At 40.3% G+C, this 288,358-nt stretch overlaps 2 protein-coding genes across 10 annotated transcripts; one reads left to right on the top strand and one right to left on the bottom strand.

Annotated features, from left to right (window-relative positions):
• Nucleotides 1-45,563: 45,563 nt before the first annotated feature.
• Nucleotides 45,564-101,839, bottom strand: OCRL (OCRL inositol polyphosphate-5-phosphatase). Of its 2 annotated transcripts, XM_082610730.1 has the most exons (24): nucleotides 101,591-101,839; nucleotides 101,265-101,345; nucleotides 95,998-96,077; nucleotides 93,295-93,333; nucleotides 79,758-79,868; nucleotides 79,259-79,348; nucleotides 78,444-78,564; nucleotides 78,187-78,348; nucleotides 76,882-76,983; nucleotides 76,242-76,356; nucleotides 75,014-75,130; nucleotides 74,722-74,909; nucleotides 71,894-72,005; nucleotides 70,159-70,268; nucleotides 68,501-68,636; nucleotides 63,922-64,032; nucleotides 63,134-63,299; nucleotides 62,629-62,864; nucleotides 54,055-54,078; nucleotides 50,814-50,930; nucleotides 49,801-49,885; nucleotides 49,083-49,210; nucleotides 48,215-48,326; nucleotides 45,564-48,000 (listed from the first exon to the last, which is right to left on the bottom strand). In XM_082610730.1, exons 1-24 carry the CDS (start codon nucleotides 101,626-101,628, stop codon nucleotides 47,876-47,878), a joined length of 2,706 nt encoding a protein of 901 aa, XP_082466856.1. In that variant the 5' UTR covers nucleotides 101,629-101,839; the 3' UTR covers nucleotides 45,564-47,875. The 2 variants fall into 2 exon arrangements, with proteins under 2 accessions (XP_082466856.1, XP_082466857.1); XM_082610731.1 differs by lacking the exon at nucleotides 54,055-54,078 and having other exon boundaries at nucleotides 101,591-101,838.
• A 16,947-nt stretch (nucleotides 101,840-118,786) lies between these two features.
• On the top strand, nucleotides 118,787-268,862 carry SMARCA1 (SNF2 related chromatin remodeling ATPase 1). 8 transcript variants are annotated; one of them, XM_082609583.1, is made up of 25 exons: nucleotides 118,787-119,113; nucleotides 123,874-123,960; nucleotides 125,987-126,153; nucleotides 126,496-126,596; nucleotides 126,702-126,802; nucleotides 129,389-129,568; nucleotides 133,665-133,820; nucleotides 134,968-135,099; nucleotides 136,286-136,354; nucleotides 139,981-140,090; nucleotides 141,372-141,598; nucleotides 142,968-143,089; nucleotides 145,868-145,903; nucleotides 146,820-146,972; nucleotides 149,679-149,811; nucleotides 150,409-150,557; nucleotides 152,723-152,842; nucleotides 160,189-160,299; nucleotides 160,561-160,674; nucleotides 169,901-170,023; nucleotides 172,044-172,176; nucleotides 174,731-174,849; nucleotides 174,971-175,183; nucleotides 187,633-187,743; nucleotides 268,645-268,862. In XM_082609583.1, exons 1-25 carry the CDS (start codon nucleotides 118,940-118,942, stop codon nucleotides 268,828-268,830), a joined length of 3,327 nt encoding a protein of 1,108 aa, XP_082465709.1. In that variant the 5' UTR covers nucleotides 118,787-118,939; the 3' UTR covers nucleotides 268,831-268,862. The 8 variants fall into 8 exon arrangements, with proteins under 8 accessions (XP_082465709.1, XP_082465711.1, XP_082465713.1 ...); XM_082609585.1 differs by lacking the exon at nucleotides 268,645-268,862 and adding an exon at nucleotides 188,854-189,328; XM_082609587.1 differs by lacking the exon at nucleotides 268,645-268,862 and adding an exon at nucleotides 188,854-188,932 and having other exon boundaries at nucleotides 187,633-187,774.
• The last annotated feature ends 19,496 nt before the right edge of the window (nucleotides 268,863-288,358 follow it).

The following is a 288,358-nucleotide window of genomic DNA, read 5'->3' as shown; positions in this document are numbered from 1 at the left end:
TGGACAAAAATAAAGAGTTAACAAGAGGCATAACGGCCAGTCATATTTTAGTGTAAGCATAATTTTGGTGTAAGCACTCTTCTGTGCATATACATGCCCAATGCACACACAGACGTCTCTTGTTGGAAGAAAAAGTGTACTGTTAAATACAGTTTCGTAGTTGTCTTTTACCTTTCATTGGATATTCTGTTGTGAACCGTGTCTCGTGTCACATGCAGAGCTCCGACGTTTTCTTAAGCAGTCAACAAAATCCTGTACCCCAAAGAAATCCCGCTCGGAGCCTCGCGGAGCAGAAGACATGTAGTGAGGGTCCCGGGTAGACGCCACTGGGAGCGGGCTTCGGCGCACGTTGGGCGTGAAGCGCGGGGGCGGGGACTCAGCGTTCATTTGCATAACCAGAATGAAATGCAAACAATATATGTTCAAGTGAAAGCCATAGTTTTCCTTTAAAGCTATGATTTGAAAGAAAGTGGCTTCAGTCACTTACCTGGAAAGAAGTGTTGCAAGCTCTTGACCCGAGCTTACGTTCACCCTCACTGTACAAGGTGTGTGAATCTCCTTGGCATTGTCTCCCGAGGTTGCTAATAGGTTCACACGCTTCTTCTCAGCATGTGTGAATCTTCTGTGTTTTTCGGAAGATTCACCTGCTGAGAAGTAAAGCCAAGTCATCCTCCTAATTTTTGGAGGCCTTGCGAAAATAAGCAAGGCTGATGTGTGTGTTTAAAGAATAGACCTACGGATAATGCTTGTTGTTTAGCAAACTTATTAGCCCTGCTCTTCTCGGTGCAGAAACTCACGGTGCATTCTGGGTTCTTTTGGCTTTCTGCGTGGGGCTACTGCCTGGGAAGCATAAGAGCTCCCTGGGACCCGGAAGCTCTCCGCGTGCCACCTCAGCCACCTGGTGAAATAGGAATTAAGTAAAAACCTGAGGAGAAGGTGTCAGCGTCTCAGGTGTTAAAACGACATGTTATAGTACTGGAAGCACCGTGGGTTTCAGCCAGGGTCGGAGAGGTACACTTCTTTTATTCGTTCAGGGGATGGCTTATGTAGTGTTCGGGAAGGTTGTTTTTCTAACTCTGTGCCCTTACTGCTGATTTTCGTGCTTTTTAACGTCCCTAGCCTGATTCTTCGTGCAAGGTCATTTACTTCGCGTGGAAGGTTACGTAGATAGGTGAATGCGTTCTTTCGTTTTCTCTTGTCTTCCGCAAGCTGGAATGTTTGCGAAACCCGGAGATGTTCTCGCGTTACTGTGGGTGCGGCTGTTCGGTGTGCGTCTCGGCTCATCACGGACTCCTGTATTTCCGTTTCCTGCTGGTAGACGTTCGGCTCGAGGGCAGCCTGAGGCCCTCTGAACACTACGAGCGATGTTCTTGCACGTCCCACCGAGTGGTACGTGGCACGTGGCCTTCGATTTATCTTCCATTTTACTAAATAACGGTGGTTTTCTCCCTACGTAATCATATCATTTTAGACTTCGTATGAGAAAAATTGATCACAGTGTGTATTTCGCTTTTCATTGCTGTAGTGCCAATTTTTGCTTTTTCGTCCAAAGAGATTGTAGCAGGGTACACTCGCCAGCACTATATCAACATTACGTTGTTTCACATGCTGAGGAACTCCTGCTGTTTTCAGGCTTTTACAATTTAAATAAAAATTTATTTATTTCCGGCTGCGTTGGGTTTATCGTTGTGGTGTGCGGTCTTCTCATTCTGGTGGCTTCCCTTGTTGTGGATCTGGGGCTCTCGGAGCGCAGGCTTCAGTAGTGGTGGCTCGCGGGCTCTAGAGCCCAGGCTCACTAGTTGTGGCACACAGGCTTAGTTGCTCCGGGTCATGTGGGATCTTCCCAGACCAGGGCACGAACCTGTGTCCCTTGCATTGGCAGGTGGATTCTCAAGCACTGTGCCACCAGGGAAGTCCCTCAGGCTTTCACAAGTTTTGACCATCTGGTAGGTATGAAATCCGCCATTTAAAGCATGAGCATAGAATTGCACTGTGTGGATGAGCCATCAGTTGTTCAAATGAAGGTTCTGGTGCAGGGCATGTAGATAGTTTCCAATTTTTCTATTTTATAATCAAAGCAGTGGTTGTCCAATTACTTTCTTAGAATAAATTCCAGGAGTGGAAATGCTGGACTGAATGTTCCACACATGAAAATGTTTGATCCGTATTACCCAGCTGCCATTCGGCAAGCTTTTACAAGTTTATAGTCCCATCTACAGTGTTTGCATGCCTTTTCCCCCATACCCGTTTCAAAAGCAGCCTTAAAAAAATCTAAGTGATGTATATACCTAATTTTAAAGGTCAAATGACACAAGGCTTTCAGGAGAGCAAAACCCCGAACTGCTTTGCCCCATCCCAATTCCCACTTCCCAGAAACCACCATTTTACATCCTTAGCAGTTTCATCTGTTTGCTTCTCTATCTCATAATACGCTTACACTGGTCTTTCTTCATTTTGTTTTAAATTGTGGCAGACTCAGCTATTTGCCCACCCTGATACCAATTTCTTCCTCAGCCATCAGAGGTAGCTCAGAATTCCTGAGCCTTTCCAGGGTTCTGAAGCATTAACATCTCCAGGTCACCACCTCGCTGCTGTTAGCTGCTCTCCTGTTTTTGGTTATCTTTTCTTAAATAAATTTTATTTATTTATCTCTCTCTCTCTCTCTCTCTCTCTCTCTATCTATCTATCTATCTATTTTTGGTGGCATTGGGTCTTCGTTGCTGTGCATGGGCTTTCTCTTGTTGCAGTGAGCCGGAGCTACACTTCGTTGTGGCGTGCAGGCTTCTCATTGCAGTGGCTTCTATTTTTGCATGCAGAGCACAGGCTGTAGGCACGCGGGCTTCAGTACTTGTGGCACGCGGGCCCAGTAGTTGTGGCTCGCAGGCTCTAGAGCACAGGTTCAGTAGTTATGGCGCACGGCCTTAGGTGCTCCGGGGCCTGTGGTATCTTCCCGGACCAGGGCTGGAACCTGTGTTCCCTGCGTTGGCAGGCAGCTTCTTAACCACTGCGCCACCAGGGAAGGCCTGCTCTCCCACGTTTGTCAATATGAATTTATCATTTTTCTTTTCATTCCTTTACTGTCATTTAGTGGGGTTTTGTGGATGGCGTGGAGATAAATGGACGTATTTAATCTGCCATTTTCAACCTGAAATCCCAAGATCCTGTCGATTTTATTTCTTATTTTATGATTATGATTTTTTTCTTTGGCTGTGTCGCACAGCTTGCAGGATCTCAGTTTCCCGACGAGGGATGGAACCCTTGCCCCCTGAAGTGGAAGCTCAGAGTCCCAAGCACCGGACGGCCAGGGAATCCCCGATAGTGTACATTTTAAAAAATTGAAAAGAAACCCTGTGAAAACGATGAGAATAGTATCCATTTGACAAAGGCCCTTCTGAAAATAGGATAAAAATTGGCACACAGGATGCACCTTAAACAATATGAAATCCCACCCTTTTATTTTTCGAAGGACACAGCCGAGCGGCCCCTCGTGGAGGATGTTGCCCAAGCCAGTCTGACTTGTCCCTCGGGCCTCTTTGCCCTGGGCTCAGAGCTTCACCATCCTGGCGGTCCACCAAGGGACTCGGGGAGTTTCTAAAAATCCCATGCCCAGGACTCCACCCTGGGCCAATTAAATGATTCTCTCAGGGTGGGGGATTGGGCCTCAGCGTTTTTTAGGCTCTCAGGTGGTTCTCAAGTGCAGGATCACTGACCTAGGCCAAGAAACTCACTGATTGAGTCCATTGGTAACAGCACGGTAATATTTGAGCAAGAAGACGTCCAGCCCGTGCTCTTGTTATGCAGTGACTTTTGTGTGTTGTCCAGATTCGGAATGGTGTCTATTTTCATGCCTTAATTTCACAAGCCTGTATTCTGTTAATTTGATTACCAAAGAACACTTTACGCTAACTTGGCTGGCGGCATTAATATCGCATTCCCCTGTGCCACACTCCTTTAGTAGAGGCATACGATTTAGCTTAGTCCTCACATCACATTTATACCCTGCAGTAAGTCTTCATGACGGAGTGAACACTGTCGAGTGATGCGGCCACTTTCCTGTATCTGGATTTTTGCCTTGTCCGAGTGCAGCAATGGCAGAGAATATTATGCACTTAATGGCTATTATTGTGATTATAATGTGGATACTTCAGTCATAGTCACCAAGATCTGCCATTATAATAAACTGATATAATATCTCTATTTATTAAGTCACAGGCTGGGTTCCATCTCCCCCCACCTCCAGCGTGATTGAGAACAGGCTTAATTCCTAGAGGGGCTCGTCAGCTTTGCTGAGTTTTAGCTCTGGCTGCAGATAGCATAGTCATCACTCATCATGGTTATCAGAGGAAACAAGATGAATCAATATATATCATGACTACCTGAGGAGGGGCAAATCCAACAGGTTTAGGGTAAAGGATGTGCTGAAGGGATTCCCTGACGGTCCAGTTGTTAGGACTCCTCGCTTTCACTGCAAGGGGCATGGGTTCGATCCCTGGTCGGGGATCTAAGATCCCACATGACAAGCGGCATGGCCAAAAAATAAAAATCAATAAATTCTGCAGAAAAAAAAAAACCCCAAAACGATGAAAGCTTGCCATTTGCGACAACATGGATGAACCTTGAGAGTATTATACTCAGTGAAATAAGTCAGACAGAGAAAGACAATGCCATATGATTTTAATCATATATGGAATATAAGAAACAAACAAACAAAACAAGAGAAAAGGACAGGCCAATCCAAACAAAAACAAACGTGTGGATACAGAGAACAGAGTAGTGATTACCAGAGGGGAAGTAGGAGGAGGGCGAAATAGGGAAAGGGGATCAACTGTATGGTGATGAATGGAAACTAAAGTTTTGGTGGTGAGCATGCTGTAGTGTGTACAGAAGTTGAACTATGAGGCTGTACATGTGACACTTATACTGTTATAATCCAGTGTTATCTCAGTGGAAATAAACTACAAGAACCCCTGTAGGGAGCCGAGGACTGGCAGGAGCCTGAGTCCCTGGCTGCTCCCTGGAGCGCGCGCCTTGCTCACCTTCCTCTGGACTTCATCGACGTGGAACAGAATCAGTATCCAGCTTAGACCACTGTAATTTTGCGTTTTCTGTCACATGGCATCAAACTTATTCCTAAATCATAGACATTATATATACCTTTGCTTCTAGGGAAGAAGAGGGTCTGATGGACTGATGCTTTTTCACCCGCCCTCCCACACCACAGGGACAAAGGGAGAATCCTAAAAGCTTCCAGAGAGAAAAGACAGGTCACATACCAAGATTCCAGAATCCGAATTGCATTAGTTTCCCAACAGCGACACTAAAAGGTAGAAGGCAATACAGCAATGCATTCAAAATGCTGAAGGAAAACTTGCTCCAAACCAGAATTTTATACCCAACCAAAGTTTAGATATGGAACGAACTTAAGAGTGGCTACGTGACCTGCTCTGGCCATTGGAATGTGGGCAGAAGAGACACGTGTCACTTCAGAGCAGCAGCAGGAGGGTCATCTCCTGTTAGCCGCATCCTCTTCTCCTCTGGCTTGACACTGGTGATGTTGCAGACAAAAGCTGCTCCATCCCCTGGGTCCTGGGGCAAAGATGAGGCACGGCACAGAGCTACAGACAACCCATGAGGGACATGTAACACGCCGGAGGAGAAATGTTTCTTGTTGGAAGCCAGCGAGGTGTTGGGGCCCTATGTTACCACACCATAACTTAGCCTCGGGTGACATACAAAGGAGTGACCTAGAAAAGAGAAAAAATATGAGATAAAGGAAAAGGGACCCAACAGAGGAAAAAGAAGGAAGATCCCGGCGCAAGAGAACAGATGGTCCATATTGGAGCAGGAGGGCCTAGGATTCCTGCAGGGATGTTTCATGAAGTAGATTAAACGACTCAATTACCTGAGGTGCTGGAATATATTGAGAGTAGAGTAACATTTCTAGCAGAGACTCTGGAAAAGAAATGGGTAATAGGTGTATAGAAAATCAAGCCAATGAGGACTAAGACAATGATCAACTCAGAGACAAAAGAAAAGTTGAAGCGAAGTAACATATTCATAGGACCCTGGATGGCTAGGCTGTGAAAAATATTCTCATGGAAATAATGTAAAAATAGATTAAATGAACAAAATTAAAACAACTACATCAGGGGAAATGCTTCCGTGTGTGTGTGTGTGTGCGTGGGTGCGTGCGTGCGTGCGTGTGTGTGTGTGTGCTGGAAAAGTTTCTGTATTTTTTTAACATCTTTATTGGAGTATAATTGCTTTACAATGGTGCGTTAGTTTCTCCTTTATAACAAAGTGAGTCAGCTATACGTATACATATATCCCCATATCGCCTCCCTCTTGCGTCTCCCTCCCACCCTCCCTATCCCACCCCTGTAGGTGGTCACCAAGCACCGAGCTGATCTCCCTGGGCTATGCAGCTGCTTCCCACTAGCTATCTATTTTACACCCTACTTCTTTCTTAATTTTCTCCTTCCCATTATATTTTCGCTTTCTGGACTTTCTTTAGTTAGATGTAGTACATGCTGGAATGAACCCCTAATTTTTGGCTTTTCGCTCCCATTTGTCTACCTCTTCTTTGGCTCTATTTTCTAGAAGATGGTCTCGACTGTATCTTCCAATACTTGCACAGAAGTTTTGACCTATGACGTCACGTTGCTGCCCCTTATAATGCAGACACTCAGTAGGGAGGAAGGAGAGAAATGATACTGGATATGGAGCCAGCCTGGCGGGCCGCACTTTTGTATCTTTGTTTATATCCCATATCTCATTCCTAGTGTTATTTGTGCCTTCTTCTTTTCCTTGATCAAATCTTGAAAAAAAATAAATCATTTGCGGGGGATGAATTGGCAGATTGCGATGGACATATACCCCCTACTATATATAAAACAGATAACTAATACAGACCTAATGTAGAGCACAGGGCCCTCTACTGCATACTCTGTCATGCCTATATGGGGAAAGAATCTCAAAAAGAGTGGATACATATATACGGATAACTGACTCACTTTGCTGTACCCTGAAACTAACACAATAGTGTACATCAACTATAGTCCAATAAAAATGGTTTAAAACTCCTTTTGGCTTCCTTGATTCTTTGTCTTTATTTCTGCTATGCTTAGTATTCTTTCCTTCTAATTCCTTTATCTTTGCTTATTATGAAATCCTTTTTTATTGATTTCCTTATTTTTTCTCCATACGTGAAGCACAGAAATTTCTGAAAACATGGACAAAAATAAAGAGTTAACAAGAGGCATAACGGCCAGTCATATTTTAGTGTAAGCATAATTTTGGTGTAAGCACTCTTCTGTGCATATACATGCCCAACGCACACACAGACGTCTCTTTTTGGAAGAAAAAGTGTACTGTTAAATACAGTTTTGTAGTTGTCTTTTACCTTTCATTTGATATTCCGTTGTGAACCGTGTCTCGTGTCACATGCAGAGCTCCGACGTTTTCTTAAGCAGTCAACAAAATCCTGTACCCTAAAGAAATCCCGCTCGGAGCCTCAAGGAGCAGAAGACATGTAGTGAGGGTCCCGGGTAGACGCCACTGGGAGCGGGCTTCAGCGCACGTTGGGCGTGAAGCGCGGGGGCGGGGACTCAGCGTTCATTTGCATAACCAGAATGAAATGCAAACAATATATGTTCAAGTGAAAGCCACACTTTTCCTTTAAAGCTATGATTTGAAAGAAAGTGACTTCAGTCACTTACCTGGAAAGAAGTGTTGCAAGCTCCTGACCCGAGCTTACGTTCACCCTCACTGCACAAGGTGTGTGAATCTCCTTGGCATTGTCTCCCGAGGTTGCTCGGAATAGGTTCGCACATGCTTCTTCTCAGCATGTGTGAATCTTCTGTGTTTTTCAGAAGATTCACGTCTGCTGAGAAGTAAAGCGGCTCTGGTTACCTAATTTTTGGAGGCCTTGCGAAAATAAGCAAGGCTGATGTGTGTGTTTAAAGAATAGACCCACGGACAATGCTTGTTGTTTAGCAAACTCGTCAGCCCTGCTTCTCTTGGTGCATAAACTCAGGGTGCACTCTGGGTTCTCTAGTCTTTCTTTGGAAGCTATTTCTGTGTGCTGCTACTGCCTGGAAAGCATAGGAGCTCACTGGGCCCTGGAAGTTTTCCGCGTGCCACCACCGCGACCCTGTGAAATAAGAATTAAGTAAAAACCTGAGGAGAAGGTGTCAGCGTGTCAGGTGTTAAAAGGATACTTTAGCGTTGGCAGCACCGTGGGTTTCAGCCACGGTCGGGGAGGTGCACTTCTCTATTCGTTCATGGGATGGCTGAGGTAGTGTTCGGGAAGGCTGTTTTTCTAACCCTACGGCCATACTGCTGATTTTCGTGCTTTTTAACGTCCCTAGTCTGATTCTTCGTGGAAGGTCATTTGCTTCGCGTGGAAGGTTATGTAGATAGGTGAATGCGTTCTTTCGTTTTCTCTTGTCTTCCACAAGATGGAATGTTTGCGAAACCCGGAGATGTTCTCGGGTTACTGTGGGTGTGGCCGTTCGGTGTGTGCCTCGGCTCATCAAGGACTGCTGTATTTCCACTTCCTGCTGATAGACTTTCGGCTTGAGTGCAGCCTGAGGCACTCTGAACACTACGAGCGATGGTCTTGCACGTCGCACCTAGTGGTACGTGGCACGTGGCCTTCAATTTATCTTCGATTTTACTAAGTAACAGTGATTTTCTTCCTGAGTAGTCATATCATTTTAGACTCCGTATGAGAAAAATTGATCACAGTGTGTTGTATTTCTCTTTTCATTGATGTAGTGCCAGTTTTTGCTTTTTCGTCCAAAGAGCTTGTATCAGGGTACACTCGCCAGCATTGTATCATTACATTGTTTCACATGTTGAGCATCTCCTGTTGTTTTCAGGCTTTTACAATTAAAATTTATTTATTTATTTATTTATTTCTGGCTGCCTTGGCTTTATCGTTGCGGTGCGTGGTCTTCTCATTCTTGTGGCTTCCCTTGTTGCGGAGCTGGGTCTCTTGGCATGTGTGCTTCAGTAGTGGTGGCTCGCGGGGTCTAGAGCGCAGGCTCAGCAGTTGTGGCGCACAGGCTTAGTTACTCCTTGGCATGTGGGATCTTCCCAGACCAGGGCACGAACCTGTGTCCCTTGCATTGGCAGGTGGATTCTCAAGCACTGCGCCACGAGGGATGTCCCTCAGGCTTTCACAAGTTTTGACCATCTGGTAGGTATGAAATCCGCCGTTTAAAGCATGAGCATAGAATTGCACTGTGTGGATGAGCCATCACTTGTTCAAATGAAGGTTCTGGTGCAGGGCATGTAGATAGTTTCCAATTTTTCTATTTTATAATCAAAGCAGTGGTTGTCCAATTACTTTCTTAGAATAAATTCCAGGAGTGGAAATGCTGGACTGAATGTTCCACACGTGAAAATGTTTGATCCATATTACCCAGCTGCCATTCGGCAAGCTTTTACAAGTTTATAGTCCCATCTACAGTATTTGCATGCCTTTCCCCCCATACCCGTTTCAAAAGCAGCTTTAAAAAAAATCTAAGTGATGTATATACCTAATTTTAAAGGTCAAATGACACAAGGCTTTCAGGAGAGCAAAACCCCGAACTGCTTTGCCCCATCCCAATTCCCACTTCCCAGAAACCACCAGTTTTTACATCCTTAGCAGTTTCATCTGTTTGCTTCTCTATCTCATAATACGCTTATACTGTTCTTTCTTCATTTTGTTTTAAACTGTGGCAGACTCAGGTATTTGCCCACCCTGATACCAATTTCTTCCTCAGCCTTCAGAGGTAGCTCAGAATTCCTGAGCCTTTCCTGGGTTCTGAAGCATTAACATCTTCTGGTCCCCACTTCGCTGCTGTCAGTTGCTCTCCTGTTTGAGGGTTTTTTTTTCTTTCTTAATAAATTTTATTTATTTATCTATCTATTTTTTTCATATTGAATACATGTAAAAAGGACTATTTTGGGTAAACTGAGTTAAAATATACTCTTAGGCATATATAATTACAAAGGGGCTCGAGGACATTTGATGGTTTCACAGGTGTACACATATGTGAAATCTTAAACCGTACACCTTAAATATGTTCAGTTTATTATATGTCAATTATACCTCAGGAATGCTGTTGAAAGATTCTTTAGTAGCTCCCCCATTTTTACCTGAGAAGATCAACAAGAACTAATTTCACCTGTTTATGTTTTTTAATGTGGCTATTTGAAATTTTTAAATTACATATAGGTCTTGCACTATATTTCTGTTGGACAGGGCTGACCTAGTGATTGTATGCCGTTTCACAGAGCGTGAGACTGAGGCCTAGAGAGGGAAAGAAGCTTGCTCATGTAATGGGGTGCAGAAAATTGTATTACTTAACGGCAAGAATCCACAGGGCAAGAACTACCTACGTTGGCAAAGACTTGATAAGTTCTTGGGGGTAGAAGGTGATACACTCCCTGACCTTCATTCACACCCTTAATGGGTACCAAAGGCTTCAGAATTTGGAGCAACCTTAGAAATCCTGGAGGGAAAGAGTAAGGAGCAGAGAGGAAGAGCGACAGAGGAGGCAGGGGGCTGTGTGTAATGTGCCTCCTTCCCCAGGATTCCATCAGCCAAGGACCTTCAGTCAATTTTACTCTCATTTTCTTGGTGGGAAGGGTCTACGTTTCCTCTCTTGGTCAATATGGTGAAAGCACAGATCATGCCCAAAGCTCCAGGAACCTGGGTGGCACACGAGACCACGAGAATATAAATCTTCCCTATTCCTCCACCCCAAGAAATTCACAAATATCTTGGGCCGGGCTCTTGACTTGCCTGGGTCAATTCTGGCCCAGGGGTGGGGGTGGGAGGACTCAAAGCAATGTCATTCAGATCTCAAGGACCCGATAACTCAGGGATCCACTGGTATGGTCTGAATATTAAAAGTTAAGAAGAATACGATCAGAATGACTGGGGCTTTATGTCCCTCCTCCCACCCCTTAATTCAGCATTTGAACCAAAAACGGATTAAGGAAGCCTGTACTACGTGCAAGGCCAACCTTCACTCCCACCATGCTAGGTGCTGTGAAGCGTACAGAAAAGCCATGGTTGCTTGAAGGCCACAGAGAAGTCATTTCAGCAAGAGGTGGCCCAGGCAATGAACGAAAATCCGAGTAGAGTAGTTAAAGGTATATGAGGGTGCTTGGGGCCACCAAGAAAACAGCTCAGCTCCCTGGTAGGGCCCAAGTCCAGCCCCAATGGATGATGGACCTGAGTCAAGGAGGTGTAAATGTGTCCATCATGGCTGGCCAGGAGGGGAAAGAGGGAGGGAAAGTGGGTAGCATCTGGAGCCCAAGGTCAGCAGGAACTGGGTCAATCATGCAGGAAAGGGAGCATTTGGGGGGGAAGAAAATGTGTTGGGTTTGGCTCTGAGATCCTGATCAATCTGGCTGTACTGTAGACTGAGAATCCCAGGATTAGAGGGCGCATAAAGCAGCCCAGATGTGGTCCAGGGTGCCTCAGCACTACTGTCAGGGCCCAGCATGGTGGAGGCTGCTGGGAGTATCCCTGCACTGTGTCTGCCGTCCACCGTGCCCCAGCCTCGCCACTGCTCGCCAGGAGGGCCTGATCAAGGAGTGGCGGTGGATCCACGTGAGCCGGCCCCAACTGTCGAACACATCACTCCCTGGTGATGGATCCTTCACCTTCCCATGGGGAGGCTGGACTGGGCTGAGGGGCAGCTGTGCTCTCCCCCTGGGTCCCATTATCACCCCTTCTCAACTTTATTCAGCCATTCACCAAGGACCTATTGAGCACATCCTGGGTGTAAGGCCCTGTGGAAATTACTGGAGGGGTCCCAGCCCTCAGGTAACTGGGACCTGTGGATATCTTCTTATGATACCAAGTAGTTCCCCAGGGCAGATCCAGCTAAAAGGCTATGGGAAGTTAGAGGAGGGAGAGAGTATTTCCACTTGGGTGGATCAGGAAGACTTCATGGAGGAGGTGGCATTTGAGCTGAACTTTGAAGGGGAGTAGGATTTGCATATTGATTCCTAACCCTTTGTATAGTGCTTGTGATATACCAAATACTCTTCTATGTGTACTACAAAGAGTAACTCATTTAGGGCTCATCACAATCCTAGGAGAAGAGCCATTATTAACCCCATTTAACGGAGGTGAAAATGGAGGCACAGAGGCCACACAGATGGTAAGCAATGGAGCCCAGAATCAAACGTAAACAGAGTCCCATGCTCCTCAATACTAGGCCATACTGCCTCTTGGATGGGCAGAAATGGGGTGGGGGCAGAGTGCTCCAAGGAACAGGATAAGCAGACAGTCAGGGATGCAAGAAAAGACGGCCCTCTCCTGGAAAGAAGAGATGAGTCTGTTAGGACTGGAGTGTTTGGTGCATGAAGGGAGAAGTCCAAGATGGGACAGAAAATGAGGGTGGTTTCCAGCGAAGTGGTCGGGCATCTGAGGGCAATGGGTCTCATGGCGCTTTGAGGGATGCAGTAGCACCCATCTCAGACCCGACTCAAGAGAGGAGGCACACCCCTCTGAAGCCAGGCCCAGGTGAGACAGTGCTGTCCATTTCTCGGGGGGCCTTGCAGAGGTCCCCTGCCATCCACTAAGCCCTAAGGCGGGTGTTCATTCGGGGACAAGAATGGAAAATCCATCATGCTCAAGGAAGGAAGTTCCACAGTGAAGGCCCCTTGAGCTGCATCATCGCAGCAAGAGCCATTGCTCATGCGAGGCAGATCCCGTTCCTGTTCTGTTTGTTTGGGGACTGAAGGTTGTTTTTCCCTGCTCTGCTTGTGTTTATGTCGGGAGACATGTGCCATCAAAAAGCAAAGTCCAGGCAGCGCCCTCGCCAGTGCAGCGACCACAGAGCCCTTCACCCCGGCATTTCCGGCTCGTTCCCACCTGATGTATTTCTCAGTTGAACAACGTCAAAGATCTCCTTTTCTGGCTTCCCTCTCATGTTAAAGGGACTGTTGCTGAGAGGAAGCCATTTGACTCTGGAAGAAAAGCAATTTCTAGACTTGGCATCCTCGCCCGTCTCCAGCCTGGGTGAGAAGTGAAACAGGCTTGTTCCACAGCCCGCAGCAAGCGAGCAGGAGCAGGGAAGCCAAGGTCTGGGTCCTCGTGCCCCACATCCAGCCCGGGGAGCAACTGCAGCCCTAAGGCAGCAGCTCTTATTGAATCACATTTCAGAACGGGCAGAATGGAAAGCAGCAGAGGTGACACCACGGGTCTCCGACCTCCAGCGTGAATAGCTTTATTTGGCGGATGAAATAACTGAGAAGAAAAGGACGATGATGAGACCCAAAGGAGCGAGAGAGAGTGGGGGGCAGGCAGAAGATAAAGGCTACAAAGAGAACAGAATGAGGGGTGGACAGAAAGGGCCACCCCCATGGCCTCTGCAGCCATCTGGCCAAAGGTCCCTCTGCGCCTTTCTGCTGTCCCCACCTCTGGCCCCCACCTGGCTGCTCTACCCCTGGCCTGAGCCTGACCCACACCTCCTTCATTCTTCACCACCCAGCTGGTGCCTCCTACCAGCCCTCAGATAGACAACTGCATCCCACCCAGGCCAGAATTGAGCCCGCCCGCCCCATCCCAATCCCTCGCCTCCTTCAAGGTCCAGCGCTAGCCCCACTCCCTGTGTGACAGGCCCCCCGTGCTCTCCCCACTTCTTCCACGGCATAAAGTACAGGCTGCAGAGTTTCACACTGGCCTACGGACAGAATGCCCGTTGGGTTTCCTCCCGCCCTCCCGCGTGAGGTGACACACTCCATCATCAGCCAGGATGGGGACCAAGTCCTCTACTTTTTTCTCGCTTCCTCCTTGCCCTCCCCTCCTTTCCCCTCCCCTCCTTTCCTCTCCTCTCCCCTCCCCTCCTTTCCTCTCCCCTCCCCTCCTTTCCCCTCTCCTCCCCTCCTTTCCCTTCCCCTCCCCTCCTTTCCTCTCCTCTCCCCTCCCTTCCTTTCCTCTCCCCTCCCCTCCCCTCCTTTCCTCTCCCCTCCCCTCCTTTCCTCTTGCCAACAGCACCCAACAATGGGCCACGCTCTGGTGCCTGGTTAGACATATTGATATGATCCCATGAGTGTCCCCAGCGACAAGACGGATCCCCTGACCACTGAGCCTAGTGGTGGCTAAGCACGGGGACTGGGGAGCGGGAGATTGGGGATGGGCAGGTGGCAAAAAGAAAAGGACACAACAGATAACAGGAAGTCTCGGATAAGGATAGGAAGCCACTTCCCAAGGAAAGGTAGAAAGCGATAGCATGTTGCCTGTGCCCAAGAGGCTGAGGAGAGGAACAGAGAAACGGTGGCCTAGTTACACGGGCCCTGCACTGGTGCCCCACCCTGTCCCATGCACAGCTGTAAACATGTGCCAGCTCCACCTCCACGAGGGGGCAGCTCCCTGCGCCCCAGCTGCAGCTCCATCAACGGTGGGAGGGTGGGCGATGCGGGTGTGGGTGGTGCACTGATCCGGTGACTCTCTCTGGCCTGGACTCTGTGCGAGTCCAAGTGCAAGGCCTCCTGGCTGGATCTGGGGCCGGGTGAGGAAGAGAGCCGAGGTGGCCCTTGTCGGACTCATCTCTGAATCCCTCCTCCTCCTCCTCTCCCCCACCCAGCACACTGCCTGGCACACTGTGCGCGCCCAGCAAGGCCTTGCCAATGAATGGTAAGAAGCGCTGCCGTTTCTGGAACACCTGCTACGTACCTGGCACTGTGCCTCACAAGGCTTATCTCATTTAACTTGGACAATGCGATGAGGAAAGTGCTGGTTTTTCGCCCCACTTTACAGATGAGAAAATGCACGCTCGGAGAGGTTACAAGCGAATTGTCTGAGGTCACAACACGAGTACACAGTTGGACTAGTATTTAAAGTCAAGTGTGTCTGATGTTAGAGTCAGGCTCATCACCCCATATTACACTGTGGAATGAAGGAAAGAAACAGCAGTCACCACTTTGACCTCAGCAGTCCTGTGCTTGAGGCACAACAGATGAATTGACTAGGCGTGAAGCTCTGAGATACATCCCCCTTGCCAACGCACACACATGTACACACACACACACTCCAGGCTTTGGGAACATCACTTCAGTGCAAATGTTGCAACCCCCAGCAGCCAAGATCAGTTACTGCAATCGGCACCCTTAAGGAAGGGCCTCACTGAGGTTCAAAGCTATTCATTCACATACAAAATCAATGAGAAAATTCAGGAGCGCTCTGGGTGCACGCAGGTCTCCTCCTGCATTGTTGTTTACCACAACTACCAGCACACAGGATCTAAACTGCAGTAGGAGCCGATGTAGCACTTCCTAAGCAACCTAGGTCAACAACGACCACAACAGAAAGAGGGGAATTCCCTGGCTAGTGACTAATCATAGCTCATTTCATACTCACTGTCTGGGCAACCTCAAGCAACTTACCTGACCTCTCTGAGCCTCAGTATCCTTGTTTGTAAAAATGAGAATGATTATAGTGCCTCCCTCGTAGGGCCACTGTAGGGCTTAAATTGAATGAATAGATGTAAGGTGCTTGGAACAAAGCATGGTATATAATAAGCACTATATAAGTGTCACTTATTATTTCTATAATGGTGATGATGATGCAGTGTCTTCCGTAGGAAGCACAAGCTCTATGAAGGCAGGCAGGGGCCAGGACTGCCTACAGCCCTAGAACACAGCACTAAACATACACCGTAGGTGCTCCATTGAATCTCACGTGTGACTTTCACCCAGGGCTTTGGGAACACTCACACTATGTTAGGGCTCAGATATTCTTTACTTTTCTTTCTTTTTTTTTTTTTTTGCGGTACCTGGGCCTCTCACTGTTGTGGCCTCTCCCATTGCAGAGCACAGGCTCCGGACGCGCAGGCTCAGCGTCCATGGGTCATGGGCCCAGCCGCTCCGCGACATGTGGGATCTTCCTGGATCGGGGCACGAACCCGTGTCCCCTGCATCAGCAGGCGGACTCTCAACCACTGCGCCACCAGGGAAGCCCAGGGCTCAGATATTCTTATACCTGAGTCAGCAGTGCCCTTCCCTCCCATAGGGGACACAAAGGATAGAGACAGCGCAGTCTCTGCTTTCCTCGGGAAACTCAGTCCAGTAGATGGAGCCCTGAGAAATCACTTGCAAGACATTCAGAAGGAAGTAATCAAACAGGTAGGCACAGATTGTGATCATTGTTACCGAAGAAATAAACTGGCTGATGATGAAGAGTATCTGTTCATACGGTGACCGGGGGAGCAGGGGAGACCTCATGGCTTTAGATGAGTGGTCAGACCTCTATGCGGTGGTGGCATTTGAACTTAGGCTTGAAAGATGAAAAGGAAGCAGACTGCAAAGATCTGGAAAAAGAACATTCCAGGCAGAGCAAACAGCAAACACATGCCCCAGAGCAGCCAAGGGTTTGGGGTCTCTTGGAACAGATTGGTGGCCGGTGTGCCCGGGTCGTTAGGCAGAGGGATGAGGCTGGAGGGGCAGGTGCAGGCCCTGTAAGCCTCCGTGAGGGAAGCCATGACTGAGACCTTCCCCTCAAACAAGCTGTCAGAACATATTGCTCAAATATCTAGTGGTTAAATCAGGGTCCTGAAGAGTCCTCTTTGGCAGCCCTTTGTTAGCTCTCTTCCTATTGATATGTAGTGGAAAATGAGCTATCAGAAAATAAGAAACAGAGAGAAATATGCAATATGTCAATTTAGAAAAAATGATTCCAAAGTGTGGTCTCTGACTAATTCATCTGAATTTCCTGAGTCCCTATTGATATATCTGTGAGGAGACATTTGTGTCCACATCCTGGGGAGGAGACATAGTAAACCTCAAAATATCCCAACCACAGGGACAAGTTTCCTACCCTCCCACCCCCAATCCCAAGAATCCTATTCAGAATCAGGTTCCAGGTCTTGGCTCCTTGAACCTGCCTGGAGGACAGTCTAAGGAGTGTGTGTTTCCTATCTTATGTCTCAGCGCTGTTGTTCTGACCCTCAAGACGTTTCTTCTTCAGCAGGCTCGGCCCTGAAGACCGTGTGTGGCAAAGATCATGCTCAGCAGATATCCACTTGGTCCCATACATTTCCCAGCCTCCCCTGCAGTTGTTTGGGCCACGTAACAAATTCTGACCAAGGGAGAGTGATGTACATCATTTTGGGGGCTGAGGAGCTTAAGAGTTGTTATGTGCTATGACTGAGTGGTGTCCCCCCCCTCAATTCATATGTTGAGGCCCTAACTCTCAACGTGGCTGAACTAGGGTTAAGGAAGGAATTACAGCTAAATGAAGTCATGAGCGTGGGACCCTGATCTGATAGGATTGGTACCCTTATAAGAGGAGACACCAGAGAGTTCGCAGTGAGAAGGCGGCCGTCTGCAAACCAGGGAGAGAGCTTTCACCAGGAACCAAATCGGTTGGCACCTTGATCTCGACCTTCTCAGCCTCCAGAACTGTGAGAAATAAATTTCTGTTGTTTCAGCCACCCAGTCTGTGGTAGTTTGTCATGGCAGCGTCAGATGACTAAGACACGTGCTTCCCCATCTCTCTCCCTACGCTGTGGAGACCTTGGAGGCCGCATGTTGCAGACAGCCCAGCTACCTGTTGTCTAATCCGCATCAGACTTTGTGTGAACGAGAAATAAGCCTTTCCTGTATTAAACCACTGAGATTTCAGTGTTTCTGTGTAACTTCAGCAAACCTAGCCTACCTTGAGCAATGCCCAGAGAGCAATGCAGAGAAAAGGACACGGTATGTACCATGTTTGCCCAAACAAGAGCAACAGCAGAGGAGCTTCACTAGCACTTCTCCCTCTGGCCCAGCTAGCCTCTGGCCCCGCCATGACTTTGTGTGGATCCAGTGAGCCCTGGATATTCAGAGAGATGCAAACTATGCTTTCTGGGTCCTGGGATTCAGCCAACAGTGAAGATGTAAACTGCTCAAGGAATCCCATTGAGGTCTCAAGTGAGAAAACAAGAGCTCTGGGCTGCTAAAATGTTGGGAAACCCTGGGAGATAAGGCATTGTCTCCAAACAGCCCCCATTGAAATGCAGACCAGTTTCCTGGAAGGGCTCACTCATTTATCCAGTGACAACCAGGAGGCACTTACTTAGGGATCGATTTCTCAGGGGAGGGCTGGAGGGACAGGCCCAGGGTCTCAGACCCTGGGTCACAAATTACAGGCACACCACGCAGCTTGGCCCAGGGTTACCCCTCCTCTACCCATGGGGAGGTGGTTTGAAGTTTCATCAGGAGCACGACTGTGCTCCTGTGACTCCCCCTGTGACTTCTCACTGGTATGCCCCTCGTGGGCCAGGTCACCTGCATGACCCTCTCTCTAAACCATCCATGAGAGAGGATGGAAGTGAACCTTGGGGCTTTGCTTTTATTCATTCATTCAAATGCTTGGCAAGGCTTACTTACAAGCATCTTCTTCCATCTGACCTTCCAAATACTTCTCCTCTTTTAAAGCCAAGCTCAACCCTAATCTCCCCTAAGAAGCCTTCCCTTACTCCCCCTTCCCTTTGTAATGTTTGCTGATCTCCTAAGAACCAACATTTATCGTATACCACTACGTACCAAGCCCTCCACAAGCTCATACTTCCTGTATGCCATCTCATCTGACCCTCTGGATCCTGAGGGAGGTGTGATCATCCCTACTCTAAATCTGAGGAAACAAGTTCAGAGAGGGGAAGTGACTTATCCAAAGTCACACAGCAGGCGGTCCAATGGTTAGGACTCCGCGCTTTTACTGCCACTACCGAGGCTGCAGTTTCGACCCCTGGTCACGGAATTAAGATCCTGCAAGTGTTGCGCGGCCAAAAAAAAAAAAAAAAAAAAAAAAAAACCAACCAACAAAGTCGCACAGCAAAGCCTATCAGATTCCAGGCCTATCAGATTCCAAGACCCCTACTATAACCACCACTCTCTCTTGACCCCACAGAGCTCAGTCTCCATTACCGTCTGTTTCGAATTGCTCCCCAATCCCTGCAAGCTCATTGAGGGTAGGGACAGCTTCTTTTAACTGGTTAATAATTAGCCCTTCTCCTTGGAGCAAAGGCCCTGTGGTCAGTGCGGGCGGCAGGTGTGTGAAAGTGTGGGTGAAAATGTGGGCGCGGGGGAGTCGGCCGGAAGAAGTAATGGCCGAAGGGCTTCTCCCACCTCAGGAAGTCTGCACCCAATTGAGCTGAGACTCCACAATGAACCAGTTACACGGTGCGAAACACCGACCCCGAAAACCTGCCACCCGTCTGAGCTTTCTTCAAAGAGCTCTCGTGGCCCCAGTCTCCTTGTGGGCCCTCTGGGGTGAGGCTGAGCCAGCAGCTGGAGGGAGGGAGAACAGGGTCTGCGGCTGGCACAGCAGCCGACCTTGACTCAGATGGGCAGGCCCAGAACAGACAGACTTTCCCCAGGGGGAGTCTGGATGACGCCTGCAGCATAGTTGCCGGGAAGGAGCATCCCCCCCACACCGACCCGCCCCAAAAGAGCCAAGCAAAGTTTTGTGACTACGGCAGAGGTAAGAACGCTGGAAAGGAAGGCTGGAGACCTGTGTCCAAGTCCCAGCACTCCCACTGAGTGACCCAGCTAGATGACAACCTCTCTGGGCGTGTCCTCAGGTGTAAGACGATGGTGGAGCCTCCCTCGCAGGGCTGCAGGACAAGGCAATGGGATCCTGTCGGCTAAGCTGTGGGCTCCAGGCCCCCTTGTGCCATTCACTTGCTGTGGAACTTGGAGTAGGTCTCCTAACTTCTCTATGATTGATCTGTAAGAAACCAAAGAATGTTTTTAACTATCTGCAAGCAGGTATTAAAGGGAAATAGAGAGTTTTTTAACTGAAAGCAGGGGGCTGGTCTGTATGTTCTCTCAAGGTCCCTTCCTGTCCTGTGTTTCCATGATTTAAAAACAAAACAAAACACCAACAAAAACTTGGAACTGGAGAAGGGAGCCAAATGCCAGGGAGGCCGCTTTCTGAGCCACTCCCTCAACAAGACAAACAATACTGAGGTTATTCCGCCCCCTGGTGGACCCCTCTACCACTGCAGTCACTGCCAGCGCCGGCTAGGTGTCAGGAGATGTAGAATTACTTAAGGCCATTCACCCGTTCATTCGTGCCTCACACATGAATTGAGGGCACCGCTCTGGGCCAAGCTCTACGCTGTACACTGGGGGTACAGAGGTGAATCACACTAGGACCCCTCCTTGAAGGGGACTTGTTATGTGGTGATTCCTTTTGTCATCTCCTGTGAAACGCATAGGATCTAAGTTATGTTCATCTATGTTAAGTAGTTTAAATGGAGTCACAGTGGCCAAAGTGAACTTCTATATCAGTGGTTTTGAAACGTCTGGTATAGGACTTCTAGTGTTTTAGAGTGTCTTAAATCAAAGAGTGTTACTTTAGGTAAGAAGTTTGTTTGGCAACGTCCACAAAAAGACTTCCCTGGAACAGGAGCAACTGATAGAGACAAGACCCCCTGGTGCATAACTGTCACACCCTACTGATGGACTCCCTACAAAGGGACCACTGAGCCGAGGGACTTGAGGGCTCCTTCATGGAGGACCAGCTCCACACTGCTGGGAGCTGTTCAGAGGGTCGCAGCCCAAGGCCCTGTTGGAGCAGAGGGTGACTCCCGCTCGTGCTTGTCATGAGACCCATGTCTGGACCAGGGATTGTTGCTTGTGCAGAGATGTCTCCTTCCTGGACTCCGCCTTGGACTGCTTCCTTCCCTCCCCTTCCTATCTTCCCTACTCTGACCAACCTGTGCTGTGTGCTAACTGGGTGCAATAGACTGAGTGGTTCACGAATTCAGTATTGGCTATGTTTTGTATATCTCCAATCCTGTGGTTCTTACCTGGCCTGACCGCTGGGCCTTGGTTACAGGGCTGCAGTCTAGCAGGACAGACAGACACACAGAGAGATCATTTTGATACAGCTAAATAAGGGCTCTGTTAAAGGCCATTATGTATGGCTTGGGGAGAGGCAGGGGACATGTCAGGGAGAGCTTGGCAAGAAGAGCCGGTGGTTGAGTTTCATGACTGACTTGGCGTTCTTTAAGGGCCTTCTGGACAGAGACGGGTGTGTGAAGGCACAGGGCATATGGAAGGGACAACAGAACGTTTCATACGCTGGGGCCACAGCGTGGGTTGGGGGCACAGTGGGAGATGAAGTTGAGAGCTGGCTGCTGGTCAGGGTGTAGGGGTTCTTGTGTGCCACGTGGATGGCGTGGATCCCATCCCTGGGTGATTGGGAATCCTTGAAGGGCTTTGAGCAGGGTACTGACATGGTTAGATGTGAATTTCTGTGAGTTCATTCTGGCTGCTTTGTAGAGAATGGGCTGTAGGACTGTAAGGCTGGTAAAGCTCTTGGGAGGGTTGCCAGATTTAAAAACAAACCAAAAGAAAAGAAAATAAACCAGGATGCCTGCTGATATTGACATTTTAGATAGAGAACAATTTTTAGTATAATTCTATCCCAAATATTGTATGGGATATACAAAAAGTTATTGTTTGTGTATCTGAAATTCAAATTTAGCTGGGCATCTCATATTTTATCTGGAAGCCGTATCTCAGAGTCATCAAGGAGAGATGATGGAGGCTTGGACTAGGGTGGAGGCAGTAGAATTGGATAGAAGTGGAAAATTCAAGAAGTATTCTGAGATAGAAATGGAAGAACTTGGGGACGACGTGGATGAGGGAAAATGAGAGGGACACGTCAAACATCACACCCAGTCTCAGTTTGGGCTGCTTGCTCTGTGTCGGGTCCTCTAACCACAGCCCATCCCACCACCACACACATCGAGGTCAAGGGTCCTTGCTAAAACCTCCCTGAGGACCCCTGACCCCAGGAGCCAAGACATCCTGCAGACCCCCGTCTGCAGCTCCTTCGCTTCCATACCTGCTTGGCTCTGCATTTTGGTCTCACCCCTTGTTCGGTCCCGCTAATCAACCACGGGCTGATGCCTGGAGTCCAGCCAGGGCCGCTTTAGGCCTCTGTTCTTTGCCTCTCTGCTCCACGCTTCACAACGGCTGGCATGGGGGTGCCCAGCCCAGGCCTCCATGGCCGACCAGGACAGATCTTTCCTGTCAGGGAGGAAAATCCCACACGTTTCCAGAAGGCCAGACGTTTCCCTAGCGGCTTTCTCCCCCGCAGAAGACTGGGAATGGAAAGGTGGCCTGGCTTCTCAGAGCTTCTTGTGAGCCGACGGTGCCTCCCAGTGGCCACACAGCACAGTGCAGGCTGAGGTGAGATGGGACACTGGTGTTTGGACTGGTTTCCAGGGAGACCTTTACACTCCTGACCTCTCCCTTGGCAGGGCACAGGGGTCCTGCCCCTGCTGGTGGCCACCCAGCAGGGGTTCTGTTGGCACCCCTCAGCTCTCATGGATTTAAACAACACATCTGTTTGGTGGAGCTGGCTGCTGGTGGACAGGTGGCCCAAGGTGACATCCGAAGAATTGAACAAGTAGGCCCTGAGGTCTCTGTTCTTGGCAGGACTCGGGAAGACGCTCCGAGTTGAACGGGTCAGCGTCCCTTAAATCTCCAGCCTTCCATGTTTGATAGAAACCACCCTACAAATCAAGGTAGCTGTGCTTCAGGATCCCCTTCCCCATGCCTGCCTGTGGAGGGTAGGCGGGTCTCACGGATGGGTTCCCTACGGTGCACGTGCTGCCAGCCGGACAGTGGGCCTGGCTGCCGTAGAGGGCGGCTGCCCAGCTCTCCAGCACGCCACTGCCCTCTCTGGGCTCACAGCCAGTCAGAAAGAAACTAGCAAACGTCCCACCCACTCTCTCTTCCACACCAGAGCCTGTGAGTATGTGGCTAGAGCCAGGGATCTGGGCCCCAAGCAGAGGAGCTGAGAGACGTGGGGCCTCAGATGACCTCGCGGACTGGAGTGCAAGGCTGGTCTGGAGGAATTGAAAACGCCTTCTGAGGAGCCCGGCTCCAGAAATGCAGCTCCTCCCTTGCCCTCTGTCTCCACGCACTTGCCTGGGGGCCTGGGAACACCCCAGGCTGTGGTGCGGAGGGTGAGGTGACCATGGACCTAGCGCTATCTGGCTGGAGATGGTGAACTACCCCCTAGGAATGGCACACCCTCTGCTCTCTAGCAGGTTTGGGCCATCAGCCTCTGCCGTGGCCTCTAGGGGCCCTGGTCTTTATTTTCCAGGGCCCAGGACTTTGGAGAAATATGCAACTTATCATGTGTCAAATGGGAATAACAATAATATTCACCTCATAGCTACATGAGTTAGTACATGTTTTGTTGTTTTTATTAAGGTGAATACTTCTCAGAGTCTGAGATTGAGTCTCTGCAAGGATCTAGACACCAGCTCGGGTCTAAAGTGCCTCAAGATCTCTCCCTTTCCCTTCCTCGCTGGGTCCTCCGGTTGTCCACTTGAAAAATGAAACAGGAATCGTTCCATTTTTTCCATGGGCTGTGAGTCTCTCAGAATGAGGATCTCCGGAGGTTCTGTGGGCACAAGACCTAAATAGACATTGCTCCAAAGAAGATATACAGATTGCCAACAAACACATGAAAGGATGCTCGACATCACTAATCATTAGAGAAATGCAAATCAAAACTACAATGAGGTATCACCTCACACCAGTCAGAATGGCCATCATCAAAAAATCTACCAACAATAAATGCTGGAGAGGGTGTGGAGAAGAGGGAACCCTCTTGCCCTGTTGGTGGGAATGTAAGTTGATACAACCACTATGGAAAATTGTATGGAGGTTCCTTAAAAACTAAAAATAGAATTACCATATGACCCAGTAATCCCACTACTGGGCATATACCCAGAGAAAACCATAATTCAAAAAGACACATGCGCTCCAATGTTCATTGCTGTGCTATTTACAATAGCCAGGTCATGGAAGCAACCTAAATGCCCATCGACAAATGAATGGATAAAGAAGGTGTGGTACATATATACAATGGAATATTACTCAGCCATAAAAAGGAACGAAATTGGGTCATTTGTAGAGATGCGGATGGATCTAGAGACTGTCATACCGAGTGAAGTAAGTCAGAAAGAGAAAAACAAATATCGTATGAAAAACAAATATGCATGTATGTGGAACCTAGAAAAATGGTACAGATGAACCGGTTTGCAGGGCAGTAAGAGAGACACAGATGTAGAGAACAAATGTATTGACACCAAGGGGGGAAAGCTGCGGAGGATGGGGGTGGTGTTGCGAAGAATTGGGAGATTGGGATTGACATGTATACACTCATGTGTATAAATTGGATGACTAATAAGAACCTGCTGTATAAAAAAAAATTATCTCCCCACTCTCAATTAAAATTTCTAAATAACTGGGAAGAAGGACGGGGAAGGAGGCAAGAGAGGAAAAATGCTATTTAATTCCACCTGATTCTCAGCCAAAGGGAGGGCTGACACCTTCATAGACTTTAGATAATTGCAATCCAGTCTTGAAAAGATGTTTTGGACTTCCCTGGTGGTGCAGTGGTTAAGAATCCCCTTGCCAATACAGGGGACACGGGTTCGAGCCCTGGTCTGGGAAGATCCCGCATGCCGTGGAGCAACTAAACCTGTGAGCCACAACTACTGAGTCTGAGCTCTAGAGCCCACGAGCCACAACTACTGATCCCATGTGCCACAACTACTGAAGCCCGCACGCTCCAGAGCCCGTGCTCTCCAATAGGGGAGGCCACCACAATGAAACCTTACATGCAGCAATGAAGACCCAATGCAGCCAATAAAGAGAAAAAAGCAAAAAGATGTTTTTGTTGATTTTTCATGCCATAAGTAAGAGATTATAAGAATAGTCAATCAAACTCCTCACAATAGAAAGAAATGATCAGGAAATGAGAAAAGTCACTGTAGCTTTAAATACCTGTTTTACAAGTGTGAACAGTCATTCTCTACCATCTACTGGCCACAGCTACAATCGGTAAATGATCCTTGCTCTTTGGAGCCAGGGCCACCGTTAGAGGTAGAGGAGTGGCCCTGGATCTCTGAATGGTCCTTGCAAGTGTCTTTGTGCGTGTACATGGCTTAGAGCGACATGTCTCGTGGATCCCCGAGGCCCACAGTCAAGATAGGACCCTGGCCGGCCAGGGAGCCCCACGGCTGCCTGGTGGTGTTCTGGTCTGAAGTGCCAGAAGCAAGAGAAGGCTGCAGATTCGAAGGACAGAGCAGACCTGGGATGCGTGGGAGCAGCGAGGGCCTCTCCAGCCGCCTAGAGTGTGCCTGAAGAGGACACTGTGTCCGTTCATCTGACATACACATGTGTCTTTCATTTATGAAATAATGTTTTCTTTAATCTTTCTCTGATATAAAAAGTAATGCATGCTCATTATAAAACATTAGAAAACCAAACAAGTACAAAAGTACAAGAAAAAAACATTTAGGTTGGCACCACAGGGTGTCTTGGGGGGGGGCTTTACCGTAATCTCCATCAGCACCCCAAAACTCACTGCAAATACATATGCAGTTTAAGGAAAAACTCTGCTTGCTGTGCAGAGAAGCTTGCAGTTCAAGAGAAAGTCCCTGGCCTCTCTTTCAATGGCTTCTAAAGCTTCCTTTATAGACTTCCTGGAGGGTCTGCTGCCTGCAGTGCTACCACCTAGGCGTGACTGCTGTCTACCATGTTTGTGCCTGTGTGTTACCTTCTTAAATTTTATTTTTTACTGAGATACAATTAACATATAACAATATTAGTTTCAGGTGTACAACATAATCGTTCGAGGTTTGTATATATAGTGAAATGATCACCACAATAAGTCAAGTTAACATCCATTGCTGCACATGAGACTTCCCTGGTGGTCCAGTGGTTGAGATTCTGCACTTCCACTGCAGGGGGCCTGGGTTCGACCCCTGGTTGGGGAACTAAGATCCCACAAGCCACGGCCTAAAAAAAAAAAGTCCATCACCGTGCAGAGTTCCATTTTTTTTTCTTATGATAAGAACTTTTAAGAGCTAGTCTCTTAGCAACTTTCAAATATACAATACAGTATTGTTAGCTATAGTCATCATGCTGTACATTACATGTCCTATCTTTATGTATTGTCTTTAAATCTGATTTTTTAAATTTAGGACATTCGGTACATACCTGCTTATATCTCGTTTTCCACTCAATGTTACATCTTTGTGTTTTTCCATGTCACCATTCCTGTGCAACATTATTTGTAAAGGCTGTGTAGTATTTTATCCATAAAAATCTGCAGTGTGTTGGCCTACCTTCCGGTTTGGAAGGCTATGTAGCTTGTTTCCAGTTTTTGGCCCTAATGCATGATGCTGGGATGAGCCTCTGTGGACTTCCGCCTCTGTGGACTTCCGCCTCTGTGCTCCTCTAGGATCATTTCCAAAAATTGGAATTACTACTACGAATGCTTCCAGGCTCTTGATACACATTGCCATATTGCCTCTAGCAAGGTGATGCTCATTTACCCTTTGACAAGCAGCAGACATGCTTGTTTCTCTCGCCTTTGCCAACACTGGAGTTATAAACGACATACGCTACTGGGTGCCAGGCAGTAGGCTACGTGCTAGAGACACCATAGCAAGGAAAGTTAAAAAAAGAACGTGGTCTCTGCCTCCACAGAGTTCCCGACTTGGTGGGAGAGAGCAACCTTGATCAAATAATGAATGTATCATTACAAAGTGGGATGAGTGCTCTGGGGGAGAGGAAAGGGTGTGAGGAGAGCTTAGCACAGGAGGAGTTGGCTTTGGCGTGAGAGCGGGCAGAGAGAAGTCAAGGACGGAAGTCCCACGTGGCTGAAGCCAAGAGAATGGGGGTGGCAGGACGTGGGAGGGGGCTAGAGTCAGTGACACTCAGACCCACTGGGCCTTGTAGATCCCAGGAAGAATTCCGGAGAGCCACTAAAGGTTTTAAACAGAAGGGTGGTGGTGTGGTGAAATTTGCCTTTTGAGAATCACTTTTTCATTTGTTTTTGGCTGTGCCGCGTGGCATGTGGGGTCTTAGTTCCCCGACCAGGGATGGAACCTACGCCCCCTGCAGTGGAAGCATGGAATCTTAACCACTGGACCGCCAGGGAAGTCCTGAGAATCACTTTTTTTAATTAAAAAATGTTTAAATTGTGGTAAAAAAAAACCCTAACAGAAAATTTATCACTGTTGGTTAATTTTCTTTCTGCCCTTTTGAATGGATAATCTGTAAGGGTACCGTCCAGTAGTGTGCAACAGATCCCCGAAGTGTATTCATCCTGCAAAACTGAAACTCTGCCCTCATTACACAACTTCCCATGTCTCCCTCCCCTCAGCCCCTGGCCGCTACCACTGTACTTTCCATGTCTATAAATCTGACTACTCTAGGTGCCTCATGTAAGTGTAATTATGCAGGTTTGTCTTTTTGAGACTGGCTTACTTCCTCAAGCTTAATTCATATTGTACCATGTGTCAGAAATTCCTTCCTTTTAAAGGCTGAATAATATTCCACTGCATGTATATACCACGTCTTTTTTCTTCATTCATCTGTCAGTGCATCCTTGGGTTGCTTCTGTGTTTTGGCTCTTGTGAATAATGGGGGTGCAAATATCCCTTTAAGTCCTTGTTATCAATTCTTTGGGGTGTATACCCAGAAATGGGATTGCTGGATCATATGGTAGCTCTATTTTTAAATTTTTGAGTAACTTTCAGATTCGCTTTTAGGAAGCAAATTCAGCAAGGCTGATTCTGTTGCCTACAAAGCAATAGAAAATAGTACTGGATAGCTGCTGAGAGCTATTATCTTCTTGGACTAAATTAATATAATTTACTAGGTACATACACACACGTGAACTCCTCCAAAGGTAATAGAGCTCAGTATGAATAATGAAATGTATACACATTTCGGGAACACCCATTGTATACGGACTTGTGTCTTTAAGTGCTTTGAGGGACAATATTTGTTAACCAAATATCGTTGAGCACTTGGAGTCTGTGAGGCATTGTGGGGAAACACAAAAGCTTCTAGTAGCAACAACACCCTTTGTTGTGTGGCGTTTCAAAAATAGTGGTACCAAGGGAAGGTCTAAGTGTTCAGGTGAGGCATGAGTCCTGGCGAAAGGCTACCAGGAGGAGGTGACATTTGAGTGTGATGGGGTTTGGGCAGGTGGAGTGGTAGGGGCTGGACCAGGTGGCTGGCACAGGCATGAGAAGGTCAAGAGAGGGACATTCTGGGGGAGAGGTGGGCGGAAGAGACCGAGAGCTTTAATGCCAGGCTGAAGAATTGGTACTTCTGTGGTAAGCGGGGGTGAGGGGCCTGGAGTGATTTTCATTAGGGGAATGACATCAAAGCAGTGCATTGGAAAGGTAAGTCTGGCAGTGATGTGTGTAGGACAGACTGAAAGGGACAAGTACTGGCAGCTGAGAAATTAGTTAGAAAGGGATTAGGAGGGCTACCCCAGGACAGGGGTAATGAGGGTTTGAATTCCGTGGCAAGGAGGGGTCGGAAGGAGGAGACTGTGAACGACTTGATCTTGGCCTCTCTTCTGTGGATGTCCCATAACACCTTTTCTCCCTTCCCCTCCCCTCTCCTCCTTCCCTCTTTCCTTTCTCCCTCTCTCCTTCTTTTCAAAACAATATTACATATATCTGATCTTATGATGACCAGTCTTACTCATTTTGGTTTCCTTCCGAACCTTGCATAGTGGCGTACACTTAGCAGGTGGTTGATTAATATTTGTTGTTTGCCATTGGTGACTGATTACAAGTGGGGCAGGTGCCAAAAATAACCAAGGATTCAAGCCTGGGTGATGGGAGATGGCAGGATGCCAGGGGAAGTTGGTCAGGGTCAATGTCAGGTTGGATCTGAGCTACTGGAAGGTTATGCAGCTGACTTGAAATCTTGGGATGTAGCTAGAAGAGACCGAAATTTTAAGGAGGATCCCCACCTTCACCCCCACTCCAGCTGGGGCATGCTATGCGGCTGCTTCCCACTACCTAGCTATTTTGCACCCTAATTCTTTCTTAATTTTCTCCTATCCATGTTGTTTACACTTTCTGGACTTCCTTTAGTTAGATGTAGTACATCCTGGAACGAACCCCTAATTTTTGGCTTTTCACTCCCATTTTTCTACCTCCTGTTTGGCTCTGTTTTCTAGAAGATGGTCTCGACTGTATCTTCCAATACTTGCAAGGAAGTTTTGACCTATGACCTCATGTTGCTGCCCCGTATAATGCAGACACTCAGTAGGGAGAAAGGAGATAAATGATACTGGATATGGAGCCAGGCAGGTGGGCCGCATTGTTGTATCTTTGTTTATATCCCATATCTCATTCCTAGTGTTATTTGCACCTTCTTCTTTTCCTTGATCAAGTCTTGAAAAAAAATAAATCATTTGCGGGGGATGAATTGGCAGATTGCGACGGACATATACACACTACTATATATAAAACAGATAACTAATACAGACCCAATGTAGAGCACAGGGCCCTCTACTGCATACTCTGTCATGCCTGTATGGGAAAAGAATCTAAAAAAGAGTGGATACATGTATACGGATAACTGACTCACTTTGCTGTACCCTGAAACTAACACAATAGTGTACATCAACTATAGTCCAATAAAAATGGTATAAAACTCATTTTGGCTTCCTTGATTCTTTGTCTTTATTTCTGCTATGCTTATTATTCTTTCCTTCTAATTCCTTTATCTTTGCTTATTATGAAATCCTTTTTATTGATTTCCTTATTTTTTCTCCATACGTCAAGCACAGAAATTTCTGAAAACATGGACAAAAATAAAGAGTTAACAAAAGGCATAATGGCCAGTCATATTTTAGTGTAAGCATAATTTTGGTGTAAGCACTCTTCTGTGCATATACATGCCCAACGCACACACAGACGTCTCTTTTTGGAAGAAAAAGTGTACTGTTAAATACAGTTTTGTAGTTGTCTTTTACCTTTCATTTGATATTCCATTGTGAACCGTGTCTCGTGTCAAATGCAGAGCTGCGACGTTTTCTTAAGCAGTCAACAAAATCCTGTACCCCAAAGAAATCCCGCTCAGAGCCTCGAGGAGCAGAAGACATGTAGTGAGGGTCCCGGGTAGACGCCACTGGAAGCGGGCTTTGGCGCACGTTGGGCGAGAAGCGCGGGGGCGGGGACTCAGCGTTCATTTGCATAACCAGAATGAAATGCAAACAATATATGTTCAAGTGAAAGCCATAGTTTTCCTTTAAAGCTATGATTTGAAAGAAAGTGGCTTCAGTCACTTACCTGGAAAGAAGTGTTGCAAGCTCTTGACCCGAGCTTACGTTCACCCTCACTGTACAAGGTGTGTGAATCTCCTTGGCATTGTCTCCCGAGGTTGCTAATAGGTTCACACGCTTCTTCTCAGCATGTGTGAATCTTCTGTGTTTTTCGGAAGATTCACCTGCTGAGAAGTAAAGCCAAGTCATCCTCCTAATTTTTGGAGGCCTTGCGAAAATAAGCAAGGCTGATGTGTGTGTTTAAAGAATAGACCTACGGATAATGCTTGTTGTTTAGCAAACTTATTAGCCCTGCTCTTCTCGGTGCAGAAACTCACGGTGCATTCTGGGTTCTTTTGGCTTTCTTCGGAAGGTGTTTCTGCGTGGGGCTACTGCCTGGGAAGCATAAGAGCTCCCTGGGACCCGGAAGCTCTCCGCGTGCCACCACAGCCACCCGCTGAAATAGGAATTAAGTAAAAACCTGAAGGGAAGGTGTCAGCGTCTCAGGTGTTAAAACGACATGTTAGTACTGGAAGCACCGTGGGTTTCAGCCAGGGTCGGAGAGGTGCACTTCTTTATTCGTTCAGGGGATGGCTTATGCAGTATTCGGGAAGGTTGTTTTTCTAACTGTGTGCCCTTACTGCTGATTTTCGTGCTTTTTAACGTCCCTAGCCTGATTCTTCGTGGAAGGTCATTTACTTCGCGTGGAAGGTTACGTAGGTAGGTGAATGCGTTCTTTCGTTTTCTCTTGTCTTCCGCAAGCTGGAATGTTTGCGAAACCCGGAGATGTTCTCACGTTACTGTGGGTGCGGCTGTTCGGTGTGCGTCTCGGCTCATCACGGACTGCTGTATTTCCGTTTCCTGCTGGTAGACGTTCGGCTCGAGGGCAGCCTGAGGCCCTCTGAACACTACGAGCTATGTTCTTGCACGTCCCACCGAGTGGTACGTGGCACGTGGCCTTCGATTTATCTTCCATTTTACTAAATAACGGTGGTTTTCTCCCTACGTAATCATATCATTTTAGACTTCGTATGAGAAAAATTGATCACAGTGTGTATTTCGCTTTTCATTGCTGTAGTGCCAATTTTTGCTTTTTCGTCCAAAGAGATTGTAGCAGGGTACACTCGCCAGCACTATATCAACATTACGTTGTTTCACATGCTGAGGAACTCCTGCTGTTTTCAGGCTTTTACAATTTAAATAAAAATTTATTTATTTCCGGCTGCGTTGGGTTTATCGTTGTGGTGTGCGGTCTTCTCATTCTGGTGGCTTCCCTTGTTGTGGATCTGGGGCTCTCGGAGCGCAGGCTTCAGTAGTGGTGGCTCGCGGGCTCTAGAGCCCAGGCTCACTAGTTGTGGCACACAGGCTTAGTTGCTCCGGGTCATGTGGGATCTTCCCAGACCAGGGCACGAACCTGTGTCCCTTGCATTGGCAGGTGGATTCTCAAGCACTGTGCCACCAGGGAAGTCCCTCAGGCTTTCACAAGTTTTGACCATCTGGTAGGTATGAAATCCGCCATTTAAAGCATGAGCATAGAATTGCACTGTGTGGATGAGCCATCAGTTGTTCAAATGAAGGTTCCGGTGCAGGGCATGTAGATAGTTTCCAATTTTTCTATTTTATAATCAAAGCAGTGGTTGTCCAATTACTTTCTTAGAATAAATTCCAGGAGTGGAAATGCTGGACTGAATGTTCCACACATGAAAATGTTTGATCCATATTACCCAGCTGCCATTCGGCAAGCTTTTACAAGTTTATAGTTCCATCTACAGTATTTGCATGCCTTTCCCCCCATACCCGTTTCAAAAGCAGCCTTAAAAAAAATCTAAGTGATGTATATACCTAATTTTAAAGGTCAAATGACACAAGGCTTTCAGGAGAGCAAAACCCCGAACTGCTTTGCCCCATCCCAATTCCCACTTCCCAGAAACCACCATTTTACATCCTTAGCAGTTTCATCTGTTTGCTTCTCTATTTCATAATACGCTTATACTGCTCTTTCTTCATTTTGTTTTAAACTGTGGCAGACTCAGCTATTTGCCCACCCTGATCCCAATTTCTTCCTCAGCCATCAGAGGTAGCTCAGAATTCCTGAGCCTTTCCAGGGTTCTGAAGCATTAACATCTCCAGGTCACCACCTCGCTGCTGTTAGCTGCTCTCCTGTTTTTGTTTTTTGTTTTTTAAATAAATTTTATTTATTTCTCTCTCTCTCTCTCTCTCTCTCTCTCTCTCTCTCTATCTATCTATCTATCTATCTATCTATTTTTGGTGGCATTGGGTCTTCGTTGCTGTGCATGGGCTTTCTCTTGTTGCAGTGAGCGGGAGCTACGCTTTGTTGCGGCGTGCGGGCTTCTCATTGCAGTGGCTTCTCTTTTTGCATGCAGAGCACAGGCTGTAGGCACGCAGGCTTCAGTACTTGTGGCACGCGGGCCCAGTAGTTGTGGCTCGCAGGCTCTAGAGCACAGGTTCAGTAGTTATGGCGCACGGCCTTAGGTGCTCCGGGGCCTGTGGTATCTTCCCGGACCAGGGCTGGAACCTGTGTTCCCTGCATTGGCAGGCAGCTTCTTAACCACTGCGCCACCAGGGAAGGCCTGCTCTCCCACGTTTGTCAATATGAATTTATCACTTTTCTTTTCATTCCTTTACTGTCATTTAGTGGGGTTTTGTGGATGGCGTGGAGATAAATGGATGTATTTAATCTGCCATTTTCAACCTGAAATCCCAAGATTCTGTCGATTTTATTTCTTATTTTATTATTATGATTTTTTTCTTTGGCTGTGCCGCACAGCTTGCAGGATCTCAGTTTCCCGACGAGGGATGGAACCCTTGCCCCCTGAAGTGGAAGCTCAGAGTCCCAAGCACCGGACGGCCAGGGAATCCCCAATAGTGTACATTTTAAAAAATTGAAAAGAAACCCTGTGAAAACGATGAGAATAGTATCCATTTGACAAAGGCCCTTCTGAAAATAGGATAACAATTGGCACAAGGGATGCACCTTAAACAATATGAAATCCCACCCTTTTATTTTTCAAAGGACACAGCCGAGCGGCCCCTCGTGGAGGATGTTGCCCAAGCCAGTCTGACTTGTCCCTCGGGCCTCTTTGCCCTGGGCCCAGAGCTTCACCATCCTGGCGGTCCACCAAGGGACTCGGGGAGTTTCTAAAAATCCCATGACCAGGACTCCACCCTGGGCCAATTAAATGATTCTCTCAGGGTGGGGGATTGGGCCTCAGCGTTTCTTAAGCTCTCAGGTGGTTCTCAAGTGCAGGAACACTGACCTAGGCCAAGAAACTCACTGATTTAGTCCATTGGTAAAAGCACGGTAATATTTGAGCAAGAAGACGTCCAGCCCGTGCTCTTGTTATGCAGTGTCTTTTGTGTGTTGTCCAGATTCGGAATGGTGTCTATTTTCATGCCTTAATTTCAAAAGCCTGTATTCTGTTAATTTGATTACCAAAGAACACTTTACGCTAGCTTGGCTGGCGGCATTAATATCGCATTCCCCTGTGCCACACTCCTTTAGTAGAGGCATACAATTTAGCTTAGTCCTCACATCACATTTATACCCTGCAGTAAGTCTTCATGACAGAGTGAACACTGTCGAGTGATGCGGCCACTTTCCTGTATCTGGAGTTTTGCCTTGTCCGAGTGCAGCAATGGCAGAGAATATTATGCACTTAATGGCTATTATTGTGATTATAATGTGGCTACTTCAGTCATAGTCACCAAGATCCGCCATTATAATGAACTGATATAATATCTCTATTTATTAAGTCACAGGCTGGGTTCCATCCCCCGCCCCACCTCCAGCGTGATTGCGAACAGGCTTAATTCCTAGAGGGGCTCGTCAGCTTTGCTGAGTTTTAGCTCTGGCTGCAGATAGCATAGTCATCACTCATCATGGTTATCAGAGGAAACCAAGATGAATCAATACATATCATGACTACCTGAGGAGGGGCAAATCCAACAGGTTTAGAGTAAAGGATGTGCTGAAGGGATTCCCTGAGGGTCCAGTTTTTAGGACTGCTCGCTTTCACTGCAAGGGGCATGGGTTCGATCCCTGGTCAGGGATCTAAGATCCCACATGCCAAGCGGCATGGCCAAAAAATAAAAATCAATAAATTCTGCAGAAAAAATAAAAAATAAAAACGATGAAATCTTGCCATTTGCGACAACATGGAAGAAGCTTGAGAGTATTATACTCAGTGAAATAAGTCAGTCAGAGAAAGACAATACCATATGAGTTTACTCATATATGGAATATCAGAAACAAGCAAACAAAACAAGAGAAAAAGACAGGCCAATCCAAACAAAAACAAACGTGTGGATACAGAGAACAGAGTAGTGGTTACCAGAGGGGAAGTAGGAGGAGGGCGAAATAGGGAAAGGGGATCAACTGTATGGTGATGAATGGAAACTAAAGTTTTGGTGGTGAGCATGCTGTAGTGTGTACAGAAGTTGAACTATGAGGCTGTACATGTGAAACTTATACTGTTATAATCCAGTGTTATCTCAGTGGAAATAAACTACAAGAACCCCTGTAGGGAGCCGAGGACTGGCAGGAGCCTGAGTCCCTGGCTGCTCCCTGGAGCGCGCACCTTGCTCACCTTCCTCTGGACTTCATCGACGTGGAACAGAACAAGTATCCAGCTAAGACCACTGTAATTTTGCGTTTTCTGTCACATGGCATCAAACTTATTCCTAAATCATAGACATTATATATACCTTTGCTTCTAGGGAAGAAGAGGGTCTGATGGACTGATGCTTTTTCACCCGCCCTCCCACACCTCAGGGACAAAAGGGGAATCCTAAAAGCTTCCAGAGAGAAAAGACAGGTCACATACCAAGATTCCAGAATCCGAATTGCATTAGTTTCCCAACAGCGACACTAAAAGGTAGAAGGCAATACAGCAATGCATTCAAAATGCTGAAGGAAAACTTGCTCCAAACCAGAATTTTATACCCAACCAAAGTTTAGATATGGAACGAACTTAAGAGTGGCTACGTGACCTGCTCTGGCCATTGGAATGTGGGCAGAAGAGACACGTGTCACTTCGGAGCAGCAGCAGGAGGGTCATCTCCAGTTAGCCGCATCCTCTTCTCCTCTGGCTTGACACTGGTGATGTTCCAGACAAAAGCTGCTCCATCCCCTGGGTCCTGGGGCAAAGATGAGGCACGGCACAGAGCTACAGACAACCCATGAGGGACATGTAACACGCCGGAGGAGAAATGTTTCTTGTTGGAAGCCAGCGAGGTGTTGGGGCCCTATGTTACCACACCATAACTTAGCCTCGGGTGACATACAAAGGAGTGACCTAGAAAAGAGAAAAAATATGAGATAAAGGAAAAGGGACCCAACAGAGGAAAAAGAAGGAAGATCCCGGCGCAAGAGAACAGATGGTCCATATTGGAGCAGGAGGGCCTAGGATTCCTGCAGGGATGTTTCATGAAGTAGATTAAACGACTCAATTACCTGAGGTGCTGGAATATATTGAGAGTAGAGTAACATATCTAGCAGAGACTCTGGAAAAGAAATGGGTAATAGGTGTATAGAAAATCAAGCCAATGAGGACTAAGACAATGATCAACTCAGAGACAAAAGAAAAGTTGAAGCGAAGTAATATATTCATAGGACCCTGGATGGCTAGGCTGTGAAAAATATTCTCATGGAAATAATGTAAAAATAGATTAAATGAACAAAATTAAAACAACTACATCAGGGGAAATGCTTCCGTGTGTGTGTGCGTGTGTGCGTGCATGTGTGTGTGTGTGTGTGTGCTGGAAAAGTTTCTGTATTTTTTTAACATCTTTATAGGAGTATAATTGCTTTACAATGGTGCGTTAGTTTCTCCTTTATAACAAAGTGAGTCAGCTATACGTATACATATATCCCCATATCGCCTCCCTCTTGCGTCTCCCTACCACCCTCCCTATCCCACCCCTGTAGGGGGTCACCAAGCACCGAGCTGAGCTCCCTGGGCTATGCGGCTGCTTCCCACTAGCTATCTAATTTACACCCTAATTCTTTCTTAATTTTCTCCTTTCCATTTTGTTTTCGCTTTCTGGACTTTCTTTAGTTAGATGTAGTACATGCTGGAATGAACCCCTAATTTTTGGCTTTTCGCTCCCATTTGTGTCTACCTCCTGTTTGGCTCTACTTTCTAGAAGATGGTCTCGACTGTATCTTCCAATACTTGCACGGAAGTTTTGACCTATGACGTCACGTTGCGGCCCCTTATAATGCAGACACTCAGTAGGGAGGAAGGAGAGAAATGATACTGGATATGGAGCCAGCCTGGCGGGCCGCACTTTTGTATCTTTGTTTATATCCCATATCTCATTCCTAGTGTTATTTGCGCCTTCTTCTTTTCCTTGATCAAATCTTGAAAAAAAATAAATCATTTGCGGGGGATGAATTGGCAGATTGCGATGGACATATACACACTACTATATATAAAACAGATAACTAATACAGACCCAATGTAGAGCACAGGGCCCTCTACTGCATACTCTGTCATGCCTGTATGGGAAAAGAATCTAAAAAAGAGTGGATACATATATACGGATAACTGACTCACTTTGCTGTACCCTGAAACTAACACAATAGTGTACATCAACTATAGTCCAATAAAAATGGTTTAAAACTCATTTTGGCTTCCTTGATTCTTTGTCTTTATTTCTGCTATGCTTATTATTCTTTCCTTCTAATTCCTTTATCTTTGCTTATTATGAAATCCTTTTTATTGATTTCCTTATTTTTTCTCCATACGTCAAGCACAGAAATTTCTGAAAACATGGACAAAAATAAAGAGTTAACAAAAGGCATAATGGCCAGTCATATTTTAGTGTAAGCATAATTTTGGTGTAAGCACTCTTCTGTGCATATACATGCCCAACGCACACACAGACGTCTCTTTTTGGAAGAAAAAGTGTACTGTTAAATACAGTTTTGTAGTTGTCTTTTACCTTTCATTTGATATTCCGTTGTGAACCGTGTCTCGTGTCAAATGCAGAGCTGCGACGTTTTCTTAAGCAGTCAACAAAATCCTGTACCCCAAAGAAATCCCGCTCAGAGCCTCGAGGAGCAGAAGACATGTAGTGAGGGTCCCGGGTAGATGCCACTGGGAGCGGGCTTCGGCGCACGTTGGGCGTGAAGCACGGGGGCGGGGACTCAGCGTTCATTTGCATAACCAGAATGAAATGCAAACAATATATGTTCAAGTGAAAGCCACAGTTTTCCTTTAAAGCTATGATTTGAAAGAAAGTGACTTCAGTCACTTACCTGGAAAGAAGTGTTGCAAGCTCTTGACCCGAGCTTACGTTCACCCTCACTGTACAAGGTGTGTGAATCTCCTTGGCATTGTCTCCCGAGGTTGCTAATAGGTTCACACGCTTCTTCTCAGCATGTGTGAATCTTCTGTGTTTTTCGGAAGATTCACCTGCTGAGAAGTAAAGCCAAGTCATCCTCCTAATTTTTGGAGGCCTTGCGAAAATAAGCAAGGCTGATGTGTGTGTTTAAAGAATAGACCTACGGATAATGCTTGTTGTTTAGTAAACTTATTAGCCCTGCTCTTCTCGGTGCAGAAACTCACGGTGCATTCTGGGTTCTTTTGGCTTTCTTCGGAAGGTGTTTCTGCGTGGGGCTACTGCCTGGGAAGCATAAGAGCTCCCTGGGACCCGGAAGCTTTCCGCGTGCCACCTCAGCCACCTGGTGAAATAGGAATTAAGTAAAAACCTGAGGAGAAGGTGTCAGCGTCTCAGGTGTTAAAACGACATGTTATAGTACTGGAAGCACCGTGGGTTTCAGCCAGGGTCGGAGAGGTACACTTCTTTTATTCGTTCAGGGGATGGCTTATGTAGTGTTCGGGAAGGTTGTTTTTCTAACTCTGTGCCCTTACTGCTGATTTTCGTGCTTTTTAACGTCCCTAGCCTGATTCTTCGTGCAAGGTCATTTACTTCGCGTGGAAGGTTACGTAGGTAGGTGAATGCGTTCTTTCGTTTTCTCTTGTCTTCCGCAAGCTGGAATGTTTGCGAAACCCGGAGATGTTCTCGCGTTACTGTGGGTGCGGCTGTTCGGTGTGCGTCTCGGCTCATCACGGACTGCTGTATTTCCGTTTCCTGCTGGTAGACGTTCGGCTCGAGGGCAGCCTGAGGCCCTCTGAACACTACGAGCGATGTTCTTGCACGTCCCACCGAGTGGTACGTGGCACGTGGCCTTCGATTTATCTTCCATTTTACTAAATAACGGTGGTTTTCTCCCTACGTAATCATATCATTTTAGACTTCGTATGAGAAAAATTGATCACAGTGTGTATTTCGCTTTTCATTGCTGTAGTGCCAATTTTTGCTTTTTCGTCCAAAGAGATTGTAGCAGGGTACACTCGCCAGCACTATATCAACATTACGTTGTTTCACATGCTGAGGAACTCCTGCTGTTTTCAGGCTTTTACAATTTAAATAAAAATGTACTTATTTCTGGCTGCGTTGGGTTTATCGTTGTGGTGTGCGGTCTTCTCATTCTGGTGGCTTCCCTTGTTGTGGAGCTGGGGCTCTCGGAGCGCAGGCTTCAGTAGTGGTGGCTCACGGGCTCTAGAGCCCAGGCTCACTAGTTGTGGCACACAGGCTTAGTTGCTCCGGGTCATGTGGGATCTTCCCAGACCAGGGCACGAACCTGTGTCCCTTGCATTGGCAGGTGGATTCTCAAGCACTGTGCCACCAGGGAAGTCCCTCAGGCTTTCACAAGTTTTGACCATCTGGTAGGTATGAAATCCGCCATTTAAAGCATGAGCATAGAATTGCACTGTGTGGATGAGCCATCAGTTGTTCAAATGAAGGTTCCGGTGCAGGGCATGTAGATAGTTTCCAATTTTTCTATTTTATAATCAAAGCAGTGGTTGTCCAATTACTTTCTTAGAATAAATTCCAGGAGTGGAAATGCTGGACTGAATGTTCCACACATGAAAAGTTTTGATCCATATTACCCAGCTGCCATTCGGCAAGCTTTTACAAGTTTATAGTCCCATCTACAGTATTTGCATGCCTTTCCCCCCATACCCGTTTCAAAAGCAGCCTTAAAAAAAATCTAAGTGATGTATATACCTAATTTTAAAGGTCAAATGACACAAGGCTTTCAGGAGAGCAAAACCCCGAACTGCTTTGCCCCATCCCAATTCCCACTTCCCAGAAACCACCATTTTACATCCTTAGCAGTTTCATCTGTTTGCTTCTCTATCTCATAATACGCTTATACTGCTCTTTCTTCATTTTGTTTTAAACTGTGGCAGACTCAGCTATTTGCCCACCCTGATCCCAATTTCTTCCTCAGCCATCAGAGGTAGCTCAGAATTCCTGAGCCTTTCCAGGGTTCTGAAGCATTAACATCTCCAGGTCACCACCTCGCTGATGTTAGCTGCTCTCCTGTTTTTGTTTTTTTTTTAAAAAATAAATTTTATTTATTTCTCTCTCTCTCTCTCTCTCTCTCTCTCTCTCTATCTATCTATCTATTTTTGGCGGCATTGGGTGTTTGTTGCTATGCATGGGCTTTCTCTTGTTGCAGTGAACGGGTGCTACACTTTGTTGCGGCGTGCGGGCTTCTCATTGCAGTGGCTTCTATTTTTGCATGCAGAGCACAGGCTGTAGGCACGCGGGCTTCAGTACTTGTGGCACGCGGGCCCAGTAGTTGTGTCTCGCAGGCTCTAGAGCACAGGTTCAGTAGTTATGGCGCACGGCCTTAGGTGCTCCGGGGCCTGTGGTATCTTCCCGGACCAGGGCTGGAACCTGTGTTCCCTGCGTTGGCAGGCAGCTTCTTAACCACTGCGCCACCTGGGAAGGCCTGCTCTCCCACGTTTGTCAATATGAATTTATCATTTTTCTTTTCATTCCTTTACTGTCATTTAGTGGGGTTTTGTGGATGGCGTGGAGATAAATGGATGTATTTAATTTGCCATTTTCAACCTGAAATCCCAAGATCCTGTCGATTTTATTTCTTATTTTATTATTATGATTTTTTTTTGGCTGCACCACACAGCTTGCAGGATCTCAGTTTCCTGACGAGGGATGGAACCCTAGTCCCCTGAAGTGGAAGCTCAGAGTCCCAACCAGCAGACGGCCAGGGAATCCCCGATAGTGTACATTTTAGAAAATTGAAAAGAAACCCTGTGAAAACGATGAGAATAGTATCCATTTGACAAAGGCCCTTCTGAAAATAGGATAACAATTGGCACACGGGATGCACCTTAAACAATATGAAATCCCACCCTTTTATTTTTCGAAGGACACAGCCGAGCGGTCCCTCGTGGAGGATGTTGCCCAAGCCAGTCTGACTTGTCCCTCGGGCCTCTTTGCCCTGGGCCCAGAGCTTCACCATCCTGGCGGTCCACCAAGGGACTCGGGGAGTTTCTAAAAATCCCATGCCCAGGACTCCACCCTGGAACAATTAAATGATTCTGTCTGGGTGTGGGGATTGGGCCTCAGCGTTTCTTAAGCTCTCAAGTGGTCCTCAAGTGCAGGATCACTGCCCTAGGCCAAGAAACTCACTGATTTTGTCCATTGGTAACAGCACGGTAATATTTGAGCAAGAAGACGTCCAGCCCGTGCTCTTGTTATGCAGTGACTTTTGTGTGTTGTCCAGATTCGGAATGGTGTCTATTTTCATGCCTTAATTTCACAAGCCTGTATTCTGTTAATCTGATTACCAAAGAACACTTTACGCTAACTTGGCTGGCGGCATTAATATCGCATTCCCCTGTGCCACACTCCTTTAGTAGAGGCATACGATTTAGCTTAGTCCTCACATCACATTTATACCCTGCAGTAAGTCTTCATGACAGAGTGAACACTGTCGAGTGATGCGGCCACTTTCCTGTATCTGGATTTTTGCCTTGTCCGAGTGCAGCAATGGCAGAGAATATTATGCACTTAATGGCTATTATTGTGATTATAATGTGGCTACTTCAGTCATAGTCAACAAGATCCGCCATTATAACGAACTGATATAATATCTCTATTTATTAAGTCACAGGCTGGGTTCCATCCCCCCCCGCTCCAGCGTGATTGAAAACAGGCTTAATTCCTAGAGGGGCTCGTCAGCTTTGCTGAGTTTTAGCTCTGGCTGCAGATAGCATAGTCATCACTCATCATGGTTATCAGAGGAAACCAAGATGGATCAATATATATCATGACTACCTGAGGAGGGAAAAATCCAACAGGTTTAGAGTAAAGTATGTGCTGAGGGGATTCCCTGATGTTGACGCCCCAGTGGCTGTGTTTCAGAACACAGATTTTGGTCTGGGGTCATATTCTGGTCTGCCACTAGCCAAGTACCAAGTTAGGTAGTCTCTCTGAGCCTGTGTTTTTTTTCACCTGTGAAAGTGGGATATCGTGGCTTCCTATAAGGTGGTTTTCAAGGCTAAAGCTGAGGTTAAGTGTATTCGTACAGCACCTGGGATGAATGATAGCTATAGTTATTTGTTATTATTACTATTATTAAGATTTGGTGAGGGAGCATAAATCATATGACTCCCGAATAAAGCCATCATGCCTTCCTGCTGCACAGCGAATAAAATGTAGCCTCCTTCCCAGACTGTGTACGTGATCAGGTCCCTGCCTGCCTCTCGCCTAGCATGCCTCCTACCCCAAACTGTGTTTTGTCTTGCTGTTCCCTGTACTCGGCAAGCTCCTTTGCTGCCTTGGGGCCTTTGCATTTGCTCTTTCCTTTTTTTGGAAGGTTTTTTGCCAGATCTTGTGCAGCTAGCTTTTTTTGTGGGACAGGTGGGTGTATATACTGTGTAATCTTCATTCAAATCAAGATACGGGATCTTTTGCCTTCCTGAGATTTAGGTCTCAGCTCAAACATCACCACCTCAAAGCAACCATCACTGACGAAGTCCCCTTGCCGTGCCCTCTGGCACGTCACCCTGCTTTATTCTCTCCAGAGCTCTCATCATGATCTCCAGTTACCTTGTGCATGGTTTATTTTTATGTCTGTGTACCCCATCCTGCCCCACCCTCCTAGAGAAAGCACTGAGAGAGCAGCCACTTTATTGTGTTTAATTCTATATCCTCAGCACCTTGAACAGCATCTGGCGCACAGGAGACACTTAACAAATACTTGAATGAATAGTTGATGTAGAAGATGCAAAAGGAGGGGTGATGGTGACAGGAGCACAGCCAGTGAGGGTGGGAGGAGGTGGGGAGGAGGACCACTTACTTCCAAGACAGGCGGGAACGGGGAGGGATGAGGGGAAGCTGGAGACATTTTTATATGCAGCGCAGGGCTTCGAGAGGGCTGCTTCAGCTGACCGCTTTGACATTTTCACAAACGAAAGGGTGCAGTCACCTGCTGGGAGCTGAAAGGCAGCAGAAGAGGGGGTCTGGCCTTTGAGGCTAGTAGAGGGTTTTGGAATAATTATACTAGCTGCCATTTATTTAGCACTTATGCACCAGGCACTGTTCCAAGCCCTTGAAACATATCAGCTGATTTCATCTCTTGACAGTTCTTTGAGGAAAGGCACTATCATTACTTCCATTTTAAGATCTGGAAATTGAGGTCCAGAGAAGTCAATTAACTTTTTCCCAAGGTCAGACATCTAAGATGTAGCAGAGCTGAGATTTGAACCCAGGCTGTCTGGCTGTTGGAGCCCGTGTGAAGAACCACTACAATTCCCTGCCTCCCTGGTCCCTGAGGTGCGGGTCCATGAAGGGTCAGCTAGAGATGAAGAGGAGGCCTGTGGAATGAATGGTACATGGCAGGCCCAGGGGCAGCCAGCCAGCCAGCATGCTGTGCCAGGAATCCAGGAATGGGAGCAAAGAGAGTGAATGGGTCGGGAGAGGGGGGTGGTGGTGACTCAGGATTAAGCATGGCAAAGACGGAGGCTGAGGCATTCTGAAGTGCGTGAGGGAAGTGGTTTCTGGGGAGAGAAAACAGCATGTGCAAAGGCCCTGAGGTGGGAAAGAGCTTAGCTCATTGGGAGGAGTGAAAGGACAGTGTCAGAGTACAGTGGCAGGGGGCGGGGGAGGGTGACTGGTAGGCATTCAAACAGTCCAAGGTGGAGCCTAGGCATTGGTATTTTGTAAAGTACCCCAGGTTATGCAGCCAGAGTTGAGAACCACTGATTTAGACCTATTTCCAGGTGATGCTGGTTTGGGGCACACACTTTGAGAAACATGCTCTAGATGATTCTAATGAGTAGCCAAGGTTGAGAACCATTCACTGAACAGCACAGAGCTGTGGCTTCAAAGTGTGACTGACAAACAGGCAAGGCCCTGGTCTCCTCTCAGGGAACCCGGGCATGGGAGTAGCTTCCACAGGACCGAGGTGAGGGAGAAGGGAGCATTGGTTGGGAAAGAAAGAACTTGGGTGAGGAGCAGCAGAGGTGGAAACTACAGGGGGGCTTTATCCAAGGGGCAGGCGGAGGAAGAAGGGCTAGAACCCAGGCACTGAGGCCAGGGCACAGTGGCGCAGGAAGGAGCAAAAGGAGGCTGACAGGGAGAGGGGGGATGGGCAGAACTGCAGGTGGGGTTCCCGAGGTTCAAGGCTAACAGCAGCCAGCTGTCCCATGCTGGTGATGGCAGCTCATTATTCATCGTTTAGTTTACACTTCACCCCCACTCTCCAGAAGATGGGCGGCCGAACTCTGAAATACGGAAGTATGGAAGGTGATGCGATGGTGTGTGGTGGGGGAAGGGGGACAGGCTGAGCACGGGTCAGAATTGACTGAGCTGACAAGGTTGTCAGCATCAAGTGAGACCCTAAAAGCCTAGGGCAGTGCGGCAGAGCCAGGGTCATACCGTAACGGTGCGGAGCTGGGGCGAGTGGGGACTGGTTAACATCTACCCAGCGCCCACTACGTGCCAGATAGCATGCTTGCACTTCCTTTCTTTCTCATTTAATAAGGCAAGGCCTGGTGGGCCATGGGAAAGTTTGGATTTTCTTCTTAAATGCACTGGGAAGTCACTGGAGGGTTTTTAAGAGGGAAGTGATGAGTGATGTAGTTAAGTCATATAAGATCAGTACTATGCCCACTCCATTTGATAGGCCAGGAAGCTAGAAGTTAGCTAGTCTAGGATCATGCGTAAGGAGGCGGTGGCAGAACCCAGATTGAACCAGGCCCCTCTGAGATAAAGCAATTCGGGCAAAATGGTAACAGTTGGTGAGTACAGGTTAGGGGTCTAGGGTGTTCACTGTTCCCTTCTTTCAACTTTTCTATATGTTTGAAAAATTTTGTAAAAAAATTAGAAAAAAGAACCAGGTCTAACTCCAAAGCTGAAGCTCTTTTTTCCCACTATGCCATGCCATGTCACTAACCTAAGTGACATTAAGTCACTCATTGTCCCCTCTGAGCCTGACTTTGCCCATCAGAACAACGAGATTGGATCAGATCACCACCAAGGTTCTCTCCCTAACATTTCATGGTGATCTCGCCATGGCAGCATGTAGCTTTAGATCATTAGGCTACACTAAGAGCCAGGTCTTCAACCTGCCCTGCGGTCAGGAAGGCCCTCACGGGTCTCCTGCAATAGCAGCCAGGGACGTGGTTTCTAACCTCTGGGAAGGCAGTCACTGAGGCTGCTCTGCCACACTGCCCACTGCTGTGTACAAACTGCTGGCCGTCAGTCTCCGTCCACTGGGGGGAATCACTCGCAAAAGGAAACACCTTCTTCTGCCAAGGCTTCGGGTGGGGCTAGAAAAACCGTTCATGACAACACTGAATCAGCACATGCATCAGGGTCAAGTTCACAGTCAGAGGGGACTGGAAGAGGGCCCTGGCTGACAAGCAGCCTCCAGCTGAGGCCTCTTCAGTCTCGAAGGGAAAGGAATCAGAACGCCTAAATCAATACTAGAGATCGGCGGCGGCAGGGGAATAAGCACCATGCTCCAATTAGGGATCTCCTCTTAAAGTCTCAGAGTTCAGATTAGAGCCAAAAAAGAAAAAGCACAATTAAATTTATGGACTTTGTCACCCCAAGAGGTAATATAAGTTCAAAACTGATTTTTCAAAAGTTGCAAAGTGAATTACATGAAAACAGGCTCTTTGGGAGGCATGTCTACACTACTGAGGCTATGTTGCCAAGGCCAACTGGGTTCTCCCAAAATGTGGACAGTGAAGTTTGTCAGATTTCTGGGGCTGGCGCGATCATGGATCTGACCCAGTGTGACATTTATGGGCATTAAGAATCAACATCTTTTCTCCTAACAGTGTTATTTTGTTGCCTGAATCCCCAGGGTCAAAACAAGAATCCTTGGCTGGCCTCTGAAAGCACTGTGACTGCTTTATTAACCTCTGAAAATATGTGGCTTCTTCTCCTCTCCAAGGGCAAATATACTGAGAATTCTTACGATATCTTCCTGTAAGACAGGAAATGACAGTCCAAGCGTAGTGGTGGGGACTGCAGCAGTCAAGTGGGACCCAGTGACATAAGCCTCCCTCCTCAGTTCTTCCTAAGATCACACTTTGGTTTTTCACACAACATATATTTATTCAGAAAAAAAATTTGCAATAAATTATAATAAAAAAGATGACATGAAATACAGAATCCCACTAGCAGCTTTGCCTAGTGACTAAGACATTTGGGGGAAATACAACAAACAATTACAGAATAAGAATCAGCTAACAGTGAAAGGGAGACTAATAGCAACATCACCACGTGGGGTTGAAACTGCTTCTTCCCTAAAACGATAGATGCAGAGTCCTTCCCTACCAGCTGGATCTAAACTCCTTACTTCAGAGGCACTAGGGAATAGTACATGAGAGGTACTCAGGAATTAGAGGGAAGCAGATTTCTTATGTCTGCTCCATTTCTTGTCCCCCCTCCCTAGAGATTGTCTAAAACCCTCAACCCTGTGTACATCCCAGGACCAGAGCTGGAAGGAAGGTTGAGGCAGTAAAGCAACTGAGTGCATCCGCCTTCTGGATGCTGCACCGGATGCTGCACACAGCCCCACTAACCACATCCCTGACCACCTGAAGGCCCCAGGTGGCAGTAGACTGGGAAATGTGTGTAGGACAGGCATTTCCCTTTGTGTTACGGCCTCGCCCCAGCTTCTATCATCTGCCTCTCCAGCGATCCCTTTCTGGACTAGTGGAGATGACAACTGTTCTGCTCAGCCTGCCATTAACTCAGTTCAACGCCCAGCCCCTGGTCTAACAGATCTGCAGCTATTTGGCAACCAATAACTTGACTACTACTTCTGTAATTCCCAATCAGGAGAGGCTTTAGCCAGAATATCACAGGATACATACCTTTTCTTCCCCCAAAGGACTCAACACATAAGAGATGGGGGAATTGGAGAACCACTCATGGCGGTGCTTCCACAGCTCTCTCCTTTGATGCTCTAGAAGAGTCAATGCCCAAGACCACACACAGAGCCTATACATGAGGCTCCTGGGATTTCATGTGAACATGTGACAATGAGTCAACTCAGGGTGGTTTTAATGAAAGAAAACCAGGAGGAAGCTAACTACATCAGGCAGTTTTGCAGTCAGTGGCTGGTGGCTGGTTTGCCAACCAACATAGATTAATTTTTTTTAAAAAAGGGCTGCCCCGCAGGAGCTTGAGTAAATGACAAGCTCAGAGGGTTGTCTTGGGCAGGAGAGAAGGTGCCTGGTTCATCCTACTGCACAGTCTCTTTTACACAGCACTGGAGAAGGTGACTGGGAGCTAAGGGCAGCTGACTGTAGAGCCCAGAGTCAGTCCTGATGAGGGAGTGGGTGACATCTGCCCCTGGTACTTCAGAAGACCGGAGAGGGGGGTTCTAAGGGTTATCCTCAATGCCCCTGCTGGGGGAAGGAGCAGATTCTACAGAGAGGCCCACTTGAGGTGCAGCCTCCCTTTTTGACTGTGGTACAAGTGTTGCTCTGGAGGTGGATTTCTAAGTGGGGGATGGGCCCCACACTCAGGATTGGTTCTCATGTAAAATTTGAATAAGAACCAAAATGGATGGTGGGAAGCAGGACCTGTTGAGCATGAATATTCTCACTCTTGAAACACTCAAAGTGCTTTCACTCTGACTGTGATTCTCTCACATCAATGAGATGTCATCTCTAACAGTCCCTAACATTCTGCTACTAAGTGTGGTCTGAGACAAGAGAACATGGTTCCACCCACTGCAGATCCATAATAGGCCAATGTTAGAGAAAAGTACAGATGCCATTGTAGTAGAGATGCACAAATGCATGTAACAACCACATGGAGATGGTTAACTCACTTTTGGAGACACCCAAGGAGTCACTAGCTTCACCCAGACTTCTTTTGACATGATGGTGTTAGCAGAGTAGAGAGCAAAGGGGTGATACGGGGAAGGGGTGGGGCCAAAGTGCTTTAGACGAAGGACTACAGACAAGTCTGAGCTACAGCAAGTAGTGCTTGTAGGCCTAGAAGGGGAACATCTCAGAGTTTAGGCCTCGGGTGCTAAGGACAATCATGACAGCTGGGCAGGAGGACAACAAACACATCCCCAGGTAAAGGAGTGTAAATACAGATTTCTTTGCCTTACAAAGAGAGAACAGAAAAACACCAAAATATGGTAACTTTGGCTTGGCAATATAAGTCTAAAAGTATCTTGCTGCGTAGGATATGGTAGGGAGGGATTAGGAAACTCGCTTCCTTTCACACTAGAAACAGAACTCTTTCATGCCAACAGCCTCAAAATTCTGCAACAGACCCTTCCTGTGGCATATCTTTTCAAATCATTCTGAAATACTTGGTGCCCAAGATCTTCTGCCTCTAGAATCTTGGAGAGTTGTAAGAGGAAAAGGCTTATTATTAGTCTTCATCACTCCCAAGCAGAAAACTCAGAAGGAACTGGGTAGCACGCTGGCGGTCACTTGGAGTCTGTCTTGCCATAAGGTTGGGTGGAGGCCTTAGGAGGAGACTAGTGAAGAGAGTAGCTAGAGGGCGAGAGAAAGAAAAGGGGAAAACCCTCGGTCAGACACAACCTAAGCGAAGCCTCAGGGATGGGGGGCTGGGGGGCCAGGGGATGAGGGCAGTGGGAGGAAGTGACTGCTGCGGGCCTGGACACTAGGGAGGGAATACACGTGTGCACCGTACACGGGCCGTCCTGACCAACGCCCCCGTGTGGCCGTTCTCAGGAAGTGCTCTTACCGATCATGTTGGCGCTGACGTTGTTGTACTCAGTGAATTTTAACAGTTCTCGAAGGAATGCCATCAAGTAACGAAAAACATTTCTATGGCATCCTGGAAGCTGGGAAATCACCTGTTTTTTTTAAAAAAGGGGATGGGCAGTGAGGATAACAGGTGGAGGAAGGGAGTAAGAAGAGCTCACAGCTGCCATAAAAGTAGTTTATAATCCAACCCTTACAGGACTCCTCCTTTATTTACTCATGACCAATATAGTACCTGTCAAATGATAACTCCTGAGGCAGAATGCTCATCCTGTTTGGCCCCTGTCCACTCAATGAGCAGGTCACGCAGTTATCACACATTCGCATGCACGCCCTGCCTCAGGAGCAGACGGGTGTTAGCCTGGTCTTTTCCCATCTCCCTAGGCAGGTGGCTGTGGTTTTCTCTGCAATGCCATTTAGCATGGGTGGCAGCACTTCCCGATACTCACTAGTCTGATTCAGAGGTATTCTCAGCTATTGTGCATCAAAATCATTTCAAGATTAAAAACAAACACCAAGAAGACAAAAAGAAAGGCTCACGAGTGTCACCCACCCTTCCTGGTCATGTCATCCAGAATCCCATGTACGATCTGTTTCACTAATCTTACCCCAGAGTAGAGGTATCCACCCTACTCAATAGGTCAGCTGGAAAAGGGTGGCAAATATAATAGGAAATAACACAACCTAAAATTTAAGGGTCCCAACTCTCAACGCTGGTGCCCTGCCATGAACAACAGAACCAGACCCATCCTATCACACAGCTGGCTGCCCAGCTGGTTTGGTAAAAATCAATGATTTCTCTATGGGGGAACATGCTTCAAACACATTCTCAGAGCAATAAAATTCACCTGTCGGCAGATCCGGGGATCCTGAGCAGAGTCGAGGCATCGCTGATAGAGCTCATAACAGATGACAGGCTCTGGCAGGGCTTCCAGGAAAATGAGCAGCGCCTCAGCCACTGAGTGATTACTGCCAGCTGGATTGACTCCCGTCAAGGGAAAGAGGCCCCAAGGAAAAGGCCACACTTAGACCCGATTTTCTCCCTTCCTCAAGCTCCCTCAGGGATGGTTTCCTTCCTCTTATTCAGAGCACCCTGATCCTAATTGCGGTTTGATATTTTATTGGTCCACGTATGCTGCAGCTGAGTTGTTACAGAATTGATCAAAGACTCTTGGGAGGTCTGGCCCAACTTGAAAGTCAAGGGAATGTGGCCTGCAGAATGACAGTTCACACTGGAAGCTAGTCACCAATGTTTCCTATCCTCCTCCCTGTCCTGGTGACAGGAGTGATCATTGGCTTAAAGCAGAAAAGCACCATGGCTGTGGGTCCTATGTCCCATGCCAATTAAAAGTCGTCATTATCTAACCCTTGATTCCTTTTTGTAAGAGTCTGATAAGGAGAGAGGTCGAAAGTTCCTGAGAGGAATTAACTGTATAGTCAATGATTACCTTATAATAAAAGAGAGCTACAAAGAAAATAAAGATGGAAAAAAAATCAAATGTAGGTGGGAAGGAGAAGTTGGGCAAGTACACATCCAGCTTCCTAAGCCTTTGTCGAAAAGGATACGGATTGTCTTGGGAATGCTGGTATCCAGACAATCAATGATCTGCTGTAACTCCTCCTGCATTCCAGGGGTTTGGAACAGGTCCTCCTACCAAAGAGGTCACAATGAATGGAACACGGCAAAATGATCAGCACTAAGGTTCTGATGATCACCCAGGCATCAGGAGAGCAGCAGGAAGCAAAGGGCAGGGTGAGGTGCATATTCGTGCTTAGGAACACGAATATGTTCCTAATATATAAAAGGTGTGACAATGGCCCCTTTTCCCTTTATCATCTCTATAATCCGTCTGAAATTTTATTTCAAACTAGAAAATTATCTTCAAAGGTTTCAGCCTGCACCTGATATGGCAGGGGACTAGAGGACTCCATGGGGAGACCAGGTGTTCCCACTTCTAGCCTCCTGACAAGTAGAAGGCAGAGTCCAAACATGGAACCACATTCAAATACTGATACACAGAATGCTAGGGCAGGAGTAAAAGGGCATGTCCATACCAAACCTTGCCTTCAAGTTCTTCACTTTTCCATAGGTAAGACAACATTATCTTTCAATTTAGTCCCAAGAAAGTTTTCTTTTTTGGAAGAATGTGTTAGGGGTGGCAGGTATTTTAGATAGGATTGAAAAGTGAGGACCAAATTAAAGAAATGGGCTTGAAGTTTGCTTTGGACTTTGAAATCTGCAATGCTTCCATGACAGCTAAAGCAGGCGTTACAGATTCAGGTGCTCAGCAGTCCAGGGGAAAGCATGTGTAGCCAGGAGACAGGGGAGGAGTTCGGCCCTGCTCCGCCATTACTCTTATGCCGTGGTCTTAGGTAAATCACCTTGCTTGCATGCTTCAGCTCTCACATCTGTAAACGGGGATACTTCCATCTGCCCAGGCAATCTGATATGACAGTGCTGCTCTGCGGAGATGGCTTGGGAAAGTTAAAAGCACTGTATATACTGACGTGAGGTATTATCATTTCCCACTGGACTCACACACCTTCCAAAGTTGCAGGGCAGGCCCACTCTCACTCACCTGGTGACAGGCGTGTCTGAATAAGTGATCTACCAGGAGCCAGATCTCCTTGGGGACCTTAAGAGGTTTCTCACTGGCACCTTCATCCAACGGAACCATCTGCAGCAGGGATTTCTCCTAATAGATAAAAAGGGGTGAGAATCAAAAGGGTCTCGATGAAAACTTCTATGTGTAACAATCTCCCTCAAATTCTGCTTATGTGGGTATAATCTGATCTTCACTTCTTAAGACTTTTCATTTTTTTCTCACTGGGACACTCCTGGTCAGAAGGCACTCGATACGGATTCCCACAGTTAAATGATCTCCTTTTCTAGATGCTTCACTTAACCGTTAAGCATTCCACTTGGGTTTATTATGTTTATCACGTGGGTGCATTGTGTGCTGTAAATCCTCTCAAGGGTGACACTGAGAACCAGCAATACAGTCACGGTAGAGCCCACACACCACCGGAGACTCATGGACCATTAAATTACAATTGTCAATAGAGCACTTTGAGAGAGCGGCATCTACTCAGGTTTTTGTTGACTTTTTTTTGTTGGTGGTGGTGACTTTTAACTTATTCTTCTTTCAGGTCTTACCACAAATATCAGAGGTTGCATTGCTGATTTAAATGATATTCTCTGGTCCTCAGGAATGAAAGACAATTCACATTAGACCTACCTACATGAATATTTCAGGCTTGATAGAAGGTCTAATCTTAAGGCACTAAAACTCAAAGTCTTAAGATCCAAAAATAGTAAACTGAATACAGCATACCAAGAGCCAGAAATACCACGAAAAGTCTAGGCTCTGAGTCCAGAAGTTATTCTTTACAGTAATAGCTCAGCAAAGAATTCTTGGGGCTTTGACTCCTTTCACCTAACTTTCTACTCTATGTTAGATTCTCCTGAAAGAATCTCAGAGGAAAACCCAGAAGTGACATAAATTAGATCAGTAACTAAATCTGAACTTGAAAATGGGGAATAAATTCAATTATCTTATGTTTATATAGTCAAATATAAATTATACCAAAAAGATATCTGAAATAGCTTAAAAGGCATCTGAAGGCAGCCTTCATAAAAAATCTAGTGGAGAAAATAGTGACCAATTTTTGGCATCTTCCCCCTCCTACACCTCCGGCTTAAGGTCATATATATGTTCAAATTTAGGAAATGCTGTAAATTTGATCCACAACCCTTATTTAGCCGTGTCACTTTAAGGGAAAGAAGAGAAGCATTTCATTACTTCCAGATAGTGTGTACACTAGAACAGAGCAGAGGGTTCTTCTTGACGTTCTATTCTTCAATAAGCACTGGTGACCTTTTAAAGCCACTGTGCACCTTTCTAAGGGAATAAGGAAGAGAAGGCAGCATGACAGTTGGTTATCATTTAAAATCTATCTTCTTCACATTTGTTTTGCTTCCTTTCTTTCTTTCCCTGGGAATCTATCACTTGATATTCACATTTCCTATACTTGCCAGACCTTCTATCAGTGGCTCACCCACTAACTTCTTTCCAGTTGCAAGTATTAAATCCAGGCATCCAGATGATATATGAGCCAAAACACTGTCCATAATGCACTCTGCTCACTTTCTGGACCAAGTGCAACACAGGTACAGATTCCTTAGCAGACACCTTCAAACTTACCACATATAAATTATTCAGCACTGATTCATGTACTTTTTAAAAAATCTGACATCCAATTAGCACTCTTCCTGTACTAAGGCATTAAGGCAACACAAGGCACTGTTCAAGATGAAAAGACACATGGCCTGCTATTAACAGGGAAGGGCTGGGAAGCAGAGCCGTCTCAATCCTTAGTGGTTTCAAAAGGTTAATAAAATGCCAGTAGGTTATATACACCATCCACTATCCATTTTCAAATTCATGTGTGATAATATGAAATGTCATACTTGTATCTCTGAAGTCTAGAGAAAGATTATGCACAAGAAACAATACTTTTTAAAAAGTCCACAAATTATCCTGAACTCTAATTTTCAAAGGGAAACCAGGCATGCTTTGTCTTCTTCTTTCAATGGGACACATTTAGTGCCTGATAAGCTCACACTCTGTAACGTTAGTGCTATTAACTGAAGCACAAAAACAGTACACCATCTCCACCAACAAACTGCATTAAACTCCACCAAATGGGGAGGTCACGTTAGATACTGTGTGAAAGTACTTTAAGAATGTTTTTCAAGGGCTTCCCTGGTGGCAGAGTGGTTGAGAATCTGCCTGCTAGTGCAGGGGACACGGGTTCGAGCCATGGTCTGGGAAGATCCCACATGCCGTGGAGCAACTGGTCCCGTGAGCCACAACTACTGAGCCTGCACATCTGGAGCCTGTGCTCCGCAACAGGAGAGGCCTGTGCATCGCTATGAAGGGTGGCCCCCGCTTGCCACAACTAGAGAAAGCCCTTGCACAGAAACGAAGACCCAACACAGCCAAAAATAAAAATAAATAAATTAAAAGAAGGTTCAACATTAAAAAAAAAAGAATGTTTCTCAAGCCCATGTTTCTCTACCGGATGGCCCTGTGTGGAGCCAGGCACACTCCAGCTTGAAGATGGAGAGGTGGCAAAGCACCGCAGAAGGAGCGTTCGCTCGGTTCCTTCACTGGGTATCCAGAAGACCCAGGTTCTAGTTCCCTTTGCCCCATACCCCTGATGTCAGGAGCAGTATAACTTCAGCGAGGTTTTTAACCTTCTTGGGCCTTGGTTGTCTATTAGAATGGAGAAGACACCTTACCCTGTCTGAAGGCAGGGAGCTCTACCAGATGATCCTTTATGATCTCATTCAGCTGTAGGATTCTAGTCTATGATCTATTTCTTGATTGTACCTGTGTATTCTTTCAGTAATTAATCACTATTATCACTTCCCCCAAATCACTCTTAATGCAACAGAAATTCACTTCTGCTTTTACTATCATCAGAAATGGAAAATGGCAAACGGTACCTTCCTCCATCTCACAAGCTTTCACATACATCAAGACAGCTCTTTAGTTACTTCTTATTTCAAAAATACAAATCTGGAACCTTGAGTCCTATTGCTTTTATGTACTGGGTCTCAATGACTTGACTGGTGCAGTAAAATAAATCTTTCATGTACTTCAGACACACTTAAAGACAGCTAGCAGGACTTTGGGGGATTCTCATGGAGTCAGAGGTGTCTGATATGGGAAAGCCTCGGGATAAATTCCAGGGACCATGGCTAAATGTTAATCAAGCACAGGGAAACACATAACCGCCAATGGATTGCATTACCTTTTCTAGGAAGCTGTCTTCTTCCTGAGAGCAGAGCAGGAAAAGAAAGTCATTGACAGATAGAAAATGATTAGAATTAATTTACAGAATTAGAAACAGATCAGTATTATTAGAATGCACTACCTCACTAGATACATACACTTTAAACAGCTTTAAATTCTTCAAAAAATCATGATTGAAAATGGAACACATTCTCATATGCAAAGTTCTCTATCATGCATATTCAAATTTTGTGCAGTATACTGAGTCTATCGCTCAAGAAACATACATGTCCAGTCCTAGACTTTTGTGTCCTTTGGCAGCTGCCAGCTGAGCCAGCCAGACACCCACTGATATTTCCTTTTCCCGTGCTGCCTGGAGGCAGGCCCTGCCGCTGCGCTGTGTGGCACCTCGCTCACCCTGACGCCACTTCAGTGGAAGAATTTGGCTGTGAGCCCGACAGTGGCCATTCAGGAGATGGTAAGCTTCTCTCCTCTCCACTGCCATGCCTCTCACCCTAGCTAGCCTCCCAAGCAGTATCTCACACTCCTTTCCATCACCCGGTACCGTCTCCCCTCCTCAAGGGCCCCTAGAGTCCTCAAATATGGAAGTCCCTCTGAAATGCAAATTCATTTCATTTCAGACCTTTGTGGACCACAAGATCCATCATTATCCCCTACTGTGTTTTCCTATAGAGTATAAGAGAAAAAAGAGAAGCAGGGGAGAGGGAAGAAGGTACCTTTTTAATCGCCTCTGTCTTTTGTGCTATTATTACAATGTAACAATGACAACAGTGACAGTAACTACTGCCACCACTTAGGAGGCATCTGCCATGTAGCAGTAACTGCAATGGGCTCTTATACAATGTCATTTAGTCTGCACATATGCACAAAGTAGATATTATTCCCGTTTTACAGATGAGGAAACTGAGGCTCTGGGAGATTAAATCATTTGCCCACAGTCACACTATTAGGTATTAAGTGGCAGAATCAGGATTAGAACTCAGGTCTGACTGACTCCACAGTCATTACCACTATGCTCCCTTAGATAACTCAAAAAGGATAAACTGACTGCTTCTTAGACAGAGAGGCAGGGGAAAGCTTGGAGAATGTATTCTACTCCCAGCAGGCTAAAGACAGTTATAAGGCAGCAGGGTTAGTGGAGAGAGTACAGGCATGGGTGTCAGACAGTCCTGGGTACAAATCTTCACGCTACCTCTTATTATTTTGTACACACTGCAGGCAAGTTAGTAAACTTCACAGAGCCCCAGTTTCTTCATCTCTAAAACAGGGATAATAACATTTACCTCACAGGGACACGGAAGCAGTCTAAAACACGGGGGGTGTGGGGCAGTGGTGGCGCAGTATGCCAGCAGCTGGCCTGGTCTCTCAAAGCTCCCTGCACCTCCCCAGCAACTCGCAACCCCGCCATGGGCCACCAAGAACATGGATATAAATCCCACGTCTTGGTCTGAGAGTAAAAGGAAAAATCCTGATCTTACCTTCACAGATGTGCAGGAGGTTGGAGGTGGGGAAATATGTGTTCCCTGATACTCCAAGTAGTAACGCTGAATGCATTTGTCCCAAATGACTGTTATATATGCTGGGTAGGGTTTTCAGTATTATTAGGTACATTATGAATTAAATATGCTCTTGTAGGTTTACCTAGACTTTTAAATACCATATATAGAATGAAATAAAAATAATCAGAGTAACAGTGCTTTAAAAAGTATACAGTATTCATAGTATTGTAATTATAACACTTTTTAATGTGGAAGTTAATTCTGAGTGCCAAACATCTAACTTAACTAAATTTTGGAGCACAACCTTTTTTAAAATTTAGAACTACTTATTAACAAATAGAGAATCTGCTTGTCTGACAGACTTCTCTACTTTCCCTCCTATGAATATGTGCCACATGATATGATGAGTAAAGCCAGGCAGAGTTTTTATATACTAACCTGTCAAACCAAGCCCTCCAAAAGGTTTTCTTCGGGCATTGACTATCTACCAGTGCAAGGCATTGAACTAAATGTCTTTGAGGGGTGGGGGGGTATGAAAAGTGAGGCTACAGCGAGGGGAAAGACACGGTCCCTGACTCGGGCTTACAACTGAATTGGGGTAAGGATTCCCAGAATTTATGGCCTGGCATTAATGTAATTCACCAATATGAGTTCTCAATAAATGGTTAAAACAAACAAACAAACAAAAAACCAGGGGTTCAAAGGAAAGAGAGATGGCTTTCAACTAGGGCTGTCAGGGGACATTTTCACAATGGTGATGCAACCTAACTAGCCCTTGAAAGATGCACAGGATTTTAAAGGGCAGAAATGGGGTGGGGACATTACAAGTGGGAGGAGACAGAAATAAACAAAGTTGCAGAGAAGGTAAATCACAAGGTGAGATTAGGGAAGAGTTAGTCATCTGGTTTGTGGGGAGCAGGAGGGGATAATGAGAAAAATAGTAGGAAATACATCTAAAAAGGTGTGTTGAAGTCAGACTTTGCTGGACCTTGAATGACAGGTAAAGCAATTTGGATTGTATTCAGCAGGCATGGGGGAGCCACATGCCTAACTTTAAGCAAGGAAGTGATAGGCTCCAAAGCTGTATTACAGAAAGATCAGTCCGACAGCCCTGAAGAGGGAAAATAGAAGGCTAGAGAAATAGAGGCGAAGGGAATTGTTAAAACGCTATTGACGTAGGTCAAGCAGGAGAGAGCAAGCACCTCAACTAATAATGGGAACATAATATTTTTAAAAAAATGAATGGGGTGTTTCCCTGGTGGCGCAGTGGTTGAGAGTCTGCCTGCCAATATAGGGGACGCGGGTTCGTGCCCCCGTCCGGGAAGATCCCACATGCCGCAGAGCGGCTGGGCCCGTGAGCTGTGGCCGCTGAGCCTGCGTGTCCGGAGCCTGTGCTCCGCAATGGGAGAGACCACAACAGTGAGAGACCCGCGTACCGCAAAAAAAAAAAAAAAAAAAAAAAAAAAGAATGGGGCTTCCCTGGTGGCGCAGTGGTTAAGAATCTGCCTGCCGATGCAGGAGAGACACGGGTTCGAGCCCTGGTCCGGGAAGATCCCACATGCCGCGGAGCAACTAAGCCCTCAACTAAGTTGTGTACCACAACTACTGAGCCTGCACTCTAGAGCCTGCAAGCCACAACTACTGAGCCTGTGTGCCACAACTACTGAAGCCTGCATGCCTAGGGCCTATGCTCCACAGCAAGAGAAGCCACCGCAATGAGAAGCTCGTGCACTGCAATGAAGAGTAGCCCCCTGCTCGCCGCAACTAGAGAAAGCCCTCGTGCAGCAACGAAGACCCAACGCAGACAAAAATAAAATAAATACAATTAAAAATATTTTAAAAAATGAATGGATTCAAGAGAAAACTCTGAAATCAAAAGGACTTTTATACTGGTGGAGGGGCAGCAGATTTACGCTGAGAGTTTACTTCTCTGGCTTCAGGCATAAAGTAGGTGTAAATTATATTTATTTCAAGTCTAGGTTCAACTCTGAAAATAGAAACACCATTAGCTCCCACTAGTAAAGAGAATTCTCTTAAGGCAGTCCTAAGGGTGCTGCTAATCACTTAGTTCAGCTGACTTGCCCACTTTCTGCAAAAGGCTACGTGTTGATCACATTAAAAAAGGGAAAAACGTTCAGGAGTCCCCAGCGGGGCAACACTGGCATACTACAAATGCACTGCAAATCATTCTTCATCCCAGCATTCACCCTTAGAGGAATTTTCCCGGTAGTAAATGCAGCTAAAATCATGTAAAAAGAGTCAGTCAGAGGCAGATTCAAATTTAAAAATAAAAAGCAGAAAACTGAATGGATACTGAAGTTCTAGAAAGGATTCGTTCATGTGAAATATAAAAAGAAACACAAACCATACACTTAACAGGATAAGAAATGGGTCGTCAGATCAGTAAGACAAAGTAAACACCTACTTGGAGAGATCACTGGGGACAAATTCATCACCAAGTTGTTATTTGTGTTATTTCAAATTTTTCATACTGTTCTCCTAATAGACATGTCCCCAAGCAAATACAGCTGGTTCCCCCACACCTCAACTTTATTCACCTCTGTATTTACAAGCCAAACCTTTAACTGGTGGGTTCAAGCCTGGCTTCCTCTCTACTAGTCCAGTCTACATGCAAACCAGAATGTTCCTCCAAATGTGTCCATTTACAGCCACATACAACTCATTAAAGACTTCCGGTGGATCTAGATGCCCTCTGGCTCCAGTATAAACTCATCTGTTGACTTCAAGACTCTCTATCCCCTGGGACTTCCCTGGAAGTCCAGTGGGTAAGACTCCACACTCCCAATGCAGGGGGCCTGTGTTCGATCCCTGGACAGGGAATTAGATCCCGCCTGCATGCCACAACTAAGAAGCCCACATGCTGCAAGTGAAGATCCCACATGCCACAACTAAGACCCGGTGCAGCCAAAATAAATAAATAAATGAAAAATAAACAAATACTAAAAAAAAAGAGCAAAAGTGTTAATTTATAAAGAAAAAAGGGGGGCTTCCCTGGTGGCGCAGTGGTTGAGAATCTGCCTGCTAATGCAGGGGACACAGGTTCGAGCCCTGGTCTGGGAGGATCCCACATGCCGCAGAGCAACTAGGCCCGTGAGCCACAACTACTGAGCCCGCGCGTCTGGAGCCTGTGCCCTGCAACAAGAGAGGCCGCCATAGTGAGAGGCCCGCGCACTGCGATGAAGAGTGGCCCCCGCTTGCCACAACTAGAGAAAGCCCTCACACAGAAACGAAGACGCAACACAGCAAAAATAAATAAATAAATTAATAAACTCCTACCCCCAACATCTTCTTAAAAAAAAAAAAGAAAAAAGGGACTTCCCTGGTGGTGCAGTGGTTAAGAATCCACCTGCCAACGCAGGGGACACGGGTTCGATCCCTGGTCCAGGAAGATACCATATGCCACGGAGCAACTAAGCCCATGTGCCACAACTACAGAGCCTGTGCTCTAAAGCTCGTGAGCCACAACTACTGAACCTGCGTGCCACAACTACTGAAGCCTGCGCACCCTACAGCCCGCGCGCCTCAACTGAGTCCGTGCACTGTAACTACTGAAGCCCACACGCCTAGAGCCCGTGCTCCACAAGAGAAGCCACTGCAGTGAGAAGCCCGTGCACAGCAAAGAAGAGTAGCCCCTGCTCACCATAACTAGAGAAAGCCCATGTGCAGCAACGAAGACCCAATGCAGCCAAAAATAAAATATAATAAGTTTAAAAAATAACATAAAGCAGAGTAATAACATATGTAAATATTAAAAAAAGACTCTCTATCCACTGCTCCCACCCTACTTAACCAGCTTCACACACCAAAACAGGCTGAATCTGAGACTGATTTTCACAGAGATTAGCTGGTCAATCAATAAGCTTTTATAGCATATAAGGGCTTGAGTAAACAGCACAGGAAAGGAATCTATTGTTGATACAAATTACAAGCTCCACAATTCTCATTCTAAGTGACTTTCCAAAATATTGACTTACTAAACACACTGGACATGAGCCAATAAAGGTAGTTAATGTTTAGATTATCTGTAGCCAAACTCCCTACTAACCTCGATTTAGAATTTAGCCATATTGTACATACAAGTAAACTTTCTTAAACTATAAGAACCCATATAAACTCCATAGTAGTTTGCATCCAATGTATAATGAATAAATACTGACGATCATATGCTACTTAATATGCTAATTAATAAACCAGAAACATCTATCTTAATTCTGGAAAAGAATAAAGATAATTCCAAACAGATTCTCCCCTGTTTGCCACCTGTGCTAATCCCAACAGTTCTAGTAGTGGCAAAGTCACTATCAGGAAGAATGAAAAGGACTTACGCCAGTTACTTTATTCTGCATTTGGGGGAAAGAGCATGTGGCACAAGAATCTTCGTGAAAACAGTACAGGGAGAGTCAACACAGGCACTGAACTCATTTTTGGTTTCACTCAAATTTTAGAGTAAATAATACAAAAAAGGACAACAGGTATCATTATTAATAGCCTTGTCTCATGGGATTTGAAATATCATCTTGGGTCTTGGAACAAGCATGAATAAACAAACCTAAGAAAACATTTCAGAAGGTCAAAATCAAGCCAAAACAGACTGGGAAGGTATTACAAATGGGGTACAGATAATCTTAGATTTCTTGTTTACTGCCCCACACTAATATGGATAATTTCCTCATCAATGAGATCCAGGGATTTATTAAATGCAACAGGCTGTGAAAAGAATCAGAACCCTAAATCCTACAAAATAAAAGCTTTAACAGAATAAATGGTGACCACACACATACAATTTAAGAAGAACTCAGCAATTCTGTAATGAAAAATGATCCAGGTTCTATTTTTTAAAACTTTGAATCATGTGTGCACAAGAAGAAAAAAGGCTTCCTACAGAGCCATTAACTCCACTAAAGATTTTGATTACTTCCTATTCATGGTCAAATGTGGTTGAATTACTTGATAATATTTTAAATAAAATAAACATTTTTAATGCTGGTTGAGTCTCCTTCTTGTCACTTTAATTAATATGGGACAATTGAAGTAAAGGGCAGTATAATGTGTCTGCCAACTCTGACCAAATAGTTCCAGTTTATAGGAAATAAGGTGGGAGGAGGGAGTACAAAAAGACAGGTTTAAAAATTACCAAGAGGAAACAAGCAGACAAATTTAGGAAATGGCAGACCCCTGACTGGACAATTGTCCTGGACTCTTAAAAGGCAAAGTCATTAAAGAAAAAAAGGAAAGAACTGTTCTACTCTAAAAGAGACTGCAGAGACCTCACCAAATGTACTGCATGAACCCAGGTTGGATCTTGGCTTTACAAAAGCTATGAAAGAAATTATTGGGACAACTGGAGAAATCTGAATACCGAGTAGCTAGTTTTCTTAGGTGTCATAATGGCACTGTGCTGACATAGAAGTTATTCTTTTTCTTAAGAGAGGCAGGCCAAAGTGTTCACTGGTGAAGTGACACATCACCACTTAATTTCAAATGGTATAGCAAAAATAAGTATATGTCAGTATATGTGTATAAGGCATGTGGGTGTCTGTACTGTTCTTTCAATTCTTCTGCACATTTGCCATTTTCATAATAAAAGTTGGGAAAGAGAAAGCTGGGAAATGGTGTCTGGGATGGAGGCAAGGGGTAGGGAAAAGAAAGGGAGACAACTTCATTTAGAACATATTCTAAAAGGTGAAATAATACATTCAAAAGATAGCAATATGGTGGTAGAAGAAAAAATAAGTATCATGAAAAATAACAGAATGTCAGGATATGAATTTCTGAAAAAAAAATGGTTGTCTCTCAACCAGGGCTAATACACTCAGTCATGAGGGCTCTAGGGAAACAAGCATAATTCCAAGAAAGAATGCTGGGACTGAACTCAAGGGTTTTAATCTGCCATCTGAGTCATCGCTAAAACAATTCCATGGCAACAGAACAGATCACACTCCGACAAGCCAGCAGCCTGCCCGCTGGCCTAGCCCTCCCCGCTAGATGATACAATCACTGCTCCGGCTAGGCCAAAAGGATCAATGTGAATACTAATGGTAATGATAACACAGGGCTGTCACGCCATCTAATTTTCTTTGGTAAAAGACCAAGAGTATACTTTCATAGCCCAAAGAGGTCTGCACACAAATCCAACAATATTTTCACTTACAAGAAAGGTTCTTAACAGAGTGAACTTGTTACTAAATTAATTTTCATTCCTGAAGATAATAAGCATTTCCTTCATAAGGACATTGACATTATAGCTTGGTGTCGGGAAAGAGAAATCCTCCTCCTTTCTTTTCTTGAGTGAGTCACATTAAACTTGTATCAAACTTCAGTGCATATTATAATCATCCAGGATGCTGATAAAATGCAGATCCCCAGGCCTCGCACCCTAAGATTCTGATTCCGTTGCCAGAGGTGACTGGGGGGAGGGGCCTGCACTTGTGTAAGGACCCCTGGGGGTTCTGAGGCAGGTACTCTGAGGTTCACTTATGGCCTGGGCTCCAACAAGCAGCTGAGTCTGACTTGGATTAGATATGATGATATAGTGAGGGGCTCTGGACTGGGAGTCAGAAAATCTGGGCGACAGATTTGTCACTAATTTATTCCACTTTGGGCCAGTTATTGTCTCTGTGCCTCAGTTTTCTCACATATTTAATGAGGATAATACCACCCCCCCCCCCGCCCGGTTACTGGACCTCACATACATGCTAATTTATACAAAAATGACTTGAAAGTATGAAGAGCAAAACAAGTAAGCATATCTTTATATCTCAAAGATATAAATCTTTGAGAAGGGAGGCTTTAATCTAATTCAGTGAACTTCGTATTATCTCATATTCCTGACAAGAGCCAATTACATATTACCTTCTCCTCTTTCTTTTTAGGCTTAATCCAATGAAAGGCGTGTTAAAGTGACATTCTTATTCTTATTTATCACTTGCCATCCACCCCCCACTTCCCCTGCCAGCCCTGACAAAAGAGGAAGCACAGAGAGAAGGAGGACATCAGTTAAGCACTGCGAAAATTCTATCTAAAGGATATGCATGTCTTAGGATGCCTCTTACCAAGTCTATGAGTTTGGTAACAGGAACTTCTCGGATTGGTCTTTTCATTCGGCACAAAGCCTCTAAGGATGTACCAAAACAACTTGGGAAGTAATTTCCACTGATGGTCAAGAAGTAATCTTTGCCTCGATCCAGGTGAAGGACAAGAATATCTTCAATCTTATCTTCCCCTGAGTTCAGGATGGTCACAGAGTCTTTGCTGACATACACATCAAGGGAAATGTCCACGGTCTCATCTGAAATGTAAGAGATGGTACATGATAATAGAAACCTCCAGTGGAAAAGCAAAAAGGGGATGAGAACCAAGAGAAGAAGTGTCCTCTAAAAAAATCATTAAGTGATGAAGGAGAGATGGGACACACGGAAGAGGGAGGAGCCCCAATACAATGACAGTGAAGGTGAGAGACGTATGGTTAGAAAACAAGAAGTTAATCAAAGGGAGGGGATGGCAGTCATGAGGGGATGGTACATTGCGAGCAGAGACAATGGTAAAGGGAAAACTCACTTGGCTCCAAGTAGCCCTCACAAGGTTCAGCCCGAAGCCATGGCTTGCAGTACTGGCTGTCATTAAGCTTAGGGATGAAAGAAAAATGGCAGGGAACCTGTCCATTGTTGCTGATCTGGAACTTCTCCTTTTGTAGTTGCCGAAACTTCACATTCTCAAACACAAACTGGGGAATAACAGACAGACACAAACATGCATCACTAGTAGGGGAAGAAAGTCAGTTGGATTATTCCATAGAGAATATGAATAAAGAATGAGGTCATTATTAACTGCCGGATGCACTCGCCAAGCGAGCCAGCTACCCACTGTCCCCTCTCACAACAGCAAAGAAGGAGCCAGGCAGCTCTTGCTACTTCTCTAGGCTACTCTGATTGTTCCTGGGATCCTAAGAGTATAACCTCACCTCGGGTCAGGGCATGCATCCCTGACCGAGTCCTGGTTCCTGAGATATGAATTGGCCAGCAACTCTGAAATATTAAGTAAGAGCAGCTAACATCTGAGGGCTTACTTTGTGCCCAGCGCTGTTTTAAGGGCTTTGCATGTATTAACTCGGGTAATCCTCACAACCTCCCCTTTATCCAAAAAAGGAAACTGTGGCCCTGAGAGGGTAAGACACTCGCCCACAGCCACACGTCTACTAGATGGCAGTGCTGGGACCGAAGTGGAGGCAGTCTGCCTTCAGCTCACACAGTCTTCATGACTTTGCAGTGTTGCCTTCTCCTAGTAACATGGTTTCCCCTGTGCGACCACGATGGGCAGCAGATGGGCAGCCGTGTGTGTTTGCTCACCTCCCTCCGGCTGAGTTCTAAGGAAGGAAGGAAGTCATTTTCCATTCTGTCCATGATGCGTACAATATCTTCAAACACTTTCCGGTACCTCCGTTCATCCACAACCTTCACCTGAAAGAAAATGAACCCTCTTTTCAGTCCTACATACACGTAGCTCACCTTCCTTTAAGATTACCTAACGGTTTAAAACCGGTCATTATAGCAACCATTTCAAATAAACTGTGGTGCAAACAACATCCTCAAACACTTTCTGAAATCTCGCTCCATCCACAACTTTTACCTGAGAAAAACAGACAGATCCTTATTTTAGTCTTATGTGCTCTCAACTTATATATCTCTAAGAGTCTAACCATCTTTAAAAAGGCCACTAAAACAAACATAAATTATGGGATCACACACTGTAAGGTAAAGGTAAGGTTAATTGGTTAACTTCTTGGAAAAGTTAAACCTCTGTGCTACGAAGCTTGGCAATAATAAATATTTGGGAAAAATATTTTCTTGCTCCATTGTTAAGTAATGTGGTGGTGGAGAAAATGTGACGATTGTGCTAAAACTTATTTCCTGCACTATACAAACTGACATACCTATCAAAACATACCTATCATTATTTCTAACAATGATCATAAAGTGCTGAAACAGCAGAAAAAATGACTAAAGCATTTAACTCTATTAACTGTTATGTACAATGCCAAGAATCATAATACCAATATAATATCAATGCTCAGATTATATGATGATAAAAGTATGTTAGTAAATAGACCCTATGGCCATTTTAGAAAACGGCCAATACAAAATGTCCCAGATCAGGGTAAAAGCATGACGATAAACAAATCATCTTGCCTAACAGATCGAAAAAACTCCCATCTGACACAGCACTTTCGGCTTCCTGACACAGCTGTGCTTTTTCTTTTTACTATTAAAACTTTATACAAATCGATGCCCAAAACAAACATAATTAACATATAGCATTTTCACTTATTAAGGCCCCAGTTTCTTTTTAGAATAGAAAACTTCACAAACTCAATTAAAAAAAAAAGATTGATGTATGCAGTAGAGGTTGTAAAGAAAGTGTGGAAAATAAGGACATCAAAGCTGAGTCTCAGACTGTGGAGGTTTTTACATATCTGAACCATAATGATTAGAGAACTTAGGAGTAAGCAATCACTAGTGTCACCAGGGTGCCTACTACAGTGTTATATTAAGAGGAATTTTATACTTTTTAAATTCTTTTTCAACATTTTGCAACTTAAAAAAAAATATTTATTTATTTTGGCTGTACCACACAGCATGTGGGATCTTAGTTCCCCGACCAGGGATTGAACCCGCACCCCTGCATTGGAGGCACGGCATATTAAGCACTGGACCACCAGGTAAGTCCCTTTGCAACTTTTTATTTCAAAAAGTATTTTACATATGTCATCTTATTTTCACAACAATCTGTGAGGCTACCAAAGCAAGGATTATTCTTCTCACAGTTGAGAATATCAAGGTACAAAAAGATCAGCTAAGTTGCTCACTGCCACAGTTAATAGCAGAGGTGATATCTGGACCTCTAGCATAAGACCCTTTCCAAAATACTGGATATGTGACAGGACCAACTTGGGTATGTCTTTTTTTGGGGGGGGGGGTTAGGTCTTAAAAACACAGATGCCTCAGCTCACTGATTGCAATCTCCAAGGGGTGGGGTCCATGCATTTTGAAGCTCTTTAGGCAATTCTGATGTCCACCAAAGTCTAAGAACCAATGCAACAGATCCCAAGTGCAGGGGTGGGAACCCCATCTCAGCTTAATCTCAGCCAGCCCACAGCAAGTCTTCTGAAATTAATTGGCCCCTGAGCACTTGGTCCCTTTGTTAACAGTCACTGATGTGAATGGTGGTAAGAAATACAATGTGGTTCTTAAAGCCTCTAATCATAGTGTGCCCAAGAGTCCAAAGTATGGGGTGGTTACCCAATAAAATCAAAGCTCTTCTCAATGGGTTATCATGATCATAACCCTTAATGCACAGTAAGGATAATGAAGGGGAAAAGGTTACCACAGAATGTCACCACTTGATACATCCACTTTAGAAAAGGAAATTACCAATAAAATTAGGAATTAAGAAATATGTATAATGAGCTAGATCTTTATGTAATAACACGGATAGCTCTCCAAGATACACCACTGAATTAAAAAAAAAGTTGCAGACCAACACATATAGTATGAGACCATTTATGATATATAAACACCAACACACAAAACACCACCATATTGTGTATGGGTAAACAGAAAAGGTCTACAACTGTGCTGTCCAATATTATAGCCAGTAGCCACATAAGGACATTTAAATTTAAATTACTTCAAATTAAATAAAATTGAAAGTTCAGTTCTCTCAGTCACACTTCAAGTGATCAATAGCTGCCTGCATGTAATAGCTACTGGATGGGACAGGATAGATCTAGAACATTTCCATCATCACAGAAAATCTATTGGACAGTGCTGGTCTAGAAAGAAATAAATTCATAAGGGTAGTTGGCCTGGCTAGGGAGTGGGGTTTAGTGCAAAAGTGGGAGTAGGGGATAGAAGAGGCACTGAAGACCTTCAGCCTTATCTGTGAATTTTGCTTACTTTTATTTTTATTTTAAAGAGAAAATACTTTTTTTTTGTGGTACGTGGGCCTCTCACTGTTGTGGCCTCTCCCGTTGTGGAGCACAGGCTCAGGACGCGCAGGCCCAGTGGCCACGGCTCACGGGCCCAGCCGCTCCGCAGCACGTGGGACCTTCCCGGACCGGGGCATGAACCTGCGTCCCCTGCATCGGCAGGCGGACTCCTCAACCACTGCGCCACCAGGGAAGCCCCAACACATTTTAATTCCTGTGTGATTTAAAAAGTATTAAAAACTAGAAAGGTAGACTTTTATTAAAGACACACAAAAATACACAGAAAGCATCAAAAAACTGTAAATATCCTGCTGGGAGCTCTGAATTAATATGTATGGAGTATTACAAATATTCTGAGGTTCTGAAAAGAAATACAAACAGAAAAGTTAAGCATAGCTGATGAAACCAAAAAGGTTAGTGTCTGGGGGAAAGACATCCTTTTAAAAATGGATTAAGAGAACTCAAATGAAGAAAACAGGGCAGTCCACAAGCCCAAGCTAGAAATTAGGTGGGTTAAAAGTAGTATCTGAAGGTATATCTAGTCAGTAAGTTCTCTGGAACTCTGCAGGCATTGTGGGGGTAGGAGAAAGAACATCTATAAGTTTGGGAATTAAACAGGCTTAAGATTTGAATCTCAGCTCTCCTTCTAACTGCATGCTCTTAAAGAAGTTTATTTAAACTCACTGGTTCTCCACTTGCTCATCTGTTAAATGAGAAATATTTAACTCAAAGCATTGTTGTGAGGAGTAAATGAGATGGGTATAAATTGCCTAGTACAGTCTCTGGCACATACTAGCTACTTTTTGAGGAACACATACTATTATTATTCATTATTATTTTAAAATTTCAAAATGGATAAAAGTCAAGTCACGATTGCCTCAATAAAATTTAGAATCTATTCTAAGATGAAGAGCAAATTTTGTACATAAAGGAAATGCCCCAAAGTCATTCCCCTCTAAGACAGGAGCAGGATAAGACATATTGGTGAGAACCTATCTCAGAAGCCAAAAAAATCAACATACACACAGAGGAAAGAGCACCCTACTGTGCTCTTCGCATGTCTTACCTCATTAATCCTCTTAAGTAGGTACCATTGTTATTCCCATTTTATAGAGGAGGAAACTGAGGCAGAGGGATGTTACATAAATTTTCCATTGTTACAGTTAGAAAGTGGTTGAGCTGGGAGGCAAATTTAAGCAGTCTAGCTATAACGTCCATTCTATCAAGCACTGCCCAATATAGATTCTGCCAGATTACATGACTGCAGGTCTGGAAAAACTGCAAGAAATAATCTAAATGTACTAGCTGTAATAAAGTAAGTCAATAAGATCCCAAGATATAACTTGCATACTCATAACACACAGCTAGAAAACAAAAACTTTACTCACAACAGAGACAAAAAATTAAACAACTGGACATTAATCCAGCCCAGGATGCAATAGAGTTAAAGAGAAATTTAAAACCTGTACTCCTGGATGGGAAGGCTTCACTATCTTAGTTAATAGAACTAACAATATGCCTCTTAACATTATATACAGATTATGTTGTATTCTGACTGGTCTGTGCCTTTGTTCCTGCTGTGTCCCCAGCCCTCTACCTGGAACCTCCCTCCCAGTGCTTCCACTCCTTACTATTTATCTGATGAGGACCTACTCATCCTTTAAAACCTAGCTTTGAACTCTTCTTTATGTATAATGACTTTAGGAGGTGAAGGGTGCTACCCAGCCATTATGCAGCATGAGAAACATCTGGGTCACTAAAAGGCCATATGGACAGCATTTAGGAGGGTCAAGGGCACTAACTTCTCAATGCTGCAAATGATTATTTGGTTATGAAAACATTTATGGCTCACTGAATTACTGATCTGTTCTGAGTCTAAGTAACGCTCGAAGAATAGATACTTAACACACAAACGACTGTGTGAACAAACAAGTGTTTACCCCAATGTGGAAGAGGGCGCTAACAGGCTTGTGGTCACTGGTTTTCAGTTCCATGTGACTCCGGTAATGAAGCTGATTAACATTAATTCCTCTCCAGAGAATTCGGTCACACCAGGCTGGAACCCGACATTTCCCACTGCAAAAAAAGTAAGGAGTTAGAATAACATACCACACAAGAACGGAATATCTACCACACTGGTTCAGACCTGAGTTAGGCCCTCTTGTTATCTGCTTCTCCTTCCCTAACGACTCCAACTATTATCTTCCCTACTATATTGCAAGCTCTGTGAAGGGACTGTGTCTGCTTGTTTGTCACTGCATTCTCAGCCCCTAGCACAGTATCTGATGTAAAGTGGGTGCTCAATGAATAGTTATCTAATGAATGAATAAACGGTGCTCCTAAGATTAGGATTATATCTTCAATAATGTTGCCCCAGGGGAAAACAGAATAGCACCTTCTTAAAATACCCTCAGAAGGACAGGATTATATTCAGAACACTTCCTCTTTGTTTGCTCTATCAACAGCAATGATGCTTCACAACAGATAGACAACTAATAAAATCTAAAAATCCAATCCTATATTCCTAGACTGGGCTTATTCACTGGAGATGGGTAATAGAGATTTCTTTAAACCTGGACTTTTATGGATAAGTCGAGCTTCTTCTAATAAAGATGAACTAACACCTAAGCATGCACGTCTGAACAAATAACAGCCCATAAGAATACCAAGGGGAGGGAAAAAGCCTATTCATCATTCTATTAAAATAAGCAACACCTGTACACCTGATCCAGAGGGTGACACAAATAAAGTTCTTATCAGTAGCTCTTCAGTTGACTCTCAAGTCAGGTGAGTGGAATAAACAAGGCAATGTGCACAAGATCTGTCAGAGTCACTTTTCACTTGCTGAGCAGCTCCCTCGGAGGATGGGACAGGCTCCTCCCCACCCCACCCTGGCGCTCTCTGAGTCTAAAGAAGCTGACTATGCCCAGGCATTCTTTTCTTCTTTCAAACTTCTGGGCTCAGCCAGGTAGGAAACCATAGGAAATGAAGAAATAGTAGGTAGAAGACCAACAGTCACCAGGCACATACTGACAGGGGCACTTTTACTAGGGGTGATCGGGAAATCAACAGGCCCCCTAGACAGTGATTCTCAGCTTTCTCCAGCAGTCGTGGAGGTCGGGCCCAGGCACTGGTATTTTTAAAAGTCCGGCAAGAGAGTCTAATGTGAACTCAGGATCGAGAACCACTGTGCTGGAAGAACCTTTCATGGCTCTTTGTTTTCACCTCTGATATCCTGAGTTAAAGAGCTGAAAAAGAGTTTGGGAAAAGAGCCAGAACAGGGCAACAGGTAAGGAAATAGGGGTAAGATCAAAAGGGCAAAAATCTAATAAGCAAGTCTGCTGAGGTGAGAGAAATAAGGCATCGCAGGCAACTCGTAAAACTTCGACAGCCTGACAGAGCAGTTCACGCTCTCCTAAGGTGAGCTCACCTGTGAGCACACACAAACTGAAACCTCTTCTGTAACAGCACTGAGCCATTAGGTTTTTCTATCTGTTTCTGGCAAGAACTAAAAATTTCCCAGCCCTTCATCAATTCAGAGAGACAGAAATAAGATCAGGGCTTAACCTATTCCATGAGGAGGTTCTTGTTATTTTACCTGGAATCCCATCGGTCTGTTTTAGAATCATACTTATACGTGGGGATAAACTTGATTTCCCCTTCCATGAAGTCAGCAAAAGCTTTTTTCTGTGTGCGCTGAATATTTAGCTAGAGATAGAAAAACGTATCATATAAGCAGGGTAACACCATCTTAACAGAAGTGACAATTGGGTTGATCAGCCATTTCTAAGTATCTAAGTTTTTTGCAACTATCGGAGCACATACATAAAATTGCTGTGCCTTATGAATTAAATTTTGACATTCCAACAGCATCTAAGCTCACCCACAGACAAGATGCTCATATGAGCATGTCACCAATTTTTTATTGCTAATGGTGGTCAGGGTAAAATGGAAAAAATGAAACCTGAATAATCATAAGTTCCCTGATGTTAGCACAGTTTTTTAAAATTTACTGAAGTACAGTTGATTTACAATGTTGTGTTAATTTCTGCTGTACAGCAAAGTGACTCAATTATACATATATATATTCTTTTCCCTATTGTTTTCCATTATGGCTTATCACAGGATACTGAATATAGTTCTCTGTGCTATACAGTAGGACCTTGTTGTTTATTCATCCTATATATAATAGTTTGGGCACAGTTCTAGTTTTTTAAAAAAGCACACAAATTTTGATTGGATAATTCCAAAAGCCAAATTCAGTGAATAGTTATATTGGGTTGGCCAGAAAGTTGATTCAGGTTTTTCTGTAACATCTTGTGGAAAACCCGAACGAACTTTTCGGCCAAGCCAATAGATCTTTTTGAAAGTTACCTTCACGCAAATATTTTACCAGAATTACATAAGATTCAGAACTTATTCCAATTGTATCCCCTTTGGAGGCAGGACAGAGGAAGAAATGCAAAGTTAGCCAGCCAACCTCGATGTGAACGTAGACACAGCCAAGAAAGGCTCACTGTAAAAACCATTCTGCTGCAAAACACCGGAATTTTGACTATGTCTGAAGGTCAAAAGTCTCACGTTAGGATTTAAAGACATTCAAATCAAGTTGAAACATTTTCTTCCCTCAATAAGAAGCATTCACTTTTAGCAGCCAGTATCCATATGCTAAAGTAAAAATTCAAGTCCTGTGCCAGGCTCCAAGGCAAATTTACAGAAAACTAGGTTCCTCAATATCGTTTTATATAAATGTTACCATATCAATGCTTCTCACACAGGTTTTAACATCTATAAACTAGCAAGCCCCAACTTCTCAATCAGTTCCCATTAGACCACAGTCTGTGCTATTTTTCCCAGACAAACTTCTCTTCTGTGCCTCCCAATCCCCTCACAGGGCCTCCCTCTTTTACCTCCAAGCTGTTGCTGAGCCTGCCAAGTAATCATAGAGCAGCTTTCCCTGTTCCATCTGCCAAACCACATCAACATAGCTGAAGGCCCACTTCCTCCAGGAAGTGTTCTCCAATTAACCCCACCCATTCTCCAACTCATTTATACAAATATCTGAAATCCCTTCTTGATAAAGACTTAATGAATAAATGTTATATTGACTTTTTATCACTAACGTTATCTCCTCTCCTCCCATCCAAGCACTTAATAAAAGCACTACAAACCTTGTGTGTATTCACTGCATCACTAGTCACAATGTTTTCCCCAGACAGTGAGACCTTTCCATCTACTTCTAGAGTAAGACACAATTCCCATGGGTCTAACTCATAAACCTAACCATTTTATCTGCTGTCTAGGAAAGTACCTATAAAATAAAATGTTATTACCTGGTCCAATTTCAAGAGTCTCTGAAGGTCATTCTTATTAATAAGGTTCTTCACTTCATTGGCATCAGGCATGCAAAGTCTGTAGTTCAAATCTCCCAACCAGATGACAACACTGAGGATAAAGAAATACATGAACAGAAATCACAGTAATGAGCATAAAAATCAATCAGAGGAGAATGGAGAGAAGGAAAATGGGGAGATTACTGATAATCATTCATTTATCACTGTCTGACTAGGGGCTTAAGCTATCACTATCCTTTGGGGGCGAGTACTATCAACACCTGAGAGGGACGAGGGATTACAAAATAGGCGGGAGGACGGGCACTGCACACATAAGGAACAAAGACAGGGAAATACGGTGTATGTGTGGGACTCAGAAACCAAGGAGTTAACTCCCTGAGAGAAGCATGTCGTTTATTTGCTGGACTAGCTTCAAAATTTCACCTGGCTACTTGCCAGGTCTCTAGGGGAAGAGAATCTGAACGTTTTCTGCCTCTCTGAGCCCTGATGTTCTGCAGGCTCTCCACTAGGGTCTGCGTGGTCTGAATGACAGCTCTCTCGGGCAGGGCCCACTAGCAAACGTAGGTCCAGGGCTTTCTGCTGTAGCCAGTCTGTCTACCCCTGCCCCAGAACCGCAGTCCAAGTCCCAGGCAGGAAAGAGGATGGCAGGCCACGGGAGCCTCAGGCTCCCAATCACAGCAACAGACCCCCAGGTGTGCTGAGAGCCGCCCTGGGGAGACCCTGAAATTCCCACACCAAAATGGGTTCTCTTGTGAGCTATCTCAAGTTCCAAATGGGTCTCTTTGCCAATCTTTAAGGTCCTGGGTAAATAAATTTATGGAATTTCAGGGCACTTTTATGATTACTGATGTCAAGGCCTTGTTTTACCACTGTGAAACAGAATTCTACATGATCCTAATTGTTGAGACAATATGGAAAGAGGTCAACATCACTACCTTTCCCTACTCTTTTCTCAATTACCCCACTCTCTACTGATCCTAATACCCCCAAATTATCTTTTGTTTTCCTACTAATTCACATCTCAAACCACTATTCCAAATCTCATTACCCTCTCAGAATTTCAATTACTAGTATTAATTTCCTTACAACTAACCATTTTCTACTAACAATCCATTCCGCAACCGATTTTTGTTCCTATCCTTATTAAGTCCCATTCTTCACTAACCTTTCACATTATCCATCGGTGTCTTTAAATCTCCACAGCCCCTTTTCTTAATGATTCACAGCCAGTAAAAAGAATAATGTAGATCTATATTTACTGGCTTGGAAAGAGATTCACAGTAAATAGGACAATACAGTCCTATATAATGAGTATGTGTGTGTTTGTATGTGCATAGAGAAAAGTCTACAACAGCATTATTCAGAAGAGATAGGGACTTCCCTGGTGGCGTAGTGGTTAAGAATCCACCTGCCAATGGAGGGGACTCAGGTTCGATCCCTGTCTGGGAAGATCCCACATAACGCAGAGCAACTAAGTCTGTGTGCCACAACTACTGAGCCTGTGCTCTAGAGCCTGCAAGCCGCAACTACTGAGCCCACATGCCACAACTACTGAAACCTGTGTGCCTAAAGCCCGTGCTCTGCATCAAGAGAAGCCACCGCAATGAGAAGCCCATGCACCACAACGAAGAGTAGCCCCTGCTCGCTGCAACTAGAGAAAGCCTGCACGCAGCAACAAAGACCCAACACAGCCAAAAATAAAACTAAATTAAATAATTAATTAAAAAAACAAACAGAAGACATAGGATGCACATCACAAATGTAATTTTCAATTGTCTAGTAGCTGAATATAAAAAGTAAAAGAAACAAGTGAAAATAACTTTAACAACAAATTCCAGGGCTTCCCTGGTGGCGCAGTGGTTTAGAATCCAGCTGCCAATGAAGGGGACACGGGTTCAAGCCCTGGTCCAGGAAGATCCCACATGCTGCAGAGTAACTAAGCCCGTGTGCCACAACTACTGAGCCTGCGCTCTAGAGCCTGTGAGCCACAACTACTGAGCCAGTGTGCCACAACTACTGAGGCTCGAACGCCTAGAGCCCGTGCTCCACAACAAGAAGCCACCACAATGAGAAGCCCATGCGCTGCAACAAAGAGTAGCCCCCGCTCGCTGCAACTAGAGGAAGCCCGTGCACAACAACGAAGACCCAACTCAGCCAAAAATAAATTAAAACAAAACAAAAAAAACCCCAATGACTTCTTTAAAAAAAAAACAAATTCCATTTAACTCAATATATGCAAACTTTTGTCATTTCAACATGTAATCAATACTTAAAAAGTTGAGATATTTTACATTTTTCCCTACTAAATTCAGTGTATATGCTCACAGCACATCTCAATTTGGACTAGCTACTTTCAAGTGCCCCACAGCCACCTATGGCTACTGGCTGTCATAATGGACAGTACAGATCTGGAAGGATACACACTGAATTGTCCACAGTGTTTTTCTTCAGAAGGAGGCACTGGCTGGGGAGAGCAGAGGTAAGAAATGAGGGATTTTTTACTTTTACCTTTTATTACATTCACAATGAACATTTCTATCTTATAATAAAAAATAATAAAAACTGATGTCAATTGACAGACCCCCTCTACCATTACTCTAGATGCCCACTAACAGAACCTTTCCTCTGATAGCAAATCTAATTCCTCTGACTCAATGCATCTGCTATTCCTCAAATCCACCCCCTTCTTTGTGACCCCAATCCCTAAACAATAATCTCTTCACTCTTCACATTTTTATAGCTTCTCACCACGTTTAGTCTCTTCTCACCTCCACTATTCAAAGGCTAAGGAAGACTTAACCACTCACTCATGTTTCATGATGTTCAGCTGTGGGAGGGTCTGATTTGGGACCACAAAACTCATTCGTGCGCAGATGTCCTTATAATCTTGATTCCTTCTCTCAAAGTCTTCCACGTGGGCAGCCAGGTGGGAATTGACAACACAAAAGGTAGTGTTGTGAAATACAAATCTCACAGCTACCCCACCTTTGTTTCCCTGTTAGCAAGAGTAATTATTCACAGTTAGTACAAGGATGCAACTAGCACCTGAACTTCACATGGACATAAGTCATAATTGAGCTCATTTCCAAAGTAACTCACCATCTTCCCCATGATTCCAGTCCCAACTGTTTCTGTAGCAACATCACGGATATATCGCCACTGATCCTTTCTGGCAAATATCAGGAGCATCATCCCAACAAGGCGGACCAGTTGAACCTATGAGTTGCAGGGAATTAGAAGAGGTTCATGTTAATACCACTCTTTGCCACATATCGAATTCCCACAACTAATTTTCTACCAAGAAGATATAACCATGCCCTAATCTGAATCCAAATCCTCTAATTTCCCAGTGGACCTCATAAAGAGAAAAGAAAATTTCTCTGGGAAGGCTTTAATCTGGCTCTGACCAGTAGGAGTTAAAAGTCTTTGGAGACAACGAGTACACTCAGCTCTAGATTCATTATTTTAATCACTTTTTAGTCTACCATGAGTAGGTAGCATTAAAAATTCGAATAATGACAAAAGCCTCTATCCCAGCTTGTTCCTTTTGCCTCTTCTTCCTAGTTTCTGATTTACAATTTTCTAAGAAATTAAAATGTATAAAATAACAATCCTTTTTACTTTTAAGTCTGTGAACTAGAAATATGTCTGAAATGTGTATTAGTCTATATGAGAGGAATAATATCTTCAGGAGTCTGATCACCTATATCAGCTGTTAAAAGATGCAGATGAAAATTACTTAGACAAATGATTCCTTTTAAAGGGCTTGGTATGGTAGCCCCATAATTAAAATAACTCTTCTGGTAGCCTCTACCATGTGCCTTCTAGAGAACAACAAATTGGGCGACCTTGCTAAAGTCAACTCTATTCTTGACTTACAACCAAGTTTCGAGCTCATTTAAATTCCACAACACTTCTGTTCTTGCTGCAATTCCAAAGCTTGCCCTATGCACCCACATGCTTCAAACTGCTTTTCTGTAAAGCATCCAGTTCTGACCATGTCAGCGAACAATTTCAATCTTAAACTCTCATTGCAAAAATCACTTACCTTATGTGTCATCATTTGAGTTAATTATTGCTATGAGAACAATAAAATTCTTATTTTCTCCTGAAAACTACCTAAGCAATGAAACTATAAGATCAGGAAACTTAGGGAATTTTTTTCTAGGAAATAGGAATAAAAAGGATTAATCTGCCCTATTCCAGTATTACACATGGGGAAGAATTCAGTTAAACCACTCTTTTGGAACAAGCTATAGATAACAGAGTAACTTCTAGTGAGTTCTATTTAGTTGTATACTAAAAAAGATAATTAAATGCGGCTTACTTTCTTATACTTGGCTTTGGAATGCAAACCCCTCTCCACAGCCAAGGACCACTCTTGTTCCTTCACAGATTCAAAGTAGAAAAAGGCTTCTGTGCTCAAGTCCAGCTCTTGGAATCTGAGAAAACAATAGGATGTGGGATCTACACACATCCTGTAATTATCTCTGACTACCTCCTGTCCCATTTTCTGAGACATTAGATGAAAAAATGGGGAAAAGATATATTTTAGAGAACTGCTCTATTGACTCAGGTGATCAGTAAAGACAAGTAGTTTTCTTTTCAAAAGACTCCCCGCCACAAGTATATGCACAGGCTATGCAAAACACAAACAAAAAAACCTCCATAAGGGATAACAGTAGAGCTTTGCTTATATATCCTAGAAATAGTCACTGTTAGAATTAACCTCAAATCTCAGTTTCTATGAAGTATATAGTTTTCTATGGGTTTTGAGAGGATTAGATGCTTCCTTACACCAATTTAGGTATCTGTTCCTTTATGATCTCACAAATTTGACCCACAGGTTAACTCTCACATATAGTCTACAGTAGGTTTCTACAAATGGTGGGGGGGGAAAAAGCAAAATGTCACATAAACTAACACCAAACATACAGCCAAAATGAAATTCCAGATGTGTATTTTACCCAATGCAGTAGATATCAGGAGGATTCGGATCACAGTTCAGCCAAGGTTCTAACCCACTATCTGGAGACTGGCCATTCACGTTCCATGTTCCAACAAAGAATCTAATACATGATACCAAAAAATAATTTAAAAACAAAGGTCAAGTGTGAATGTTCACAATAAGCAACGTAATGTCTCAAACTGTTTTGCCACACACATACACAAAACCCTCTTGGCATGTAGAAGACAAAGGCAGTGGGCTTATTCTCTCCAAATTTTACATCAGGTAAACCTACAGAAAGGAACCAAGTCTCTATTTAAAAAAACACAAATTTAATTGCTCTACCACATTTCCTTTCTATTACATTCCATCCAAACTCATATTTGAAGGGAGAGCTTGTGGATGGGAAAGAGGTATCTTCATGCTATAAGGATGTCTAATATGGATAACTATTCCATAAGGAGTTGTAGTTAAATCCAAAAACTCACTTCCCGAAGGATTACAAGGACATCTGTGTAGGAAATTCTGTTGAGACAGATATAGTATTAAGGGAGAAAGCAGAAGGGAAAACTCATGACTGTCTTAACTGTTTACATACAAATATAAGCATCACGGGAAATCTGAAGATCTGGAGGTTTCAGCATAGGGATATAGTCATGACTGAATTAGAATAAATGAGGCATAATGGGATAGCAGATGGGACTGGAATCTTGGACTAAAAGGGTACATGCTGTTCGAAAATAACAAAGAAAAGTGTTGCTGCTTTGAACATCGGGATACACGCCACACGCCACATATAGTGAGTCCAGAAAAGAGGATATCACCAAGATGAAATGAAAAATATAATAGAGGAAAGAATTCAAGACAGACCTCCCAATCAAGATGCTTGGGTGAAACTTCCTTCAGTTAACTTCCCAAAGTAGGTAAATTAAAGTCTAGTGGTAATGGCGGACTTAATTTTCCAATATTGGCAAGAAGAAATTCAGCAGGTCAGATAGATAAACACACTTGCTTATGGAATGTACTAGGAGACAATTCTCTAGTACTTGTGAGCTTGACTTGGTTCTCTAAGAGTGGATAGAGAGATTAGTAGATGTGGTCTCATTAGTAATTAGAAAATCCAAGGGAAATTGTAGCATTTGCATTATTTTGGATATGTATGTTATTGACCAGCATAAAGACAGGGGCTTGAATCAGCTCACCATTCTTTTCTTTATGCTTTTATTCTGAATTAAGCTAATTAAACTAATACCTTAAATACCAAAAGACCATTTTTTCCTATACGTACTAACGTTTAGCCTCAGTAAGTAGAAGAGAGACTAACCTGAAAGTCTGAATGTTGACATATTCTTTCTCTCGCTTTGCCAGGATGTGTTTGATGAGACCCTCCCGCTGCCCAGACTGGGTGTTTGGTACAAAGAGCTTCCGCATGGTATTGGTCACTTTGGGCTGTTCCTTGTTAGGAGCTTCTTTTTCACGTGGAAGCCTAGCAAATAAAGGAGGAATTCAAAAGTGAAATTGCCTTAAATGATTCCCATGTGTGTCTCACACATGGGAAATCTGTTTCAACATAGGACTTACATTCTATTCACTGAAGACGGTGGGGGTGGCGGTTCCCGATGAACCCCTGTAGGCTGATTCTGCAAATTTATTTTCTTGTCCAAATTCAAAGATGAAAAATTATCCTCAAATCCAAGAAGCCCTGAAGGACACAGAACCCAGAGTGGAAGGGGGGAAGAGATAACATCCAACTTATCCAGGACTGATAGGACTTTGCTTTGATCAGCGGTTTTGGTTTGATCACTATTTGCTCAGTGGTGTTACCAAACAGAAAGGTATAAGAGTAGTGATAACGTAGACTGGGGGAAGAAGCACATCTGTCCCTGAAGCACTGACATATTAACTAGAATGACAGTAAGTTACGTTAACTTGGAACGTGAATAATAAGAGCTAGTATTTATAGAAGACTTTTAGCACAATGCTTGGTTGATAGTAAGGAACTATATCATTATCTCACTTAACTGTCACAAAGACCTCATGTGGTAGGTGCTATTAAAAATCTTCCTATGTTACAGAAAAAGAAGCTCAGAGTTGTCAAAGTAATTGGACCAAGGTCATATAACTAGTAAGTCAGAGAACTGGGATTCAAACCCAGGTAGTCTGGCCCCAGAGCCTGCAGTTTTTACCCCTCTGCTAAGCTGGCACTGAAATAGCTAATGTGCCACAGAAAGGATCAGGAGTGAACATGAGTCAGTGGGTACGGACTTGATAAAACCACTCCATAGGAGAAGGTATCTGACACTGACATTAATCCACATGATCTTATCTGCCCAGATAAAATCTATTGACTCTGCAATAATCATAGCAACCAGGGAAAAAAAGAATCTTTTCAGTACCTGAAAAAACAGAAGAGTTGTCCTTAGTGTCTAATTTCTGGTACCAGCTGGATGAGTCCTTTTGCTCTGGAACAAGAAGTTGTGACTGTGCTGGAGAGATAAGGGTCATAGTCAGAATGGAATGACTATTCCATTGAATGGAATACACCATAACCAAAGGCCATTCACTCAGCACTCAAGTGCAGGGGCCAGCGCCATTCCTGAATACAAAGGAAGAGACTAAGAAAATGAGGGCAGCTCTGGGATCATCTGGGACCAGAGGAGGATTACAGTCTGCAGTAAGCTGTACAAGGAATGAAACTGAAGATTCTGGAAATTGACTCAGTGTCCTTAAAGCTGAATAGACTTATTCCCTAACCTATCCCTGGGGCCATTCCTGAAGAAAAAAAAAATCACCTATCAAGGCTCTACGGGCGAGGTACTTTGCTAATGGCCACTTGCCTCTGTACAGCATGTCCCATGCAAATAGTAGAAAGAAAATTGCTGAGGCTTGAGTTACCTTCCTGAGCAGCAAGGACCTCTGAGAGGAACTTCAGACAGTGTTCCTCATCAGGGATTTCAAAGCGGCGCTCTCTGGTCCAGTCCCCCTGAATCCGAATTTTGCAGCCACCTAAAAAGAATGGAAATCCATGTACATATAGCTACGGAAAATAATGTTTTCTTGATATATTTTCAACTTACCAATTTAATAGGAGAAGGTCCAGATTGCAAATATTCCAGACCTCTAACGTGTGAAGCATGCCTATAAGATCAAGGGATTCGGTGTGGTGGTGGTGCTCGGGGTGATGCACAGAGGAAAATCTAATGAAGGCTGATAAACTGTGTAAATGAGCAGCCCAATAAAGCGATATGATACGTACTGAAATCACCGTTTCCTACTTTCTGATATATTGCTCAAATGTCACTGTAGGAACCTCCAAAATCTAGCAGAAGATCAATTCCTCAACCACCCTCCTCCCATCTCCTAGCTGGAAATTCCTACCATTTCAAATCCAAATCATATAGTAAGAGTCTCTGAAGTGTGAAGGGAAAAAAGGAAATATGATGGCTTCTTCCTAGGTACAGATTGTACCCAGGCAACTGAATTTATAAGCTAATTAAAAAAGAAAAGCATAATGGGATTGGTTTGAATTATTCTGAAAAGAAGCATCTATACCTCATTTACCTCAAGTGAAAAATGTATGTCTTGAATAAACTCACAAAAACAATATAATGACCCATGTCCAGGAGTGGTCTGGTTCAAGTACAGTCAATTGGAAAACAGTATAATTAGAAGCAAAGTTATCTGGGACTTCAGTTTCTTATGTATATAACATACTGTCTCCCCTTTTCTTTTTATTTTTTATTTTTATTTTTTCCTTTTTGCGGTACACGGGCCTCTCACTGTTGTGGCCTCTCCCGTTGCGGAGCACAGGCTCCGGACGCGCAGGCTCAGCGGCCATGGCTCACGGGCCCAGCTGCTCCGCGGCATGTGGGATCCTCCCAGACCGGGGCACAAACCCGTGTCCCCTGTATCGGCAGGCGGACTCTCAACCACTGCGCCACCAGGGAAGCCCTGTCTCCCCTTTTCTAATGCCCTCTATTTACCATCGACTGTCTGGATATGGTGACCCAGGAAACCCATGTCCTTGTTTACATTCTTGTTTTAACTGATTTATTACATTTATTGCTTTCTCATGGCCCTGGAAACTATAGGCTCCTTAAGGGCAAGAGGCAGGCTGCACATACCGGTTATCCAACACAACACTCTCAATGGTCTCCCGGGGTTGTTTGGGACGGAGGGGTTTCTCAGGACTCAAGACTTCCAAAGCTAAGACTGGGAAAGTCCCAGGCAAACTGGGCTCATCGGTCACTTTACTGATAACAATGACATCAGACTTCACAGACAGAAGGCATTTAATGACTACCAAACTGGACTGTTTCACACTTGTAAATAACAAAGACATGAGAAAATAAAATGAAAATCCTAGTTTCTTATGGTAGAAATCCACTTCTGAACCTTTGACTCTCTCTTTAACGGACAAAAGACTCCAGAAATTGCTTACAAAATAACACTAGATGCTCCCTCACCATGTTGCATGGGAAAGAGGACAAATTACCCCCACCACCCAACCTTGTACTCTCCTCCCTTGCAGCCACTCTGGCCTCTTTGTGATCAGCAAACACTCCTCTATCTTCAACTTCTCCTCTGAATACTCCCTGCATCTCTCAGTAGTTCTCAACTAAGCGTGCATTAGAATTACCAGAGGCGCTTTTAGGAAATACTGACACTTGGGGCCCCATCCCAGGCCAAGAAAACAGAATCTCTGGGGGTGAAGCCCAGACACTGGGAGTTTCTAAAACACTCCTCCAGGTGATCTAGTGCATCCAGACTGAAAATCAGAGTCACCTGCAAACTGGCTGGCCCCTGAGACTAGCTCCCGCTGCGGCCCTCTGAACTAGAGGTTACTTATAGTCTTTCACACCCTATGTAATTTAAGACTGATGTCCTTATTTGTCCTAATGCCATCTCCAGACCATTCCCTCTCCTCCTCCCTCATGAAAAATCCCTTCTCCGTTGAGGCTCACCCACTGGGCTATGCCAGTTTCTTCCCTTCCCTCCTCCATGAAACCATGTACCAACTTCCCAGAAACTTCCAAATCCGGGCCTGATTAAAAGACTTCCTCTCCACTCACAGCCCTGCTTTAATTTTGCATCCCTGAAAAATTAGCACAGAAAGCTCAGTCAACACCTTCAACTTCCTCATCCAACGACCTTGCCCCTCCACCTCAGCCACCTACTCCCTCAGTCCCTACTGGGGCTGCCTCAGTTATACCCTGGACGTTTCATCACAGAAACACCATCACCTCATAAATCTCGAATTCAAATATCCCACTCTGAACTGTTCCTCCTTCCAGCTTACCTGCCCTTATGGGAACCTCCAGCGCACTGACCCCTCCACTTTCTCAGTATCCATTCACTTCCTCCTGCTTTCACTTCCCTTTTTATCAAACAGATGCCATCGTTTCACTCTGTCGCAAAAACCCAGAACTGCCTTACCACTCTGTTCTGGCTAACACCTACCTGGCTAACTCCCAACCCTCAGAAATCCAACTAACTGCCTTCTCTGTACTTACGTCTGAGGGAGTAAAACCACACACACACACACACACACACACACACACACACACACACCCACACACACACACCCATTATAAACTGACTGCTAACCTCAACGGGGCCCTATATGATAGGAGGCAACCTAAGTTTCCATAGTCAGCTTGTCTCCCACTACTATTTGGAACCACTATTCACACCTTCTCATTTATCCTCAATCTTTGGATCCCCCTCTCCTCAAGCTCTCTTCATCCTTTATGAGCTTCCCCTCATACTTCACAGGAAACGGAAGCCATCACATGGAAACCTACCTGTATCTGTACTTATCTTCTCCTTTCTCTTCTGATGCACGAAGGAAGAGTCCTCCTATCAAAGGCCATCTTCTTTTTGAATTGCAACCCCTCAGGTTCTCTCAGGAATCTCACAATCATTCTCTAGACACCTCCCCCAAGTATCTTTAACCTCTTCCTCACACAGGCTCCTTCTCATCAGCATTAAAATAAATCATGTTCTAAATCCTCCTCATTTAAAAAACAAAAAACCTTCCTGGACCCCATATCTCCCTCCAACTCCGGTCCACCTCTACATTCCCCCTTTGCAGTCAAGCTTTAAAAGACACACAGTTGCTACTTGCTCACCTGCCATTTCTCTCTTTAATCCACTCCAATATGACTTTGGCTCCTACCACCCCTCTGAAATTGCTTTGTTAAGGTCACCAATAATCTCCATATTGCTAAATCCAATGGATACTCTTCAGTCATCTTATCAGACCTAGCAGCAGAAATCAACACTTGACCCCTCCTTGAAATAGTCTCTTCCAAAGGCTTCTATGACACCATGCTCATCTAGTTTATCTCTCTCTTTGGTCACTAATTTTTAGTGCCCTTTGAAGCACCTCCTCCTCTATCTGAACTTTAAAAAGTAGAGTGAGTTCGATCTTAAACCTTTTTCTCACTGTGTACCAGCACTGTCCAACAGGACTTTCTGTGATGATGGACATGTTCTTTAACTGCACTGTCCAATATGGTAACCAATGACCCCATGTGGCTAAGGAGTACCTGAAATGTGACTAGTGCTGAGAAACTGAGGAACTGATTTTCTAATTTCGTTCTAACTAATTTAAATAGGCACATACAACTAGTGGCTATGGTATCTGAGAGCACAGCTCTATATACAGTCACATCAGCTCTCATGGTTTCAAATACCCTCTATGTGCTAGAGACCCAGACTTTACTTCTGAGCTTCAGATGCATACATTCAACTGCCAATTTATCACCTACACTCAGATGTCTCAAAGAAATCTAAAGTAAACATAGCTAAAACTGAATTCATGACCCCTACCCCAGGAAAACTCATTCCTCCTGCAATGTTCTTATTTCTGCAAATGGTACCACCATCCGCATTCATGCCAGAAATCTGGGATTCATCCTTGACACTTCAGCTCACCCCCTACACCCACACCAACCTCTGTTGATTTAACCTCCAAAAACATTTATCAGATCTGTCCACTTCTCTCCATTCTTACTGCCACCACACTCTCTAGCTTAAACTACTGAAGGAGCCTCCTAACTGGCACCCCAACATAGGCATAAAATCCTTCATATTCTTTCAACTTTTAAAAATCTGGAAATCCAGATTCCTTATCATGGCTTACAAGGCCCTACTGGATCTGGTCCTAGCCTGTCCTACCTTGGTGCCTGAGCCTTATTTCAGGCATCCTGGCCTTCTTTCATTTCAAAGAAAGTGTCAAGCTACTTCCCAATTTGGGGCCTTTACACATGCAGTTCCTTTTACCTGGAATACTCTTCCCCATTTTCACCTGTCTCTTACTTATCCCCTCTGGTCTCAATTTAAATGTCACTTCTTCAAAGAGGCCTTCCCTGAGTACCCTGCCTAATTTAGTTAGCACTCTTATAAACTCTCTGTATTTCTCCTTGATAGCATTTATCAAAACTGCAATTATGGGGAATTCCCTGGCAGTCCAGTGGTTAGGATCCTGAACTTCCACTGCAGAGGGCCTGGGTTTGATCCCTGCTCAGGGAACTGAAATCCCACAAACCACGTGGTGTGGCCAAAAAAAAAAAAAACCCAAAACAAACCAAAACACCCCCCCGCAATTATACGACTATACCTTATCAGTTTAAATTCTGTTTCCTTCACTAAGCTTCATGAAGCACCATGACTATATTGCTTTCTGCTATATCCCCAGAACACACTGCCTGGCACATGAAAGGTATTCACATGTTTATGGAATGAATTAATGGATTATAGGCATCTACATGACACTAGTATCAAACAGCACAGAAGCAAGAACCAAAGCTGGAGGAACAACCTTATCTATGTTGTTCTCTACTGATTGTGCAGCCCTTAGAATAGTGCCTGGCAAACAGAAGGCACTTGACAAATATCTGTTGAATAATGAATAAAAGAGGGTTTAATATTAGGGAATTAGTGTAATACAGTCAATCAATAGGTCAAATAAGGAAGAACAATATAACCATCTCTATAAATACAAAAGACATTTGATAAAATTCAATATACATTCACCATTTTAAAAACCACACAAACTTGAAATAAATGCAGTTTCTTAATACGGTTTTAAAAAACCCTATCAAATCAACAGGCAATAACAACCTCAACAATGAAGCACCACTTGAGACATTCTCACTGAAACCAGTGCCTAAACATAAATCATCATCATTATTTAACATTGATCTCCAAATTCTTGTTAGTATAATAAGACATGAAGCAAAACTAATAGTTATAGCTACTAGAAAGAGACAAAACTACTATCTGCAGATGACTAGGGCTGTCTATCAAAACCAAAAAAGAAAATAAACAGCCCCCCAAAATAAAAATAAATTCCTGTAAAGTAGCTGGATAAAAGATAAATATCTAAAATTCAACAGCTTCTCTGTACACTAGTAATAAGCAATTAGAAGATAAGAGAAAAAAGGTTCCACTGACAATATCAGCAAACAAATAAAATCCATCAAAAAATAGTTAACCTACAAATGTATGATAGCTATGAAGAAACCGCAAAATGTTACTGAGAGATATAAAGAGAAACTGAGTAAGTAGAGATAGATATACCATGTTCCTTGACAGTGACTTAATTTTATAAAGGAGTTAATTTAATAAAATTTGGTGCATATCTATGGTGAAATATTAGCCATTAAAAATCATGTTTTTGGAGGAAACAAGATGGCGGAGTAGAAGACGTGCTCTCACTCCCTCTTGCGAGAACACGAGAATCACAACTAGCTGCTGGACAATCATCGACAGGAAGACACTGGAACTCACCAAAAAGGATACCCCACATCCAAAGACAAAGGAAAAGCCACAATGAGATGGTAGGAGGGGTGCAATCACAGTAAAATCAAATCCCATAACTGGTGGGTGGGTGACTCACAGACTGGCAAACAATTATACCACAGAAGTCCACCCACTGGAATGAAGGTTCAGAGCCCCACGTCAGGCTTCCCAACCTGGGGGTCCAGCAATGGGAGGAGGAATTCCTAGAAAATCAGACTTTGAAGGCTAGTGGGAATTGATTGCAGGACTTCGACAGGACTGGGGGAAACAGAGACTCCACTCTTGGAGGGCACGCACAAAGCAGTGTGCGCATCTGGACCCAAGGCAAGGAGCAGTGACCCCGGGGGAGACTGAACCAGACCTACCTGCTAGTGTTGGAGGGTCTCCTGCAGAAGTGGGGGGTGGCTCTGTTTCACTGTGGGGACAAGGACACTGGCAGCAGAAGTACTAGGAAGTAGTCCTTGGCGTGAGCCCTCCGAGAGTCTGTCATTGGCCCCACCAAAGAGCCCAGGTAGGCTCCAGTGTTGGGTTGCCTCAGGCCAAACAACCAACAAGGAGGGAACCCAGCCCCACCAATCAACAGTCAAGTGGATTAAAGTTTTACTGAGCTCTGCCCACCAGAGCAACAGTCAGCTCTACCCACCACCAGTCCATCCCATCAAGCCTCTTAGATAGCCTCATCCACCAGAGGGCAGAGAGCAGAAGCAAGAAGAACTACAATCCTGCAGCCTGTGGAACAAAAAACACATTCACAGAAAGATAGACAAGATGAAAAGGCAGAGAGCTATATACCACATGAAGGAATAATATAAAAGCCCAGAAAAACAACTAAATGAAGTGGAGATAGGCAACCTTCCAGAAAAAGAATTCAGAATAATGATAGTGAAGATGATCCAGGGCCTCAGAAAAAGAATGGAGGCAAAGATGGGGAAGATGCAAGAAATGTTTAACAAAGACCTAGAAGAATTAAAGAACAAACAGAGATGAACAATACAATACCTGAAATGAAAACTACACTAGAAGGAATCAATAGCAGAATAACTGAGGCAGAAGAACGGATAAGTGACCTGGACGATGAAATACTGGAAATAACTACTGCAGAGCATAATAAAGAAAAAAGAATGAAAAGAAATGAAGACAGCCTAAGAGACCTCTGGGACAACATTAGACGCAACAACATTCGCAGTACAGGGGTCCCAAAAGGAGAAGAGAGAGAGAAAGGACCCGAGAAAATATTTGAAGAGATTATAGCCGAAAACTTCCCTAACATGGGAAAGGAAATAGCCACCCAAGTCCAGGAAGTGCAGAGAGTACAATATAGGATAAACCCAAGGAGAAACACACCAAAACACATAGTAATCAAATTGGCAAAAATTAAAGACAAAGAAAAATTATTCAAAGCAGCAAGGGAAAAATGATGAATAACATACAAGGGAACTCCCATGAGGTGAACAGCTGATTTCTCAGCAGAAACTCTACAAGCCAGAAGGGAGGGGCATGATATACTTAAAGCAATGAAAGGGAAGAAACTACAACCAAGATTACTCTACCCTGCAAGGATCTCACTCAGATTCGATGGAGAAATCAAAAGCTCTACAGACAAGCAAAAGCTAAGAGAATTCAGCACCACCAAACCAGCTCTACAACAAAAGCTAAAGGAACTTCTCTAAGTGGGAAACACAAGAGAAGAAAAGGACCTACAAAAACAAACCCAAAACAATTAAGAAAATGGTCATAGGAACATACATATTGATAATTACCTTAAACGTGAATGGATTAAATGCTCCAACCAAAAGACACAGGCTTGCTGAATGGATACAAAAATAAGACACATATATATATGCTGTCTACAAGAGCCCCACTTCAGACCTAGGGACACATACAGACTGAAAGTGAGGGGATGGAAAAAGATATTCCATGCAAATGGAAATCAAAAGAAAGCTGGAGTAGCAATACTCATATCAGAAAAAATAGACTTTAAAATAAAGAATGTTACAAGAGACAAGGAAGGACACTACATAATGGTCAAGGGATCAATCCAAGAAGAAGATATAACAATTATAAATATATATGAACCCAACATAGGAGCACCTCGATACATAAGGCAACTGCTAACAGCTATAAAAGAGGAAATCGACAGTAACACAATAATAGTGGGGGACTTTAACACCTCACTTACACCAATGGACAGATCATCCAGACAGAAAATTAATAAGGAAACACAAGCTTTAAATGACACAATAAATCAGATAGATTTCATTGATATTTATAGGACATTCCATCCAAAAACAGCAGATTACACTTTCTTCTCAAGTGCGCAAGGAACATTCTCCAGGATAGATCACATCTTGGGTCAAAAATCAAGCCTCAGTAAATTTAAGAAAACTGAAATCATATCAAGCATCTTTTCTGACCACAACGCTATGAGATTAGAAATGAATTACAGGGAAAAAAACGTCAAAAACACAAACACATGGAGGCTAAACAATATGTTACTAAATAACCAAGAGATCACTGAAGAAATCAAAGAGGAAATTAAAAACTACCTAGAATCAAATGACAATGAAAACACGGCAATCCAAAGCCTATGGGATGCAGCAAAAGCAGTTCTAAGAGGGAATTTTATAGCTATACAAGCCTACCTCAAGAAACAAGAAAAACCTCAAGTAAACAATCTAACCTTACATCTAAAGGAACTAGAGAAAGAAGAACAAACAACCCAAAGTTAGCAGAAGGAAAGAAATCATAAAGATCAGAGCAGAAATAAATGAAATAGAAACAAAGAAAACAATAGCAAAAATCAATAAAACTAAAAGCTGGTTCTTTGAGAAGATAAACAAAATTGATAAACCATTAGCCAGACTCATCAAGAGGGAGAGGACTGAAATCAATAAAATTAGAAATGAAAAAGGAGAAGTTACAACAGACACCGCAGAGATACAAAGCATCCGAAGAGACTACTACAAGCAACTCTATGCCAATAAAATGGACAACCTGGAAGAAATGGACAAATGCTTAGAAAGGTATTACCTTCCAAGACTGAACCAGGAAGAAACAGGAAATATGAACAGACCAATCACAAGTAATGAAATTGAAACTGTGATTAAGAATCTTCCAACAAACAAAAAAAGTCCAGGACCAGATGGCTTCACAGGTGAATTCTATCAAACATTTAGAGAAGAGCTAACACCCATCCTTCTCAAACTCTTCCAAAAAATTGCAGAGGAAGGAACACTCCCAAACTCATTCTATGAGGCCACCATCACCCTGATACCAAAACCAGACAAAGATACTACAAAAAAAGAAAATGACAGACCAATATCACTGATGAATATAGATGCAAAAATCCTCAACAAAATACTAGCAAACAGAATCCAACAACACATTAAAAGGATCATACACCACGATCAAGTGGGATTTATCCCAGGGATGCAAGGATTCTTCAATATACGCAAATCAATCAATGTGATACACCATATTAACAACTTGAAGAATAAAAACCATATGATCATCTCAATAGATGCAGAAAAAGCTTTTGACAAAATTCAACACCCATTTATGATAAAAACTCTCCAGAAAGTGGGCATAGAGGGAACCTACCTCAACATAATAAAGGCCATATACGACAAGCCCACAGCAAACATCATTCTCAATGCTGAAAGACTGAAAGCATTTCCTCTAAGATCAGGAATGAGACAAGGATGTCCACTCTCACCACTATTATTCAACATAGTTTTGGAAGTCCTAGCCAGGGCAATGAGAGAAGAAGAAGGAATAAAAGGAATACAAATTGGAAAAGAAGAAGTAAAACTGTCACTGTTTGCAGATGACATGATACTATACATAGAGAATCCTAAAAATGCCACCAGAAAACTACTAGAGCTAATAAATGAATTTGGTAAAGTTGAAGGATACAAAATTAATGCACAGAAATCTCTTGCATTCCTATACACTAATGATGAAAAATCTGAAAGGGAAATTATGGAAACACTCCCATTTACTATTGCAACAAAAAGAATAAAATACCTAGGAATAAACCTACGTAGGGAGACAAAAGACCTGTATGCAGGAAACTATAAGACACTGATGAAAGAAATTAAAGATGATACCAACAGATGGAGAGATATACCATGTTCTTGGATTGGAAGAATCAATATTGTGAAAATGACTATACTACCCAAAGCAATCTACAGATTCAATGCAATCCCTATCAACTTACCAATGGCATTTTTTACAGAACTAGAACAAATCATCTTAAAATTTGTATGGAGACACAAAAGACCCTGAATAGCAAAAGCAGTCTTGAGGGAAAAAAACGGAGCTCGAGGAATCAGAATCCCTGACTTCGGACTACACTACAAAGCTACAGTAATCAAGACAATATGGTACTGGCACAAGAACAGAAATATAGATCAATGGAACAGAATAGAAAGCCCAGAGATAAATCCACACACCTATGGTCAACTAATCTATGACAAAGGAGGCAAGGATATACAATGGAGAAAAGACAGTCTCTTCACTAAGTGGTGCTGGGAAAACAGGACAGCTACATGTAAAAGAATGAAATTAGAACACTCCCTAACACCATACACAAAAATAAACTCAAAATGGGTTAGAGACCTAAATGTAAGACCAGACACTTTATAAAACTCTTAGAGGAAAACAGAGGAAGAACACTCTTTGACATAAATCACAGCAACATCTTTTTTGATCCACCTCCTAGAGTAATGGAAATAAAAACAAAAATAAATAAATGGGACCTAATATAACTTCAAAGCTTTGGAAGAGCAAAGGAAACCATAAACAAGACGAAAAGACAACCCTCAGAATGGGAGAAAATATTTGCAAACGAATCAATGGACAAAGGATTAATCTCCAAAATATATAAACAGCTAATGCAGTTCAATAGTAAAGAAACAAACAACCCAATCCAACATGGGCAGAAGACCTAAATAGACATTTCTCCAAAGGAGACATACAGATGGCCAAGAAGCACATGAAAAGCTGCTCAACATCACTAATTATTAGAGAGATGCAAATCAAAACTACAATGAGGTATCACCTCACACCAGTTAGAATGGGCATCATCAGAAAATCTACAAACAACAAATGCTGGAGAGGGTGTGGAGAAAAGGGAACCCTCTTGCACTGTTGGTGGGAATGTAAATTGATACAGCCACTATGGAGAACAGTATGGAGGTTCCTTAAAAAACTAAAAATAGAATTACCACATGATCCAGCAATCCCACTACTGGGCATGTACCCAGAGAAAACTGTAATTCAAAAAGACACATGCACCCCAATGTTCATTGCAGCACTATTTACAACAGCCAGGTCATGGAAGCAACCTAAATGCCCATCGACAGACGAATTGATAAAGAAGTTGTGGTACATATATACAATGGAATATTACTCAGCCATAAAAAGGAACGAAATTGAGTCATTTGTTGAGATGTGGACGGATCTAGAGACTGTCATACAGAGTGAAGTAAGTCAGAAAGCGAAAAACAAATATCGTATATTAATGCATGTATGTGGAACCTAGAAAAACGGTACAGATGAATCTGTTTGCAAGGCAGAAGTTGAGACACAGATGTAGAGAATGGACGTATGGACACCAAGGGGGGAAAACCACGGTGGGGTTGGGATGGTGGTGTGCTGAATTGGGCGATTGGGATTGACATGTATACACTGATGTGTATAAAATTGATGACTAATAAGAACCTGGAATATAAAAAACCAACCAAACAAATAAAATAACTAATACTAAAAAAAAAGAAAAAAAAATCATGTTTTTAAATAATTTTAAATGACATGGGAAAAGGTCACAATATAATGTTAAATGAAAATGCAGGATAAAAACTATATATGAGGATTCCATTTATGTAAAAATATAAATAAAAGACTGGAAGGAGATACATAAAAATGTTAATTACAGTGGTGATCTTGAAGTTGCAGGAGCATAATTTTAATTTGATACTTCAACTTTTCTGAATTTTCCAAATTGTACATAATGAGGATGTATTACCTGTATAATCAGAAAAACATTTTTTAAATGTTTAATACTGACATCCAGACAGTGGGAAAATACACAGTTACAGTAAAATCAGGCCTGCTTAACAAACCCAAGGTCTCTCTCCAGCAACATACTGTGTACTCTAAACATTTATGTATGAAGCCTAGGGATCAAGATAAAAATCTAGTTTCAGTGCAAATATTAATAAATGGGCAGAAATAACAAAGGATTTTATTCAAGTGGTTACTTAACTACCTCCCATATGATCCAGTGACTTGAACTCTGGACAGAGCAACACATGGTTAATTTCTATGTAGGAGAGAACAACAAAATGAATGCTATAAATTAGGTGTTTGTAAGAGAAAAGGCACAGCTCAGTTTAACTTTTCAGCTTTGGATCAAATACCTATTTCCACACTAAGAACAGGACATTTAGGTATCTAATTTCAGCAGATTTCAGCAGCCATGTCAGTCACTGCTGAACAAACTTTGCTCAAATTTTGCTTTATTAGTGTTGTTCTTGCCTTCTGCTTTTTCTGTACAATAAGACATAGCTATTAAGTTATTTGCTCTCTTGCATATCTGCAGTAGAAGCTAGAAGCTGGAAGTGCTCAGCCTTTCAGGATCAACCCTTAAGACTTCCAAAATCTATGACCAAAAGAAAGAATTAATAAAACCCAAACCAGAAAAAGTCTATCTAAACTTTGCAATACAAAATAATAGTGCCAAGGACAGGGACTGTGTCTAAGCAAAATTATGTATAAACTCATAGTCCCAAGCTAAGGGCCAAGCCCCACTCATCCAAGGACTCAGCCAAGAGATAAGGTAACCCATTTGACTTAGATTCATGTGGTCATATACTCTTTCCCACAGCAAACACAGAGTAGATACAGTAGCCTTCAAGTGCCCACTTTCTCCTCCCCATGTTAAAAGAGTACAATTTTAGATGATAAATGGAGAACAGCTTGCACAGAAAGTCAGTGATGATTTGCTTCAAACAGATAAAAATGAGAGAACAGAAACTGAGAAGGAAGGCCATGTTCTCGCTGATAAAGAAATGCCTTGAGAGGATGGGCTAAAATAAAAGACCGAAATTATTTTAAGACAAAAAAAGGTATCCCTGGTACAAGAGGGACTCTGTTATCTCCCCAAATTATGTAACAAACAAAGGACAACATTATGATTTAACATGCAAAAATAAAAAATGGATGGGGGGAGAAAAGCTTAAAACATAACAGCAGTTAAAAAAAAACACACTCATAAACCTTATGTGCTTTAAACACTTTCTGGCCCCTCCTACAATTTTCAATTCCACAGCAATGACTTAACTGATAGCAACAATACTGGTAGTTCAAAGAAGTTCAGCATTAGAAAAGCGGATCATATTTTCAACTTTTTAAAGACTCTTGCCAGCCACCTGCTTTTTCTTAAGCTTAGGCTAAATGTTTTTGGGAGGTAATTCTAATTTGTATGGCTGCCTTAAGAAAATGGAGAATGCAGGATAAAATGGTAAGATAAAAGTTGTGCAAAAAAGGTGTCTTAAATACCGTGGGTATTCAAGTAAATATTTGTTGAATGAAAATCAACTCCATTCAGAAAGATACTCACTGTTTGAAGCTATGTCAATCAAAAGAGTTTCTTCCGCTTCTGAAGGAAAAGAAGAAAGAACAGAATCAGGGAAGAGAAAACCATTCATTACAACCAAAAGAAGTATACACCTAACTAAATAACTACTTCTCTCAATCACCACTCCTAGGTTTTAGAACACATTAAAAAAATCCTTTGCTTTTTTGTTTAGCACTTTTTAAAGGGGATTTTAACAGCACTACGTTCTAAAGACTATGAGCAATTCAACTAAAAGAAAAATTAACTGAACAAGTAACCACATGGAATGTCTCAAAGCAAATCAAGCAATGACAATAGTAGGGAATATAACATGTTAATCCAAGTGAAGGTGTTTAATTCCCCTCAACTATAACACACTACCTTAATATAATCTAACTGTATCACTTAGATAATTCTTATAAAAAGCCGAGAAAGGCCTAAAAGTGAATTACCTTCTTAACTCAAATCTAGTCTCTGAAAATTTCCCAGGGACCTCATTACCTCCACCCCTGTCCCATATAGGAGCAGAGAATACTTGAAGTTCTTTATCTTCAGTCTACCATTAACACTTGTGGATCCAAGGCTTACCACACCCAACAAGGAAGTATAAAATGGGCCAAAGCACAGTCTCCAAGTTCAGAGTTCTCTTTTCTCTCTATGGCTCACCTGGACTTCCTTCCTTACCTCTAGTGTCTAGACCCAACCCATCTCTTCCTCCCTGACTTCCCTGGATTTGGCCAACGGCACCTGCCAGACCCTCCTGGCTAGTTAAACTCTGGGTACTGATTCCTTGGGATTCGTTTGGATCTACCTTGGCCAAATGTAGTAGGCCCAGCCTTTTATAGTTCCCTCACTAGCCTGGATTGTATATTTGGCTCCATTACTCAGGTGCAACAGAAGCAACTGATAATTACCTAAGTTGTCTAATATTAGAGAATAGTCTCAATACTTTTACTAGCATGATGAATGAAGCAAGGGACAACAGTGCATCAGGGCATAGGTATTACATGTTCACAACTGCTCTTTGATAACTTTAATTCTTTAAAACTGAAGTACTTAGAGACTTTTCGAAATAGGCGTACAGGTTGGGAAACAAAGGATGTGAAAACTCAAGGAGGTAACTGTTCCTTTTGTCATGGGGAACTACTGTGTGTGTGCACACATATTTTCCTAGATTCCAATCGAGCAACCTGCCATCTATTTCTTATTAAAAATAAGACTAAGAGAAACAGGGTAAACAAGATACTAGAAGTACTGATAGCACAAAAAGGTATAGAGTTAATAGGATACTAACGTCATGTTCTTTGGCTTTTCTCCTCCTTAAAGGGCTGAGCATGTAACAAAGGGTACTACACTATGAAAAGTGAGGTGAGCACAGTAACTTACTATAGCATGCAGGTGGCTGGTTCAATATGTCTCTCTCAAACAGGGCAGGGTAAATGGCTAAATAAAAGACTTCATTCTTCTATACAATGTGGATTCTATTCACTGTGGGTATTTTTAATTCTTAATGCATGCTCTCTTAAAAAGTCATGCCCACTTAGTATTTCTACTTACAGAGATAAATCCTAAGGAAATAAGAGACATGCAGGAAGATTCATTACTTATTTATACTAACAAAAAATAACCTGAATGTCAAACACCGGGAATAACTACAGTATAGGCCATTCATAAAATGGAATAGTATACAGCTATTAATAGCATGTAAAAGCACTTATAATATGATGGCATGTGGAACAGACAAAAAACTACATACAGTATGAGTCCCAGCCACCCTAAAAGTTACAGGTGTAGAAAAAAGGAAAATGTTAGGTGTTCATCTCTGAAGGATGTGAATTTACTTATTTCCTTTATAATTTTCTGTTCTTTCCAAACTTTTTACAGTATATATATATATTAGTTTTGTGATTAAAAAAAAGTTGAATGTAGTTTAAGAAAGAAGCCATGCAAGGTAGGATTCAAGTTTTCCAAGAAGCTACAGCTGACACAGAGTGCCTGTCTGATGAAGCCAATGAACCCACTGGAAACACAATGTTTGTTCTCTAATAATCCATTTCCTTTCTAGAGCAATGTGAAATGACAGAAGCAACACCTCCTACACAAACCTCCCAATTTTTGAGTCTCATTGTAGCAGATGAAACAACAGATTTTCTGTTCTCTTTCCCCAAATTTGAAGGCAGGAAGCCAAATATTTCCTCCCCAGAGTCAATTTTCTTATGATTCACCAATGCAAAGGTTTGAGAATCAGCACAATTGAGTGTAAGGTATTACAATCTGGCAAGGCTTGTTGCCAAATGTTTTAATTTCAAATAGTGTGGGGAGAAAGTGCTGAACGCATGTGAATTCAAGTGACCTTTATACTTTACAATGAGCAGTGTATCAGTTAAACCCAAGAATGTGATTTAAATCCACATATGGGTTCATCAGCATAAAAGACTACCTACATAGGTAACAGACTACATACATCTCTAACCCCAGTCAGGGTAGCAGGTAAGAATATATATATTTCAATATAATCCTTCAGGGTTCTTAAACAAAGCATTTATCATCTTCTCAATGGTAGATGAGTAATGTTATCTTTTTTCACAGAGTGTAATACATTTCATTTTATGTGCAGTGACAAATTTAAGTATGTATGGTATTATACAAAGCAATAATGACCAAGGAAAAACATTATAAAACTAGCTAAGCAATTAAAGCTAGTACCTTGAACACATCTAAAGTGGCTATTTATAGGAATGATATCTTGAACATGCTGTTCCTTCTTGTGCAACCGGATTATTAGCCTAGGAAACAGAAGAATGCATCAACGAATAGCTACTGAAAAACTCAAACATTTAACAACAAAATACATTGCTGTGTTCTTATACAAATCTAGGCTGTATTTATTAGACTTGCTGTATCTTGTTCCCTGGATCTGAGCATCATGATGATATTGCTTTAGGTCTAAAAGCATATTAGTGGTGATCAGTATCTGAATACCCACAGTTCTATGCCATAGAGAACATAAAAGAGTCTATGTTCTAAAAACAGTTTACAAACTTAAGAGCATGAATTACAGTGCACACACCTTCAGATTACGCATACCAGAGAGAAGAACTAATAGCTAGGTGTGAAGTCCATGAGGGCAGGGACTATGGCTGTCTTTTCACCATAGTATTTCTAGCACCTAGTACAGTACCTGGCACATAGCAGTCACTCAAGTTTGTTGAATAAATGTATTATAAATTTCATCAATTAGCTTTCTGGTTATATTCCCATGGCTTTTATCAAAGAATGATTCTATCTCTTCAAACAAATATACAGGTTCATGGAGAAGAGGAGGTGCCCAGCCAGCTGAATCAGTCAAAATAATCCCAGTGACCAATAAGATAGCAGATATCACAACCAGATTGCCTATACATCCCTTGTGTTCTTACCACGGTTTCTAATTTCATGCTAATACTTCTGGTAAGCATGACTGAACTTGGCCCCCCAGTGTGAAATGCAAGATTTCTAAATTCCTATGTACTCCTGAAATACTAATTTTCATTTACTACTTATTCTTAGTGGCCCACAGTCAAGGTATAACCTACTGGTAAATGGCCATTCTGAACATCTCCTACCTTCCCCCCAAATCACTCTTCAGGTGGTTCTTTTTGCCACGAACAGTCTTCTTCCTGAGACCTAGCTCAACTATCACCTCCTCTGTGAAACTTGGCCTCATGCCCTTTGCCTGCCCCTCAAATAGAGCACTTAACACACTCTGTTATAGTTACATTTATTTCCCTCAGATTTGAGCTCCTTGAAAGCAAAGACCCTATCATATTCAGTTTTGTCACCTACCTAATAGATGCTCAATAAATATTGGTTGAATAAACAAACATTTAATTAAGCTATAAACAGAGATGAATTTCTAAATACACCTGTTCAACATGTGATATTAGAAGTCATTGTTCTGAAAGGTTTGATTTCCATTTTGTTGTCTTTGGGGGAAGCTTATCGTTTTAGCTTTTTGAAATTTTTTTCAAGTGTGTTAACTTTGAAGGAGTTAACTTGGGGAAAGGAACTGCTTAGACAGGACTAAGGGAAATAAAAGTACTAATGCTGTCTTTCTGCTCTGATCCTGCTTGCCTAATTTGCAGAGGTTTAATATTTTAAGGTGACTACAAGAATATGGGGCAGGCCCTTTCCAAACTGCAAAGTTCATGAGTCAAGCAGAGAATCCTATAAACCCAGATGGAGACCAGAAAGTAGATAAGCCTGACAAAGCAAGGGTCAAGGAGGAAGAGCTTACTCTGAGGAAAATGAACACAAACCAATATAATTCCCAAGTAACATAGTATAGAAGTGGTGTTGAACATCAGCAGTAAAGATTCAACTGGATTGTATTGTTAAAAACCATCACAAAACAGAAAATGACATGGATGGACCTTGAGGGCATTATGCTAAGTGAAATAAGTCAGACAGAGAAAGACAAATACCGTATGATCTCACTTATGTGTGAAATCAAAAAACAAAAACCAAAAATACTGAACTCATAGACACAGAGAACAGATTGGTGGTTGTCAGAGGCAGGTGGTGGGGGGGATGAAATGGGTGAAGGGGGTCAAAAGGTACAAATTTCCATTTATAAAATAGATAAGTCATGGGGATGTAATGTACAACGTGATGACTATACTTAATAACAGTGTACTGTATATTTAAAAGTTTTTAAGAGAATAAATCTTATGGACCTAGTTGCAGGGCAGGAATAAAGAGGTAGACATAGAAAATGGACTTGAGGACACCGGGTGGGAGGGTGAAGCTGGGGCAAAGTGATTGTAGCATCGACATACATACACTACCGAACGTAAAACAGTTGGCTGGTGGGAACCAGCAGCATAGCACAGGGAGATCAGCTCTGGTGCTTTGCGATGACCTAGAGGGGTGGGATGGGGAGGGAGGCTCAACAGGGAGGGGCTATGGGGACATATGTATGCATATGGCTGATTCGCTTTGTTGTGCAACAGAAACTAACAGGGTATTGTGAAGCAATTATACTCCAATAAAGATCTATTAATAAAAAAAGAGAGAGTAAATCTTAAAAGTTCTCATCACAACAGGGCTTCCCTGGTGGCGCAGTGGTTAAGAATCCGCCTTCCAATGCAGGGAACACAGGTTCGAGCCCTGGGCCAGGAAGATCCCACATGCCGCGGAGCAACTAAGCCCGTGTGCCACAACTACTGAGCCCATGTGCCACAACTACTAAAGCCTGCATGCCTAGAGCCCATGCTCTGCAACAAGAGAAGCCACTGCAATGAGAAGCCTGCACACCGCAATGAAGAGTAGCCCCTGCTCACAGCAACTAGAGAAAGCCCATGCGCAGCAACACAGACCCAATGCAGTCAAAAGTAAAAATAAATCAATAAATTTATTAAAAAAAAGTTCTCATCACAAGAAAAAAATTGTTAACTATGTGTGGGGATGAATGTTAACAAGAATTATTGTGATGATCATTTCACAATATATACAAATATCAAGTAATTATGTTGTACACCTGAAACTAATACAATGTTATACATCAATTATTTCTCAATTTAAAAAAGAAATGCAACCCCCCAAAAAAAATACCCATCACAAAACATAAACTGGGAATTTAAGTCAATTCCACAAATATTTATTTAATACCTACTACATGTTAGTCACTAAATAAATTGTAACAAGAGAGTAGGGCTAAGAATAAAAATTCTACCTAAATCTCATTTCTTTCAACACAGAAAGGTGAAAAATAATAGGTATATGGCAAAAAAATGGAAATCAGAATTTGGTAGTTGGAAACAGAAAAGAGTAAAAAATTGTGAATGCAGACCCAGCATTATCCCTAGGAAATACTTTGATTTGTTCAAGGAAGGTTAAAGATGAAACAACAGGTGGCATCATAATCCATTTGCCCTGAAAAAATGAATGTTAGTGTTTGATTCCTTGTGTGCAAAAAAGCCTTACCTTTAATTGTAATTTTAGTCTCTCAAGTAAATTTCTCCTATGGTTGATAGCAGGAACTACAGAACTAAAGAATGCAATAGGCTTCAAGTTCTAGGATAAAAAGGCCCAAAGTAAAAAAGTTCTGGACACTCAAGTCAGAGAAGGCACCCAAGAGACAAGGATTTGAGGGTTATATATGGTTTGACAGTATCAGGTGTCTCCAATAAATGATTTCAAAAGAAACTTATCAGACAATGTAATGACTCAGACAAATGACTTAACCTCTCTGTACCTCAACTTCTATATCTAGAAAAGGGGGATGATGATGATATTACAATTTCACAGTAACCCTCACACGAGGGTTAAATGAACTAATTCATGAAATGCTTAGAAGAGTACCTGATACACATCAAGCCATCGAGTGTTAGTTGTGCTATACCCTTAAGTTTTACAGAACTGGAATACAGAATTCGATTTCTCTATGGGGAGGACACAAATAATCAGGAGAGCTACCACTGCAAGTTTAAAAGTTCTTCCAGTACAAGAGACCAGATAGAATGAGGCATTTACCTCAAGGCCAGCTGCTCACTCCCTTATCAGCTGAACAGAGTTCCAAACCTACCAAACCAAGGGACCAGATCCTGAGATGTGGTCATCTCAACAATGTAGCTATTTTATTTAATCCTTATAATTTTGTTTTTAAGAAGAGGAAACCGAGGCACAAAAAATTTACTGATTTGCCCAAGGCTTACATCTTCCCACCCTATTCTTGCCTTTGGAAGTGGCAGTGGTGTTCCACTTTTCAATTCACTTTTCTGTTGAATTTACTTTCATTAAACTGGTCTTCCAGGGTTTGATGAAATCTGGGAAAAATAAAATGAATTTATCACATCAACAGAATGGACCAAGCAGGATCTAGGGAAGAGCTACCTCCATAGAACCAGTTGACATCCAGTTGAGAGTGGCACCAAGAGCCTCAGAAAAGGGCAGGCTAGGCCAGTGTGAATTTCTTCTCTGTAAAGTGGACAGCATAGATAAAGATTGAGTCTGGACAATCTAAAAGCAGGGACTGAGAAAAATTGTTTTTAAGTAGAATCCAATGTTGGGGGATGGCAGGATTTAAATGATCAACAATTTAAAAACTTTCAGCGATCAACAATTCTTCACTGATGTCAAGAAACCAGTGAACAACCAGGGGAGGTGGCTTGGGCACAGAGCGATAGGGACCTACCTATGATATATGATGGTCATCAGGGATACTTTAGATGAGGCATTAGTGGCAAGGGAGATCAGCAGTATATTGATGGCTTATCAAAATCCTTTGATCAGTCAACAGTCTTTACTGAGCTCCTATGTGCAAGGCAGAGTGGAAGGTAACACTCCCTGATGAAATGTCAAATGTCGTTTACATTTCTACACATTTCATTACTTTTTCTAACTGTCAAGTCAATAAGTGAGGCAGTTACTGGCCTACACAAAACCATTACTGAATTAATGAATATGCCTCCAAGCACATGGAATAAGGGGGTGGTGAGACTGGAGGAACCAGCTGAATGAGGTTAAGAAAAGGCACCTCTGTAAGGTTAACAATGAAGCGTTTCTACAGTACTTATACTTTCTGTAAACCACTTTCGCATTTTTATTCTCCCAGTTAAAACTCCAAAGGCTATAAATTAAAGCAGCTAATGTTTTTATTAAACTGATGAGGACACTAAGGCCCAGAAAGCTTTACTGACTAGCCCAGGATTACACAATCCATGTCAGTTGCAGGGGCAGGAACTAAGAACCCAGGCTTCCTGCTTCCCCGCCCATTGAGTCCTTCCACTGAGCCACACGGACAGGAGCAATCAATCCACCGGCTTGGAAGTTGGGGACAAAGCTCGGTGGTTAGAGCACTGGCACGTCACACCTGGGCCCGAACCTGTTGCCTGCGCGGCCTCAGTGGGAGGAGGGTGGGTGGCTTGTCGCGGTTTGGGGTTGGAAGGTAATGGCAGGCTCCCCTCCTCTGTGGGTATCAGGTGGTTACTTACTCATACTGCCCGTTCCTCTGGACTAGGGTCAGGGCGCAGGGCTCCCGGACAGGACCCTTCATCTCCATACCCTCGATAGTATGCAGGCGCTAGTCAAGGGTCTCTTCTAGAAGCGCTGCCGGAAGGGGACCCGCGGTGTCGGGTGGAGGGAGGCTCCGGCCCCAGGGCCGGAGACAGCGCCTCCCGCGCTGGTCCCCCTCCCCCGCTCGGCTCGGCCTCGGGTCCTGACCGGCCCCTAGCCGCCCCTCTGCTGCGATCCGCAGTCCCGCGGACCCCCGCCCCCGCCCTGCGCGGCCTCCCCTCCCCCCTTCTCTCAGGCGGATACGGCGAGGGGCTGGACTCCAACCGGGAGCGGCGGCTCCATCCCGGCAGCTTCCAGGCTCGGCGGGGCTGCGGACTGCGGGCGGATCCGACGACTCTGCCTCCCGCGTCCTCACACCCCCTCGCCTCGGCTGCACGTCCTTGGAGAAACGGCTCCGTGCCGGGCACGGGGTGCCGGGCGCGGGGAGCCGGGAGCCGGGAGCCGGGAGCCGGGAACCTGACCCGAGAGAGAGCGGCGCCTCCCGCCCCCGCCGGTTTTCCAGGCCGCCGCAGATTCCGCCCCCTGCGGCCAACCTGCGGAACTGCAGGGAGAGACCCGTCGGACCGGGGGCGTCTCCCCAACATCCAGCAAGTGATACGCTTTCAATGCTGCCTGTGACAACAGACTTGTTCTGGTGACTTTGAAGATTGCCATAGAACCAAAGCACAGTCATACCAATGAGGGAACTCAAAGGTGTTGGGGCTACTAGGACCTACGTCATCCATTCAAAAAATCCTTGTTATGGTTAATAGAATGCACCATACTGATTACCATACCTCTCAGATGTCCCCGCTACTTCTTCAGTCCACCACCTAACTAGGGAAAATCCCCAAAGCTCAGACCTTTGCTTTCTTTGGTCCCCCTCTAGGTCACCTCTAAGCAGGCAAAGACCAAATATATATCTCTGGCCCAGATCCCTTGCCTAATATAACCCATTGTTACCAAAGCATTGGATGACAAAACTAACTCATCGCTATTTCACACAGTGACCCAGGCTTGAAATTTCAAAGCCATATGCTTGCTTCCTCTCTCCTAATTGCTCTGTAGCCAATCAGCCAACAAATCTTGTTAATATGTTCTTTGGAATTACTTTTAGGTTCCTTGTTTTCTCGCCATTCAAACTGCCATCACTTTAGTGTAAGCCCTTGTGATATCACCTTTGACCATTCTACTCTGTTGACAGTCATAAGAATATTCTTCCTAGAGTAATGTTTCAATTGTGTTATTCATTTGCTCAAGAATCTACCATGACCTGTATTTCAAGACTGATTTAAACTGATAGTAATTAAGACAGTGTGGTATGGAGGTAGGCAGACCAATGGAACCAAATACAGAGTCCCAAAACAGATCTACACATATATGGAAAGTTGTTATGCAGCATATTTGACATTTCAAATCAGTGAGGGAAAATAGATTATCCACTAAATGGTGCTGGAACTATTGATGATTGACATGGAAAATTATAAAATTTGATCGCTATCTCACACCATAGAGAAAAAAAAATCAATATCTGGTGGAATAAAGATCTAAATGTGAAAAGCAAATCTTTACAACTTTCAGAAGAAAATAGACTATCATTATGACCTTGGAATAGGGAATGAGAATGATTACTTAAGACACTAAAAAGCACAAACAAGAAGGGAATTGATTGACACATTTAACTACATTAAATTTCAAAATGTATGCACTTCGAGATAACATAAGGAACTTAAAAGACAAGCCACAGACTGGGAAAACATGTTTTCAATGCATATGACTAACAAAGGATAATCTATGAGGTTCTACACTCTAGCTGTCATCACCTCTCTGACTTCCTCTCCCACCACTCTCTCCAGCTCTGCTTAATCAAACACTGCTCCATGCTATTCCTAGGACTTGCCAGGCACGCTCTTGCCTCAGGGCCTTTGCACTTGCTGTTCACCCTGCCTGCACTCTTACCTTCTTCAGGTCTTTGCTCGAAACTCACTTTCTCAGTGAGGTCTTCCTAGAGAACTTTACTTAAAATTGCAGTTCAACAAGTTCCTTTCCCACTCCCATACATACATGCTCCCTATCCCTCTTCCCTATTAATTTCTTCGCGAGAGGATTTATCATTATCCATTATTCTATCTATTTTACTTATCAATTGTGTTTATTGTTTACCTTCCCCTACTAGAATGTAAGTTCCATGAGGGCAGGGATTTTTATCTGTTTGGATTATTCCTGCATTCCCAGTGCCTAGAACCATTCCTGGAACAAAGTAGATGCTAGAAAAATATTGATGAAATGTTTTGGTTTTTTGGCCGCAAGGCATGTGGGATCCTAGTTCCCTGACCAGGGATCGAACCCGCACCCCCTGCATTGGAAGGTGAAGTCTTAACCACTGGACCACCAGGGAAGTCCCATGATTAAATGAATGAATGAATTCGTATCTAGAATGTATAAGAACCCTTACAAATCAGTGAGAAAAAAAGGAAAGAAACCTAGTAGAAAAACTGACAAGATATATGAATAAGCAATTCGTAGTCAAGGAAATCCAAATGGGCCAAAAGGACATGAAAGGGTGCTTCACCTCATTACTACTCAGGGAAATTAAAAATTCAAGCTACTGCAGCAACATGGATGGACCTAGAGATTCTCATACTGAGTGAAGTAAGTCACACAGAGAAAGACAAATATCATATGATATCGCTTATATGTGGAATCTAAAAAAAGGCTACAAATGAACTTATCTACAAAACCGAAATAGAGTTACAGATGTAGAAAATAAACTTGTGGTTACCAGTGGGTAAAGGGAGGAGGGATAACTTGGAAGATTGGGATTGACACATGCACACTACTATATATGAAAGAGATAACTAAAAAGGACCTACTGTATAGCACAGGGCACTCTACTAAATACCCTGTAATGGCCTATATGGGAAAAGAATTTAAAAAAGAGTGGATTTATGTATTTGTATAATAGATTCACTTTGCTGTACACCTGAAACTAACACAACATTGTAAATCAATTATACCCCAGTAAAAATTTTAAAAAATTCAAGCCATGAGATACTATGAAACAATCATTGCTTTGACAAAAATTCAGACAATACCAAGTGCTGTTGAGAATGTAGAACAGATAGAACTCTGATCACTGCTATAAAGAGTATAGGTTGGTAGAACTGCTATGAAGAGCCATTTGACACTGTATAATAAAGTTGTATAGGTAATAACCTTCAACCCAGAAATTCCATTTCTAGCTACAGACCTGGGCAAAATTCTAACCTTTGTGCATAAGGAGACATGTAAAAGAATGCTCATTGCAGCATGATTGTTAATCTCAAAAAAAAATGGAAGCAAATTAAATGTCCATCAGTAGGTGAATGAATAAATAAATCATGGTATTCATGACGTTGAATACTATTTTGAAATTAAAATGAATAGCTCAAGCTGCATGTATGAACAGAGTAAAATCTCAAAAATATAATGTTGAGCATAAAGAGAAAATTATAAAACATGTACAGTATATAAAGTCTGAAAATATTACCTGTTGCTTATGGCTACATACATACAATAGTAATAATATATAAAACATGAAAGGGCAGGATCATCACCAAATTCAAGAGAGGGAAAGGATTGAGACTGGGGAGGGGCATACAAGAAACATCAACTATATGTGAAATATTTCTTTCTTTTTTTTTTTTTGTGGTATGCAGGCCTCTCACTGTTGTGGCCTCTCCCGTTGCGGAGCACAGGCTCCAGAGGCGCAGGCTCAGCGGCCATGGCTCACAGGCCTAGCCGCTCTGTGGCACGTGGGATCTTCCCAGACCGGGGTGCAAACCCATGTCCCCTGCATCGGCAGGTGGACTCTCAACTACTGTGCCACCAGGGAAGCCCTGAAATATTTATTTCTTTAAACACAATCTGAAAGTGGATCTGGCCAGATCTGATAGAACTGGGTGGAGTGTACATATACTGGTTATGTTATTCCATGTACTTTCCTACATTTGAAAATGTTCGCAATCAATGAAAATGAAAAATAAAGAATTAATATAGAGGTGAGAGTTAGCAGTGTCAAATGCTGAAAACAGGACATGGAAAATGAAGATTGAGAGACTTTCTTTGGATGTGTCAAGGAATTCACTGGAGACCACAAAATAAGTGGTTTTGATAAGTGGTCAGTAAGAGGGTAGCAACAAGGTTACAGGGAATTGTGGAGAGATGATATCCTGAGGAAATGGAGACGAGAGACCACGTATTGAAGAAGTTTGGAAGTAAAAAGAAAAAATATATAATTTTAATTAAATTAGTTAGAAGGGTTGAACAGAAATTCTTGACAAAACATGAAGCCTCTTTAAAGCAAAGGAGAAGGAGCCAACGAAGAGGGGGACATTTAAGATACTAGAAGAGGGAGGCAGAAAGGTTGCAAGAAAAATCCCTTGGTGATTGGGAAGGACAAGGATCCAAGGTGCAGGTAGAGGAATTGACCTTAGAGAAGAGAGATTTCTTCCTCCAAGGCTCCAGTATCCCAGCACCTAAAACAGTGCCCAGCAGACAGTGGTGTACTCAAATATTTATTGTAAAGAATAAGAGGTTTTCAGGAATTCCCTGGTGGTCCGTGGTTGGGACTCCCCACTTTCACTGCCGAGGGCATGGGTTCAGTCCCTGGTTGGGGAAATAGGATCCCACAAGCCTCTCGGCAAAAAATAAAAAAATTAAAAAAATAAGACTTCTCTGGTGGCACAGTGGTTAAGAATCCACCTGCCAGTGCAGGTGACACGGGTTCAAGCCCTGGGCCAGGAAGATCCCACATGCCATGGAGCAACTAAGCCCGTGCACCACAACTACTGAGCTTGCGCTCTAGAGCCCGCGAGCCACAACTACTGAGCCCGCACGCCTAGAGCGGGTGCTCCGCAACAAGAGAAGCCACTACAATGAGAAGACCGCACACTGCAATGAAGAGTAGCCCCCGCTCGCCGCAACTAGAGAAAGCCCGTGTGCAGCAACGAAGACCCAATGCAGCCAATAAATAAATAAATAAATAAAATCTTAAAAAAAAAAAGAATAAGAAGTTGTGAAGAAATGGAAATATACCAAGGAGGTGTGGACATTAAAAACTGTGGTCTCTCACAAGGGAGATGATGATTTTCTCAAAAAAAAAAAAAAAGAAAAAAAAGAGTAATAAGTGGATGTATTAACAGTAATAACAGCAATAATAATCCTGGTGGCTTAACACTGTACTCATGTGACAGATACTCTTCTCATGGTTTCACATAAGTACTTTTACTTAATTATCACTAAATCCCTTTAAAGTAGTAATATTATTGTTTCCATTTTCAAGATAAGAAAACCGAGACTCAGAGAGGTTTAGCAACTTGCTCATTAGCTAATAGATGGCAGTATCAGGATTCAAACTTAGGTTTGTCTGACTCCAAAGCCCGAGCTTTTAATCCAACACATTATGGCATTCATTCAATATTAACAATCATAACAGTACGTTGTTTTATTTAGAACCCTCTATGTGCCAGGCACTATGGTAACTGCTCTACCTGAATGACCACATTTAATCTGATGAAATTTCCAATGAAATTGAAGTTGAGAGTAGAGGGTTTAGGAACTTTAACGAGGCAGAGGAGGAGGGAATAGTTACTGGTGGGGAGTGATAGCGAATCCAGAAAGGTTAATAAAGGTTTTAGAGCGACAGAAAGAGCCCAGTTGGAGACAGATGGTGTGGATTTCCATAGTGGTCCAAATCAGCATGAGTCTGTAACTGTCTCTGGCAATGCTTGGCAGATGGAAAGCAGGAGTAGGGAAAATATCCCAAGATGGTACATTAAGTTTGGGAATTAGTATAGCAGGCAGAGCAGAAGGTCATGGGGTGAGGGAGTCTGAAGTGGTGTTTAGGATATATTGAAATAGCTGACCCTGGAGTCAAAGTTGAGTAAAGATTTGTATCTACTCAGCCTAGGGCCAGCAGAGGGTGATGAAGGCAAGCTTGACTAATTTCATCATTTCCCTAGGCCTGCTCCTGCAGCAAATTGTTGTATAAACTTCAGGTTTATCTGAGAACCCTGCTTCTCCTTCATCTCTAATATCCAATAACTCAAGTTTTGTCAATTCTATAGTAAATTCCTTAAGGTATAGCTCTGATCATTCTCACTTATCATCATCAGATGGCATTTTGCCTAACTGAATAAAGATCTTATGTCCTATACTTGTATTGACATATAAGAGGCATCCAATGCAAAGAGTTAAATGGTCATTGAACAAAATTCAAATAAATGAAACTCTACCTTCGAGAAAGCCCAAGTCTCACCACTCACCATCACCACAACCACCCCCTCAAAACACACCAACGAGTAAATGGGTGTTCGGTGCCTGTCTTTTATCCGTTAAACAACTATAACTAAGTGTTTAGGACTTACAGGCTTTCTGGAGACAAAATTTAAAAGTGAGATCTTAAAAACAGACTATAAAATACTAAAAAAAATGAAAAACACAAAAATAATAAGTCAATTAAATGGACACAAAATATAACATTCTATCAAGTTTATTAATTGTAAATTTATTTTAAAAATCTATAGCCTTTGAAAATAATTTTTAGGCTGGATCTTCTCACTTCCAATTTCCAAGTATGCATAATGATTATGGAGAAATCACAGCCATTATAAATTAAATTAGTTATGCACGGACAAATAATTTCAAGAGCAAAATTACAAAAGCCCTTTCAAAAATTTATAGCAAAAATATAAATTTTTAATGCAGGACGGGGATGCATTTTAATATGATGTTGGCTGAAGCCTTCACCAGCAAGAGAGCGTAGGGCCTGCAAAGGTAAAAACTGGCCTGCCTAACACAGATGAGGCTAGGGAGGAAGATTCGAGTAGGTGAGTCAGCAGCCAGAGGCTGGAAGGCAGGCCGAGCCGAGGCATAAATGATTCATTGATTTTTAAATCCCCAGTAGTTGAAAAGCCTTGCTTTTCATAAACACAAATCCAACGTAGATATTGCTTTCCATGCAGAGCAGCATAACAAAGAGCTCATTTTTATTTATATATTTCCACTTATACTTTTCATTCCTTATGGAATTTGGGGTAAGACTTATGTGAAGGGGACAGGCACAGCAGACAGAGGAGGCCCTGAAGACCCTCCTCCTCCCCTCTACATCTCACCTTCCCTTAGCTACCTTATTCCTGCCCTGGTTAGTTTCTATTTTTTTCTTTTTTCTTTTGGCCATGCATCTCAGTTCCCTGACCAGGGACTGAACCCGGGCCACGGCAGTGAAAGTGCAGAATCCTAACCACTAGGCCACCAGGGAACTCCCATGCCCTGGTTACTTTCTTAATTCCCTTCACCCCCCTCCCCTAGTTCATTCTGCTTGACCAGGATCTCCTTTCTGCTTCACAAATCCCATAGCCAGGTCTGGCAGCACCCAGGCCTACTTTCCCTCAGAAATTGGAGTTGAAAAAAATTATTAAAAAGGGTTCTGTCCTGAACAAATCTTCCCAGATTTACCTCCCAAGTCTACTCTTCACAACGTTATGCTCTACCCAGCATTTCCCTTAGGAATTGAACAAGTGCAGTGGCTAGTGGCTGTCAGATGGGTGTGCTCATGACTCAGGTACTCTTTTGATCATCCAGCTGAATACTTCTAACTTGCCATCTCAGTCTTGACCTTTATAGAGTGTTAAATTATTTTTTACTGGTCATAAGCTGTTTGACATATATCCGCAAAGAATCAAAGGGATGCTGATGTTGAAATACAGACCGTAAAAATGATTAAAATTCTACAAATTCTCAAGGTGATACTCATCAGGCCCATAAGCTGCATTTATCTGATCAAAATTCTTACATAGTACATAAAGATTTCTCTAGTAATTTGAAAACCCTAAAAGAGAAAATAGAGTTATGGCTGAATTCAACTCAGTTTTTCGTTTATCAGGAATAAAAATTAGCCACATCTGCAAAGTAAAACCATCTCTCTAATATCATCATTTGGAGGTTAAACACAAAAATTATTAAAGTACTAAGCAAGCTGATATTTTTTAAAGCACAAAATTCAAGGATTCCAGCCAAGTCTTGAATGCAGTTTTTATCTATTTGTGGCATTTAATCTATACACTGATGGATCCAAGGGGTGATCTATAAAGATTACCCAAGCTCTCTTCTAACCTCAACCCTGTGACCTTTTGAGGCAGGATGTGACACAGGAGGCTGGTCTCAATTCCAATGCAGATGTCACAAAAGAAGGGCAGAACATACTCTTGGTTTTTAGGTTATTGTTTCATGTCTCGGTCCAGGGCGTAAGAGAGAAAGATTTGGGAAGAATACTCGCTGGGCAAGACGTGTTATGTTACTCACTCTATCCCTCCATCCTAAGAGCCTCAGAACTGAGAAGAAGGAGGCAAATAGGAAAAGAAAACTTAGAAGCTGGAGTCTTGTGGTTATGACAAGGGGAAGCAGCGCTGGGTGGCAGTAGGAACCAGGGTGATTAGAGCCCTGAAGCAGAGTTGGCCACCTTCACAGATGGCAGCAGGAATGGATGACAGGGTGACTGTACATCTCAGGGAAGGCCAGTGCAGAATATATCAAGAGCCTAAGAAGTGGACACCTCCTCCCTACCACTGCTATTTCAGTCTTACATAAACTCTGGAGTTCAAAATCAAGGTGAGGGTCATGAAGGAGGGAGGGAGGGTACTCCTAAATCTGACCGAGTTTAAATGTGAAATGACACACACACACAAACAACATCGAATTGTCTGAGTTTACATGGATTAGTCTAGATTGTTTTCTGCTCTCATGAAGAATGGTGCCTGTAGAAAGAAATTAAGTCCCAATATAGTCGGTGTAAACTCCATGATGGTGTCTGTCTTGCTATGGCTGTATACCTAGCACCTAGCACAGTAGTCATTCAATATAGGTATCTCTTGCAGAAAATAATGTATGATTCAGAATTTCCTAAATTTTCTAACATCGAAGGATGTTAAGCAGCAAAACAAGTTGGGAAATGCTGCTCTCATCAATTTGTCTAATTTCTTGATCACAAGCGATTCATTCTTCCTTACATCTCATTAAAGCTGTCTTTCCCCCAAACCTCCTTTGCAGCTGTACCTGCTGGAATCGTCACGATTCTTCAATGCTCATCTCAAATAGTCCTTCTTCTTTGAAGCTTTCCTCCCATTACCTCTCAGCTGGAAAAGAATGCTCCTTCTGAACAACAGTGGTTCTCTCTCTGTACCTCTTTATAGAATGTCTTGGAATTTCTCAAGGTCTGTTTTATATCGTATTGTTACAGAACAAATAAGCACACAGTGAGCTAGCACACGATGAGCTCTGATCATTCTTACCTTCACTCCCCCACCATCTCCTCAGTGCATTACAGTTATACTTTTTTCTTTCTTTCTTTTTTTTGCGGTACGCGGGCCTCTCACTGTTGTGGCCTCTCCCGTTGTGGAGCACAGGCTCCGGACGCGCAGGCCCAGCGGCCATGGCTCACGGGCCCAGCCGCTCCGTGGCATGTGGGATCTTCCTGGACCGGGGCACGAACCCGTGTCCCCTGCATCGGCAGGTGGACTCTCAACCACTGCGCCACCAGGGAAGCCCAACAGTTATACTTTTTAATGTAAATGTTTATAAAGCATTTATATTTTCCTATAGTATGTCTATTTTTACCTGCTTTTAATGTGCATAAAATACATATGTACAGTTTAACAAATTACTCTCAAGTGAATGCCCATGTAACCTCTAGCCAGGTCAAGAAACCAAACATTGTTGGCATTTTGGAAGACACCTCCAAACCAGGTGCCTCTGTCTCTGACCACCCCTTCTTCCACCACCCAGAATTAAACCAGTGTTAGTATTGAGCCAGCATACTCTCATGAGGTATAAAAGCTTCTATCCGATTGGATTTGAGTCATACCAGTTAAAATTTTTGAAGATCATACCTGGACATTACTATCTTGACTTCTGTGGTAATCATTTATTTGATTTTCTTTATAGTTTTGTCAATTATGAGTGCAGCCATAAATACTTTCGCCTATTTTTGAACTTTTAATGGATGGCATCATATAGTAGGCACTCTTTTATATCTTGCTTATTTCTCTTAATATTGTGTCATGCATGTAGATATATATTGCTGCCATTTTCATTGATGTATAATATTTCATCATGTGAATACATCACATTCATTCTCCTGCTGATGGACATTTGGGTGGTTTCCAGCATTTGGCTATTATAAACGAAAGTTGCTATGAATATTCTTGTACATAGATTTTGGTGTACATAAGAATGATTTTCTCTAGGGTATATTATCCTAGTGGAATTACTGGGTCAAAGGTGTCATAGGTTGGGCTCTCCAGAAGCAAAATCTGAGATGGGGTATTGAGTACAAGTTGTTTATTAGGACCAACACCCATGAAAGAAAGGCAGAAGAAGGAGGATTGGGCTGAGGGAGAAGGTGAACTGTGACACAGGTCTGACAAAGCTTGAGCCAACTTGGTGTGGAGCTTCAGAACAAGTAGTACCCATCAGTGTGCTCTGTGTCAGGCCTGGCTCATTGACACTCCTGCCTTGCTCATTCATCTTAGGAAGAGCCTGACCCTGGGCAAAGCAACTCTCTGCAGCTAAGGCAGACCTTCAAGGAGCTGGCAGCTGGAAGCTATCTGTTGATGGCATTCCCCATATCTGCACAGAATGTCCTTTCTTGAAGGAGAATCTGGGTGGCACATCTCCATTTCTCTACCATGATAGGGTACATGTGTGTTCAGCACTGGTAAATAATGCCAAACTGGTTTCCAAAGTGGTTATACAATTTACACTCTCACCCGTACTACATGAGAGTCCCCATTGCTATTGTTAATCTTTAAAAAATTTTAGCCATTGTAGTGGATGTGTAGCGGTATCTTATTGTGGTTTTAATTTGCATTTCCCTGATTACTATCAAGGTTAAACACCTACTCACATGTTTATTGCTTTGTTATGCCTCTTTTTTCCACTTGTGTTTGCTTTATCTTCCTTAGATAATGAGTTCTCTTTCAGGTAGGTTCAGCAAACACAGCTTGATGCCCATTTTTGTATGACCTCGACCTAAGAATTGTTTTTATATTTTTTAATTGTTGAAAAAGGCAAAACAGGAATAATATGTCATCACATGAAATTCAAATTTCAGTGTCCATAAATAAAGTTTTATTGGACCCCGGCCATGCTCATGATTTACCTATTGTCTATGGCTGCTTTCATGCTATAGCAGCAGAGTTTAATGGTTATAACAAAGACCTTTTGGCCCACAAAGCCTGAAATATTCACTATCTGGTCCTTTACAGAAAAGTTTGCTGAGCTCTGTTCTAAGTCACTGGTTCTAAAGTGTGGTCTCTGGACCAGCAGCATCAGCATCACCTGGGAACTTGTTAGAAAGGCAAATTCCTAGCCACACCCCAAACCCATCGATTCTGAAAGTCTGGGAGTGTGTCCAGCCATCTGTGTTTAACAAGCCCTCCAGGTGATGCTGTTGTGTTAATGTTTGAGACCACTGGTCTAGGCTCTAGATGAGCCTAATCCATTTTCTCTGCAAGTCATCATAGTCCTTGATATACTGTTTAACACAGAGTGGGTAAGCTGTAAAAGAGCCTTGAAAAGTGTTCTATAAATATATTATTATGAATATGAAATCTGTCCAAAATGGACACCTAGGGCAAAATTAAAAGAGGAAAAGTGGGAGAAACCACAGAGGGCAGCATAACACCTGAATGGTATGTGTGGAGGGTGGAAGACACAATGCCACTGGGGAGCCAGCCCCTGGACCCCCTTCCCTCCACCTCATTTCATGTGGCCTTTAAGCAAAGGTGAATCAGAAATGGTCCCTGTCCTCAAGGAGGTCATATTCTAAGCAGGGAGGTGTCCTGACCCTCTTCTCCCTCACTTACTGCCTTTTTCATAACTTACCTTTGAGGAAGTGTAATTGCACCAATTTGCTGACCCTAATAAATGATAACGAACAGAGAAAATCACTTGACAAACAACAATTCTGCCTTATCCCCAATTTAGTTTAGGACTTTAGTTCTGGACTTTCTCATATCCTGGCTTTTTCCTTGGCTCAGTCTGAAGCTCAAAGCATCACCCTGCTTTTCTTTTTGTTAACTACCATCCATTGAATTCATATTACATGCCAAGACCATGCTAAATGTTTTACGTATACTTTTACATTAAGCCCTCATAAAGCCACTTTGGGTTAGGTATTATATCCATTTTACAGCTGCAAATCTGAGGCTTAGAGAGGTTAAATAATTTGGTAGAATTCGAACTCCAAGTCTTTCCAACTCTAGAGCCCAAGCTGGTAATAATTGGCTATTCTGACTCTAATAATATTCACCATTTGGTTTTAGCAAATCCAATTCAGATTACTTAGCATGTGTTTCATGTTTTAGGGCTTGCATGGTGTGTGTAGAATTTCAGGGTGGGAAGTATTTTAAAAATCCGGCTATAACTTTTTCCTGAGCTAGGTTTTGTGTGATAACTTTTAGAAGTAAAAAAAAATTCTTTTACACGCAACTTAAAATGATAAAGTCAAAAAAAACCCACCAAAAAACAGTTCCTTAACCAGGTAACATTACTGTAAACAGCACAGTAATTTATATTTCTTCTGTTACATTACACATGAAATAACTGCGTTGTCTCTTCAGTATGAAGTAGTCCCTTTTTGACTTACCCTGTCCACTAGCTCCTACTCCTTCTGTTAGGGATTATTTCAACCTGTCCAGTTTTGAGCAATATTTTTTGATTCACTTGTGAAAATGTTATTTTTCTCTGTATTTTTAATTGAAGTATAATTGATTTACAATATTGTGTTAGTTTCAGGTGTACAGCAAAGTGATTCAGTTTTATATATATATATATATATATATATATGTTATTCATTATATAAGCATGAATACCTTCATGGAGGAAAATTAGGATTAGAAAAGCAAAAATAAGAAAAAAGCCACACATAATCCCACCACCTTGCTGTAACTACTGTTAACAGTTAGAGTGGAACCTTCCAGACTTTTCCTTTGTGGAAATCTACTTATGTAAATAATTTCTTTCTTTTTGCAAAAATGGGATCACTCTGTTTTCTTGCTTGCCTTTTTTTTCACTGAGCAATATATTAGAAGCATATTTCCATGTCATCAAATATATATTACATAATTGTTCATAATGACCACTTAGTATTCCATTTATGAATGTACTATACAATATTCTGCCAAACACTTCTTCTTGGACATCTAAGTTGTTAGGTTTTCCCCACTCCCTGACCTCTAACTGTCCTGAGTCCATTCCTGTTCCAAGAATTTACTTTGGGTACATGCAAGAATCCCAAGTTATTCTCCAACTTCCACTTTACAACAACTTTTACATGGAGCTAAAGAAATTATCTGGCTGTATATAAAACCAGAGCCTTAAGAGTGACAGTTTCTTCTAATAAACCCAGAGTGAACACCATGGAGACAATCGGTAGAAATATTTTTCAGTCATTTTCTCAACATAACTTCTACGGTCAAGGAGGAAGCCTTGTGAAGAACAGAATACTTAATAAAGGTGAGGTTTGGAGCCAGACAGTCTGGGATTTGAATCTGGCTTCTGTCATTCACCAGCTGTGGGACCTTAGATGAGTTGTTTAGACTCTCTAAGCCTCTGTTTTCTGATCTATAAAATAGGGATAATAATATTCATTTCATAAAATCACCAGGAGGATTAGCAATATCATATGTAAAGAACCTAGCACAGTGCCTGATACAATAGTGGGTACTCAAGAAACGGTAGACGTATACTAGCTATTACCATCACCTTTTCCTTAACATACGGAGCATCGAGGAAACAACACATTTGCAAAAATATCACTATCGGGACTTCCCTGGTGGTGCAGTGGTTAAGAATCCACCTGCCCATGCAGGGGACATGGATTCGAGCCCTGGTCCAGGAAGATCCCACATGTCACAGAGCAACTAAGTCCGTGAGCCACAACTACTGAAGCCCATGCGCCTAGAGCCGGTGCTCCGCAACAAGAGAAGCCACCACAATGAGAAGTACGCGCACCACAACAAAGAGTAGCCTCCGCTCGCCACAACTAGAGAAAGCCCGTGTGCAGCAACAAAGACCCAGTGCAGCCAAAAATAAATAAATAAAATAAATTTATTAAAAAAATTCTAAAACCAAAGTGTGCATGCATCACAAAATTTGTTTAAAAAAATGCCACTATCATAAATGTCTTTGACAAGAATGGTGGAGAAGCTCACTGATATGAACAGAATGGTCACTAGAGTGGTAAGCAAGATACTGTCACCAGAATCCTTTGTACCAGCTTCTGAAGAACATTGATCAGTGGGATCACAATGTGGTTTTTTTGTCGTACTGTGGTTTCAGTGATAAATTTCAGATACTGGATAGAGAAGGAACGCCCTTGACCTTGCTTTTATGAACGCCCTTGACCTTGCCTTTATGAACTTTATAAAAGTATTTAATACCACCACTGGACACGCATTCTGGTAGCTACTAAACAAGTTTGGCTATGTGAAAATGACTATTGGATAACTTCTACAATATTCACAATCTGCCAAATGGACGTATTGTCCTGTCCTGTAGACTAGGATTTGTTTTGAGGTTCCCAAATATGACCCCATGGTTCTCTATAAAAAAATTTTGCTTTGTTCTCCAACCTCAACGTTGCAGAGCAATTCAAGACCATTTCAAATGAAAAGACATAATTCGGGAAAGTAGTAGCAGACAGGGCAAGGTGTTGAGTAGGATCAGAAATGAGGTGACTCTTGCAGAACAAAGTCTACAGATCATGAATTTTAGGCAGATTTGCAAATAAGGATAGCACATGCTCTGTAAATAGCAGTTGTTGCCACAAGCCAAAGGGCAATATTTACATGAATCCAGTGGCAAGGTCTATGGACCAAGCATTGACCTTTCCAGCCAAACTTATACTTGGTAGCACTTTCAGCCACATCATCTTGAAAAGGAAGATGCATTATACATACAAGAAAAATTGCCAATGTATCCCCCAAATTAATTTCTAAATTCTTTTTTTGGAACTTGGAACACATGTTCCCACAGAAAAGGTGTTATGAAAGGATGTGAGTTTCCCAGATTTCCTCACAAAAGTGCATTTAGCCCACGATGTATCTGAAATACCATACATTGGCAATGAGAAATACAATAGGATAAAGTACCCTTGCAAGCAGGAACACATCAATACACAACGAATATTTCTTGAGTCTTTCTCCTTTGAAGCCTCAGGCAATGAAAGGGGACTTCTATCCTCCCACAGCTGCAGTTTGGTAATAAAGAACTCTTCCATTGCCCTCATCTGGAAGGGTCCTTCTCAAGTCAGGTGGATGCATGCATTGCAGCATCCTTCTCTTTCAGCGCTTCTTGAACTTTCCCACCAGACAACTCTGAATGACTGCAGAGACTGAACAGTTAGTGGGGAAGGGGTAGGATATCCAACTGGAAGTCTCAAGCTTTTATTTGGAGATACTTCAAACTCTGCAGTTCATTCCTTAATACATCTACACATTTTAATTTTAAAAAATTGTGTTTTGGGCTTCCCTGGTGGCACAGTGGTTAAGAATCCACCTGTCAATGCAGGGGACGCGGGTTCGAGCCCTGGTCCGGGAAGATCCCACATGCTGCGGAGCAGCTAAGCCCGTGTGCCACAACTGCTGAGCCTGAGCTCTGGAGCCTGCGTGCCACAGCTACTGAAGCTTGTGCGCCTAGAGCCCGTGCTCTGCAGCAGGAGAAGCCACCACCATGAGAAGCCCGCGCACCACAGCCAAGAGTGGCCCCTGCTCTCTGCAACCAGAGAAAGCCAGTGCACAGCAACGAAGACCCAATGCAGCCAAAAATAAATAAATAAATTTTAAAAAAATCATGTTTCAAATGACCTGTTAAGTGACTTAATTCCATTCCACTTTTGGACTAAAGTTGACGCTTCAGACATATGAACTATTTTTAATACTGAGACTCCGTATACCTGTTGGATAGTACACATGTGTACTTCAGGGTTAGAAACGTGGGCACTGGGGGCAAAATCTAAAGTAAATGAGAAGAATATAATGAAAGTAAAATCAGAGCAAAGCTAGAACCACCAGCCTCTCCTTTCCTCTCAGTGGCACACTCCTTCAATCTCCTGTCTTGCTCTTTGCCTCTTTTTCTCTGTTCAAAACCAGTCCCTGGACAGGATCTCACACTCATTCACACTAAGGTGTAAATTATCAAAAACAGCTAAAATCTCACAAGGTTTTTGCACATTAAGGAGTCACAGCTTTAAAACAAAAGGGAATTTAGCGTATTATCCCCAGGAAAAAGGGATATATTTGGGGGACAATTGTGTGCCTTCCTGCTCTTTGCAGAAATCACACTTGATTTCAGATTGGGAATTTAGGAAGGTGTGTTAAGGGAAATTAATCAAGATTTCTTTCCACTTTGGAAAATACTTGCTTCATTTTGGAAATTGTATGTTTTGTGATTGTTGTTTGGTATACTGTGTTTTATACGTTTTGCTATCTTTTGTCCCTATTGACTGAAATTTTAAGACTAAGATGTTAATCTTCCCGTTATTGATCAAAATAACTGGTGGGGAGAAATAGAAACAATAATATTTAATAACTGACATTTGCATACCCTTTATAAAATGCTTTTATATCCGTGATCATGCATATTATTGGTGTTGAATTACTACTAAATAACAACGGGGATACGAATAAAATACACAAAAAATCACAATAACTCAACCCAATTATTAGTATTAGGCACCTGAGTTGCCCGAGGTTCTGTGGGGACCTTGACCTTGATCCCCAGGACTTTTAAAATTCAGTGGTGAAGGCAAAAGAAGGGCTCCTGCACATTGGCCATCCGAGAGGTATCAGACTTGAAAACAGAGCGAATATACGTAAAACCCGGGTCACGCTTTGCCTTGTAAGTGAATGTTTGCAGCTGCAATCTAGAGATTGAAGGAGTGCTTGTTCTTCTGCAGAATTTACGAAGGTGGGAAGAGCACCACCAGTCTCCCTTTGGGGACCTGGGAAAGGGAAGTCCCCAGAGGGGTTCTGGGCTTTGCAAATGGTGAAACAGACCTTCTACAGTACAGTTATAAGCAGAGGAAAAGTTCTTTGTGCAAGAAGGGGAGAGCGCCCCGAGGTACAAAGAGCAGATTTAAGGGGAAGAGGATTCTTTCTGCACACATCTGCGAGGGGAGCTGAGGCTGACTGTTGGGGGCGTGTGGGGAAGGAGATTTTTAGGGGGCTGCGGGCTGTGGGTTCCCGCCTGCACCCCTGTCCGCGCCCCACGCTCAGGCAACAGTTGGTCGTGTGGTGCCGGCCCGGTCTCCGGGTGGGGAGGGGGAGTCTCGCGATCGTTGAGGGGGGGGTGGAGGAAGGGGGGAGGGTGACGGGGGGAGGCCGTGACGTAGGGTGGGTGGACGGAAGTGGGGCAGGGTTGAGGGTTATTTAAAGAAGGGGGGCCCGAGTGAAGGGGTTGGAAGCCCGTGATTCCCCACCCTTGCTCCATCTAGCTCTTTCCAGTGCAGCCACTGCCGCCGCCCAGGAGCCCTCGTCCCCTTGCTCGTCCCCCTCCTTGTTCCCGCTCCAACGCCATGGAGCCGGACACCGCCGCAGTGGCAGCCACCGTGGCAGCCTCTGATGCGACCGCCACGGTCGTGGTCATAGAGGACGAGCAGCCGGGGCCGTCCACCTCTAAGGAGGAGGGAGCGGCCGCCGCGGCCACCGAAGCCACCGTGGCCAAGGAGAAGGGCGAGAAGAAGAAGGAGGTAAATAGGAAGGGGGTGTGTGTGCGGTGGACAAATCTTGCGCCGGGCCCCTCCGAGGGGCCGAAACCCTGACCTTTGGGCGCCGACAGGTACCCGCGGAGCTCGGCTGGGCTGGGGGCGGCGGGCGCGCGGGGTGGGGGCGGCGGAACAGTCTAGCATTCGCTCCCCTCCCCCTTCCCTTTACGCCTCCTGGAGGCCGGGGGCGGGGCGCGGGCGCGGCGCGGGGCGGCGGGTGCCCGTTATCCCGGGACTTGGGGGCTGGGGAGCCCCTCCACAGCCCCCGGCCCGCCTCGCGTTCCCGGAACTGGGGTAACGGGGTGGGGGATGGGGCCGTGCAGGAAAAAGCCTCCGCCTCTCCCTCTCCTCTCGCTCGCTCCCTCTCCCCCCCCCTTCCCGTCGGCCTCTGCCTGGGAAATCTGGGCCCTTCAATCCCACACTCGCGCAAAAGGGGTTTTGCTGGGGGCTTATTTTTTGAAATTTGAATTTCCAGGTGCCGGTGGTTGGAAGGCGGAGGACGATAGGAGAGACTTTTATTTCTTTGATTGGCAATGTCGGCCCCTTGGGTGGCAGGGAAAAAAAAAATCATCCCTTGTTCGTTTGGTCCCCGCCTGCTGAGTTAGGCGGGGGTGTCACCCCGAGAAAATGAGCTCTCAGCGTTGTACCCCCGCCTCCTCCCAATCCAAACCCCAGACTGAGGCACGGTGGACGCTGGCTTAGGAAAATTTCCAACGTGTGCACCCTCACCCTCTCCTGCCCCGCCCCCGACGGTATAGTGTTTCACTCCAGGGCCACCCAAATGGTCCCCCAATCCGGCCCCAAGCCTTCCAGGCTTCCGCCTCCCTTTCCTAGTGGGCGCTGCTGGCTCCTGGACACACGCAGGTTTTTAAAAAAAATTTTTTTTAAACTCAGCGTCGCCAGGATGAACTGCTGCTAATGTACATAAGGGGACGGCTCTGACACCTAGTAAAGCCAGATCCAGAAAAATATGTATTATCTCCATAAGGCATATTTCATATGGGCCGAGACGTGCAAATAAAACTATGAAACTCGTTGAAAAAATTGAGATTAAAAAATAGGATGGGGCATAAGGATTTTTGATGTATAATAAAATTGTGGAACGGATCGTTTATGGCTGGATTTTTTTCCGTTTACGAGTATACATATCGCAATTTAAAAAAAGGTAGGTAATTAAAATTATGCTTTAGAGATCTCCAGTGGCTTTGTCTGGATCATTATATGGTACTATATGACCAAATTAAAAGCTATTGAGGGAAATTAACACCTTTCGCCGCGAATTAGAGTAATTTTAAATTCAGCAGTTGCTTCAGTTGACATATTTTACGGTTACAAGGTTGACTAAACAGAAAGACGATTGTAGTGCTAAGTGAAAACCATAGAAAACATACGCATATTAGGATCTATGTGGTACTTGGATTGGTAAGACAATATCGATGATTAAAGCTGGGCCAAATACCAAGCATCAATATAAATCAATGTTGGGAAATTCAGGAGTGCGTCTAGGTGCCTTTTATTCCCTAGATTGGGTAAATGTAAGTGCTCCGCCGTCTTTTGTATGGCAGTAAAGGTTGTTGAATTTCCAGGGTGTATAAATTTTTTGAATTGTGAAGAGACTGGGAATCAATAAAAAACCTGTATAATCACTGAGAGTTGATGCATATATATTACTACAACTCTGTGGCCTGATCAGAAATTGCACTAATAGTATCTCATTTGTCCGCTCAGCGTAGGGAAATGAGGTGCTGCCTGGAAGGAACTTTCTGGATATCTGAAGTTTACTGATTTAGTCACTACATCTTTTTAAATTTTTCCTTAAGAATCTGAGTAGTACCAAAACATCTACTTAAGTGCTTTCATTTGTACCATTGCTTCAAATAAAGTAAATCGGTACCTCCCTCCAATCTAAATATTTACACACTGCCTTGATGCCTTAAATGGTGTCCTAAAAGTGCAGATTAAATACCTTTTTCTCATGTCCGCCAGTTATTGTACTCTGACAGTGATACAAAGGCATTTGAGACCTAGGAGGTTGTTTCCCCTCAATTAAATAACCACCTCCCAGACACTTCAGTATTGTGTTGATTTTTTTCATAATTTTTCAGTCTCGTTCCTCAATTGTAAGGTTAACTATCACTTTTTAGACACTTCATCTACTTTCATCAGAAAGAATGGGTTTATGATAAAGGACATAGATGTAACAAAACCTTTCATTTAAAACAATTGTAAAATACAAAAATACAAGGGATCCAGCGGGGAGAGGGAGATAACCTGAACACCAAGCAAAGGGCTGTTACTGCAATGGAACTTAAGTTTTAGTCCTGTGCTTCTGCCATCCTTTCTTGCTGTTGCCAGTGTGCCTTCTTCTACTGGTCGTTCCCAAGTCATTTGCTGCTGCTTTTATTCTCTGTAGAATGGGAAGCCAGATTATCAAACTTGCTGGAATTGCGTATCAAATAAAAGAAAGTAGGCTCGGAACGAGAGCATTTTCGTGATGCATAAAGTAGATGAGAGTGGATTATCTTGTGACATTTAGCTACAGAAGGGTATTTTTGCTTACCTTCTGGTTCTTGAACTTCCTTGGTTTAAGTGACAGTTGGATAACCTAATGCTGTGAAAATTAGAGTTGGTATTTTTGGTAATGAAAATGTCAAGAAAAAGGTCATGGTCTTTAAGACAGGGCATCTTGGTGACCTTGTGCTGCATTCTCATGGCATCTAGACTACCAGATGATAAAATCCATAAGGGGGCTTCCCTGGTGGCGCAGTGGTTGAGAGTCCGCCTGCCGATGCAGGGGACACGGGTTCGTGCCCCGGTCTGGGAAGATCCCACATGCCGCGGAGTGGCTGGGCCCGTGAGCCATGGCCGCTGAGCCTGCGCGTCCGGAGCCTGTGCTTCGCAACGGGAGAGGCCACAACAGTGAGAGGCCCGCGTACCGCAAAAAAAAAAAAAAAAATCCATAAGGAATTCATTAGAATATCGTAGTCACCTTTTATCTTTTCTTGTATGAGAGGGTTTATTTGTGAAAACATATACAGACACAAATGGAAAGGTTTAGAAGGTAGGTATTTTAAAATTTGTTGTGGAAGATAGTGCCAATTAAGTAATTACCTACAGCTTTTAATGGCAATGCTCAAGGTTAGGAATTTTAATTAGCATATAATTAAAATTTTATGGTATTCTACCACAAGGTAAGCAAAAAAGTAAAGAGTAAAATGTTTTTCTAATATTAAAGCTTTAATTTTCTATAAGTGAAATTTGTATCCCACATTATTAGTTATATACTTGTGTATATGAGGGAAAGTAATTTTGAAACTTGAAAACTAGATTTCATTTAGCTTTTCAGGGAGTGATAAAGGTGTGGATTTTGTTATCAAATTTTCCTTGTTGCATTGAAAATAAAATAGGGTCTCTAGTGTATGTGACAGTTTGAAAGTGTGGTATTGAGGGCATTTTAGTAGTTTCTATTCTCATCCATCCAGAATTACATTCAGAACATCCCACATACATACATATGAGATGCTGTAAATCAAGGTGGCTGTTATCTGGGCTAAGAATAACTGAACAATATCTGATCAGTGCTCCAAAGGAGAACCCTGACCAGGGTCAGATTCCATAATCTTAGTCTGGATTTCCTCAAAATAGAAATTTTAGTAAATGTTAGAAAACATTAACTACTGAAGCCATGTTTTTCTTATGTTTAAGATCACATTCTTCTGTTGATTTATGACCTAAGTTTTCAGGAACAGGCTGTCAAAAGCCATGCTCAAATGGACATAATTTCTTTAGTTTTCACAAACAGATTTGTGTTTTGATTTTGCAGTCTGTGTTAAAACTGGAATACTCTCCACTTTGGTGCTAATGGGTAGATTTGTGTTTTTATTATTTTACTTCTTGATTTCTTACAGGGAAGGAGGTGTATTCTACATATCTACTTATATTTACAAGTACCAGCTTTGTCTTTATAAAGGATAGGATGTATGAGATAACCCCCTAGATAATTTCAGTATTTTAAAGTAGCTGATTTATATTACTTTTCACTAAATTACAGTTTTTTAAAATATCAAAGGTTAATAGTTAATAGGTTAATAGCCCTGAGAAACTGCTTCTACAAAATATTCGTGTTTATAAATAGTTTTAAAAGGTTTTCTTTCCAGTAGGAGAAAATTAACATAAACCAAAAGTTTGAAACTGTACTATTTCATTATTTTAAATATAAATGATTGCATTGCAGTACATAAAACAGTTTAAATGTTCTAATTAGGATATAAAACAATATTAAAAAATCATATCTTTTCAGGAACAGAAACCACAGTTTTTTCTTCTGAAAGTTTGGCTTGTTACATAAAGAAGTGTTTCTGAGAATTAATATTTACTTTCCTTGAATTCTTTGGTTTGTGGTTGATAATAGTCTAGATTTAAAATCTCCTATTTGCCGGTTATACACTTTCTTACACTTTAAATTAGACAGTAGGTGAAAAGGCTCATTTTCCCACCTTTTGGTTTTTATTTTAATTAATGTTATTTCTCTGGCTTTCACAATTCTTTGGATTTTTTTTTAATTGGACCTCAGGTGCACAGAACTGGATTAATCATAAGCCCTGTTCATGGCATGCTCTCATCATTGGTCCAGGCGTGGCCCATGTTGATTTATTTATTTAGTATTTAATTACTTTTTACTTTCTTCAAATGAGAATGTTGACCTTGCTTTGCAATTTGATGATTTATTTTCTTTGAAATTCTAGAAAGTCCTTTCTCCATTTCAACTCAAACTTGCTGCTAAAGCTTCTAAATCTGAAAAGGAAATGGATCCAGAATATGAAGAGAAAATGGTAAATATGTTCTTGGCTAGGATAGTGAATACAGTAGTTGATTTGTATAGAGGACATGTGAAAGATTAAAAAAATATGTGTTTATATAATGAATACAGAATCTTAGGTTTTAGAACTGAAAAGTAATTTAATATATCATCCACCATAATAGATTTTTGTTGGATAAATGAATCTCCTCATTTTCGGATGAGGAAATAGAGTATCAGAGAAATGATATGGAACAGTTGGGACTGGAAGGCACATCTCTTCACTTTTGTTTAGCACTCTTTACCCTATAATAGGGTGTTTTACGCTAGAAATATTTTATCCACGAAGTGAAAATGTAAGTGGCAATATCAATATGGCTGAGAGAAAGCAGGTCACAAAACCAGCCTGGTATTTTCTTCTCCCTCCCTCCTTGCTCTGGATATGTGAATGAGTGCTACACGTTATGAAACATGTAATATGGTAATACACTTTCCTGAGGGAAGGCTATTTGCCCAATGTATGAAAATATTACATGCTTAAGCAGTATAACCGTAATTACACCCACCTATGGCTTTGCTCTACATTTAATTATTTAATTTTTAGTCACTAAAACCCATATTTTAGCTTTAATTTTAACTAGACTTTTATGCCCTGGGATCTTTCAAAACCAGTGAACTTGGTTAACTGAAAAGAGAAATTAATAGGCAGTTAAAACTGATTTTTTTTTGTCAAGGGGTTGTTTTTGAAGTAATATTATAAAAATTAGTAGAGATGAAGTACATTTTTTGGTTGTTCATGGTGATTTTACAAAACTCCATGCCTTAATGTTTAAGGCCACATCTAACGTAGACAGTTAATGTTTTAACAACTCTAAAAACAACATTCCAGTGAGGATAACATAAAATGGAAAGGTCTTGGCCTCCTTCCAGCTACTGGTCTGAATGTATTTGTCTAATTCTTATATTTATGTTAATGAATTCTTGTAAGATTCTGATGTTATTAATTATGCATCCTTCATTGGTAATCAAATGTTCTCTACCCTGTGGTCAGAAAGTGACTGGGAATTAAAAAATCACCTTCGCTTTTTTCTTTATCTTGATCTTTTAAGATTTTTTTAGTGAAAAAAAAGTTTTATTGCATTTATTGGTATAAGCTATATGACCTTTTAAAATGTATTGAGAAATTATATATCGATGTTTCTTTCTTTCTTTCTTTCTTTAACATCTTTATTGGAGTGTAATTGCTTTACGATGGTGTGTTAGTTTCTGCTGTATAACAAAGTGAATCAGCTATACGTGTACATATATCCTCATATCTCCTCCCTCTTGCGTCTCCCTCCCACCCTCCCTATCCCACCCCTCTAGGTGGTCACAAAGCACAGAGCTGATCTCCCTGTGCTATGTGGCTGCTTCCCACTAGCTCTCTATTTTACATTTGGTCGATTTTTAATTGTTAACATATATCAACTATTTCACTTATATATGTGTGCGTGTATATTTTTTCTCCAAATCCTCACTTTCGGGAGAAACTTTATATACTCTTAGCATAAAACACAATTTTCCAGATCACTGTACTTGAAGAGAGAAATGTATTGTACCATGGCATTGAAAGTATTTTGAGACAAGATGACACTGTATTCTAAGGTTTAAATTGTTTCTAGATGAAGCTTGAAAATTCTTGGTTGACTTTCCAAACCATTCAGGATTTGCCTTTTGACCCCAATTCTTTAAGCAGAGTACTTCTTATTGAGGCATTTATTAAGTCTGTCGGATCACTTGGCTTCTACTCAAACCATCTGAAAATTCCATTTTCAAATTCTGCTACTTCCTGGCTGTGGGAACTTGGGCAAGTTACTTACCCTCTCTGTGCCTCAGTTTTATCATGAGTAAAATGGGGATAATACTAGTACCTACCTCATAGGTTTATTAAGAGAATTAAATGGGTTAGTATGTTTAAAGTGCTTAGAACATAGTACAAATTAAGTGCAATATAAGTATTTGTTAAATTTTGAATGAACACAAAAGGAAATCATTACTTTTTCTTTTGTCTTGTAAATTAGAAAGCAGATCGAGCGAAGAGATTTGAATTTTTACTGAAGCAGACAGAACTTTTTGCACATTTCATTCAACCTTCAGCACAGAAATCTCCAACATCTCCTCTGAACATGAAATTGGGACGGCCTCGAATAAAGAAAGATGACAAGCAGAGCTTAATTTCTGTTGGAGAGTATGTTGGCATCTGTCTCTCTACTTTCTTCCCTCTCTCCTTCCCTCCCTTCCTCCTGCCCTCCTTCTACTTCCCTTCATACTTCCCTTCCTTCTTCACTTATTCAGTGTGATTTTATATTCAAAAAATATGGTTATCATCAGTGTAAGTATGTTTTGGAGGCAACAATATTTCTTATCTCAGTAGAAGTCAATCAGTAAAAATGTAGGCTGGTTCTACCAACTTCTAAGCAAGACTCTAGATAACCTTTGTTTTTCATAAAAGATATTAACAGTGTATACTGACTTAATTGACACCTTAGCATTTGGGTTGAATACGAAGGTATTTCTTTTTTCATTTCAGCTACCGTCACAGGCGCACAGAACAAGAAGAAGATGAAGAGCTGCTCTCAGAGAGTCGGAAAACATCTAACGTGTGTGTTAGATTTGAGGTGTCACCTTCATGTAAGTACTTGATCATGTTGGTGTTTTTTGTTTTCAGTTTAGTTTTAGAAAATTTTACTTGGTTGTATTAATGAAATTATGAGAGCCTTGATTTTGTTTTTTCAGATGTGAAAGGAGGACCACTGAGAGATTATCAGATTCGAGGACTGAACTGGTTGATCTCTTTGTATGAAAATGGAGTCAATGGTATTTTGGCTGATGAAATGGTAAGGAGTTGGTAGCTAAAAACACATTCTCAGTTATCAGTAATTTTATGTAAATTTGAAATACCTGAGCTGAACTTCCCCCCTGGGGTTTGGAGGCTAATTGTTTTATTTAGTTATAACATAAAAGGCATTTGTGAAGTCTAGAATTGTTTCTTTAAGTAATCTCTAGAACATATACTTTCACAGGCCACAAAATTCTTATTGAAATTTTCTCAGATGGTATAAAAAAAACCTCCTTGTACTTTTGTTGATGTTTGCACTGTGGCCTCCAGGAAGCTCAGAGCCCTAGTGAATACCAAAATGGAGCATCTATGTAACTTTTAATGGTCTGCCCATTGTGTCCTTTGTGCCTTTTCCTATTCTTTCGCTTTTAGCCTTACTTTCCTTGGCCCCTCTTTATTTCTTTTTGACCATTAATTTATGTTCCATGTTTTCATTGTAGGCTACCTGAAATCCTTTTGGGAATGAGGTGGGGATAGAAACCAAACGCTAAATGAATGAATGTATGCATGAGTGAATGTAAATGCCTCCATGTGTGATCAAAGAAAGTGTGAGGAACAAATAAGTGAAGAGCATTGTTGAGTCTTGACAGTAGAGTGCCAGCTGGGAGTCAGGAAATGATCTAAGGAATGATGGACATGAAGTTGTCCCTCCATATCCGAGGGATATTGGTTCTGTGACTCCCGGGGATACCAAAATCCATGGAAGCTCAAGTCCTTATATGAAATGGCATAGTACAGTTGGGTGCTCTGTATCCGCGGTTTGCCATCCGCAGATTTTGATCTCTGGTTGGTTAAATACCTGATGTGAAACCTGTGGATTTTGAGGGCAGACTGTGTAAAAAAAAAAAACCAAAGAGAAAAAGTAAGACCATTTAAGATGCTAATTCATCAGGTCAGAGGAGTATATGAAGACCTGGTTTAGCATTTTAAGATGAAATGAATAAGGTGGGATTTAAGAGAGGGCAGTGATACTCATATATGTGACTCTGGAGCCATATTTGCAATCACATATCCATATGGGCCACATGACTATTGATGCTCTATAGCTTGTAGTGTAGTAGTCAGTCCCATAGGTACTCATCCCTGGCTAAGCAACTGTTAGGTGTGTGGCAAATCCTTTAAATCAAGGGTCTGTAGCTCCTTATATTTAGTATTCTGGGTTGGAAACTACAGTCAGCTTAGACAGGGAGGAGCTTAGTTAATTGGACAACAGAAAGATCAGGATTTGCCTCAAGCTCCTCTTGGCTGCAGCCTGTCTAAAGATCCTTCATATTGAATTTATGCTGACACCAGCTATGTTTTAATTACTAAAAAGGGGAAAGATACTTCGAGTATAGAAAATATGGAAAAAAACTGAGAAAAAATTAAAAGTAAGTTATAATTTTGTTACCTCGAAATAACCATAGTTAACATTTTGGCATATTTCTTTTTAGTCTTTTTCCTCTGGTTGTATTTATTTTGCATAGTTGAGATCGTATTATATATGATTTGGTATTCTGATTTCTTCACATTCATACATATTTTCCACATAATTAAAACATTTTGGTAAAAATAATTGTTAATTACTGCATAATAATTAATCCTAGGGAGGTTCCATAATTTTATTCATTTCCTCCCTTATTGCTGGTCATATGGATTAGTTGATAGTATATATTATATATATGTGTATAGTATATGTTGATTGATATATATGTATATATTTGATGTATAATAATACTGTTATGAGAACCCTTGTAATTTAGTTTTTCTGCACCTCTCAAATTATTTCCATAGGATTTCTAGAAGTGGACTTACTTGGTTAAGGAGTATAAACATTTTAAGATTTTAATGCATAACATCCATAAAACTCATCTCATAAGTGAACTATCAGATAGGATAAATGCTATAAAAATTGCTTTCAGCTTAGGTTTATAAAATAAATGTATACCCTGTATAGAGATAAAGCCAGAAACTGTTTTGAAAGGTCATACAGCATAGGACATAGTTCCCTTTCCCATAGGTTAGGTAGTGGATTCATGGGTGTTCAGTATATTATTTTTTTTAAAAGTCCACTGAACTAGGTGATCTCTAGGGTCCTTTCTGGCTGCAAAGTTCATTTATGTTCTGTTCTTTTATGATTCCTTAGGTCTTCAAGGGTGTGAGATGCAAGTGTAGAGCTACATGCCCCTTGAAATGCATAGTCTGAATATTTCATGTCTGGGCTGTAATAATGTTGGGGTCAATGGGAAAGAAAGACCAGTATCTAAGCAGGCTAATAAAGGAAATGTGTCTTTGTGAAATACACGAAATTCCTAATTTTGCAAACTAGTAGAAAAAATAATATAGGTTGCTTGCTCCTTTAGGAGTAAAATTCTCCTAAATAGAAAATTGCTTTGTTGAGCAACTTTCTAACTGCAAGTTCTTAGCTTCTTTTTGTGCTCAGGGTAAGTATTGAATTGGAATGGTTATTCATTAAAAAAAAAGTCTTTTAACTTTTCCCTATGTGAGATAGTTGGCAAATATCTTTTGTGAAGTTGCTACTAACAAATGTTTCACTAAATAAAAAACGTTTATGGATTTTTTTTTCCTTGTGATGATAATGCAGGGTCTTGGTAAGACTTTACAGACAATTGCTTTGCTTGGTTACCTGAAACATTACCGAAACATTCCTGGACCTCACATGGTTTTAGTTCCAAAGTCGACTTTACACAACTGGATGAATGAATTTAAGCGATGGGTCCCATCTCTTCGTGTTATTTGTTTCGTTGGAGACAAGGATGCGAGAGTAAGTGAGAAACAGGTTTAAAAAGGCAATCAAGGAAAACATCATTTCTGGGGTTAAGTTTTGTTTTGTTTTTTTTGCGGTACACTGGCCTCTCACTGTTGTGGCCTCTTCCATTGTGGAGCACAGCCTCCAGACGCGCAGGCTCAGCGGCCATGGCTCACGGGCCCAGCCCCTCCGCGGCATGTGGGATCTTCCTGGACCAGGGCACAAACCTGTGTCCCCTGCATCGGCAGGCGGACTCTCAACCACTGCGCCACCAGGGAAGCCCCTGGGGTTAAGTTTTATTGCTATAAAAGACATTCAAGTTGACTGCTACTACTAAATATCACTTAAGTTGTGCTTACTCTTTGTTAGGCTCTTTTATAAGTGCATTTTATATATTAATTAAGCTAATTCTCACAACACTCCTGTGAGGTAGATGTGTTACCTATTCATAACAGAAAATCCATTATTATGCTTATTGGCATTTACTTTTAACTAGCTCATTAACCTAAGCATTTTGAATTGCACTTTTAAGTGATTTTTTATTTAAAAAATCTTACTTTATTGACAGTATATCTTAGCGATTCTATCGTTTGTGCTGTTTTGATGCCAGAAATGTATCAATTTGCATTTCAATTTTTTTGTTTAAATTTTTTACTTTTGACTTTGACTTGTTTACATGCATACATGCACATGCACACACACATGAATGGAACTTTTTCTCTTTGTACAGAGAGCGTTGTGTTTTGTGTTTATTCATAGACACAGCTTTCAGTTTTGATCTTTGAATTGAAAAATACATGTGTGCATACATTCTTAGATAATATCAGAAATTCTGGGCTCTTGTTTAAAGTAGCTATTTGTCAATCTAGTAGGCTACAATTATTTTAGGACTGTTGAATTAATCTAAAAATAATGAATTATGCAAAAATACCAAAATGGATAATCAGCTTAGAAAGCATATTATTAAAGTTGGTCTTTATTTTGCCTCGAGAGAACATAGTTTAGAGTAAAGATTTATTCTATTTTACATATTTAGATAGGTTATCAAAAGATATCCTCAAAAGAATGGTAGCATAATGAATTATGTGATTTTATTCTTATCATTTTGCTTGAAGAAAAATTACTTAAAGTTATTTAAATTTAACTTATAAATAAATTAAATATTGAAATACTGAGCTCATAAATGTAGAATTACAGGCTTGATTCTTCCCTATGCCTAATATTTCGCAGTAGCAAATTAGTCACTTAGAAATCTTTCTGATTGCTGCTATTATATAATGTAATACCATTTCTTATAAAATTTTGTATTTCTAAAGTATTGATTTGTTTTGCTGAAATTATTCGTTTTATGTATGTATGTATGTATGTATGTATGTATTTATTTTTGGCTGTGTTGGGTCTTCGTTGATGTGTGCAGGCTTTCTCTAGTTGCAGTGAGCAGGACTGCTCTTTGTTGCAGTGCGGGGGCTTCTCATTGCAGTGGCTTCTCTTGTTGCAGAGCATGGGCTCTAGGCGCGCGGGCTTCAGTAGCTGTGGCTCGCGAGCTCTAGGGCGCAGGCTCAGTAGTTGTAACACATGGGCTTAGTTGCTCCGCGCCATGTGGGACCTTCCCAGACCAGGGCTCGAACCCATGTCCCCTGCATTGGCAGGCAGATTCTTAACCACTGCGCCACCAGGGATGTCCCTGAAATTATTCTTGAAGGTCATAGATATTGAGAAATATCTAGCTTGTGTTGTCATCATGTCTCAGTAAAAATGTATGTCAGTGGTTTTCGACTATATTATGTGGAATCCAAGGGTTTCATGAAGTGTCTCTGGGAGTTTTCAAGAAAGGGTGGATGTATTTAATTGGTGACTGCCCTATCTCTACCCCATGGGAGGTTGAAATTCTTCTAGACACTTCAAAAACTTCTTAATCATGAAAACTAACCTTCAAAGTCAATGTTTTGCAAATTGCCACTCATTAATGGGTTGGGGTTCAGTTTAGTGGGTGGTGACAACAATTTTTTAAAACCTTGAGATAGAACAGAGTAGAAAGTAGCATTGAGGATATGTATTGCTTCTTTCTGTATACACGCCCTCAAACATGTATGTATATACTGGATTGCGACCTAAAATACTATTTTACTGTGGGCCATGGTCAAAGAGTTTGAGAACCAGTAATTGTTAATTACATAAATAATTAATGTGCCATATGCAACACTTAAAGATTGATGTCGTTATGTGTAGAGAAAATCCAGATCATTATTTATCGACAGATTTGAACCTTTATACCACATGGGATAGATATATTGGATCTTTATATTTTCCTGGCCTTCTGTAAACACTTTATGAGGTCAGTATTTTGGTAATAAAGTATTTGATGTAGGCTACAGTAGGTATTTAATTGAGGTAGGAAATTATTAGAGAAAATCCTGATCCTGTTTGAAGCTAATGTAGTCCTGAAGTATTTAGAGGTATGATTCCTAAACATAGTTTTTGACCCCTTCCTTTCACACTCCAGAGGCATCAAAGGTCATGGACATGGAAACAGGAGATCTGGTCTTAATTCTGGCTTTTCTACTGACTGTGATGTTGAATGAATCTCAAAGGGCCTTAATTTTTGTCACCTATAATATGAGAGCTTTTGGATTATGTGATCTTTAATATTCTGTCAAGATATTTAACTCTGAAACTATCAAGTAGTTACACAAATTTAAAAGAAGAGCTAATTTAAATTAAAATATGTGTATGTTCTATGAAACTGTACAAGGAACCATTAAACTGAGTATTTCACAAAATCAAATAAGGGTAATGTATATGCAGGACTAAATAGGGTCTGGCACCCTGGTTCTTTTTATTTTGCCTCTAACTCCCTAATGTCTTAATTAACTTTTTGAATACCACTTCCCAGGGAGCAGCTGAGATCTACAAAGGCCTTTTATCTGTCCTCTACTTCAGTCCAGGCAATTCTTTTTTACATAGTGGGCACTCATTGAATATTTGTTGAAAGAGTCCCTGGCGTGTCTGATGCATAATTGAATTTATGAAATAATGACTTTGCAGTGAACAGTCAATTTTGTTTATGCACTGTAATTTCAGATTTACAGTACTAACCAGTCCCTTCTCAATGTAGATTTTGCTGCTCCCTGTTAACCTTTGTGGTTTTGTTTTATTTATTTATTTATTTATTTATTTATTGTGGTACACAGGCCTCTCATTTTCCTGGCCTCTCCCGTTGCGGAGCACAGGCTCTGGACGCGCAGGCTCAGCAGCCATGGCTCAGGGGCCCAGCCGCTCCGCGGCATGTGGGATCTTCCCGGACCAGGGCACAAACCCACGTCCCCTGCATCGGCAGGTGGACTCCCAACCACTGAGCCACCAGGGAAGCCCTGTGGTTTTATTTTGACCTGTAATAAAAATTAATCTAGAATTCAGTTAATACAAGTTAAAAATGCTTTCAATCAACTTGGCTACCACATTGGCCACTGCCTATGAAGATTTAAAAATAGTTTTAAATAGTCTCACTGTTTTAAATAGACTCTTGTACTATATAGAGCCAGTCCCCTTTATAAAATCATTTATAGCCTCATAACATCAGGAATTTCACAAAAACATTAATGGGCTTTCATGACCCCGTAACAAAATTTATGACTCATCCCTGCTAGAAAGTGAAGGAGACATACAAGAGATCTCAAAAGGTTGGAATCACTCATGTATGTTGAGCTTTTTCCATTTATGGAAATGCTATCATGTTGGTAATGCTTGGATCTTGGTAAGAGTATGGTATTCAGAAAGTAGTTCCTTTGCCCATGTCCTTTTGATCCTTTGTGGTATGAAGAGAGAGCCTAGTAATTGTCATCTTCTGGTGATATGAACTTCTCCAGTTCATTGAATATGCTGTACTCGTTTAATGGAAGCCTTTGCTTCTCTTTCGTTGATGAAAAATATTAGCATGTCATACAGATAATTGACCACAAAAGTATCTTTGGGCCTCAGATTTCCTATCTCTAAAATGGATGAGACCGAATGATTCCAAGGGTCTCTTAGAATTCTTAATAGTCTGTTGATGCTTTAATTCTGTGACATCTTGTCAACATATTCTAATATAAGGAACTTTATTTTGCATCAGGCTGCTTTTATTCGTGATGAAATGATGCCAGGAGAGTGGGATGTTTGTGTTACTTCTTATGAGATGGTAATTAAAGAAAAATCTGTATTCAAAAAGTTTCACTGGCGATACCTAGTCATCGATGAGGCTCACAGAATAAAGAATGAAAAATCTAAGGTAAGCTAGTTCTCAACATCTTTATTAAAGTTTTCTTTTAACTACAATTTCTGTTTGTTTACTTCTCTGTATTCAGAATTTTAAAAGTGATAAAAGGTTGTGATTTTATTCACAGAATGCGAAAGAAAATCAGTTTTTAAAATGATTTTGAAGTTTAAATGATTGAATATAAGACAAATGAAAATTGAGCCCAGTTTTTATGTAAAGAAAATTAGGTGTTCATTTGCTGTAACTGTTGCAGCCTAAGTAACTCTGTTATGCTACAGTATTTTAATATTTTGGCAATATTTGGTGTATAAATGTGATTTGCATTGGTTTATTTTTTGAGGAGTTACCTTACGTGTATTCATATGGATTAGAAAAAATCATTTCCTAGAATTATCTTACTTGTGTGAATTAGAGTGTGGTGTTAACATTTAAAAATACCAACATTTCTTGCCATTCAACTCCATCAACAGTAGGAAAAGCGTCAATTATTATGATGAACCTCTCTTTGGATCACTGGGCTGCTTTGGGAGAACCAGGGACACAACTGAAGCAAAATCACCAGGTGGTGCTTTTCAAATTAGAGTTAATACCCGATAAGAGGACGCATGTTAGAGAATAATTGTTAATTTAAGAGCACTATAAAAATGTGCATTTTTATTGATAAGATTACTGTTCTTTTGTACTTTTTGTGCTTTAATTTTTGTGGTTTTATATTTAGAAAGTTAATATAAGATATTCGGGGAAAATGGGCTCAAGTGTGGTGCTTAAAAATTGTGACCAGGCCAAGTTAGACGTTGGCTAGGCATGGTGGATGAACATGATTGGCAGGGAGAAGGCGATACTGTTGTATAAAGTGACTAGCCTGAATTCCATAGAGTTCTGACTGTTTCTGTGGACCCAAAATGGAAAAAGTAAATTTTTTAAAGTGGGGGAACGGTCTCAGGTGTGACTATGATCTGCATTCTTGTAAGTGTAGAAATGCCTAGAATATTTTGTTCAGTTGTGCTTCACTGTGGCAGTGTCACCTGAACCAGGATATTTTGCCACAGAAAATTAATTTTCAAGTTTTATTTCATTCAAAAAATGTATTGGGTTGGATGAAGAACTGATGAACATTCTAATAAATAAAACAATGTTGACATAACTATTATTTTTCTAGCTTTCAGAGATTGTTCGTGAGTTCAAGTCAACTAACCGCTTGCTCCTAACTGGAACACCTTTGCAGAATAACCTGCATGAACTCTGGGCACTACTCAACTTTTTATTGCCTGATGTCTTTAATTCTGCAGATGTAAGTTTGTCATACTTTTTTTTTTTTTCTTTTGTGGTACGCGGGCCTCTCACTGTTGTGGCCTCTCCCGTTGTGGAGCACAGGCTCCGGACGCGCAGGCTCAGCGGCCACGGCTCATGGGCCCAGTCGCTCTGCGGCATGTGGGATCTTCCCGGACCGGGGCACGAACCCGTGTCCCCTGCATCGGCAGGCGGACTCTCAACCATTGCGCCACCAGGGAAGCCTTGTCATATGTTTTAAGTGTAATTTTCTTATGTTCACAGACATCTGTTTTCAAAGCATAGAATGTAGATTGAAATTGATAGTTCTTTTTCATTTGTAATTCTTTATTTGTGTTTTGATTTTCTCAGAAAGGTGCTCTTAAGTAGAAATTTTTTCAAACGGGGATATTTAGAGAAATAATGTTTCTTTTCTTTGAGATTATCCTGCCTGTTAAACTTTGCCTATATAATAACATCGCTACCACAACTTATGACATAAGGTAGTCTGAGTTCAGAATAGTGCTTTCTAAATTTTCTTTTAATTAAATTGGAAGGGTTTTCTGCATACTAGTTTGGCAGGTGGAGTCATTGAAATAATCTTTAACTATTGCAGGTATTAACATTTGGTGAGTACTAAAGAACTTATAATATGTGATGTGAAAAGCAACATATTTTGTAAATGTATGATTTATACTGTTTTTATCATTAACACAAGGTTATGCTAGTGCAGCAAACAGAATTGAATGATTTAAGGACTTTGGAGCTTGATTTTCCTCATTACTGATATTAATTGATAATAAAAGTACCAAGTTCAGCTATCTATTGGTTTGTATACCTTATCTTGCTTTTGTTCATTTTTACTGTTTGATTAACATTTTCATTAGCATGTCTTCAATTTTTTATTCTTATTCCTACTCCTTTTAACTGGATATAGTGCTACTATGGTATGGGGAAGCCTAATAAAACTTTTTAAGGAAAAACTGCTGATGGAGTGCCTCTATAATGTGGTTCAAATTTTGTTAACTGCTCCAGTATTTTATCTGTTTTCAGAAGTAAATAATATTGGCCATCACAGTTAACATATTTTTGACAGTGCTTTTAAAATGAATTATTGCTATATGAGTTGTATAAGAATTTATAGAATACTGCATTTATTAAAGAAAAAACAACTGTGCACTTACTGCAGAATTTTCACTCCTCCACAGGACTTTGATTCTTGGTTTGACACTAAAAATTGTCTTGGTGATCAAAAACTTGTGGAAAGACTTCACGCAGTAAGTAATAGCAGACTGGAAAATTTAGTAATTATATATATATAAGTGAGCTAGAAAACAAGCTGCTATAGAATCTGTTCGAACTTGTGGATTTGCTTCTGGGCTCAGTCTCAGTGTTTTTCCCTCTCAACTTTTCTAATAGCCTCTTGGGGAGGCAAACTCCCACTGTATCCTCAGCTTCTCTACGAAACAGCTCTTTTGCTTTGGCTCTCTCCCCTGGATAATGTGGTTCTCTCCCATAGAGGCTGTTCACTCTCCTGTACCCCACAGGTCCCTGAGATTGCATTAGTATTCTCCTAGCTCCCTAATGCCATTTCAAAACCACTGCTTCTCCACTGTCATGTGTAAAACTCTTCCTTTGAGGCTCAAGTTATCTTGCAAGTCCATCCTCCGTCCATTCTTTTCTCTGTCATCTACTCATTACCAGGTGACCCCCTCACATTCATTGGACACCAGTTTTCCCTTCTTTGTTAACAGCTTCTTGTATCCTTCTCTTTCACTCATATTACTCCATTTGTACCTGTCCTGTTATCTCACAGAGATATCCAGTGCCTGGACCCCTGCTTTACCCCCATCTGTCAGACCATTTCTATTACATTTTCTGTATCCATCAATGAGCCCATTTTCTATCACTTGAACCACTTTTTTTTTGCCAATATCTCAAACTCCCTTGCTCTCTTGAGCTGCCATTTCTGCCCTAAAAGCCCTAAACTGGAATTATGTAACTGTGTCTCTGTCCTATGGGTTTGAATTCTGCTTCTACCACTTACTAGCAGAGTGACCTGCTCTGTACTGGGGCTGCTCAACACTGATAAAGAAGATTACACCCACTGTACAGGTTGGAGCCACTACAGTTTCATGTTCCCTAACGTAAGCTGGGATTTGATGATGTTGGTGATCCTTCAGCATGGCCTTCTTCAGCATTCTTTGTCATTTCCTAGAAGAGCTATTTCAGACTTTCCCCAGTCTCCCAAGACCTCTAACCCAGGTGTTCCCTGCCCTCCTCCTTTCTCAGCAAGTACCATCATTCCTTTCTCAAAGAGAAAATAGAAGACATTAGGTAGGAACTCCTTCAAGGATATCCATCTTCCAAGGATATCTGCATCTGTGTTACCTCTGTTTGAGTGGAAGAGGTCTTCTTTCTCCCAGCAGTGGCTAATTGTTCCAACATAAACCCTGGATCTCATCTTTTCCTGTTTCCTTATGGACTTTTCCCCTTGATTTATCCTTTTTATTGACTGAATTTTCTACCTCTCCTTCCATGTTGGCTCTTTTCCTTCAACATGTAAACATGCTCAGTTATCTCCCTTGTTAAATCCTAACCCACACTTAGATGCCCCCACCTCACATACACAGAACAGTACTCCCTCAACACTTTGTCCTTCTCGAGCTGTGATTCTGGTTTATTACCTTGATGGCTAAGCTGTTTGAAAGTTTAGTTTATCCCCTCTATCTCCACCACCAAATCTCCTATTCGCTCTTTTTTTTTTTTTTTTTTTTTTTGGCTGCACCATGTGGCATGTGGGATATTAGTTCTCGACCAGTGATCAAACCCCTGCCCCCTGCATTGGAAGTGTGGCGTCTCAACCACTGGACCTCCAGGGAAGTCCCTATTCACTCTTTTTTAAAAATGTACACCTATAATTTTAATTGGCTTAGTGGAGTTTTGTGAGGAAGTGGGTATAGATGCAATTGCTATTTTTTGTCTGCTGTTTTTAACGAGAGTCTCAATCTCTCTTTACAAATAATACTAAAAAAAAAAAAACCCATGTATTGTCCACTTCTCCCTCTCTCCCCCTACCCTGGAAAAATGTAAACTTGAAGTGGCAGAGACCCTGTCTATCTTCCACCACATTGTGCCCTGTGTGCCTGGTCCAGAGTAACTGCTCATTAAACATTTATTGACTTGAAGCCCCAACAGTCATCATCCTTTATGTAAATATTTATTTAGAGTTAAACAGAACAAGTCCAGAAACAAATGACCTTATGTAATAGGGAATTTATTGTAAGAATGCAGAGGAGTAGAAGACAAATCTTCCAAGAATCTTGTAACACAAGTTGTAGTACAGCTGGGCCTCTGATAGCACGAACTTGGTCAACTCTGGGGAATGTTTACTCTGTCTTTGGTGGGTCCTGTTCACTCCTGCATCCACTGACCACTAGCTTTTATCCATTAAATACAATTGAACCTTACTTCACAAGTGTTTGTGATTTTTCAGTTACTTAGTTCAGAGTATACCTTTTGGTCAGTGCCCTAGCATCTCTGTAATATTTAGTACTGCTAACCACTCCTGCTTTAAGAGCTTTCTGTTTAGTGTCCGGGGTATGGGATGGATTTTCTCTTACCTCTTTAGCTATTCTTTTCAGTCCCCATCATGGGCTTTTCTTTCTCTGTCCCTGAAAGTTTAGTGTTTTGTAGGGCTTTGTCTTTGGCTTCCTTTTTCATATGTGCTCTCCCTCGGGGTTCACTCCCATAGTTGCAGCTACCACCTCTATACTTATAACTCCCAAATTTCTCTCTCCTTGTCTCTCTCCTAAGCTCTAGACTTACATATCCCACTGCCTTCTGAGTCTTCTGCCTAAATGTCTCACAGTCAGTTGAAACTCTTAAAAATGCCACTTAGACAAATTTAAGAGGCCCAAGCAGGAAACCAGAAGTCTTCGTTTACACTTCCCTTTTCCTTACCTCCCATGGATCTCTAGTAATAATAGCCACAGTTTACTGATGTCTACTGTGGTTAAGCTCTACACATGTACTACCACAAATTGTCACAGAAGCCTTGAAAATAGGTATCTTTATCCCCATTTAAAAATGCTTGACATACATATATACCATAAATCTATATGTTTTAGATGAATGGATGAGGAAACAGGCTTGGAAAAGTTAAAGAACTTGCCCAGCTCACAACAGCTAATCAGGGACTGAGCTGGATGTAGAATCAGCCTGATCTGGGTTTGATTTCTGCTTTTACCACTTACTAGCAAGGTGACTTTGGTGACGTTACTAAAATTGAAATAATTGCCTTTCCCTCAAAGATTTATTGTAAGGATTTAATACTCTGTCAAGTTCATGGTGTAGTATTTGGCACATTGCAGGTGCTCTAGAGATTTCTTTTTTTCTTGTGATAGAATTGCCTTGCAGGTATACACTGATTATTTCATGTTTTTTCTCTTTTCATTCATATCTTCCTTAACATTGAACCACTTTCTCCTCATTCGTATATTTAACCATTTTTAAATGGCTTGAATTTTTGTTTCACTTTTAGAGACTCTTGGATCCATATTCTGACTTCAGATTTCCTCTCAGGTTTAAAAATATTGTATGACAGCAGATTTTTTTTAAAAGGATATTTTGTACTTTTTCAATAGTCAATAATCTTATTGTCTTAATTTTTAATGTCTTTTCTGCCATCAAATCATGAATGTCTAATTTAGGTCCCCTATTCTGTGTCTCTAATGGGCCATTACTTGGTTCTTTTTTAGCAAGGAAGTTGGCAACTGGTGTTGGTAGTGTTTTTCAGATTATACAGTGGGAAGTAAATTTCACATTAGGATGTTGTCAATGAAATAAATGGTTTATAATATTGAATGTTTTATAAACTTTTATAAAAACTCTCACATTTTAGGTTTTAAAACCATTTTTGTTACGACGTATAAAAACTGATGTAGAGAAGAGCCTGCCTCCTAAAAAGGAAATCAAGATTTACTTGGGATTGAGTAAAATGCAGCGAGAATGGTGAGCTATTTTATTTCCATTAGAATTTATTTATTAAAAATTAGCTTTGTAGTGGTTCAGTTGTGCCTTTAGTTCAAAAATTACATTTTTATGTTTAAATGCCAAGTTAAGTAGTTCAGATATTTTAATAGAAAATTGATGAGTATTTTATTTAACCTTTAGGAAAGAGCATGGGCCTTGGAGTCTATAGACCTGTGTTTGAGTCAGTGCTTTGCCTCTTAATAGCTATTTAGCTTGGACAAGTTATGTAATCTCAGCTTCCCTTCTGTAAGATGGGGATAATAATACTTAGCTTATAAGGATGTTAGGGTTAAAGGGGATAATGTCACCGGCACATTTGTTGGTTATTCTTGCTTTTTCCATCAATGAAAAAAGCAAGCTTGTATTGATAAATACAAGCAGAGCAGGAAATTGACAAGAGGAGTCACAGGGAATCATAAATTACATAAAATTAAACATGTTAATAATGTAATAATGCTACTAAGAGAAGCAAAGTGTTGCTTATATAAATAAAATTAGATAATTTATAATATACAGTGACTGCTCTATTATTGAAGCCAGTATAGAGTAGTGGTAAAGAGTATATTTCTCTGGACTCAGACGTTAAGATCAAACCCTCGCTTTGTCCCTTTCGTGGCTCTGAATAAATTGTTTCACTTATTTTAGCTGCCTGAATTTCCATCTGTAAAATGGCAGTGACCCCAGTACTTATATTGGAGTTGTGAAGATTTAACAAGATGATTCATATACCTGGCACTTGCACTCAGTACAAGTTGGCTGTCGTTATAATTAAATATTATTACTGTCCAGGTGGATACGTAGGTCTGTTTTCTTCTGGGTGAAGGTCTAGAAAAGACAATAAAAATGTTTATAGGATCAGAAAAAAATGACCTATGAAGACAGGTATAAGAAATTGCAATTGTTTTTAGCTCAAACAAGTAAAAGCCAGATACCAACTTTCAGCAAATATTGTAGTTATTAAATATTAATAATTATCAGATGTAGTTGTCTGAATTGTTATCAGCTGATGGCAGTTTTTAGCAGTGGATAAAGCAGGAGGAAATAGGTTTACAGGCAACATACAAGTTAAAATATTCAGATCTTCAATATTTTTTGGTTTTGCTGATCAAATTTAGTCTCAAATCAAATCTTTTTGTTTTTCTTTAAATAAGAATCTAAGCAGATCACCAAAGGGACATTAATTTTTTTTCCAAAGGGACATTTCTTGATGGCATTAAGCCTTTATAATAGTCGATGATTAATTATAGTTTAAAATTTTAGGTATACAAAAATCCTGATGAAAGATATTGATGTTCTAAACTCTGCTGGCAAAATGGACAAGATGCGGCTCTTAAACATTCTGATGCAGCTTCGAAAGTGTTGTAATCACCCTTACCTGTTTGATGGTGCTGAACCTGGTCCACCGTATACCACTGATGAGCACATTGTTAGCAACAGTGGTAAAATGGTAGTTCTTGATAAACTGTTGGCCAAACTCAAAGAACAGGGTGAGTTACAAATCTTCAAATTAATGTGAAGTAACTTAATATTGTATATGAATAACATTTTGCATAATCATTTGTCATTCATTCATTCACTTGTTCAGCACACATTGTTGAGTATTTACCGTTTGTCAGGAATTGTCCTAGGGGCTGGGTATACAAAGATGCACAAGACAACAGTCCTTGCCTTGTAGATGCTCACAGTACAGTGAGGAGGAATAGTTGCAGGTCATTGTGATAGTGCTGTGATATGCTGAGAGATTGGGAGTTGGGGAAGTCTTCACAAAGATGACGTTTGAGGTGAGCACAGGAGAATGTGTAGGAGTAAACCAGGAGAAAAAGGAAGGGACGGGTGTTCCACATCTTCAGTGAAGCAGAGGTGTGAAAGAAGGGAATGTGGAACTTGTGGTATTTGGGTAGAGTGGCAGTGGATGAGTCTGGGAAGATGGATGGGGCCATTACAAAAGGCCTTTTACACTATGATTTAAGGAGTTTGGACTATTTTGAAGGTGGTGGGGGTGGTCATAGAACATTTGGCTGTGGAGAGTGATGTGATCAGACTTGTATGTTAGGAAGAGAAGCTTGGAAGCAGTGTGGGGGTGTATCTCCTGAGGATGAGAGACTAGAAACATCCTCAGGATGGAGTAAAGGCAGATTTTATTTTATTTATTTATTATTTTAAAATTTTATTTTATTTTATTTTTACTCTTTTATCATTTAAATTTTATTTATTTTTTTATACAGAAGGTTCTTATTAGTTAGCTGTTTTATACATATTAGTGTATATATGTCAATCCCAATCTCCCAATTCAACCCACCACTTCCCCCCTCTTGGTGTCCGTACATTTGTTCTCTACATCTGTGTCTCTATTTCTAGTAAGGGCAGATTTTTTTTTTTTTTTTTTTCTTTTTGCGGTATGCGGGCCTCTCACTGTTGTGGCCTCTCCCGTTGCGGAGCACAGGCTCCGGATGCGCAGGCCCAGCGGCCATGGCTCACGGGCCCAGCCGCTCCGCGGCATATGGGATCCTCCCAGACCGGGGCACGAACCCGTATCCCCTGCATCGGCAGGCGGACTCTCAACCACTGCGCCACCAGGGAGGCCCAGGGCAGATTTTTAAATCATCCTAATATGCGTGGAGGATTTTGAGGACCTTAAAAATGTGTAACTCAACAAATGCATACTTCTGTTTAGTATCCCTTGAAGGTGTGTGTGTGTGTTTGTGTGTGTGTGTGTGTGTGTGTGTGTGTGTGGTTAGTGGAGTGTTCATGTGCTATATATTTATATTGCATGTGATGTTTACTTTTATTTTTGTAACTTTCAAGTTAGTTTTACACAAGATTAATAACTTGCTTTTTTTTGGTGAAATGTTTTAGGTTCAAGGGTTCTCATTTTTAGCCAGATGACTCGTTTGCTGGACATTTTGGAGGATTATTGTATGTGGCGTGGTTACGAGTATTGTCGACTGGATGGACAAACCCCACATGAAGAAAGAGAGGTGAGGAAGAGAAAATAAAGCAAGACTTGAAAAATCAGAGTTCAATTAAGCCATGTTTTTCATCATTAGGTAGTTTGGAACTTTGGCCTTTTCTTTAGCTAGGTGCATTGAATTTCTCACTACCATCTCTCTCTTTGAGATCTTTAGCTGGACTTCCATTACACTGGCTCTTTACAAATCATTCTTTCCAAGGTTTTCAAAGACATCCTAAGTTATCTATTACATCCTTACCTCCTCTAATCACTGCTGTCTCTGGCCTTTTGACTACTTGTTTCTCAGTTTACTCTTTGACCCCTGATTCTATGTCATTTTCTTTTCTTGATTTGCCTCCTACATTAGACCCTCGCTCTTCATGGAGCTTAACAGTTGAGATTGTTTCAATTTATGAGCAACCATAGACTCATGAGACAGTAATTTGTAAAGGGAATGATCTCAGTCTTATGGAAATTTTGTACAACCGAAATGGGACAACATAGGTGTAGGAGCTTATCATGCACTTGGATTTTGGAGTACTAAAAGGTTGGTGTGCAGGAATGAGTCACTTAGCTAATGAGGAAGCCTGCCTAGCACCCAGTATTTTTCTCTAATTTGGAAATTCTTAAAGATTTTTAGATGATTTCTCATGAATGTCAGGGGTCTAATGTATTTTAAGCCCTTTAAAGCACTTTTTTTTGAGGGAGAGGGCTTTGCTAATTTATCTTCTCTTTTCTGTGATCCTTCAGGGCTCTGTCTTTGGCCTCTGTTTTAAGTCTATACTCATGCTCTGGGCAGAGATCGTGATTTCATGGTATAGTGGAAAATGCATTGAACTTGGTTTCAGAAGACCTGAACTTAACACCAACTCCACCACTATGCGTGCAAGCTATTTAATCCTCTGAGCCTCAGTATCTTTGACTCTTTATTATAAGGGTAATATTAATGCTTAGGCTTCTGTTTTCCTGACAGTGTTGTGAGGATCACTGCATATAATATGTATGAACAGAGTTTTTGTACTGTGTAGTGCAGTATAGCCCACAGGTCATGAAAGTGCACACAGGCCTTTTCACCTCTCAGCTCTAGGACCCCTTCTCAGGCCACAAAGACTCTCAGCCTGTGTCCCTCTCCTTCCATAGCTGCAGTGGGCACTCTGTCCCTTGTGTGCCTCCTTAGCGAAACCTGGCATAGTGTATGATAGTGTCCACAGCAGGAGCACAGACCCTTTTCACATTAAGGGTTTCCCTGCTACCCACTGTGGGAAAAAAGTTGCGGTAATATTTATAAATGAGGACGTTTCAAAGTTTATACTGTTCCCTGCTCTTTAGTCTTTTACCCTCTCTGAAATGGTAACTTGAAGCTTTATTGGGTTTTTGCTGATTTATTCCTGGGAATGGATTTCTCCAAATCCACATTAAGCATAGTACCGTCCAAGATGGCCCTTCTTCCCGGAATGAAGATGATACTAAGGCAGAAGAGTAGGTGCTTTCTGATCTCAAATAGCCAATATGCATTTCTGTCTAATCTCTCTGCTCATGAATAATGTGGACTTTACCTAATTATGCTCCAATTATCTGATTTCTTAAAATGTTAAATAATGTTCTCGCTTCAGAGACTTTGAATCACATGCTTCGACTTTAGATATAGCAAAGTGAGGGACTTCCCTGGCGGTCCAGTGGTTGAGACTTTGCCTTCCAATGCAGGGGGTGGGGGTTCGATCCCTGGCTAGGGAGCTAAGATCCCACATGCTTTGCAGCCAAAAATCCAAAACATAAAATAGAAGCAATATTGTAACAAATTCTATGAAGACTTTAAAAACGGTCCTCATCAAAAAAGAATCTTTAAAAAAAAAGATATAGCAAAGTGAGAGCTGTTCATTTTGTTTTGGAAATGTCCTGCCTTCCCATTATGTTGTTGTTCAGACAAGCATTTCATCTATTTTCCTAGTAAGAAGGGGAAGACTACCTTTAATTCCTTACTTGATTTGTTTGCGAGCTGTTAATAAGCAATTCTTTCTCAATAGCAGCTGGATTTGCCCTTTCTCCATTGCTACAGCTAAATTCAGCTAGCTTCTGTAACCTTTACGTATTGGCCTCCTCACTTTTATAGGGAAAGGAACTAACATTTGTCAAGCAACGACTATGAGCTAGGCAACTTAGAGTTCCAGCTGAATTCTCCCAGCAGCCCAGTAAAGTATTGGCATAATTTTCTCCACTTGAAACTGTGTCTCAGAGAGGTTAAATGCTTGCTGAGAACCACATGTGTAATAAATGGTAGAGTTATGATTCATGCCCAGGTTTTTGCTATTTCCTCTACACCAAATTGCCTCTCACTACACCATGCTGCTTTCTATACTGCCCCCTCTACATGCTGTATGGACTGCGGCAGAGTCACCTTCTCTGTCTGCAACTTTTGACCATGCCATTCCATTCCTTAAAAATAGAACTTCCTGTATTTTGTGATTATGAAAGTAATATATGATTGCCAAGGAAATCTTGAGAAGAAAAGTATTTCTGGCCAATCTTTTTATGCATATATAAATAATTAATATTATACACTACATATGAAGTTCAGTATCCTGATACTTTTTACTCAACATTATGTTGTACTTTCCTATATCAGTAAAAACATATCATTGTAAAAATAATTTTAGTGTAATATTTCACCCTGTGGACATACAATAAATAATTTATCCCCCTACTGTTGATCATTCAGGTTGTTTCCAATTTTTCACTATTATAAGTAATGCTTAAGTAAAAGTCCTTATACATAAATCTTTGTGCCCATCTCTGATTATTTCCTTAGGATAAATTCCTAGAAGTGGAATTACTGGGTCAAAGGGTATGAACACTTTTAAGACTCTTGATGCATATTGCCAAATTGCTTTCCAGAAAGGTTGTACCAATTTACACTCCCAGCAGCAATGTATGAGAGTGCCCGTCTCACCGCCCCCTCGTCAACATTGAGTATATCATTTTTTTAATCTTTAAAAAATGGTATTATGTTGTTTTAATTTGCATTTATTTGATTCCTAGTGAGATTGAACATTATTCTTGTGTTTATTAGCCATTCGTACTTGTTCTTTTGTGTACTGTCCTGTTTTTTCTCATTTTTCTATTGGGGTCTTAGTGTTTCTTTCTAATTAATTTGTATGAGATCTTTATATAGTAAGGATATTAACATCCTATTAATTTTTAAGACTCTTCACTGAATATTCCTGGATTACCTTCCTGATTTTCCTCATTACTTCCCTGTTTGCTCCTTTTCACCATATGGAAATAAATCTACTTACCTTCCCCTCTATCTGTTGCTCTCATTCCCATTTCTAAGCTTTTATCTCTCTTGGTTGGTCTTCTATACCTTCTTTATTAATTCTTCATAAATTAATGGGAATGAAGTTGAGATATCTGACATTTTACCCCCCTAGATATATTTTAGCTCCCACTCAATTAAAACATTTTCACTATTATTATTTTAAAATAATTTAAATGATTGATTACTTGCTTAGTTAAATGTCTGTGATTGTTCTTTTTATTGATGTAAGCTTCTAAAGATTAGGAACATTATGTAATACACTTTTTACTGTACACATAGTACAGTTTATAGATAGATGCTTAAATATTTTTAAAGGTGGAAGAATATTACAAAGTGGGGTTTTGAGCATGCATGTTAAAATGTTTATTTCTTTCTTAAGGACTCTGGTAATATAATTTGATTTTTCTCTCTTTTTCTTCCATCTCCTGTCAATTAAATAAAGGAAGCAATAGAGGCCTTTAATGTTCCTAATAGTAGCAAATTCATCTTTATGCTGAGTACCAGGGCTGGAGGTCTTGGAATTAACTTGGCAAGTGCTGATGTGGTTATACTATATGACTCAGACTGGAATCCACAGGTTGATCTACAAGCTATGGTTAGTAATCTTTAATGATATCAGAAATTTGCCTTAGCTCAGAAAACTATTGTTATTTATACAGCACAAAGGTAATTTATGATAAAAGGGTAACAACAATCTTTGGGGGGGTTGTAGATGTTAAAATAGATTTTTCTGGAAAAAAGTTGCTGTGCTGATTGCAAAAACAAATGAAACAAAAACAAATACACCCCAAGCCCAACTATAGCATTTGTGTGTTGATTTTGGCTTTTTTTTTTTTTTTTTTTTTTGCGGTACACGGGCCTCTCCCTGTTGTGGCCTCTCCTGTTGCGGAGCATAGGCTCCGGACGCGCAGGCTCAGCGGCCATGGCTCCCGGGCCCAGCCGCTCCGCGGCATGTGGGATCTTCCTGGACTGGGGCACGAACCCATGTCCCCTGCATCGTCAGGTGGACTGTCAACCACTGTGCCACCAGGGAAGCCCAATTTTGGCTTTTATCATGAAACAGAAATGTCATTTTTTCCCACTCCTAAATATTGAAGAGGGCACATACATATGTTTTAATGAAAAGGGTTTAAAAATTAGTCTTTCAGTATTATTTTCCTTAACAACTGAATATATTAAAATCCTTAGCACTGAAATTGGGAGAGATAGGATTTTAATTTCTGTTATAAAACAATTGGGGCAAGAAGGTAAAAAGGTAACAAAGGAATGTATTCCAGGAAAACATTTGCTACCTAAGGACACCATCAGAAACTACTCTATGTTTAAAAAAGATTCAGGGAGCTTTTCTTACCTTTCATCATGGTATCATTTATTGAACTAGAGCTACAACGTGAGTTACTGTGACTCAAGTTTTGAGATATATATAATTTCAGAAGTAAAAAGATACAACATAGCTATGCACTCAGAATCCCCGGAATTTATGGGACAACTGACTGTCTTTGGAAACGATTAAAGTCATATGCCAATGAGGCAGAGCTTAGAAGTCATCCCTTTTCTTTTATAATAGAGAATTGAAAATATTGACCATTGGGACATTTTAAAATCCACATGCTTTGGCATAATTGTTACTGCTTTAGGTACCAAACTGCATGTTTGATGTGACTAAGTAGGAGTAAGCCCCAGTAAGTGTTACTGAACTGGAAAACTTACTGGTAACACTTTATTTCCTTAAAAGTGTTAGAGGATAGCTGATCTTTCACGATTTACTGATTTGAGCTTGAAATGTAAATATGTGTAGGGGTGTTGCATTCTCTCTCAGTGTGCTGTGTTGAAACTGTTACTGGCTCTAGTGTTTTTATATTTAGTACAAGGGCTGTTTTGAACCTTGTTTCTTTGATTTGTTTTTCTCGACCAGCCTTCTCCCTTCACCTATTTGCTCTGGCAGCTTCTTGTGTTTTAAAAACACTCCCCCTGCAATGAACATTGTGGTACATGACTCTTTTTCTTTTTTTTTTTTTTTTTTTTTTTTTTGCGGTACGCAGGCCTCTCACTGTTGTGGCCTCTCCCTGTTGTGGCCTCTCCCGTTGCGGAGCACAGGCTCCGGACGCACAGGCTCAGCGGCCATGGCTCACGGGCCCAGCCGCTCTACAGCATGTGGGATCCTCCCGGACTGGGGCACAAACCCGTGTCCCCTGCATCGACAGGCGGACCCTCAACCACTGCACCACCAGGGAAGCCCACATGACTCTTCCTGAATTATGGTTTTCTCAGGGTATATGTTTAGCTTTTTAAGGAACCTCCATAATGTTCTCCATAGTGGCTGCTAAAAAAAAAATAATAAATGGTCATGAAGAACCTAGGGGCAAGACGGGAATAAAGACACAGACCTACTAGAGAATGGACTTGAGCATATGGGGAGGGGGAAGGGTAAGCTGGGACGAAGTGAGAGAGTGGCATGGACATATATACACTACCAAACGTGAAATAGATAGCTAGTGGGAAGCAGCCACATTAGCACAGGGAGATAAGCTCGGTGCTTTGTGACCATCTAGAGGGGTGGGATAGGGAGGGTGAGAGGGAGGGAGACGCAAGAGGGAAGAGATATGGGGACAGATGTATAACTGATTCACTTTGTTATAAAGCAGAAACTGACACACCATTGTAAAGCAATTATACTCCAATAAAGATGTTTAAAAAACAACAACAAAAACCAAAAACACTCCCCATAGTTGTTTATATGTTATCAGAACTTGCCACCTGTCACACCTTTACCAACTGTAAACCATAGGACCAGTTCAAGACCATACAGTAAGGGTATTAATAGCCCATTAATTTTTATGACCCTTTACTACAGATCCCTGAATTGCCTCAGTAAACAGAAAGAACTGCTTGCTGATGAGAGAAAGCTGACTTTTGCCACCAAAGCAACCCTTATTAACTACTTTGCCCCTCACTTAAAAAACTCCTTGCTAGTGTGGAAGATGTTTGTATTTAATGGCTTAAAGTTACTTAGTAACTTAGTCCAGAAGCTTTCAGCTCTCTTTAGTCCTCATCTTAAAGGGGTTTTGTCTGTTGTCCTTCTGGAAATTTCCATTAATGGTACGGCAGAATATTTGCATATTTCTGTGTTCCCAGGGGTGTCTAGATATTCTTAATATTCTTTACCCTCGTTTCAAAAGTGGCAGGTCTAGAGAGAACAGGAACTAATTTTTATTTTAAGAATTTTATAGCATAAGCTGGCTATACCATACATTTTATCCAGAATACCCTATGTCTTATATTAGGATTTTTTTTTTACTAGGATCGGGCACATCGTATCGGTCAGAAGAAGCCAGTACGTGTATTTCGTCTCATCACTGACAACACCGTTGAAGAAAGGATTGTTGAAAGAGCTGAGATAAAACTGAGACTTGACTCAATTGTCATACAACAAGGTATTTATACGTGTAAACTGAATTAGGTGTTTTTTTTGAAAAACACTTGCAATTTTCTTCAGAGGAGATTACTTTTAATGAAAGTTGACCAAAATCTGCAAACTTAGTAAAAGAAAAAAGTCAAATTTAAAAAAATGCTAATTTAAATCTGCCTATTTTGAAACCTGGCATTCAGTATATGGAGTAGGTACTTGAACATCACTAGCTTATAGCTGAATGTCAGTGGCATGTCTTTTGAAGTACTTGGTATTATTTAGGAGATAAAATGTTTGGTTTAAAAATTTTAAAACATGTATTAGAGGGTACCTTTTCATACAGAACAATTTGATCTGAGAAATGAAGTTTGAACATGAAAAAATGTTTCTGTCCTTTTATGTTTTAACTGAATTTTATAGAAGGAAATTCATATTGAAACAGAAGGTATGGTAGAGGAAAAACTTGCAGGGTTGTTCATTTAAAAAATTACTTTAAAGCTCACTAATTTTCCATTATAAAGTTTTACTTATGTTTAAATGTAGTAGTTTCTGATTAGAACTAATATTCTATGCTTTCTCTGGAATATCATTGAATATATACAACTTTTATTTTTATTATCAGGAAGACTTATTGACCAACAGTCTAACAAGATGGCAAAAGAGGAAATGTTACAAATGATACGTCATGGAGCCACCCATGTTTTTGCTTCTAAAGAAAGTGAGCTGACAGATGAAGACATTACAACTCTTCTGGAAAGAGGGGAAAAGAAGGTTAGTTAAAATGGCATTTTGTTTTCGTGATGGATTGCTTTAACATCAGTTTGTTTCAGCATGATTATTGTAGTGTGTTGTTTCAAATGCATGTTTCAAATGACTCATGTTCTAAGAATTTGTAGATTTATATCCAGGGATAATTTAGGGATTTTTTTAGTTTAATTTTTGGTGAGAAGAGTAAGAACTAGATTTTAAAATTGAGTGACCTTATATCTCATGCTTATAATATTGGTATTTACTCTACTTAAAAGCCAAAAAAATTTTGTGTTTAATCACTTGTATCAGGACTGCATTTTCGTGACTTTTTTTGCATGGGATTAGAAATTATCTACTGATACATTGTGTTAACTGAAACTTTTGTGAACATTTTGTAAAATATTAAAGCATTATTTGTTGAAGTATAATAAGCTGTTTCAGAATATTGCAATTTTCTGTTGAATTTACCTTTTTTCACAAATTATTATGGATAATTTCAAACATAAGCAAAAGTAGACAGAATAGTGTAATGAACCCCCATGTACTTATCACCCATTTCCAACAACCATCAACCAGTCCTGCCCCATTCACACTCCCAGTTCATTTTCCCCCTTCCTGGATTGTTTTGGAGCAAATCTCAGCCATATCATTTCAGATGTAAATATTTCACTATGTATTTCTAAGATATAAGAACTCTTTAAAAACATAACCATGATGGCATTGTCCCACCTGAAAAACCCCAATAATTCTTTAACAGCAAAAATCCAGTTATAATTCAAATTTCCAATTATCTCAGAAGTAGCTAAGCTTTTCTAAAACTTTTTTTAAAAATCAGAGTGCATATAAGGTCTATACACTGTCATTGGTTGATATGTCATGTGTATCTTTTTTAATCTGTAGGTTCTCCCTCCATTTATGTATTATTTCCCTTGTAATTTATTTGGTGAAGAAACTGGATTGTTTGCCTTTTGAGTTGCTCACAGTCTAGATTTTGCTGATTCCACCCCCACGGGGTATTTTACCATGTTCACTTATTTACTGTATTTACTGTAAATTGGTCGAATTTACTCCTCAGACTATTTTTTTGTTTCTGAGGCTATATCTCCATACATTTATATTATAGCCCCAGGACTTATTTATTTTATAACTGACCTCCCACCCCCCACCTCTGGCAACCAGCCAATCTGTTCTCTGGGTCTATGAGTTAGGTTTTCTTTTTTTTTTAGATTCCACATATCAGTGACATCATATGGTATTTTTCTTTCTCTGTCTGACTTATTTCATTTAGCATAATAGCCTCAAGGTCCATCCACGTTGTCTCAAATGGCAGGATTTCCTTCTCTTTAATGGCTGAGTAATATTCCATTGTATACATTTACACCACATTTTCTTTATCCATTCATCCATGATGGACACTTAGGTTGTTTCCATGTCTTGGCTATTGTAAATAGTGCTGTAACGAACATGGGGGTGCAGCTAGGTATCTTTTCAAGTTAGTGTCTTCATTTCCTTCAAATAAATTCCCAGGAGTGGAATTTGGAATTGCTGGATCATGTGGTAGCTCTATTTTTAATTTTTTGAGGAACCTCCATACTATTTCCTACATTGCCTTAACCAATTTACATTCCCACCAACAGTGTAGGAGGGTTCCCTTTTCTCCACATCCTATCCGGCATTTATTATTTGTAGATTTTTTGATGATGGCCATTCTAACAGGTGTGAGGTGATATCTCATTGTAGCTTTGATTTGCATTTCCCTGACGATTAGTGATATTTAGTACCTTTTTATGTATCTGAGGTCATATGTTGGAATTTGAACAATCTTGTGTTACTGTGTTTCATGTTAGTGTGCAAATGTGTTGTTTAATCCAAGTTTGCCTTTGTTTTAGTATTAGCCATGTGTCCCATTAAAATTATGCAGCAGAAATTATAATATGGCTACATTTTCAATGACAAAAGATTTTAAAGAAAGCCTAAGTGAGAACACTTAAGAACCATTTAAGTATTTAAAATACTTGGGGCAAATTAAATTTATATTCAAGTTTGATGTTAACGTTGCATTATTACCTTGTAAATTAACAGACTGCATATTTCATATCAAAACCTGACTTTTAAAAAGAGAAAATCCACAGATTTTTATAAGTAATTCAGTGATAATTTTCTAATTTCAATGCATTCAACTTTAGACTGCAGAGATGAATGAACGCTTGCAGAAAATGGGAGAGTCTTCTCTGAGAAATTTTAGAATGGACACTGAACAAAGTTTGTACAAGTTTGAAGGAGAAGATTATAGAGAAAAACAGAAGGTAACTTTTTACCCTCAACCATTAGATTCTCAAATTAGCATTTCTTCCCGTAACAATTATATATTTAACAAAACAGTGGCACTTACCTATCACAATACTGTGCTATAGAGTGAAAGTGATGTATGTCAAAATGATCTTATCTAAGGGCTGGTTTATTATTATTATTATTACCACCACCATTAACATCATTTTTGCTGTTGCTGCTACTACCTCTACCACCACTTTTGTTTTTGAGAAGCAGTATAGGATGTGGTTGAATTCCTGGATTCTAAAGCTGAAATCACAACTCGATCACTAATTAAGTGACTTAAATTATTTTTTTATTGAAGTATAGTTGATTTACAATGTTGTGTTACTTTTAGGTATACAGCAAAGCGATTCAGTTATACATACATGTGTATTTTTTTCAGATTCTTTTCCCTTATAAGTTATTACAAAATTTTGAGTACAGTTCCCTGTGCTGTACAGTAGGTCTTTGTTGGTTATCTATTTTATATGTAGTAGTGTGTATATGTTAATCCCAAACTCCTAATTTATCCTTCCTCTCCTTTCCCCTTTGGTAACCATAATTAAGTGACTTTGGATAATCAGTTTTTTCACCTATCAAATGGAGGTTGGAGTAATTACATTATAGAGTAATTAGAACAAAATATATAGCACTTAGTATTAATTATATTAGTAATAATATTATTGTTAACATATAGTTACTTAAATGCCAGAAGGACTTTGTTACAGGTGATCTCATTTATAAAAGAATGCCTTGTAATATACTTCATGGACAACAAAGGTCTCTTGAAGAAATGGTAATTTTATTTATTTTGTCTGTTTAGACTGAAATTATGGCTGTAATTTTAAAAACTTTTAATTTTGAAATAACTTCAGACTTTATTGCAAAAATAGTAAAGAGTTCACATATATCCTTCACTCAGCTTCCCCTAATGTTAACAATTTACTTAATCATATTACAGTGATCAAGTCCAGGAAATTAACATGTTTTCCCCCTAATGTCCTTTCCCTGTTCCAGGGTTTATAATCCAGGATCCCGCATTGCAGTTTTTAAAAACAGAGTTTTATTTTTAAGAGCAGTTTTAGGTTCACAGCAAAATCAAGTGGAAAATACAAAGACTTCCCATATTCCATCTGCCTCCCCCCAACAGCTTCCTCCACTGTCAACATCCCACACCAGTCGAACCTACACTGACACATCATTATCATTCAAAGTCCATCGTTTACATTAGGATTCACTTTTGGTGTTGTACAGTCTGTGGGTTTGGATAAATGTATAAATGACTCACTGGTATCCACCATTATGATATCCAGAATAGTTTCACTGCCCTAAAAACCCTCTGTGTGCTGCCTGTTAATCCCACCCTCCCGTCAACCCCTAGCAACAACTGATCTTTGCACTTTCTCCATAGTCTTGCCCTTTCCAGAATATTATATAGTTGGAATCATACAGTATGTAGCCTTTTCCGATTGGCTTTTTTCACTTAGTAATATGCATTTAACGTTCCTTCATGTCTTTTCATGATAGCTCATTTCTTTGTAGTGTTGAGTTACATTCCATTTTCTGGATGTACTACAGCTTATTTATGCATTTATTTACTGAAGGACATCTTGGTTGCTTCCAAGTTTTGATAATTATGAATAAAGCTGCCATAAACATTTATGTGCAGGTTTTTGTGTAGATATAGATTGTCAACTCCTTTGGGTAAATCCCAAGGAGCACGATTATTGGATTGTATGGTAAGAGTATGTTTAATTTTGTAAGAAACTGCCAACCTGTCTTCCAAAGTGGCCATACTATTTTACATTCTCGTGGGCAGTGAATGAGAGTTCCTGTTGCACCACATTCTCACCAGCATTTGGTGTTGTCAGTGTTCTGGATTTTTGCCATTTTAGTAGGTGTGTAGTAGTATGTCTTTGTTTTAGTTTGCATTTCACTGATGACATATGATGGGGAGCATCTTTTCATTTGCTTATTTGCCATCTGTATATTTCATCGGGGAAGTGTGTCCTCAGATCTTTTGCCCATTTAAAAATCAGAATGGTTCTTTTCTTATTGTTGAGTTTTAAGAGTTCTTTGTATATTTTGGAAAATAGTCTCTTATCAGATATGTCTTTCGCAAACACTTTCTCCCAGTCTGTGGCTTGTCTTCTCATTCTCTTGACCCACATTGCATTTTGTTGCTGTGTCTCCTTGGTCTCTTCTAATCTGTGATAGTTCTCAGTCTTTCTTTGTTTTTCATGACCTTGACCCTCTTGAAGAGTATTGTTCAGTCGTCTTGTAGTTTGAATCTCACTTTGGGGTTGTTCGACTTTTTTTTCATGATTTGATTGACATTATGCATTTTTAGCAAGAATGTGTTGGAAGGGATGTTATGTCTTTCTCAGTACATCATACCAGGGAACATATGACGTCACTGTGTCATGTTACTGGCGACAGTAACCTTAATCACTTTGTTGAAGTGATGTCTGCTGGGTTTTTCCACTGTAGAGTTCCCATTTTTCCCTTTGTAACTGATAAGTATCTTGGTGGGGGGAGATAAGCCTCAAATTTTTGCCCACTGGTTTTAGCACCTCTTGGTGGAGTTTGCCTGCAATAGTTATTGTGGTGTTTACTTAACGGTAATTTTGTATTTCCTTCATTCCATCTACATTTATTAATTGGGATTTTTCTGTAAGGAAGAGCTGTCCCTTCTCCACATTTATTTATGTACTCATTTATTTATATCAACATGGACTCAAGGAGAGTTATTTTTTGAGTTATAATACAACTCTATCATTTTTATTTTGTTACTCAAATTATTCTATAAAGCTGTTATATTTTTTAACTGACAGAATGAATTTTTTAAAATAAAAAAGCTTATTCTTGGGTATTGATTTTACTGAAAAATCAGAGGTGAGCCATTTTAATTTGCATTGCAACTAGTATGTTGATAATGCTTTGTTGATATCATTATTTCTGGTTAGTTTTTAGTATCTTGACCAAAATCTATGTGGTTATTCTATCTATAACCTTAATTCAGACTACTTATGGCTTACTCTGAGGAGATGGAGGTGATAGCCTACATACACAGAGTGGAAACTGCCTTCCTAATATGCTTTTTAGATCTCATTATGTGATATGAATTTTATTAATTTTACAATTATTCCCGTGAGCTTCTTGTTATTATAAGTGTTTTATAAAATAACAGTGAAAAGTCTAAATATCAGTGGTGCTTCCTACCTACATTCTTAGAGGAAAATTAGGCTTAGTAAAATATTTGTCCATTTCTAATATAACAAGTTTTCTTGTGTTTCTAATTCTAGCAAAATAATGATGTACAGATATAAAGAAATTTTAATGATAACAATTATGATGACTTTTATAATTGACTAAATCAGATATTTTTCTGAATATTCTGAGTTGAAATTATATTTTATTATGTCTTTTTCCATATTTTCTAGATAGGTTCATAAAATAAGTTCATACTGTCCTTTGAAGAGAATTGAAAACCTGCAAGAATGTTGTTCATACCTATGGAAATTGCACAGTGAGGTAGATTTTCATATAAGATTTGTCGAACCAGTTGTATTAGTTTATAACCATACCTGGTGAATTAAGTCATAATGACTGAAATTAATTCTGAATAAATTAACCTGAATAAGTTTGTATTAATGTAGTCTTATCTAAAATAAACTAATTCAGCATGATTTATTCTGTTTTTGAAAGTCCAGGAATTGGCCTTTAATACTTATTTCAAATTTGAATATCTAAACCTTCAAACAAGTATAGGTTAAATGGCCAAATACATTATTTTTAAAAAGTTAAGTTATTATTGATTTTTCATCCCAATTGAGACAAATAAATATTGGTTATTAAAAAATATCTTTTTGGGCTTCCCTGGTGGTGCAGTGGTTTAGAGTCTGCCTGCCGATTCAGGGGACACGGGTTCGTGCCCCGGTCCGGGAAGATCCCACATGTCGCGGAGCGGCTAGGCCCGTGAGCTATGGCCACTGAGCCTGTGTGTCCGGAGCCTGTGCTCCGCAACGGGAGAGGCCACAACAGTGAGAGGCCCGTGTACCGCAAAAAAAAAAAAACCAAAACATATATATATATATATATATATATATATATATATATATATCTTTTCTATTACTGTCATCTCACATTAACCCATCTGAGGGGAAAAAGAAAACAAAACTCATCATCTTACATAACTCACATTATCCATCTTGTGAACTTTTAGAGGTAAAAGAGACATTTAGTCTAACTTTGTTTGTGATTAAGAAATCCCATCTATAGCATCTAGGACAGTTATCTAGCCTCTGTTTTTTTTTCTTACCCCCATCCAGCCTCTGGTTGAACTTGGTCATGGGTCATGTTGGGAATCTTACTCAGGATATTTCATTTCACTGTGTTATATTCTCTGGTTCTCAGAATACTTCTATTTTTAAAAAATATTTATTTATTTGGTTGCACCAGGTCTTAGTTGTGGCACACAGGCTCCTTAGATGAGGCAGGCGGGCACCTTAGTTGTGGCACATGGGCTCCTTAGTTGAGGCAGGTGGGCTTCTTAGTTGTAGCATGCAAAAAACTCTTTAGTTGTGGCATTCAAACTCTTAGTTGCAGCATGCATGTGGGATCTAGTGCCCTGACCAGGGATCGAACCTGGGCCCCCTGCATTGGGAGTACAGAGTCTTATCCACTATGCCACCAAGGAAGTCCCTCAAAATACTTCTTATTTGGCTTATAAGCTCCTTGGTGGAAGAGATTGTTTTATTCATTTTTGTATCCTTTGACACTTGCAAATAGGTACTTAAGACACATTTGTTAAATTATATTGAGTAGCAATCTACTTTCTTGTGACTTTCCATGTTGGTTTTAATCTTATGGATCAACAAAGAACTGTTTTTTTTCTATCTGATAGACTTTTCCATATGTGGATGCCACCATTTTGTCTTCAGTCTTTACTTCTCTAGACACAGAGTTTATGATTTCTAACCATTCTAGTCATCTTAGTTTATCATCCACTCTTAAAATGTGATAACAAGGTTAGAACTCAGCCTGTAGATGAGGTCAAATAGAGTGGGACCATTAACTGTATTGGATTGGCCAAAAAGTGCCTTCGGTTTATAAGTAAAAATAAAAGACACATTTTTCATTTTCACCAAGAACTTCATTGAACAACGTATTCACCCTGTTGTTTCACTACCTTCTGGCATTTTTCAGGCAACTTCATAATTCCATCTTCCCAAAACTTTTTATCTTTTTGAGCAGAGAACTGTTCAAGGTTCCTTTTACAGTCTTCCAGGGAATTGAAATTTTTTCCATTAAGAGAATTTTGTAAAGACCAAAATAATTGGAAATCTGAAGGTGCAATGTCTGGTGAATACGGCAGATGAATCAGAACTTCCCAGCCAAGCTGTAACAGTTTTTGTCTGGTCCTCAAAGAAACATGCGGTCTTGTGTTACCCTGATGGAAGATTATGCATTTTCTGTTGACTAATCATCGAGTGCTGCTTTCAGTTGGTCTAATTGGGAGCAGTACTTGTTGGAATTAATCGTTTGGATTTTCAGAAGGAACTCATAAAAGAGGACTCCCTTCCAATCCCACCATATACACAACATCACCTTCTTTGGATGAAGACTGTTGGTGTGGTTGGTGGTGGTTCATTTCACTTTCCCCACGATCTCTTCCATTCCACATTACTGTACAGTATCCACTTTTCATCACCCGTCACAATTTATTTTAAAAATGGAACATTTTCTTTATGTTTAAGTAGAGCAGAAATATGGTCAAGAAGGTTTTTTTCGCTTAACTTATGTGGAACTCAAACATCAAAGCGATTCACATAACCAAGCTGGTGCAAATGATTTTCAGTGCTTGTTTTGGATATTTTGAGTATGTTGGCTAGCTCCCGCATGGTATATAATGTTGATTGTTCTCAATAACTCGATTTGATCACTATCAACTTCAACTGGAACACCTGACTGTGGAGCATCATCCAGTTAGAAATCTCCAGCACGAAACTTCGCAAACCACTTTTGACACGTTCGATCAGTCAAAGCACCTTCTCCATACACTGCACAAATCTTTTTTTTGCGTTTCAGTTGCATTTTTACCTTTCTTGAAAAATAACGCATAATATGCTGGAAATGTTGCTTTTTTTCTTCCATCTTCAATGTTAAAATGGCTACACAAAAATTCACCAATTTTGATGTCTTTTTTTTAAATGCATGCTGATATGACAGCTGTCACATACAATCTAACAGAATTGTTTCAAATGAAGTTAAAGACAACTAAGTGCTACTAGAGCAATCTCACAGAAAAAAACAAACAAAACTTTTAGCCAACCCAATAGATTAATGGCCTCTTTTGTGTAAAAGTACTAGGCTAGGCACTGTGAAATCAAGAAAAATATCTGAACTAGAAAAGCATACCTACAGACTCCAGAACTTTATATTGTCACTTTTGTATATTGACTTTTAAATTGCATTTTCTAGCTGATATTGGGGTAAAATTTTGTAAGGCTACCAAATCATTGTTCACACCACTTTGGATATTTAATAATAACTTACATTTAACTCTTGGCAGTTTACCTAATGCTTTCACGTATATGGTCACATTTAATCCTCAGAGTAGGTATTATTATTATTCCCATTTTACAGATGGAGAAAATAATTTCTTCAAAGTTATACAGTTGGTAAAGTGGCAGAACCTGGTTTCAAATTCAGGTTTTTCTGATTCCACTGGCTTTTCCCACAGCTACCTTACCAAGAGGTCTTATTTTAAAATTTCTCTTGATTTGAAGGGCTATATGGCTGTCATGTTGATATTCATTATTTATGCCTTTCAGCTATTTTCTAATTCATACACTTAACACAGTTACCAGAATCAATATTAGTCTTCCTCCTATATTAGACGCTATTTATTTATTTTGACATAAAATATTAACCAGATTATGCAAATTCTTCTCAATTACTAAGGAAGAGCTAAGTTTCAAACTTACTTAAAAAAAAAAGAAAACCATCCTTGCACTTGCACCTAAACTTGGTATACAGTATGAGGTTTTGGAACTTGGGATGTATAACTGTGACTTATAAAGCAAGTTTTTTTTTTAATTGAAGTATAGTTGATTTACAATATTGTGTTAGTTTCAAGTGTACAACAAAGTGATTTAGTTATTTTTTTTCAGATTCTTTTGGGGTGCATGTATCTTTTCCAATTAGAGTCTTACAAAGCAAGTTTTGATTCTTCCTAATGGCTTTTGTTTTCTCACACTTCTACAACCTTGATGTGCTTGATATTTATAAAACAATTTGGAATTATTAAACTCCTCATTCTTGTTTTCGTGTATAGCTTGGAATGGTGGAATGGATTGAACCTCCCAAACGAGAACGCAAAGCCAACTATGCGGTGGATGCCTACTTCAGAGAGGCTTTACGTGTTAGTGAGCCAAAGATTCCAAAGGTAAAGCAGTATGAGGCCAGGTTTTATGTCCTACAGTAGAATTCTCTTGTAACGTGGTCTCTGATTCAGATTAACTTATATTAGTGCTAAATCTTAGTCCCTAAAATATAACAGTACAGAAGAGTACTTGATATGCTCCAGCCATATAAATGGATTCCATTGTATTTATTTTTCTGTATATAAAAGAAATAATAAAAGATAAGTATGTTCACTTCATGTACTGAAAACAAATATATATGTAATGCATTTTCTCCCCCGCAGGCTCCACGACCTCCCAAACAGCCAAATGTTCAGGATTTTCAGTTTTTCCCACCACGCTTATTTGAGCTCCTTGAAAAGGAAATTCTTTATTATAGGAAGACCATAGGCTATAAGGTAATTTTTCAGTTTTTTGGATTAGCATAATACAATCTTTTAAGCTAATATAATGTATCAAGCTAGACTAGAAAGTGTTCCATTTTAATGTGAGAGAACTTAAGAGTAAGTCAAAATAGTGGTGTTTTTAAAACCAAAGAGGAGGTTTAACTAGAAGCAAAGCATCAAGCTACCCAATCACCAGTAAGATCATCACTAAATGAGATTAGTGGAGAATTATCCAATATTTCAAAATAGTAATACCATTTTAATAATGCTCATGTTCAAGTGCTCAAAGAATATGTAGAATAAATAATAGGTATGTTTAAATAGAAGTGAATGTATGATAGATGATAGGAAATTTTTGATTATTTTCCTCAAAATGACCAAGAAATAGTATTTTTGTGTTTATTACTCATAGATTGATAGAAGCCCTGTTGGTGGTTAGTAGATTGTGGTCACTTAGGTGTTAAAATAATGATAAACACGATAATGAATTATAAAACTTAAAAATGATCTTTTGGAATTCAAATTTCTTATATAGGTAGATAAGAACCTATTTATAGTGAGTGAAATATAATGTTTGTCATACTTACAGCTATCACACTGAGAGATTAAGCATACCAGGTTATTTCTGTATGTTGAAATTGGCTTCCTAGTGAGTGGAAAGGGATGACCAAATAATAATCAAAAGTATGAACAAAATTATAAAAGTATTAACACTGTTATAATTTTATGAAGATTTCTGTTTTATGAATTGTAAGCTGTGTTTTAAAATTTATTTTGTGAACCTTTATCACAAGTGGAACTGTGACCAGTTATTTTGATTAGTAACTGTAATATGCCTAGAAAAGCTCCATATACATATAAGATATTTAGTGAGTTAATATTTTGGAACTGAGGGAAGAGATATGGGGACGTATGTATATGTATAACTGACTCACTTTGTTATAAAGCAGAAACTGACACACCATTGTAAAGCAGTTATACTCTAATAAAGAGGTTAAAAAAATATTTTGGAACTGAGTGAATCTCTAGAGTGTTTCTACTGTTTGTCCAAAGTGGGAGCACTGTCATTTGAAATAGAGCAAAAAAGTTTTGCTTGCTATTTATGTACCAAAGTTTAGATATATATAAATAGGGACAAGAAACTTAAGGTGAATATAAGTGGAAATATATATAAATAGGAACAAGAAAGTTAGGGTGAATATAAGTATAAAAATATATAAATAAAGTGGTTAGTTATAATCCGGTTAGAGAAATATGATTAAATTTGAATGTATTTAACCAACAGGACTGGATAAAATCCTTCTTAGGAAGTTGTAGAAGAGTACAGTAATCATGGTTGAACATCGGATGAGGCATAAAACCAGTTTCAAAGAAAGTGAAAACAGCAATATGTTAGAAGAAACAGGCAAGTTATAGGTTTAAAATGTATAATAAAAATAGTAAAATTAATAAAGTAGTGAATAAGATTTCACGAGGTAAACAAATATATACATGATCCCACTAAGAATTATTAAACATTTTAGGTTTAGATCATTATTTTCTGTTAACTTTTTTTTTTTTTTTTTTTTTTTTTTTTTTTTTTTGTGGTACGCGGGCCTCTCACTGTTGTGGCCTCTCCCGTTGCGGAGCACAGGCTCCGGACGCGCAGGCTCAGCAGCCATGGCTCACGGGCCCAGCTGCTCTGCGGCATGTGGGATCCTCCCGGACCGGGGCATGAACCCGCGTCCCCCTGCATCAGCAGGCGGACTCTCAACCACTGTGCCACCAGAGAAGCCCTCTGTTAACTTTTATTGACTATCATTAGTGAGACTTAAAAGGAGAATTAAATTGAAATGTTAGACCTCAGTAATCAACCAAAATCTGTGTAGAGCATCTTATAATTGAATAAATGCTTTACCACATACTTCATTTGATTTCTTAGAAACCCTGTGAGATAGGTTTATTACCTCTATATAATAGGTGAGGAAACAAGTTCAGTGAGGTTAAATGACTTGTTCAAGGTCAGGTAGCTAACAGAGTTGCCAAGGGTGCTGGTCTCAAACACAGGTTCTGAGCATTCAAATGCTATGCTCTTTCCACTCAGACGTTCTGGGCTATTTCTGCAGCTGACATAACTCTGCTTCTTTCTGCAGCCCTAAATAAGGACTGTGTTTACAGTGGTTTGACATGTTGTTTGGGAGGTGAGCCAAGTGGTAGTCAAGTAGCAGCAATAAAAAAATCACCTCTGCTAATATAACTGTTTATGCTCCTTCTTTGGAGATACTGAAATTCTGTTCCCTGTGATAATACCGTGCCCACCACATTCTCGCCACAGCTCTGGTTTTAATGTAAATAGTGCCTTTCATTACAGGCAGTTTGTGGTTAAGGGTCAGGGTCTTACATGACAGTTGGGTGATGGCCAGCTGGAAGGAGATGGAGGAGAGAGGAAACCTTAGAAGAGGGAGGAATGAAGGGACAGCTGCGAAGGGTGATAGGAAGGAGGAAGGTGCGAGAAGAGAGGAAAGGGATGAGTGAGCAGAGGGGAGATGGCACGGCATCCATGCTATGGCACCTTACTGTTTTCTGTTCCTCACCTCCCGGAGAGAAGTGACTGGAGAGGGAGTGTGAGTGAAAGGAGGACTTTTTCATTTAATACATATTTATCGAGTGCTCCCCTATGCCAGGTCCTATGTCAAGGTCTGAGGATAAACTGACGAATAAGACAGAGGGGGTTCCTCAGTGCACAGTACTTACGTTCTAATGGAAGAGACAGACATTAAGCTGAAAGCACAGCGTAGTGACGTTATTTGTTTTCAGTACTTACAAAGGGTGCTATGAGGGATCATAACATGGGTATCTAGTGTGGAGTGGGAGATCAGGGAGGTGGTCCCTAAGGACCACCATTTAAGTTGAGATCAGGGAGATGCACAGGAATTAGCCAAGTGAAGTGTGGGACAGAAGCGTTCAGGTGGGGGAGCCACAGGTACAAACGTGTTGTGGTAGGAAGGAGGATTGCCCCTTCAGAAACTGAAAGAAGGCCAGTGTTGCTAGGGAGTGGTGAGAAGGAGAATGACTTGAGATGAAACTGGTGAGTTGGTTGAGTTGGATCATGTGGAGCACTGAACATTAATTATAGGTCATATTGATTAGGTTGAACTTCAGAGCAAAGAGAGCCTTTGAGATGTTTTTAAGGCAGAGGGGTAGGTGGGTGATGGAATAATAACAGCAGATAGTTATTTAGTCCTTACTTGTGTTGCTTACTCTTCTTAGTTGTTGAAAAATGATTAGCTCAGTATTCTCAGAAGAGCCCTGGAACTACATACCCATTTTACAGGTGGGGAAACTGAGGCATACAGAGGTTGAGTAATTTGCCCTGAGTAATTTGCTCAAGGTCAAACCACTTATAAGAGGTAGAATATGATCAGACTTACATTTTTAAAAATCACTCTGGGCTTCCCTGGTGGTGCAGTGGTTGAGAGTCCGCCTGCCGATGCAGGGGACGCGGGCTCGTGCCCCCGTCCGGGAAGATCCCACATGCCGCGGAGCGGCTGGGCCTGTGAGCCATGGCCGCTGAGCCTGTGCGTCTGGAGCCTGTGCTCCGCAACGGGAGAGGCCACAACAGTGAGAGGCCTGCGTACCGCAAAAAAAAAAAAAAAAAAATCACTCTGACTGCAACACAGAGAATGGTGAGTTTCTCCAGGGAAACCAGCCAGGAGGCTGCTGCAGTGTGAAGATGAAAAGATGGTGGTGGCTGGGAGTGTGGTGGTGGCAGTGGGGGTGGAAGGAGAATCGACCCCCTACCACTCCACTCCTAGCCCCATGCTCTCCTCAGCCCCATCCTGGATTGCCTTTGTATTGTCTTAAGACGTGCCTTGATCCTCTGTATGCATACTTAGCTGGGGATTTACAAGACAAAGAAGAATACATTCTGGATGTTGGTTCTTTCTGAACCTTGTCTCTTCCATTCTTTACCAGGGGCTACAGACCTGAGCTAAGGTGGGTGCTTTAATTGGGTGGGTCTCGTGTTTGAGTACAGTTGTTCCTCGGTATCTGCGGGACATTGGTTCCAGAAGCCCACAAAGATACCACGATCCATGAATGCTCAAGTCTCTTATATAAAATGGTGTAGTATTTGCATGTAACCTATGCAAATTCGCCCATATATTTTACATCATCTGTATATTACTTATAATACCTAATACAATATGATTGCTATGTAAATAGGTATAAATACAATGTGAATCTTATGTATATAGTTGCCAGCATGCAGCAGATTCAAGTTTTGCTTTTTGGAACTTTCTGCAGTTTTTTCCTCAAATATTTTTGATCTGAGGTTGCTTGAATCCACAGATGCAGAACCCACGGATACGGAGGGCTGACTGTATAGACAGATGAGCATGGCATGTTAATCACTTGCAAAAGCTTCCTATAAAGGGCGATATGATATTGATAAGTGTTGGGCATATCTTCTCAAGGATTCCTAGCATTGATTTTCTTCCCCCTACTAAACCTCCAGAAAACTAACCCAAGCCACAATATGATTGGAACAATAGTTTGTTCTCAGATGCACAGGACTGCTGTAGTGGAGTTTCCTGATATTCTCTACGTAGTTAGGTTCTCAAAAAGGGACTCCTTTCCCTCTTTCTGCTTAAATGATTGTTAGCTCAGGGGAGGGAGGTTTTGTCTGAAGCCGGGGGCATTGTGGTGCATCGTTCCATTTTGTCCATTTTGAGTCCCCACTGTCACATTCTGTAGTGACTTGGAGTGTGGTTAGTGAAGGGCTCAGTAGGCTTGAAGCAGTTGGTAAACAGCATTTTTCTTCAGTGCCTGCTTATTTGCATTTTTATTTTCTGTTTTGTTTTTTCCCCTCAATACTCAGCACAAGGTCACAGCAGTATTCCTGATAATAAGATCTGGAATTAAAGAGTTCTGTTTTATTTGAGGCTGAGAGAAGTAGTTGTTTGTTTTGTCCTAACCACTTGGTAGATAGCTGTGCCAATTTTCCCTGCTGTCTAAGCTCTGACCTTGTTGCAGGTTAGACGTATTCAGAAGCTTCATTGCTCTTGTGACTTAAAGGAGTTACTTAATGCTTTTAATCACTTGCTCACTAAAACCCTTCCATTGGAAGAAGGTGACTGAATTGAAATTTCAATAGCAGAATTTTAAAAATCCGGAGTATCCAAAAGTCCCATTGAGTCCAAGACATGGAATGAAAGAGTTTTGCCATATTAGAAGCTGAAGAAAGCTGTAGGACATTCTAATATATATATATCTTCAATAAAAATTCTTTGGGGGGGATATAAACATGTGACAAATGCAGGAAGTTCTATAATCTTTGTGAGTTTCCATAATGTGTCATTGTGGGCCACCTGTTTTGCTGTGGTAGAATGAAAATACAGTGAGCTGATTTCAGGTTACTACTTTTATTTTGTGTGTTGTCACATTTAATTCAGTATTCCATATTTCTATGAAATGCTTGCTGAAGCTCCTAAGAAACAAGACCCCCCAAAAAGTTTTTCACTTTTCCATGGAACATAGCTGTTAATCACAAATTCCTTACTATCTGACTAGAAATCCAAATAATAATTGAGCTGTTTCCTTGAAAGATAACTTCTTGTATATTAAGTGTTACTGGGGGTCATCAGTAATATATACAGTATGAGTACTTGAGATACCATCTAGGTACCTGTTTAGTACTATTGGCCTATAATTCATCTACTTAATTCTTTTATAGCACTTTGAAATCACTCTAGGAAGCTAAATGCCGATAAAACCCCGTGAGGTAAAAAATGAATACCTTTTAAAAGTAATAAATACTAAGAAGGAGGTTATTTGTAGGAAGAGATACAGGAATTTAGGAATTATGAGTCATTTCTAATTCTAAAAATTTTAGCAGTTGTTTATTTGAGTAATTTTTAGAACTAAAATTGTAAATGTAACATTGATGAAGTCATTCTAAAGTTTTGCTGTATTAAAAATATGGGCAGTAGATCCTAAAATCTAATGGTATGATATAATATTCTGATTTTGCCTTTATTAAAGTTCAGGTGGAAAATTTTTAGTATTGAAGATATCTACATAGGAATAAAAAGTTTATTTTGTGTGAGTATATTATCCATTTTCTGTCATAAAATTAGATGTTTATGAAATATTTTGTTAAAGTATGGTTTGTCAGATATGGAAAGTTTGAAGCATTTTGGTAGAGAAATATCTTAAGATTAAAGAGATTTTCCTCAATGAAAGTTAAAATTTATGGCCAAAGTAATTTCACCAGCAACTGAAGGGGTCTGTTAAACTTTTAAAGCTATGTCTGTAATTTTTTTCAACATTTTATTATGAAAAATTTCCAAACAGAAAAACGTCAAAATAATTATACAGTGAACACCCATATACACACAACATATATTTTCCAATTTACATTTTACTGTATTTGCTTTATCAACTATTTGTCCATTTCTCCAGCTTTCTATCAAATGGATATCCTTCTTATTTCTTTATGCATTTCAAAGTTGCAGACATAAGTATATTTCACCCGGAAACACTTCAACGTGCATATCATTAGCCAGAGTTCAATATTTATTTGATTCTTTTTAAGATAAAAGTTATATACATTGAAATGTATAAATCTTGTGTGTCATTTGATGAATTTTGACAAATGCATACACCTACATAACTGAAGCCCCTATAAAGATATAGAAAGTGCCCCTTCCCAGTCAATCCTTATATTCATTCCCCAGACACAACCACTGTTCTGATATTATTTTCATCTATAGATTAGTTTTTTTGTTCTAAAGTCTCACATAAATGGAATCACATATTATGTGTAAGGCTTCTTTCACTTAGCATAATGTTTTTGATATTCATCCATGTTGTCCCATTATCAATAGTGCATTCCTTTTTATTGACGAATACTATTCCATTGTAAGGATATACCACAGTTTGCTTATCCAGTCTCTTGTTGATGGACATCTGGACTGTTTTCTGGGTTTTGGCTCTTGTGAGTAAAGCTGCTATAAACATTCTCCTAAAAGTCTTTGTATAGATATGTTAGGAATGGAATTGCTGGTGTGCCTGTGATTTAAAAGTGAAATTTAGCTATTGAAAAAAGTTATTTTAAATCATGCATATCACTGGGCTACATTTCATTTTTAATTTACACCTTCTTTTCCATTTCCATTTGCTACCATCCTAGGCCAGGTGATCATACGTCATTTCTAGATTACAACAGTTTAGCTGGTTCTCTTGCCTCTAGTCGCTTCCTCACTTCAATCCATCCAGCACAAGGCTTGCAGGTGAAAACAGTACTCCTTTGTTGAAAGATCTCCAATAGCTTGCTGTAGCCTACTGTGTAGTTTCAGAAGGCCCTCTAATTCTGTTTCCACCTGGCCTTGTTTCTTATCCCATCTCAACATAAACCTTATATGCTCCTTCCTGTTTTTGCTTTCACTGTTTTTGCTTTACTGCTCCAGCCTAGAATATTCTTTCTCTCTTCTCCATCTCCCCACATTCTTATATTTCTTAGAGTATAGCTCAGAATTCCGCAACTAGGTTGTGAGCTCCTTGTGGGCAAGGACCATGTCCACTATTTTTTATATTCCAGTGAACATGTATCATAGTGCTATGGACAAAATAGACATTTAGTCAATACTTACTAATTTGATTGTCTCATACTGATGATTATGTACAAATGAATCTGTTTCTCAGTATGTCTTTTTAATGCCCAGTTAGTAGGTTTTATATTTAAACAACTATTGGATACAATAGTTTTAAAAATACTTATTTTTAAATTACAGTGCTATGGTTCAAACTCCATGAAATATGTATAACAATTAGAGAAATGTACTCTAGTATGTATTATAATCATGTTTTAGTAAAACCGTGACTATTTGATACCTCTAGAGGATGAGTCATTTATGATAGGTGTGCCTTCCAAACAGTGGAAGGCTTACTGCCAACCCTGTTCTTGCCATGTTTGATGGATGCTATAAAATGTACTATACATGTTATATACCTGCCCTCGTAAATCAGTGTGCTGCATTGTCACTGCAGATGCACATAAAAATGATGTGAGGCTTTGCGCTGAGTGACTTAGTTTATCACTCCATACAGTGAATGCTGCTTTATACTGCTGAACTGTATGGGTTGTCTAAGTTCATGGTGACACACTGAGGCCCCTGGGGCTACAGTTTTGAGATACAAATGACTGTCTTACTGCTCGCTTCCTTGTAGAGCTGAGCTTCTGTCCTCAGTCTTTTGAACTTGAGCTCTCTTCTTCTCAGTTGTCAGTGTATTGCAGCTCTGTATACTATGCAGAGCTGTATAGTATACACTATACCTTCTGTTGCTCACTGCTACTGTAGTTTTTTCCCTTTGACTGCAGGTCCCATCACAGCTGTTTGTGTGCTTTGCTTACCCCTTCCCTCTTATATATAGTCTCTATGTTTTCTCATTTTTTGCTTCTTCATTATCCTGCCACTCTTTCAGTCTTTGCATTTTATGTGAAGATGCTGTCTCTTTCCATATCCTGGAAGGCAAAAAAAGTACTCCTTTCTTTTTGCACGTTGAACTGATTAGAGCATTGGATGCAATCTTCAGGTGCATTGCCACTTCTATACCCTGGTCTGTATTGCCAGGTGAATACGGGCTCTTTTTGTACTACCCAACTTTTTGTTTCTGGGCTTGAGATTTCATTGTATAATGTTGGTGTTGGAGATAATGATATTATTATTACCATGTATTACAATATCATAAGGATTTTTTTGTTCCACAGTGTAATTAAATCTAGAATATAATGGGCATTTAGCTGTAACTGTTTTTGTTTTGTTTTGTTTTGTTTTGTTTTGTTTTTGTGGTATGCGGGCCTCTCACTGTTGTGGCCTCTCCCGTTGCAGAGCACAGGCTCTGGACGCGCAGGCTCAGCGGCCATGGCTCACGGGCCCAGCCGCTCCGCGGCATGTGGGATCTTCCCAGACTGGGGCACGTACCCATGTCCCCTGCATTGGCAGGCGGACTCTCAACCACTGTGCCACCAGGGAAGCCCTGTAACTGGTTTTTAACTGTAAAATACCACGTGGCACATTTAAGAACAGTTTTACTTTGGTAATATCATGGTAGTAGAAATGTGGAGAGGATCATGTGTCATTCTGATATGACTTTATTTTGTTTACTGCTGAGATAACTCTAAATATTGATATAAGAATGTATACCCTTAATTAATTTTTCTCAACAGTTTACTCATAACACACCTCTTGATTCTTAGGTCCCAAGGAACCCTGATATCCCAAATCCAGCTGTGGCTCAAAGAGAGGAGCAAAAAAAGATTGATGGAGCTGAACCTCTTACACCAGAAGAGACTGAAGAAAAGGAAAAACTTCTCACACAAGTAACATATTTTAAGTGATTGAAATACTTCTAGTCAACGAATAGAAAAAAAGATATTATAAATTACACCTACTTTTTATTATATGGGCCTGGTACCCTGATTGGACACACCAACACAACTCAGGGCTATTTTGTAAACATACATTTAGACCAAATATCCCTATTTTTTTAAATTCCTTTTTTAGAATACACTCTTTTAGAAATACTAAAAAATATATAAATGCAAAATATAGGTGTCAATTATAAGAAATAAGACATGCATTTTATCAATTATAATAAAGTCAGTTAATCCACATATGAATCCTGATAGACAGTAATTACTAGCATATTCTTGAAAATTTAAATTTATTTTATTGATTGTGAACTGTCCTCTGAAATTATACTCTACTAATCTTTTATTTATGGAATGATTTCATAATTCTCAAAATGCCTTATATTCTTTCTTGAAAAGAACTTTAATACAATGATGAGAAATTTCTGAAACTATAAGAGGTGCTCATTGTATAGTTAAAAGCTAATAGTTAATAAGTAGGAAACATTTCAATTTGAACAACATATTAATGCTTTCTGGTCATTGTTGCTTTAATGAGTTTTATGAGTGTCATACTTCCAAAATAATCTGTAGAACATAAAAAGAATTACAGTGCAAAAGATCCTTGGAAAATAATACAGAAACGTGTACTGTATGATACCACCTTAGTATAGAAAGTAGCTAGCAAGATTTATTTATTCAACAAATTCCTTTGAACAATATGCAAAGCACAGTGCTAGGAAATTTTCCACATTAATTATTGAAAGATAGTTTTTATATTTATATCTTATTTATTATATAGGTCTTTTCTTTGTTATAACATGTAATTTTATTGAATGAAGTTTTACAAGTTACATTCATAATTTTTGAGCCAAATGCCTGGAAGTCATAAAGTTTAGTTTGAAAATGTAATTGCAACTGGTTGAATATTAGGACTTACCACAGAATAAAATAAAACATTTAAATATTCATGATTTTTTTTCAAAATTTATTTCCTGAACACAAAAATAAAGTTATGGTCTTAGAATGTTACTTGGCTTGCAGTATATTGTGAATGTACAATATATTGTGAATATACAGTCTCAACTGAGAAATTGCTTTAGTTTGTAATTAGAAACAAAATCAATTTTTTGCCCCTCCTAGTACTTGAAGTCATCTTTAATCACCTTTCTCTACTGCCCTAAATAATTAATCTTTTAAAAAATCATGGGAGTACAAAGGAACAAACTGTGGGGTAATCTAAAATCTTTATCAACTAATGCCTAGGGATAGAGTTTTGCTCTGTCAAGGGTATCACATTTATGTGGGTTGGGACATGAGGAGTGGAAGACAAAAATTTGATCTTGTGACTTCAGAGATATGCTAATAAATACCAAGGAGACTTAAAACACTGATTGGTCGAACTGTTCTATCTTTTAGGAAAGAAATTGAGCAGGCCCAATAACATTCTGTTTATTGAATCCTATTTATGAATATAATTTTGAACAGAAATTATTTGTTCACAGTAGTTTGGAATGATGTAAAGAGCTACAAAAATTTTTCTTCAGTCTTTTTGTTCCTTCATGTATTTTTTTGATTTAATGCATCCACATTTTTTCTTAATTTACATGGGAATAAGTCTGTTAAAAAAATGAAGTACTGGAATATCCAGGACTTCAGCATTTGCATTAGTATTTTAATTTTAATGCATTTGTATTTTAATGTAGTAGGCATCTATAAAATACGGAGTTAAAAACTACACAATGTCTTGGAACTATAAATCAGTTCTTAGTACTTGGAGGCAAGTACATTCTCTTCATGATAGAAAAGCAGTTATTAATAACACTAACTCAACTTTTGATTCCAACATAAAAAACCTTGGATTTTATAAGGAGGAAAATTTCAAGTCTTTTGAACTGTTTTTAATGTATTGTTGTGTAGAACTAAATAGAACAATATTTGGATTTGTTGATTTAACCTCTATTGATGATGCTTAATTTTTTGTTCACAGGGATTCACAAACTGGACTAAGCGAGATTTTAATCAGTTTATTAAAGCTAATGAGAAGTATGGAAGAGATGACATTGATAATATAGCTCGAGAGGTGGAGGGCAAATCTCCTGAGGAGGTCATGGAGTATTCAGGTTTGTATACAACTACAAAAATGGTGTTTAATTGTAACCTTATACATTTCTTTAGTGTCAATTTAATTTTACCTTTGTTCAGAGACCTTTAGACTTTTATGAATAAACTGTAAGTGAAAGTATAAAATATAATTGTATTTCTATGAAAAGATTATAAGATTTATCAAAAAAAATTGCTGTTGTCCCTACTAGTTAGCTAATAGAGCCAAGTATAGCACTGATAAAACAAGGGTGGTAGCTATTGGATGAGCACTGGCAAATGCCTACTTTCCCACATCTGGAATTTGATCATCTTCTGGGCAAGTCAAGTCTAAGGCTTCAGTTTCAGTGGATGGAATTAGTGTCTTTCTAGGTTGTCCTTGAAGTAGAGAATTCCTATAAGGTCCTTTTAGATCCTCAAACACTCTCAGGGTTCTAGTTTGCTCCAGGCAAGTTATGTGTGGATTCTGTTAACTCCAGGCAAGCTGGAGTAGATCTGAAAAGACTGCTTGAATAAATCTGTTGATTGGTCCTAGAATCAGCTCCTTCTCTTACTTAGCTGTGTCTTTGGTCTTGACCAGAACTAGATTAGGTGCTGAAGCATATGGAGTTAATATTGATTTCCATGTCACAGTGCATCCAACCTCAGGCTTCTGAAAATAAATCTTATTAAAATAGGTAAATATGTCTAATAAATTTTCTTTATGTAGAAGAACATAGGAAGTTTCTAAAATCCAGTTAGGTTGAGCTCTCAAATTTAGTCTGAATATCAGCTGTATAGAATCTAGGGCATTTTTTTCCCCATAGAAACAATGTTACAAAGTAGGTTTAGGTTTCTGAGCTAGCCTTTCAAAGCCTATTTAGCCTAACAACTGAAATTCTGCATTTTTGCCATGAAAAATAGTAGGGAGGAAACATTGAAATACTACTAAATATACCAAAGATTAATATAGATTAGGCACAATTTTTAATTTAGTTATAGTGCTAATGCTTGAATAAATCCATGTTTAATTAGAGAACAGACCCTTTTTTTTCTTTTGGAAATCTGAAAGGGTCTTCTGGTGATTGCCAGGGACTTGAGAGATGGATTATATTTGAGTTTTTATTTCGTGTAGTATAACATCAAGTCTATGAATGTCCTTTACTTTGATAACAGTATAACATTACTACTACCCTTAAAATCTATCACATAAGTTTAGGACATTTTGGGGCTTAAAGAGGGGAAAAATAGAGGAGAGAGAGAAATTGTAGCAGCAAGAGTTGAATGAAAGGAGTATAAAAGGATATGTGCAGAGAGGTTTTCTGGAGTAGAATTTTCTTCAAAAGTTAGGAAGGGGGAGAACATCAGTGTGTATGAAATTGCAAGAAAAAAATGATTTAAAAAGATATCATGTCAGGACTTCCCTGGTGGTCCAGTGGCTAAGACTCTGTGCTCTCAATGCAGGGGGCCTGGGTTCGATCCCTGGTCAGGGAACTAGATCCCACGTGCCGCAGCTAAGACCTGGCGCAGCCAAATGAATAAATAAATATTTTTAAAAAGAGCTTATTTTAAAAAAATACCATGTCAGATGTTCCTTCAAATCGACAGCAATCCAGGTAGCATGACTAGCTCAGGGCAGCTTAATTGGGGCCAAGTCAGAGGATGGGGAGATTTGAAAGAATTTATGTAGTTGGTTGCAATAAAAGATGAAATGTGTACAGTTGGCTGTTCGTGGTATCTTATACATAGTAGGCGTTTAAATTGTGTTGAATGAATAAGTGAGAGAATGAATAAATGAATACAGGTGCTTATAAAAATCAGAGTACTGACATTCCTTTCTTGATAGACTCTAAAAATGAAAAGCTTTGAGAATGTAGAATATGTCATTAGAGGGCCTCTCACTGAAGTCATAAGTTGTGACATATTAATGCAGCCAGCTCATTTAGCTCATTTATAAAATTTGGGTGACTTGGCTTTCCTTTTTTTTTTTTTTAAAGAGAAAAGGCTATTCCAAGTAAGTTAAAAAAACAAGCTATATGTCACTGGAAACACTGTAAGAATAGTGAGTGGTTCCAAAAGTGAAGTAACAGTTTCAGTAGAAATTGTTGCTTTATAGGAAATTTGATTGACCTGTTGATAATAGTTTCGTTTTTATTTTTGCTTGCTAGGAAACTATGTTCTCTAAGTCTATATGACCACCCTCTCTTCTGTTTCACTTTATGTGTTTGGTGCCTTCTGTATAATGTTTGAATAAAAGCATAGCTTAAATCAGTATCTGTAGTAGTATCTTTTGAAATTCTAGTCATCTGGGATGGATAATTAAAAACTTTGTAATATTTCATGAAAGGAAAATCACTAACCTAAAACCTCCTTGTTGAGGTCTTACTTTTAAATGGAAGGAGGTATTTAATACCCCTCATTTATTACACCTTAGGAGTATTTAATAATTGAACGTATATATACAGATGAATTTGAATCTTAATTATAAGCAGTGTAAGTTCACTGTATCCTTTCCTGCTAATTCCTCATTCTACAGTTCCTTGGATTCATTTACTTAAGATGATAGAATTGTAAAGTAATAACTCTGTTTTTCAGCTGTATTTTGGGAACGTTGCAATGAATTACAGGACATTGAGAAAATTATGGCTCAAATTGAACGTGGAGAAGCAAGAATTCAACGAAGGATCAGTATCAAGAAAGCCCTGGATGCCAAAGTAGTATATTTCATAATTGTCACATTACCAATAGATTGTTTTAATTGATTAAATGGTGATTAGCTTTGACTTATTATTATTGCACATTTAGTCAAAAGCACTATTTTGTTTAAATCTACAGATTGCAAGATACAAGGCTCCATTTCATCAGTTACGTATTCAGTATGGAACCAGCAAAGGAAAGAACTATACTGAGGAAGAAGATAGATTCTTGATTTGTATGTTACACAAAATGGGCTTTGATAGAGAAAACGTGTATGAAGAATTAAGACAGTGTGTTCGGAATGCTCCTCAGTTTAGATTTGACTGGTTTATCAAGTCTAGAACCGCCATGGTACGTATTCCTTTGTTACTTATTTCCTCCAACGTTTTCTTTTGAAAAATGTCAAATATCATACATCCTTTACTTAGATTCTCTAATTCTTAACATTTTGCCACGTTGGCTTTCTCCTCTCACTAGTATATGTGTGTATATACTTATACATACATACATGGCATCTATCTACACATATAGAATCTATATATTGTATTCAGAAATACAGATCTATGTTTTATACTCATTAATCTATATACAGATCTATATTTCTGAACCATTTGAAAGTAAGTCACAGACAGTATGAGTGTTCACCTCTAAATACTTCAGCATTTATCTCCTAAATAAAAATAATATTTTCCTACATGAGCACAGTACCATCATCCTACCTGAAAATGTTAATGTTGATTCAGTAATGTCATCTAGTATACAGTCCATGTACAAAATTTTCCAGTTGTCCCTAAAGTGTCTCTCATAGCTGTTTTTTTAAATTGATGGGCCAGTCAGGGTTCACATATTGCATTTGGTTGAGTCTCTTTAGTCTCTTCAGTCTACAACTTTTTGTTTTTCATGACAATGACTTTTTTAAGGTACCCAGACTCATTTTGTAGAATGCCCAACATGTATCTCATTGTTTGCTCACTGTTAGATTTAGGTTAAGCACTTTCGGCAGGAATGCTGCCTAAGTGATGTGTATTTCTCATTGCATCACATCAGGAGGCTCATTATGTCAGGTTGTCACATTCTTAGTGGTGCTGAGTTTGATTACTTGGTGAATATGGTAACCACCAGAGCTCTTCACTTTAAAGGTAGTTTCCCCTTTGTAATGAGGCAGGTGATACTTGAGACTGTGTGAATAACTTAAGGATTTATTTTTAATGAGAAGGAATTGTTGCCTAAGTAGAGTTTTTATAAGAATATTATGAGACAATAATTAAGAAGAGATTTTATTTTAGCTTCATGCAATTTACTGTTACTTTCTAACATGAATTGTGTTCCTGTTAAATCCTAGTGCTGCTTAGAAGTATTCTTGCTGATATTGAAATAAATGCCACATGTTTTTAATGTTGGCATCATCAGTCTTTTGTTAGCCGAGGTAATTAAGACAAAAGTAGATTCATACAGCCTAAACATTAAAAGTAACCAGAAACTAACAATCTAAACAGTGAACATTTTTCTTTAGTTTCTGTCTATCATAAATGTTTTCTTGGCCAAAAGTTCATAGGGGTGTGAAGCAATGCTGAACATTTTGTTTGACCCATTTTATATTTTCAGTTCAAGTTGAAAAAAAGAAAAGAAAAATCTGAGTTGCTATATTGAAGATGCTAATTTTGGTGGATGCTTTATAAGATCAGATATTTCTTAAAATTTTAACACAAATTTAGAGGGTTCCTGGACTGTTATTAGAATGCGTCTATCAAGTTTATGGAATACATAATGCTGGGAGAGGTAGCAAGTACTTTGGATCAAGCCAGAATCCAAAAGGAACTAGAGAAATTGGAATGATGAATTGATTGAATCTCCCTTGCAACACGACAATTGTAGGGATGAACGTAAAGTGCTATACTTGTACAAAAGAATAGGAAGAGGTGTATATGTTAATAAGATACAGTAGGAAGAATTGAGAAAAGAATATAAAAGATAGGAATTAATCTGTAGCATGAATGGCTGAGGTTGGATGTAGGGAAGAGTTGTTTGACAGGGTTCTTTGGATGGTTGAAATAGAATATTGAAGAACAGTGTTAAATAGCTTTCTATTAGCTTTGAAAATGAGATTCTATTTTGACAGTCTGAAGACTTTGGCAGTGAGCTAGTTGGCCTTTTAAGGTGCCTTCTAGCTCGGTGCATCTATGACCATGTTTAGCAGAGAACTCCTTTCAAAAGCCATGCATTTAAAAATTTTAGCCATTTGAGGTTTTATGCGTATAATGATCTAATTTAGAGCGGCATCAGCAGCTTGTAAAAGACAAATGCCCACCTGCATTTGTTGATGAATCATGTTTTCGATCATACATGCCCTTTTATGTGATGGAACATTTACTGAATTTTGAGTATTATTTCAGTGATAGTTTACTAATTTTTTAAAAGGTTGAGTTTAATGCTGTTTTCAGTTTCTGGAAACATTAAACTAAAGCAGTCGGATGAAACAGATTCAAAAGAGCAAGGAAAATCTTATATTATTTGTAATACGAACATGACTGTAGAACTACATACATAACCTTATTTCATTTTCCGGGAAGAAACCCAGTGTATTATTAACAACCACTAGATGTCTCTGAACTCCCTTGTAAAGAATCTTTTCTTCCATCTTTCAACAAAACATTTACCTCTTTCTTTACCAAGAGGTTTAAATCTCTAATGTATGTTTTCCAAAGAGTGGATATTAACTACATACGTGATTGAAAAATGAAACTTTTATTTTGTCTGTTAAAAATGAAGACAATTCTGTCCTTAATTATGTTCTGGAAGGTGGAATTTATGATTTCTAAAGAATCTTTAAAAACATATAGTAGTTTATTTCATATTATATATTTTAGTCCAGAGTTTTTGTTAACTTTTCTACTATATTATTTCCTTCCTAGTTAATGGATAATTTTTGCTTATATTTCTGGATTTAGAATATAAGTAATATATTTTAAAATATGCATGAATATATTTAGACCATCTTTTTGGAATGTTTCATGATAATAAAAATCATTAGGGAATTAAAGAAATGGATTACTATTATTTCTAGATCTCTTTTCCCCTCATTTTAAATAATTGGTCTTGTATAGTGAATCACATTCACAATCTAGGAAGTGAAACTTCCCCCTTGAAAGAGGCATTTGTGATTTCCAAAATTAAAATAATTTGCTTCATTGAAAAACCCCATCTTAGAAATAACAGGGGATGTAATTTGATTCATTATGTGAGTGTGTCACGGTGTTCAAATTAAAATTTTATTAATGATTAAACTTTAAACTTAGCTTACTAAAGAAGCTATCTTTAAAAACATAACCTTGCTTAAAGATGACTCTTTCCCAGAGACACCAATAAATAGTGTGAAATACTTAGGGGAAAAAAAAGAAACCTTGGTAGTTATATTTTATTCAAAGATCTCAAAGTACTGAATTCATGGCTTCTGACTTAACAGTCTTAAAGTACTTAAAGGCATGAACCTCCACTTCTAAATATGCCACATTTTGAAAGCCTTCAGCTAAAGGTTGAAAATTTCTTTGAGGCTCTTCTCCATTTAAAAATGCTGGCTATACAAAAGAGAAAATGAGTTTTAGTTCTGTTTCTCTGTGCTAAAAAGACTGTGATTTCTTTCTCTGAGAACTTGTGTGGTCTTTAAGTAAGTAATCAGTCTCTATTGAACTACATAAACAAGTAGGAAGGATATGATCAATTTAGATTTTTAAGCTCAGAGTACATGAATTGCCCTACCATTTTCCTTCTAAGAAAAAAATGTATTATATTGAGGTCTTAGGCTTAGGACATTTAAAAACTATCAGACTTAAAAGGACCTTTGCCAGATGACTGTAAGAGGAAAAGATAATACTTTGTATTTATATACTACCTTTTATATATAAGGTTGCCAATCCCTTTACCAACATTAGCTCATTAATTCCTTTTAGGGAATGAATGTCAGGGCATTATCTCTGTTCATTTAGTGACGGACTAACGTGACTGGGAGATTTGAAAAGAATCTGAGAAGTCTAAAATATCTAGCACGTTAGTTTACTGGAAAGGACATATTGAAAGTATCCAAAGTTTAATCAGTAATTCTTTGGACCTGCTTAGGTTCTTTTAAGTACTTAAAGGAGAAAAAGCAGAATTTGGCTCTCTGAAATAAAGAACATTTCTTGATATAGCCACTATGCTTCCTTTGCAGGGTTGCTTTGACTCTTAATTTTAGTTTAAAAATATTCTTACTTTTTAGCCTCTAGGAAGCTTTTTTCTTTCCTCTCCTGGCCTTGCCAGAAGCTCCGTGTACATAGCCTGTGGCCATGGACTTTAGAGTTGAATCAGAGTATTAGTAATTAGTTATTACAATTACCCTGCCTTTTGTAGTAGTTTAAATGAATTTTTTGGGTAGTATCTCAGAGAGAGAATCACACACTGTTATATACAATGTAATAAAAATTTCATGTTATTGCTGTTGGTTTTCAAATCACAGCTTTATTATTAATGAAAGTGTTCCTTATTTAAAATTAAGAGCATGACATTCCTCATCAGAATTGTAGGAGAAAAAATACTATTTAGAAAATATTGCTATAGCTCTTTATTAGCTTGCTTCCCTTTTTATAGGTTTATCATTGATAGTAAACATTAACTAAATTATTAGTTCAGCACAGGATATTTGATAAATTATCTGTCCAGTCAGAGAAGGATTTTCTTTCTAGATACTTTAGAAAAACAAAAGTCAAATTAAAAATTTTCCAACCTGTCTTATAGTCACAATAACACTTTTGTTTGTTGCTTATGCAGCATAGCCTAGGAAATTTTATAAAGAAGGCCACTCATGATTTTTTATTTTGTGTATTAGTGCTTAATTGTGTGATAACAGCTAATATTGATTTCTTAGAGCATTACATTCTTAGTGAAATGTGAGGATATGAATTAATACATTATTCACAAAATTGGTAAAGTGTAAAATTAATGATGGGTTCTTCTTGACTGTAGAATTATGAAAATATTAAAATATATTTATGCTTATAGGGATATATTGTTTCCCAATGTGCTTGAAAGACTAAAATGTCCCTTTCAGCCTTAATTTTCAGAAAGGTCCTATATAGAGGTATGTACAGAAGGGGTTGTGTTTAACTTTGCCTTGAGGGTTAGGTCAGAGGAATAGCTTCATAGAAGAGGTCCTTCTTGGAACTGAGTCTTGAATGACCAGGAAGGAGTTGGCCCTGGGACTGTGGAAACAGCATGTGCAAAGGTAGAAACAAGCACAGCACATTAAAAAACTGCAAGTAGGTTGTGCTGGAGTGTGAGTAGGGAAGTCCTGGAAGATGAGGAAGGAGCTGGCAGCCAAATTATGAAGAGCCCTGTCCTTGGTATTGAACTTTGGTCATTATTCTATAGGAAAAGGGGAGTCATTGAAAGATTTTAACAGGGCAGTGACATGGCCAGATTTACATTTTAGAAATACTGTTCTGTGGAAATGGGCAAATGTCTACCTCAACTACCATATAGGCTGACGATTCCCAAATTTATATCTCTGTCTTTTCTCTGTTCCTCCTCTTTTTTTACTTCCCTTGGCTAATATAGCACCATCTGCCCCAGAGTCATTTTTTACTACTGCTCTCTTAACTTTCAGGTGCAAATGGTTACACCTAAAAGTACCAGCATAACCCTTGCACAAAGTAGGCATTCAGTGAATAAATGAGCATGGAACTTTCGTACTTCAGTTTGCTTCTATCTCATAGACCCCTACAGTTCGATCAGATTTGGATAGAATGTGAAGAAATGTAGCAACGGGTTTGAGTTCTTTTTTCTTTTCCTTTCCTTTCTTTTCTTTTCATCTACCTTTTTCTAATGATAGACTTTACTTGGCTGTAATCCCTGCAGCTTTTGTTTGAGTAGCCAGTTGTAAATATCATGTGTTTTATTAGTAACTATAGTGTTTGATTTAAGACTGAATTGTTCTAACAATCTGAAATATGATACATGCACTAACAGGTGATGTGACATTTTACAAATAGCGATGTTTAAGTAGCAGCAGTTAGGTAAAACTATCATAACATTTGACACTTGTTTAAGAAATATAGGATATATTTCTTATTATTATTAGAATATATAACTCCCATCTAACTACCAGTGTGCGTGGGCCCTGAGATTTTAGTATAGAATGCCATTGCTTTTTGTTAGTATTATAGAGGTTCCAAAGTGACAAAGAACCTAGGAAATGTACCCCAGAATGTATAGTTGAAGGTATCAGTTCCCAAAGGTAAAGTATAGGGAGTTTATAAAAGAGCAAAGGAGAAAAAACCACCCATTTTGTTTTACTAAGAACTGTAGAAGAAGATTCTGACTTTACAGAACCACCTACCAATTTAGATGTGCAGATGTGGAATGCAATTTATTTATTTATTTTTTTGCTCTTGCTCATTCACCTGCTTTTGACTTTCAACCATAACGGGCAGCAACCTTCTGTCATTCAGACTTAGGCAGGCTTAGTGTCTAGGATTTTAGTACATAGGAAATGTAACGTGGAGTCTCTTTAATCTCTTTCAATAAGTCACTTCAAGTCTACTGATGCTTTCTGTGCCCTTTGAATTGATGCTTTGAAGCTGAGTATTGGGGCAGAGGATGTTTGAACTTGGTGCCTGGCGTGATTGATATTCACCACACAGTATACGGCAGCGCCACTTACTGCAAACATCCCATTATTTATTAAATAAAGGTAGAGATACATATCCTAGTATTCAAAAGTTGAAACTTGGGTGACTTTGCATTGAATGGAATTATAAACTATTAAAAAGATACGGAAAACCAAGGCAGACAGTTTGTTTAAAGTCAATCTAAAGACCGTAGTTTAAAACAGGGCTTGGCAAACTGCAGCCCTTTACCTGTATTTGTACGGCCTGCAAGCCAGGAATGATTTTTACATTTTCAAATGGTTGAAAGAAAATCAAAAGAAGACTATTTTGTGACATGTGAAAATTATACAAAATTCAGATTTTAGTATCTGTAAAGTTTTATGGGAACCCAGCCACATGCATTCACTTATGCATCGTTTATGGCTGCTTTCATGCTGCAATGGCAGAGCTGAGCAGTCGTGACAGAGACCATGTGGTCTACAAAGCTGACAGTATTTACTGTTTGGCTCTTCACAGAAAGGATGTGCTGACCCCTGGTTTAAAAGAATGTGTAAGAAAGGTGGAAGGAAAGAAATAATATAACCAAGGGTAGACATAAGTGTTATACAGTCCTTCAAGAAAAGTGTTATATGAAGGATGGGTAAAGGGGGAGGCTATTTGGCCTAAAAGAGGGATGTCTGGCAGGTCTGGTGGTAATTGCAGTGATTGTGATGGCACCATGAGAGGTGCCTTGTAATATTTGAAAGATTGTCATACAGAAGAGAGAATCAGCTTGTTCAATTTGACTACAAAAGTTAGACCTAGAACTGATTGTTGGAAACTATAAGGTAGTACATTGTAGCTTTGCATAAGGGAACATTTTTAACTTGTCCGAAGGTGGAATAGACAGCTTTGGGAGGTAGTGAGTACCCCGTCATTGGAAGAATTCAGGCAAGCTGAATAGCTAATTAGTAAGGACCTAGTAGAAGGGATTCAGCATCAACCTGAATAATTTTTAAAGGTCCTTTCCAATCTTGAGAGTCGGTAATTTTATGAGCTCCCACTATTGAGACTGTATCAAGGGAAGATTTCAGAGTGCAAAATACACCTTTAATTACATGACGACTCCTGCTCAACAATCATCAGTGAGATCCTTTTGTCAACTGAATTAAGTAAAATTGCTTAGTTCTTTGTTTTTAGCTTCTAGGTTCTTTGTGTTTTGACTCAAACTTAGTCTTATCTATCACTCTTACCCTGCACAGCATTTCCCAAGTTGGTTTCTACCAAACATTGTTCCAGGATTTGCAAATACGGTAAGTCCCTTACATACGAACGAGTTCCATTCCGAGGGTGCATTCATAAGTCCAATTTCTTTGTTAAGTCCAACAAAGTTAGCCTAGGTACCCAACTAACACAATCGGCTATATAGTACTACTGTAATAGGTTTATAATACTTTTCACACAAATAATACATAAAAAATACAAAAAATCAAATATTTTAAATCTTACAGTATAGTACCTTGAAAAGTACAGTAGTACAGTATAATAGCTGGCATATGGGGGCTGGCATAGAGTGAACAGGCAAGAAGAGTTACTGACTGGAGGAGGGAGAGGAGGTGGGAGATGGTAGAGCTGAAGGATCATCAGCAGTAGGAGATGGAGGGCAAGCTGCAAGATGGAATGCAAGTTCGCATCTTTGAAAGTTCTCGGTTTGTATGTAGGGGCCTTACTGTATACAATATGCAGAACAGGGTTCTCTGTTCAAATAAATTTGGGAAATGCTGATACTGAATCCTGCCCTTGACCTTTCCAATCTACATTAGAATGCTAAAAGCTCTGAGAAGTCCTGCCATGAAGAAATTTGTTTAACCTTTTAAAAATCTAGCATTTCCTGAGCATGTGTGAACACAAAGTACTTTTTTTTCCTTTGGCCACAGCTATCAACACTGCAGAACAGTTTTCCATTTGTCATTTTCCTACTCTCTTCTGTTGCCTTTATTGTTTTTGTATCTCCTCTCTTCCTCTTGTGTGCTATTTTTCTCCCTCCAATTTCATTCCTAAATCCAGCATGGGGAAATCGTGAGAGAAAGAGATAATTAGACTACAGAATTGTGGAAACAGTTTGAGAGCACATGAACCACTCCCTGTAATCCGAGGAAAATAGGAAGATTAAAAAGGTACAAGAATCTAGGGGGATATGTATATGAAAGGCAAAATTATATAAGATAAAAGTGCTTTTGACATCATGAAATTTCTCATAGTCATTTCATAGTCACTTAGTTATTCAAAACGTGAATCACTATTTTATTGGTAATCTGGCCTCCTTGTAATTTCTGGTGTTAGCTCGTGTTCTGTTTATGATACCATCTGTTTAGTTAGGCAGTCTTGAAGCATGTGAATAAAAGATGGGGTTGGTATCTTTAGAGAAAGTGGCATTACCTATGCTAGGAAAGTAGCGTCCAGACTCACTTATTCCTTGGTGCCTTTCTCCAGAGAGTTAGATTATTTTTCTGTCTGTAGTTAGTGACAGGTTAAAAGGAATGAAGGTAAGAACTTATTATACAGTCGATTTATAATCATTTTGAAATATTCTATTTCACTGCATATGAGACTGTCTCAAAAGTGTTAGTTTTTTTTCTGAATCACCCATTATGAACCATGAATATGTATCTAAAGATATCTGCAGTCACAGGCAACTATTACTTACTGAGAATAATAATAGCCAGAGGGTATAGCTTAATGATTCAAGAATCAGCTTCACATAAAGACTCTATCTAGTCTCCCTAGAAACCAACAATCAAATCTCATCGGGGTCAACTTAGCCCTTTCTATAATAGATAAATTGAATAACATGCTGTTTAATTTGTATGTGTGTTACTGAATGAAGCTGTGAAGAGTGCTTGGTCTGCATATTAAAGATACCACTATTGTTTTGGTAAGTAAGGAAAATTCCAGTGTTATTTTTCCTAAATTATTTAAGCTTGGGTAATTGAGGATGCACAAAATGCGTGAATGTACCAGTGTTTTGTAAGGTTATTTTTAATAGTCAAACAATAACTTGTTAATGAAGAATTTTTTTCTGGCTAGACTATCTTTGGTTTTCTGCCTTCTTTTGGGCTTGAATTCTACAGAGTAGAAAATGCTTGAATAGTTGATTCTGTATGCCATTTTTCTAGCTTTTATTTGGAAAGATAAAACTGTATTTAAAAAATTTGCCATTTCTTAAAAATGTTAGATTGCCTAAGACCTAAAGGTTCATTGCAGAAAATTTAGAAAATACATGCTAGTATAAAGAAGAAAATAAAAGTTACCATTGCTCCTACTTTCAGAAATAGCTGCTGTTAACCACTAGTAACACTGTATGTAGTTAGTACTCTCTCAGGTATTTATGCTGTGTATATACATATATAGTAAGATGTGTATATATGTATATGGTAATTGACAAAGTACCCAAAATTTAGTTCCCAGTATTTCTCTGCTAAAAATGGCACTGCTCTAAATATTGTTCTGTAAATCTTTGTATACATCTCTTATTGCCTTACATTAAGCATCTAGGAGTGGAATTGTTCATTCAAAGAGTATGAAAATTTTAAGATGTATCATTGATATTCCCAAATTACTTTCTAGAAAGATATTATTTTAGTCTGCTTGGGCTGCCATAACACAGTACTGTAGATGGGGTGGCTTAAACAAATTTCTCATGGCTTTGGAGACTGGAAGTCCAAGATCAGGGTGCCAGGAAGGTTGGTTCCTGGTGAGGCCTTTCTCCCTGGCTTGTAGATGGGGTCGTCTTGCTGTGTCCTCACATGACCCTTTCTGTGTGAGTGGAGAGAGAGAGAGAGAGAAAAGAGGGATCTCTGGGTGTCTCTTCCTCTTGGAATACCAGACCTATCGGATTAGGGCCCCACCCTTATGACTTCATTTAACCTTAATTACCTCCATAAAGGCCCTCTCTCCAAACACAGTCACATTGCAGGGGTGTTAAGACTTCAACTTACAGATTTTGTGGGGGGCACAACTTTTAACATTGGCATCCCATCATCAATGAATGAGAGCTCCCATTTCATCTTATTGCCAACACCGGATACACACACCACAAACACACACACACACACACTTGCATGAACGTGTCATTGCTAATTTAATAAATGTATCATTGTTTTACTTTGCATTTCTTTGAAAAAAATTTTTAATATATGGACATTTTAATTTTTTATGAGTTTTAAAAAATATTTATTTTATTTATTTATTTTTATTAATTTTTTGGCTGCATCAGGTCTTAGTCGTGGCACACAGGATCTTCACTGAGGCATGCAGGATCTTTCATTATGGCACGCAGTCTCTTCATTGCGATGCTCGGGCTTCTATCTAGTTGCAGCATGCAGGTTTTCTGTCTCTAGTTGTGGTGCGTGGGCTCTGTAGTTTGCAGCACACAGGCTCTCTTGTTGAGGCGTGCAAGCTCAGTAGTTGTGGCACATGGGCTTAGTTGCCCCGCGGCATGTGGGATCTTAGTTCCCTGACCAGGGATGGAACCCGCGTCTCCTGCATTGGAAGGCAATTCTTTACCACTGGACCACCAGGGGAGTCCTATGAGTTTTCTATTCTTGTACTTGGACCATTTTTTGGTTGGAGTTCTTAATTGCCAATAAATCTACATTTTTATTTGAGGGTTTAGCTGTTTTATATTTTATCAGATTTTTTTTTTTTTTTTTTTTTTGCGGTATGCGGGCCTCTCACTGTTGTGGCCTCTCCCGTTGTGGAGCACAGGCTCCGGACGCGCAGGCTCAGCGGCCATGGCTCACGGGCCCAGCCGCTCCGCGGCATGTGGGATCTTCCCGGACCGAGGCACGAACCCATGTCCCCTGCATCAGCAGGCGGACTCTCAACCACTGCGCCACCAGGGAAGCCCCAGATATTTTTGCTTATACAAAAAAAAATCATTTTTAAATGTTATTTATCCTTTGATATTAAACTTATTTACCTTTAAAATACAGCAAAGTGTACAGGGTTAATATACATGAGCATCCATATTAATCATATGTTTAATGCTCACCATATGTTCATAAAAACTGTTTATAGTTTGGATGCATTGATTTGCTGGCAGTGAAATATATAGGTAGTGGCAAGGTTAATGTGGGAATCTTTTCAGCTATTGTTTGCTCTGAATTAACAAATGCATTAGTGACACCTCCTGAGACACCCTCCTCAGAACTCTGATCCCACGAGATGTCCTTTGAGAAGAGAGTTCTGCTGTTTGAATAGCTTGGGGAATTGCTTGCTTCTTACATCGCCTACCCTAGTGGTTGACAATGCTCATTAGGAGCTTAAAGGCTGTGAGCAGCCCTGTAGAAAAGAAATCTGTTTGACTTTTGTAAACTGAGTACTTCCAAAATGTGCTTTGACAATAGGACATCCTCTTATTTTTTTGTTTATGTGATTTTTGTTAACTTTTTCTTTCAAAGTACTTAAGATTCACAGGAAGTTGTAAAGAAATGTACAGGGAGGGCCCATGCACCCTTCACCTAGTTTTCCCAGATGGTAACATATTTCATAAATACAGTACAGTGTCACAACCAGGAAATTGACATTAGTACCATCCACAGAGCTTATTCAGATTTCATTGGTTATAAATGCGCTTGTGTGTGTCGGGGGGAGGGGGTGTGCACGCGCACGTGTGTGTAGTTCAGTGCAATTTTATCACACATAGATATGTGTAACTAGCACCACCACAAGACTTCCTTGTGCTAGCTCTTTATAGTCACACCCACTCTCCCCCCTTTCCTTAGCCCCTGGCAACCATTGATATGTTCTCCATTTCTAAACTTCCATTTAAGAATGCTATATAAATGGAACAATATGGTATGTAACCTTTTGAGATTGGCTTTTTTTCACTCAGCGTCATTCCATTGAGGTTCATCCAGGTTGTTGCATATACCAATACTTCTTTCCTTTTTATTGCTGAGTAGTATTTCAATGTATGGATGTACCACAATTTATTTACCCACTGAATGATATTTATCCACTTCTCATATTTTTGGTGGAATATACTCTGTATGAATATTGTTCTGAAGAATACCAACTTAGAAATTCTGTATCACAACAATGATACAGTTAAAGAATTACCAATTTTTAAAGATTGTGCCGGGGTTGAAGAAATTAAAAGTCTTGTATTAATTGGTTTAGGAATTCCAGAGACGCTGTAATACTCTGATTTCATTGATTGAGAAAGAAAATATGGAAATTGAGGAAAGAGAGAGAGCAGAAAAGAAGAAACGGGCAACTAAAACTCCAATGGTAAAATTTTCAGCATTTTCCTAACTTTTAGGTAGATCCCATTTTTTTTACATAATTAAAATGCCTATATTATGTTTAATGCCATAGTGATACCTATTATAAAAACTGGTTTTATGAAATGCTGATTTGTTTTTGACAGAAAAAGAATTACACTACAACCACATGCTTCCTATTTGTTTGTAGAACATATGGTTAGGAACTCCCATAGTAACAGGGCTCAGTATTTTTTAAAAAATTCCTCATGACTTTTAAGCAGAAGTATAATGCAAGTAAAATCCTTTGAATTGAGACTAGAGTTGTCATGGGGAGTAGGAGAGGGGTGGGGTGGGGTGGGACTGAGGTTGAAACTGTGAGTTCTGATTTGATCAAATAAGTTTTCTGATGTTTGTGGAACTATGAGTGCAAATAAGAACTTTGAGGAGACAGCAAAGCTTTACTTGGTAATAAGTTAACTGTTGAATAATAAGATGACTTAATTTTAATTCAGTCAGGTTGCCTTGTATAGTTACAATTTCAAATACTCTTTAATAGATCATACTATTTGAGTGTGGTTAAGTAAACTACCATATTTCATCAAGTCTAAGATGCATTCCATTGTAAGACACAGCATTATTTTATGTGCCACTAAGAAAAACTGCTGCCAAGTAACTATGATTTGTCATCAATTATAGGATGCATCCCGATTTCAGAGATGCTAAAGTGGGAAACAAATGTGCATCATAGAATATATGAAATATGGTATGTTAACATCTGTCATAAGATTAAAAAAATAATACACTCATAAATAACATTTTTCCCAGAAAACTTTAAGTATTAAGTAGCTCTTTAAGATAAGCATACATTTATAGTACCATGTGTAAGTAGAAACTTGATGACTATTTTTGATGGGTATTTTATGTCTTTTCTTAAAAAGAAACATGTTTGGAGGTTATTTTACATTGGGTTACATAGTTTGTTGGGCTATACAGAACATTAAATGTGAGTATAACATTTAAGTGAATATTCATGTTAAAATTTTTTTTTAATGCATTTACATCCTAGATTTAACATTGTTGGGCCATTTAAAAATGTGCATATTGGAGCAGAACATTAAATCTGTTTCCATTTTAGTCACAGAAAAGAAAAGCAGAGTCAGCTACTGAGAGCTCTGGAAAGAAGGATGTCAAGAAGGTGAAATCCTAAAGCCTAGAAATAAAGTTTTAAATGGGAAACTGCTATTTTCTTGTTCCCATCTTCAAATGCTAATTGCCAGTTCCAGTGTATTCATGGTACTCTAAGAAAAATCTCTTTGGTTTTGATTTCTTGCATATTTTATATATTTTACAATGCTTTCTACCTGAAATGTGTAGCTTTATATTTTATGCATTCTAGTATTTTTGTGTACTGTATTTTGTGCATTTCATGTCTTCATCAAAATCCTCTCAGTCCTTGTTCTTTTGAAGCTTGTGCTGAGGTTTTAGCTTTTCTATGTTTTATATGCCGCTGCTTTGAAAGAGAACCTAGATTCTATAGCTGTATTATTGTTGTTTCATACTTTAAATTTATATGGCTGTGGAAAATTGAATTAAAATGATTTGAGGAGAAAGACTTTTTCACTTCTTTGTTGCTTTCTTTTCTATTGAGTATGGGCTTGTACGTGTTACTGCATACTGTGATTAGCATAATAATTGTTTCTTTGAGGTCATCTAAATATTTTTTTCCTAAAGGAATAAAGGGTGAGAACAGAAAAAATTTAAAAAACTAATATTTGATACTGTGCTTGCTGTCAGTATGCATTACATTTAAATTATTCTCTAAATATTCAAGTGGGAAAGTATAATAAAGAAATGTCTATAAGAAATTTAATTATTTCCTGTTTTTTGTGCAGTAGAAAATAGTTGTGTTTACTGAATTGAATTGCTCACAACTATGTATTTGGTTGAAAGTTAAAGCTTTGCTTGCTGACTTGTGCCTGATCTTTTGTCCCATAGAGCCAGTCCAGGGGAGTCTGGGTATAACATGTAGATTTATTAACAACTAAGTTAAGAGTATGAAGTAAGTGCTATGCATGCAGAAGAAAGGGGGAGGGTCTTCCATAGGAATACAAGTACAGTCAGATAACAGATAATCTCAGAGCATCAGAAGCTTTGCACACCAAGAGCTTCTACCTTTCCCACACCACATACCCCACTCTGGGAGGAGATCTGCTCCACATAGTCCCTCAAGGCTCGAGGCTGACTGAGGCTCCACTGTTTTACAGCTGTACCATCTGGAACATGTGGCCTATTCAGCTGCCGCTGTAGGAGAAAAAGAATTGCATATAGGCTCTTTATTGCCTCAGCCCAGAAGTGACAAATGTCACATCCATTTCTATTTCATTGTCCAAAACTAGTCACATGGTCCTGTGTATGTGCAAGAGGACTGGCAAATGTAGGGGAACAAATGGAATGTTTTTACGTTACTGCCTCTGCCACAGGGGCTGTCACACGAAACTGTTAGTGTGCGACTAATCAGTCAAGGTCAGGTCATAAGGGAACAGGGAAAATGGATCAGAACCTAGTGTGAAACACATGGCAAATAAGCAAAGCTGGGAATGCAGCACAGTGGTGTTTGTTATCAAAACAAAATTTGGACCACTAAAGAGTTGCTCTCTCCCCCTCCCAAGATCTTTTGCATTTCCTATCGGACTCTATTTAGTGTACCACTGGCAAACCTTGGGTAGCCCTGAGTGCAAGTCAGCGTCTTTCACATCCTCATTCTCATTGGGGTTCTGCAACATAGGAATAGATCTTCTAGAATGACAACCCACTGTCTGCTGGACTCTTCCAAGTCTTTTTTCATTGTCCAGACTTCATATTTCTTACTGCCATGCTCCTGATAGGATTCTTTTTACTGTTTCCACTATTAGGACTTAGACTCTTGTACTCTGTTGGAGGTTGGATGAAATTAGGGTGCTATTAAGAGATGAGTTTATAATGATATTAGGTCAAGGGACCCAGAGATATCCAAGTCTGTCCTTGGCCTAACTGCCCTTTCTATAAGGTCCACAAAAGAGGCAAAGGTAAGCAAAGTAATACTTCACTAGCTGGTGCTTTGGCTCCAAACTTCAATCCAGAACTATTAAGCCCAAAATGAAATCTTGGAATTTTCCACTCCAATGAGATTAAAAGTTCCAGTCATCTGAGATGGAGAAAATTATACCTTAGAGGGTCTTATTAATACCCCCAAGTTCTGTGCACTGAAAAATAGCCCAGTGAGGGTACTGGACTCTGATCAATCAGTTCAGCATTTCTTGGGGAGAAATGAAGATGGAGGGTGGGAGCCGGTACAATTAGTGTCTTTGAACTTCTTTCATGGAAGCTTAACAATCTCTACTTCTTGTTCTTTCTCTGTTAACCCAAAGGGGTTAATGGCTAAGCTGTATGTGACCATCTACTTTAAGAGAGAAAATCTGCAGGTAAGTTCTGTCAGCCTTTTCATGGGGCCATTTCCCTGGCTGTATCATGGCTCTTTCTTGGACCAAAGAGATGTGAAATCTAGCTCTCCTAGATTATGTACAGCGTCATTGTTGAACATAGCCTACCAAGGAGGTCCATACAGCGAACACCTGATGATAGCACAGTCCAACCAACACAATGTTGGGGATGCAGAATGCCCCAAGTCTCTATTTTAAATCCCTCTTATTGTCAATTTTCCACAGAGAAATTAAAGTGTCACAGAAGATTTAAAACTCCTAAGAAATAAATCCCATTTCACACAAGAGGCCTAGACTGATAGGATAGTAACACTAGACCTGGCTGCCGTGTTGAATTGAGGGAGCAGGATAGTCAGTTTACCAAGTCAGCTGCTCAGAGACCAGAAGCAGCAGAAGAGAGTGCTGTATGTATGAATACAATTTGACAAATGCACAGTGATCCAGCCCACCAGTAAAAGCGGTCTACAGATTGTACTGGAATCTGACCCAACCTGCTTCTTTGTTTGGAGAATGTGAAGGAGGGAAGTGAGTAGAAGTACAGGGACTCCGAGTGGTTTCCTTTACTCAAGGCCTCTCTGTAGAAGACAAGAGGTGAATAGGTTTACCAGTAACCCTCAGGCTCCCACAGAGGCCCTAGTAAAGCATCTGTTTTGATCCATTGGATACGCGGGCCCTAATTTCCTTAGAATCAAAGAAGGCAGAGACCTCAGAAATCTCTCATTTTCATCATAGCTGCTTGTCTCTCAGTCTTTATCACACAGTTCCTTCTGGCTCCCTGGCCTACTAGTGCTTATGCTGTCTGGAAAACCCAGATTCTTATCAGATCACACGTTCTCCCATGAAATATACCCCCAAATTTGGTCCATTATATGAGACCTCCTAGTTAAGAGAAGTTGTTGGACTAGAATCTTTGCAGCTATCTTAGTTGCTGGGTGTTTGGTTTGAAAAGCCTCTACGTAACTCGTGAAACTATCTACTGTCACCAAAATGAAATGCTATTTTTCCCAGTTATTGGCAAAGGTCCCCAGTGTGGTCTGTTGTTTCTCCTCTATGGTGCAGTAGCCAATGCAGCTAGTACAGATTCCCGGGCCAGTTTCAATGATGATGCTGGTGTGCGCATGCTTTCTCTCCAGGTGTTTTTTTGAAATCCTCCAGTTGCCATCAAATTTCAAACTTCTATCAGTATTCTACCCCGTGTCTCCTTCATTCAGTCTGCCTAAGCTACCCTCCCCAATAGACAAGGCGTAAGATTTTCCTGTGGTTCAGGTACACGTAGTTGTTCCCTATCCCTCCACCGTATTATTTCTGTGTGCTCCAGCTGATTTCTAACTGCCAGTATCTTTTTATCTGAGGGCTTTATCAGAGGCCTTGAAGGCTTTTCTACCCTTTGCACAGGAGGCTGGAAGAGGGTTAACACCGCAGAGTGGCTCTCGACTAAAAGCTGATTGGAGTTGGTGTGTAAGTGCAACAGCTCTCACACCCCTTAAGAAAGGTCACTCTAAGGTATGTCATCTGTATGGTTCCCCAGAGTTTACTCATGGGATGAAGCTCCAGTCTCCCGCAGTAGTGGCTGTGTTGATAACATGCTCCTTATTGACTGCTTTCATTTCCCTGTCTCACTTCCTCACTCCTGTCTTGAGTGTTTTCTGGGCCAACTCCTAAATAAACTACTTGCATTAGAATCTTTGTCTCAGGGTCTGCTTCTGAGGAAACCCAAATTAATACACTCACCTTGTATGCATAGCTCTTCTTAGCCCTTAGTTATTTCATAAAAAGGTGTGGGGTGTTTAAGGAGAATAATGACTGGATAGTATATCATTGATCTGTTCTTAGAAGATCTACCCCCGTGTGGACAGTGTATGATGAGACTGGCCCAGGATATTTTGCACTGGTACAAAGTACTGGGTTCTCATTTCTCTCCATTAACAAACCAGACTTTCTTGTATCACTGATAGCTATGGTACTGGGAATTATTATCAGGCAGAAGTTAAAGGTTCCCAAGTTTTTGGTAAGGCCAAAGCTAGTACCCGGGCTATTGTCTCTTTAAGTGTTCTTCATGCTGGTTGGTGCCCCTTTGCTGTAGCAGTGGTTCATTTAGGTAACTGGACCACGTGTTGGCCTTTCTCATTGTACTGTGCCATGTAACCATTACAGAAGCCTGGTGATAGCAGGCTTTTTTATTCATCTGTTGGTCTAGTGACTTGATTATTTGTCCCTTTCCTGATACATTGCTTTCCCATTGGGGAAACTTTCATCTAGGCCACTGTAGTCAGATTCAAGCTATATCCTTCCCTTGACTTTCAACCTTGCCTTCCATATTGCCCCCAAGGTATGCTTGGCTAATTTCTGATCTTCCTTCTGTGACATGATACTAGATTTGTCTATATGTAGGACTATCAAATTATGTGGCCTATTTTTTAGGGTCTCCATATATCTATGGGAGGTTGATGGTGAGTATTATTTATGTCCAACTGTCTACCTCCCATCATGAATACAGTTTTGAACTAACATATCTCCTTCAGTGGTAGACACTAAAGCCTATTTGCTATATCCAAGACAGAAAAGATCTTTGAATAAGGTCCCATCTTTGCTAGAGTATTTGGTATGTGACCATCATCTCAACTGGGATTGATACCTTATTTACCTCTGTCCTAGAATCAACTGTAAGTCTCCAAATGCCGCTTAGTTTTTGTACTGGCCATATGAGAGCATTGCCAAAATATGGTAATTTACCCATTTTCTACTAAGGTTGGCATGGTATTCCATCTGCTGTTTCCCAGTGTGTGTTGGATAGATGGCCGCCCTTACATTCGTGATAGCTGATTACAGTTAGGTCTGGTTATATCTTTGTATGCCCTTTTTTCCTTTCGTATATGTCCATCATGGTTTCTGAGACCTCAGTGTTTCTTCTTTTCCTTAATTTCCTAATTCTTTCCTAGTTTGCCTTCCATCACTCCTAGAGCTCAAATTATCTCCTGGACAAGAGTTTTTAGTTCATTTAAAATATCCTGTAATCATGTTACCTGGTAAAGGCCTTCCACTGTGTCTGGGCCAATCCAATTCTCACAGCCAGGGCATTCTAGGTATAGGCATTATTTAAAGTCTTTTTGACTTTTGGACTTGTTTTTTCTTTCCTGAAATTTTCCTCTCCAACTCAGTCCATGAGGCTACCTTCCCCAGGCAATAAAGGCCTCAATCTTTTTTACTAGTGAACTCTACCTCCCTGCAGTGATTGCATCCCACTGTGGAAGTCTCTGAAATCCACAACCACGATTGGAGCTTGGCTGATGCTCACTGAAGATACGTGATCAGAACAGCCATCGCAAGGAATGTATTGTCTCCTGATTAAACCTTGCAAATCACTAACTGTTATTTTTTGTTACTCTATCCCTTTATCTTCTTTCTACAAATTCGTAGATTAGGATTTAGATGATGCCCAAATCAGAGTCAGCATGAGAACATATGGTGGAGAAGGGACTCAGAAAACTTCAGAGAAGGCACACGATACCCCAGAATTTTATCTCATCATCATTTTCTCTTTATCCCTGGATGCAGGTTAAAACAAGATTAAGAGGAACAGAATCTGGACCTGCCATCTAGTTGGCCATATGACTGTTTGGATCTAACCATCCAATAGGCCAAAAATGTCACACTGCTTCTTTTAGGGAGACCTAGGTCGTGTTGCAGACCTTGCTGCTTCTGCACTTTGAAGTCAGGAACAAGGCTAGCTCCTAAGATGATTATTTGCACCAATAACAACACCCGCCTGTTACTCATGGGAGATTATAGTCTGTGCCTGCAGAATAGTGCTTAAAGTCTGGAAACTGAACCTCAATCTCTTTTGTGGGACTTTGCTCTCTAAATGTCCGTTTCTGGGACATAGTTCTGCTCTGTCTACTGAGACCATGTCAGTGTTAGGAGTGGAGATAAGGTCCAGGTACTACTAAGGGATGGAATTATGGTGGTATTAGGCCAGGGAACTCAGGAACACTTAAATTGTGCCTTGGCCCTACCACTCTTGATGTTCCACAAGGGATGCATATGCATGAAAGAGTGTCAAAAGAATGCAAAGTAACATTTTATTAACTTGCACATTGGCTCCAAACCCTAGTTCAGGACTCTACTGAGCTGGGCTTGATCACAAGGCAGCTTAGGGTAGAGGCAGCCTGGAACTCAGAACCAAAGCAGGATGAATAGCGTAGCATTTCCCTTAGACCAAAATCAAATCTCAGAATTTGCCACTACTATGAGAAAAAAAACTCACAGCTACCAGCTCCAGAGGGAATGAATCCAGAAAGAGGCATTCCATCCATATGGGATTGTTTATATTCTCAAGGCTCCACCCACAAGAAACTGTGATTCAACAAGTGTTCGGGAATCTTACCCATCACTTCGGCATTCCTCCACGACTCCTGTAAGAGATAGGAAGAGGACCAGAGAGGAGCTCTGAACCCCTTCCCCTGGAGGCCAATATGGACACTATGCTACACTGCCTAGATGCTCAGCTTCTGTAGCCAGGTCAGTTCCTATGGCCTGTGGTTGATTCCATGTTGGTATATGGCTGGAACACTGATGAGCGTAAAAGATATCACAAGAAGTACCATTATAATAAGAATGCAAACTTGATAACTTCTCATGAGAATCGTATCACCTATGTGGGATTTCTTATTTACCGTATTTTGTGATTATTGGTGAGACAGTTTGTCAGTGAACATGAGTCCTTGAGAACAGTGGTTAATTGTATGACAGTGTCACAGTATTTTGAGTCTTCTGGGAGGTGGCAACTGTTGCTGGTCATGATAGGAGAAAAAGTGATTCTTTCATATGCTGTATTATAAATGCACATCTGCTAAAATTTGAATATGGATGGACTATGTCTTTAAAAGATTCACTTTTATTTTATAGTTAAGAAAAGCAATATAAACCATGTGTGAATAATTTACATGCCATAATTTTCTTCATGTGGAGATCTTCCACAATGCTAGGTGCTGGAGCATGGCAAGATGCACTGCCCAAGCCTCATGGAACTGTTAACTAGTGGTTGTATCTCCCAGGGTGCAGGGCTTTGGACTTAATATGCTAAGGAGAATATTCAGAATTGTCAGCTTCAGGCTTTGATGATAACTGAGCTTGGTTTGGCTTTATTTTAGTTAGGCTCTGCATCAGTTAGCTTTTGCTACAAGCCACTCTAAAACTTAGTGGCTTAAAACAACCATTTATTTAACACAATTCTGTGGGTTGGGCTCAAGTGGGTGGTTCATTTGGTCTTGACCGGGCTCACTCACATGTCTACTACGGTCAGTTAGGTGACCCTGGTTGTGGGGAGTCACTCATTGTTGGCTTGGGCAATGGGAGTAACTTGACCACATGTCTCTTTATCATCCAGCAGGTTAGCTGGGGCTTGTTCACACAGCAGCTTGGCAGGGATCCAAAAGAAAAAGCAAGAGCTTGCAAGGCCACCTTGAGACTCAGGCTTGGATTTCATTCTAGATTCTACTGGTCAAAGCGAATCACAAGGCCAGACCAGATTCAAGGGATAGGGAAATTGACTCCATTTCTCGAGGGGAGATGCTGCAAAGTTACACTGCAAAAGGTCTGGATACAAGATGGGGGTGGAGGGGAATCTACCACGAGCTTCTGCTGTTGAGGTATCCTGTTTTACAGTTAGTGTGCAAATAACAGTCCTCTAGTAGCACCCCAGATTATAGCATTGAGTCCCCATGTACACAGCTCAGTGGAAAGTCCAGAGTCAGTCACTTAGAACCTTCCTTCCTGATGTGTCTGTGAAGGGCACAAAGATATTTTGTACCTGCCTTTTTGACTCTACCATTTGGACTAGTGTTTTTGAGCCAACAATTTGGATCCCCCATCTATTTAGCTACAAGAACATTTGGATGCCCTGTTTCTGAGTACAAGCATGTATATCACAATTATGCTAAAAGAGACAGAGACTGCTAATTGCCTCCCAATATACATCTTTTACTTCTTGCTTAGTAATAAGAATATCTATTTTCAGATGTTCACATTGCCACTTGGCTAAAAGACTATATTACCCAGTTCCCTTTGTGGCTAGCTATGGCTGCATACTAAATTTCAACCAATGAGATGTAAACAAGTGACATTGCAACTTAAGGACAGTGTCCTTAAAAGGAGAGGTTTTCTTCTTCCTTTCCTCTTTCCTGCTAGTTGGAATGTGGCTATTATGGCTGGAGTTTGAGCAACCATCTTGAGTTATGTGGATGCACCTCAAGGACAGTGTAGCAGCTGTATAGAAGGAGCCTGGGTCCCTGATGACCATGGTACTGCCTGGCCAGCCCTTAGGTGCTCCCACTTCCAGACTTTATCTTGAGAGAGAAATAGTTTTCCATCTGTTTAAGCCACTGCTTTTGATTTTTGTTGTCATTGGTATATGGAGCTATATCCTAACTAATACCCCAACATTGATGATTTTTCTTATTGAGCAAATTTTTATTGAAACAAATTCCCTTAAGCCAACTAAAGTCCTTGATCGATTTTCTAAACTGTACAGATTTGTTCCATTTGTATTTTTATTCTACTGAGAGTATTTTCATTGGGATTCATTAGTTTCATTTTAAGTTTACAGTAAGGATTTGCTTTATCAATAAGCTATTTTTCATAGTAAAATTTACTTTGCATTGTAAATTGTAACTTGTGGACATTATTTTTATCAAAGTCTGTTTCCTTCGGTCAAATTTTACATGTCTAAATTTTTTAAGAACGTGTGATTTTTCTGTAAAATTATAGTCAGTAAAAAATTTTATCTTGTGCAATTTCACAACTTGCCATGTTTTTCTATGGTGGTTATTTCCACCAAGTCTAAATTTTCTCAGGTCAGTTTTCAGTTTCCAGTGTTACAAATGACTTGTCTTTTTCTCAGTTTTTTGTTTCTAATAAATTTTACCCTGTGCTGTTTTAGACATGGACCATTTTATCTTGTGTCGATTAGGTCTACCAGTTATATTTATTATGACTTGGAAATTGATATTCATTTCTTAGTGATTCCATGAGGAAATTGTGAGCACCTCCCCTCAGGTGTTCCAGAAATTTCCCATTCTTCAGGGTGGATCTATGCTATTGCACATCCAGTGCTTATGAGTATAATCTTTCCCCTTGTGATTTGTTCCTGGCAATTTCCCTTGGTGCAAATCCTCCTGAATCAAAGTTGCAATCACCATTACCATTACTTTAAATGGGAAAAAATGTTATGCATCCCTGAGCCCCCCAATTGACACCCATTTTGGTAAAATGTCACCAAATTTCCATTAAAAGACTCAGGTGGTTTAATAATTAACATTACTTATCATAGTACAACCTAAACAGGCAGTTTCTCCTAATATAATTATGGCTAGTTACCTGTTCTTCTTAAACTTTTTGTAGATATTTTACACTCAACATGTAAAACTCTATTACCCCTCCAAAATCATAAATATGATGTTGAAAGTTTATGTCTTTCCACCTTCCATGCAAAACACACACATACACACAAACATACAATAAAGACAAAATAAATCAATTAAAAGAATGAATTATAGGGGCATGCCAATGCCCTTCAGCTAAAGCCCACTGGGAACACACCTGAGTTGATCAAGTTGGGTTTATTTCTTGTTACAGGGAGGGTGAGTACACTCCTTGGGGAACCATGGGGTGTCTCAGTGAGAGGATAGTAGAAAGAGCCTATTATAGGATTTGGGCTTTAGTTAGGTAGAGGGAGGATCTAAGGAAAAGAGGGTTCGTTCTAGATTGATTCTGTCAGAAATCAGGGACAATTCTGTGACTGGGTATCTCAATAAAATCTTTTTTATAGGGGGGATCAGCTGGAGAGAGAATAAAGCTGTAACTGGTAAAGAAATAGCAGTTCCTCATTTTCGCCAAGAGGGGACAGTGTTTGGTAGTTGGTTTGGGACACAGTGACCTTGACTTTTACTCAAAATTATGAAGTGTCCTTGTTTTGTCTCACATTCTGAGGATAACCTTGTTTGAAGTTAGTTTTATGCAAACTTATTAATGTGCAATAGAAGAATAACATGGCCTAGCTGTGAGCACCAGGCTACCAGCTTTCAGATTTCAGAGGCTGCCTTTTTTTTTCTTTCTTTCTCAGGCACCATGCTGGAGGTTATCATTGCTATAAACTGGTAAAGCAGGAGGATTCTATAACTGGGAAGATTAGCACATGGTGTCTTTCCTCTCCTGGGCTCAGCTGCTTTCAAGGCATCAAATCCCTAGTTACATTCCAAGAAATGTCTTATAAGTTGAAACAGAGGTATTAAACACCTAGTAAAATTAAATTCCTCTAACCTGAATGGTCCATACTCTGGGTGGAGGCAAGAGCAAAATTCAGAACAAAAATGTCCTGGGGGTCAAAATGGCAGGGTCAGAATAGAGGCCGTAAGAGCAAATGTCCTGTGTTGTCTTGGAATGCCCTAGGGCCCCACATGTTTACCAAGGCTTAGGGCGGGTCCTGCTACTCCTCTCTTGGCACTGGGCCAGAATTCAGATACACCCTTTTGAGGCTGGAAACCTCCACCTTTGCTACCCTAAGTTGTTTACTTCAGAACAGCCTTCCCATGTCACTTTTTTTTTTCTTTTGGCCACACCGTGCAGGTATGCAGGATCTTAGTTCTCCGACTAGGGATGAAACCCTGGCCCCCTGAAGTAGAAGCACAAAGTCTGAACCATGGGACCACCAGGGAAGTCCCTCCATGCCACTTTTGCTGCCACTGAAGTTGGCAAGGTTTGTGATCCTTTGATTGCCACTGAGGCCATTGCTGGTGCTGGACTGTGCATTGCCACGTGTGATGACTGAACTGATAAGTCTGGGGCAGAACACTCCCACTCCCATCACTTCCCAGGCCCCTGAGTGAGATCCTCACCCAGGCCACCACTGAGTTAAGGTGCTCTATCAAAAACTTGTTTGGGGAATTCCCTGGTGGTCCAGTGGTTAGGGCTCTGCTCTTTCACCACAGGGGGCACGGGTTCAATCCCTGGTCGGGGAACTAAGATCCCACATGCTGTGCGGCATGGCCAAACAAACAAACAAACAAAAAAAAACTGGTCTGAAATTCGAACACTTGAGCTCTTTAGAAACATTAACTAACTTTTCTTCAGGACACCCACCAGAAGAGCAGGGCTGAGATTGGTTGCTGGGTTTGCCACCGCGCAGACCCAGTCCTTCTGTTCCTCTTTGACTATACTGGGCAAGGTCTGGCCCACTAGTGCCATCTCTTGCTACTCTCATACTGATTTGATCTCAGAAGCTTTGTTGCTCTTTCTGCCACTGGGCCTTGGCCAGCGTCACCTGTGTCCATCCTGACAAAGGTCATTAGCTTTACATATTCCTTTTAAAATTTATTAATTTATTATTTATTCATTTGTGCATTCATTCATTCTTTCTTCATTTAATTGGACTTCGGGTTAAACTCCTGGGAGAAGGGGTTGTGGCCATGAACCTGTCTCTGACAGAATGCCCTTCAAGCTTTGCATCCATAGGCACTGTCTGTCTCTGTTGGTCTGTGTGTATTTCTCTCTGTTTCTTTCTTTCATTGTCTTTGTCTTTCTAATAGACTCTGGGTCTCCCTCATCCTGTTAATCGCCCTCACATGCTCTTACACTCAAACTAATTTAAATAGCCCCCTCCTCAGGCATTTCAGTAACTGACCATCTAAACACGGAAAGGTGGCTCTCCTAAGGACACCAATCCTAAGGACACAGCAATCCAGGTAGTTATGCTTTCCGTCTCTCTCCAGGATTCCATGATGTCTCTCTCACTGTCCCTGTCATTGTCATTCTCTCTCAGTATCTCTGCTTCTCTCTGTGATTAGCCTTAATGGATGGATGGCCTACTGATTTTGTTTCCTGGAAGCCCATGCTGTGCAATGCATTCTGTTTTTGTTGTTACTTTGCCTTGCTATGACCCTTCATAGATCCTTCTCCTCCTCAGGGCAGTTTTGGTAAGCTTCAGCTGTCATTTCTGACTGCTTCAGCCTTCACCTTTTTTACTGCGAGACTCAAAGGGGTACAGATCATCTTCTACATCAGGTCACATCGTAGGTAAGTGTTTTGATTGATTTGATTGCGCCTGGGTCAAGGGTACACCCTATGGCTAGAGGACAAGGTCATGTGATATAAAAGTTGGCAGCATGAGCAGCAGAGGGTGCAGGCAGGAAGTGGACTAACAGGCAGTAACTGACATGTCCCTGTAGTCTGTTTCTTGTCCGTTGGTACACCAACCTTTCTCCTCCATGCAGGACCAAAGTTGCCTCTGCCTAAAACGGTCTATTACACCTCAGCCACAAACACCTGCTACCCCCACTTCCAGGAGGAAGGCAATCCAATTTTATCTAGAAGTAATATGAAAAGAGCACATTAAAACCTGCTTATCAGACTCAGTGTCGATAACTTTTAGGTGGCATCTTCAAATCTTCAATTCCTGGGCCTGTCTATGATTCCTGGTTCAGAGTATATACTGCATCCTGCAGCTGCTTGGGGATGGTGGATTTTATACTGGAACTGGTAGGCGTACACACACTGCAGGGAAGTGAGTTCCTTGATCAGCAAATCTGACCAACTGGAGAATCTTCCTCTGGGAGGATTACCCCGAGATGCCCTAAGGGCAGCAGCAGTACATTTCCAGGTAATGCTGGCGGTCTTTGCAAAGCCAGCTTGAGGGGGTTGGTTCTCAAACTGGAGCTTGGATTGGAATTACCTGGAAGGCTTATTAAACCACAGACTGCTGAGCTCCACCCTCAGAGTTTCTGCTTCTGTGGGAATGTGCGTTCTAACAAGTTCCCAGGTGATATCGATGCTGCTGGTCCAGGAATCACACTTTTTTCTTTTTTCTTTTTTTTTTTTTTTTTACAGCAAGAATTTCCTTACATAGTTTTATTTATTTATTTTTAAATTTATTTTTGAATTGTTTTTTACTTTTCTTTATGCAGCAGGTTCTATTAGTTATCTATTTTATACATATACATATTAGTGTATATATGTCAATCCCAATCTTGCAATTCATCCCACCACCCGCCCCCCGCCCCACTTTCCCCCCTTGGTGTCCATATGTTTGTTCTCTGCATCTGTGTCTCTATTTCTGCATTGCAAACCGGTTCATCTGTACCATTTTTCTAGATTCCACACATATGCATTAATATACGATATTTGTTTTTCTCTTTCTGACTTGCTTCACTCTGTATGACAGTCTCTAGGTCCATCAACATCTCTACAAATGAATCAGACTCATTCCTTTTCATGGCTAATACTCCACTGTATATGTACCACATCTTCTTTATCCATTTGTCTGTTGATGGACATTTAGGTTGCTTCCATGTCTTGGCTATTGTAAATAGTGCTGCAGTGAACATTGGGGTGCGTGTGTCTTTTTGAATTATGCTTTTCTCTGGGTATATGCCCAATAGTGGGATTGCTGGGTCATATGGTAATTCTATTTTCAGTTTTTTAAGGAACCTCCATACTGTTCTCCATAGTGGCTGTATCAATTTACATTCCCACCAACAGTGCAAGAGGATTCCCTTTTCTCCACACCCTCTCCAGCATTTGTTGTTTGTGGATTTACTGATGATGCCCATTCTAACTGGTGTGAGGTGATGCCTCATTGTAGTTTTAATTTGCATTTCTCTAATAATTAGTGATGTTGAGCAGCTTTTCATGTGCCTCTTGGCCATCTGTATATCTTCCTTGGGGAAATGTCTATTTAGGTCTGCCCATTTTCGGATTGGATTGTTTGTTTTTTTAATACTGAGCTGCATGAGCTATTTATATATTTTGGAGATTAATCCTTTGTTGATTTGTTTGCAAATATTTTCTCCCCTTCCGAGGGTTGCCTTTTCATCTTCTTTATAGTTTCCTTTGCTGTGCAAAAGCTTTTAAGTTTCATTAGGTCCCATTTGTGTATTTTTGTTTGTATTTCCATTACTCTAGGAGGTGGGTCAAAAAAGATCTTGCTGTGTTTATGTCCAAGAGTGTTCTTCCTATGTTTTCCTCTAAGAGTTTTATAGTGTCCGGTCGTACATTTAGGTCTTCAATCCATTTTGAGTTTATTTCTGCGTATGGTGTTAGGGAGTGTTCTAATTTCATTCTTTTACATGTAGCTGCCCAGTTTTCCCAGCACCACTTATTGAAGAGGCTGTCTTTTCTCCATTGTGTATCCTTGCCTCCTTTGTCTTAGACTAGTTGACCATAGGTATGTGGATTAATCTCTGTGCTTTCTATCCTGTTCCATTGATCTATATTTCTGTTTTTGTGCTTGTACCATATTGTCTTGATTACTGTAGCTTTGTAGTATAGTCTGAAGTCAGGGAGTCTGATTCCTCCAGCTCCTTTTTTTCCTCTCAAGACTGCTTTGGCTATTCGGGGTCTTTTGTGTCTCCATACAAATTTTAAGATTTTTTGTTCTAGTTCTGTGAAAAATGCCATTGGTAGTTTGATAGGGATTGCATTGAAACTGTAGATTGCTTTGTGTAGTATAGTCATTTTCACAATCTTGATTCTTCCAAATCAAGAACATGGTATATCTCTCGATCTGTTTGTGTCATCTTTGATTTCTTTCTCAGTGTCTTATAGTTTTCTGAGTACAGATCTTTTACCTCCTTAAGTTGGTTTATTCCTAGGTATTTTATTTTTTGTTGTTGCAATGGTGAATGCGATTGTTTCCTTAATTTCTCTTTTCTGATCTTTCATTTTTAGTGTATAGGAATGCAGGAGATTTATGTGCATTAATTTTGTATCCTGCACCTTTGCCAAATTCATTGATTAGCTGTAGTAATTTTCTGGTGGCATCTCTAGGATTATCTATGTAGAATATCATGTCATCTGCAAACAGTGACAGTTTTACTTCTTTTCCAATTTGTATTCCTTTTATTTCTTTTTCTTCTCTCATTGCCATGGCTAGGGCTTCCAAAACTTTGTTGAATAATAGTGGCGAGAGTGAACATCCTTGTCTTATTCCTGATCTTAGAGGAAATGCTTTCAGTTTTTCACCATTGAGAATGATATTTGTTGTGGGTTTGTCATATATGGCCTTTATTATGTTGAGGAAGTTTCCCTCTATGCCCACTTTCTGGAGAGTTTTAATCATAAGTGGGTGTTGAATTTTGTCAAAAGCTTTTTCTGCATCTATTGAGATGATCATATGGTTTTTCTTCAATTTGTTAATATGGTGTATCACATTGATTGATTTGTGTGTACTGAAGAATCCTTGCATCCCTGGGATAAATCCCACTTGATCCTTTTAATGTGTTGTTGGATTCTGTTTGCTAGTATTTTGTTGAGGATTTTTGCATCTATATTCATCAGTGATATTGATCGATAATTTTCTTTTTGTATAGTATCTTTGTCTGGTTTTGGTATTAGGGTGATGGTGGCCTCATAGAATGAGTTTGGGAGTGTCCCTTCCTCTGCAATTTTTTGGAAGAGTTTGAGTAGGATGTGCTTTAGCTCCTCTCTGAATGTTTGATAGAATTCACTTGTGAAGCCATCTGGTCCTGGACTATTGTTGGTTGGAAGATATTTAATCACAGTTTCAGTTTCATTACTTGTGACTGGGCTGTTCATATTTTCTGTTTCTTCCTGGTTCGGTTTTGGAAGGTTATACCTTTCTAAGAATTTGTCCATTTCTTCCAGGTTGTCCATTTTATTGGCATAGAGTTGCTTGTAGTAGTTTCTTATGTTGCTGTGTATTTCTGTGGTGTCCACTGTAACTTCTCCTTTTTTATTTCTAATTTTATTGATTTCAGTCCTCTCTCTCTCTTTCTTGATGAGTCTGGCTAAAGGTTTATCAATTTTATTTATCTTCTCAAAGAACCAGCTTTTAGTTTTATTGATCTTTGCTATTGTTTTCTTTGTTTCCATTTCATTTATTTCTGCTCTGATCTTTATAATTTCTTTCCTTCTACTAACGTTGTGTTTTGTTTGTTCTTTTTTCTCTAGTTCCTTTAGGTGTAAGGGTAGATTGTTTATTTGAGATTTTTTTTTTCTTGAGGTAGGATTGTATTGCTTTAATCTTCTCTCTTAGAACGGCTATTGCTGCATCCCATAGGTTTTGGACGGTCGTGTTTTCATTGTCATTTGTGTCTAGGTATTTTTTGATTTCCTCTTTGATTTCTTCAGTGATCTCTTGGTTATTTAGTAACATATTGTTTAGCCTCCATGTGTTTGGGTTTTTTACGTTTTTTACCCTGTAATTCATTTCTAATATCATAGCTTTGTGGTCGGAAAAGATGCTTGATATGATTTCAGTTTTCTTAAATTTACTGAGGCTTGGTTTGTGACCCAGGATGTGATCTATCCTGGAGAATGTTCCATGTGCACCTGAGAAGAAAGTGTAATCTGCTGTTTTTGGATGGAATGTCCTATAAATATCAATTAAATCTATCGGATCTATTGTGTCATTTAAAGCTTGTGTTTCCTTATTAATTTTCTGTCTGGATGATCTGTCCATTGGTGTAAGTGAGGTGTTAAATTCCCTCACTATTATTGTTTTACTGTTGATTTCCTCTTTTATAGCTGTTAACATATGCCTTATGTATTGAGGTGCTCATATGTTGGGTGCATAAATATTTATAATTATATCTTCTTCTTGGGTTGATCCCTTGGGCATTACATAGTGTCCTTCCTTGTCTCTTGTAACATTCTTTATTTTAAAATCTATTTTATCTGATATGAGGATTGCTACTCCAGCTTTCTTTTGATTTCCATTTGCATGGAATATCTTTTTCCATCTCCTCACTTTCAGTCTGTATGTGTCCCTAGGTCTGAAGTGGGTCTCTTGTAGACAGCATATATGTGGGTCTTGTTTTTGTATCCATTCATTGAGCCTGTGTCTTTTGGTTGGAGCATTTAATCCATTCACATTTAAGGTAATTATCGATATGTATGTTCCTATTACCATTTTCTTAATTGTTTTGGGTTTGTTTTTGTAGGTCCTTTTCTTCTCTTGTGTTTTCCCACTTAGAGAAGTTCCTTTAGCATTTGTTGTGTAGCTGGTTTGGTGGTGCTGAATTCTCTTAACTTTTGCTTGTCTGTAAAGCTTTTGATTTCTCCTTTGAATCTGAATGAGATCCTTGCTGGATACAGTAATCTTGGTTGTAGGTTCTTCCTTTTCATCACTTTAAATATATCATGCCATTCCCTTCTGGCTTGTAGAGTTTCTGCTGAGAAATCAGCTGTTAACCTTATGGGAGTTCCCTTGTATGTTGTCATTTTTCCCTTGTTGCTTTTAATAATTTTTCTTTCTCTTTAATTTTTGTCAATTTGATTAATATGTGTTTCAGCATGTTTCACCTTGGGTTTATCTTGCCTGGCACTCTCTGTGCTTCCTGGACTTGGGTGGCTATTTCCTTTCCCATGTTAGGGATGTTTTCAACTCTAATCTTTTCAAATATTTTCTCGGGTCCTTTCTCTCACTCTTCTCCTTCTGGGACCCCTATACTGCTAATGTTGTTGCATTTAATGTTGTCCCAGAGGTCTCCTAGGCTGTCTTCATTTCTTTTCATTCATTTTTCTTTATTCTGTTCTGTGGCAATGAATTCCACCATTCTGTATTCCAGGTCATTTATCTGTTCTTCTGCCTCAGTTATTCTGCTGTTGATTCCTTCTAGTGTATTTTTCATTTCCACTATTGTATTGTTCATCTCTGTTTGTTTGTTCTTTAATTCTTCTAGGTGTTTGTTCTTTAATTCTTCCACGTCTTTGTTAAACATTTCTTGCATCTTCTTGATCTTTGCCTCCATTCTTTTCCTGTGGTCCTGAATCATCTTCACTATCATTATTCTGAATTCTTTTTCTGGAAGGTTGCCTATCTCCACTTCATTTAATTGTTTTTCTGGGGTTTTATCTTGTTCCTTCATCTGGTACATAGTCCTCTGCCTTTTCATTTTGTCTGTCTCTCTGTGAATGTGGTTTTCATTCCACAGGCTGCAGGATTTTAGTTCTTGCTTCTGCTGTCTGCCCTCTGGTGGATGAGGCTATCTAAGAGCCTTCTGCAAGCTTCCTGATGGGAGGGACCGGTGGTGGGTAGATCTGGTTGTTGCTCTTGTGAGCAGAGCTCAGTAAAATTTTAATCTGCTTGTCTGCTGATGGGTGGGGCTGGGCTCCCTCCTTGTTGGTTGTTTGGCTTCAGGCAACCCAGCACTGGAGGCTACAAGCTCTTTGGTGGGATAATGGTGGACTCCAGGTGGGCTCATGCCAAGGAGTACTTCCCAGAACTTCTGCTGCCAGTGTCCTTGTCCTCACGGTGAGACACAGACACCCCCTTCCTCTGCAGGAGACCCTCCAACACTAGCAGTTAGGTCTGGTTCAATCTCCTATGGAGTCACTGCTCCTTCCCCTGGGTCCCGATGTGCACACTACTTTGTGTGTGCCCTCCAAGAGTGGAGTCTCTGTTTTCCCCAGTCCTGTTGAAGTCCTGCTATCAAATCCTGCTAGCCTTCAAAGTCTGGTTCTCTGGGAATTCCTCCTCCCATTGCCGGACCCCCTGGTTGGGAAGCCTGATGTGGTGCTCAGAACCTTCACTCCAGTGGGTGGACTTCTGTGATATAATTGTTCTCCAGTTTGTGAGTCACCCACCCAGTGTTTATGGGATTTGATTGTATTGTGATTGTGACCCTCCTACCATCTCATTGAAGCTTCTCCTTTGTCTTTGGATGTGGGGTATCTTTTCTGGTGAGTTCCAGTGTCTTCCTGTCGATGATTGTTCATCAGTTAGTTGTGATTCTGGTGCTCTTGCAAGACGGAGTGAGCACACATCCTTTTATTCTGCCATCTTGAACCAATCTCTAAATTTTTTATTTTTAAAATTTTTTAAATTAATTTTTATTGGCGTATAGTTCTTTACAATGTAGTGTTAGTTTCTGCTGTACAGCCAAGTAAATCAGTTATATATATATATATATATATATATATCTCCACTCTTTTTTAGATTCTTTTCCCATATAGGCCATTATAGAGTATTGAGTACAGTTCCCTGTGCTATGCAGTAGGTTCTCATTAGTTATCTGTGTTATACAGAGTAGTGTGTATATCCAAATCAGGAATCACACTTTAAAAACTGCCATTTTAGGGTACTTGAATCAGGCCTCTGGTGATCAAGTTGAAGTGGGGTTTTGTTGGTAGTTTCAATCCAGGAGAATTTCTCTAGGTCTTTTGTCACTGTGTGCCTGGGAGCCCCTATATTTGTAAACCCCAAACAGAGTTTTCCCTGTGTCCCGTCCCTCCTGGCACCTGGCTTGCCGCCCTTCCTCGAGTGTTGGTTGGGATGTCCACACACAGTTCCATGATTAACTGCTGCCACTGTGTCCAACCCAAGCTCCTCCCATCCTTTGTGTATTTTGTGATATCTTTGTTATCACCTTTCCCATTCTCATTTCCTGCCAGGAAAGTACTAACTGCTACTTGCATTTCCTAACTCAAATTTCTAAGACTAGGAATCAGATTGGTTGACCAGGTTATTTTTTTGTGTCAGGCCCAAAAGGGTTGCTGGCTGGCCTAGGGATTTTCAACCTTTGGATTGTGAGTCCCTGAGTCCTGTTGGCTGTGGCCAGTGAAGGGCAGAGTAATATGGCATATAACATGGCTGCCTGGGCAGCAGAGCTAAGGGTAGGGGAGTTGGACAAAGGGCCTGGGGCCTGGCAGGCACTGATGAACATTTTGAGTATAGTGTATTGACTGGCAAAGTTGATTTTCAGATGGTACCCACCATACTGGTTATTTTGATTAATATAGTAGTATCTAATATAATATTAAAATATAAATCAAAATATACTACTTGTAATTGTTTAATAACCAGCTGTACTGGTTATTAAAATATTGAATACCTCTTAGTGATTGGTAAATAGTTCCTTCCCTGTGCCCCTCAAGTGCCCCCCCAATCCCAGATGACCTGACCCCTCCCAGGGAACCCCAAGATCTTCTTACTACCCAGAAATTTAAAAGTTAATCTGTAGTCTAGCAGAGGAGTTTGGGCTTCTATTTCAGAGATAGGATGGCTTCCATTTTGATTGGCTGATGTCCGTGCTACACTGTTTCTTAAATATTTTGAATGCCATTCCCATGACTTGCATGGAAAGATCCAAAACCTGTATTACAAAATGCATATGTGCAATATTTTCTATGTATACTTGCATTAGTGTAGTTGTAAATTATGTATTTCATACTTTGGTTGATTTCTTTTAAAGCAATTTCAACATGTCTTTCTACAAATTTTGCATTTTAAAAACGTTCACCATTTATTTCTGTAAAAAGAGGAGAAATCGGATCTTTAAAAAAGCATTTTTAAGTGATAATCTTTCCTTAGGTTCACTCTTTTATTGCAAGGAAAATAAATTTTGGTCACAAATCAGAATGAGTCAATTACCTGTAGGTTAGTATTATATTGTAGTAAAACTGACCTAAGGAAAAAATCTCCTTTTCTTTACAGAAAAGAACTGATTTCATAGGAGAAACAAATTTATTAGAGTCTCCTACAGGGCTGTAATGGAAAACAACTTTGGAAGAAACCAAACATTATTGAATGTTTTCATTCCCAGTAGGGATGTGCCATGATGTATAGTGTCTGGCCATAGTGCTGTGCAGTGGCTGATGCAAGGACTGGGTAAATAACAGGATCCCAAAATGAAACTATGTTCAGAGAACATATGAGGTCTTGAAAAAAGCTAGTATTCATCAACCGATAGTAAAATGTCTAGGATGCAAAGCATTGCCTTGAACTTTCACAGAACAAAATTACATTTGGTATATTCTTCAACAGTTGAAGTGTATTTGTTGAAAGGAACTGCATTATGTAGTTCAGATTTAAAGAATACAGACTTTAAAAACTACATAGGGAGCTAGGAGCATTATTCACAGATTGTCTCCTTTTGCTATCCTCTTCAATGTATAAAGTGATAGAAATGTCTCGTTCAGATTTACTAAGATATGTGGTGTGACTCTAAAGCAACAGGACTATTTGTTGTGTGTGACTTATGGAATGAGGGTCATTATTTTAGAGTCATAAACAATGTTATCCCTCTTTGGGGAAGTGAAGTAGTCTAGTGAATAGACATTGGACTAGACATCAGGAAACTTAAGCCCAACTTGTCACATTTCTGCTGGGCTTTAGAGACCAGGGAGAGGCATCATGGTATGGGGCAAAGAGCACCAGTTTTGGGACTCAGACTTATCAGGGTCTAGTCCTAGCTTCTCCACTTACTAGCTATGTGAGCTTGACACATTACCTAACCTCTCTGAGCATTCATTTGCCCATCTGTAATGTGGGGATGAGATACTCAGGGCTGACTTTCAGCTGAACCTTACCAGCATGGGTGGATCAGTTGTTTGCCGCTGGGCTCTGTTCTGATTGGGCCAGTGTCCACTCTGACAGGTAGGTACCCATGCTGTACTGGTTGTTAAGTATTTTGACTATCCCTCCTAGTAAGACTTAATAGGTGAGGTTATTTGGAATATAAAATGAGATAATATATGTGAAGTTCCTGACATTGAGTTGCTACTCATGAAATATTAGTTTTATTTTCTTCCTTTTCTTCTGTACAACTTTATGAGAAATGTTTTTCAACCTAAATAAGGGGAGAGAAAGATGGCTGACACTTGTTTTCACTCTGATGTTAAGAGATTAAGGGAACTGTTTATATCTTATCTTTATTCAGGATCTATTAAACAAACATTAGGTCCCTACTCTATGCTAGGTCCTTGAGGAGTGCACACTCTAGGAGGGGCAATAGATGAGTAAACTCTGATTTCAATCCAAACAACTCTAAGAGTCAGTGTGAATCTATAAGATACCTTTGTTCAAATTTAATAAAGAGACTTCCTCTAGGCAGGTACAACCTGGCTTGGTCGCTAAGCTCAGGATAGATTTGCACACCTACTTACTCCCTCATCTGGGTGCCTTTGTGCAGTGCACAACCTGCACAATTACACACAGTGGCCCTGAGAACTGTTATAACAGAGGTATATGCCAAGTGCTATGGGCCTGTAGTTGTAAGAGGGACTGAGTTTCGCCAGGTGAATGGCATTTGTCCAAATTATAGATGAGGGAGAAAGCATTAAGATGTGTCCAAAGATACACAGGTCTGAAAGACCTGGGAGGTTAGGGGAATAGTGGATGTTCCTACTGGATAATATATTTGGACTGCTTGTTTTGAAGAAAAGTATGCCAATGTAAGATATATTTATAACCTCTCTAAGTAGACAGTTTACTGTCATTACAATTAAATATTAAAACTACTTTATGTGTAAGTTGATGTTTCTTTATTGCTCTTAGATTAGATAGTTTGCTTCCTGCTTTAAAATTTTTGTTTGTATTTTAAAAATTGCTTTTGGTTGATGAGAACACACTGTCCTCTAAGGTTAATTATTTGAGGTCATTTAGTATTTTTCCAATAGGCCTTGAGCCTAGACAAAGATCAGTGATCAAAGAGGCTAGAATCAGTGAAATATTATTAAAAAAAGAATGTGGAGACATTACTGAATTATGAATCTGTGTTTGCTTCATAGAATATTAAATCATAGACTTTTAGAGCTTAGAGATTTTTGGAGACCTGTGAGTCTAATCCTCTCATTTCAACATGACTTTATTGTTCTTCTAAAAATGATACATGCTCATTATAAATAGTTCAAACAATTCAAAGTAAAAAGTTGAGAACTAAAACCACCCCAATTTCCATCACCCTGGTACAATCACCATTAACATGAGATTAACATCATTCTAGAATATCTGATTGCACACATATAGACAGATCAGGGATAGATGTACAGAACCAATTTTATTTATTTATTTTTATTGAAGTATAGTTGATTTACAATATTGTGTTAACTTCAGGTGTACAGCAAAGTGATTTGGTTATACATATATATGTATATATCTATATTCTTTTTTTGAGTCTTTTCCATTATAGTCTGTTACAAGATACTGAATATAGTTCCCTGTGCTATACAGTAAATCCTTGTTGTTTATCTATTTTATATATAGTGGTGTGCATCTGTTAATCCCATACTCCCAATTTATCCCTCCCCTGCTTTGCATTTGGTAACCATAAGTTTATTTTCTATGTCTGTAAGTCTGTTTCTGTTTTGTAAATAAGTTCATTTTGTGTCATAATTTAGATTCCACACATAAGTGATGTCATATGGCATTTGTCTTTCTCTTTCTGACTTACTTCAGTTAGTATGATAATCTCTAGGTCTATCCATGTTGCTGCAAATGGCATTATTTCATTCATTTTTTTATGGCTGAGTAGTATTCCATTGTATATGTACCATATCTACTTTATCCATACATCACTTGATAGGCACATAGGCTGCTATGTACAAACCAATTTTTGATAAAATTTGGATCATATAATACATATTTTTAATCAAAATTATTCAATTTACTTTTGCTAGGATTTAATGGATTAAGGAGAAAATGAGGTCAAACTGAAGAAACTATATACTTTGGAAAAATATTTATTCACTGAAAGGTAAATCAGTTTGTAATAAATCCCTCTAAGTTTGAGGAAAAAAATTGATGAAAAAAAGCATCAAGAAGTCACTCCATTCTGCCCAGATTGTTCCCCAGTTCTAAGGAGCAGCAATCATCCTAGGACTTATCTTCACTGCAGTTCTTGGATGGAGCCACTGGTTCTTGGGTCTCAATGTCTTTTTTTTCGGGGGGTGTTAACTACTTTTTCTTCCAGGAATAGATCCTCAAGTAACTTCCCAGGAAAGAATGTGTGAGAAATAAACTTTTTGAGTTGTAAATGTTTGAAAATGTTTTGATTCTGTTCTCACACTTGATTGATAAGTTTGTAGTTGGATGATTCTCATTGGAAAGTACTTTTCTTTCAGAATTTGAAGGTGTGGCTCAGTTGTCTTCTAGCATCTGGTGTTGCTGATGAAAAATATGATGCCAGTCTTATTCTTGTACCTTTGTAGATGACCACTTTTGTTGTCTTTGGAAGCTTTTAGCACCTTGTCTTGATATTTGGTGTTCTGGAATTTCACAGTGATGTGGCTTGTTGTGGAGTGTTTTTGACTCATTGCACTGGACACTGAGGAGGCCTCTTTGGTATAGAAACTCTATTCTTCACGGAGCTCTAAAAAATGATCTTATATTCTTTGTGATGATAATTTCTTTATCTTTCCTCTCTAAATTCTCTTTTCTGAAACTCCATCAGATTTAGAATCTCTGAGTTGATCCTCTGTGTCTTATATTTTTTACTCAGATTTCCCACCTCTTTGTGCCTTCATTCTGTTTTCTGGGAAATTTCCTCAGCTTTATGCTCAACCTTGTCACTAAATTTTATTTTGGAAATTGCATTTTAAATTTACACAATCTCTTTCTTTTTTTCTCATTGGTCCATTGTCTTAGCATTTTGTCCTTGTTTTAGGAATACAATATCTTGAATCTCTATGAGGATGTTATTTAAAATTGTTTTTCTTTCTCAAAATTGCTTTGGCTACTAGGGTCTTTTGTGGTTCCATATGAATTTTAGGATTTTTTTTCTATTTTGGCAAAAAAAATGCCATTGAGATTTTGATAGGAATCCATTGAATCTGTAGATTGCTTTGGGTAGGTTGCACATTTTAACAATATTAAGTCTTCCAATCCATGAACACTGGATGTCTTTCCATTTATTTGTGACTTCTTTAATTTCTTTCATCAATGTTTTGTAATTTTCAATGTAAAAGTCTTTCACCTCCTTGGTTAAATTTATTCCTAAGTATTTTATTCTTTTTGATGCTATTGTAAATAAATGGGATCCAAGAGAATGAAACTGGACATCTTACATCTTACACCATACATAAAAATCAACTCAAAATGGATTAAAGATTTAAATGTAAGACCTGAAACTATAAAACTCCTAGAAGAAAACATAGGGAAAAAGCATCATGACCTTGGTATAGGTAATAATTTCTTGGACATGACACCAAAAGCACAAGCAATAAAAGCAAACACAGACAGGTGGGACTACATCAAACTAAAAAGCTTCTGCACAGTAAAGCAAACAATCAACAGAGTGAAAAGGCAACCTACAGAGTAGAGAAAATATTTGCAAGCCATATATCTGATAAAGGGTTAATATTCAAAATATGCAAGGAACTCCTACAACTCAATTAGCAGAAAAACACAACCTGATTAAAAAATGGGCAAAGGACTTGAACAGACATTTCTCCAAAGAACACATACAAATGGCCAAGAGGTATATGAAAAGGTGTTCAACATCACTAATCATCAGGGAAATACAAATCAAAACCATAATGAATTTGATTCACTGTTTTTTAATGTCTAGGGAGCATTGTAGCACACAGAGTGCAGAAGTAGAAAAAAACCCCAAAAAACTATAATGAGTTATCTCTTCACAACCTTTATTATTAAAAAACAAAAGACAAGAAATGTTGGCCAGGATTTAGAGAAATCTGAACCCTTGTACACTGTTGTTGAGAATGTAAAATGGTGCAGATGCTATAGAAAACAGTATGGAGTTTCCTAAAAAAACCCAAAAAAACCCAAAAAGAGCTACCACATGATCCAGCAATCCCACTTCTCGGTGTATATCCAAAAGAATTGAAATTAGTATCCTGAAGAGATATGTGCACACCTATGTTCACTGGAGCATTATTCACAATAGCCAAGACACAGAAGCAACCTATATGTCCATTGATGGATGAATGAATAAAGAATATGTGGTATATAAGTACAATGGAATATTATTCAACTTTAAAAAGAAAGGAAATCCTTTCATATCCTAAAACATGGATGAACCTGGAGGACATTATGCTAAGTGAAGTAAGCCAGTCACGTAAGGATAAATACTGCAAGATTTGACTTCTCTAAGACATCTAAAATAGTCAAACTTAAAGAAGCAGGGCTTCCCTGGTGGCGTGGTGGTTGAGAGTCCGCCTGCCGATGCAGGGGACACGGGTTCGTGCCCCGGTCCGGGAAGATCCCACATGCCACGGAGCAGCTGGGCCCGTGAGCCATGGCCGCTGAGCCTGCACGTCCACTGGAAAGGCCACAACAGTGAGAGGCCCGCGTACCACACACACACACACACACACACACACACACACACACACACACAAAGAAGCAGATGGTTTAAAGGTGTTGCCAAGGACTAGGGGGAGGGAGAAAATGAGGAGTTGTTCAGCAGGTATGAAGTTTCAGTTATTCAAGATGAGTGAATTCTAGAGATCTGCTGTACAACATGCCTATATTTAACAATACTGTATTGTGCACTCAAAATTTTGTTAAAAGAGTAGATCTCATGTTAAGTGCTCTTAACACAATAAAAAATTATTTTATTTTTATTGCTTTTTTACTTTTCTTTATTCCCTGAACTATTGCTCTTTCCCTTGGGGCCATTTTCCTGTTTATTATTGATCTTTTCTCCATTGAAAAATTTCTTCAAATGCCTGATGATCCTTGGGTTCATGTATAAGAATAATGAAATAAAATATAAACAACTGCTTGGGAACTCTGTGCTTGGATAAAGCTGGTCAACTGGTATGTTTCACATTAGAGTCATCTGATAGGGAACTCCCAAAGATCAGAAAGCAGAGGCGTTTGCTGTAGGACTGTTTAGTTTCTCCAGAGAAGAAGCCCTCTTTTCCTCACCTGGAAAAAAGTCTGGTGGTTAATATTTCTGCACATGGACATTTGGATGTTGGGGAGAGTCAACTGTTCCACATACAGATTTTTAATTAATTCCTGTGTTGTCAGTTCCACACCTCACTCCTACTTTTTGTTGTCTCTGGTACTTCTGAACAATAAGCTTTTGTGGGATGATAGACAGCATACTGACTCCTTTCTTGGCTGTATTCCTCTATGCATTTTCTAGCTATTGCTTCTTCTGCCTCACTTCGTCAATTACCACTTCTACATCTGCTTTCTGTGTTCAGAAATTTACCGATATTTCTTGCCCAGTGATAGTCTCTTTACTTTTGCCTTTGTTTTAGGGTTTATACATTTAAAAAAATTCCATTGCTGCCAGCGAAAGTCAGCCATCTCTGACCTGCTACCTGGCCAATGAGTCAGCCAACGCTCCCAGCTCCTCTATGGAGCTAAAGTAACAGGGAGATTATCCATGATTTGGTGGACTTGGAACCTTCCTAAAAAAGACAATCTGAAAAACTCTGGCAAAGATATCTGAATTCTTTGGAACCCTTGGTGTCAAAATTACCTAAAATCATTGGTTGAACTGGAAACAAAGTTTTAATCTGACAGCACTGACAAGAGTTTAGGACAACACTCCTTCCACCAGACCCTGTGGTTAATTTTATAACATGGCTCTGGGTAGTTAGACTTTTGATAGGAGCAGCTAGAGTAGAGACACTTGCCTTCAGATCCTCACTAGCTGTAAATTACTCAACTTCTCCGAGACTTCTTTTTTTCCTCTGAAAAATGGTGCTAAATAACAATATTTACTTCAAGGGTTATTGTGAAGATTGATAGGCTTGACACTTCACAAGTCCTCAATAGATGTTAGCTGGTCAAACTCCAGAGCTTATTCTTTTAATCACTGTGTTAAATTATTAGTGAGAAAAATGGACTAGTTGTTATGCATGTTATGCCTATAGGTATAACTTATTGCCTGGGAACATTTTTTACTAGAGAGAGCATCATATATGTATATTTGAAATGCTGTATCTTCTGCTACTATTCAGAAGTGAAAATGATGTGCTTTGGAAAATTGTGTTAGATGACGCAGAAAGAGATCCAGGAAGATGCAAACATTGATTTGGCTTCACAGAATGAGAGAATATAATCAACATCCCTAACTTAAAATTTAAATATGCATGTATCTAAATTAATAAATCAAATAATATAAAGTAGCTATTATTATCACCGTTATTATTTCAGCAACACTATCTTTAAGTCCCACATTCTTTCTTTTCTTTCCAAAAAGCAATTGACTTGAGCCATCAGACCTATAGGCAGAAACCAACTGCTATGCCCTGTCATTTAAAAAAAGCTTTTAATAGCATATACAAACATATTTGTTTTTTATGTTAATAGTCATACATTATAATGGTTTGCTAAATATATTACAGATAGTTTTAAAAGTACAGCTTTATTGACGTATAATTTAAATACCATAAAATTTACCATTTTAAGAGTAGAATTCAGTGATTTGCAGAACTGTGTAACCATCACCACAATTCAATTTTTGAAGACTTCCAACACCCCCAAAAGATCCCTCATGTCCATGGTAGTCACTCCCCATTCCCGACGTCAGCCTCAGGCAACCACTAATCAACTTGCTTTTTCTATAAATTTGCCTTTGCAGATAATTTTTAAAAAGAAACAAAATGGTACATCATACCATTGAAGACTCAATCCCCTTCTATCCATTGTGTCATACCGTTCCCTCCTTTCCTCTTCAGACGTGAGCATTATCTAGAGGTTGGTGCTTATCCCTCCTATCCATGTTTTTATTAATCCTGCTTAAGACTCAATGTGTTTCTTTAATCTGAGAACTCATGCCTTTTTTCAGTTCTATAAAATTTCCAGCCATTATCTCCTCAAATATTGCCTCTTCCCCATTCTCTTTCTTCATTTCTTCTGTAACTCATTTTCTATCTATTGTAAACAAGACCTTTAAAATAATAGTATTTCTTTAATACTATTCTGCTTGTTATATCTTTAGGTATTTTAATCACTCACGTTCTCCATCCATTTTTATCTCTCTAAGTTAATTTCTCAGCTAACTTCTGCTCTTTACAAAGTCTCTCTTCAGCTGTGTTTAGTCTTCAGTTCTTTTCTATTCAGTTTTTAATTTCAATGACTATGTTTTATTTTGAGAAGTTCTTTTTGTTTCTCCTTTAAATTCATTTTTTTCTTCAAAGTCCTATGCTCTTCTTTTATCTTTTTAATTATTTTAAACATGCCTATTTTATAATCTCCTTCAACTATTTATTTTGTGTGCTTCTTGGATGGTAATCCTGCTGTTTATTGTGACAGATGACTCTTCCTCATGGTGGTTAATTTCCTCAAGTGGTTTCTACCTTTTTATTATAAACTCAAGGTTATCTTTTCTATGGGTGTTCCATACACCCTAGGATGTGGAGGTGTCTCTAAAAATTGGTTTTGATTCTGCAGGAACCATGGGAGTTTTTACCAATTCCGGGCCAAGTTTTATGTTAATTTATTGTCCTATTCCATGTAATATATAAGTGAGCACCCCCACCCAGAAATATGTCACAGACTTAGAATATGACTTCTTATGGAAGACTTTATTTTCAATCCATAGCTGCCAGGAGCCCATAAGTGTCCTTGATGTTTCCCTGAGATATGGTTAAAATCATTCTAGTCTCCTTTACACAGAATGGGTAGATTTTTTAGGATCCTAATTTTATTTTGTTTTACTTTATTTTATTTTAATTGAAGTATAGTTGACATACAATATTGGCTTCAGGTATACAACATAGTGGTTCAACATTTATGTATGTATATTATGAAACAATCTCCACAGTAAGTCTAGTAACCATCTGTCACCACACAAAGTTATTATAATATTGTTGACTATATTCCTTATGCTGTACATCACATCCCCATGAATTATTTATTTTATGACTGAAAGTTTGTACCTCTTAATTCCCTTCACTTATTTCTCCATTTCCCCATCCTCCACCCCTCTGGCAACCACAAATTTGTTTTTTGTACGTATGGGTCTGTTTCTGTTCTGTTTTGTTTGTTAATTTGTGTTGTTTTTTAGATACCACATATAAGTGAAATCATACAGTAGTTGTCTTTCTCTGTCTGGCTTATTTCACTTAGCATAATACCCTCTAGGTCCATCCATGTTGTTGCAAATGGCAAGATTTCATTCTGTTTTTTATGGCTGAGTAATATTCCATTATATATATATATACATACACATTATGTATACATATATATACACAGGCATACACACATCACATACATACACACACATCACATCTTCTTTATCCACTCATCTATTGTTGGAAACTTAGGTTGCTTCCATGTCTTGGCTATTGTAAATAATTCTGCGATGAACATAAGGGTGCATGTATCTTTTTGAGTTAGAGTTTTCCTCTTTTCTGGGTATATGCCCAGAAGTGGGATTGCTGGATCATATGGTAACTCTATTTTTAGTTTTTTAAGGAACCTCCATACTGTTCTCCATAGTGGCTGTATCAATTTATATTCCCACCAACAGTGTAGGAGGGTTCCCTTTTCTCCACATCCTCTCCAGCATTTATTACTTGTAGACTTTTTGATGATGGCCATTCTGACCAGTGAGATGATATCTCATCGTAGTTTTGATTTGCATTTCCCTGATGCTTAATGATGCTGAACATTTTTCATATGTCTGTTGGCCATCTGTATGTCTTCTTTGGAGAAATGCCCATTCAGGTCCTCTGCCCATTTTTTTTTTTTTTTTTTTTTTTTTTTTTTGCTGTACCATGGCTCACGGGCCCAGCCATTCTGCGGCATGCAGGATCTTCCTGGACCGGGGCACAAACCCGGGTCCCCTGCATTGGCAGGCGGACTCTCAACCGCTGCGCCACCAGGGAAGCCCCTCTCCCCATTTTTTAATAGTTTTATTTGTTTTTTAAAAAAAATATTGAGTTGTGTAATATAGTTTGAAATCAGGGAGCATGATATTTCCAGCTTTGTTCTTCTCTCTCAAGATTGCTTTGGCTATTTTGTGGTTCCATACAAATTTTAGGATTATTTCTTTTAGTTCTATGAAAAATGTCATTGATATTTTGATAGGGATTGTATTGACTCTATAGATTGCTTTGGGTAGTATGGACAGTTTGACAATATTAAGGTTTCCAATCCATGAGCATGGTATCTTTCCATTTTTCCAATCCAAGAACACGGTATATCTTTCCATTTATTTGTGTTGTCTTCAGTCTCTTTCATCAATGTCTTATAGTTTTCAGAATACAGATCTTTCACTTCCCTGGTTAAATTTATTTCTAGGTATTTTATTCTTTTGATGCAATTGTAAATGGGATTATTTTCTTATTTCTCTTTCTGATAGATGGTTATTAGTATATAGAAATGTGACAGATTTCTGTATACTAATTTTGTGTACTGCAACTTTACTGAATTCATTTATTAATCCTAATAGCTGTTTGGTGGATTCTTTAGGGTTTTCTATGTATAGTATCATGTCATCTGCAAACAGTGATAGTTTTACTTCTTCCTTTCCATGTTGGATGCTTTTATTTATTTTTCTTGTATGATTGCTGTGGCTAGGGCTTCCAATACTATGTTGAATAAAAGTGGCAAGAGTGGGCATCCTTGTCTTATAAACAGTGGTGGTTTTAGTTCCAGTGAGATTTCAAGATGAGCAAAAGAGCTTCAAGATGGAAGGAGTTAATTTGATTATAAAATATTTCACTACTTTTTATTGGTGTTATATGAATTTGGGGCCCTATGCTAACATTTTCAGAATTGAAAAAAGAATGAGTTCTATTAATGGTAGGGAATGTCATCCTTAAGGGGACCTTAATAATTATGCCACCCGATCCCTGCATTTTGTAAATGGGAAAACTTATGCTCAGAGTTAGTGACTTGCCTAATGTCATAGAGTGAGTCAGGAGAGAATTGGGACAAAAATTTAGGTCTTTTAACTCTTAGTCCAGTGTTATTTCTTTTTTTCTACTATTTATGTATGTATGTATGTATGTATGTATGTATGTATGTCACGCCTCGCTACTTGCGGGATCTTAGTTCCCAGACCAGGGATTGAACCCGGGCCACAGCAGTGAAAGTGCCAAGTCCTAACCACTGGACCGCTGGGGAACCCCCCCAGTGTTATCTCTGATATCTCATACAAGTTGAAACTCTTTGTGTTGTTTTATTTATTTATGTTCTAAATAGCTTTATTATTTTGCTAGGGCTATTATAACAAAGTACCACAAACTAGGTGGCTTAAAATGACAGAAATTTATTGTCTCACAGTTGTGGAGGCTAGAAGCCTGAAATCAAGGTGTCAGCAAGGCCATGCTTCCTTTGAGATTGTGGGTAGAATCACCCCTTGTCTCTTCTTAGCTTCTGGTGATGGCCATCGACCCTTGGTGTTCCTTGGCTAGCAGCTGCATCACTCCAATCTGTACCTTTGTTATACATGGCATTTTCCCTATGTATCTTTGTCCAGGTTTCCCTCTTCTTATAAGGATACCAATCATGTTGAATTAGGGACCAATCTAATGACCTCATCTTAACTTGATTAAATCTACAAGGGCTCTATTTATAAATAAGGTCATATTCACAGGTGCCGGCACTTAGGATTTTAGCATGTCTTTTTGGGAGACACAATTCAACTCATAATACCAGTTTTATTGAGATATCACTCACATACCACATAATTCACCCATTTAAAGTGTACAATCCATGGTTGTTAGTATATTCAGAATTGTGTAACTATCACCACAATCTAATTTTAGAATTTCCATTCCCCCTAAAAGAAACTCCATACCCATTAGTAACCACTCCCTATTTCCTCTCTCCTGTCCCATCCCTAAGCAATCACTAATCTGCTTTTTGTCTCTATAAATATGCCTCCTCTGGACATTTTGTATAAATGGTATCATAAAGTATGTGGTCTGATGTGACTGTTCTTTCACTTAGAAAAATGTTTTCAAGGCTTATCCATGTTGAAGCATGTATCAGTACTTCATTCCTTTTTTTATAGCTGAATAATGTTCCCTTGTATGATGGATATATATATTTTGTCTATCCATTCATCTGTTGATGGACATTTGAGTTTCCACTTTTGGGCTATATGGATAATGCTACTGTGAACACTTGTCTGCAAACTTTTGTGTGGACATATGTTTTGGTTTCTCTTAGGTATATAACTAGGAGTGGAATTGCTGGGTCATATGACAACTATATTTAACCTTTCGAGGTATTGCCAGATGGTTTTTCATAGAGGCTGTACCATTTTACATTTCCACCAGAAATGTATGAGGGTTCCAATTTCTCCATAGATTCCCCAACACTTGTTATTGTTTATCTTTTTTAATGTATCCTAGTGGGTATGAAATGGTATTTTATTGTGGTTTTAATTTGCATTTCCCTAATGACTAATGATGTTGAGTGTCTTTTCATGTGTTAATGAAAAGCCCTTTGTATATCTTCTTTGGAGAAATGTCTATTCAGATCATTTGACCATATTTTAAATTGAGTTATTTGACTTTTTATTGTTGAGTTATAAGAGTTTTTAAATAGTCTGGATACAAATCCCTTATCAAATATATGATTTGCAAATATTTTCTCCCATTCTGTTGATTCTCTTTTCACTTTTTTCACAGCATCCTTTGAAGCACAAATGTTTTAAATTTTGATGAAGTCCAAATTATCTACTTTTGTTGTTGTTGTTGCCCATGCTTTTGGTGTCATATCTAAGAATCTTTTGCAAAATCTGAGGTCATGAAGATTTGCCCCAATGTTCCATTCTAAAGAGTTTTGTAGTTTTAGTTCTAACATTTAGGTCATTGATCCTTTTTAAAAATTTTATTTATTTATTTATTTGGCTGAGCTGGGTCTTAGTTGTGGCATGTGGGATCTAGTTCCCTGACCAGGGATCGAACCCAAGCTCCCTGCATCAGGAGCAAGGAATCTTAACCACTGGCCCACCAGGGAAGTCCCTGTTGATCCATTTTGAGTTAATTTTTGTGTAGGATGTGAGGTAAGGGTCCAACTTTATTCTTTTGCATAAGGCTATCCAGCCGTCCCAGTACCATTTATTGAAAAGGGTATTTTTCCTAACTGAATGGTCTTGGCACCCTTGATCCTAGACATATGGTTTTATTTCTGGTCTTGTGATTCCGCTCCTCTGATCTATATGTCTATCCTGCACCACTACCAGACTGTCCTGATTGCCGTTACTTTTTAGTAAGTTTTAAAATCAGGAAGTGTGACTCCTCCTACTTTGTTTTTCCTTTTCAATGTTGTTTTGGCTGTTCTGGGAAACTTGCAATTCCATATTAATGTTAGAATCAGTTTCTAAATTTCTACATAGAAATCAGCTGGGATTCTGATAGGGATTATGTTGAATATGTAGATTAATTTGGGGAATATTGTCATCTTAACAATATGAATTCTTCCAATCCATGAACGTGGGGTGGATGTTTTTCCATTTATTTAGATCTCCAGTATCCTTCAACAATGATTTGTAGTCTTCAGAGTATAAGTTTTTCACTTCTTTTAAAATTTATTCCTAAATATTTTATTCTTTTTGATGCTATTGTAAATATAATTGCTTTCTTAATTTCATTCTTTGATTGTTCATCAAGATGCAGTTGATTTTTGTATATTCATCTTGTACCCTGCAACCTTGCTGAACTTGTTTGTTAGTTATAATAATTTTTTTAGTGGATTCTTTAGTGTTCTATATACAAGATCATGTCATTTGAAAGTAGAGATAGTTTTTCTTTTTCCTTTCCAATCTGGGTGCCTTTTATTTCTTGCCTGATTGACTGGACTAGAGCCACGAGTATGATGTTGAATCGAATTGGTGAAAGCAAGCATCCTCGTCTCATTCCTGACCTGGGAGGAAAAGCTTTTAGTCTTTCAGTATTAAGTATGATGTTAACCGTAGGTTTTGGATCTCTCCTTGAACTGGTATCAACTGATCAATCCAACTTTTTCCTCACTACCAACCTTTGCATGCCTGTTTGCCCAACTCCCCAATCCCAGCCTTGCTCACAAAGACCCATTGGTCTAAATAGCCTGATTTTAAAAATCCTTTTCTTTACATTTCCTATTTTATTTTTGCCTCTGCACCCACTGCTCATTCAGTTACAGAGAATGCTCCATTTCCTCCAATATTATAGCTCATACACTTCCTCAAGATGAAGCTCCATTTCCTAGATTATTGCACCATCACCTACCCCAACAGGCACAAGTGGGCACACATACATGTGTGGACACACACACATCATGTAGTTCCTGGAGTCCCCATTTCCTGAGTGCTTGAAGCTAATTTACATTATGTTTCCACTCATACCACTTTGTAAATGTTCTTTTGTTGTTTTGGTTATCTTTATCTTGGCTCCACCGACTACACTATAGGGTTCTACAGAGGAAAGACCAAGAACCCTGTATTTTAATATCATCCCCAAAAGGGGTAGACACAGAGGCTTATGGGAGCCAAAGGTGCTTGGCAAAAGATGACTTCAGTCAAATTTTGTTCTCTCAGAAGGAACCCCTCTTCTTTGTGTGCCACTATGAAAATCAGAGACTGCCTGATGCAACTCATAGCTCTATCAGTGCCCCATTTCCATTTTCAAGCCATTTATCTTCTCTCCTCTTCCTTATACTGGCTGATTTTCAGAGGGAGGTAATTGCCTCCATCAATTTTTATAGCTTAATGAAAGTCTCAACCATGTTTACCTGCTTTCCTCCCAGGGTAAATGCATCATAAGCCAAGGCAAAGTCATTCCAACAGGCCTTGTTTAAAAAATGTATGATTTTTATCTTGTCCCCATTAAAGTGATACAGTCCACTAGCTATGACCTCAAACATGACCTTCTTTAAAAATGAGTGCCTCTCAGTGTGAAATGTTCATTCTTGAGGCCAGGCCCATGCTGGGGTATGAGGATGTCTAATAAAGGTCCCAGATTCCTGAGCACAGTGCCTGCTGTTGTTTTCTTTCCTGGTGCATTTGCCTGTTTTTTGTACTTTACTGCAACTAAAATATTGACATCTTCCTGCCTCACCCCCTGATTAACTATGGCAAATGCCGTGGAATGAAGATCCTTTGCAATAAGCATACCACAGATAACAGAGAGCTGGGCTTGGTCTTGCTGCCTTAACAGCTAAAAAGGAAGGCTGCATACCAGTTTCAGTAGAAAAATGTTTTTTATTAGGTACTTGCTGAGCACATACCGTGTCTGGCATGTGGGAGTGGATAGGCAAGTAAATACATAGTTGCTGCTCTAGAAGAATTTACAGTCTCACTAGGGTGGTAAGACTAACATATCTCAAACAGAAAACTAATAAGTTAGAAGTAGTGTGTGATAACTGCTAAAACTAGGGCAGGGGAGCATACCATCAGTATGACTTGGAGTCAAGGAAGGCCTTTGAGAGAAGGTGAACTCTTACGTTTGACTTGGAAGGCTTTTGGTGGACAGAGGAGAGAGAGGGATGCAAAGAAATTAACATGAGGTTGACAATATAAGGAGACTGACTAATTGGGTCGAAGGTCTATACCAGGAACCACTTGGAGAAAACATTAGTAAAGTAGGGTAAGTCTAGATTGGGGTACACGTGCTGCAAACTCAAAATTTCCAGTACTAAACGCATCTCCTTCCCCTCCCCATAGCCTTTCAAGTTTGCACCTTCTCCTGTGTTCTGTATCTCAGTAAATGACTTTGCCAACCACCCAGAGTTCTATGCCCTAAATCAAGGACTCATCCTTGACAACTTTTTTTCCCTCTCCCATATTCAGTCAATAACCAAGTCCTGTTCATCTTCTAAGTATCTCTTGAATCTCTCCACTATTCTCTATTTCCATCACTGCACCATAGACTACCACTCACCCCCGTCATTTCTGTGTTGGACTACTGCGATTAACTCACTGGTCTTCCTGCCGCTACTCTTAACCCTTCCTCCAGTCAGTTCTCTACATTGCAGCTGGAGTGTGCTTTTTAAAGCATAAATCTGATCATGTCACTTCCCTGCCCAAAAACCTTCAGTGGCTTCCCATTGCCTAAAGAAACCGTCTAAATTTCTTAACAAATTTTAGAAAATCTTTTATGACCTGGAATCTGTCCACTTGCCCAACCTCATTTTTTTTTAAACCAGACCTCTCTCTCTTTTACACTAATACTCCAACCATAATGGACTTGGTTCAGTTCCCTGTATGTACCCTACTCAAAGCCTCAGAGCTTTAGCCTATTGTATGGGTTTCTACTGTCTGGAACGCCCATCTACCCACATACTGCCAGACTAACTCATCCTTCTAGTCTCAGCGGAAATTTCCCCTCCCCTGGGAAGTCTTCCCAACTCCACCCCCACTCCCAAGTCCAGGAGAAATGTTCTTCCATCATAGTCTCACAACTCCTTGAGAGGTTAACTCTTTACAGAATGCATCACACATTATTGCAATTGCTGCTTTAGTTGTGAATCTTCCTATATTAGCCCATAAGCTCAGTGCAGGCAGGGTCCATCTTGCCTACCACTGTATCCTCGTGTGTAGCCTGCTGCCTAAAATATAGTAAGTTCTTTAAAAATATCTGCTGAATGAGAGTGAATGAATCACACCATACATCAGAGTTTATACTACCTTTCAAAAAGCTTGACAAAATATAGTGACAATGCAAAACTTTGCCATAATTCCTTCATTTTACTTTTGTATTTAATGTCTTCTTAAAGGGATACACTTTTTTTTTTTTTTTTTTTTTTTTGTGATACGCGGGCCTCTCACTGCTGTGGCCTCTCCCATTGTGGAGCACAGGCTCCGGAAACGCAGGCTCAGCGGCCATGGCTCACGGGCCCAGCCGCTCCGCGGCATGTGGGATCTTCCCGGACCGGGGCACGAACCCGTGTCCCCTGCATCGGCAGGCGGACTCTCAACCACTGTGCCACCAGGGAAGCCCTACACTTTTTTTTTAACATCTTTATTGGAGTATAATTGCTTTGCAGTGTTGTGTTAGTATCTGCTGTATAACAAAATGAATCTGCTATACATATACATATATACCCATATCCCCTCCCTCTTGTGTCTCCCTCCCACCGTCCCTATCCCACCCCTCTAGGTGGTCACAAAGCACCGAGCTGATCTCCCTGTGCTATGCAGCTGCTTCCCACTAGCTATCTAGTTTACATTTGGTAGTGTAGATATGTCCATGCCACTCTCTCACTTTGTCCCAGCTTCCCCTCCCTGTGTCCTCAAGTCCATTCTCTACATCTGCATCTTTATTCCTATCCTGCCCCTAGTTTCATCAGAACCTTTTTTTTTTAGCTTCCATATATATGTGTTAGCATACGGTATTTGTTTTTCTCTTTCTGACTTACTTCACTCTGTATGACAGTCTCTAGGTCCATCCACCTCACTACAAATAACTCAATTTCGTTTCTTTTTATGGCTGAGTAATATTCCATTGTATATATGTGCCACATCTTCTTTAGCCATTCATCTGTCGATGGACACTTAGGTTGCTTCCATGTCTGATCTTGGAAAATATTTGCAAATGCCAAGGGTATGATTATATATTAGATATTTGGTCAAGATGATTGTGGCTGAAAATCTTGCCAATTATTCTGTAGGGAGGACCTTCCTTTTGATTTGTAATTATGGTTACCTAACTTCTTCAAAGATCCACCAGGGAAATTAAAAAACAAAAGATAATTAAAAATAAGAGATGACACATTTTAAACTTATATAGTCAACTAAGGCACGGGCTCTCTCCCTTTTCAGCTATTTGTCATTCATGAACCTCAAGATATTTTGCTGAGAAGGGGCTGTTTTCTTTGTATTATGGGCACACTGGCAGGAGGCTGGAACACAGGAAGACACAGATGAGAAGGGAGAGACCATTAAGAGCCAGTTTCAGGAAGTGCACATTCTAACCTCAAGAACTTCTAAATTCCGTGAATTTCATTTTTAATGAAAACGGGGGTGGAATTTCAAGGTCTGGAGAAAGAGTCCTGCCTTTTCAACCACCAGGCAGATCAGGAGGGTTATAGGTAGCTTCCCAGTCAGGCCTCTTTGGCCTCAGTTCCAGCTCTTAGACAACAGCTGCTGGCTGAAAGATCTTCTTGGATTCCCGAGCCTGCGGTCTGTAGTAAGGAAGTCACATCATGGTTGACAGAGAAGTGGGCCCTGCCTCCAGCTCTTCTGGGAAAGGCAGATTGAATATGCCAACTCATTCCAAATGCCATGTCTCAAATCTCCTCCCTAATATCCAGGGTAGCCTACTGCCCTTTAGAAGACAAAAGTCAGCCTCCAGTTAAACATGTGAGCTGAACACTAGGTAGTGCTTCATGATGCCAAACTGGACAGCTTAGAAATGGGAGAGCCTGCTTTCCTCTGACTGTTCTCCTCAGTCGCCTATCTGCTCCCAATAGATGTTCTCTTTAGATGAACAAAAAAATAGCACAGAAAAGGAAGAAGTTATATATCATGTGGCATCAGGGAGTCATCAGGTAGACCCAGAAAAAAGTAACCTTGGAAACACAAGGAGAATGGCAGTAAGCAGGCCTAGTTTTTATAGACATTCTGAGTCTTCCAGGAACCCAGGACCCTTATAATGCCCCCTACTGTCCATAGCCCCCAACTATGGCCTCTAACCTAAGCTGACTTTCCCCAGAAGTGCCCTATACTCTGAGCAGTTTGTTACCCAGGTCAATAGATAACCAGTGCGCTCCACCAAACCTCCGTTGCCCTTCAAAATTTCCCTATCCTACTTTCTTTGGTAGGTGACTGTATTAGTTTCCTCGGGCTGTTGTAACAAAGTTCCACAAATGGGGTGACTTGGCCCAACAGAAATTTATTACCTCAGTTCTGGAGGCCAGAAGTCCAAAAATGAGGGGTCAGCAGGGCCCTGCTTCCTCTGAAGATGCTAGTGAAGGATCCTCTTCCAGCCTTCTCTTTTAGCTTCTGGTGGTTCCTTGGCTTGTGGCAGCAAAACTCCAAATGGTGTTCTTCCTGTGTTCATGTCTGTCTCTTCACATGGTTTTCTTTTTATAATGATGCCAGTCATGTTGGATCAGGGGCCCATCCTACTCCTGTATGACCTCATGTTACCCTAACTAATTACATCTGCAACAATGCTAATTCCAAATAAGGTCACATTCTGAGGTATGGGGGGTTAGGGCTTCAACATAAGAGTTTTTGAGGGATATAGTTCAACCCATAACAGGTTCTTTGTAGCTCAGTAAGATTTTAATGACTTAAAATGGCTCATTATCCCTGTAAATATATTTATATTTCAAAAGGCACCTTCCCTAATTTCACTGAAAGTACTGACTGAGAGGAAAGGCCTGGAAACCATCATTCTAGAAGCTTGGAGAACTGGAAGCCACCCAGTCTGGAGAGCTTCAGAGATGCTAAGTGTCCTTGGAGACAAAGGCTTAGTATCTTTAGGCAGAGAAGAGGGAATTCCAGGAAAAAAAATATACAATGGGGAATTATTGTTTAATGGGTGCAGAGTTTGTTTGGTGTGATGAAAAAAATTCTGAAATTGGATGGTGGTGATGGTTGAACAACAATGTGAATGTACTTAATGCCACTGATCTGTATACCTAAAAATGATTCCAGTGGTAAATTTTCTGTTATGTATATTTTGCCACAATAATTTTTAAAAAGGAAAGAAACAAAAAAGGAAACTCCATGTGACTTTCCCTGAAGTGGTTCGGAATTGTGGGTGGGGAGGGAGAGTGAGGCCCACAGTCAGGAATGAGAGTAGAAGACAGAATCCCAAGGGGGATCCCAGTCACCACAGAGGGGAGTCAGGAATTACACACTAGGGATGGTGACTGTGAGATTGCTGTAAGGTTCTGTGGCCTCTGTAATACCTTAATATTATTTATTTTATTAGTGAATAGTAATGGTAATAACTAACAATTGTTGAACACTTACTAAGTGCCAGGCACTGTGCTAAGCACTTGTCTAATTCATTTAATTTTAATTTTTGTAACACCTGTAAGGAAGGTACTATTATTACTCACCATTTACAGAGAAATTGAATCTCAGAGATGTTAGATAATTTGCCAGAGATCACACAGCTGGGAAGTGGTGGATTTGGAGTCAGTGTTGGTAATTTATATAGGAAATTGTCCATTTTATTTAGGTCTTCAATTTAGGTACAGATCAAGACTTTTTTTGGCATTTAAATTGTAGGGCAATTTTTAAAGGAATTATAAATTACACAAGAAATACATGAGTATATTCTTCTTTTAGAAATGAAAATATTATTTATTATCTCTTTGTTGATCATAATTTCCACCTCCTTTTTCCAGAAGTAACCACTACTATCCGTTTGGTTGTATACTTCCAGAACTTTTTCTATTCATTACATTTAAATATTGCTTTCTTGAAGCTTTGATAGAATGCGTCAATAAAACCACTGGGACTTTTTGGGGGTATTAGAAAATTTTGGATACTATTAAAATTTCTTTAATGGTTTTTGGTCTATTCAAGATTCTCTGTTTATTCCTGGGCCAATTTTGGTAATTCGTGTTTTCCTTGAATGTGTCCATTTTTTAAGGTTTCAAATTAATTGGTATTAGGTTGTACATAATATGTATTCTCTTGTAATTTTTAGTCCCCAATTTATCTCTAGTTATACCCTTATGTTCATGATATTGCTTCTTTTGCTTTCTCTCTTTTTAAAAAAAAGTCATATTTGCCAAAGTTTTGTTTAAATTATTTTTTTAATTTTTAAAATTTAGTTTTTTAAAATAACAGTGTACATTTCATTTAAAATCAAGGCAGTAAAGTCTTCAGGGTGTCCACTGCACAACTCCAGGAGGAACCCTCGAAGTTGAACAGTGTGGCTGTCTTAAAATATTCTTTTTTACAGTTAAGTTTTGAACTGTAGTTGATTTACAATATTATACAAGATATGATATATATATGAATATTAGCCATAAAATAATGAAATAATGCCATTTGCAGCAACATGTATGGATCTAGAGCTTATCATATTAAGTGAAGTAATTCAGACAAAGACAAATATCAAATGGTATCACATATGTGGAATCTAAAAAAATGATACAAGGGACGTATTTACAAAACATAAACAGATTCAGAGACATAGATAACAAACTTATGGTTACCAAAGGGGAAAGGGGGCGGGATAAATTAGAAGAATGGGATTAACATATACACACCACTATATATAAAATGGATAAATGACAAGGATTTACTGTATAGCACATGGAACTATATTCAATATCTTGTAGTAACCTATAATGGAAAATAATCTGAAAATAATATATATTATATTTAATAATAATATTTAAATAAATACTTTAAATAAATATATTTAAAATACATTATCCATATTTGTGTACATTATTAATTTTTTCAGATTACTCACTTTTGGGTTTTTTATTATCTAGTTTTTTGAATTTTATTCTATATTTTACCAATGTATGTTTTTATCTACATACATAATTTTTTCATTTTACCTTCATTGGATTTATTTTATTGTTTTCTTTCTACCTTCTTGAGTTGAAAGCTTAGTTCATTTATTTTCAATCTTTACTTCTAATACATGCATTTAAGACTAAATTTATTTTTGAGTACTATTTGGCCACATATCTACATTTTTTGGGTAATTTTTATTGAAGTATAACATACATATAGCAAACTGTACAAATCAAAAGTGTACATCTCAATTAATTTTCACAAACTGAACACACCTGTGTAACCAGCACCCTGGTCAAGAAACAACATGACCAGCATCTCAGGCACCCCCTCTTGTGCCCCTTCCAGTGGTTGGTGCCCCTTCACCAACCACTCCCCTCCAAGAGTAACCTCTATCCTAATTTATAACGCTGTATAGATTAGTGTTGCCTGTTTTTGAACTTTATGTGAATGGAATGATACAGTATAGACTCGTTTGAACCTGGATTTTTTTCACTTAACCTTATGTCTGTAAGATTCATTGATGTGAGTAATGGTTCATTATCCTTGCTGCATAGTATTTCGTTGTGTAAATATACTACAGTTAATTTATTTATCCATTCTATTATTGATTATATTTGGATTTTTTCCATCCAGTTTTTAGCAATAACAAATAAAGCTGGTTTGAACCTTCTTGTACATCTATTTAGGTAAACATATGCATGCATTTCTATTGGGTATATACATAGGAGTGGAATTGCTGGATCATAGGTTATGTATGTGTTCAGCTGTTTCATCCCAGTTTTCCTAAGTATTTACACTCCTTTTAGCAGTGTATGAGATTTCCATTTGCTCTGCATACCTCACTTGGTATTTTTCTGTCTTTTTTTCATTTTAGCCATTCTGGTGAATATGCGATGGTTATGTAATGGTGGTAGCTATGATTTGTGTTTCCATGATGATTAATGAAGTGGAGCACCCATTCCTAATGCTTTGAGATTAGTTCTGTGCTAAATATAATTCCCATTTTACTTATACTTTATTTTTTAAAATTTTTTAATAGATCTTTATTGGAGTATAATGGCTTCACAATACTGTGTTAGTATTTTACTTATATTTTAGTCTAAAAGTTATTTAGAGTTGTGTTCTTTAAAAATTTCCAGGTATAAAGTGTTTTTTTTTTCTTTTTAAAGAATCAATTTTATTTATTTATTTATATTTGGTTGCATTGGGTCTTCGTTGCTGCATGCAGGCTTTCTCTAGTTGTGGCGAGCGGGGCCTACTCTTCATTGTGGTGTGCGGGCTTCTTATTGTGGTGGCTTCTCTTGTTGCAGAGCGTGGGCTCTAGGCACGCAGACTTCAGTAGTTGTGGCACTCGGGCTCAGTAATTGTGGCTCGTGGGCTCTAGAGCACAGGCTCAGTAGTTGTGGCACATGGGCTTAGTTGCTCGGCGGCATGTGGGAATCTTCCTGGACCAGGGATCGAACTGGTGTCCCCTGCATTGACAGGTGGATTCTTAACCACTGCACCACCAGGGAAGTCCCAGGTATAAAGATTTTAGGGAACTATCTTTTTGTAGTTGATTTCTAATTTTATTGCATTAAGAACAATGGACATGACCTATGGGACATTATGTTTTTGGAATATGATATTTCCTCATGGTCTAATGAATGGTCATTTTTGGTGAATATTTGTGTATGTTTAAAAAGAAGATATATTCTCTATTTGCTGAATGCAAATTTCTATATATTAACTGTGTTATTCAATTTTTCTTTTTTTCCCCAAATGATTTTTTTTTCTTTTTTAAATTGAAGTTTATTTGACTTACAATATTATATTAGTTTCAGGTGTACAATGTAGTGATTTGTGATTTTTATACATTACAAAATGATCACCAAGATAAATCTAATTACCACCTGTCACCATAAAAAGTTATTGACTATATTCCCTATGCTTTACATTATATCCCTGTGACTTATTTATTTATACCTGGAAGTTTGTACCTCTTAATCTCCAACTATTTCACTCATCCCTGCACCTCCCTTCCCTCTGGCAACCACCAGTTTGTTCTCTGTATCTATGAGTCCGCTTGTGTTTGGTTGTTTATTTGTGTTGTTTTTTAGATTTCACATATAAGTGAGATAATACAGTATTTGTCTCTCTCTGACTTATTTCACTTAGCATAATATCCTCTAGGTCCACCCATGTTGCTGCAAATGGAAGGATTTCATTTTTTATCACTGAGTAATATTCCAATTTTTCTTTATTCTTACTTTTTCTCTACTTGATCTCTCCATTTCTTAGAGAAATATGTTAAATTCTCCTATGTGATGTGACTTACAGAAAGCATGATTTCTTGTACATTTATCAGTTTATGTGTCTATATTTTCAACCTCTGTTCATAAGTGTAGAAAGGTTCATAACTGTCATATCTTTTTAGTGGAGTGTTCTCTCTTTTTATCAAAATGATGTTTCTCTCTTTGATTCTGAATTATTTTTACCTTGAATTTATATTTTATCTGCTCTTAATATTGCAACACCGGTTTTCCTTTTGTTATCATTTGTCTGGTGTTAGCTTTTTCTAGCTCTTTATTTTCAAAGCATTAGTCATTTTGTTTTAAGTGTCTCTCTTGCACATAACATCTAGTTGAATCATTTTTAATGTCTTTTAATATATAAGTTTAATTCATTCACATTTACTGTGATCACTGATGTGTATAGGGTTATTTCTGTTTTCTTATTTTCTGTTATAAAACTTTCATGCTTTCACTTTCTTATTTTTTTCCCTTTCTGCTTCCTGTTGAATTGAGATTGGATTGAGATTGAGACTGAATTGTTGGATTGAGATTTTTTTATTCCCCCCTCTTTCAAGGTGGAAAATTATACATTTTATTTCTATGTTTTATTAATCACCCTTAAATTTTTATCAGACACAGAGTTATATTTTTTCTAACACTAGACTTAGTAAGTATCTAATTCATCTTCCTGAGAAGATAATAACCTTAGCATGTTTCTATTACCCTCTTCTCTCCATTCCCAATTCTCATATTGATAGTTTTGGATTTGAATCTCACTACTTCCTCTTGGATTCAATTTTCTTCTTTCTATAATATATCCACCATTCAGTGTGGGTTTGTGGTAGGTAACATTTCTGAGTCTTTGTGTGGCTGAAAATGTCTTTATTTTACCCCTCTTCTTGATAGAGTTGTAGGTTCAGAATTATTTACCCTTAGCAATATGAAGTGCTCCTTGTTTTCTTGCATCCCATGTTGCAGATGGAAGTCTGATGTCAATTTGATTTCTCATTCCTTTCTGGTAATCTGATTTCTCTTTCTGCTTCTTGGTAGCTTTAAGCACTTTATCCTTGGTTTCTGAAATTGTGTTACAATGTGTCTAAGGATGTGTGTGTGTGTGTGTGTGTGTGTGTGTTTAATTTATCCTGCTTGGCACTTGTTGGGACTTTTCAATCAAAGATTCATTATCATTCTTCAATTCTGGGAAAATTTTGGCTACTATTTATTCAAATATTGCTTCCTCTCTATTTTGTTCTATTCTTTTGGAACATCTATTAGACTGATATTAAAACTTCTGAGTCTGACTTCTATGTCTTTGTAGTTTTGTACTTTCTGTCTTCTTAATTCTTTGGGTTCTACTGGATAATTTCCCAGTTCAATTTTGCAGCTTATTTGCTTTTCATGTAAATTTAATCTGCTGTTTAGCCCATCTGTTGAGATATTTATTTCAATAGTTTTATTTTAATTTTCAAGATCTCTAATTAGCTTTAAAAATAATCTTCAGTTCTTATTCAAAGCCATTTACTCCTGGTTTCTGGATGTAATATCCTTCCATATCTCTCTGAGAGAACAAACCAAACTTATGTGAAGCTCTTATTGTGATTTTCTTATTAATTTTGTTTCCTCTAACTTAAATTCTTTCACTTATTGAGTTTGTTGTTTCTCTCTCTCTTTTTTAAACATCTTTATTGGAGTATAATTGCTTTACTTTGTTGTGTTAGTTTCTGCTGTATAACAAAGTGAATCAGCTATACATATACATATATCCCCATATCCCTTCCCTCTTGTGTCTCCCTCCCACCCTCCCCATCCCACCCCTCTAGGTGGTCACAAAGCACCGAGCTGGTCTCCCTGTGCTATGAGGCTGCATCCCACTAGCTATCTATTTTACATTTGGTAGTGTAGATATGTCCATGCCACTCTCTCACTTCATCTCAGCTTACCCTTCCCCCTCCCCGTGTCCTCAAGTCAATTCTCTATGTCTGCATCTTTATTCCTGTCCTGCCCCTAGGTTCTTCAGAACCATTTTGTTTTAAGATTCCATATATATGTGTTAGCATATGGTATTTGTTTTTCTCTTTCTGACTTACTTCACTCTGTATGACAGTCTCTAGGTCCATCCACCTCACTACAAATAACTCAATTTCATTTCTTTTTATGGCTGAGTAATATTCCATTGTATATATGTGCCACATCTTCTTTATCCATTCATCTGTCTATGGACACTTAGGTTGCTTCCATGTCCTGGCTATTGTAAATAGTGCTGCAATGAACATTGTGGTACATGACTTCTTTGAATTATGGTTTTCTCAGGGTATATGCCCAGTAGTGGGATTGCTGGGTCATATGGTAGTTCTATTTTTATTTTTTTAAGGAACCTCCATACTGTTCTCCATAGTGGCTGTATCAAATTACATTCCCACCAACAGTGCAACAGTGTTGCCTTTTCTCCACACCCTCTCCAGCATTGATTGTTTGTAGATTTTTTGATGATGGTCATTCTGACCAGTGTGAGGTGATACCTCATTGTAGTTTTGATTTGCATTTCTCTAATGATTAGTGATGTTGAGCCTCCTTTCATGAGTTTGTTGGCAATCTGTATATCTTCTTGGGAGAAATGTCTATTTAAGTCTTCTGCCCATTTTTGGATTGGGTTGCTTGTTTTTTTGATATTGAGCTGCATGAGCTGCTTGTATATTTTGGAGATTAATCCTTTGTCAGTTACTTCATTTGCAAATATTTTCTCCCCTTCTGAGGGTTGTCTTTTCCTCTTGTTTATGGTTTCCTTTGCTGTGCAAAAGCTTTTAAATTTCATTAGGTCCCTTTTGTTTATTTTTGTTTTTATTTCCATTTCTCCAAGAGGTGAGTCAAAAAGGATCTTGCTGTGATTTATGTCATAGAGTGTTCTGCCTATGTTTTCCTCTAAGAGTTTTATAGTGTCTGGCCTTGCATTTAGGTCATTAATCCACTTTGAGTTTATTTTTGTGTATAGTGTTAGGGAGTGTTCTAATTTCATTCTTTTACATGTAGCTGTCCAGTTTTCCCAGCACTACTTATTGAAGAGGCTGTCTTTTCTCCATTGTATATTCTTGCCTCCTTTATCAAAAATAAGGTGACCATATGTGCATGGGTTTATCTCTGGGCTTTCTATCCTGTTCCATTGATCTATATTTCTGGTTTTGTGCCAGTACCTTATTGTCTTGATTACTGTAGATTTGTAGTATAGTCTGAAATCCAGGAGCCTGATTCCTCCAGCTCTGTTTTTGTTTCTCAAGATTTCTTTGGCTATTCGGTGTCTTTTGTGTTTCCATACAAATTGTGAAATTTTTTTGTTCTAGTTCTGTGAAAAATGCCATTGGTAGTTTGATAGGGATTGCATTGAATCTGTAGATTGCTTTGGGTAGTATAGTCATTTTGCCAATGTTGATTCTTCCAATCCAAGAACATGGTGTATCTCTCCATCTGTTTGTATCATCTTTAATTTCTTTCATTAGTGTCTTATAGTTTTCTGCACACAGGTCTTTTGTCTCCTTAGGTAGGTTTATTCCTATATATTTTATTCTTTTTGTTGCAATGATAAATGGGAGTGTTTCCTTAATTTCTCTTTCAGATTTTTCATCATTAGCATATAAGAATGCAAGAGATTTCTGTGCATTAATTTTGTATCCTGCTACTTTACCAAATTCATTGATTAGCTCTAGTAGTTTTCTGGTAGCATCTTTAGGATTCCCTCCCTCTTGGACCTCCCTCCCACCTCCCCCCATCCCACCTTCTCTTTAATGGTGTGAGTTTTTCTTAAATGTTTGACAGTTCTTGCCTCTGCTTTGCACAATCTGGTTGATGGACTAGGTGGAAGTTGCTACTGTTCGCTGTGACTATTTTATTGGAGAGTAGATGTTGCTGGCTGGAGGACATGGCCAGCTATTCTTTTGGCTGTGGGTGCTCTCTATTACTCTCAGGGTTTGCTAGACTCATGAATAGGGTTGGCAGACTGAGTAAATAAAATAATTCCCAGTTAAATCTCACATCAATTACTCTTTTTGTTTTTTTTCTAAATTGAAGTATAGTTGATTTACAATATTGTGTTAGTTTCAGCTGTATAGCAAAGTGATTCAGTTATAAATATATATATGTACATATATATTCTTTTTCAGATTCTTTTCCATTATAGGCTATTACAAGATATTGAGTATAGTTCCGTGTGCTCTACAGTAGGTGCTTGTTGTTTATCTGTTTTATGTATAGTAGTGTGTATCCGTTAATCCCATACTCCTAATTTATCCCCCCCTTTCCCCTTTGGTAACCATAAGTTTGTTTTCTATGTCTGTGAGTCTGTTTCTGTTTTGTAAATAAGTTCATTTGTATCATGTTTTTAGATTCCACGTATAAGTGATATCATATGATATTTGTCATTCTTTGAGTTTCTTCACTTAGTATGATAATCTCTAGGTCCATCCATGTTACTGCAAATGACATTATTTCATTCTTTTTAAAGGCTGAGTAGTATTCCATTGCATATATATACACTACATCTTCTTTATCCATTCATCTCGCAGTGGACATTTAGTTTGCCTCCATGTCTTGGCTAAGTAATGACATTTTAAAATATAAGTATGTCCCATATATTGCAAGCTAAAGTCTTATAGTGTTAGAATTTTTTAATTTAAAATTGAATTTCAGACAATAAATTCTTTTTTAGTATAAGTATGTCCCATGCAATATATGGGGCCTAGTTATGGGGAAAAAAGTTCATTGCTTACCTGAAATTCAAATTTAACTGGGTGTCCTGTAATTTGTCTGACAATCTTATACCTAAAGCATTGATGTCTGTTGGATTCAAACTCCTATACTCATGGCTCCCACCTGGATGCAGACACTACTGTTGTTTGTTGCTACTACCTGGCCTGTGGAGGGAGGAGGTGGGAGGGCTCTTCCTGTTTCCACCACCTGAGGGCATGAAGCATCCTTTGTACTGCTCTCATCTACCACAGCAGAGTTTTACTGCCTATGTTGTGCTCTAGTTTCTCTCTTTAACACCATCCCACCTGCTTTATCTCTTTCAAGGATTCCTCTATATTTCAGTGGTTTTGGTGCTGGATAGAGAGATTGCTGCATGTATTAGGTCTTACATCTTGAAATCACTGATCCTGCACCTTTATTACCAGATGATACCGTTTTTATTTCCTGGCATGATCATTTGTTTCTGGTTGTTTGAGGTCTTCTGGAAGGAAGAAACTAGGTATTTGTGTCACCCTAGCAGCTGGGCTCTAGGGGTTAGCAGAACTCCATGAAAGACAATGCAAGGTGACATTTGGGGAGGAGAGGAGCAAGGCCTCTAAGATCTGTAGCAAAGGAAGTAAAGAGATTGTGCCTCTGTAGGCAATGGAATCAGTGATGTGGGTTTGAACGCTGGTCACCACTTACTAGCTTTGTGACCTTGGAGTGCTAATTTATCTCCTCTGGACTTCAGTTTCCTCATCTGTAAATGGGGATATTACCTATTTTCCTGATTCTAACGTTTTCACACCTCTATATTCGATCTGTATCTTACACAATCAGTGTATAGGATTCATATAGGATTTATTAAATTAAAATGAATCTTGGGATTTCCCTTGTAGTCCAGTGGATAGGACTCGGCACTCCCAATGCAGGGGGCCTGGGTTCGATCCCTGGCCAGGAAACTAGATGCCGCATGCCACAACTAAAAGATCCCGCAGGCAGCAAGGAAGATCCCACGTGCCACAACTAAGACCTGACCCAGTCAAGTAAATAAATAAATAAATATTTAAAAAAATAAAGCGAATCTTAAAATTACTGGCATCTTGAAATCAGGGTACTGTTACCTATGTAACAGAATTTTGTAAAGATTCAGTGAGGTAATGCATGTGAAGTGCTAGCTGAGTGCCTGGCCCATTGGTAAGTATTCAGTGGGTGTTAGACACTGTTCATGAGAGCATGGGAAACTGGACTGAGACAGAATGGATCCTGGGGCTTAAGAGGGAAAAGGCCTCTGTGTACCCTGACAATGACAAATAATAAGAATTTTGTACGCTATGACAAGCTCATGGGGTAATCCTTTTGATTGGGGGCAGGGGCTGCAGTGGTCCTCCAATAATAATAAAATCAGGTTAGCTTTGCCTGAGGGCTCTACACCAGTATATTCTGTTTAATATATACTTCCTAGTAGTGATATCATTACTACGCATAAGGAACTATATTAGTCACTTTCTGGACAAGTGACCAATCAGGAACAACTGCCCCTACTCTGGTCTATGGATCCTTTTTTTTTTTTTTTTTTCTTTGCGGTACGCGGGCCTCTCACTGTTGTGGCCTCTCCCGTTGCGGAGCACAGGCTCCAGACGCGTAGGCTCAGTGGCCATGGCTCACAGGCCCAGCCACTCCGCGGCATGTGGGATCTTCCTGGACCGGGGCGCAAACCTGTGTCCCCTGCATCGGCAGGCGGACTCTCAACCACTGCGCCACCAGGGAAGCCCTATGGATCCTTTTAATTAAAAATCTAGAGGAGTTTGCACAGAAAGGAAGGCAAAGAGTGAACATGTTTACATTCTTTTTTGTTTGTTTGTTTTTGCACATGTTTACATTCTTTTTAAGCGCTGACTTGTAAAATTGGGAGGGAGGCACATAAGCTTTGAACTCAGTGCAGTTGTGTTTGGGATTTATCTGCATGGTATAAAGCCTACGGTGTCTGGAATGATTGGTTTACTTTCGGCTTTGTGTGATTCCAAACAACAATTACACCTATTGATCAAAGGCATACATTCAAAACATTAATTTACATTGAGCACCTTAATTTCATAAAATGGCAATAACTGAATTGGCTGAAATTGATTTCCCTTTTGTTTTCAAAAGAAAAATTCTCTGTGCTGTGGATATCCTCAGTGTGATTCAGAACTCAAAGGTGGTTGATTATCCACCAATATCACAGGGAAGAAATCTCTGCAAACATTATTAGGGTGCAAATTGGAATCCTAGAGAGGAGGTTGTTCACGTGTCCTTTCTAAAGTTCATCTGCTGAGGTGGGGACCTCTTTCTGGAGTCAAACATGAGGAATGGTGCCCTGGTTAGTGAGGAAGGCACTTTGGCTTCACAAGATGGCTGAGTTGGAGGGTGACTTCCCCAGGGCCAGAGTGCCTGCACTCCAAGCCGAATTCATTATGCTTGTCCTAGGAAGGTGAACAAAGACAGGGGAGGCCTGCTGCTGGGACCAAGAGTGCCATGCAGTAGGTTTTTTTTTTTTTTTTTTTTTGCGTTACGTGGGCCTCTCACTGTCGTGGCCTCTCCCGTTGCGGAGCACAGGCTCCGGGCGCGCAGGCTCAGCGGCCATGGCTCACGGGCCCAGCCGCTCCGCGGCATGTGGGGTCCTCCCAGACCGGGACACGAGCCCACATCCCCTGCATCGGCAGGCGGACTCTCAACCACTGCACCACCGGGGAAGCCCTATGCAGTAGTTTTCCAACTGTATTTGGTAGAGACTTAGGGTTCCGTGGGTGAGCCTCGGGAGCTTCTGGGTGCAGAGGTGGGGAGGCTGAGTTTATTGGCCTATTGGCTTTGTCCTTTTTTTAAATTTTAAATTATTATTATTTTTTAATTTTATTAGATTATAGTTGATTTACAATTTGTGTTAGTTTCAGGTGTACAGCAAAGTGATTCAGTTATACATATACATATATTCATTCTTTTTCAGATTCTTTTCCCATTGAGGTTATTACAGAATATTGAGTAGAGTTCCCTGTGCTATACAGTAGGTCCTTAATGGTTATCTATCTTATATATAATAGTGTGTGTATGTTAATCCCAAGCTCCTGATTTATCCTTTCCCCCCGTGTTGCCTCTATCCTTATTTCAAACAATGATTCTGTGTCGTCATTGTGAGCATCGTTCCTAAATGAACTCAGATATAGCCTAGCCTGGTTCCGTCTTTGCTGATGTAACCACCCCCTCAAACACACACATACAGTCTATTTGGCTGACTCTCCTCTTTCCTAGCCATCAAGCAAAGCCTTCCTTTCCTCAGCCTGTATATCTGAAGCCTACCTGTGATGGATTGATTGCGTTGATGGACATAATTTTTCCGTTCTCCCATTGTAGGCAGTGTGTTCTGCCCCATCTCTGGACTCTGATCTTAACCACGTCATTCTTTGCCCAACAGGATGTTAGCCAGCATGTACGAGGGGAGGCTTGGAAAATGCTTGCACATTTCCGCCTGCTCACTCTTGTACATCTGCTCTTGCTCTCTTACCATATCCCTGAGCACATGCTCAGGCTAGCCTGTTGGAGGTATGCGAGAAACACATAACAGAAACACAGAAGAGCCACACCACCCCTCACTCAAGCAGAGGCCAAACCAGATCAGCCAATAGCCAGCTCATCTCTAAACATAAGTGACCTTAGCCGAGAGCCCACCATATACAGACATGAACAAATGCAGCCTCGATGATCAGAACTGCCCAGCTAAACTGTAGACTTGAGAGAAATAATAAATAAATGGCTGTCATTTTGAGCCACTGAGTTTTGGGGTGGTCTATTGCACAGCATTATTGTGGCAATGGATAACAGATACACTACCCACTCACTGAGGCTTAGCTCAGATCAATACAGAGCCTTCCCTAGCAACTCTTACAGAGGAGGATGCTCCTTCCTCAGGACTACAGCACTTACTGCTTGTGTTGGGTATTTGGATTTTTCGATTCTCTCTGCGTTCTATTGGAACCATATTTCATTGACTCCTGGATATCATTGGTGGAAAAACATGCCATTATCTAATGAACCCCTGAGAAAAATAAAACATCATCAAATATAGGACAACATGCCATCCATTGGAAGACACATCCTAATAATTTCAGAACATTTAAAATGTGTTTCTTAGAATCAATGAAATACAGTAATTAACTCTTCAGAGTTTTATGTCTTAGTTCTCCAACAAGATTGTCCTTAAGTATAAGTACTGGGTTTTCATCTTCTTTGGGGAACAGCATAGTCAGCACAGCTTTGGAGTGAGGCAGACCCTTGTTCAGATTCTTGTTCCCTCCGTTAACTAGTGTGAGCTGAGGCAAGTGACCTAAATTCTCTGAGCTCTAGTTTTCTCTCTCTAAAGATAGAGATAACAATTCTTATCTCAAAGGGTCATTGTGAGAATTTATTCGATCACGCTAAGAACACGGTGGGCATTTAAAACAACGTTTAATTAATTTCCTTGATTAGGTAATATAGGTGCACGATCAAAATCAAAATGTACACAAGGGACTGTAGTGCAAAATAAGCCTCCTTGTTACCACTGTCCCCCCGTCACTCAGTTTCCCTCCCAGGAGACAACCGCGGTCACCGGTTTCTTGAGAATCTTTCCAGAGATGCTCATAGTATTGAATAAACATTAGTTTCTTCCTGCCTCTTTTGAACCCTATGGCACCTAGAGAGCTGGGCCCTTCGTAAGGGCCAAGGTGCGAATTGCCCATTACTATCTGGAACTCTAGATGGAAATAGTACAGGAAATTGGACTGAATAGACTACTGTCAAACGTTTCTGGGGAAAAAAGAAGTTTGTCAGTCCATCCTCATGTAATTGCTTTTTTTTTTCATAACAGCTAAGTGCAGAAATTTTTCAATTAACAGAGGGTTCATTACTTGGGTGCAAGTTAATATAAGTTTTACTGTAACTGCCACTTCTTTGGAAGTGCTGAGACAGGGAATGCAGACTTCACTTACCACAGCTGAAAAGCTAGCCAAGCAGAGGAAACCAAGCTAATAATGTGACTGATATTGTCAACTGCTATACATATGCAGATAGAGGAAAACTGTATTGACATAATAATAATAAATATGTAAAGAAAGCTCATGGTTTACCAATAAAATCATTTACCATGTTGCTGACTTTACTGGAAAATGATGCTTTATAACCAGTCTCTTGATTTGATTGATACCTAATTAAAAATTCACTAGGCTCAATTTCAAGCATCTCAAACTATATGAAAGTTACTGCTATACCAATAGAGGCATAATATCATTTAAAACCAAAACAAGTATAATCATTTCTTTAAAGCTTAGAGATAGTTCTGAAAATTGCAAAGTTGCATAAAATCTGTGGCCACACACAGAAAGACAGTGGTGTGGCTTAGTGGAAAGAGCTAGGGATTCAGGAGGACCTGGTCTCAGTTCTGCCTCTGTCGTGGTTGCACTGCATGGTCTTGGGTACGTCACTTCTCTCTGGCCCTCGGTTTTATCATTGGTATAATGAAGATAATAATATCTGTTTTTTAAAACCTTACTGGGTTTTTGTGAGACTCCATAAAATGATGTACGTAAACTAGTTCAAATGGTATAAAGCAGGGCTTCCCTGGTGGCGCAGTGGTTGACAGTCTGCCTGCCGACACAGGGGACACGGGTTCGTGTCCCGGTCCGGGAAGATCCCACATGCCGTGGAGCGGCTGGGCCCATGAGCCATGGGCGCTGAGCCTGCGCGTCTGGAGCCTGTGCTCCGCAATGGGAGAGGCCACAACAGTGAGAGGCCCGCGTACTGAAAAAAAAAAAAAAAAAAAAAATGGTATAAAGCAGTACCCAAAAGTAGTTCCTAATACACTTAGTAAGCTCTTACCGTGTGCTAAGGACTGCATGGTGCTAAGGATACATAGATGAGCAAGCTGAAATCCTTGCCCTCAAGGAACTCATAGACAAGCTGCCAGAGAGGAGCACTAGTGTGGTGTCACTGGAGTCGCCAGAGAAAATATAGGATGCCCAGTTAAGCTTGAATTTGAGATAAAAAATATATAATTGTCAACATAAATTTGTCCCAAATATCACACGAGACATACTAAAAATTATTCATTTTTTGCCTGAAATTCAAATTTAACTGGGTGTCCTGTATTTTTATTTGTGAAATCTGACAACCCTCTGTGTCACACAACAGTAGAGTTATGTACAGAGTAGAGAAGCTGTGCATTAGAGAAATGAACGAATTGTGGCTCGAGGTATCAGGGACTGCTTCATGGAGGAGGTGAAGAGAGATGACCAAGCATTTGACAAGTGAACATTATTGTGTGGGGTGAGGAGAGGAGGAGAGGGCATTTCAGGTGGAGGGAAGACCAGCAGCACAAGGCAAGAAACTCCTGGGAAAGTGTAAACAACTCCAGGCTTTTCAGTGTTGCTGGAATGTGAAATGTGAGGTAAGGAGTGACAATATTTGAAGTCCCTGGAAAGCGATTTATACAGACTCATGAAGGACCTTATATGGAGTTTTAAGTTTAATCTATGTCCTGTGATGAGGTGGTGAGACTAGCCAAGGGGAATATGGGAATAAATTTCCTAGATGGATGGATAGGTGGATAAATTTGACCACAAGGACAAAATATTAGGCTTATTCGACGTAGAGCAGGAATGGATGACAGAACAGAGATCTTTGTTATTGGGAAGGTGGGGGTCGGGGGAATGGGGAGAAGGAGAAAATGGAGCTGTTGGATCCTAGAAAGATCAGTAGGGGACCCTTTCTGAAGCTAGAGGACTAACAAGATTACTTTAGTATAAGTAAACTAAGGAAATGTAGACTTGACCCAGTAGAGAGTACATATAGATTTTATTATCCCAAGGGGTAGTATAGACTGAAAAGATAAATAGAATAGGTTAAAGAAGTGCTGCTATATGGACAGAGATCTCAGGGTGTAGGCTAAGCAATAAATACTCACTTAACTCATGCACATCTGGAAGGTTGGAGGGGTGGGTGGTCGGTATTGGTTTACAGAAGGCAGCAAGGAATTTCCACGTGGGTCAAATGACTGGATGATTGGACTATGACCTTTAGCCAAGGGTGTGCTAGAGCCAGCTCATTCTGTCTCACGAGAGCCAATTGTTAACTTCTCAGGAAATTTTGCAAGCCAATTTTTAAACATAGCCATTGTTAAAAATTAAATTATATAAACTTATAATTAAAAACTAAATTGAAAACAAATATGCAAAACTCATCACTTCCTAATTCTCTTACTACATTTTACTTCTATATGCTCTTTAGATTATATACTTATATTTGTATGTGGAAATACTATGTAATTTTGTATTATTGCATATATATTCCCAACTCTGTGTTCAGTGATGTCAAGTTGGAGGTTTGAGATTGGTCACAGTGGGAGTATATTTAAATCATGGAAATCAGCAAATACTACAAATAAGGGCTTTTGTCCCCGGAGAGCTGGTTGCTAAACATTTAGCCATTAGGGCTCCCTCCCCATTAGGCAGAGCAGTGGTATGTTCATATTATTAGGTTGAACCATATGAAATTGCTGATACTCCATCATTTTGGATGTACGAAAATGATAATTTCATATGGTTTAACCTAATACAAAAGGCACTCCTTCTTCTGGGCTCACTGAACCTTGAGCTATGGCACACTAGTTTCATTAGTGGGCACTGGCTAAATGTCATCTCTCATCTTTCAGCTTTTCTAAATCCACAATCATATGTGGGAGTCTTGTACCTACCTGTGGTAGAGATTGTTAATCGTCCCCCAAATATATTCCCCTTTCTTCATCAACAGTAGAACTCCAGTTCTTTAGCTGGTCATGAAGTCATCAAGAATGAAGACTTTCTCAGCCAGTCTTGCAGTTAGGTGTGAACATGTGACTAAGTTCTAGCCAATGAATTGTAAGCAGTATGTACAACATGTAGGAAGTGTCCTTAAAGGGAAGGGCAAACCCTTCCCATTCCTGTTCCACTTTCTGTTGGAGGGAATGGGCTCATTATGGCTAAGGCCCCAGCAGCCAACCACTACTGTGAAATGACAATGGAAATGGAAGCAACACACAAGATGGAGCAATGGAATAGGAATCTAGGTCTCTGACACAGTGAAGTATTAAACCAGTCCTCCCTGAACATGAGTGGAAATGAAGTGCCATGCTGTTTAAGCCATTATTACTTCCTTTTTATTTCCATTTTTTCCAGGCAGAACTAATCCCAACCAGGAATTGCCTAATTGGGTGGTTTTGAGGATTGAGTGTGATAATACAGTCATCCCAGTATTGATACAGTGCTTGAGCACAGGGTACTTGCACGATACATATCTAATATTATTAGGAGCTAACCTCGGTAACAGAGAGAGTTAGGGTCCACCAACTTAGTGTGGGGAGTGAGGGATTAACACGGGCATTGTGGTGGGTTGACACTCATATAGGCTCCTGGCACATTCCTTTGGGACAAATGTCAGAGTCTGAGGGAGAGAGGACTCCCATGAGGTATCTGGAATGTACCAGCACATTCTGGTGTAGTATTCCTGTATGAGATGAAGAGTGCCAGTACAGAAGAGGCCTGCCACAGTGCTGATGATGACACTAGCAGTATAATGGAGTTGCAGTGCTGAAACAGCAAACGGCAGTAGACTCTTTGGGCAGCGACCATATGGTAGACTCCGGAAAGAGTGGTCAGGGCCTGGTCTCCAGGACCTATGTGGAAATATGGCCTAAGGCAGAAGTTGTGAAACACCCCAAGGGTCCTTCCCCTTCTATTCACCATAGCTAACTTGGGCCAAAAGGAAGTATGTGGATGAGGCTAGAGTTCCTCCAATTATGCAAGTAGGAACTGAGCCAGAGAAGGATGATTTTGTTCCTGTTTCTTTGTGTGTGATTGTATCCTCCCCTAGGCTGGTGGCCTGGACAGCACCTGTTGCTCATAAATCCAGGAATGACAGACTGCAACTGAACCATGGAAGGTCAGAATGTTTACATAGACCTGTAATCTTTGAAATGAAGGGCCTGAAGAGTAATTTCTGCACTCGTGCAGTAGCCTGCTAAAGAGGCATCTGCTTTCCAACAACTCCCCACCATGAAATTCTGATATAACTGGTTCATCAGAGGAACTAAGGAATATTAAGTTAGTAGGGTATTAACGTGTAAAGGTTTCTTGTTTTCTGAACGGTGATTCTAACCTTGATTTGTTGAGTTCCCTTTTTTTTTTTTTTTTTTCTTGCGGTACGCGGGCCTCTCACTGTTGTGGCCTCTCCCATTGCGGAGCACAGGCTCCGGACGGAGTTCCCTTTTTAAATTCATAGCCTTCTGGTCCTTATCAGTGAGTAAAATTTAGTCTATTAAAAATTCCAGTCTCATATCTGATTCAGAGGTTGCGCCTTACCCTGTTTCTGTGTAGATGGATGGATAGGAGTAGGTACAGGGGTGTGGTATTCACCCCCATTCTTCTTCCCCTTCCTGCTTGTCCTTTGGCTCCTTTGCTTTTGCTCTCTACTTTAGCTGTCTGTTGGCGTAGGGAGATGCCCCTGGCCTCACCCTGGTTAGATATGCTTCTAGCTCTTGCCGGTAGCTTCTGCTGCTGGGCTACCATCTGTGAACACAGGCAACATATGTGGCTTTCATGGGAGTGGTGGCTAGCTCCACTAATGCATCCTCTGTGACTGCGAACTCGCTCAGAGAGGGACAGCTGGTCTCTCACAGTCATTCCCAGAAATCCATGCGCCCAACCTCGTCACTAGTTGGGTCGCCATGACTGTTGGCCCTGAAGCTGTCTGGGTAGTGCTCAGGCTCCTCCTCTTCTATTCCACGATCCTTCATGTGGAGTCACACAGCTGCTGTGGTCCTTTTCTATGACTTTCAAGGGCAGCAGGGATCTGGGGGTGGGAGTATCATCCTGTTCTCCTCCAAGTTACATTACACTACAATCCTTTCATATCGTACTGGGATGAACTATTCCAGCAAGTCACCTGCCGTCAGAAATCTCCAGGTGAGGAGCAGGGCCAGCCTCAATATTCACACACACCCTCTGCCTTGAGAGAATCTATATCACACTCTCTTAAGTATTCCCATACTGTTGCACCCAAAGGTATGAGGGTAAGTATGCAGTGTCTACTGGATGATCCGAGTCTGAAGATACCAGTCTCCTCTTCTTACAGGTTCTCCTCAAATCTATGAAAGCTTCTCTTGGGGTCCATCCCCTACTTCACTTGCCTTTGGTGGTGGGAAGAGAAAAACCTTTTCTTTTCCACCAGGCTGAAAACTCTAATAAGTTGCTCGCTCCTTTCCTCCAGGTCTCAGGGGACTAGACTGGAGGTGGAGAGTCATAGAGGATAGTAGTTGATAGTATGTCCAGTAAGCCCTGGGGAAAATATCTGGTCTCATTTGTTGGTGGCTCTCTTTAGACTATGAGAGAATCTAGGCTACAAGACACTTTAAGTCTGGAGCTAGAGCGCCTGAGTTCAAATCCTGAATTCTCTACTTACAAACTGTGTGTTCCTGGGCAGTTCACTTACATTTTCTGTGCCTCAGTTTCCTCATCTCTAAAATGGGGATAATAGTAAGATAATAATAATATATATCATAGAGTTATTGCGAGGACTAATTGGATTAAGGTTTGTAAACTGCTTAGTACAGTGCCTGGTACATAATAAATGTCATGCAAGTTTGTTGTTATTATTATTATTTATTACTTATCTTCAGTTTTGGACCATAGTCACCAGTTCTGGGGCAATAAGAGTCCCCTTCAACATTCTGTTATGTTTGATGGATGGATCATAAAACCAACCTAGGAACAGGGAAGGACATTTGGAATTGCATATGGAAATACTTCTAGCTAAATTGTAGCTGAGCAAAGAAACAAACTCACTATATCTACTTGAATGTCCCATTAGAAAGATCAGGAAAATAATCTTGGGTGGATCATTGCTCCATCATCCCTAGTTAGTAAATCAAGCAGGCTTCCCTCTGGCAGAGGAGATGCTATGTCAGAGGAATATATTCATTCATATTAAGAGCCAACACATTCTTAATAAATGCTCCACATGCATTCAAGTGAATTAGCATGCTGCATAAACTCTGGAAGGATTTTTCTAACTTTCCACTGGATAGGAAAGCTTGTTTTATTAATATATTGAATAATAGCATTCTGTAAACAATTCATACTTTTTAGATTTACTCCTGTTAAAGAATGCCATACTTAAGTGCTTGGAATTGACACTTGAAAATTAAATACTGCTGCAAATAATGGGGAAATTGTAGATGTATTTTATACCTCTCTTTCCCAAATCAAAAGGTCTCATAAATACAGTTTCTAAAAGTATTGGTGGGGAAGTTAACATAACTGTACAAGCAATAAGCCTGACCTTTCAATGTAATTTATTTTTGATTTGCTCAATCCTTTTTTATTAAAACTAGCACATCTGAAGCAGAATTAAACCCTATTATAACAGGTGTGTGATCATATCAGGTGCTCCCTGCCAGTGACCCACTTTATTAAAAGTTACTTTGTTTCAAGGAGGATAACCTGATCAGGGCAGTGGGATGCCTTTGGAAGACTGGGGACAGCAGGAGAAGGACAGTTTTATTTTCCTGCAAGCACCTGCTGTTACCAGTGAAATCAAAGAATATTTATGAGCATTTCTTTTGTGTTTGAAAAGCCGTGGTCGGATGTAATCTTTCCTCTGTGTTTATAAAGTTTATTTCTCTCCGGGGTTACTTAGACCCAGGAAGACAGGTGGATCATAAAGCTGTTCTGTATTGTGATCCACACATTACTTAGCCTGTGATCATTTTCATGTGCAGCATTTTTACTCTAGCACCATTGGAGGGGAAATAACCTTTGACACACTACTTAGATGCAGATCCACCTGGTAGAAGCTAGCTTTTAGTATTTGACCTATGTCAGGGAATCTAGTTCAATTAGGTCTTTAAGCAAGATTTAGAATTTGAAAACATCACCCCACTGATGAGTGGTTTGACCTGTTTTCTCTTGATTTCATCTTTTGTTTTCTAGAACCTTTTCTCTGCCTAGTCGCCTCACTACCCAATTCTATTTCCACCTCTTCCAGGAAGCTAGTCCTGACACACTCCTGCCCTTGATGACCTCTTCCCCCCTCCCAAATCTGATCACAAATAGTTTATATCCATCAACTAGCCACTGATATAAATGGATTTGTCATAACTCCCCCATCAACCTGAGAACTCCTGGAGCGCAGAAAGCCAAGCCAGCCTAATTTCTCCTTGTAGTGAGCTTGAGGGCATGTCTGGGCTGATTAAGGAAAACAGTACAACCACAAGGTGGCAGTAATACACAATAAGATTGCTTTGGGTGCCAGTTTGACAGGTTTGCATGGTGGAGGTGGGGGAGTGTCCCTCACAGCATTAGACCTTCCCTAGGCTATGGTACAAGGGCCACCACTCAGAAAGGCAGGAGGGCAAGGAACTTCCAGGGAAGAGGGCAATTGGAGAGGGAGTTTACCCATCTAGGTGATGTTGCTCAGCAGCGTGATGGGAAGCCTCTGGGTCAGAGAGCTCTGAAGGGCAGCCGTGGCTTGCCATCTTTTATAGCCACAGGGTTTATTTCACCTGTGGCTAGCAGATGTTAGGTGTGGTTTTGCAAGGTATGCAAAGCAGGGAGGCTCTAAATGGCCAAATATCTGCCTAGTTGGGCTATATTTGAAACAGTTGGATGTGTAAAAATTTGAGTTTGTTGCCTATTGGCTTTTTTAAAATTGAAGTATAGTTGATTTACAATATTGTGTATAGCAAAGTGATTCAGTTATATATACATATATATATATATATATATATATATATATATATATATATCTTTTTTCTTTTCAGATTCTTTTCCCTTATAGGTTATTACAGAATATTGACTATAGTTCCCTGTGCTCTACAGTAGGTCCTTGTTGGCTGTCCATTTTATATATAGTAGTGTGTATGTGTTAATCCCAAACTCCTAATTTATCTCCCCTCCCCTGCACCTATTGGCTTTTGAACCAACAGATCCCAGCCTGCTATGAAGAAGTCAACATCATAGGGCTAATATATAGAGAACATCTTTGGCTCACTTATACAACATCTTTTAGTACTTTTAGTACTGTTGAAGGCTACTACTCAATGGCTGAAAACAAAAGCTAAGTTTATTGTTTGCTTAAGTAAGGGAGAGCTTCACTTGTAAGGTGTAGATGCTCTAAGAAAAGCAGAGAGTTTACCTTATATAGGGTTTTGGAAAGCACGGAATTTGGGGATTGGTGAGCTTCAGAAGCAGAAGTGCTTAAGAACTTACCATCTTTAGCTATAGCATCATGGTGACTGGAGTGTATCTGCTGTGGACTGGCTGACTTTCCCAGGCATGGGTTTACCACTGATCGGTTGGCTTTCAGAAGCATGACTACTAGCACCAAATGTCACTGACAAAAGAAATGGGTGTAAAACTGGCTCTAAGGGTTACTAGTTGCTATGGCCAAAGAACAAATCAGTTTTTTCTTAGGAGAATGGGAAATTTTGATTCTCAGCACCTAGCACAGTGTTTTGCAAACAGGGAGCACTCGCAGAGTAAATGAGCAGCATATGTGTATCATTTAAAAATACACTGGCTTCTAGTCTCCCTAGTGTTGAAGCCCCTCCCTGGGGTTTATTTTATTTATTAAAAAAATATTTATTTATTTGGTTGCACCAGGTCTTAGTTGCGGCATGTGGGATCTAGTTCCCTGACCAGGGATTGAGCTTGCCCCCCCCCCCTGCAATGGGAGTGTGGAGTCTTACCCACTGGACCACCAGGGAAGTCCCCCTCCCTAGGGTTTAAATGTGAAAGAATAATAGTGTCCACTGCATGGCCTCATCTTTTTAATTTCCAAACAAAGTACTTTCACATCCATCATCTCCCTTGATAACTCACTAACCTCTTAGGCTGGGAAGGAAAGGAATATTGCTATCACCATTTGTAAATGAGAGGTGAAGTGAAATGTCCAAGATCATAAAGTGTTGGATCTTTGGACTCTACATTTCTTGGCCTCTTTTAAAGCAAGTGTAAGGCCAATAGTGCAGAGATTTCCATTTGGTATGCAGAGATACTGGTGCTCTCACCCTCAGGTGGGGCAAGGCCTGGAGTGGTCAGAAGCCTGACCACTTGCTCTGGCTGCAAGGAGCCTGGTCCATTTTCCTCAGTATGCTGACAAACAGTTTCATTTTCTATGTGTGTCCTGATGTGAAAATGTGGGAAGCACTGCCCAGAAGTGCCATTTAGTGCAGCTGTGGACCTGTTCAGATTGCACATAACTCTCTATGAAATAATAACACCTTACATAAGATTGTTATGTGAGAGTTTACAAAGCAATTTCATACATGTCAGTGTCTCATTCAATCCTCACATTAAGCCTGTTATGTAGACAGGACAGAGATTAGTATGATTTAAACCTACATTAAAAAAAAATAAAAGAGGGACTTCCCTGGTGGCACAGTGGTTAAGAATCTGCCTGCCAATGCAGGGGACATGGGCTCAATCCCTGGTCCAGGAAGATCCCACATGCCGCAGAGCAACTAAGCCCATGCGCCACAGCTACTGAAGCCCACATGCCACAACTACTGAAGCCTGTGCGCTTAGAGCCCGTGCTCCGCTACAAGAGAAGCCACCACAATAAGAAGCCCGTGCACCACAATGAAGAATAGTCCCCGCTCGCCGCAACTGGAGAAAGCAGCAACGAAGACCCAATGCAGCCAAAAAAAAAAAAAAAAAAGAAGAAGTTTTTAAAATAAATAAATAAAAGACAGTTTGGAAATTAGAATAGAAGAAAAATTTAGTTTGGTCGTCTCAAACAATCACTTTTACAATTTTGGTAATATTTTAAAAAACAGGAATATCATTTTCTAACATAATTAGAATAATACTATGCATATAAATTATTATCTGGCTATAGTGTAAGCATTTTTTCCATATTATAGTAGCACTTTATTACTATCATTTTTAATGGTTGCAAAATATTCTATCAAGTGAATGTACAATAATTTATTTAACAGTTCCTCTATTGTTACTTCCATATTTCTGTTATTATAAATTCTTTCACAATGACTAATCATGGGAAAAATACCCCTCTACCACCATATTTCAGATTACTTCTAGAGCTGTAGAAATTTATTTAATTTTAGTTGTTCAATTTTAAAAATTAAAGATTTTTATACATAGAGACAAATTGTTTTCCAAAAGGCTAACACTCTCACCGCGAATGTATAAGAGTAAAGTTAACCACAATTTTGCAGGTACTGTCATCCCTATATTCCAGATGAAGACATTGACACCTAAGGTCACACAGCTAGGAAGTTTCCCAGCTGGCAATTTACGTGTTTAACAAACATATATAGTAGATACTAGGTGCCAGGCCCTCTTCCAAACACTCTAAAAATATTAACTCATTTCATACTCAGAGAAACCTTATATAGTAGGTACTACTATCATATCATTTTTTCAGGTAAAGAAACTAAGGCACAGAGAAGCTAAGTAACTTGCCCAAGGCCACACAGCTAGTAAGTGGCTGAGGAGAGATTTAAACCCAGGAAGTCTGGCTCCATAAATATATAGAGAGAACTGATAACAAAATTGTGAGTAGTGTAAGAGACTGGGGATAAGAATTCTTGTCATGGCTAACTCACAGGATGTTTGAGAAAAAGAAACAGAAAATGGAAATGAAAGAATTTTGAAAATTGGGAAAGGTTGTACACATAGGGAATATTATTACTACTTTAATTTTGGAATATAATTTATAATCAGTAACTCTATGTTTCCCTTTAGGTCTTGCTTCTCTTGCTCCTTCCTCTCCTCCTCCTTTCTCCAATTATTATCAAGTGCTAACTGTGTATCCAAGAGCCTTATATTCCCTCCTCCTTTCTTCCTGCAATGCTTTGGTGGAGTCTGTCCTCTCTAGCAGTGCTGCTCTCCTCATAAGAGTGGAAAAATTTGTGTCCTTCATAAATGAAGGAAGAATAAAGAAATTCCCATATAAACAAAACCAAAAGACTTTGTTGCTAGAAAACCTGCTTTACAAGAAATATTAAAGGAAATTCTTCAGGTCGAAAGGAAGTGACACCAAAAGTTAACTCAAATACATGCAAAGAAACAAAGTATGTAAGTATAAAAAAATATATATTCTCTTTTTTCTCTTAACTGATTTAAAAGATAATTGCAGAAAATACTAATTATGAAATAGTATTGTTTGAATTATAACATATAAAGATGCAACATATATAACAATAATAGCACAAAGCAGGGGAGAGGGAACAGATCTATTTTGAGGCAGGGGAATGACACCAGAGTATAACTCAATTCTATAGGAAGAAATGAAGAGTGCCAGAAATGGTAAATATGAAAGTTAATATAAAAGGCTCTGTATTTTTCTTCTTTATTCTCTTAAATTCTTAAAAAAACAAAAATTTATACAACAATAATTATTACACTATATTTTTTGTGTTCATAACATGTATAGATGTACAATATATAACAGTAATGGCACAAAAGTGGAGAAGAAGGGAGCTATATTGGAGCAAAGTTTATATATTTTACTAGAATTAACTTAGTAAAGATCTGTAAGTAGATTTTGCTATGTTAAGATGTATGTTGTAAATCCTAGAACAGCCACTAATAAAATAACTCAAAAATATAGTTAAAAATCAAATCATTAAAGGAAATCAAAATGGTATATTAGAAAATATTCACTTATCTTGAGGACATGGGGAGGGGGAAGGGTAAGCTGGGACGAAGTGAGAGAGTGGCATGAACTTATATACACTACCAAATGTAAACTAGATAGCTAGTGGGAAGCAGCTGCATAGCACAGGGAGATCAGCTCAGTGCTTTGTGACCACCTAGAGGGGTGGAATAGGGAGGGTGGGAGGGAGACACAAGAGGGAGGAGATATGGGGATATATGTATATGTATAGCTGATTCACTTTGTTATAAAGCAGGAACTAACACACCATTGTAAAGCAATTATACTCCAATAAAGATGTTTAAAAAAAAGTATCCAAAAAGTCTAAATAAAACTCTAACATATCAATATCAGTTTTCTGATAAAAAAAAAGAAAATATTCCTTAAGACAGAGGACAATAAGGGAGTAACAGAAGAACGAGAGATATGATATATAGAAAATAAATAGCAAAATGACAGACATGAATCCTACCCTGTAAGTGATTATAGTAAATATAAATGGATTAAACACTTCAACAAAAAGGCAGAGATTGTTAAATTGGATTAAGAATAAACAAGATCCAACCATATGCTGTCTTCAAGAGGTACACTTTAGATTCAATTATACAAATAAGTTCAAAGTAAAATAATGGGAAAATTAATACTACTCAAACAGCAATCATAACAGAGCTGGGATGACTTTACTAATATTAGACAAATAGAGTTTAAAACAAAAAAATTTACTAGAGATGGAGGGGCATGTTACAATGATAATAGGGTCAATCCATCAGGAAGACAAACAATTGTAAACATATATGTACCTAAAAATAGAGTTCCAAAATACATCTAGCAAAAACTGACAGAATTAAAGTGAGAAATAGACAATTTGATGGTAATTTTTGGAGACTTCAATACTCTACTTTTAATAATGAATAGAAGAACTAGGCAGAAAATCAGCAAGGTTACATAAGGCTTGAACAACACTATCAACCAACTTGGCCTAAGTGACATCTATAGAATAATTCATGCAACAACAGCAGAATAATCTTTCCATGGTTAATATGGGCACCTCAGTCTAGTGCTTTGCAACTCACTAAGGTCAAGCCTGTTTTATACAGCTTTCTTTCCAACATTTATGGCTATTTAATAGGCACCTTCTTCCCATTTGTTAGTAACATGAAATAAATTTTTGTCTTGTTTGGTTATTTAATATCTTAAAGACAGGTTATATTCCAGGAATGAATACTCATTACAGCTACAAGGAAGTGACCATGACTGACAGACTATTATCCTATGCTTCCAGGTATAGACTTGAAAAGTAGGGAAGGCTTCTTCAAATCTAGTGGAAGCCAGTTAATTACAGCTGATACCTTAATGTAGAGTTAGGCAGTGGTATGGGATTCCCCTTTTGGTTTTGATTTTAAAAAGTATTAATAACAATTTCAGAGTAATCCAAAAGTAAAGGGAACAGTACCAGACCCTCAGGTACACATTACCTGCCTCCAACAATAATCACCTCATGGTCACTCTTGTTTTATCTATACCACCCTACCTACTCTTTCCAATCTTAATACCAAATTATTTTCAAGCAAAATTCAAGGTATAATATTATGGAAAATCCTTTTGTAAGTTCACCTAGTCAGGGGATGAAGGTGACAGAGGTAGGTGTTGTGAACATACTGGGTTATAAGTTAGGAATTCCAGATCTGGACCCGGATTATTAAGAGATGCTGGGAAAAATCTTTTCCTTTCTCATCTTGGCCTTAGCATCTTCATTGAAATGAGGAGAATTGGTCTCTAAATTAGTGGTTCTCCAACCTGACTGCACTGATCATTGGAATCGCCTGGTGAGCTATGAAAAATTATGGAACCTCTTGGGAGTAAGGTCTGGCTTTAGTATTTAAAAGAAAAAATCCTCAGGTGATTCTAATGTGAAGCCAGGGCTAAGAAACAATGACCTAGAATAGTCTCTGTGATAGTTAATTTTATGTGCCAACTTGGCTAGACTGTATTACCTAATTATTTAATCAAACACTAATGTAGATGTTGCTGTGAAGTATTTGGTAGGTGTGGTTAACATGTGTAATCAATTGGCTTTAAGTAAAATAGACTATGCTTGATAATGTGTGTGGGAGCCTTCTAATTAGTTGAAGGCTTTAAGAGCAAACACCGAAGTTTCCTGGGGAAGAAGAAATTCAGCCTCGAGACTGCAGCATCACCTCCTGCCTGAGTTTCCCGTCTGGAAACTACAGATATTGTAGTTTCCAGACTGGCCTACAGACATTGGACTTGACAGCCCTTAGAATTATGTGAGTCAATTGCTTTAAGTAAATATCTTTTACATATAATATTGTATATATCAGTTCAGTTTCTCTGAAGAACCCTGGCTGTCTTCCTCTGCATTTCCAAGGTTTTCTAGTTTCCATTATGTATCCCTGCTCCTGCCAAAACCAGTCTTGCCTTTCTGAAATCTGTCTTTGTCAGTTTAAAGATTTATTGAGAGGTTACTGTTTATTGAAGAGTTACGATGTGCTCAGCAGCATGCTTAGTCTTTCCCCTTACTAGCCTTGGTTGTTGTATTACCTGAGCTGTCTCTGTCAATGTTTGTGTGAGAGTACTTACAAAGTAGTAGATAACATACATTTTATTCCTTTTATCCCATACTTGTATTAGATTTGTATTAGTGTCTTGGGTCACAGAGCATTAATAACTAAGATATCATTTTTGCCCAAATTGTTATTGTTTTTATTGCCCATCGCCTGCTTTCTTTTGCTCCAGATGTATTTTTCTTGGCCCTGGGAGACAGGATTATTTATAGTACATAGTGCTCAATAAAAAGCACTTATGTGTAAGGATAGCATGGAGTAAAACTTGATTGCTGTAAATTCAAATTGCACCTTTTCTCTGAAATCTCAAGGGCTCACCTAGGGACTATCAAAATTGAGAGTGAACCCAGGAGGTGAGCATAAGTGGGAAGAGGTCTAGATCTACACCCTTGCTACTCAGTCAGTATGTAGCCTTTGGATCAGCAGGCATGGTGCTTGTTAAAAATGCTGAATCTTGGGCCCCATCCCAGACCTGCTGAATCAAAATCTGCATTTTAACAAGATTCTTAGGTGACTGATATGCACATTAAATTTGAGAAGTGCTGTTCTACTCTGCATCTTTCACCTTATTTTAGCTGTCCCATTTGTGGTCAACCATTCACTTTGTGACATGACTTTTGGGGTTAGGTCTCTAACTACAGCCTGGGTTGGGGAACTTGGGAAGGACTGGATCAGGGCTCAATCTAGGGCCATAAAATAGAACAACAAGAATAACAAAACTGGCCTTGGAATCATAGGTACTGGCTTCCTGAAAACCATTTTATTTTTCTCTAATTCATCCCAACTGCTATTTTTGTGTTTGTTTTTTTCTGTAGAACAATGATTTTAAGTAGTACCATCCCATGCCCCTTTCTTTTTAGGTTGTTTTTGCTCTTTTCTCATTTGCCATGTCCCCTCACCCTTGGCCTAAGTATGGTCCTGTGACACACTCAGGCCCACTATTGTCAGAGCAGATACTTTTGGATGTGGCCAGTGACTGAACCACTGGAGTTCCCCAACTGATGCAAAGCAAAATGCCCCCAGTTAGGCCAGTCCTTCCTATAGCATCCCCACTCCCTGCTCTTCCTCCCCCACAGAAAGCTATGTTCCCCTGCTTCTGGAATGTAGCCTAGTTTATCAAATGAAGTTTGACATTTGGGGACATTCTGGGAAATCATTTTAGACAAAAATCCAAGCACAATTCATCCTCACTCCTAATTGTGCCAGTCAGCCTCAGGGAAGACCAGGTCCTTCATGAAAACTGCCATCACGCCCTCCACTGGGCCTGATAAGTTGAATTTAGAGCATCTTACCTACTTGGATGGGTGTTTGAGTTAGCATTGTATGGACATCTTTCTGGAGCATATTTTTACTCCCTATTAAGTAATTTAAAACATTAAAAAATATAAGTGGCTGTGTTGTGGAATGTAGTATAATATTTATATGAATTTTTAAGGTAGAACACAAGACTTCAAAGAAAATTCTGCTTGTGAAGGGTACTTCAAGCTAAGCCCCTATATTCCTTCAGGAATAGGTATCTACTCTACTCTACCATTAGGGATAGTTAAATGGGCAAGTTTAAGAAGCACTGGGTGTGCCAAGAATTATGCTAGGTGATGGGGATACAGAGATGACTAAAACCTAGCCACTGATTTCCAGGATCTTAGAAAGGGGGATATGAAACATTCCGAAGTAGACATTGAGCTCCTGGAGGGCAGGGACTATCCTCTAATTGTTGTTGAATCAATAAAACAGTTTTCTCCTTGTATAATGATCACTTTATTTAACAAGTATTGTCTTAGTTCCTCACCTTTTGGGCCAGGCCGTGTACTGGGAGCTGGGGATTACAGTGATTAATCAGACACACGCCTGGCACTCGGGTAGACCTTCTGGTGGGTGAGACAATCAATGAAGCAGAGACTCACAGGAGGGCACCGTATCCCTGCTAACAAGCACAAGAAGCAAAGGTTTCTGGAAGGAATGTATTCCACAAGTCATCTTCCCTTGCACATGGAGAGAGTTGTCTACAGGGTGAACCCAACACACAGAAGAGAGTTGAGAATATAGAGTACACGAGCTCTTCAATCCACCTGTGCCTGAAGCAGGTTACCTTTTGAACTTCCCAGTTTATAAGTCCCTTTTTTTTTAAATCATTTTTAAATTATTTATTTATTATTATTTTTTTAAATTTTATATTGGAGTATAGGTGATTAACAATGTTGTGATAGTTTCAGGTGTATAGCAAAGTGGCTCAGTTATACATACACGTATCTATTCTTTTTCAAATTCTTTTCCCATTTAGTTTGCTACGTAATATTGAACAGAGTTCCCTGTGCTATACAGTAGGTGCTTGTTGGTTGTTTAAGCAGTTTGAATGGGATTTCTCTCACATGCTTCTGAAAGAATCCTGACTTAGACAGTGTTATAGTATATATAAAATGCATATACCATGAATAGTACTGAATAAATGATCATACATGTCATGGAGGAAATAGTTTGAAAAAATATAAATGTGTTTTTCTTATTTGCATTTTGGGGTACGTGATATTTTTCTCAGCCCAAGACATACATCGACTGCTTAGGAAAAAAGATTGAGAATAAAATATGAAAGAAAACATTAACCTTCAGCTTTTGACATTCAAAATAGAATTCTATGCCAGGGAATATGGCTTGAAAGATAGACATTGTTGGGAGAGGATTTTTCTAAGTTCCTTAAATCTCCTCCTTTAGTATATAAACAGCCAGGCTTGAACAGACAGAAAGTGTAAGGGAGAACGTTCTTCTCCTCTAGGTCTGCACTGTAAGAAAGCCAGAGAAAGTATATGCATGTCCTAATTTCTCTCTTCACTGTGCAATGGGTCTTGAGCCAATAAGGCGCACCTCAGCATACTTACGTGGGTGGAAAATGTAGTAAGACAGAGAGAAGATCTACTTCCTTGGTTCTTTCTGGTATAGACACAGAGTTTAGAGTTACTATACCTGCAATTGGGCTCTTTGTAGTGTAGCAGAGGGGAAGCGTGTAGTATACAGCCTGGGCCAGAGAGCTAGATGAAGGGTGTGGAAGATATTCAGAAGTGTCTACAGCCCAGCCAGAGCTACAAGGAGCATTATTCATATAGGCATCAGGGGCTCTTGCTTACAGAACATAGTCGATGTTATGATTTGGTCTACAACTCAGCTCGACTCTCCAGTGAACTGATAGAAGATGTTGGAAGAAGCAAAGAGTAAAACTATTGGCACTGTCAGCTTGGCACAAAGTAGAAATTTTATTTTTAAAGGGACTTAAGAGTGTACATAATTAAGGGCAAGAGTAATGTAAATTTTTTTAAAAAATATTTTAATTTTATTGGAGTATAGTTGATTTACAATGTTGTGTTTGCTTCAGGTGTACAGCAAAGTGACTCAGTTATACATATACATATATTCATTCTTATTTTAGATTCTCATATAGGTTATCACAGAATATTGGGTAGAGTTCCCTGTGCTATACAGTAGGTCCCTGCTGGTCATCTATCTTATATATAGTAGTGTGTGTGTGTTCATCCCAAGCTCCTGATTTATCCCTCCCCCCAGTGTTTCCCCTTTGGTACCCATAAGTTTGTTTTTGATACCTATAAGTCTGCTTCTGTTTTGTAAATAAGTTCAGTTGTATCTTTGTTATAGATTTATTTATTTATTTATTTATTTATTTATTTATGGCTGCGTTGGGTCTTCGTTGCTGCATGCGGGCTTTCTCTAGTTGCAGCGAGCAGGGACTACACTTTGTTTCGGTGCACAGGCTTCTCATTGCGGTGGCTTCTCTTTGTTGCAGAGCATGGGCTCTAGGTGTGTGGGCTTCAGTAGTTGTGGCTTGCGGGCTCTAGAGCGCAGGCTCAGTAGTTGTGGCTCATGGGCTTAGTTGCTCTACAATATGTGGGATCTTCCCGGACCAGGGCTCGAACCCATGTCCCCTGCATTTGCAGGTGGATTCTTAACCATTGCACCACCAGGGAAGTCCCCATTTGTATCTTTTTAAAAATTTAGATTCCACATATGAGTGATATCATATGATATTTGTCTTTCTCTGTCTGACTTTGTATGATAATCTCTAGGTCCATCCATGTTGCTGCAAATGGCATTATTTCATTCTTTTTTATGGCTGAGTAATATCCCATTGTATATATGTACCACAACTTCTTTATTCAATCCTCTGTTGATGGACATTTAGGTTGCTTCCATGTCTTGGCTATTGTAAATAGTGCTGCAATGAACATTGGGGTGCATGTATCTTTTTGAGTTAGAGTTTTCTCCAGATATATGCCCAGGAGTGGGATTGCTGGATCATATGGTAGCTCTATTTTTTAGTTTTTTAAGGAACCTCTATACTGTTCTCCATAGTGGCTGTACCAATTTACATTCCCATCAACAGTGTAGGAGGGTTCCCTTTTCTCCAACCCTGTCCAGCATTTATTGTTTGTAGACTTTTTGATGATGGCCATTCTGACCTGTGTGAGGTGATACCTCATTGTAGCTTTAATTTGCATTTCTCTGATAATTAGTGATGTTGAGCATCTTTTCTTGTGCTTTTTGGCCATCTGTATGTCTTCTTTGGAGAACTGTCTATTTAGATTTACTGCCCATTTTTTGATTGAAAAATAACATAAGTTGATGTAACATGTCAAGTTGTCCACAGGTATTTCTTCTACAACTTTCTTGGGTATCCTTTGTTCACAGGGTCTGTAATGTGGACTTAATCGGAAGCTTAGATGGTTTTAGAAGTCCTTTTCCTCCAACAGCCTATGGTCCTGTGATACGAAGTTTCTAAGGAAAAAAAACTAAAGGTTTTATTTGCAGGATCCGGACTTTCTGCTCAGAGATAGATTGTTCTTATTCTAATTGGTTCAAAGCACCAGAGGCTTTGCAGCTGGAGGGTTGAGGGTCCTGGTGTCTAGTAGAAGCATGCTGCTTTAAGGTCCTAACTCCCAGACCCTGTGAGTGTAATAAGCCCTATGGGGGAAGGTCACACTGCAAATGGAATCTCCTATTCAGAAGATTCATCCTGCCCTATTTGGTTCCCATTCCATTTTTAAATAGCTTCAATTGTTTGAAAGTTCTTTCTTTTACTGGGTTGACTTCTGTTTTCTTTTTCAACAATGTCAATAGCCCCATTTTGTTCTCTGGAGTCACCCAGACCAAGTGATTTATTAAAAATAATAACCCTGCAAAGATCTGAAGACACAACTAATGGTTTCCCACTAAGTCGTCTCCTGGCTAAATATCTTTAGGTTCCTCAACTAGTCCTCAAAGGCTAAGAATCCCAGTCTCCTAATCATATTGGTTGATACTTTCTGGACACATTATAATTTTCAAAGTTTCTTGTTACATATGGTGCCCACAGCTGAATACTTCAGGTGTGGACTGCCAGGTGCAATGAGATTATCATCTCCCTTGATCTCAATACTAGTCTCCTGTTCAAGTAATTCATGAAGCCAGAACAAGTCAATTCATCTTAAGCCAGTAATGTATGGCAATGATTTTTCAGTCAACCTTAGGCCATTGGAAGCCTAGAGGTGGGAGATGATGTTGGGGGCTGAGGGACACACTTAACTGCATTCCACGTTTGGCTTTTTTTTTTTTTTTTTTTTTTTTTTTTTTTTTTCTTTTTGCGGTATGCGGGCCTCTCACCGTTGTGGCCTCTCCCGCTGCGGAGCACAGGCTCCGGACGCGCAGGCCCAGCGGCCATGGCTCACGGGCCCAGCCGCTCCGCGGCATATGGGATCCTCCCAGACCGGGGCACGAACCCGTATCCCCTGCATCGGCAGGCGGACTCTCAACCACTGCGCCACCAGGGAGGCCCCACGTTTGGCTTTTATATGCCAGTATACTCCTGATTTTGGAAAGAGCTATATTTTCTAACTCTGTGGCATGAGTTGCATACAAAATCAGAAACTCAAGTAGATTTTTCATTTATTCAATACTCGCTCCTGACTTTCTGGGTCAGGTTTAATGAAACCCAACCAGAAAGTATATTCCAGTTTGATTAACTTTCTTGCCCTGGGATTATTATTCCCCACAAATACAAGAAGGTCTATCTATACTTTGGGTTCCATTTTAGTAGCAGATAGTTTTTATATTCCCCCCTCACCCTTTCTTGCAGCTCTGTTGCTATGCAAACTGAAAAGGGCCAAAGGTTCTTAGAAAAAGCAAGCAGTAGTATTTATGACCCTTGTGATCTGGAGTCAGTCGTGAAGTACAGACAGATTAGTAAACAAAGAACTGTGAATCCTTAGATGGCTTCACTAAGTAGTCAATGTGAGTTGATTACTGTCCTTAAACTCCCAGTTCTGGGTTAGTATGCTTGCATGTGACCTATTTAGTCAGCACTATTTTATGACTCCACCATTTTTTTTTCTCTTCGTCTAAAATGATCTAGTCAGGGACCCCCTGCAAATGCCAGGCATTAAGTATATCACAATGATAATTCTTTTGACTGAAGCTGGACTTGATTCGGTGGAAAATGACTTCAGTGTATTGGATTTACGGTTCATTTAATGAGTGCTGTAGATGTCAATACATTAGTGTAAACCTGGTGCAGGTGCTAATTTTATTTCTAATGAGGTGTTCAACCAGCATCCTACTATGAAGAGTAGGCCAGTGTTCAGTGGGCACAGAATATACCTGTCTAATCAGACCTAGGACACGTGCTAGTTGTACATCACAATGGTGTTAGGATTAGGACCACTTGACTTCTCTGGGACTCAGTTTCCATGTCTGCAAAACAAGCATGTTGGACAAAGACCTTTGCAGCTCGGGACCTCTTAGGATTTGATTAGCAATTTTAGGATATTCCTCATCTTCAGGACATGTGCTCTGTAATGGACATGGGTTTACATGAGCCACCTGTGCTGTGATCTGCACCTCTTACCAAATCCATGGCACCGCAATCCTTCACCTAACTACTGAGTCTCTTGTGTATCTGAATGTCTTACAAGTGAGGTGCTGCCTGCCCATCGTTCTGGACTATTTTTTTCAAGGATGTTTGTAGAGGGAGAATCCTTGCAATAGAGAGGTAGTGTCTCCCTCTGGAGCAAAGGGCAGGCATGCTTATTGCCCATTACCCATTATAAAAAGATTCTATAAGCTCGAGTTCCCTAAACTCAGGGTTCTTCTCCTGTAATGCAACCTACGTCATAGGCAGGTGTCATTTGGCCCTCTTCACATTGCCCTGTGGGAATTGGGACTTTGGAAACAATGCAAAAATGCTTCTATGCCTGCTACTGCTATTGCTATGAGCAATAAACTCTCCATCTCTAATCCAGGAGTCTCATACTTTCTACCAGTATCCATGAAGGTGTGGCAGGCGAATTTGCTAGCTTGTAATTAGAGTAAAATCTCAGACCCTTCACAGTTCTTGACAACAGCCTAGCCCACATTCATGTTCCTCTTTACTTAATGCCATAGCACCTAGTCTCTGAACAATCCAACTGAAAACACATTGTGTCTTTTAGCTAATTGTTTTTTATGTTAATCTTATCTCCCAACTAGATGGTAAGCACTTGAGTCCAGGCACTCTGCCAATACTTTTTCTGTCTACTCTATAGCAGCTGGCATGGGGATGGGTTCATAGTAGGGGCTCAATGTGTTTTTTTTATTGACTTTGGCCATATGCATGCCAGCTGAGCTAAAATACTCCATGCTTTTTACCATTGAACTTCTTGGCTTGGGTGTCTTATTATGGATGAAAACTATAGACTGATTCCTCTAAAACTAGAAAAGCTCCAATGAGAAAGGGAAAAGCTGTTTGTTTTTCAGGCACGTCAGATGCAAGGCGTAGGCATTTCTTAATCAACTAGAGATCATTTGACTAAGGGGCCAATTTCAAAGCTATTCTGAGTCCCACATTTCTAAAGATATCAGGGAAAGTTTGTTGTGCTGGGCTGCTAATAATTATCGTGTTCTGGCTACTTAAGAACTAGAATATAGTCTCTGTGTTTTTGTAGAATTCAAGAGCCTCGGGAGGATATCTATGCCAGCCCACTGCCTTCAACATCAGTGGGAGCTCATTTGACATTTGATGCAAATCCCGGAGGAGGATTTGACTTCCAGTGAGTGCAGTCCCCAAAGCCATACACTTGCTGCTTGTGTTATTTTAAGTATCTTATTATTAATGACTCATTATACCAGAAAGAAAAATGCTGTATATGCATTTTCATTTGGCTTACCATTGTTTCCAAAAGTCTGGATTATTCAATTAGTCTAACTGCAGTTTTCTCTAAGGGAATATGGAGATATAACAGGCTTTGTGCATTTAGAACTAAAACATTAGGACTTGGGGCTCTTTTTGTGGCTATAGCCTGGAGGATGTACTCTCTACTCCCATAATAAATTTTGCATTCTCTTTCTCTCTCTCTTTTGCAGTTATCAGGACTGCAACACTCTCAATTGTCTTCCTGAGTACAACTGATACTACTTTATAGATGTGACATGGTTATCTTTTTCTAACTTTAACTTTGCGTATCTGGCATTTTCTAACTTTAGTTCTGTAAGTTCAGGCTGTTCCTTCTCACCTAGAAATAGTTCCTGCTATTTGAATTGGGGTATGCCGTCACCCAGTGGTTGCTACTTCCTTGATTAGCATGATCTCAAAATTCCAAATAGGGGCTGCATCGTTTTTGTTGGTGGTGTTAGTGGTGTATGTGTTAAGATTGGGGTAGTGTGATGCCTGCAGATAGGTGAAGGTATCAAGTATCAGAGATAGTTTGGGGTAAATCTTCATGGAGCAACAGGAAGATACTGAAGTACAAAAAATGGGTCATTATTTGAGGAGGGGAGAGGAAAGGCAGTTTGAGGTTCAAGGAATGAGAGCAGGGACAGAGGAGTTGTGGAGTGAAGGGTACAGGGAAAAAATAGGACAAAAGCGAAAATGACCCAGAGTTAAGTGAACTTGATCACTGTTTCTGCACTTTTCTGTGGCTCCTGTACTTGCTGGGGAGTCTGACTAGCAAGATAGATACAGTGTCTTGAGCAGGATTGTGTCTTGTACATCTTTGTATTCCCCCACAGTGCCTAGCACAGTGCTGGGCACATAATTGGTCCTTAATAAAGATCTGTTGAATGAATGACCCAAACCTGCTGGAGTTGAGATGATACGTAATGAAGGAGGTGGCTGCTGGCTTGAGGCATAAGAGCAGCTCCCAGTGAGCAAGTCTTGACAGTGTTCTGCCTCTATCATTAAGCTGAGGGCCCCACACAACCTTAGATGGCTCCTGTGATTAGTCTTCCAAAGTATAACCTTTTCTAACTCTTCTGAGTTAGGTAGCTACATACCTTCTTTTTCTTTTTTAAAATCTCAGATCCAAGGCCCTTGAAGTCCTTCATACCTCTGAACCAGTCTGGGTGGTTGGAAAAATATGACATATGACATATAGAAGCTTTTGATTTAATTTAATTTTTATTTTTTATACTTTTAAAAATAAATTTATTTTATTTTATTTATTTTTGGCTGCGTTGGGTCTTCATTGCTGCATGCAGGCTTTCTCTAGTTGTGGTGAACGGGGTCTACTCTTCCTGCAGTGCACAAGCTTCTCATTGCAGTGGCTTCTCTTGTTGCAGAGCACGGGCTCTAGGCGTGTGGCCTTCAGTAGCCGTGGCGCACAGGCTTAGCTGCTCCGCAGCATGTGGGATCTTCCCAGACCAGGGGTCGAACCTGTGTCCCCTGCATTGGCAGGCGGATTCTTAACCACTGTGCCACCAGAGAAGTCCCTTTTATACTCTTTTAAGGGTTACTTTCCATTTACGGTTATTACCAGATGTAGGCTATATTCCCCATGTTGTACATCCTTGAGCCTATTTTACACCCAATAGTTTGTGCCTCCCACTCCCCCACTCTGAGACATATGGAAGCATTTTTTTAATAAATATATTTTTAAATTTTATTTATTTATTTATTTGGTTGTGCCGGGTCTTAGTTGCAGCACATAGGCTCTTAGTTGCATCATGTGAACTCTTAGTTGTGGCATGCATGTGGGATCTAGTTCCCAGACCAGGGATCAAACCTGGGACCCCTGCATTGGGAGCAGAGAGTCTTAACCACTGCGCCACCAGGGAAGTCCCTATATGGAAGCTTTAGCTTGGAGGACGTGAGACCTAGAGCTTCTTCCATTCATAAGGTGTGTAGGGAGTGGCTGGATAGGCTTTTAAAAATGTATATGAAGAGAAAACTGAGGATCATTCCAAGTAGGATGTTTGTTGGAATTAAGAGCCTGTTCAGATACAGTTCTTCTCCAGAAGGGGGTTTATCCCTGCATGATAATACATGTACCATGTTATCTTTGGCCCTGGCCAGCGTCGGATCACATAATTGGTTTTTAAAGCTTCAGATGCTCCATCTCACCTGTTACCCAAATATTATAACTCATAAAAATCTGGTGAAATCATCCCTGATGCTGCCCCTATGGTGGAAGTTAAGTCCTTGAGGACAGTAGTTTTAGTGAGCAGGTATGATGACTTATTTGGCACCATAAGCTTCTACATCTCTAACACAGAATTCCCCAACCAAGGGTCCATTTGGAGTGGTATAATAGCATAGTGGATAACAGCATGGGCTTTGGAGCCAGACATACATGGGCTCAAATTTTACCTCTGCCTTGTAGGAGGTTTTTGACATTAGGCAAGTCACTTAATGTCTCTGTACCTTGGGTTCCTAACCTATAAAATGGGGTAATATTAACTACCTTACATGGTTGTTATGAAGGTTAAAGTAAATGACAAGACACATGTAATGTGCTTAACACAGTGCTTAGTATATAGGAAGCACACACTCACTGGTAGCTATTATATGTATTTCTTCCTAGAATGCAAACTTTTGGAAGTGATGGCCCTGGATAGTGTCCCATCTTGCTCACCACTATGTCCTTGCCCTCAGCTTCTGAGGCTTGTGCAGACTCCCCAGACAGGCTATCTCCTGCACCAGAGAATGCTGAACAAGTGGGAGCTTGTAAACTAAGTAGGATGTCATTTTGAGTCACCGTTGCTCTAATTTCTTTAGACATTTGTGAAAAACAATTGGATTCCCTTCAGCTTTAATTTCCCTCCCTTCCCAGATAAATTTTCCAAATGTCCACTTCCTATTTCCTCGATCAAGGCCAGAGTTGAAGGAAGCTGGCCTTCAATCTCCAACCAGTCTGAGAGCACCATTTGAGCTCAAGAACAAATTGTATTGGAAAAGCAGCAGAAGCACTGAAATGAATTGTCATGAATTGAGGCTTCAAATGAAAGCACAAGGCTGAGGCTTGTCCTAATTGGCAGTGGAGTTACTCAGGTAAGAGGCCAATTTCAAATATCTCATTGCAGAACTTTTGTCATATGCACCGCCCCCCTCCCAATCACCTCCTTCCATCCACATACAGCCTTTGGAAGATGATGATCATTGAGTAAAGGTAACACTGAGTTATTTCACATTTCTTTAAAATCTCTAATCTATAAACTATGTGCAGACATAGAAAAAGTTTGAACCATGGTACAATTTGAAATGTTCCCTGTGGTAGGATGAGTAATGGTACCCTAAATGTTTCCACATCCTAATCCCTGGAAACTGTGAATATGCAACCTTATATGCAAAAGGGCCTTTGCAGATGCAATTGAGTTAAGGAGCTTGATATGGGAAGATTATTCTGGATTATCTGGGTGGTTCCAATGTAATCACATGGATCATAATAAAAGGGGCTCAGGAGGAGACAAGAGGCAGAGGAAAAGGTGATGTGATGATAGAAGCTGAGACTGGAGTGATGTACTTTGAAGATGGAGGAATGGGCCAAAAGCCAAGAAATACAGGCAGTTAGCTACTAGAAGCTGACTAAGGCAAATAAATGGATTTCCCCTTCAGAGCCTCCAGAAGGAACCTGGAAACCCTGTCTGCACTGTGACTTTAGCTCATTGAGACCCACTTCAGACTTCTGACCTCCAGAACCATAAGAGAATAAATTTGTGTTGTTTCAAGCCAGCCCTCCAAATTCTACCAGACATGCCAGAGAGCCAGAAATTCACAATATTAGAACTGTTCTTTTGGGAGCTATCACTGAAGGACACAACTGCTAAAAGTTTCCACTAAAATACAAAGGAAAAATGTGTTAGGCAACATTCAGTAGTCTGTTATGCCTTCTTCTGGCTGGCTGGCAGAGAACATGGAAGGGGACCCAGGATGCAGGGATTTCTGGGCCCTGGGGCATCATGAGATTAGACTTGACAAGTGGGATCTGTGTAGCTGGATACAGAGAGTGATGACTGGGATGAGAGGGTGCCAAAAGAGAAGAGAGAGAACCTAAAAACTAAATTCCATTTATTATGGAATTTATTATGTCCTGGGGCCAACCAGTGAAAAACTCACTGGTTGTGAGCAGCATCTTACTTACTTACTTACTAATTTATTTATTGCCACATCGCATGTGGGATCTTATTTCCCCAACCAGGGATCAAACCCGTGCCCCCTGGAAGCATGGAGCCTTAACCACTAGACTGCCAGGGAAGTCCCTGTGAGCATCATCTTTGTGACTAATCCAGCTTCAAGCCTGTTCCATAGAGCTCCCCATAAGCTTAAAGGAATAAAGAACTTCCTGTGCTTGCTGAGTCCTACAAACTCCCTGACTTTGGGACTGACTGCTTTTTGGTCTGCCCCTGTTGGGTTGGTTCTCTTTCTGGTACTCTGATATCCTGCCACCTCTACTACCTATTTTGGACTCCTAGCGTCCTCTGACTTCAACTCTTTGGTCTGGGCCTGTCAGATACTCTTCTATTCTTAGAGCCTTGAGTTTCCGGCTCCCAGGAATTCTTTGCTCTAACCTATAAACCCTTTGCCACCAGCCCCCTGGCACCAAACCCACCATCGGGCCCTGATCAGGAGACCTCCCAGATTCCTTGTGAGATGACTCTTTCTGAGGGAGAATTCTCCCCCCCACTGCACCCCCCAACCACCAAGGTATTTTGGTGTTTATAATAAGAGGTAGTAGGTTTACAGATGAAGGATCTTGAATCCAAAAACCTGCTTTCTGTGTCTGCAACCATCACACATGGTCACCTGCCTTCCCTTCCTCTGATTTCATTCCCAGAGAACTCTAATGCAAGTCCAGAAAACTGAGGGACTTTGAACCCATTAGTAGCTTCACCTCTCCATCCCCCCACCTCCCCGCCATCTTCACTTTCAGTTTGATGACTTGAATGTGAGGAGTATGGACCCAGTCAGTTGGGCCTTAACACACACATTCAGAGATGCATATCTGACCTATACAGTTAATATGCTCTACTAGCAACCCAGGATAGAGAGATTTCTTGTTTCCCAAGGCGAATGCCTGAGAGTGAATGCCACGATGTCACCCAAGTGATGCCTGTAGTTTAGGATATATAAGAGATTTCCTTGTTAAACTTCCAAGAGGCCTCAGGAAAATCCATTCACATATGAAAGCTGACTTCCCAGGAACTGGACTAGGGAGCTGAGGTATTGTAAAGGAGCAGCTCTGACTTATTTACCAGGCTTAAGTTGTATAATCACAAGAGTCCAAGAATCTCAAACAGCCCACATCCAATTCTCAGACAGCAAGACCTGATGTGGTCTGAATCCCAGGCTATGTTAATTCTTCAATGGCTAACACTTCAACAATACCTGCTAGTAGAACCACAGCTTGAGTGGTGGTGGAACAGGCCAGATTGGAATAGATAAGACTTGGGAATTCATGAGGGTTTAGTGGGTCGGGGGAAGGCTGGGACTGGGACAAGAACGTAATTTTGGTGTTTCATAATTTAGTTATTATAGGCTTGAGTACATGATAGTTGGAATCCAATCAGGGTAGGTTCAGAATCAAATGATACCATGGAGGTCTAAGAGCAGGTAAGATGTGAGTGTAAGTATCCACAACGCAAACCAAGAACCAGTTATTGGCTAAGCAGAAGTGAGGAGTTGACAATGGTCATCCAAGTAGCTGGCAATTGGCAGAGTCCAGATTAGCTGGTGGTTAACTATCAAGGGATTATGGTAGTGGGTACTAGGGATTCAGATCAAGATTCAGACTGGGAAACAGGTTTTTGTGTAGGAGATGTAGTCCCACAACTGGGATACCAGGCAAGGAATCACAGGGGAGGAAGACATGGAAGAGCTCTGCTTATGGAGGTACCTGTATACTGTCAGTAGAAAAATGTGACTTGGTGCTGAGTTGCTAGATTATTTCAGTCTTCTCCAAACTCCTGACTGGAGCCATCCACCCCCAGCCTGTTATCCACAATATAGCCAGAGTGAGCATTTGAACATGTCAAACTGATCTTACTGCTTGTAATCACTCTTAGGAAGAAGACTAGACTCTTCACCAACCTCTACAAGGCTCTCATGGTTTGGCTCCTACCCACGTCTTTAGCCCCCTCTTCCACCATTTTCTCTTTTACTTGTGCCCCTCTAGCTGCACCGAGTCTCTATAGGCCCCTCAGCTCCCTACTGTCTCAGAGCTGTTGCGTGTGCAATTGCTTCCGCTTGGAGTATACCTCACCTCTCTCTTCAACCTTCCAGTCTCAACTTAAAAGTCACTACCTTCTCTGAGTCATTTACCTAAAGGAATGCTCCCTTAGTCTTCATAACGATGCTACTCATCACCATCACTTACAAGGCATAGCCACCAACTTTGCTTACTGTGAGCAAGTCCACAGCCTTCCATGCACCACTTCCACCAGGCTTTACACCCCAATATCCTCATCACCCCACCACAATTCCCCATTGTCATGTCCACCACCATACCCTCATCCACTGGCTACACCCTCTAGCCCCACCCACTACCACCAGCTTCGTCCACCCCTTTTATAACCCATGCTCCTTTTTGCCCCATCTCCCTATCATACCTTGTCCATCCAGCAGCTACAAATTGTAGCAGCCCTACCCTACTGACCCTACTAATGGACAAGGGCTCTTTTACTTATAGTTCAAGTACCAGCCAGCTTCAGTGATGTCTTCCCTGACCATTCAGCCTGGATTAGCTTTCCCTGTTTTCCATAGCATACCACCCTCCTGCTTTACAGACCTAATCACAATAGTAATTACATAGTACATTTTGTGATCGTGTTGAATGGTTGTCACCCCACAGGGTCTATGTCTATCTTGCTTACTGCTATTTCTCCTGTACCTTAAGACACAGATCTCAAAATCTGTTTGCTGAATCTTGTTGAATCAAGTGTTGCAGATAAAAAAACTTGAGGCTCAGAACAGCTAAATAACGTACTCAGAGTTGCACAGCCCCTAAGTGCCAGAGCTGGGATTCAAACCCAGTTCTGGTTGACTATAAGTCCTCTGGGTTCTTAACCATCATGCCAGTCATTTCTACCAGACCATCTGCATCAGCATCACTTGGGATCTCATTGAAAATGCAAATTCTCAGGCACTGTGAAAGGCTTACTGAATCAGAAAGTCTGAAGGTGAGGCCTAGCAATCTTTTACCAAGTCCTCCAGGTGACTCTGAGGCATGCTCCAGTGTGAGAACCGCTGCTCTGCCCTACACTGCCCATTATATGGTTCCCTCTTGGTAGGAGATCCAGGTGATTCCCTTCTATGCAAATAGCCCTAATGGTACCTAGCATGGGGCTCAGCATACTGTAGGTGTTTAATAAGTACATGTTGAATAATAAGTGAATTAAGCTCTAGGGCACATTAGTTTTTGAAAGGCAGAAATAGGCTTTTTTTGTCAAACCTGTGGGAGAGCAGTGAAAAAACACCATAAAAAGCCTAATATAAGGGCCATGACACTTGCCTGGAGAAAAGTTTTCGAGATTAAATTATTCATTTATTACCTCCTCCTACCTTCTTCCTTTCAGGTCAATCACTTCCATGGAACTGTCTCTGACCCCTATGGTTCATCTTGATAGCTCTCTTATTTGGCTTCTTTATAGCATTTTGAGTATCATTCAAACTATCCCTGGATTATATGTGACAATGCATCTTTTGAGTATCTCAGATATATAAATCATTGTCTCTGTAATGAAACTTTATTCTCTTTAGCACATAGACTGTGTCTTTTCTTGTCTCCCCTAGTTTCTACCACGGCCTTAAGTATACAGTAGCATGTTGGGATAATATTTTAATAGATTATCCCCTACATGTGTGTGTGTGTGTGTGTGTGTGTGTGTGTGTGTGTCTTTACACCTAGCCCTTCCCATATTCAGCAAAGAAATTTCATCACCTAAGAGAAAGGTTATTATAGTAGAAAAGCAGAAAACTAAAAAGTTAATTCTCAGCCTTGGAGTTTTAAAAGCCTATTTAGAGTTTCAGGAACCAGGACTTTTGAGCTTCAAAATCCTAAGCCCTAAAGAGCCCAGGTCATACACTTCATGACATATGTACTAGATTTGAAAGGATACAGAGTCAATCTGAGCAAGTTTTTCTTTCTCCCCAGACTAGATGAAAATTTCATGGGATGTGAGAGGAGTGAGTTAGAACAAAACTCCTTGTTAACAAACGTGCTGTAACCTGCCCTGTGGGGCAAGACCCAAGTTGAAGACAAAGGGGAGAGGGATGGAGAAAACTGAGCAGATTGGACTGCTGGCCTCTCCCCACTTAGAGGCAACAAGCCTGAAGTGTTCCCTTGAGCCCGGCCTGGCTCCAGAGCAGTGGAGTAGAGCTGGCTGCAGGTGTTATCGCAGGGACAGGGCTTGAGGCAGCCTTATCATTCCCTGGACTCAGGTGAGGTATGGGGAGAACAAAGTGTCTCCTGGTTGGCCATGAGGGTCCTCAAGACCTGAGAAAACTTCAACTCAAGGTTAAGGAGGCATGGCAGTGATGTGAGTCCAACTGTAATTGAGGCCTGGGTGGAATTTGAATAGCCCTGCAACACATGTGCAGAGACAGTTAAGGCCATACATGACAGTGTACCTGTCAGTGGTTTCCAGCGTGGACAGCAGAAAACTAAAGATCAAATACTTTCTCCTTGTCTTAGCCACAGCCTCAGAGATTGTGGGGATAGCTTGAATGGACTGAGATTAAGTTTTATATTACCTGGAGGAATGGGAGCTCAAAATAGACTAAGTTATAAGAAAAAAATTCTCGTGCACCTGAATTTGTGAGTTGACATTTATAGCAACCCCACCAAGGCACTCTATATTTGGTCAGTTGGATTGACTTGATGAACCAAAGCCTTTTTCCTGAGGCCAACATTTAAGAGAAAAGTGAATCAGAAGACAAGAAGCCTCCGCTGGGGGTTGGGTGCATTAGTAGGTATTGAAGCGCTCCCTGAGCTGTCCTTGCCTTAGAATGCTTTCACTCCAACACTTCTCAGCTTCTTCAGTCCTCAGTAGCAAATACTGAACACTCCAATACCCCTGGTTAACCAAAGGAGAGTCTAGCTAGGGTCACTCAACTACTTACTAAGGTGCACGAGGGTGAATTCAGGCATTTTAGAGTTTTCACAGACAGAGGTGGAAACAAGATGAGGTTTTAACATAAGCCTCAGATACCCAAATTTGGGTGTAGTTACAAACGAATTACTTGATCACTGATTTTTAGCAGGTAAACACAACTGGACAGATTCATCTTTTTAAGTGGGCTGTAGCCTGAGTATTGCATTTGAAAGGGCCACAGTATTTATTAAGCTGTGTGGGACTGCTCTGATTGTGCTATAGAAAGGCAGAGGTCTCCAGAGTCAATTGGGGTGGTCGAATCACATTGAATGAATGTCCTAGCATCTCCGTTGAAGAATCCTGCTATTGAGGGACTCCCCTTGAGTAATCAATTAAAAGCAGTAGCATTAAGCAGCTAACGGTGCTGGGAAATCAATACCAGCATGGGGAAGAAACAATTCGCTGCAATGATTTCTGTGCAAATTTTGATTCTTGTACCTAATGACATTAGGATCCGCTAATGACACATAACTCAAGGAGGTGCTTCTTTCCCAGTTAAGCGTGAAGCACATTTTTGCTCCTACAACCTTGGCAGCCACTTGGGAGGCCTACTTTCACTGCTGGGAAGCAATAGATTAAGGTAAGGCAGCCCAACTTTCTTTCTATGTATCACTCCTGTGGTAGAGATGGAGGTCAGATAGAAGGGGTGACTTTCTGGAGATTGGCATGGGTCCCTGAAAGGGCCAGGACCATTCCTTCTTTCATTTATCGAGCATTTGTCCGCACTGGCCCTGCACCTTTAATTGCTCCTTCCCCACTTATGGCCAGGGGAATCCTATAAAAGACACCTGTAGCTCAGCTCAAACTGCTTTGAGACTTTCCAGATTCCACTACTTCTTCCCAGCATTTTACCCCAAAATGTGGATTGAAAGAAATATTGTATTTCTTTTGTTCTCTAAACATGATTTAATCTGTTTAGAGACCACATAGCCCTGCCCAAATTTGGTAGAAAATTCAATGTCAGTGACTATTGAGGCCTCCAGGGTCACGTTAAGTGCTGGGTGTCTTGGACACCAATCACAGGGAGTCCTCAGGTCTTCAGTCTACATACTGGATGGTCTCTTCAAGGCTAACAGCTCTGCTGATTCTGCCTCAAGCTGAGGCAGAGGGGTTTCCATCTAGGCTGGGAGCCCTAGAGGGGCCTGCAGTCTAGCCTTCCTTGGATACCACTTTGCCATTTTCCTCTGAGGTCTTGTCACTTCCCTATGCACTGTCAGGAAACAGGGTACCTATATTCTCTACTTGTAGAATCTATAAAACTCCAGTAGCCCTGCCAGTTTTGAGGACACTGTCTTAAAGCTCTAGGTACCTCTTTATCTGAGGTACCAGACCTCAGAGACACTTCCGTTTTAGAACAGCAGTTTAACTCTTTGCTTCCTTTTGCCTTGGCTTTAGAACACAGCATTCTTTTAACTTTGACCTGAAGCTGTTGAATACCCAGGCTTCTGGGTCACAAGGCCACTCTAGGTAGGCTGTGTATGTGTGTGTGTGTGTGGGGGGGTGCGTGTGCATGCGTGGGTGGATATTGGAAGCGGGGAGGGGCTCTCCTTTCTGAATTTCCCCTTTCTCATCCTCCCTGCCCCTCCACCCTGCCTCACCTGGCAAACTCCTAGCCATCCTTCAAGACTCAGCTTATATGTCACTCTTTTAGGTAAGTATTCCATGGCCCCTTACTCTAATTAGACTCCCATTTTATGCATGCATAGCACCCTGTAGCTATCCTACTTAGCACATGCCATAATGGTAATGAGTTATTAAGGTGATTGTTAATATTAGTTTCTCCCACTGGTTTGTGGGTTCCATAAGGATAGGGACTAATCTTTTTTGTTCATTGTTTTACCCCCACCACCTTCCAATATCTGATGTTTAGAAGTTGTAAAAGAATGGAATAAGTGAATAAATGAAGGGAAATCCCCATAGTTTTGAAATAACAATGCAGAGGTTATTTTCTACTCTTTCTTTACATTTATATAGTGGTGTTAGCTTATAGGGTGAAAATCGACAATGAATTGACTATTGTTATGCCAAAAGAGTTGGCATAGAGATGTTGATATTATCCTTTTCAACATATATAGTATCTGTGGTGATATCTTTTTTTTCATTCCTTGTATTGGTAATTTGAGTCCTCTCTCTTGGACTTTATGAAATAAAAAGTTCCTATTCATCTAAGAAACACCATTAAGAGAGTGAAAGGCAAACCAGTGTGGGAGACAATGTTTGCAATATACATAATAGGCAAAGGGCTTGTATTCAGGATATATATAAACAACTCTACAAGTCTATTAAAAACTATAGATAACCCAATTAAAAAATTATAAAGGCTTAAACAGATATTTCACAAAATAGAATATTGAAATGGTCAGCAAGCATTGTTACTCATCAGGGAAATGCAAATTAAAACCACAATGAGATACCACTACACATCTATCAGGATAGCTAACATTAAAAAGACCAACAATACCAAGTATTGTCAAGGATGGGGAGCTGCTAGAACTCTCCTACATTATTGATTGGAATCTAAATTGGTACAACCACTTTGGAAAACTGACAGCATCTACTCAAGTTGAACATATGTGTGTGTACCCAGTGACCTTACAAATCTATCTTTCTTCCTATCTATCTATCTATATCTATCTATCATCTCTCCAACAGAAATGCATATGTGTGTGCACCAAGACATGTGCAAAATGTTCATAACGGCATTATTTGTAATAGCACCAAATTGAAAGAAAACCAAATGTTCATCAACATTGGACTAGATAAATTGTGGTATATTCACACAATGGAATGTCATAGAGCAATTAAGAGAGAGTGGCATGGACATATCTACACTACCAAATGTAAAATAGCTAGTGGGAAACAGCCACATAGCACAAGGAGATCAGCTCGGTGCTTTGTGACCACCTAGAGGGGTGGGGTCAGGAGGGTGGGAGAGAGGGAGACACAAGAGGGAAGAGATATGGGGATATATGTATATGTATAGCTGATTCACTTTGTTATGAAGCAGAAACTAGCACACCATTGTAAAGCAATTATACTCCAGTAAAGATGTTAAAAAAAACTACTACTACATCAAATAACTGAATTAATCTCACAGATATGAGGATGAGAAAGAAGCTAGATGCAAAGGAGAGTCCATTTATATCAAGTTCATATGCAGGCAAAATTAATCAATGATGATAGAGAAATCAGAATAATGGTAGACCAGGAGGGACGTTAGAGAGATGTTTGGGATGCTGATTAATGTTCTGAGTCCTGATCTAGGCGGTGGTAACATGTGTGCTGTTTATAAAACTTAATCAGTACAATTAGGATTTACCTTTATTGTGTGTGTTATACTTTAATTAAAAGTTTATAAAAATAGGGCTTCCCTGGTGGCTCAGTGGTTGAGAGTCCGCCTGCCGATGCAGGGGACACGGGTTCGTGCCCCAGTCCGGGAAGATCCCACATGCCGCGGAGTGGCTGGGCCCGTGAGCCATGGCCACTGAGCCTGTGCATCCTGAGCCTGTGTTCCGCAACGGGAGAGGCCACAACAGTGAGAGGCCCACGTACCGCAAAAAAAAAAAAAAAAAGTTTATAAAAATAAAATAAGAATGAATATATTAGAGAGAGAGGGTTACACTGCATGATTTTTAATGTTCCCTACAGTTCTAACGTGCTATGATTTTGTGTGAAAATGCTTTGAAAATAATAAAATCCTCTACAAGTATAAGGTCTTTTATTAGTAGTAGTAGTAGTTGACCTTGAATTCCTAGTGATTTCTTGATCAAACAGTGGTAAATAATTTGCTTTAAATTTCTATATATTTATTTCCAACTTAAAAAATTTGTTACCTCTCTGCTTTTCTGGCTATTGTTCATTTCCTAATTTCTTTGAACTTTTCTCTCAAGACCCTGGATGAGAAACCGGAGACAAATATCATGGAGAGTAATCTTTTTTTTTTTTTTAATTCTTTTTCTTTTTGGTTAAGAAGAGGTTGGGGGTAGGAGTTTATTAATTAATTAATTTTTGCTGTGTTGGGTCTTCGTTTCTGTGTGAGGGCTTTCTCTAGTTGTGGCAAGCGAGGGCCACTCTTCATTGCGGTGCGCGGGCCTCTCACTGTCGCAGCCTCTCTTGTTGCGGAGCACAGGCTCCAGACGCGCAGGCTCAGTAGTTGTGGCTCACAGGCCTAGTTGCTCCGCGGCATGTGGCATCCTCCCAGACCAGGGCTCGAGCCCGTGTCCCCTGTATTGGGAGGTAGACTCTCAACCACTGCGCCACCAGGGAAGGGAAGCCCCATGGAGAGTAATCTTGAACCCTCTTAAATTTTGAGCTGGCAATAAACAATGGCAAAGCCTTGAAAGGTTTAAGGAGAATGGTTCCTGATTCTTTTTTTTTTTTTTTATTCTCTGAACGTGAGCCTCTCACCGTCGCGGCCTCTCCCGCCGCGGAGCACAGGCTCCGGACATGCAGGCCCACCGGCCATGGCTCATGGGCCCAGCCGCCCCGCAGCATGCGGGATCCTCCCAGACCGGGGCATGAACCTGCGTCCCCCGTATCAGCAGGCAGACTCCCAACCACTGCGCCACAAGGGAAGCCCGGTTCATGATTCTTTGAGTCAGCTGTGGCTTTGTATTGCTCAGACTAGGTTTTCTACTTACATGCATAATGTAGCAGTGGAAATAATAATGATTTTCCCAATCACTTGACCTCTGTTAGGACTTAATAATTCTAATGTCAGGTGAAAATAATGCTAGAAGAATAATAAGACACATTTGACATTCATTTCCAAAAGTAGTCATTCAAATCGTATTATTTTATCATTGCCATCACTTTTCTTTCCCTCAGCCTTGCCAGTAAAACTCAGTTAATGAATCTACCAGTAAGCACAGTTAATAGAGTGGCTGACTTACTCTCAGAGATGAGGCTTTGGCTTTACTGAGGCCACTGAGCTTGTTCAAAACCCAATATACATTTTTTTCCCCTTGGAAGTTTTTCCTCTCTTTCAGGTACTCGTTAAGAACTCAACTTTCTTGGTATCCAAATGAAAGTTTCCTTTAAAGGTATATCACCTTTCTAATTCTTGGCCTGGGAAAAAAATGTCAGAAAATTCTTTAAATCTATCTAGTAAAGTATTTTAAATGCTCGTCTTGCACTTTTGAGTGAAGTGTAATTTACATTTCATACAAGTAGAAGCTGAGCAGCAAGCTGTAAGTAATTATCATATAATTAAATGTCTACTATGAAGGAAAGGAAAACGTGAGCTCCTTCGTGCTTTCCGTGACTGGGTTATGCAATGGCAAATTTACAGCTCTTTATCTAAGGAAGGCTCCAGGGGACCTACTCAGGGTTTGAAGAGATACCTCTGAGTTGCCAATATAGTTTCAGTTGGAAGCTGAGGCCATCCCTTTGCTGTCCAAGCAGACCATATGGAAATGGATTCTGTAGCTTTGGTTTTAGAAATGTAAACCAAAGTGTCTATTCCTCTCAGTGACTTTGAAAATGTTTTCCCCTATGTTAACATTTGTAAATAGGAAGCCACTGTGAAAATTAATACTTAATAGTTACCATGGATGAGTTTTATTTTTTCAAATTCACAAAGCAGTTGGCTTTGGGGATGATAATCAAATGTCAAGTGCATTTGTAATTAGGTGAAATGCTCCTGTGATCTGATTTTGTTTAATATGTATTTAAAAATATTCATTGAGTCCCTGCTACATTCAAGATGCCATAGGGCATTCAAAGGTCAAAAAAGACATGGTCTCTGCTTTGTGGGAGATTATAGTCAGGAAGTGAATAAAAGCTATGCACACAAATAACTACGAAGCAAGGCAAAATTGGATAGTTATCAGAGACTCCAAGGTGTAGAGATGCTCAGGGGAAGGAGAAGTCACTTCTATTTCTGGCTATGCTGAGCTGGTCAGGTTTAAGGAAGACAGTATATAATCTGGTATATGAGGGATAGACTTATTATAAGAAGAGATATTGAAGAAACCATGAACAATGATAGATGTGGGAAACCAGCACAAGGGCTTCAGGGAATGAAGCAGACCAATTTGGTTACTTATTCAACAGTCATAGTGGCAATTTATCTCAATTTATGAATAATAAGGGTTGGGTTTTACAGACTTTCTCCCTAGTCAAAACGTATAATGTGATATTCTTGACTGTTTACATTGTTTGGAGCATTAAATATATATGTAGGGGTATAGTGTGAGATACAGATGAAAATGGACATATGGAATTGAATTGCAAAGACTCTTGGGCACCAATCTAATGGAGATAGACTTACTCAGAGAATCATTTACTTAAAAAATCTTATTGATGCTCTATTGTGTGCCAGGCACTTTAAAAGGCGTGTGGAATAACAAAGAGAAAAAAAAGGCATGTAGAGTACAGTGATAAATACCTTTTCTGCCCACAAGGAAATTAATGGGGGCAGTGGGTGAGAAGTGCTGAGGGCACCTGTCCTAGACAGGATGTGAGGTGTCAGGAGAGACATTTTAGAGGTGGTAATGTCTGAGTTGAAATATGAGAGGATGGGTTTTCCTGAGCTGTGGCATATAAGAAGGGTGTTTCAAGGAGAGAAAATGGAAGGATATTTCAAGCACAGAGGACATGCAAAGTCACCGAGGTGTGGAGAACCTGGAGAGTTTCCAGGAGGGCTGGGCTTGAACGTGGGGTGTGAACTGAGTGGTAGAGAGAGAACACTGGAGGGCTCAATAGGGACCTCATCATGAAAAGCCTTATAGAGGCTATTACAATCATCCATGTGGAGCTGATGTGACCCTGAGTTACAAATACAACAGTGGGGAAGAAGAAGGGGGCATACATTTGAGAGATATTTAGGGGGTAGCATTGATGAACTTGCTAACCAAAGGAATGCAAGTGATAAGGTGGATGATAGAGTGCAAGGATGAGCTTGGGTGTCAGGGAGTGCTATTCACTCAGAAGAGGAACTCAAGTGGATGAGAAGATTTGAGGGAGAATTTATAAGCTTTGTTTTACCCATGTTGAGTGTGAGGGACCTGTCAGATATACAGATGGAAATAATGGCCAAAAGTTGACTATATTGTTTGGAGAACAGAAATGTAATTTGGGCTGCAGATATAGTTTTGAGAGTCACAGTATCAGGAATCCAAATGTCTACAGGATCCAAGCAGGCAACATAAATGGATGATTCTGGCTGGGGCTCATATGGGGTTAAGAGAAAAGATGTGCATAGGCCTTGCCCAAAGGCGTTCATATTTTAAAAGAATCTGGTAAGGCAGCCAAACAAAACCTATCTGCAGACCATATCAAGCTTCAAGCAGCCAGCTTTCCACCTTTGATATATAGAGTAATTGTCCATTAGAGTGAGTGTAGAGTTTACATGCAGAGGAAGTATGCAGAGTACAGGAAAAAGCCAAAGACAAAACTCCAGAGGAGCAATATAAAGAATAGGCAGATATGTGGGGGAGGGGAAGGGGAGGGAAGTTGGCAGAGAACTGTGTTAAACGCTACAGAGTGAGATAAAGAGTGTGAACTTTCTGTAGGACTTTACATCATAGAAGGGATTGCTAACTTTAACTGAAGCCTGTTCAGTGATGTGGTGAGGGCTAAAGCCAGAATGTAGTGGGTCAAGAATTTATCGGAGGAGAGGAAGTGGAAACTGTGTAGACAATTCTTTCAAGAAATTTGGTCGTGAATGGGAGGTGAGCAGTTGAGTGGTAGTTGGTTATTTATATATGTAGGCATGCCAGGAGAGACATGAGCACATTGTATGCTAGAGGGAGAGGGTGTTGAAAATGTAGGAAAGAAAAGGATATGTCGATGAGCTGAGGTCCCTGGAGAGGTGGGAACAGAGGAGATCCAGAGCCTTGAGGTAGGAAGAGCGGTGCCTATTCTACTGAAATTGAAAATAATTTCATTTAACCAAGATTCATGGAGCTTTTACACCCTATTAGACACTGTTCTAGGTGCTGAAGTGTAACAGTTTAAAGAAGTAGTACAAAAATTCCTGCCCCTGTGGAACTTACATTCCAGAAAGATTGAGTATGTACAAGAGCGAATACATATTAGCAGGGATGGGGCTTTGGGAATGTAGTTGAAACATTCTTATTAACTGACCTCTATTTTCTCTGTGATTGAAGGAAGAGATATTAGGGTAGGAGGTTTAGAAGATATTGGAGAAGTTTTGAAATAACTACTGTGGGTCACATGAAAGAGGAGTTTAGGAACAAACAAAGGGACTTCTGAGCAACAAGATCCATACTTGTCTTGCAGTAGAGGAGGGATCCACAAGCTTTTTCTGTAAAGGACCAGACAGTAAATACGACCGGCTTTGCAAGCTGGAAGACGTCTGTAATAACTGACTACTCAAATCTGTTGTAGCTCCAAAGCAGCCATAGAGAACAGGTAAATGAAAGGGCATGGCTGTGTTCCAATAAGACTTTAGTTACCAAAACAGGTGGAGGTCTGGACTTGGACTGTGGGCCCCAGGTAGCCAACTGCTGTAGCAGAGCATTCACAGGATGAGAGCTGCTTCATAAGAAAAATTTATTTGACAGCACCCTGGAGGTGGGTAGGAGGGTGGAGGCCATTGCATTGGTTCAGGTGAGAGTTAGTAGAGATCTGAACTAGCATTGCAGCAGTGGGAATGGAAAGGACAGGAGAGTGAGGAGAGATATAGTGTCATGACAGTCAGGGGAGGAGTCAATAATCAACAATGCCAAATGCTGCAGAGAGGTCTAGCAAGCTGATGCTAGAGAAGGGGACACTGGCTTTGTTATTTAGGAGGTCGCTGCTGACAGTGAAAGCAGTTAATACAGAACAAGGAGTGGAAGCCACACTGCTCCCATCAGGAATGCTTCCCCTTTCTTAAAAATTTTATCAAGTTTCCTTAAAAATGTTACCCAATTTTATCAGAGTAATACATGCACAATGGTAAAACATAAAATAGTACCAAAAGGCTTTCCAGATAGCAGGCCCCTGTCCATTCCTTCCCTCCCTTCACATCCAACCTGCTAGAAGACTAATACCCTCTTGACTATTCCTTGTGGTATTTCTATTTTTGTAAATAGGCTTTTCCTGCTATTTCTTGGTATATGGACTTCAGACAACATCTACTGACATTCTATTATGGATTATAAAGATTTAGCACTTTACTTCACTCCCTGCTCATCTTCTCTTCCCTATATACTCTCACTATAATTAAATCATCATCTTTGTTCAAATCAGTATTCAGCTGAAATACTGATTCAGTTCAAATCAGTATTTTGCCTTATGATAACTATGTAAATGTGGTTTCACTGCTGAGCCAAATAGCATACTATGACGATTATGTCTTTCTGTGTATAACTTTTTGTTTATCCTGGAGTTAATAACTGCTTCAGTTTTTCTTAATTTAGACCAATAGTTACTATTATAATTAAAATTCATTTTTGAGATAAATGTACATGAAAGTTGTAAGAAATAATACAGAGAGATCCCATGTAACCTTTATCCAGTTTCCTCCAATGGTAACATCTTGCAGAACTATAGTGCACAACCAAAACCAGGATTTTGACATTGATACAGTCAAGATACAGAACATTTCCGTCACCACAAGGACCCCTTGTGCCTCCACCTACTTCTTAACCTCTGGCAACCGCTAATCTGTTCCCCATTTCTAAAATTTTGTCATTTCAAGAATCTTAAATAACTGGTATAATATATAGTATGTAAGGTTTTCAGACTGATTTTTTTTCTTTTCACTCAGCATAATTCCCTGGAGATTCATCTAGGTTGCTGCATGTATCAATAGTTTAAGCCTTTTTATTGCTGAGTAGTATTTTATGATATGGATATATCACAGTTTGTTTAACCATTCACTCGTTAAAGGACACCTGGATTGTTTCTAGTTTTTGTCTATTATGAATAAGGCTACTATAAATATTTGTGTACAGTTTTTTGTGTGAACCTAAGACTTCATTCCTCTGGAAAAAGTGCCCAGGAGTGCAATTTCTGGGTTGTATGACAATAGCATGAATTGGGAAGTGCTCTTTTCCACAATGGCTGTACCATTTTGCATTCTCACCAGCAACATATAAGCAATCCAGTTTCTCTGCATCCTCACCAGCATTGGGGTCACTATTTTTTATCTTAGCCATTCTGACAGTTGTGTAGTAATATCTCATTGTAGTTTTAATTTGCAGTTCTCTAATGGCTAATTATGTTGAACACCTTTCCATGTGCTTATTTGCCATCTGTACATCCTCTTAGGTTAAGTTTGTCTTCATGTCTTCAGCCCATTTTCTAATTGATTTTTTTTTTACTTTTGAGTTTTTAATAGTTCTTAATATATTCTAGATGTAAGTTCTTTGTTGGATATTTTACTCTGCAAATATTTTCTTCCACTCTGTAGCTAGTCTTTTCATCTTCTTAATAGGGTCTTTTGCAGAGCAAAAGTTTTAAATTTTGATAGAGTTTGATAAAGTCCCTGCCTTGTTCTTGATCTTAGGGGGATACAATTTAGTCTTTCACTGTGAAGTGTGATGTTAGCTATAGATTTTAATGTAGATGCTCTAGATCAAGTTGAGAAAAGTTTGTCTCCATTCCTATTTTTCTGAGAATTTTTTTTTATCATGATGTGTGTTGAATTTTGTCAAATGCTTTTTCTGAATCAATTGATATGATCATGTGATTTTTCTTCTTTAGCTTGTTAATATTACATTGATGGATTTTTCTAATACTGTACTAGCCTTGCATCCTGGTATAAACTGTAGTTGATCATGGAGTAGAATTATTTTAATGTGTTGTTGAATTATTTTTCCTAATATTTTGTTAGGGGTTTTTGCATCTGTATTCATGATGAAAATTGGTCTGTACAGTTTTTTGTACTGTCCTTGTCTGGTTTTGGTATCAGGGTAATACTAGATTTAGAAAATTAATTATATTGATTTTACAATTGGAAGAATTATATTATCTTCTATTATCTGGAAGAAATTGTATGAGATTGGTGTTAATTCTTATTTAAATGTTCGGTATAATTATTCAGTGAAACTATATGGGCTTAGAGATTTGTTGTGGGGGAGTTTTGAAATTACTAATTCAATTTTGTTATAGTGCTATTCAATTTATTTAATATTGGGTGAAGTTGTGTGGCAGTTGTATTTTTTGAAGAATCAGCCCATATTGCCTATGTTGTTGAATTTATGTGTATAGAGTTGTTTGTAGTGTTCCCTTATGTCTGCAAGGTTTGCAGTGATATCTCTTGTTTGATTCCTTATATTGCTAATTTGTGTTTTCTCTTTTTTCTTTGTCAGTTTTTCTAGAAGTTTGTCAACTTTATTTGTCTTTCCAAAGAACCAGCTCTTTGTTTAGTTGATTTTCTCCATTGTGTCTCTGTTTTCAATTTCATTGACTTCTGTTCTTTATTATTTCCTTCCTTCTGATTGCTTTGATTTTATTTTCTTTCTCTTTTTCTAGATGCTCGAGCCAGGAGCTTAGATTATTGGTTTGAGACTTTTTCTCTTTTGTAATGTGTGCATTTTAGTGCTATAAATTTTCCTGTAAGCACTGCTTTAGCTATATTCCACAAATTTGAATATGTTCTGTTTTCGTTTTCATTTATTTTAAAGTATTTTCGAATATCCCCTGAGATTTCCTCTTTGACTCATGGATTATTTAGGAGTGTGTTATTTAGTTTACAAGTGTTTAAAATTTTTCTTGTTATTTTTCTATTGTTGATTTCTTGTTTGAGTCCCTTGGTATGATTTAGATTCTTTTAAATTTGTTGAGGCTTGTTTTATGGCCCATCATATGACCTATCTTGTTATATGCTCCATGGGCACTTGAAAAGTATGTGTATCTGCTGTTATTGGGTGAAGTGCTCTGTATATTACATTAGATCCTGTTAGCTGGTTGTGCTGTTCAGTTCTACATCCTTGCAGATTTTCTGTCTAGTTTTTCTATCAATTGTTGAGAGTAGGCTGTTGAAGTTTGCTACTATAATTGAGATTTGTCTATTTCTCTAGAGAAAGAGTTCTGTCTGTACAAGTTTAAAACAGGTTCTATCAGTTTTTGCTTCATGTTTTTCAACCCTGTTGTTTGGTGAATACACATTTGGTATTGCTATGTATTTCTGGTGGATTAATCCTTTTGTCATTATGTAATGCCTCTCTCTGTCTCTGGTAATTTTCTTTACTCTGAAGTTTACTTTATCTGATATTAGTATAACTATTCCTAGTCTCCTTTGATTAATGTTTGCATGATATATCTTTTTTTCTCCTTTTACTTTCAACCTGTATATATCATTATATTTGAAGTGAGTTTCTTGTAGACAGCATAAAGTTGAGTCATGTTTTTACATCCACTCTGCTCATCTCTGTCTTTTAACTGGTGTATTTAGACCATTTAAACTTGATGTGCTATTGATATGTTAGGGTATTAGTCTGCCATATTACCTTTTGTTTTCTGTTCTGTTTTTTTTTATTTCTATGTTTAAGTAATTAATTAATTTGCTTTTCTGTGGGTTATGTGAAGATTTTTTAGAATTCCATTTTGATTTATCTATAACATTTTTGAGTATATCTCATTGTATAGCATGTTTAGTAATTGCTCTTGGTATTACATTTTACATATATATACATTACTTATCACAGTTTACTTGGTGTCATTATTTTACCAGTTTGAATGAAGTATAGAAACCTTATCACGCTTTATGTCCCTTTGCCCTCCCCATTTGTAATATAATTATTTAAAACATTTCCTCTGGGCTTCCCTGGAGGCGCAGTGGTTGAGAGTCCGCCTGCCGATGCAGGGGACATGGGTTCGTGCCCCGGTCCGGGAAGATCCCACGTGCCACAGAGCGGCTGGGCCCGTGAGCCATGGCCACTGAGCCTGTGCGTCCGGAGCCTGTGCACCGTAACAGGAGAGGCCACAGCAGTGAGAGGCCCGCGTACCGCAAAAAAACCCCAAAAAAACACATTTCCTCTAAATATGTTTAGAACTGCATGTTATAATTTTTGCTTCAACCATAAAACACAGTTCAGAAGACTCAAGAGAAGGAATGTCTATTGTATATGCCAATACTTTTGGTTACTGTGTTCTTTATTCCTTTATGATGTTCCAAGGTTCCTTCTTTTATCATTTCCTTTCTGTTTAGAGGACTTTCTTTAGCCGTTTTTTTAAATAAATTTATTTATTTTTGGCTGCATTGGGTCTTCATTGCTGCACACAGGCTTTCTCTAGTTGTGGCGAGCGGGGGCTACTCTTTGTTGTGGTGCATGGGCTTCTCATTGTGGTGGCTTCTCTTGTTGTGGAGCACGGGCTCTAGGCACATGTACTTCAGTAGTTGTAGCACGCAGCTCAGTAGTTGTGGCGCACAGGCTTCATTGATCTGTGGCATGTAGGATCTTCCCTGAGCAGGGCTCAAACCCATGTCCCCTGCATTGGCAG

Source organism: Mesoplodon mirus (genome assembly GCF_964341445.2).
Source record: "Mesoplodon mirus genome assembly, chromosome: X".
NCBI lineage: Eukaryota > Metazoa > Chordata > Mammalia > Artiodactyla > Ziphiidae > Mesoplodon > Mesoplodon mirus.
The sequence above is the reverse complement of the archived record's forward strand: the minus strand, read 5'-3'. Positions and strand labels throughout refer to the sequence as shown.

Bases quoted from the DNA above. Each gene is read 5' to 3' on its own strand.
- OCRL (XM_082610730.1), bottom strand. From the start codon at position 101,628: ATGGAGCCGCCGCTCCCGGTTGGAGTCCAGCCCCTCGC. The intron at 64,033-68,500 runs GTAAACACTTGT...ATTTTCTTTCAG, and splicing joins GCGCCCTCTTCCACATTGGG to GTGAAGGTTGTGGATGAACG. The intron at 48,327-49,082 runs GTGAATTTTATT...TAAAAAAAACAG, and splicing joins ATCCCCGGATCTGCCGACAG to GTGATTTCCCAGCTTCCAGG.
- SMARCA1 (XM_082609583.1), top strand. From the start codon at position 118,940: ATGGAGCCGGACACCGCCGCAGTGGCAGCCACCGTGGCAGCCTCTGAT. The intron at 143,090-145,867 runs GTGAGGAAGAGA...TTATTTCCTTAG, and splicing joins CCCCACATGAAGAAAGAGAG to GATAAATTCCTAGAAGTGGA. The intron at 149,812-150,408 runs GTATTTATACGT...TTTTATTATCAG, and splicing joins CTCAATTGTCATACAACAAG to GAAGACTTATTGACCAACAG.